Source organism: Eleginops maclovinus, chromosome 19 (assembly GCF_036324505.1).
Source record: "Eleginops maclovinus isolate JMC-PN-2008 ecotype Puerto Natales chromosome 19, JC_Emac_rtc_rv5, whole genome shotgun sequence".
NCBI lineage: Eukaryota > Metazoa > Chordata > Actinopteri > Perciformes > Eleginopidae > Eleginops > Eleginops maclovinus.
This window is the reverse complement of record NC_086367.1, coordinates 2,740,951-2,989,343: the sequence shown is the minus strand read 5'-3', so window position 1 is coordinate 2,989,343 and position 248,393 is coordinate 2,740,951. Positions and strand designations below refer to the sequence as shown.

Below are 248,393 nucleotides of genomic sequence, written 5' to 3'. Positions count from 1 at the left end.
CAAGTAAATAGTAACTAAATATGGTAAATACATGTAGCAGAGTAAAAGGCAGAACATTTGCCTTCAACATTTTGTGGAGTAAAAGTATAAAGTAGCATAATGTGAAAATAGTCGAATTAAGTTCCTGTACGTACCTACACCTTTTACATACAGTACTTGAATAATCCCCCTGTTTTCCCCTGCTGAGCCCAGAGTGAAATGTTTTTTTGTGCATGAAGAGGGGAACAGCAAACACCAGTGTGGTTTTGGTGACTGTGTCACTATCCTGGACAAACTTATAGGGGGGTGCTAATACCGGGAGAAAATCTAGAGGCGGCCTTCCACCCTCAAAAAACGGATTTTTGACCTGGGACCCCTAATGTAGCTCTTCTATTCAGACCCCTTAGAGCGGCACACCGCCACTGACCGGCTGAAGGGCACAGACAAAACAACAACACTTGTTCTCTCCGACCAGAGGATGTTAGATTCGAGTAAGATTCAAACCAGACAATGAGAGACTAAAAATCAAAGATATTGTTGCTGGAATGTGAAAGAAGAGAAAACCTCAGCCTGGGATGCAGAGACCCGGATGTACAGCAGAGATTGAACTTTTCATTATATTCAGTGTTGCAACAAATACTGTTTATGTCATTTAATAAAACTGAAACTGTGAACGAAAACATAACTACTGAAACAATGTTGTTACTGAAACCTAAAGTTAGTTAAATAAATACCTGTGCAGAAACAAATACCAATTACTATATTTTATGTAAATATTACGCAATTACTTTATACTGTCTTTGTTTATTTTAACCTGTGTTTATTGTGGTCCTCTCATAAAATAATTGACCCCAGCCAAAGTGAAATTGGACACTATTATACGGCACGCTGGTTGAAAATCACTGCTCTAGAGTCTGGATATCATCGTGGTCAAGCAGGATAAAAAGACAGATCTACAAAGCACTGCTGAAGACACACAATGGATGAAGATGGAAACCATCTGTGTAGGCCTTCAGCTGCAGACCATGGCCTCTCCTGCAGAGGAACCTCTAAACTGCTGGAACCCTGTGTGGAGGCTCCGTCCAGCGTGTTGGTGCTGAGCATACGTCGTTCAACTCTATTTTTCGCAAACACCTTATGATGTCAGTTTACAGGGACATAGATGCAAAAATCTATCAATAGTTACCATGGCAACTGCAATAAGACGTCACACCATGAAGCTGCGAGCACGTTCATATAGGGGGCGTGGTTTCAGAGAGATACTGCTGCTGAGGAGCTCGTGCAGAGTCGCGTCCACACCTGGGGTATATGCAGCTGGCCTGCTCTGGTATACGTCTGTTATTCACGCAGAAATGGAGGAGTAGAAGAAGAGGGGAACAGGGTGGGGGGGGGCTCTTTTCGGAAAAGCAAACGGACAGACTGTGTTCTCCTCTCCACACAAAGGAAGATCCCAGGTATATAGTGTGGACATGGGGCCGTCAATGCCCCGCGGCTGAGGGAAAACAGGCGTCTGATGGAGAGGCTGCATTGTGGTGCGTTTACGGACCGGACTGTGGAAGGAAATTACCAAAACCCAAGGTAACAGGAGAAGAAAGGAATCAACACACAATGCCGAATAAAGAGCGTTTATGCAAGTTGAGCAAGAAGTCTTAAAAAAATGTAAATACGCATTTTTTGTTACAGAATGTAAACAGACAACTTCCGGTAAGTTATTAATGGCTTTTGCGAAGTGAGTTGTTGATCCATTGCTGTGGGAACCCAGGCCTACTGTATGTGGATTTTCAACACAATATAGGGTTTTAAATACTGATAAAGCCATCATCAAATTCAATGTAATGTGTCACAACATGGCATTTTTTAAATAATATGTTATCCAAATTGAAAAAGCAAATCACAACATGTGGTCAAATGTCATCACAATTGGCACCACCTGTTATGTAAATGGGATAACAAATAGATGTCTTTTTCCACAATTGAAAAATGATAAAAGTAGAACAACAGACTTCAAAGAGCATGTAATTACTCACAGAGCAGCTGCCTGTTTAGACAGTGGTGTAAAACATTGTTATTCATAGTAAAAAAAAAGATCAGGCGTCATTCTCTTGATTGATCTTTGTTTTTCTGCCATTATTAACTTACAGAAATCCTATGTACTGTACTATGATGGTTCAGTATTATCATATGTAGACAGATTTATATTCCCTTTGTCTTTTTTTATTTTAGATAATGCTAACTGAAAAACTGCAAATGGATAAGGAGGAGTTCTCAGCAGCTACGATGGAATCCATGAAAGCATCACGGACCAGCTGTAATCTGAAGGGATGTGTGTGAGACGACGGAGGACTTCTGTTGTGTTGTTCGTGTGCTTCATCGATGGATTGGACTGCTAGCTCGGCCCTGCGGGGGGGCGGTGGCAGCAACTACAGTGCTGACACCCCGCGTCCGAGCTTCACTCACCAGCTGAACACCGCCTCACCTGTGGTGCCAAGGTGAGTCCCTCTGTCACCCACCTTCACATCTTTCCTTTACATGTGAGGATCCAGCAACTGGAGTTAGTTTTAGTAAGCAAATTATCCACAATTTTCACTGTAGTTACATCCTGCATCATCCACACACCCTTACCTGGAGCTACAGTCGCCTTGAGGTGACACAAAAACATAAAATGCCACTTTAAAATGTAGAGTAGACTAAGATAAGAAAAACAAAAACAACTCCCTCAGGACTTGAAACAATAAATATATTTAGAATGTTTGTCTATGGTAAGAAAAATATAAGGTAATACCAAATTCATGGAGTTATTGTCAGTAAAGGTAGTGTGTGATTATTTATTTTTATTTAGGACTACATAACATTCGCCTCTTATATATATTCATTCATTTACATAATCTTAGTCTTTAGTTGACAAATGGATCCGACAATAATAGGTTTACCTTGTTTCTTTATACATCTTTTGTGTTCAGATCGATGTGTATCATAATCCCTTGAACACAAACATTACGTCATATTACAGAAACCCTAACCGCTTTATTTTCCCTTTCATATTGCAGATTTTTGTGCGTGTAAATGGTCCTCTAAGGCTAAAATCCCTTCTCATAAATCAAACAGACATATGTAGCAGCATTATCTGATCTGATCTGCTACATAAGAATCCGACACAGCCTGTTTTTAAAGGTCTTATTTGAATGGTTGTGCTGTCGTTGACCACTGCTTCCTCTGGTTCAAGACATCTGTTACAGCTGAATGTGTGCCATGTTTCCCCCTCCAGTAGCTCTGCTGCGGTCAAATATGCTGAAATGCTGTGCAGCAGCACAAGGGAGAGGCCTGGGGTGTTGTACGCCCAATTCCAAACCAAACCCTACACCCCCAACTCTGTGACAAAGTCAGCTCTGTTTCTTGTCACACCCTCAGCTGAATGATGCTCCTTCTTTAAGGCGGCGGGTGTAAACACAGCAGCAAGTTTCGGGAGGAAGCCCCCCTCTCTCTGGTAGAAACAGGAACTGTCGTAACTTTTCCTAACTGGTTTAATATCAGCATCTCTCTTATGGAAAATAATAATTAAAAGATAAAACACTAAACATGATTAGCAGATAAAACACAAAGAGAAGGCACAACAAACAAACAAAAGTGGGAAATGAACTTAATTTGGAATTGAATAAAAGAATGGTCCTACTGATGACTGAAGGAATGAAAGAAAACTTAGTTTAAAACCTTACTGGATCCTTTTGTAATCCACAAAACATCAATTTTAGATATTAAATCTATGTTTGATGTAAAAATACCTCTTCAATGTTCTCATTTGGAGTTTGGGCATTTTTGGTTTTGAGAGGCATCACTTCATCAAGACCCTGCAAGATACAAACGCACAAAAAAAACATTAACTTAGTGGGTCATTTTTTATCACATGTTACTAAACAACTTAATTTACATGTGAAATTAACATACAGATCACATGCAGGCAGTGCAAGTAGGAATGTACAATAGTGGTGTTTCTTTTTTTAAACCTCTTCTTGTTTTTTAAATAAAATATTTGTGGACTTTGCAACAGTCCCTGTAAATATACAAAACCTTACAATCAAATGAACACCGTTATAAGACACAGGGTTTCATGACCATACGTTAAAAAATAAAGTAGGGCTAGTTTTAAAACTTTAAAACTATCTCTATGACCTCATCAAATGTCCATCGTAACTAGTTTACTATCAGATGTTTGCGTAAAAGTATTTGTACACAGAAACAGTGCAGACTTGTTGTTGGTGGAGGATTTAACAACCCCCACTCCCAAATAATTGGATTAGAATTGCATTTAATGTGGTGGACCCTCCAAGCAGATGCAAACATGGAGTGGAAGTGGGGAATATCTTGTCATCCTAATCAAAACTATGAATTTGACTCTTTTAAAGGTGTCCTCTGTGGTGTATTTTCGTGTAACCAATCTGAACTTTTCTAAGTGAGAAAAGGGCAAGTGTGGATGTGGTGGCTACAGCAGTAAGGATTTTATCGAACTCACATTGACATATAACTTTGACTGATGTGAAAAACATTAACATCAGTGTGTTATCAAATAATGACGTCTGAAACTGTGACTAAGGCATTAACAGAAGAGCTCAACGAGTAAGGTACCTCCAGGGCTTTATAATAATAATAATAATATATTGTATTTGTATGGCACACTTTAAAAACAATGTTATCTCAAGGTGCTTCACAATGCTATGAGGGAGAAACAAACAAACTGAAATGAAATAAAAGCTACCTAAGAATCATATTTAATAAAATACATATAAAAAATTGTCAAAAAGTTAAAAGAAAAAGGTTAAGAGCATAAAAGGTTTAAATATAAAATGAAGCACAGTCAGGGAAACGCAGTGAAGAACAGGTGGGTCTTCAGGCTTTTCTTGAAGACTGAGAGGGATGCAGACGTCCTTAAATCTTCTGGTAGAAGATTCCACAGACGAGGAACGAAGGACGAGAAAGCACAGTCTCCCATGCTGGCCGGTTTTGTGCGGGGAACAGCTAGGAGATTGGTGCTGGAGGACCTGAGGGTGCGTGATGTTTTTGAGTGTTGTGTACTAAGCAAGTCCTGTAGGTAGGTGGGGCCTGTTTGATTAATGGCTTTGTAGACCATGGTGAGGACTTTGTAGTTGATCCGGTGGGTTACGGGGAGCCAGTGGAGTGAGTGAAGGATGGAAGTGATGTGTTCTGATTTGCGTGTTTTAGTGATTATCCGGGCGGCACCGTTTTGTACATATTACAGTCTCTGAGTGGTTTTTGTTGGTAGGCCAGCAAGCACAGAATTGCAGTAGTCAATGCAGGAGGTGACAAAGGCATGGACCAGTTTTTCTGCATCCAGTTTGCTGAGTGACTGTCGCATTTTGGAGATGTTCCTCAGGTGGTAGTAGGAAGCTTTGCAGACAGTCTTGATGTGTGCTTGGAAAGAAAGGGATGAGTCCAGTTTCACGTCTAGGTTTGTTACAAGAGGGGAGAGAGGAATGGAGTGGCCATTGATGAGGATTTGAGGGATGTCTGCTTTGAGTAATTGATGGGGTGTTGAGAATCACCAATGAGAATCTCCCCTGTATTACAGTATACATACGATAAATGACTCCTGATATCCTTGATGCTGTTTAGTTATTGAGATTTGGAAACACTCACATCAGATGTCTGGCAATATGCATATTCTTATTTAGTTATTCCTCAATCACGTGATTTTAAATTTGTTTAAATCACAGGTTTGCCTATTTGATTACACTAAGTTACTTTATGCCACATTCACAATATGAGAGCTGCTTTTGTCAAATAACAAGAAGGTGTTATTCGAAAACATGCATATTTGCAAACTAGATTGTTAAAAGTAGTATTACTTTGGTATTGGTACAAACACTTAAAGAAAACAGTATTTTCCCTTGTAATGTGTGGTTATTATATCATTGAACTAATGATTAGACTGATAATATTAATGTTTTGGAACCATATTCTTGATATTTGGTTAGTGTTGGGTGTTTTTAGCTTGTCATATTTCTGCGTAATACATGTCATGAACTCTCCAATTCTAGATGCACTAGTAATATATACTTTAAATACTTTCTGTTGAGTGTCTTGGCGCTTATTCCAAAGGTTAAGATAGTTTATTGGGATTTCCTATTTCACATATCTCCATCATCTTTTGTGATTGTGTTGAATTAAAACCCTTTTCTCTTAAGTTAGTTATATTTCTGAGATAAGTCCTGTACGAATTTGTAGGAACACACTGACTCCAGACTGTGCAGCAATTTAAGCGTCTTTCTTTATTCCTTTTTGCTTCTTTAGGGTTGTTTCCATAGTGACCAGCCTAGTGACCGCCACCACGGAGGCCACAGTGGGAAACACATCGGCGTTCGGCGACCAGAGAGGGAGCGAGCTGAGCATGGCGTCGACCCAGGCGGTCCTGAGCGCGGCGGAGAGTAACTCAGTCCTGCAGGGCGTCGCGGTGGCCACGCAGGCCCTGGTGCTGCTCTGCATCTTCCTCCTCTCCAGCCTCGGCAACTCGGCGGTGGTCATCGTCATCATCAAACACAGACAGCTCCGAACTGTGACCAACGCGTTCATCATGTCGCTGTCGCTGTCCGACTTCCTCACCGCCGTCCTGTGTCTGCCCTTCTCCTTCGTCATGCTCTTCAGTAAGGACGGTACCTGGATGTTCGGGGACGGTTTCTGCGTGGCCAACGGATTTTTCAACACCTGCTTCAGTATCATCTCCACCTTGACTATGACTTTGATATCCTTCGACCGGTACTACGCCATCGTCAGACAGCCCCAGGCTAAAATCGGCCGCCAGAAAGCCACCCAGCTGTTGATAGCTGTGTGGATAGCTGCGGTCATTTTTTCCCTGCCTTGGTATCTGTTGGTCCGAAACCCTCCAGAAATCCATAAGCGGGGTTTCTACCACTGTATGTATGTGTTCCACTCCGGGACCTCACGCATGGGGACGACTTATAGCATCTGCCTTATCGTCGTGTGTTACTTACTGCCCTTCTCTCTCATGTGTTTTTGTCATTATAACATCTGTAAGACAGTTCGTCTCTCCGAAATCCGAGTCAGGCCAGTCACCACGTATGCATACTTGCTTCGATTTTACAGTGAGATGCGAACAGCCACCACAGTACTTATTATGATTGTTTTTATCATTTTTTGTTGGGGGCCATACTGTTTAATGGGGTTGGTTACAGCATTGGGAGACTACACATTCAACCCTGCAATGGACACAGTGGCTATCTGGCTAGCCTGGGCAAACGGAGCCATCAACCCCCTCATCTATGCCCTGAGGAACCCCAATATATCCATGCTAATGGGGCGGAGCAGGGAGGAGGGCTATCGGACCAGAAATATCGCTTCGTACCTTTCTAACCAAACCCAGAACCGCGAGGCTCGGATTAACCAAGCAGAGAGGATAAGGGACCGCTACGTGACTCGTATAGGGGTGAATAACAACAGCCGATTGTCAAGCTCGAGTCCTGCTAAAGGAGGCGAGGTGGCAATGTGGGCATGTAAAAACCCCGCTGTGTTCTTCTGCAGGGACGCTCAGCCCGACACGGCAACACTTGCCAACTCTGACAGTGCTCCAAAGATGAAGACGGCTGACACCAGCCTGTGACATTCTGAGAGAACCATTGTTTTCTCTGATCTGTATTTGCTGCTGCCACCAGTTTGTGACATTTGAGGTAATACCTGATAGTATTTATGTGCATTCAGTACACTCAGAAATGTTAACATTTTTGTTCCAGGAATCTAAAGGATTATTTTAGCTCTTCATGTATTACCATTATATTATGTTACACTGTGTGAATACAAAGGTCAGGACTGTGAAAACCCTATTTAACAGTCGTTTTGACAGTTATTTTATACAAGAATGTCTGTAATTCCCTCATTGATAAAGCATGGGACGAATTGCAAAGCATTTGTGTTAAATACATGACAAGTTTGTTATTGTGTTACAAAAGTCTTTTTGTCATTTCATATGTAACTCAAAAGTGTTTCACATTAGAAAGTACCACGGTCAATTTCATCCACACATCCTGGACAAAAAGGTGATCCTGGACGCCTGGGGATTATCTGCAGGGCTGGGTTAGGGTTAGGGTTATCTCAGGTCTCCAAAGCACCTGTATAGTTACCATTCCAGGGACGTATTCAAACCACCAACTGCTGTCTCATCTGGAAACCAGCCTCATCGTAAACCAGTTTATACTCTCTGTTAGAGCAGGGTTATAATAAATCGGATGGTCTAAAATGGCTTAAAGTCAAAGTTTCTCAAATGTTGATTTGTATGTATGAATTACAAGACCCTAGTTACCCTAGATCAGGGATTCCCAAAGTGTGGAGCTGCCACCAGGGGGTGCGCGAGATGAAACATGTAATGGTGGTCTGGTGTAAAAATATTACAGTGTTCTTTTTTAAGTGGGATTTTTCCATAGGCTACAATAAAAAACAGGAAAAATAAACATTACCTTTGTAATCCCTTTTATTTTAAATCAAAAAATATGATTTATTAGTTTTTGATAGAAACGTAGAAGAAGACAGCCGCTGTCTTCTTCTACGTTTCACTGTAGGCTAGAATATATGCGCGCCAACTCGTTTAATTCATTCTTTCAAATATGATTAACTGGCTGAAATCAGGGAAACTGTCAAGTGGAACGTCTCATGACAAAGTTGTTAGTCATGAAGGAGGAGAGGGACCAAGAGAGAGTGAGGATTTGGAGGAAACAGACGGAGCGAATAGGAACGAGTCAGAGAGAAGAAAATGAGCGGGAGTCAGGAAATGATTGATCCTCGTTTTTATTTATTGTATCTGTTTCTGAGCCCATGCTCTTTAATGTTGTGGATCGTTGCAATTTTTCTTTGTTGCATTATATTGAAACTGTGTTGATGTTGTTATCGTCATGCGTGTTTTGGTTATTTGCGCATGATTAAACATGAGTCTTTTATGGCGATAAAACAAAGCTTGTTGCGTTTTGGGGTTTTTTGCGTTTTTTCGTGGGGTGCGTCAACCCGGTTGGGACATAGAAGCGGGTGCTCCGCAAAAAAAGTTTGGGAACCGCTGCCCTAGAGTAGTCATATGGTTGTTTTGGACAAGCTGTTATTATTAAAGGTTTAAACTCATACCTACAGATATAATATAAGAATAGCAATATGTTGTATTAGCCAGTAAGTTGGTAAGTTCTGTTTCAGAGTTGGTTCAACTTGCGAACCTCCTGAGAACCTGTTAGCTAAAGCCCAAGACGAGCCAAGGCATGACGTCAATGGGTACGCTGCTTTTCCTGTCAGAATTTCCTGACAATGATGGAAAAGCGTCCAAGCTGTGCTCATGTTGCCCTTACTCTTTACAAACAACTTCTCCAAAAACGTTTTTCATCTTGTTACACGTTTGTCTAACAGTCCAGTCATAGGACATATAGGTAGCCTCTGAAGGTAGCCTATGACGGTAGCCTCTGAAGGTAGCGTCTGAAGGTAGCCTCTGAAGGTAGCCTCTGAAGGTAGCCTATGACGGTAGCCTCTGAAGGTAGCGTCTGAAGGTAGCCTCTGAAGGTAGCCTCTGAAGGTAACCTCTGAAGGTAGCGTCTGAAGGTAGCGTCCGAAGGTAGCCTCTAAAGGTAACCTCTGAAGGTAACCTCTGAAGGTAGCGTCCGAAGGTAGCCTCTGAAGGTAACTTCTGAAGGTAGCGTCTGAAGGTAGCGTCTGAAGGTAGCCTCTGAAGGTAGCCTGGGACGGTAGCCTCTGAAGGTAGAGTCTGAAGGTAGCCTATGACGGTAGCCTCTGAAGGTAGCCTCTGAAGGTAGCCTGGGACGGTAGCGTCTGAAGGTAGCCTATGACGGTAGCCTCTGAAGGTAGCCTCTGAAGGTAGCCTCTGAAGGTAACCTCTGAAGGTAGCGTCCGAAGGTAGCCTCTGACGGTAGCCTCTGAAGGTAGCGTCTGAAGGTAGCCTCTGAAGGTAGCGTCTGAAGGTAGCCTATGACGGTAGCCTCTGAAGGTAGCCTCTGAAGGTAGCCTGGAACGGTAGCGTCTGAAGGTAGCCTATGACGGTAGCCTCTGAAGGTAGCCTCTGAAGGTAGCCTCTGAAGGTAACCTCTGAAGGTAGCGTCCGAAGGTAGCCTCTGAAGGTAGCCTCTGAAGGTAGCCTCTGAAGGTAGCGTCCGAAGGTAGCCTCTGAAGGTAACCTCTGAAGGTAGCCTCTGAAGGTAGCGTCTGAAGGTAGCCTATGACGGTAGCCTCTGAAGGTAGCGTCTGAAGGTAGCCTCTGAAGGTAGCGTCTGAAGGTAGCCTCTGAAGGTAGCGTCTGAAGGTAGCCTCTGAAGGTAGCCTGGGACGGTAGCGTCTGAAGGTAGCCTATGACTAGGGTGGCCAGACGTCCGGCTTTAGGCCGGACAGTCCGGCCACCTTCTTGACGAAGGAGGACAAATACGCGTCCGGCTTGCGGACGGACGCCGGACAGGGCATTGAAAAGCTGGACTGTCTGGCCACCCTACCTGGACGTCTGGCCACCCTACCTGGTCACCCTACCTATGACGGTAGCCTCTGAAGGTAACCTCTGAAGGTACCCTATGACGGTAGCCTCTGAAGGTAGCCTATGACAGTAGCCTATGAAGCTCCTGACGGTAGCGTCTGGAGGTAACCTCTGAAGGTAGCCTGGGACGGTAGCGTCTGAAGGTAGCCTATGACGGTAGCCTATGACGGTAGCCTCTTGACGGTAGCCTGTAACGGTAGCCTGTGACGGTAGCCTCTTGACGGTAGCCTGTGACGGTAGTCTGTGACGGTAGCCTCTTGGCGGTAACCTGTGACTGGAACTGCCTCTGAAAAACCACTGTACGGAAGTAAGGATCATAAAGTATAAAGTTTACAAAGTTAGGATTTCAGAGTGGATTCACAGTACCAACATTGTCGTGCTTTCACCCAGGAAACTGCTTTATATCGGATGTCAACGGGCCAAAAGTCAACGGGGGCTTATATGTTGGCGTTGCTCACATACTCTACTTCCACCTTTATTTATCTTTTGCGAAAACCAGACCATTTTGCCATGGAGCTCCAGTGGAAAAGCTACTGATTTAGTCAGTGAACATGATTCCTTTCAGCTGGAATAGTCAGTTTAAAGAAGCCTTTGAACACCTGTAAGCAGAGCATCTAAAGTGTGGACAGAGCTTTAGATTCTGAAAAAACTTCCGTTCAGATGCACAGTTGGTGGAAAACATTGGTCACTAATGTTTAAGATTGATGCAACAAACGCAAAACTGGCTCACCACAGTATGAAATGACTTAATGTTTTGACATTTATCATTCAGAAATGTAAAATGTGAGAATTTTAGTGCAGCTGTTAAGTTGTGGTTTGCCTGGTTCCACAGCTAAAGCCCTGAAACAGCTAAATAAATAGTTTCCTGCTAATATTTGTATGTGTTTATTTGGAAAAGCACTATATAAATTAAATGTATTATTTATGTTTTAGGTCAACGGGTACAAAATTGACTACTGTGAAAGTGAAATAAATGCAGGTTTTGGAAGCATTTTTAGAGCAGACCAAAAAAATACACATCTATTTAGGTGAGAAAGGGACTTCATCTGGACAAAAGAAGCCTTGTTGTAGTAATGATGCATTTACCCATCAGCCTCTCACATTGGCCAACCTCCTATAATACACTGTGCGTCATACAGCTCCACAGGGGAAAGGATTCAGGGTCCAGGAAGCAGGAAACATGTTTTTTCATTTCTTTGGCTCACCACAACATCTTAATGTATTTATCTTAAGTTGTGTCAACAATAAAGAGATTGTCCCATTTTTCTTTTTTCAAATGTCACATTTATCAACTCCTCTTCATGGAAACAAAGAATAATGCTTTATGATTCCCTTATTTGTTATCTGTGTTTGCAAGGTTTCTGATTTACAATGTTTTAATAAAGACATGGTTTCAGCTTTTAAAACAAGCAAGCACACGTGAAAATAATTGCATATTTTTTTAAATGAACTGCTGCTTATCTGCTTTACTCAACATGTTAACTTAAATAACTGCATCCATGGTTTTTTTGCGGAAAATAGTTCCAAAATATATAGTTATTACCAGGTTAGTATATGAAAACCAAGACTTAGATAATACATGCTAATCTTTAGTTTGAAATGGTAAATGAGGAAGGCACATCTGTGTTTTTCAGGGGGTCAGCAGTGTTTTTGGCAGAAGCTGCTGTCCTGTGTATGAAAGCCGTTTCATCACTTCACAACCTGTACTGAAGCCTAAAGGTCAGGGCTTTGTAGAGAGGGACCTGCAGAGATATCTACAGACCAACCTCCAGGACAGGAGATCTGAGAGGACAGCAGCAGGTTTCATTAGAGCTGAACTAAACACTGCAGCCTCAGAGAGAAGGACAGTTGGGACAATGTGGCTGTTAAACCATATAACGCTGAGTATGCAAATCCTGCAAAGTCAAACAGAACGTGTACTTGAGTAAAAGTAGAAGTACTCTGATCGTGTACTTGAGTAAAAGTAGAAGTACTCAGATATTGTACTTGAGTAAAAGCAGAAGTACTCAGATCTTGTACTTGAGTAAAAGTAGAAGTACTCAGATCTTGTACTTGAGTAAAAGCAGAAGTACTCAGGTCTTGTTCTTGAGTAAAGTAGAAGTACTCTGATCTTGTACTTGAGTAAAGTAGAAGTACTCTGACCTTGTACTTGAGTAAAGTAGAAGTACCAGAGTGTAGGAATACTCTGTCACAGTAAAAGTATTCTAAATGTTCCTCCAGTGAAAGTAGAAAGTACTCTCATGTAAATGTACTTAAAGTAGCGACAGTAAAAGTAGTCATTGTCTGATTGGTCCATTTCAGAATAATATCTCTGATATGTTTTATAATGATTGATCATTAAAGTGTTCTCAGAGCTGGTAAAGGTGCAGCTAGTTTGAATGGCTTTGTATACTGCAGGGTAGCTGCTGAATTTACTCCAGGCGAACTAAAGTCTGATTTAAGGGTTGGGTTATATTTCATTAATCAACCACTCTACTCTTTCTTTAGATATTTTAACAATAGCTTGCAACATAGGAGCACATTAAATATTGAACTATACATGCTTCTTGTTGCTTTGGCTCAAGCACTTTTGTAGGCTGTAATGAAAAGTGCATCCAGCAGGGGAAGCTAGCAGCGTAGTAGTTAAACTGAATAGAAGCAGAGCTGTTAGTTAAACTCAGTGGTAGAATGTAACTAAGTACAGTTACTCAATTATTTTATGTAAGATGTAGATGTACTTTACTTAAATAGTTCCCTGGTTTTGCTACATATATTTGTACTCAATTACATTTTGGAGATGAATCATGTGTGTTTTACTTAATTAATATTACACAGAAAGTTACCAACTTATTTGATCATATGCAAAAACACATGATATGCTTATTTGATTAGATGCAGCACTGCTATTCAACAAAAGTGAACTAAATTTAAAAATGATAGGAAATGTACAGTTTTTGTTGATAAAAGAATAATAATACTCATCACTCAATAATACTGTCGAATATGTCACACTGAGTAGAGCAAATAACACTTCTTTAGATCCTTAGAACTATTTAATTGACATTGACATTTCACCTTACTGGTGGAGATTTTTTTTAAATCATAGTATTTGTACTTCTACTTTGGATGCTGTGCTGCAGTTGAAGTCTGTTGGATAAAAACTTCTCTAAGAATTCATTTCTAATTCCAGCCCATTGGTTTGGCACAGTTTAGCATAAACATGATAACATACAGTATATGCTTACAAACAAACTGTTAGGGGGACAGCTTCACAGATGATTGATAATCTTCACTAAGCCTACATGACCCAACACCCTGCACTGCTCTGAGACAGCACATCAGTTAAGTGAGGAGGAATGTCACCTTGCTTCATAACACACACACACACACACACACACACACACACACACACACACACACACACACACACACACACACACACACACACACACACACACACACACACACACACACACACACACACACACGTAATGACTTGTAGCTATAGGGATTGAATTGCAGGAAGGAATTGTAAAGCTTGGAAATTAGCATCTTAGCACTTTTGCTTCCCTCGTTTTGAATACCACTTTTTTTGTTTAGATGTCTGTAAAAAGGTCTGTGGTTGACAGAAGCTTACTAAATGTTCATGTTCTATTCTATGACAACAAATACATCAGTAAATAACCCATTGTTGAGCTTCATTGTATGAGCTTCACATGAGACTAGACGTCATCACGCTCCCCATTAGCCACCTTTAGCTTAGCAGTGGTGTTGCTCATCAATTCCGACTGTGATGCAATTCCTTTATAGCCCAATGTTAGCTTTTCTTTTCTGCATTTACACTTAGAAAATCATTAAGGGGTGTTAATATTTGAAGATTATCCTGCTGAACAATATGTGTAAGTATCATAAACATTTTTTTTATTTTTTATTTATTTGTTTATTTGAAAAGGGACAGTGCACATTAATTAACATTCTCAATGTAAACATACACTAAAAACGTAAATGTGCCGGAGTTAGCCAAAGCTAATTTTCGTCCGTAGTCCCCCGTTTTCGTCCGTAGTCCCCCGCCTAGATGGAAGTGCCTTGGTTAAGGCGTGGGGGTGCTCACAGAATAAGCATCCTCCTCAGTTGAGTTCTATCATGCCCAAAAGTGAAAATGATATATGTTATATGTATATTACAACATTTGAATGTTGCAGCTGGTCCCATGTCTAACCACCTTGTACTGTTGGATAGCTTAATCTATGAGAGTACCAAATGTAGCTAGAGACTAAATCTGATCTTTCATCAGCCCTTCCCTGTCCACATATTTCATATGTGTCTTCATCGATACTGCAGGTTTGGCAACAGGAATAACAGAACCAATGTGTGCTCTTGTTTTTTTCATGTTTTTTTGGGGGGCCACAAGGTCTGGTTCCTTGCTCAAGGGCACCACAGCAAGGCCTAGGAGGTGAACTGGGACCTCTCCATGTAGCAGTCCACTTTCCATTGCTCCAATGAAAGTGACCGTGAGCAGCATGCCGATACCAGGAACATGAAACCAAAACAGCCACATGGAATTCAGACGTCATTCATGTCAATATTTACATCTGGGATTCAGAAGTCTAAAGACATAGGGGTGAGACAAGATAAGTCTGTACTTCTTCCTACTGCTATTTCAGATATTTCATGTATTTTGGTTGTTTATTTCCATAGTTTGATACATTTAATTAAGAGTTTGCTCGTAGGCTCTTCTTCTATTTGCCGTGAATTACTTCTTGGGACCTAATATTTTCATGGCCAAAACTACACTGTAGCTACTGTGCACATGATAATACAAACTTATAAATACTAAAACTTTTTCACAATTTCTCTTGCTTTTGTCGCTCCTAAGAGGCATCAATAGTTTATGGAGAACTAGCAAAGTTCTCTTGTGAGATACTTTTGTAAATTGTATTTTTTGTGCAATTTATGGCGTAACTGATGAAAAGTTACTAATATGATGAATAGTAGTCTATTCCCATGTGGCAATCATAGTAATGTATGCCATCCTTCACTACAATATGAGTGTATATATTATAACATCACCTTACCTCATCGTAATTAATTAAAGTTTTTAAAAAGAACCCTGAAAGCTTACAAAATATGTGAGCATAGAAGATCTTCTAGACCTGTGTCAAACAATTATTGAACAAACTTAATGAAATTAGTAAATAAAGTGTTATGTTTAACCCAATGCCTTCATCCGTACATTCTTACAGAAATTCTGTAAAAAAAGTTACAGTTTTAAAGGAACCTTTTTTTTTTTTAAGGAAAGTTTCTGATTGAAAAACACTTTGAAAAGTCTTTCATCACTGACAGTCAGGCCTGTACTCATGACTTCCAGTTTGTTGGTTAAATAGTACAGTCATATGAGGGAAGGCTGTGCCAGTATGCTAATGCAAATGCTAATTAGCTCAATATCCTTTCTACCAAATGTCGTCACTAAACATGATGAGACGCTGCAGATTCACAAAGACCGTCACGCCTCTCTCTCTCCCTCTCTCTCTCTCACACACACACACACACACACACACACACACACACACACACACACACACACACACACACACACACACACACACACACACACACACACACACACACACAGCAGTGGGTGAGGTCTGGGTGTGACAGCCTCCACCAGGAATGCAGTAGTGTGTGTTTTGAACTACATACTCTCACCCGGGCTGATCTGTCAGTTTTTCTCAATGTCCTGACAGACCCACACTGACAACTGTCATTGGATCAGAATGGAAACAGAAAAGGAAGAACACAGAGACGAAAGCAGGAGCTGTACGGATACATGAAGACAATGACAGAGGATTTGATTTTCCTAGACACCTGAGGGCTCCTGCCAAACTGTTTAGGAAATCTCTGACTCAACCGGTTCTTGATGACTTCTTTTGCTCATGGATTTATTTTACCTGCCACTTTCTAACTGAACAAACTTCTTGTGGATTACGTTGGCAACATTTTGAATTCAACTCTCAAAGACGTTCCGTTTCAGATTTGTGTCTCTATTTATGTTGATGACAGCTTAAAGTCCATTTCAGCATCACTATTTGACTTTTACTACCTTTTTTTATGTTATATTTCTTTGTGTCATATAGATATATTGTCAGAAAAAGTCAAGTGTAGTGTTCAGTGATAATATGCTGTTGAAATGGTGTAATGACGCTGGATTTTGAGCTACAGTGACAGCAGAGTGAGTGATTTGATCTGACACCTGACACACTGCTGGAGCTCAGCATGGCCTCTCGCTGCAGCGCATAGACGGGGTCAAAAAGGTAAGGAGGCTGAGAAGATTTATGTAGAGGAAGAGGACAAATTCCACCATGTCTTTAAAAATAATTATTATCTGTCATTTTTAACGTCTATGTCCCGTTTTACAGCTTTCAATTTACAGTTTGATATAGAACTAACCAGTACTGGGTCCAACACTTATTTAAATGCAGTGATAGAAGAAGTATAAGTACAAGTTAATACAGTTTTTGGTTTGTAAAATTAGTAAGAAATGCTGTCACAATTATCCAGATCCCAAAGTGAGAACTTTAAAAGAGAGCTCTTTATATTTGAGAAGTAGAAACGCATGTTCTTTTAACGTGAAAAAATAATTTGTGACTTAACCAAAGCTAAAAAGTATATTTCTGCTGTGAAATGTAGAGGAGAAAGTAAAAAGTGGCATGAAAGAATAAATGACTCAAGGGAAGTACAAGTAGCTCAAAATCCTACTTAAGTAAATGTGATTTAAGGCTACATTTCACCTCTGTTTTTAATGTAGATACAGAGCTCTACCACTGGGCAATTTATTGGAAAGGAGAATTAATGAACTAAATAATAATACTATAACATATTTAATAGACTGTGTGATTTATTTGTTTGCAACATGGTAGCCTGTATTTAAACACCTGTAGTGAAATTCAGAGGACGTAGGTAAATCAGTCATTTGCAGTTTCCATAGAGTTCTGAACACAACAACAGAACACTCACAGGTTCTGGTATAGTAATGAATTTGTAATGCCATGACCCTATACCTCTGACCTATAACACTTAACATTATTTGGGACAATATTGGAAAGATCTGATCAAAGCAATGGACCCTTACTCTTACCATCCTCCTGCATCAAATACTCATTAGAGCGCCAAATGCCGATGAGTAATATACATTATTTCCTCCTGCTAAAGTACCAATCTGCAATGACCTGCTGCTTTTGAGTTTTTTTAAAGAAATGAACTGCATATGGGTTAAGGTTGATGTTTTCAGTAGGAACCATTGGGCTTGGAGGAGCCAAAACCAGAACAGGAAGGTTCAGAAAGTATTGACACATTGTTGGTTTGGGTTTTTTCATTAGATATGTTGACACTAGGACAAGTTAATAAATCAGCCAGTCTCGCACTGTGAGAGGGTAGACCACATAACTGCTACAGATGGAAATGTGTCACCAGGAGAGAAAAGAGACCGCTACAGAAGCTTAGCGGCCTCATCAACAACACACATTATTGTTAGGAAAAAACACCCTCGGGCAGATATTTACTGACGGAATTGTTTTGGAGTGAGAGTTAATCCCTGCTGTCTGTAGCTGGCACTGACCTCTGATCTGCGTGGAAGCGGGCTAGAGAACACACATTCCTCTCATGGGTCGATGATGTTGATTAAAGCCTGCGCACTCTGAGCAGCATGATGAATTATATCCCCGTCATCAATCCATACACAACATAAGTATACACACACAGCTCTGATCATAATAAGAGCAATCACATGCTTATACTCGAACACATGCAACGAGCACATGTTCAAGTATAAACAACACATGCATGAACATCAGCTATATATCAGAAAGAGTCAAAGTACTTGTGTTTATTTGTGCATTTGTTCTTTGTGTGCCTATGAGAGCTCGACTGCGAGTCGATATACTGTATCTGACAGTTTGCAGATGACTGTATGTTATGATTTCAAGAGACCAATGCATTTATATAGCGCTTCTCCAGTCTATACGACCCTTCAAAGAACTTTTTCCATAAACACAGATATCTACTAAATAAACCTACAACTTGACGACCAATATTGATTTAAAAATAGTCTGTTCCACTGTGTACCAATGGCTGAAACTGCAGCGACATCAATGTAACTTAAAATAACGGCAGCACTGATCGACATTTTCTGTAACTGTCCAAGTCTGTTCACATTTATTTTCCATGAACCATCCTTTAAACACTGCCAAAGCCCATACTGTGTTCCTGTTAGTGTTTACTTCCTGTCTGTCTACTTCTACTGTTCCCTTAGGGGTTTACTTCCTATCTGTGTTCAACTGCTGTCCCCTTTAGATTTTACTTCCAGTCTGTCGTCTTCTGCTGTTCCCGTTAGTGTTTACTTCCTGGGTACGGTCAAATAGTCAAAACATCAGCTCCTATCATGTATTCCTATCTATTATACGTGAAACGTCACAGGGTTAAGGAATAGTGGACAGGAGAATTCAAAAGGACTAAGGAAAAGAGACTGCGGTGCTTTGAGAATCCGACTGCACTTACACTATCCCACGTGTTGAAGATGAAGGACGTTATTAATGTGCGTCTGCTGTGGGGAACTACAGCTTCTATAAAGCGGACAACTGAAAGCGCATCTACTCTACACCGTGCTCTCTGATAGTGTTGTTTTATGCTTTATGAACGAGCACAACAGAGAGACATATATTCTTCATTACAAAGGTTGGAATTGAAATAAAAAAGGAAAGTGAAACTTATGCTTGTCACCGTCACCCTCCGGTCCACACAGTAACCCACATGAATCCCAATACGTACGATTATATGAAATGTTTTAAAATAAATATAAATGTATTTATTATAAACTTGTTATGCCTTAATCTATCACTTTGTATATCACCATTAAAACATGTTTTAAAGCGTTTCAGAAACCCCACACAGCTCAGTAAACACTGAAATGTGGACTTTATCTGATCATTTCAGTTAAAAAGTAACGTTCATATTCCTCCTTTTGATTGATATACAACTGAACGTTCAAAACGGAGCACTAAAGCAAGTTACGGTGTTTTAAACTGCTTAATAAGCACCGTAACTTTCATGAAACGCATTTCTCCGTCACGATCGGCTGTTTCCGTGAACGGCCGAATGTTGTGTCATGGCAAATGTTGTGGCCGCAAGGCATTGTGGGAGAGCATTTTCTCCTTTCCTTTCGTAAAGAAGGTCCAGTGAGTCCTAAAGGAGGTTATAAAGGAAGTTTCAGAGCTCCTTTCCTACCATCAAGAGAATTCGAACAGCTCTTATCATGGCGGCCACTGAGGATCTTCCAGGTCATTCCACTCCGTTAGGAGCCTTCCTAAGATATACTGACTATTCGACCATACCCCGTGTCTCTTCTGCTGTTCCCTTTAGTGTGTACTTCCTGTCTGTCTTCTTCTGTTGTTCCCTTCAGTGTCTACTTCCTGTTTGTCTTCTTCTGTTGTTCCCTTTAGTGTTTACTTCCTGTCTGTCTTCTTCTCTTGTTCTTGTTAGTGTATACCCCCAGTCTGTCTTCTTCTGCTGTTCCCTTTAGTGTTTAATTCCTGTCCGTCTTCTTCTGTTGTTCCCTTTAGTGTTTACTTCCTGTTTGTCTTCTTCTGTTGTTCCCTTTAGTGTTTACTTCCAGTATGTCTTCTTCTGCTGCTCCCTTTAATGTTTACTTCCTGTTTGTCTTCTTCTGTTGTTCCCTTTAGTGTTTACTTCCTGTCTGTCTTCTTCTGTTGTTCCCTTTGGTGTTGACTTCCTGTCTGTGTTCTTCTGCTGTTCCCTTTAGTGTTTACTTCCTGTTTGTGTTCTTCTGTTGTTCCCTTTAGTGTTTACTTCCAGTATGTCTTCTTCTGCTGCTCCCTTTAATGTTTACTTCCTGTCTGTCTTCTTCTCTTGTTCTTGTTAGTGTTTACCCCCAGTCTGTCTTCTTCTGCTGTTCCCTTTAGTGTTTACTTCCTGTCTGTCTTCTTCTGTTGTTTCACTTTAGTGTTACTTCCTGTCTGTGTTCTTCTGATGTTCCCTTTAGTGTTTACTTCCAATATGTCTTCTTCTGCTGTTCCCTTTAATGTTTACTTCCTGTCTGTCTTCTTCTGTTGTTTCACTTTAGTGTTACTTCCTGTCTGTGTTCTTCTGATGTTCCCTTTAGTGTTTACTTCCAATATGTCTTCTTCTGCTGTTCCCTTTAATGTTTACTTCCTGTCTGTCTTCTTCTGTTGTTTCACTTTAGTGTTACTTCCTGTCTGTGTTCTTCTGATGTTCCCTTTAGTGTTTACTTCCAATATGTCTTCTTCTGCTGTTCCCTTTAATGTTTACTTCCTGTCTGTCTTCTTCTGTTGTTCCCTTTAGTGTTTACTTCCTGTCTGTCTTCTTCTGTTGTTCCCTTTAGTGTTTACTTCCTGTCTGTCTTCTTCTGTTGTTCCCTTTAGTGTTTACTTCCAGTCTGTCTTCTTCTGCTGTTCCCTTTAGTGTTTACTTCCTGTCTGTCTTCTTCTGTTGTTCCCTTTGGTGTTTACTTCCTGTCTGTCTTCTTCTGTTGTTTCACTTTAGTGTTACTTCCTGTCTGTGTTCTTCTGATGTTCCCTTTAGTGTTTACTTCCAATATGTCTTCTTCTGCTGTTCCCTTTAATGTTTACTTCCTGTCTGTCTTCTTCTGTTGTTTCACTTTAGTGTTACTTCCTGTCTGTGTTCTTCTGATGTTCCCTTTAGTGTTTACTTCCAATATGTCTTCTTCTGCTGTTCCCTTTAATGTTTACTTCCTGTCTGTCTTCTGTTGTTTCACTTTAGTGTTACTTCCTGTCTGTGTTCTTCTGCTGTTCCCTTTAGTGTTTACTTCCAATATGTCTTCTTCTGCTGTTCCCTTTAATGTTTACTTCCTGTCTGTCTTCTTCTGTTGTTCCCTTTAGTGTTTACTTCCTGTCTGTCTTCTTCTGTTGTTCCCTTTAGTGTTTACTTCCAGTCTGTCTTCTTCTGCTGTTCCCTTTAGTGTTTACTTCCTGTCTGTCTTCTTCTGTTGTTCCCTTTAGTGTTTACTTCCTGTCTGTTTTCTTCTGTTGTTCCCTTTAGTGTTCACTTCCTGTCTGTCTTCTTCTGCTGTTCCCTTTAGTGTTTACTTCCAGTCTTTCTTCTTCTCTTATTCTTGTTAGTGTTTACCTCCAGTCTGTCTTTTTCTGCGGTTCCCTTTAGTGTTTATCTCCAGTCTGTCTTCTTCTGCTGTTCCCTTTAGTGTTTACTTCCTGTCCGTCTTCTTCTGTTGTTCCCTTTAGTGTTTACTTCCTGTCTGTCTTCTTCTGTTGTTCACTTTAGTGTTACTTCCTGTCTGTGTTCTTCTGATGTTCCCTTTAGTGTTTACTTCCAGTGTCCCCACAAAAGCACAAAATCCTCCTTAGCAACGATCTGTTCTACTTAGCAGCAGTCTGTTAGCAGGAATAAACAACCTCTGGAACGTCAAAATTGTCCTATCAGACCCGAGTATTTCATTAACTGTGTCATATAAATCATCATAACTATTGAGATTCCCCACTTAGAACCACACATCACTGCAGTGTATTTCCTCATAACTTGTGTATGAAAAAGGTAATTCTTGTTACGTTGTACCATCAGCACTCTATGACTGTGCCAGGTCCTTGGTGTGTTGCTGTAATTCCCATCTACACTGAAACTATTGTTCCAGCATACCACAGTGCTGTTTCTATCATAAGACTATCCTAGTATGAATGATGGATCTCTGTGATAGATGAACACCTGGCCACACCTCATGACTCAACAACATGTGAACAACAACTCTTCCAGTCAATCACACCCAAGTGATTGCGTGTGTTGTTCGTGGGTGATTTTTATGTGGTGATGTATCCGTGGGTTAGGGTTAGTGTGTGGTAATAATGCATGGATAATACTTATTGGTTGTTACATTAATTGACATTGGGCTGAGGAAGGGCCAGGTATGAGACCATTGTGTTGTTGGGGATTTAATGGTTTGTCTAACCTTCATCTTTACCGTAAACATGTGAAAAGTCAGAAGTCTCCGCAAGTGACCATAGTTATTTATCATAGTTCATTTTACCCACAGGGATTAATAAAGTATGTCTCCTTCTTTTAGCCAGTAAAACACATGTTATATGAGTGTTAGATGGAACAACATACAACAATTGAATTTCTCATTTTAATAAAAAGTCAGCTAAACATGTAGATTGTGTCACTATGGGAGGATAAAGTGCTCAGCATCAGGTTAACCAGATTCAAAACTGTAACCATAATTCAATATGTGTGCATTTTTTAGCCATTTGCTCAGTTTAATTTTTTTAAGTATGTCTTCACATGCACAGTCAAACAAGTTTTACTTCCTGTAATAATTCATCCTGTCCTGTTGGGTCATTAGGAGATCCCACCCCAACACACCTCCAATGGAATGGAAAACAGTATTCACTTGTCCTCCAACAGGTTTAATGCAACTCATTGTACTTTTAGGTCAAGTTGTTCGAATACTTTGTAGAAGGTCATATTACTGTTATACATCTATTGTATATCTATAAGTCTATGCCTTTTATCCAGAATATTGCTTCGTGTTCTGAGAAAAAAAATGACATTTTGGCCGCTTACAAATCAAATCACCTTACGAGTGTTCTCCCCCTGAATCAAGCCTTTTTTTACATTTCTGTCATTGTTTTACATCCTGTTTTGATGTTCTCACCTAGCTTTATTATTTTCACCTGTTGGTTTTTGTTAAGTCTGCTTTGTTGTACATCGCCAAGTTATGTTTTGACTGGGCAAAGCCTTACATAAAGATAGTTTCTGTTAAAAGTATCCGTCTAAGATCCACTTGCTCCAAGAAGATGTTAAAGGCTTGGTCCAGAGTAGGCAAGGCAAAACAGAACAGAACCTCCCGATGTACGACAAACATGAATCAGACTAAGACTCAACAAAAAATATAACCTGATACAAGTAGAACTAATGAGGAGATGAAGTTGAGGTGTATAGGATGTCAGGTGGTTGCAGGGCAAATTGGGGACAGGTTAAACTAATAAGACAAGGACAGACAATCAAGACAGTCACGAAAAACCAAGGTTGTATTTAGAAAACGTTCTTTCCCATGAAAGTTGCTCAGTGGCACATGAAGCAAATGTTGCCTCTTGAGAACAAAAACACCCAGATCTTCCCTGGTGTTTTCCTTGCAATCTTCCACATCCTTGGGGCCCAAACACCAGGCGTTTTCATTAAGCCCCGCCTCCAGTTGAATCTCCTAAGACAAACGTCAGGAAAAACGAAGTTGCTGCAAATTGCATCAGGATCAGTAACATTTGATTTGTAATTATTGTCTTGTCTTTTGCTCAATAGTTGTGCTGTAACCATGGCAATCCGGATGAAGCAGCCCCAGGGACATGGCATATCCTCTATATTTTCTTGTTGCTTTAGAGGTAGTGAACAGCCAGAGATAACCTACTGTCATGACAACCCCAACAATGCTGCTGTACTGGAGCCCACCCTGCCAATGCCCCCCGTTCAAGAGCTGGACTCTCTGTTCACTGAGCTGGTGGTGAGTCAATGTTCTACTCCATGTGCATTCAAACATCGGTCATTATTCAACAGCTACCTTCTAGTGACACATCCATCTCTTCTTTCTTCTGTCCCAGGATGAACTGGATCTTACAGATGAACACAGAGCCGCCATGTTTTCTCTGCCAGCAGAGAAGAAGTGGCAGATCTACTGTGGCAAGAAACTGGTAAGAAATGATAACTAGCCCTCAATCAATCAGTATTGGAAGTTATGTGTAGACTTTGGGCAGCTGCTTTTTACTTGGGTAAGAATTGCTGAAGTTGCTAATCCTTTTCTATTGCCTTCCTAAATGAAATGATATCATACAAAACAATATACAATTATGCTGACGTGGCAAAGCCCAAGAATTGTACACCTTTTGTGATTACTTTACTTCCTGAAGGACCACTTGTAACATGGATGTTTATGTGCATTTTTATTTTATATTGATATAATTGGTCAATAAAGTTTTTAAAAAAGTGCATTCACTTTTATGGAGCAGCTGCAGCTTCCGATTTTCAATTATTTTGATAAAGTGCTTATTAGTAAATAAGATATTTACCTGTACATATTTTAATTTCAATGTAGTTAATTTGATTATCCTGTGTGAAACCATACTGTCCTGTTTTTCATTCTTATTCTGTTGCTGCTTAACTACTACCTGACACTTGGATTTGTTGTGTACCGTAGAATACTGTCTGTATGCATATCCATGACCCTGTGCTGTGTGTCTGCATATGTGTGTTGCAGGAGGCAGAGGAGAACAATGGAGCAACCAGATGGCCAGAGTATTATATTGACCAGCTCAGGTCCCTGGCCGCTGTGAGTTACAACCTGTTCCAACTTTATCCATGACGCAGACTTGGATTTTATGCCTGTTCTACACAAAAAGTACTATAAAAGGAAAAAGATATACATTCATTGGGAAATATGCATCAGGGGATATTACTGGTGGGACAGTCAGTGAATTACTACTATACAGTGGCAGCTAGCGTGAGGCGACAGTATGCTAAACTCTAGAGAAGAGTATAAGATAATTATAAGACGTAAATATATATATATATATAAAAATGTCTTTGTAAATTTAGAGAGTACAACTTCGATGGATATTCATGATGCGGCTCTTCTCGGGCTCTGGTCGATCGAAAAGCTAACTGGTTGTTAAGGGGTTTGCAAGTTTAACCAACTGTAAACCAAACTAGCCCCAGCAAAGAACTAGAAAGGAACTCAATTCAATGGAAAAGTCCAGACTTCTCCAGTCTCTAATCAGACACAGCTCTACCAGCAGTGAACAGAAACAGAGAGCTTTCTGTCTTTTTTCTAGCGGGTGTCCTCTGTCATGCAGATGTTGTTTTTTCAGGAAATGATTACAGAGGTCCGGACCTCTGTCCCCTCATATCATACTACTGCCATCAGTATTGAATAGGGTTTATATATTGGCCTCAAACATGCATTTGTCAGGTGTACGTTATGTCTTCATGAGCCTCCTTAAAGGTATCCTATTATGCTATATTTGAACAATATATTGTAATGTTTTGCTCAAAATACCAAACAGATCCTCCATTGTAGCATGCCTCATCCCCCTCTGTTTCAGCCCTGTTCCTGAAGTGCTGATTCTGTGACTGTCGCTTTAAATTTGAGCTGAAACTGATACACATCTTGCATTGTTTCTGATAAAGCACATAGCTTGACATGTTCTTTCTCAGTGTTTACCACTAGAACAGAGACATTATATGTATTATATTTACAACAACTCTAAGTCCCTCCTGCAGACATCCTGCTGAACACACAGACACACAGAGCTGCTGCGAAGGGCATTCAGCTCACTGACGGTATATGGGGGACGATAGGTTGGGACGTGTCATGTGGGTGGGCCGTTGGCAGGAGTTCAATGTAAAGCCAGCCCACATTTCGGTTATGACATCATAACCGAAGCAAATCTGGATCAGCTCGTTTGTTAAAGATATGGATAAGGAGGAAAAGAGAGAGGGTTATATTTTCTGACACTTTGTGAGTCTACTTGCACACCGGGGACACATATTTATGTATAAAAGACATCACAAAGTGCACTTTGCATAAGTGGGGACCTTTAAGGATGGCTGACAGTAGATTACTTTCTTATGTGGTACACATCCTGCAGAACATCTGTGCATGTATAAAGAGACAATCTGTGCAGCTTTTGGTACTTCCCAATTTTTAGTTATTCGCGTCCAACAATTTCTGAAAAGTTGTAAAGCGGTTTTTTTTTTCAACCCTTCTCTTGCCAGAGGAAGACTCTGCTGTCACTGGAGGATGACGAAGAGCAGGGAAATCATAAAATCGCAGATGGCCTGAAGACGGCACTGAGGACACAGCCGATGAGGTACAGACCCAGTCGAAGTTATCCTAAGAAAATGAACATAACCTTAAGCTTTGTTTCTTTTTCCCATGTACTGCAGTGATGTAAATAATAACCCTCACCTTGTGACTCACCTCCACCAGGTTTGTGACGCGGTTCATTGAATTGGACGGCCTGTCTTGCATCCTGAATTTCCTCAAGTCAATGGACTATGAGACCACCAACTCTCAGATCCACACCTCCCTGATCGGCTGCATCAAGGCTCTGATGAACAACTCCCAGGGCAGGGCTCATGTGCTCGGTCACTCTGAGAGCATCAACATCATCGCACAGAGTCTCACCACTGAAAGCATCAAAACCAAGGTTCAGGCATTCAATATCCCATAATGACAAAGATAGAAGAAGATGACATACTTTCTTAATCCTACATTAGGAAATTACACTTTCACTTATCATACCTGAAATACACAAGGGTAAGAAGGGAATTTGCCAGCTAGTATTCAATTTATTTTTTCATGATCCATGTGGGGAACATGAACCAGTGATTATCAGTGGGCCCAAGCCAAGTCCCTGTGGACTGAGCTACTTGTACCTCATTGCTATGACTCTTAAAATGAAGCTCAAGTGCTTCCCATTTCTCTTGATCATCATTGAGGTGTTGCTCCTTAATTGATTAGTTGTGATTTTGATGGACATACCCCTGTTTATATAAAGTCTAAGATATTCCGATATATATAATAAAGGAAAAATCTTGTGTTTTTGAGGAGGATTCTTAGGACACGTTATTTTAGCTTTTCATTCAAAGCAACTTACATTCGCTTCACGACCCTAGACATGCTTACGGGCAATTTATCGAGGCTCTGGTTACTTCCGACCTTCCAACAGGACAATGTTCAAATGCACAACCAAGACGACGCTGTGTATTTCTCACACATTCTTGGCCTATCAGAATGATCCTTCTTATAATGTGATTCTTTTTCTCTCCCTAGGTTGCAGTGTTAGAGATCCTTGGTGCAGTATGTTTGGTTCCAGGAGGCCATAAGAAGGTTCTAGAGGCCATGCTGCACTACCAGAAATTTGCCTCGGAGAGAACGCGCTTTCAGGTCTGCTTTTTTTTTTTCACAATGATTTTATCAACATTTTATACACAAAACACATATTAAATGTGTATCATCTTACATTACAATTCTAAGTGATCAACACCTATTTTCCTACACAACTAAGTTTTATGCAACCCTTATAAGTTCTGTTATGTGTGCAGACCTTGCTGAATGACTTGGACAGATCCACGGGCCGCTACAGAGATGAAGTTAACCTGAAGACGGCCATCATGTCCTTCATCAATGCTGTGCTCAGTCAGGGAGCAGGAGAGGTGAGGAACCATCCATCTGTCTTACTTCTGCAGAGATCTAGAAAGAGCTAAAGTGATGATCGTTTTTGTCTCAAGCAAGTACTTCTCTCCGGGAGAATATCTCAACCTGAAAATGTTGTGTATGTTTTCAGAGCAGTCTGGAGTTCCGTATCCACTTACGTTATGAGTTCCTGATGTTGGGCATTCAGCCCATCATTGACAAGTTACACTCTAATGACAACGCCATCCTGAACAGGTTCGTAAATGAGACACACCTAAAGATTTTTAAACATCAATACTCAAATTATTAACAAATATGTGAGAGTTCAAGGGAATATATATATACGTTCTTTGACAAACTTTGATTCCATTCCACTCTGTTTTTGCTGTTTCCAGACATTTAGACTTCTTTGAGATGTTGAGGAATGAAGACGAGCTTCTGATGTCCAAACAGTTTGATGCTGTAAGTCCTTTTAGACCGTCCAAATGTCTTTTTGAAATCACTTCATTTAGCTCCATTAACCATCAGAAATACTATCACTTACTGTAAGGATAAAGAGACATAACACATTTCAGATTTTAAAACACCATCTGTTATCTTAATGGGAATTTTATAGAAAAAGGAAAATAAGTAACATAACAGCTGTTGTGTGTTGCTGTCCCATTATATAAAACACACTTTTACTATCTTGTCTTTTATATTGCATTTCTTTTTGATGTCAAAACTCAAGTCAGATGTGTAATATGTCTTAAGAAATCTTACAATTGTCTTTCTCCTCAGGTCCATGTAGAAACTAAAAGTGCCAGCCAGATGTTTGACGTGATCAAGAAACATCTGAGCCACACTGAAGCGTACCCTCACCTGTTGTCTGCACTGCAACACTGCCTCATGATGCCTTGTAAGACTGGTTGTCCACCTGTCCATCATTTACTAATGTACCTTTGTTTTTAAATCACCATCAATCTGAACATTCTACCCTTTGTCTGCAGACAAGCAGAGCAACACCACACTTCAGTACTGGGTGTTGTTGGATCGGATCGTCCAGCAGTTGGTTCTGCAGACAGACAAAGGGGAAAACCCCGATGTGGCTCCACTGGAGGACTTCAACGTTAGAAACATTGTAAGCATGTAAGTTTCAGAGGTTTCTAATTTTGGGGCATGAGCATTAAGTCATAGATGTTTAGCTTCTTTAGGTCACATCATATTATTGCTGCTTTATGTAAACCGCATCCGTTTGAAGTGTTGGTTGTGCTGTTCTCACCTCAGAAATGATCATGATGTGTTATGTATATTTTTCTATCTATCTATATCTCTATCTATCTATCTATCTATCTATCTATCTATCTATCTATCTATCTATCTATCTATCTATCTATCTATCTATCTATCTATCTATCTATCTATCTATCTATCTATCTATCTATCTATCTCTCTATCTATCTCTCTATCTCTCTATCTATCTATCTATCTATCTATCTATCTATCTATCTATCTATCTATCTATCTATCTATCTATCTATCTATCTCTCTCTCTCTCTCTCTCTCTCTCTCTCTCTCCCTCTCTCTCTCTCTCTCGGCAGTGTGAACCCATGGTTAAAAAGCAATCTCTGACCTTATTGTACAAACCGTTTTTGGTAACGATGAGTTAAATAAGCATGGTTTATATAATTACATTCCACAAGAGAAAAACACTTTTCAGGGTCCCTATAGTGCTTTTATCAACTCCACAAAATGAAATTGATTTGTGCAATTAACAATAAATGTTAATCACATTTTTAAAAGTAAATAAGTAAAATAGAAGTGTAGCACAAATGTTTTCAAAAGTGTTCTGGGACAAGAGTGTGTGTTAACGCCTGTGGAGGATTATACATTAGCTTTATTTACAAGTAATTATTAAATTATTTAAATCAAAATGATTAATTATAAAATAAATCATCTTAAATAACTAAACTGTCAATGAGGTAACTTTGGTATGTGTGCGTTTCGTGTCTGTAGGCTCATCAAAGAGAGCGAGGTCAAACAATGGAAAGAACAAGCTGATAAAATGAGAAAAGGTAAACACACACACACACACACACACACACACATACACATACACACACACACACACACACACACACACACACACACACACACACACACACACACACACACACACACACACACATACACACACACACTTTTTATGCAGGTTTCTTTGCTGATGGAAAACATCATCACTGCAGGTTACTGTGTCCAAAAGAATAATTACAAACAATAACATAATAAATTGAATGTTTTGGTTAAGTTTCCCTCACACAGTTTATTCAGTCAGTTTTACATTTTGCAGTTTTGATTATCTTGGAAATGAAGAGTTATTTAGTGCTTTGCTAATTTCATTATTTAATCAACAAATTGGTGCGTCAGGATCCCAGCATGCAATGCAACCAAAATAATGGTAAATAAGTCCGCTGCAGGAACAATGCTTGTTAGCTGTTAGCTGCTCTACCTTCAACAATACCTCCACCGTAGTTTAGAGAGTTAACTCATGCTGTATGTTTCCACCTTCCCTTCCCTCCAGAGCACCAGAACCTACAGCAGCGCTTTGAAAAGAGAGAGCGGGAGTGTGAGGCCAAGAACAAGGAGAAAGACGACATGATGGTCATGCTGAACAAGCTGAAAGACAAACTGGAGCGGGAAAGCAACGAGCACAAGCAGGCTCGACAACAAGTGGGAGACCTGTCTGCCCGGCTGCAGCAGCAAAGCTCCGTATGTGTCACAGGGACAATAAACATTTTTGATTTGTGTTAATACTGCCATTAAATGTATAATCCATGTTCATAATGAATTCTCTTGTTAGACCTCCAGTGTGCCAGGAGGACCTCCCGTGGCGTATGCCGGTTCAGTTCCTCCAGGTCCTGTCCCGTCCCTGCCTTTTGCTCCTCCTCCTCCACCACCTCCCCCTCCGCCACCTCCTCCCCCAGGAGGCCCACCAGGTTTTGGCATGGCTCCGTTTGCCCCACCTCCTCCACCAGGAGCTCCACTAGCGACAGCCCAGAGGAAGAATATTCCTCGGCCATCCAACCCCCTGAAGTCGTTCAACTGGAGCAAGCTGCCTGAGGTACTGCTGTTGCTGAGAGAGAGGGCATAGTGTTGGTTTGGGATGTGTCCCGAATGTTCACTCATTCAGCAGCTACAGTGTAGTTATGGCAGTGGCGGGCCGTGCATTTCACACCTAGGCCTTCAGTGATGTCCTACACAGTCCTACCTGAATTATTCCACCTCTTAATACCATCATTATGACGCCATGGCTCTAGAAACTATACATTTAGACAGAAACGCAGTATAACCGGGCGTTGCATCACCTTAACATAGTCAAGTACAACAGAGTTATATTAATATTTCCGAAGCATTTATAATCAATACATCAGCATTTACAGTTAACTTAATTAATCAGATTATCTGACAAACCGCTCCTTGACACCTGTGTCCGTCACATAACGCAGGACAAGTGCCAGCTGTGCTACATTACCCACATCTGACGTCTCGTCCACCATAACAGCGACAAAGGGTGCTTTTTTAATCTTCATTTTGATCTCTTCTCCCATCACTTCAGCAATAGCATAAATCAGGTCGTTTTGTATTTTGCCTGACATCCCAGTAAACATGTTGTTTGTGTACAGGTGGTAATGCAAATCTGTGTTGTTCTCAGCAAGAAAAGAAAGAAGCTCCACGTAGTTTCCTCTGTTTCTGGACTCGGCGCTTTCATCGTGTCCCCTAAATGAAAGTTCCTGTTTACCCAAAAACAGCACACAATCAATCAGTCTTTCAATATTTCCCTATTTTTGTTCACCCTTTCGTTGTGGAGCTCCGTTTCCCTGCGCACTTGTTCGTTGAGCTGTAGATCCACTCGGGTGTCCCCAAAGGTTTTCAAAAGCACCAGTGCTTCCAAGTGCCCAGCTGTGCTTTGGTGTCTCGTTGCTGCCTTGGTTAGACAACTCAAGTTTGCAAATTTAGTGTGGCTCCAAACACCAAATCGATCAGTTGCAAATACCAGGCATTCCCGGCAGTACAATTTGCAGTGCCTCTCGGAGGCTGTGAGCCAGGGGTACCGCTCGTAGTTTCCCTGCTGTGCTAGGCTCGCTAGCGTTGGAGTTGGTCGTTCCCTTTTCAAGATGTGTAGCTTTACTTGAAAAGTTCGTTTTGAAAATGGCGTTGTAATTATATCTTCGACCAAATTGATCTCTTCTCCTCCTTCAGCCATTGTGGGTTGAAAAAAATAGCTTGTAGAAATCTACACAAATTAGCTCGCTCAAGTTCTAGTTCTGTTTGCTAGCTTTGCCCATAGACTGTATGGCTCTGCCTACTGCCTAGCTCTGCCTCTCAATAGTGCGTATCCAATCAGAAGATGTGCACGTGCTAACGTTAGCGTACGCCTGCTAGCTGGCCCGTTGTCGCCACCTCGAAATCTGATTGGTTAACGCCACAATTTTGTTTGCGTTCACTTTAAGCTACAGCTGCCCGCACTGTTGATTCTGAAGGCCTAAGGGCAGATTTCTTTGACCCTAGCAACACATTATGGCTGAAATATGATTGGATAAAAGCTCTAACATAAAGGCCAGACCCTCCAAATCTCGTTCTGAGGCTGGAAGCAGCGCAGCCAAGACGAACGCTATAAAATGAAGAGAATAGACTATGGGGAATAATTTAATACGTATTTGTGGAAAAAATATATCAAAATTTAATTTATATTCTGATGATGTTTAGGCCAGCAGAGAAGGCCTTGCTGGCCCTGATGGCCCACCACTGAATTATGGCAATGAAAATCTTAGGTCCCGAGCTTTTCCAACAAGGCAACATATTGTAAAAGGGCATAAGCCAAAATAATAAAATAAATACAAATAGAAATAAAAAATAGTGCAAAATGAAATAGAGTAGTTTAAATGAGAGTAAAATAGTGCAGGTATTGTGTTAGACCAGTCCACAAGCAATGAGGTATTAGTGGAGCAGATAAGTGAAACAATCGTTCAAATAGTGATACAAGCACCAAACTTGGTCCAAATACTCCTTAGACATTACTCTTTTGAAAAAGTACGTGGGCCACTTGAAATTCAAGATGGCCACCCATTTTCCAAGATGGCCACCATGCAGACTTGTAAATGGGGACATTTGACACATAATCTCACCACTTGGGTGATTTGGATTATCTAAAATTGTCTAAAAGTATAGGGAATTTGAACTTTTCCTAAGCCTCACCCTTGCAGCTACATAGTCTTGTGCAGGTAAGAACATATCAGTTGCTTTTGCACCTTCCATGGCATTCTGAATGGCATCCACACTTGGTCAGCTGTTGGCAACTCTCTGCAATGGGTGGAAGTGTTGTCCAGAAGACCTTCCATGTATCTCCACTCTTTGTCCATCCCCAGTCAGCAGGACTCTATGTCTCTGGTTGGCGTAGTATTGTCTGACTCCATATGCAGCCTAGGCAGCAAGCTTGACATGCTGAAGTAGTGCTACACGAGTTGGAGGAATGGTTTCATAAGGCCTCTGTTTCCGAGCAAACATTTCCAGTCTGGCATCATCTACACATGCAACTGTACTGGACCTGTCATACATAGTCACCACAAACATCTGTAGGACCTCCAGTTCATCATCACCTACTGTTGGTGGGTACCAGATGCCTCAACACACACATCCCAGGTTTGCCATGCAGACTTTTCCCTTTGCTGCGGAAGCCTGAAACAACATCGCAACCAGTGAAGGAGAAGAATCGGAGGATGAAACCCTCTTTATTGAATTACTTCTTGGGACCTAATATTTTCATGGCCAAAACTACACTGTAGCTACTGTGCACATGATAATAAAAACCCTTGAACCTTGATCTGATATAGCAGGTGACAAGTAATACATTTTAAAAACTTTTTCACAATTTCTCTTGCTTTTGTCGCTCCTAGGTTTCAAGTTTCAAGGTTTTATTTGTCATATGCACAGCAGATACAGCGTATATGTTGGCAATGAAAATCTTATGTCGCGTGCTCCTCCAACAACTCAACATGCATGGTGCAAAAGATAAATAAAGTAGTGCAAAAAGAGAGAAGAATATTTACAATATTAACAATAAAGATTTGAGGATGTGAAATATATACATATGTGGAATACATTGAAAGTATTTAAATACTTTACACTGTTGAATGAGGAGGTATGGACAGATGCATATATTATGTATAGCAGATGTATATGGCAGATATGTACAATATATAGATATGTGTACTATAAACAGATATGTATGGCAGATGTGTATAATATATATGTATGTGTGTACTATAAACAGATGTGAGTAGACATTCACACAGCTCAGGAGTTCAGTAGTCTTATAGCCTGTGGTATAAAACTGTCTCTGAGTCTGGTGGTCTTGGTCCGGATGCTGCGGTACCGTCTGCCAGACGGCAGCAGACAGAACAGATTGTTGCTGGGGTGATGGAGGTCCTTTAATATCCTACCGGCCTTCTTCCTACACCGCTGGGTGTAGAGGTCCTCCATGGATGGCAGCTCCGTCCTGGTGATGTGCTGAGCAGTTTTCACCACCCTCTGTAGAGTCTTGCGGTTGAGGGCGGTGCAACTGCCATACCAGGCGGTGATGCAGCCAGTCAGGATACTCTCGATGGTGCACCTGTAGAAGTTGCAGAGTATCCTGGAGTCCATGTTGAACTTCCGCAGCCTGCGGAGGAAGAAGAGCCGCTGTCGAGCCGTCTTGGATATGACCCTGGTGTGATGTGTCCATGTCAGGTCCTCACTGATGTTAACCCCGAGGAACCTGAAGCTGCTGACTCTCTCCACAGGAGTCCCGTCGATGGTGATGGGTGTGTGTGCCTCTCTCTGCCTCTTCCTGTAGTCCACAATCAGCTCCTTTGTTTTGCTGACGTTGAGATGGAGGTTGTTGTCCTGGCACCAAGATGTCAGGGCTCTGACCTCCTCTCTGTACGCCGTCTCGTCGCCGTCTGTGATCAGGCCGATGACGGTCGTGTCGTCAGCAAACTTGATGATGGTGTTGGAGCTGTGTGTGGCCACGCAGTCGTGCGTGAACAGGGAGTAGAGGAGAGGGCTGAGCACACAACCCTGAGGGGCTCCGGTGTTGAGGGTCAAGGTGGAGGATGTGATGTTCCCCATCCGCACTGCCTGGGATCTGCCCGTCAGGAAGCTCATGATCCAGTCACAGAGGGCGCTGTTGAGCCCAAGGTCCCTGAGCTTAATGATGAGCTTGGAGGGCACAATGGTGTTGAATGCTGAACTGTAGTCAATGAACAGCATTCTCACATAAGTGTTCCTCTGGTCCAGGTGGGAGAGGGCAGTGTGGAGGGTGAGGGAGATGGCATCATCCGTGGACCTGTTTGCTCTGTAGGCAAACTGCAGGGGGTCCAGTGAGTCAGGGAGGGAGGAGGTGATAAAAGTTTTGACTAACCGCTCAAAGCACTTCATGATGATGGAGGTGAGTGCAACTGGGCGGTAGTCATTGAGGCAGATGGGTTTTGTCTTTTTGGGGACAGGGACAATGATGGACTCTTTAAAGCATGTGGGGACTACAGACTGGAGCAGTGACCTATTGAAAATGTCTGTGAACACATCTGCCAGCTGAACTGCACACACCTTGAGAGCACGGCCAGGGATGCCATCAGGTCCTGGAGCCCTGTGTGTGTTGATCCTTTTCAGAGATCTACACACATCTGCACTGGTTAAAACCAGTGAGCAGGGATCCTGGGCCTTTTGTGCCTCCACAGCCGGGGGCTTCTCGAAGCGTGCATAAAATGTGTTCAGTTCATCTGGGAGAGATGCAGACACTTCCTCAGCACCACTCGTTGTCCTTTTGTAGTCTGTTATTGTTTTTAGTCCAGATCACATATTTCTGGCGTTGGAGCCCTTGTAGTTCGACTCCACCTTGTCCCTGTATTGTCTTTTCGCACTGCTAATAGCTCTCCGGAGTGCATACCTGGAATTCCTGTACTCATCCAAATCACCGCCGCTGTGCGCGATGGCCCGTGCTTTAAGTTTAGCTCGGACCTCGCTGTTTATCCAGGGCTTCTCATTTGGGAATGTCCGTACAGTAATCCGCGGCACGACGTCATCGATGCATTTGCCGATGTAGCAAATCACCGCGTCAGTGTGTGTGTTTATATCGTCCTCAAACACACACCACTCCGTGATGCCAAAGCAGTGGCGGAGAGCAGAGTCAGACTGCTCGGACCAACGCTGCACTGTCCTTGTCACAGGTCGGTCCCTCTTCAGTCTCTGCCGGTAAACGGGGAGCAGAAGAAGAGATATGTGGTCTGACTTGCCGAAGGGGGGGCGGGGGAGGGCTTTATATCCATGCCGGAAAGGAGTGTAAACATGGTCCAGTGTATTTCCACCGCGCGTGGGGCAGCTGACGTGCTGATAGTATTTCGGCAGGACTTTCTTCATGTTGGCTCTGTTAAAATCCCCGGCCACAATAAATGCGGCCTCTGGCCGAGAAGTCTCTGTCCTGTCGATAATCCCATACAGCTCCTCCAGCGCTGTGTTGTTGTCAGCGTGCGGCGGAACATACACTGCTGTTAGAACAACAGATGTGAACTCCCTCGGCAGATAGAAAGGCCGGCATCCGATCATGATGTGCTCTAGGCTGGGAGAACAGTCCGAAGAAATGATCTCCACATCTGAGCACCAGTTGTTGTTAATCATGAAGCAGACACCTCCTCCCTTGCTCTTCCCTGAGTTTATTGTCCGGTCCTGGCGATGAATGGAGAATCCGTGTGGAGCAATGGCGGCGTCCGGTATCGTGGGGTCGAGCCAAGTCTCCGTGAAAACCAAAACATTACAGGTCTTAATGTCCCGTTGAAATGCCACCCTGCTACGGAGTTCGTCCAGCTTATTATCCAGGGATTGGACATTTGCCAGAAGTAAACTCGGTAGAGGAGGCCTGTTTTCACGTTTCCTCAGCCTGACCAGGACCCCGGCCCGGGAACCTCGTGGTCTCTTCCTCCTGCGCTCCACAGGTAGAGCTCCAGCAGGTAAACACGGAGACTCTCCATTGTTTGCAGGTCGTCGTGGATTATTGCTGTCCACCAGCGACCTGATGTGTAAAAGTTGTTCTCTATCATATTGGATGATAGGGCTCGCTTGGGCGGTTTGCATGTTGCAAAAAAAGTTAAAAACAACCAACAAAGTAAAACAACAAAAACACTAAGATGTGGAGTTGTTGAGGAGCTCGAGACACGGCAGCCATCCTCGGCGCCATCTTGCATCAATAGTTTATGGAGAACTAGCAAAGTTCCTCTTGTGAGATACTTTTGTAAATTGTATTTTTTGTGCAATTTATAGATAGATAGAATCGGAGGAAACCCTCTTTGTTAGTCACATACATGCACACAGCAGAGCACACACAGTGAAATTGGTCCTCTGCATGTAACCCATCCTAGTACTAGGAGGAGTGGGCAGCTACCATGCAGCGCCCGGGGAAAAGGCATGAAAGAAGAGTATTCCTTTGCTTTTTTCTAGTCCGATAGAGGTGTAAAGGTCATGTATAGGAAACCACCTCAGGTTGCATCCCTGGCCAAAGGACACCCACAACTGCAGCAAACCAATCCGTTGAAGAAGAGGTAGAACACTGATTGCTATGATGAGGACATCTGTGTCACTGGCCTTAACCATCAGGACCTTGCTCCCCTCCTCCACTGCACGCCTGGCATGCACAAAGATGCGTGTACCTGCTTCCTCGTGACTACATGGTGCTATCCCATCGAAGCTGATTGTGTCGTTGCAGGCAACATCTTCATCTTTGGTCACGATGACCAAGTTGGGTGTAGGATATGTGCAATCTTGTCAGCCAGGAACCTGAACATCTCAGTTTGGTTATCACTGTCTCGTAGGAAGTTCGGCCAGTTTGAGGGGATTTTGCCCTTGCTTGTTACTCTGCGTTTTCACGTCCACGCTTTGACCTGGTTTCAGCCTTGAGAGTTGATGACTGGTAGACATCAAACACGATGTCTGTTCTCTTGTACTTGGTGGAGTATGCTTGTACTTTGGGGAGCACATCCAACATGGCATAGTCTTCAAAAGTCTTTGAGGTTCGTGGTGGCAGGGTGTTCACCAGTGCTGAACCATCAATGATGATTGCATCAGCCTTTGGTTCCACATCAGGTATTGTAACATGGGTCTCAAGAATGGCTGCAAGCTGGGAGTTCTGACTGGAGTAAAGCTTCCCACCATCACTCAAGGCAGCAGGGAACTGCTGATTTTCATGGCTAAAGAACTTGTGCAGGTCACATTCTCTGCTCTGGCATGAGATGAACAGCTTGGAGAAGAGCTGGCAGTCCTCCTTCAGCACTTTCTGTTTTGAAGCATCAGCAGAAGCTGGTTCCTGTCCGAAGAAGTGTACCCTGGTTTTCTTGATTGGGTCATAGAAGGTGGCCACTTCCTCATTTTGCAGGCCCTCCATGAACAGCAGGAAACAAGTTCTGCCCCTCTCATAATGTGTGCTGAGAAGTGCAGCTACACTGGGATGAGCGATATCCTTGGTGTCCAGTGACAACAGATCCCCACTCTCTTCCTGGAAAGGATTGCCCACGCTCCTTCAAAACTTGGGTCAGCTTCTTGACTTTCTCAAGGAAAACCTTTGGGCTTGTGGTGTCTCATTGTGGTGGCTAGTTTGTTCGGCAGCCTCCTTGGCTTCAGATGCTGCCTCGTACTGTGCAACCAGGTGGCAGACTTGAGGACCAGCTATCATCCATCTCCTCAGTGCTGAGGGATCTTCAGTTATACCAACTGCTCCCCTGTCAGCTTTGATAACAGCATTTGACTGCTCATGAGCCTGGTCAATAGCCATTGCAGAGAACTCTCGCCTTGACTTGTGAACAAAAAACTTTCCACTCGCAAACTCCTGGGCCAGCTGGGGATGTTTCTCTTTGAGGGTTACCATGGGGCTCCTGAAGGGGACTCCTTAGTCTTGCAGGGAGACTTCAACGCACACGTGGGCAATGATGGAGAAACTTGGAGGGGTGTGATTGGGAGGAACGGCCCCACCGATCTGAACCGGAGTGGTGGTTTGTTAGTGGACTTCTGTGCTAGTCATGGATTGGCCATAACAAATACCATGTTCGAACATAAGGATGCTCATAAGTGTACGTGGTACCAGAGCACCCTAGGCAGAAGGTCCATGATCGATTTTGTTATTGTATCATCGGACCTGAGGCTGCATGTTTTGGACACTCGGGTGAAGAGAGGGGCGGAGTTGTCAACAGATCACCATCTGGTGGTGAGTTGGGTCGAGTGGCAGGGGAAGCCTATGGACAGACCTGGTAAGCCCAAACGTGTAGTGCAGGTGAACTGGGAACGTCTGGAGGAGTCCCAAGTCCAGGAGGCCTTCAACTCACACCTCCGGCGGAGCTTTTCAGGCATCCCTGTGGAGGCTGGGGACATTGAACCAGAGTGGGCGGTGTTCAAAGCCTCCATTGCCGAAGCTGCGGCGGGGAGCTGTGGTCTCAAGGTCTTAGGTGCCTCAAGGGGCGGTAACCCTCGAACCTCCTGGTGGACACCGGTGGTCAGGGAAGCCGTCCGACTGAAGAAGGAGGCCTTCCGGGATATGTTATCCCTGGGTACTCCTGACACAGTTGCAAGGTATCGATGGGCCCGAAGGGCAGCAGCCTCAGCCGTGGCCGAGGCAAAGCAGCGGGTGTGGGAGAAGTTCGGAGAAGCCATGGAGAAGGACTTTCGGTCGGCACCAAAGTTGTTCTGGAAAACCGTCCGAGACCTCAGGAGGGGGTGATACTGTGTTAGGGCGGTGGAAGGAACACTTTGAGGAACTCCTGAATCAGACAACTCTGCCCTCTATGTTAGAGGTGGAGCTGGAGTATGAAGGGGAATCAATTCCAATCTCACGGGGGGAAGTCATTGAGGTAGTTAAACAGCTCCACAGTGGCAAAGCCCCGGGGGTGGATAAGATCCGCCCAGAAATGCTGAAGGCTCTGGGTGTTGAGGGACTGTCATGGTTGACACGTCTCATCAACATTGCGTGGAAGTCGGAAACAGTACCGAAGGAGTGGCAGACCGGGGTGGTGGTTCCTCTTTTTAAAAAGGGGGATCAGAGGGTGTGTGCCAATTACAGAGGCATCACATTACTCAGCCTCCCCGGGAAAGTTTACTCTAAGGTGCTGGAAAGGAAGGTCCTGCCGATTGTCTCCTCAGATTGAAGAGAAACAATGCGGTTTTCGTCCTGGTCGTGGAACGACGGACCAGTTTTTCACTCTCGCAAGGATCCTGGAGGGGGCTCATCCGGTCTACATGTGCTTTGTGGATTTGGAGAAGGCGTATGACCAGGTTCCCAGGGAGATACTGTGGGAGGTGCTGCGGGAGTATGGGGTGGGGGGGTCTCTACTCAGGGCCATCCAGTCTCTGTACTCTCAAAGCGAGAGCTGTGTTCGGGTCCTCGGTAGCACGTTGGACCAATTTCCGGTGAGGGTTGGCCTCCGCCAGGGCTGCACTTTGTCACCAATCCTGTTTGTGATATTTATGGACAGGATTTCGAGGCGTAGTCGTGGGGGAGGGGGTCTGCAGTTCGGTGGGCTAAGGATTGCACCACTGCTTTTTGCAGATGATGTGGTCCTAATGGCTTCATCGGTCTGTGACATTCAGCACTCACTGGATCGGTTCGCGGCCGAGCGTGAAGCGGCTGGGATGAGGATCAGCACCTCCAAATCTGAGGCCTTGGTTCTCAGCAGGAAACCAATGGACTGTCCACTCCAGGTAGGGAATGAAGCCTTACCCCAAGTGAAGGAGTTCAAGTATCTCAGGTTCTTGTTCTCGAGTGAGGGAACAATGGAGCGTGAGATGGGCCGGAGAATCGGAGCAGCAGGAGCGGTACTGCAGTCGCTTTGCCGCACCGTTGTGACGAAAAGAGAGCTGAGCCAGAAGGCAAAGCTCTCTATCTACCGGGCCATCTTCATTCCTACCCTCACCTATGGTCATGAAGGATGGGTCATGACCGAAAGAACGAGATCGTGGATACAAGCGGCCAAAATGGGATTTCTCCGCAGGGTGGCTGGCATCTCCCTTAGGGATAAAGTGAGAAGTTCAGTCATCCGGGAGGGACTCGGAGTAGAACCGCTGTTCCTTCGCGTTGAAAGGAGCCAGTTGAGGTGGTTCGGGCACCTAGTGAGTATGCCACCTGGGCACCTCCCTAGGGAGGCGTTCCAGGCACGTCCAGCTGGGAAGAGACCGAGGGGTAGACCTAGGACCAGGGAAAGGAGAGTTTGGGGCTCTCTGCTGGAGCTGTTACCTCCGCGACCCTGACGGAAAAGTGGGAGAAGATGGATGGATGGATGGTCAACATGTCTCAGAGATGGATGGAGAGCCAGCGTGCATAGTTAGTGTTGTTTTTGGCAAAGAAGTATGGGGTGAGCTCAGTCAATGCTTGGCAGTACAGGTTGAAGTTGGCTTCCATGAATGCTCGGATCAGTAGTAGGATGGCCAGGATTGCCACTCCAGAACTGAAACTGTGGACTTTCAAGCTTGCGACTATCACACCAAGCATCAAAGCATAGCAGTTCCTCAGAGTTGTCAGCTGCCTCAGTGCAATAGTCATTGTAGGCTTCAACAGCTAGTAGAGACTGCATGCTGTTATCCGGTGGGCTTGCTGCTGATAGGAAGAATTCTGCGGTCCCAGAGGAAGCCAACCCTGCCTCCACCAGGGCTCCTGTCCAACCACTCTCCTGTAGAAGTGTTCCAATTGACTTCACTGCAGCCATCTCAATGTGTAGGCCTCCAACATATGACGAACTTATCCTCACCATACTGCTCAGGCCAGTGCCACTGGATTTGCTTTGCCAATGCATAGATTGACTGGTCGGCAGTCATGACAGGTATCTGACCTGGATTCAGGAAAGATACAGTCTCTTTGACTTTGTCAATGACATGTCTGATGGTAGCAACCGAGTGGGCTGGGTCTCGCAAGCGAGGTAGCAGTGATGTTATGCTAACCTCAGCTTCAGGGCTTCTCTTCTTGGAAGCATGGTGGGCTGGCCAGGTCATGTTCACTGCCCCATCTGTCTCTTCAGTTGCACTGACTTTTTCCAGCCACTCATACTCCATTGCCAGTTGTGGTCCTAACAGAGTGGTGTCTCGATCTGTCTGCACAGGACGGCTATGTGGAGGAGAAGGCTTTTTCTTGGTGAAGAAGGCTGGGCGTATATTGGTGAAGGAGTCACTCAGTTCTGGAACTGTCTTCACCTTCTCCTCTCCAAGTCTCACAGGTCCACCGTATTCACCCTGGTTGTCTTTGGTTGGATGTTGGAAAGCTGGGATGCTGGTGCCATGAAAAGAGGTTGTTGCAGTTGTTGCAGTGGGGTTGTGGTCAATGTTGTCCATGGCTGTTGTGGTGAACAACCCTCTCCTCAGAACTTGTGGGCAGACCACCCCATCCTCTCTGTACCTGTTGACCGTTGCATCTCCAAACTCCGCAGATATTTCCAGTACTCTCATATGAAATGCTAAGGCTTTGCTCATGAAGCATTGTCACCAGCATCCTCTTCCTAGTCTTGGCGTATATTGACATTCCCATGTAGATGAGAAATGGTGTTTACCGATCTTTTGAATGCCTGTGAGTCGATGCTCCTTCCTTGTGTCTTGTGTAGCAGTTATACTGCAGGAGCTGTGCAATTGCAAGGTCTGACTTGGAGGCATCAAATCTCAGTTGTGATTTGATGTCATCCCCGTGTGCAATCATGCCTACAAATTGAAGAAGGCTGGGTGGAATGGCATCCTCAATACATCCCTCATGGAAGGTTCCATCAAAGGAAAACTTGTGGTCCAGCATGTGTCTCCTCAAGATCTTGGCTGCTTTGGCAAGTGTCATAGCGTCACTAAAGTCAGAGGTTTGTGTCAGGGCAAAGCCTACATCGTTTTGGAAAGCCAGCAGGACATCTCTTCCCTTCTTGTGAGCTTCTTGCTCAGGTATTTCAGACAACAGTGTGTGTCCAGAGTTAACATCCGGTGTCTCCAATAGACGCTGTTTGTACAGGTTGACCATATCAGCAAGTCTGAATATTGCAGGTCCCTCGGAACTTAATTTGGTCTCCACTATGTAGGTTACTAGTTCTGAAAATGCCAGTGGGTGGACGTCCCACTGCTGGCTCGGCTCACTCTTTTCAACATTTCTCAGGTAGGCTCCTTCTCTGTTGTACAGGGATGTCAAACATGTGGCATGATACTTGAAATCCTGTGCTTTGACATCTCCACCACTCAGTACTTTCAGGAGTCTTCCATCATTTAGAGTTTTAGCACAGTCATTGAGTATTTTGTTAAGCTTCATGGTTATGGCATGTCTCAGTTCTGATGCTGGTTCTTTTTGTTCACAAAGGAAGCACTCAAACTCCAGACCCTCACGGCTGGTTCTTCGAGGTTTGTTTTGCCCTTCTTCTGATTGAGCACTTTGAAGTCCAAGCCTTCTCTTTCTTGCCCTGTCCAGTTTGGTGTTCTTGAAAAGATATCGGCAGCTCTGGTGGTACTGTGCCATGTTCCTCCTCAGTGTTTCTTCTATTCCACCACCCTCATCCAGTCTGGTTGGATCCAGAACAATGGGCATCTCATTGAGGGCATGGAACAGGGGGATATTGGTCGCAATCATGGTGTAGCCATTTTGTTCAGATGCATAACGTTTAGGTGGGGATTTTAGATCCTCATTATCTTTGTCCTCTCGGCAAATACAACATTTGCCCCAGTCAGTTTTCCATTTAGATGATCCTGGAGCTGAACTTGCCATCTTGTTCGGTAATGAATGAATTAATGCAGTAAGGCCAAGGGTTTATGCTTTTACCACCTTTACCACAGTATGACTATACACATTCAGGTATGGGATACAACTAGGTTCAGACATGAATCCTACACCAAGCCAGATCGTTCATCCAGTGCCATTTAAGTCCTGTGCGATCTGTACACCTTCTGGGTGATTACATGCAAAGTCAAGTAAAGCCCCGTCACCCTTGGCTTGGCTCTCCCGCGCTGGCACACCCTGTCGATTCAGGTGCGGCTATGTAACTACATATAACTAATATCTAACTGCTAGCTAACTGTTGTGAGGCTTGAATTAGATATCATGTGGGACACTAAACTATACTATTACCACTACTACTAGTTAGAGTAAAGCTTGTTTAGCCGACACTGAACCCCATGCTGAGTTTCACAGCAGTGTGATGTCACCAGTGTGCCCTGGCTGTGCCTTGACATCCACTCTTTTCTGACTCTCTCTCCCCCCTCACTGGGGGTGCATCTAATTCAGTTCTCATTCTTGAGATATGTTCCACATCAATCAGCTGTGGGTGCTGTCTTCATGCACAATGTGTTAGAGTCTGAAATGCTTAGTCACACACAGAGACCCTCACCTGGTTTAGCCCGTGACCAACATAGAGGTTTAAGGGTCCCAGATTTGGATTCTACATGGTAAAAAAATGTATGAATTGATGTCAGAATCATCCATATTGGCCAGGTCTGTACATATTTATTATTGCTTAAGGCGGCCATCTTGAAAATGGGTGGCCATCTTGAATTTCAAGTGTCCCGCTTACTTTTTGAAAAGAGTAATGTCTAAGGAGTATCTGTGCCAATTGTGGTGCTTGTATCACCATTTGAACGATTCCTCTGAAAATGTGATCTTATCTGCTCCACTATATATACAAATGTCAGAAAAATAAATATACACAATAAGCTAAATTATGCATGGGATGTTGAAAGTGAAAGTGATAAAGTTATGGATCAAAAACCTCCACTTTGGTTGTTCCTACCATATTTGAGCTGTGTCTCAGTTCAGATTCTTCCCTTAGTACCCTGCCATGCTGTACAGGGTGAACATGTATGCAGTGTCTACATTTCCACCTAGCATTATCTCAAAATGTCACATGTAGTGATTCTCACTTTTAGATAGCTGGTTAGCTAGGACAGTGATCGCTCGGTAGAAAATCATTACAGACTGCTGAAATTAGTGACAGTGTAGGGGTAGGTATATTTAAAGTAAAACCCACGTGTCTAACTTTTCATTTAATAATTTTATTTTACAGTGTGACATCAGGCAATTGCAGTTTATGTAGCCAAGATGGCGGTCATTGAGGAGAAGTGTCCAAGTTTCCACACTCAACTTTTTGACTAGTATAGGTTAATCATCTGTGTACCCATAGTGCATTGCATTTAGCCATTCGTCTCAGTGTGAATATACTTAAGCGCTTAAAAAATCAAGTGTCAGTACAGAAATATGTAAATGAATACAGCACAAGTGTGGTTGGAGCTAGGCTACCACCGAGGACGTTTTTGAGTAACTTAGTAACGTGTATGCAGTCATGAAACTTTAAAGGTGTTTAATTTAGATCATAATGGAGGTTGAGTTTAAAGGACATTTTAGAACAAGGGCGTCAGAAAATTGGCAGTACAAAGATATATACCCCTCCACTTTGGCACAAATTTGGCAACACAACTAATGTGATCCCATCTATAATTATCTCTACGCTGTTAAGTATTTAAGTTAAACGTGTCAGATCAACAATATGAGTACCAATATGAGTCTTTGTGTTAAATATATGATGTATTTAAGCTGATATCTCATTATTGCGCACAAAGTACTTGATGTCCGTGTTGGGATGATCTTCTCATAGTAAACATATTATTTAGTGCAACAACTCACGTATTCTGGGTCTCAGTCATGCTGCTCTATCTCCGTTTGTATCCTTTTTGTCCTTCAGCACAATGCATGATGGTATGTAATGCTTGGTTTGTGACCATCGTTTGTACATTACTTTTGATGATGATGCATTTTGACAGCACTACAATTTTTCACGATTTGTCGATAGTAACAATAATACAGAATAACTTCAGACTGACTCATGCCAGAAGATGATTTTCTTTGGGAGTAATCAACTGCTGCAGAAACCCCTTGAAAAGCTTGGGGTTTTTGTGGATCAAATTAAGACTATGTTTAACCTGCATTATGTTGTTGTTTCAGAGCCAGTTAGAAGGAACCATATGGAAAGAGATGGATGATCTCAAGGTGTTTAAAGTTCTGGATCTAGAAGAGTTCCAGCAGACCTTCTCAGCCTACCAGAAACCTCAAGTGTTACATGTAACGTATCACACTCAGATTCTACGTTGCCTTTTTTTTCTCCATTCATTTAGCATTTGTGTCATTTGCATATGAATCCATCTATTGATAGATTTGGTTCACTTGTTTCACAGACCATGACACTGTTTAGGTCTATTACAGTAGTGTTCAGTGTATTTTTGTAGAACCATTCTTTATCGTCTTCATATTCTTCTTCTGCATTTTGTTGCATTCTAACCACATGTCTGAATTTACAGAAGGATCCTGGGGAGGACCAGTCATTTGTGAGGAAAGTGAAGGAGCTGTCAGTAATCGACGGTCGCCGAGCTCAGAACTGCAACATTCTGCTCTTACGGTTAGTGAATGTGAAGATCGTGGATCAATGAAAAAGTACCCGGAATTGAAATTCCATGTGAAAACGTTTGATCCCAAAAAATGTGCATGTTGAAAAGCTGTTATGTAAATGTATGTTACAGACTGAAGCTGACCAATGAGGAGATTCGACATGCTGTCCTGTCCATGGACGAACAGGAAGACTTACCTAGAGACATGCTGGAGCAGGTGACACACTGAAGAATCCATGTTCATTACAATTTTTTGCAAGTGTTGCAAGGTATCCAGTAGAAAAGTGAGAGGGGACAAGTCGGCTGTTTAGGGTTCCTGCTGCACGAGTCCAATTCATTTTGCCCCTATCACAAAGCATAACAAATAATGTTTCTTTGGGGGTGACAAAGTTTTAAATGATCCATGTAAGTTGTTATAAGTTGTAAAAGTCTGCTGTTTTTTAGGAGCGGGGAGGGGAGTCTAATTGAAACATCTTTAAACATTAAAAAAGCATTAAGGATTTTTTTAAAACAAATTGCATATATAACTGTTCGTGTTTGTATGTGTGTGTGTGTGTGTGAGTGTGTGTGTGTGTGTGTGTGTGTGTGTGTGTGTGTGTGTGTGTGTGTGTGTGTGTGTGTGTGTGTGTGTGTGTGTGTGTGTGTGTGTGTGTGTGTGTGTGTGTGTGTTTGTGTGAGAAGCTCCTGAAGTTTGTTCCTGAGAAGAGTGACATTGAGCTGTTAGAGGAGCACAAGCATGAGCTGGATCGCATGGCCAAAGCAGACCGCTTCCTGTATGACATGAGCAGGTAAAACACACACACACACACACACACACACACACACACACACACACACACACACACACACACACACACACACACACACACACACACACACACACACACACAGCCTGTATTTTTCAGTTTACTAAAGCATGACTGGTGAGGATCCTGTCTGGAGGACAAGCTGCAAAGGGGGTGAAGGAGAGAGTAGTTACCTCAAGTAGCACTCCTATATTGAATTATAAAAAGTAAAACAGTCCCAAGTTGGTAAAAAATGTTAAACTGTAACTAAAATGCTGCTCTTATGCAAATAACTGAAGATACGTTTTGAAAAATCACCGGTAAGGTATCAGAGGGGAATGAACTTTTAGACTTTTAGCTTAGCCTGTTATATTTCCTGTTGAAAGTAATCACAAATGACTGTCACTTGGTTATGATTAACACAACCTGCAGTTGAGTGTCGGCTTTATGGAGCCAGGCACCATGGCAAGAGGAACTAAAGGCCAAAAATAGGCCAGGATCATCATCTGACTTTTAATGGTAAACATTTTAATGGAAAAAGCCATGTTTATTCATAGTTAAGGCCACTGAATTAACTCTATGTGGTTCCCTTCTCAGTCCTAGCTTCTCTTGGGGCCGTTACCCTTTGTCCCAATCAAAGCTTTGTCATTGAGCTAGCTTTAAAAATAGCACAAAACTAATTCCTCATCATCAGTACACTCGGCGAGAAACCTGACCCCATAATTTTACAGTATGTTCTTATATTAACACTTATTTATGTGTCTGTATGTATTGATAGTAACAGTGTGAAAACAGCACTATCATGTGGCCAAACTGCAAATCAACATGACAAGCTATTCCCGGCAGTGAATAAACATGTATACACCAATGTGGGCTCTAGCAGCCAAAAAAAACATTTAGAGAAAAATATTAAAAGAATGCTTTTCTATCAGTTGACATTTTGACACACAAATAACAAAATAGTTTGAGGAAGTTGTAGTTGGGACTCACCCTTTTGCTGTTTGATTCTTTCCTCTCCTAGCATCAACCACTATCAACAGAGACTGCAGTCCCTCTACTTCAAGAAGAAGTTTGCTGAAAGAGTGGCTGAGCTGAAACCTAAAATCAAAGGTATCCTTTCTATTCCAAACTCAATGTGTTCATGGGTGCTGTTCTGTTCTGTTTTGTGTCCCCTGCTGGAGATATTATAAGATATTACAATACTTATGGACATTGTGTTTCAGCTCTGAGTCTTGCCTCCCAGGAGGTGGTGCAGAGCGGGGCCCTGCGTCAGCTCCTGGAGGTGGTGCTGGCCTTCGGAAACTACATGAACAAAGGACAGCGAGGAAACGCCTGGGGATTCAAAGTGTCCAGCCTCAACAAGATAGCCGACACCAAGTCCAGCATTGACAAGTACTTTTCTCTCTGTTCAGTGTATTCTTTTTCAGAAAATACATTCTTCTAGAACCCACTAAGAAGTGATAAATGGTTGACTGTTAAATGTGTTGTGTGTTTGCAGAAACGTCACTCTGCTCCATTACATGATCACTGTGCTGGAGAGGAAATACCCAAAGGTGGCAGCTTTCAGCGAAGAGCTACAAAATGTGCCAGAAGCTGCTAAAGTCAAGTAAGTCCAGACACAAACACTGTAGAAGTGATTGAACTAAACCTCACTACTTAAACCAGACTTTGTGGAGACTGTTGTTCCCCAAGAAATAGGTCCTGAAATCCAGCCAAAACCACAAATCTGAGAAAGAAATGTGTGAATTATATTTAGTGTAATGAAGCTAATATCTCTTGTCTCTCTCTTTACATATTTCCTGTCTCTCCAGCATGACAGAGTTGGAGAAAGACATTGGCAAGCTGAGATCTGGCCTAAAAAATGTTGAAGCGGTGAGTGAATGTCTAAAGAGCTGGTCAGTTATTATCTTAGTATGTTTAACAGCCTAACAACTGTTAATCCATTGTATAAAAAAAAGGCTAAACGAGGATACATGTGGAACATATTGACATATTGAATTCAGTGTGTGTTTGTGTGTCCAGGAGCTGCAGTACCAGGAGGGCCGCTCCCCTCAGGGTCCTCAGGACAGGTTTGTCCCTGTGGTCAGTCAGTTCATCACTGTGGCCTCCTTCAGCTTCTCTGATGTGGAGGACTCACTCAGTGAGGCCAAACAAGTGGTGAGTGAGGGGGGGCAGGTAACTGTTATTCACAGTTTAAATATCAACACAAAGCAATCTAAAGCTGTAGGTAGAGTAAGCAGTGACTGAGGGTACAGTCGAATTGTCAAAAAATCAGAAAAGATCATTTCATGCTATTTAGTGTCCTGCGCTCCACTCCCAACCATTGTGAGAGCACCATCTGGATACTCATAGTTCTGAAATACTTTGCATTGATACACACTACAGAAAACAGCACACGTAAGCACAGAAGTACATGATATGTGACACAGCAACAAACTTTATTCCTGAAATTGCTGTGCTATTTGATTCAAATGTGTAGAGTGTTTGCCACAGGTTTCCATTTCCATCGCTGAATCGATTCAAGTCGTACATTTGTTTTTTCAAACAAGATGGTCCCTTTGGATTAGTAAATGTAAACAATAATCTGGGTTACCATGAGGGTATTTAGCATGTAGTAGCCATGTTATTATATATATTAGCCTTCATATTACATAACTTTCCTCAAATGACTGATAGAGAAACGATTTTACACTCACACAGCTTCACATTATATGGAATGTATGGTACACATATTAAAAAATGTAAAAGGGAAGTAAAATCTGCACAGTGATAAAAAAAAAAAAAGAAGCTTAATGAAAGCTTAAATAAAAAGCTTAATAAAAATTATACAATAATGACATTTTAAAATGATCATTTATTTTATAAGATATTTATTTGTACCCTTCAACTTATGAAAAAAGAAATAAAACATTTCTAAATAGAATAGAATCGGAGGATGAAACCCTCTTTATTTGTCACATACATGCACACAGCAGAGCACACACAGTGAAATTCAGCTACAGTGGGCAGCTATCGTGCAGCGCCCGGGGAGCAATGGGGAGTGGGGAATGGAGGTGTCCGGTGCCTTGCTCAAGGGCACCACAGCAGGGCCTAGGAGGTGAACTGGGACCTCTCCAAGTAGCAGTCCACTTTCCATATTTCAAGTCTGTTCGGGGACTTGAACCGGTGACCCTACGATTCCCAGTCCAAGCCCCTACTGACTGAGCCACTGCTGGAAATGATGCAGAATGCTAGAAAAGTCAAGCCAACGTTTACAGCAGCTCAATATGTTCGACACAACTCGATGTATAATGTCTGTTGTTGCAGTTTGGAAAGGCGCTGGCACATTTCGGAGAAGAAACGTCCAACATGCAGCCAGATCAGTTCTTTGGGATCTTCCACACCTTCCTCACAGCTTACTCAGAGGCACAGCAGGACAATGAGAACATGGCGAGACGCAAAGAGGAGGAGGAGAGACGGGAAATCAAGGAGGCACAGGTTAGAGGACATAATCACACAAGAGAGATGTGCTTTATTTGACAGGATACTTGACACTAACTTCTGATAGATATTATTAGAGACATTGCCCACACACTTTCCCTGTTTCCTTACACTGATGCAGAGATGGGGAAGTATTCAGATCCTGCATACAAAGTTAAATTACTAAGAACATTTGACCCTGTCAAACTACTCTGTGTCAAATTAAAGTCCTGAAAGTCCAAAAGTAAGTAAGGATTTGTAGCTAAATGTAGTTAAAGTACTCAGTCTAAAAGTGCTCAATGCAGAGAAATCTGAAATTAAATAAAACAAACATGCCAAAAAGTAGTAATAAATGAAATAACGAGTGAAATGTTTATAAGGCCTATTAATGTTCTCACAAACTTTCAAAAAGCTGCCTTTAAATAAACTGTTGGCTCATTCAATAAAAACAAATCATAATATTTGATCAACTGTTTTTTTAAGGGAAGATTTGAATTTGTAAACTAACTAAAGCTTTAAGATGAATGCAGTAAAATAAAAAGTACATTATTTAATGTAATAGTTTAAAGTGTCAGTAGTGATAAAAGTACAGCACTCATCCTCTCTCTGTTCCTCTGCAGCTGAAGAGAGACAAGGAGCTGAAGGCAAAGACGGCCAGAGCGAATGCAGGAGAGGAGGGCGGTGAGTTCGATGACCTGGTGTCCGCTCTGCGCTCTGGAGAAGTGTTCGATCGGGATATGTCCAAAATGAACCGCAGGAAGCAGCGGACACAGAACGTGTTGGAGAGCAGCCGGGAGAGAGTAGTGACAAGACTAAACCAGTAACCAACTTTACCTTTAAAGCTGTCTGAGAGGACACAGACATACTGAAACACTGCCGTCTATGTAACATAATCAATGTATGTAAATGTATGCTTTTTTGAAAAGTATTAGGCTACTTTGACCAATTTACAGAATGATGAGTCCTTTATTCCTCCTACAGCAGGGAAATGTACAATGTAAGAGCAAAGTGGACAATGAAAAGGCAAACGTATAGTTACATAGTGAATAAAGACGAACACTTTAATAAAATAAAATCAATAAGATCAAGTCCTTGATAAAAAACCAGTAGTAGCATTATAAGAAAAGAATGGAAACATAATCATGATGAGGTTAGAGCAAGTAAAAACATCAATCAATTGTAAAAAGTGTATATTGCACATGAGTTATCTCTCAATTTTGAGTGTTTTATGTTATTTTAATAGATTTAGTTTGAAAAGAGAAAGAGAATAGTAAGATATTTAAGTTTTATAATACCCCTTGTATATTTGCCGAGTTTGCACACATCTGGTTTATTTCCATTTGAAGTGTAAATGAATATGTTCTTAATGTACAATTTCAAATTGTAATAATTTCAAGTGTTTCTTGTTGGCTGTTACACACTAGTCCATCAATTGTTATAAACAACGCTTTGTAAAAATGTATACAATTATATCCTGCAATAGTTACATTTATAAAGTTAAGGTTTTGATTTTTATTTACAATAAAAAGAAATCGGGGTGGTTTGCAATCCCTATAAATAGATAAGAGTTGTTTAAGTCGAACCATGGATCAGTATTATCTGTTGATACGGGTAAATGTAGAGTAGGTAAATGTAATTTGGGGGAAATGAGGAAGTTAAAGGTGTATTATTTATAAAATGACAGTCCTGCTGCAAGGCTTAATCTTACAAAACCGGCATTATGTCATAAACAATACCTGCTGATTCAATAAAAATATGTGAAAATGGATAAGCAATGTGCTGGTGTTGTTAAGTCATTCATTTGGTTAGATGGGAGTGGACTGGAGGGGGGGGGGGAGAGTGGTGCAATGATGGCATATTTCTGTAGGCCGACTTGGAATTGCATTGGATTTTGGAATATTGTAGAAATGTAGTTATTTAGACACATTCATTATACGCACCTCTTTTAAATATTGTAGGAATAATGGTTTAATAGTGATAGAATAATGAATAATGTGAGAAAAATATATAATAAAGTTAGAATATTGTCCGAATTATATTATAATTAAGTCAGAATAATGTAAGATGTAGTCATTATATTGTATAAATACCCTCAGAATTGCATAAGTAGGTTAAAACATTGTGAGGCTTATTTCATAAAGGTGTTAGGATATCGTACTTATTATGTCATAATGATGAAAAAAGGTGTATGAATTATGTCACGATACATTAGCAGAACAGAGCACAAGTGTGAAAAGCGCGAAAGTGCTATACAAATATTTAGTCACTTATTTTGTGATACATAATTCAGATTTACAATTTTGACCATTGTCTTGCAAGATCCTTTGTATTTTTTAGGTACACATGTAGTTGCTTTATAAATATAGCAAAATTGCAAGGAAATGTTCATTGGAATTGACACTTTTATAAGTAATGGAAAGGTTTGGATATTTGAAAAGGTTTGTATTGTAGGCTAAGATGCAAACTCCAGTTAAATACAACTATTGCCACACAATGACACCCCTGTCAAAACATAGCCCCCCCTCCACATAGCAAATCCTATTTTGAAAAATAATGCTAATAATGCTAATGAATGCAAATGCTTTCAGAAATGGCAAAGGTTAATAAGTACAGTCAATAATCGTCTGTGCGCGTGCGTGCGTGCATGTGTGTAATATTAGCTATGGAAACATTGTTTGTCGCCCCTTGTGGAGGCTCTCGTGCTCGCAGAAACAAAACAAAGCTGCATTCAAGAGCCCTCTTAAGCAGGGCGGCTGGATGAAAACACATATAGCTCGTAATAAAATGATCAGTATGCATCGCAGGTCACAAGCTTGAGAAGTCATCCATTCGGTAGTCTTAAATCAGTCCAGTCACGGTGTACCGGGCGGGAAATGCTCCTTTGTGACCGTTTCTGCCTCTCTGTGCGGGGACGTTCACTAGCGCCACAGATGTTTCATTAGGCAACAGTGCTGCTCGAGCTGCTGGTGCCCACTTCCTGAATTCACAGCAACAGGAGCCCACAAACATCGCAGCGAATCGTTTTTCTCTCGATAACCAGCAGAGAAGCTCCGGTCGGAACCCCAGCACCGTCGGCTCGGTTTGAGGGGTGTCGCTGCTCCGCTGCCATGGTGGAGACTCCAGCCGGCTGTCTGTTTGAAGACATCCAGTATGAAGACATCCAAGTTGAAACGGTAAACTCATTGGGCTACAGCAGAGGGCATTAACGTTAGTTAGCTCTACGGTGCCGGGGGGAAATGTTCCGGTACTAGCAGCTAAAATAAAACCACGTACTGTTTGTGTTCAAGACTTAGGTAACAGGCAGACAGACAGGCATTAAGACACACAGGCTGCTTTAACTGACTGAGCTTTAACGTGAAATACAGAGACACGCGAACACACTTCTGAGCAGACATACAACCATGATAGAATCCGCCTTTAAACCCCCTAAAAGCATTTTAACAAGCAGGGCAAGGCCTCAGCCTCCAGTGCACCAGAGCAGTCGTCAATGTGTTCTGGATAAACTCAGTGTAGCTACTTGTTAAAGTGCAGAGGTAGTAAAAAGTGAAAGCGTTAAAGGGAAGAAACGTGCGAGCAGTTAACCCTTGCATTATGCTCACATTGGACCCTTCGGTTCTGTTCGGTTAAAGGTAACATGGTGTAGTTTATGGGTTTTTAAAGCAACCCATATTGTCTTTATCACATTTCCCAGCCATATATACATATATATTATATATTTGCCGAGTAGGTTTACATATATGAGTAATTGGCCTTGGTGTTTATAATGCATACATAAATACAGTTAAAGAATATCAATTGTAAGAAAAAGACCAAAAATACTATTGTAAAAAACTATTTAAAGAAAACGATTATAACATTAAAATAAAGCAACATTTACATGAAATATAGATATACCGTGAAAAATACAAAAAAATATGTGCGATAACTTCATCATCTATGTAAAAATAAGAGAGCATATTCATGCTTATCTAGGGAAAAATGTAGATGAAACATTTAATTATCGTTTTGCCCATTGGTTTTCACCCTTATTCTACCATAATGAGAGCCCTGAAGAAGGTGAAACAGCAATGGAAACATAGACATACATAGAACTTGGACGTATCAGTCTTTTGCTATGAAATACACCTCTTAAGAATAATTTAGCACGTGTACCCTTTATATTATACATATCCAAAACATATCCTTAATCATTTTTATTTTGGTAAAAAATGAAAACTTGTCCATGTGACCTGAACACCACACAAGGGTTAAACCGCTTCTTGTGATGTGGAGGGGCAGTGGTGTAAAAACTACTCAGGATCTAACTTAAAGGGGGCCTATTCTGCTCATTTCCAGGTTCATATCAGTATGTAGTGTCTCTCCTGGGACATGTCTCCATGCTCTAATGTTCAAAAAGCTCGTTATTTTTCTCATACTGCCTGTGCCTCACCACCTCGTATCACCCTCTGTCTGAAACCAGAGCCCAGTCTGCTCTGATTGGTTAGCTGGCCGGCTCTGTTGGGATTTGTCAACCGAATAGAGATGTCCCTTAGCCTATCACGTACAATGTGTTGGAGCCCTAGATATAGAAGCACCAGTGTTACATATTGATGATATTATGTCATGGAAGTAAACAAAGGAGTCCAATGGAGACGTTTCAGGCCGGGGGGGGAGTGTGTAGGAGAGAAAGTCCCTCTGGAGGGAACACAGGGATTTTAGCCTTTGCAGACCATTTACATGCATTGAACACATACTCCATTACAGTGGAAGTCCTGAGGTTATGTTACTTAAGTAAAAGAACAGATATGATATTGGCTAAAAGTGTAAAATGATCACTTATTTCTGCAAAATGGCTCCTAATGGCTTGCGATAGAATATGATAGTATCCAGTAAGAGTTTTTCTTTATGTTTTGTCAATATGGATACAAAGCGTTTGAAGACACAATGTTTTTATTTAAAGAATATCTCCACAAGTCAAATAAATGTAGTGGACTAAAGTGAACAGTTTTATAAAGTACGGAAATAGAAATACTCAAGTAAAATATCAGTAGCCCAAAAATATTCTGGAGTGCAGCACCTGTGCATTGCATCCCGGGTAATATATTGTCTTTTTTTTCCCCAGGCTGTTGGCAGAGGGACATTTGGCGTTGTCTTTAAGGCCATCTGGAAAGGACAGGATGTAGCAATAAAGACCATCGAGAGTGAGAATGAGAAGAACGCTTTCCTTGTTGAGGTACTGGGACAACTACACCCCCACACTTTGACTGAAGATACTCGTGCTGTCCTGACAGTCATTGGTTGTTGTTGGTTAGTTACCTAGAATGTTCCACATCCTGCTGAAGACAGATCTCAGAAGAAGATCCCACAAGGACGAATTCAGTCTTTACTCAGTTAGCATACAGCACACTTTTTTTTACCATAGAGGTGTAGGAGTGAGTGGGCAGCCATGTTTCGGTTCCCGGGGGGATCAGTGTTTTTGTTTTGGTCCACACTGGTAATCACCTATTGGTTCTAAAGTTGCAAATTATGCTCCATTTGTTGACGGTAATAAGTGTGGTTTGTTTGTGCACAGCTCCGCCAGCTGTCCCGGGTCAATCACCCCAACATTGTTAAGCTTTATGGCTCCTGTGACAATCCTGTGAGTATACACCATGCACACACACACACACACACAAACACACACACACACAGTTACGCTAATAGCTCGTTTGATATGTGTGGTAAAGGAGAGAGTAATGAATGACACAGCTCATCAGCAGGGTTTCGGATAACATGTGTCAGAGCTGTGAAAAAATCCCTAATTTTAAATGTTTTGGAACATGAAAGGTTTTAATTTGTACATTCTTTTACATTAAACTTCATTTAGCTGAGGCTTTAATCATAAGCGCCTTTCAATGAGTGCATTCAACCATAAAGACGCAAAGTGCATTAGCTTCCGATGAGCCAAACCATTAAAGTGCTACTGCTTTAGCTTCAAATGAGCCATATCATATAGTGTTAATTGATTATTGCAGCGTTAAGGAGAAGTCCTGGCCTGCCAATGGGATTCTTTGGTGCAGATCCTGTTAAAAAATCACACCATGATCATTTGAATATACTTTTTAATTATATTGTGAATGCTGTGTTTTCCCCTCTTATATTGCAGATCCTACTGCAATGCAATTCTAGTCAAAAATAATTACAACTAGTTATTTTTCTCAAAATTGTTCTGGGAGGCCTGGTTGCATGTAGTATCAGTAGATTTATCTGAGCTCAGAGAAAGTTCCAGATGAGCCTTATTTCTGTTTGTCCTTCCCAGGTGTGTCTGGTCATGGAGTACGCAGAATGTGGCTCGCTATACAACCGTAAGTCCTATAGATCTATGAAATGTTCTAGTTGAAATATGTACCGTTGATATTGCCTCGGATTTTCTGAAACTCACTCCCTGTTACTCTTGTTTCCTTTCAATTATGGTTTAATTATTTTCTTCCATTATTCTTTTATGATATTCTTGATGATCCAACATGGATTTGCTGTAAAATGACTGCTCCTCCTCTACCGTATTTATCTTATTCTTTGCGTCCCCTTCTTCTTTGTCTGGTAACCCCAGTGCTGCACAATGCAGAGCCTCAGCCCCACTACACAGCGTCCCACGCCATGAGCTGGTGTCTGCAGTGTGCTCAGGGGGTGGCCTACCTGCACTCTATGAAGCCAAAGGCCCTAATCCACCGGGACCTCAAACCACCAAAGTAAGTCATTAAAGATTCAAAGATTCTAAGGTCATATGCACAATATCTAATAGTGTTGTTGTGAGCAATGAACATTTCAAATCCCAGGCTTCCAACAGTGCAAAATGCATCATACTGTATTAAAGACACAAAGAATTAAAGTAGTAAAGTAGTGCAATATGGCTATTTTTATTTAATGGTTCCTCTTTTGGTTAGATGCTTGAAATAACATCTGCTTAAAATTTCAATAATTTTAAACGTTTTGCTTAACAACATAAAATACTTCAGTAAATACCCACTGGTTAATCTCTGAAGCTTTTATGAGTCATAAAAAAAAGTGGTTGCAGTCTAAATAAGACTACAAAATGTCTACACACCCAACATTAGCCACCTTTAGCTTAGCGGTGGTGATGCTAATTCATGCAAACGTGATGAAGTTTGTTCATAAGCTTTGTACTTGTGGTTCTTGCATTTATGCTCGGAAAATCAGAGTGGTGTTAATATGGGCAGATTATCCTGCAGTATCATAAGCGTTTGCCACGGATACAATTTTCTGCAATATTCTGCAATCCAATGGAAAAATCACATTATTTTTTGTCGAGGCAGCCCTTGTGATGCTAAATTCCGGGTCAGCATATACAAATACGTCATCACTGCACCGCTCTATATTGGTCTGTCCTTCCATCCACCAAACAAAAGAAATATCCCTGCACCTTTTGAATAGTTTGCAGGACATGTGCAGACATTCGTGTTCCCAGGAAGGCACCTTGTGGTGTCACTGTGTGGCCCGAATAAAGTGCTTTGTTTTATAACCAAATATATGCAAAGACTATCCAAACTCGAACATCAATCACACATGACTTTTGTGAAAAGCTGCTTTTTTCTGGTCTTTAACCCCGTCCTCTCTGCTGTTTCAGTCTGCTGCTGGTGGCTCGAGGTACCGTGCTGAAGATCTGTGACTTTGGAACAGCTTGTGATATTCAGACGTACATGACCAACAACAAAGGCAGCGCCGCCTGGATGGCCCCCGAGGTGTTCGAAGGTGAGATACAAAACCCGTCACTTCCAAATGTGCTCAAATCCCTGTAAAAAATCATATTAGAAACATTTTTTGGGGTTATATATTTAATAGATGAGATGTAACCTAGACTAAATCATGATGGATCTACTCTCCAAAGGCTCAAGTCAGGGTGCAGTGACTCAAAATTGTGAGAGTATAATGTATCACAATTAGGTTTTGATGGCAATGATTAGCTGGTGTAGTATTTCTGATCATATAATAATATGACTGAAAGCAATGCAAACTGCACAGTAATCAATAAATACAAAATACAATCCAAGAGGCCGTACACATGCAGCGTTCTTCCCGGCCTACCTCTCTTTTTTAATGGTGCTAAGGCAGGTTGCTAAGTGACCATAACCAGGCAAACATACCAGTTGAACTTCTCCAGTGTTTTGTTTTAAGCCTGATTTAAAATATTGTCCATGGGGCAGCAGTGTTTTCTCTGTGTGTCATGACACGAGAACTGAGGACATGATTGATAGTGATCCATTTTAGCCGTGGTGCTCACATAACTGAAACTCTGCGGTACTCTAGCCTGATATATGAGGAAGTAAAGATAACCCTCGGATGGGATTGGTCCCTCGTCACATGACAAGCAATGTGTGCTCAAAAAGTTTTCAACTCTAGATTGAAAGTAGTTCAGTTCCAGCTGCATGTTTACCTGTATTTGACTGATCGTACATTTGTGACTGTGCTTGTGTTCCTCAGGCAGTAACTACAGCGAGAAGTGTGACGTGTTCAGCTGGGGCATCATCCTGTGGGAGGTCATCACACGCAAGAAGCCCTTTGACGAAATCGGCGGCTCTGCCTTCTGTATAATGTGGGCCGTGCACAGAGGTGAGCACCATCCTCACACTGTTACATTTCATTCAGCTGGAGCTTTCATCCAAAGCCACTGACCATAAGTGCATCGAACCAAGGAGTACATTAGCTTTCAAATGCTAATCGTTTGTAAGTGCTACCTACAGAAGTATTTTTGTCTGCAGTATGTATTGGAAGTGATGAATGTACAGAGACAGACTGTTATATTGCTTATAAATAGAAATGTTCTGAGCCTATGCCATGTGACCACTCAGGGGTGACCATGGCTGAGTGTCCTCATGACTAAGCATGTATCAAGAAACGGTTTTAAAGCAGACCCTTCAGTGTGAGTGAGCTGAGTATGAAACAAATGATAAAAGACATCAGCAGGACAGCTCTTTGACCGGTTTATTGCAGAATTTCCCTGGCAGACAGAAGATGTGTAGACTTTCTGCTGTACTGATGTCATTAGGGAGCTCAAACTAGCATATTGGAGCCAGGATAGCAAACAGGCAGGCTCGCAGTGAGGGAGGAGTGAGACGATTGAAGTGAAGTGCACATGCTGGACTCTATGTATTAACCATGGCCAGGATGTAGGAAGAGCCTGGTATACTCACTACACAGTAGGCCAGTGTCTTGAAGTGGATTAGGGCAGGAAGGTAGCTTTGGCGCAGTGTAGTGTGGGAGAACTGAGGTGGGGGGGTGAGCTGTAGAGGTCGGATGGCGCTCGCAGGTAGAACAGTTGGAGTAATCAAGGCGTGAGATGACAAGAGCCTGGAGCAGGGGTTGCTGGTGGAGCCAGTGTTCCTCAGCAGGGGTTTTCACCTCCTCCAGCTCACTGACTTTTTCTGTGACGCAGGTACGCGGCCCCCTCTGATCAAAGACCTTCCGGAGCCCATAGAGACCCTGATGACACGCTGCTGGGACAAAGAACCCAGCCAGAGACCCTCCATGGAGGAGGTGAAGAACACCATGAGCAACCTCATGAAGGTAGTGTGTACGGGATAAAGGAACGAAATAATTATCTTCAGCGTGAACCAGGAATATGCTGTGTCATGGAGCTAATGAGAGTGAACTCTAAATTAAGCAGCGATCACATCAGGGTGAGAAACGTAACCTGTGAAGATAAAAGCAATGGAATAAAAATATTAAAGCAAAAACAAACCAGAAGCAAAGCAAAAGAGTAGAGATAAACCATCGTTTGTACGGGTTCAAGTCTAACCCTAACCCAGAATTATTTTGTATCATCTGACCTGAAAATCAACATGAAACATAACCTTTAATTAGATAAGATTTAAAGGATTCAGACGCTTTATTTTTCATATGCACGATAGCTACAGCGCAATTTTTGGCAATTCAAATATTAAATTGCAGGCTCCTCCCACAATGAGCATAACCGTAACAAATAAAGAATAAGACATAAAAATAGTAAAATAGATAAGCAAGCTGAAGGATTTTACATGTTACAAGATGTACAATTAAATACTATACATTAGCACAAATACTGATATTTGGAAACTAATTTAATTTACCCAAAAGAATACTAGTTGGGTAATTATTTGAATAGCAAGGAAATGAAATTATTAACAGTTAATTATTGAAATGAAGGCAAGGCGAGTGTATTTATATAGCACATTTCAACACACAGCCATTCAAAGTGCTTTACAAAATAAAGACATTTAGAAACAAATGCAGCAGAAACACATAATGAAATGGCATGAAGGGAATTGAAACCTGATAACTTACCTAAGCAGAACCAGGCTAGTCTTGAGAAAATAGTTTCCATGTTGAAGCTCTGTACACACAGACATGAGGTTGTAATTGATATTCTTAGCTCTTACTCTGGAAAAGGAAAGGTATAACCTAACCGTGTTGTGATTCAGTGTGTAAATGGTTTGTTTGAACCACAAATGTTTCTTTACGGACCCCTGTAATCTTGTTGTGTTTGGGTCCTGCAGTACTTCCCAGGCTCTGATGAACCTCTCAAGCTGCTGCACCAGTCTTCAGCCAGCCGGAGCGGCTCTTCATCAGCTACCAGCACAGGTAACTTCTTCTGTCAGTATTTCACATAGACCAAGGCTATGCAAAGCTAAGGGCCAAGGGGGCTGACTTTTGACTGATCTATTATTCTCCCGGGGAATTGACTGACTGGACCTCACTCCAACCTTTTGACCACCTTCTCTTCTGCTGATTTGTGTTTGAGTAGAGTAGCTGTAGGCTGGCCATGGAGTAGAGTCTCAGTCATCGTTTTCTCTGACATGATACCTAACCCTAAGAGAGTGTGAATGTAAGTCCCCTGAGCAGCTGCACCTTGTAAGGCAGCCTCTGTCTTTATATGAATGTGTGTGTATGGGTAAAAGCACTGTAAGGGGTTGCAAAGACTGGAAAAGTGCTGTTAAAACCTAGTCCACCTACCATTTATGTATTTACTCATAGGATGAGAAAGCTCTATGCTCGACAACGTGGAATGCTTGGCTAACTTTAATCCTTCAGGTAGAAAGTGGTAGAGGAGGATCTGAAATCAATATGATGCCAAGTTCAGATGGAGTGATGATGATGATGGAGAAGCTGCTCAAATCAGGAAGACACCACAGTAATGAAGAAAGTGCTGAGTGGTGTTGAAGTGCTGTTAGTGAAAAGGATGTCAGTTTTCCCAGACTGCTTTCCAGTTCCTGAGAAACACGAGGGTTACCCACAGAGTAATACTTTGGTCAATTGTGTGTTTACCAAATTACAGGAAATACTTGGGCAGATTCAGAAAAAGATGGTCGATGTAATTATTATTAAATTTGGTCGAGAAAACTGAAGCCATTGTTATTTTCCGTATTATTTGAATGGTGTTTGGTGATCCAACACCAGCTCACAACCGGAATTGACCTCTGGCAAGTTGATGGAGGTAGTTTTCTACAGAACAGCTGATCCAAATAATTTCATGCATTGCATTTGCACTTCCTGTCAGATAATCAAACTCGGAAACACACACACACACACACACACACACACACACACACACACACACACACACACACACACACACACACACACACACACACACCTCAGCCATTGCAATGTGAATTGTTTCCTGATCCCCTTTGCTGGTTGCAGGCTCGTACGCAGACTACACCATGAACAGTAACCGCAGTGATGAAAACGCAGAGCACAGGAACTCAGTGGGCAGAGATGAGACCCTGAAAAGCTTCGAGGCCAAATTCCCCCTGCAGTTCAAACCCTCCAAGGTAAGAGCGCGCACACAGTGATGTCACCGCATCACTCTCTCGCTTTCATCCTGGTCTCAACCTCTCTCCTCCCTTTCAGACAACCACACTACGTCCCGGTCCGTCCAGGGTGTCTAGTGTGGAAAGTCAGCCGGGACGCTCCCAAAGCCCCCCACACTCTACTAGCCCTGTGACTACCAGCAGCCAGTCAGAGCTGAGGAGGACATTTAGTCCCACAGGTAGGTGATATTGTTTAAATAGGGGCATCAGACAGTCTGTAGTGAACACAATCACAGTGTTGTACCAAGTTTTACATCAAAATAGACACAAATATTTGCATCCGGAATGAAAACACAGAGTTGGAGAGAATATTTGATCAGAGCTGCGTCAAATAGTAAAATAAATCAAATCCTATATCTTTTCCTAACCACTATTCCTTAACCTCAGGGAGAAATGTCATGGGGTTAAGGAAAGATGTAAATCAGGACAAAAGAGACTGCACTGACATCAGTAGACACCCTTATGATGTGCCAGTGGATGTTACCACTGGAAAAATACAATTTTCCATAGATGAGTACTTTAAGCACATCTAGATACTTATCATATTGTTTCATGCAAGCTTTATAAACGTAAACAACAGTGACACATAAATTCTTCATTCCTAAAGATCTGCATTCAAATAAAAAAGGAAGGTGAAAGGAAATGGTTGCTTGCATTCAACTTCAACAAGAATCCCAGTTAGTATGATTGGATGAAAATATTTGTATATATAATACTTAATATATGCATGACTTGGTAAGCCTACAAATCTACCACTAATATCAATATTTAACCAGTTGAATAAACAAATATATACAGTGTCTCACAAAAGTGAGTACACCCCTCACATTTTTGTAAATATGTTATCATATCTTTTCATGGGACAACACTGAAGATATGACACTTTGACACGCTGTAAAGTAGTCAGTGTACAGCTTGTATAACAGTGTACATTTGCTGTGCACTCAATAACTTAACACACAGCCATTAATGTTTAAACCGCTGGCAACAAATGTGAGTACACCCCTAAGTGAAATGTTCAAATTGTGCTCAAAGTGTCAATATTTTGTGAGGCCACCATTATTTTCCAGAACTGCCTTAACGTTCTAGGGCATAGAGTTCACTAGAGCTTCACAGGCTGCCACTGGAATCCTCTTCCACTCCTCCATGACGACATCATGGAGCTGGTGAATGTTAGAGACTTGCGCTCCTCCACCTTCCGTTTGAGGATGCCACACAGACGCTCAATAGGGTTTAGGTCTGGAGAAATGCTTGGCCAGTCCATCACCTTTACCCTCAGTTTCTTTAGCACATCCGTGGTCATATTGGAAGGTGTGTTTGGGGTCGCTATCATGTTGGAATACTGCCCTGCGGCCCAGTTTCCAAAGGGAGGGGATCATGCTCTGCTTCAGTATGTCACAGTACATGTTGGCATTCATGGTTCCCTCAATGAACTGTAGCTCCCCCCAGCTGGCAGCACTCATGCAGCCCCAAACCAGGACACTCCCACCACCATGCTTGACTGTAGGCAAGAGACACTTGTCTTTGTACTCCTCACCTGGTTGCCACACACGCTTGACACCATCTGAACCAAATCAGTTTAACTGGGTCTCATCAGACCACAGGACATGGTTCCAGTAATCCATGTCCTCAGTCTGCTTGTCTTCAGCAAACTATTTGCGGGTTTCTTGTGCATCATCTTTAGAAGAGGCTTCTTTCTGGGACGACAGCCATGCAGACCAATTTGATACAGTGTGCGCTGTATGGTCTGAGCACTGACAGACTGACCCCACCCCTTTATCCTCTGCAGCAATGCTGGCAGCAGTCATACGTCTACTTTCAAGAGACAACCTCTGGATATGACGCTGAGCACGTGCACTCAACTTCTTTGGTGGACCATGGCGAGGCCTGTTCTGAGTGGAACCTGTCCTGTTAAACCGCTGTATGGTCTTGGCCACCGTGCTGCAGCTCAGTTTCAGGGTGTTGGCAATGTTCTTATAGCCTAGGCCATCTTTATGTAGAGCAACAGCTCTTTTTTTCAGATCCTCAGAGAGTTCTTTGCCATGAGGTGCCATGTTGCACTTCCAGTAACCAGCATGAGAGAGTGTGAGAGCGATAACACCAAATTTAATACACCTGATATTTTGTAACACTAACGAGTCACATGACACCGGGGAGGGAAAATAATTGGGCACAATTTGAACATTTTCACTTAGGGGTGTACTCACTTTTGTTGCCAGCGGTTTAGACATTGATGGCTGTGTGTTGAGTTATTTTGAGGGCACAGCAAATGTACGCTGTTATACAAGCTGTACACTGACTACTTTACATTGTGTCAAAGTGTCATATCTTCAGTGTTGTCCCATGAAAAGATATAATACAATATTTACAAAAATGTGAGGGGTGTACTCACTTTTGTAAGATACTGTATGTTTATACAGCTCTGAAAAAAGGGAAGGGACCACTCCAAATGTTTCTTAAATCTTTATCTCTACATGTATGGCAGCCATTCCAGTGTCTGTTGAATTCCAACACAGAGAAATGTTGTCAGTAGTTTATAGAATACAATGAAAAAAATCTTTGAACTCAAAGACAAATGTATAAACAGTACAAGAGAAAAGGGTAATGCTGAAGTGGTCTCTTAATTTTTTCCGGAGCTGTATGTATGTTAAATGTTGACTTTATTGGTTTATTTTACAGTAATTAAATTAGCGTTCATAGTTCGCCATGTAGTTTAACATATTGTTGAAAGTTTAAAACGTACTAGCCCCCTAACAAGATATGGCATAACATTTAAACTGCTTAATAAGCACAGAATCTTCCACGATCTGCGTTTGTCTGTCGATTGTTTCTGGACAAATGGTGCAACAGTTTAAATGTTGCACCCACATGGGACTGTGGGACTGCTCCTTTTCTTTAGTAGAGGAGGGTCCAGTTTATCCTAGGCCAAAGAAAATCGCAAAGGAAGCATTGAAGCTCAGTATACACCGTCTATACTCCACCAATGTATGTAATCCAAGCCTGATGCATATTAAAGACCTGGAATACATTTTAGTAACTGACAAATAACTTTACATATAGTCCTTCTTTATCAGGATGACTCCACTCAGAGCTTTGTGTTGTACGCCCCACAATGCACCACTAAGGGGCATCACAGTGCAGTATGTGTGTCAGTAAGCTGCTTCACTGTGTGTGTGTGTGTGTGTGTGTGTGTGTGTGTGTGTGTGTGTGTGTGTGTGTGTGTGTGTGTGTGTGTGTGTGTGTGTGTGTGTGTGTGTGTGTGTGTGTGTGTGTGTGTGTGTGTGTGTGTGTGTGTGTGTGTGTGTGTGTGTGTGTGTGTGTGTGTGTGTGTGTGTGTGTGTGTGTGTGTGTGTGTGTGTGTGTGTGTGTGTGTGTGTGTGTGTGTGTGTGTGTGTGTAGCTACCAATGGTTTAGACGGCGCCATTCCCCTGGCCTACCTGAAACTGGATCACCAGCTACAGGTGAGATGAAAATGAAAAACCCTTCCACTACAGACCATGTAACAAAGACAGTTAGTGTTATGTGGATGTTCTGAAACCATTCCACTTGCTCTTAAGTCCACTTTTCCCTTCCTCTCAACATGATCACCCTTAGAATTATTTTTGTTCATGCCGGATCAGAAACAGGCAGGGTTTACCGGATAATTCACTAATTTGGATACATTCTAAAATGCATATTTCTGGCTTGTTTTTATCATTTACACCATGTCCCCATGTTTCATTGTTACGCTGATGACACTTACCTTCACCGCTCCACAAATACAGCCACTCGGTGCATCTCAATGTTCTCAAAATCAACTGCAACAGATCTTAAATCGTCATCATTCGTCCAAACTCACCAACCCACCCCTAACAGGAACACCCCTTACCATCCACAGCTTCATTGTCAACCCCCCCTTTCCCATCTGTCACCTTGGTATCATCCTGGACCATGAAACGCCAACACTTTGACGAAGAGTTCCCTCAAAACTCAACATTTCCCATATCTTTGAGCACTGTGAAAGAGCGCTATAAGTGCGATGAATAACAGCATAGTTCCGTAGCAGTTTTAAAAGTGTAGAGTTGGTGAGTTTATGAGTTTGCGCTCGGCTTAAACACAGTATTTGCTTTGTCTCTACCTAAGCTTTGCATAGTGTTCCTCACATGTAACCCTTGTTGATGGTAGTGATGTTGTCCCGACTATGGATCATTGTGTTGATCAGCGATCCGTCCCTGTGTTTCAGCCCCTGGCTCCCTGTCCTAACTCCAAAGAGTCCATGGCGGTGTTCGAGCAGCACATCAGCATGGCTCAGGAGTATCTGAAAGTCCAGTCAGAGATCACTCAGCTCCTCCTCAAGAAGTAAGTCCACACCTGCTATAGCTTGATTTTGTAACTGTATATATTTTAAAATATGATTAAATCCATCCATCTGTGTTAACAATACAGTGTATTTTGTTGATCACATATGTGCTGGGGTTCTGGGATCCAAATTGAACTGTGAACTAGTTCAAGATTCAAACTGAAGGAAGAACAGTATTTGATACATGCTAAATATGAGTTAAAATATCATTTAAAATCAAGTGTTATTGAGCTACAAAGATATCCAGGCCTACAAATCATATTCCATAGACATCAAATGTATTTGCTTGGTACATATCAACTCAAACACTACGATCATTAAAATATATTGATCAACTCTTCTATATGGCAATGGTAATGTCAATCAAAATAATCACTTTTTGTTTTTCCAAATTGTGCAGTCCTTGTAAAGAGTTGAAACAAACACTCACTATCTCTGCTGATCAATCAGTGAGTCAGCTGTACGTATCATGTGACTGCACCAGTGAGAATTATTTGCTTGATTATTAGAGTGAGATGAGAAAATTGAGATAACTCTTTAAGTACAGAGCTGGAGTCAGGACGTTGTTAGCCTAGCTTAGCATAAAGATTGGAAGCAGGGGGAAACATTACGCAACTCTTGTTGTAATTTTACATTTCTTTTTGTGCATGGATTGGATGGATCTTTTAGGCTAGCCAGGCTAGCTGTTTCCTGCTACTTCTGGTCTCTATTCCATGCTAAGCTAAGCAGCCTTAACTTCTTATGTTACTGAGATGAAGAAAGCCAAATGAGGCAAAGAAATGTAGTTCCAAACATGTCTGTGTAGTCCTTGTGGTGTTTGCTGTCAGAAAAATCAGTCAAAGCACCATAACGTTCATGATCTGCTGTCTTCAGTCACAATCGGTTGTTCAGTTAACATGTTGTCGCATGTTAAATGTTGCGGCTGAAAGGCATTGTGGAACAGCATAATCTCCGTTCCTTTCACAAAGGAGGGTCCTGTGTATCGTTAGCTAAAGGAGGTGGCAAAGGAGCATTTTAGCTCCTTTCCTTATCATCTAGAGAATTCAAACGGCTCTTATCATGGCTGACATGGAAGTACTTCTGGGTAATTTCCCTTTGTTAGAAACCTTCATCAACCAAAAATACTTTTTATGACAGTCCTGTAGTCTGGCTGTTGTTAGCCTAGCTTAGCATATATACACTGGAATCAGGGGAAAACAGTGTGTTACAATCTGTCAAAGTTTTTCTATGTTTGTGCATGGTTTAAGCTATGCTTAGCTAAGTAGCCCTGACTTCTCATGTCACTGAGATGACGAAAGCAAAACAAAGAAGGTAAGCGTATTTCCAGAACTGTTGGTGTTGTCCTTTGAGACTCAGCACCTTCTCCAAGACCGAGTACGTGACGTTGCACGCTTCATGTTATATACAGAACTCCGTGCTGTCTGTACGTGTTGAAAGTGATCCAGAAAGGATCCAAAGGTGACAGTCAGATTAACTGTGAGTAACGGAGTGTGCTGTTCCCTGTGTGCAGAGAGATCCTGATGTCGGAGCTGGAGCAGGAGCAGAGGGAGCAGCAGACTTCATCTCGACTCATCCAGGAGCACGGCAAGCTGCTGGAGGACAACAGCAGCCTGTCCGCCTACAGCCAGACCCTGAGGGGCAAACTGAGCCTGAACCACAGCCAGAACCAGCAGCACAGCTAGGACATGCCTCCTCTGCCTACCAATGAGAGGACTCACTCCATGAACTGAGCATACAGTAGGGAAGCCCGTTAATGCATCAAAGAAAGTATAACGAGGTGGGTCCAACACTGGCTCAAAAAGACTCCCACTTTTAGGACGGTTTTAGTTTTAAATCAGTTTCGAAAGTGCGCTCCAACTTGAGAACACCAACGTAAAAGGTGTCACTACAGGAAATAAGTTACACACCCTATTTTAAAAAGCAACAATTCTGATATCATGTTCAAAGCAAGTATTTACAATAATTTCAGTTTGACTTTAAAAGAAACAGAATGTTTTAGTTTTTTTAGTTGATGACTTTTAAACATAAGAAGCTACTACGTCCATGTCTGGGCCTACGTTCATGTTATGACCATAAAAAAAGAATTGTTCACTTCAATATTTCCTGTTGGTATTTTGATCTTATGTGCAAGGCAAACATTTACAATATTTTCAGTTTGACTTTAAAAGAAACATGAGCATCTGTTGTTCTTCTTAGATCATATGACATTTAAACTAAAGTAGCTTCTACGTCCACGTCGGGGACTCGGTACATTTCTAACCATGAAATTGAATGTTCATTTGAATATTTTACGTTGGTGTTGGTATGCTGGGACCAAGGACACCCACATGAACTCTGAAATGGACCCAAAGGTGTCATGGGATGAGGGGGGGGGGGATTGCCTTATAGCCAGTGAGTGTTACTTTGGTGTAATTTTTTTGAAAAAAGTAATAATTTGTAAATTCTTACTTTTCTATATTCAGTTTATCACACCCGTTGTATTGTTTGAGGAAAAGAGGAAGGGGAAAGAGTGGGCCGTATCATTTTAAACCAATTTTACTGTGAATACAAGACTTACCAAAGGCTTTCTGCTCCAGAGACGCGCTGCCTCAGAGCCAGAGGAGGGCTTTGTTAGCGGCTGTTTGAAATGGAAATATCTGTAGAATAATGAACCAGACACACATTCTATATCTGCTTAACTTTCTTTTTACACACAGTTATATTTCACGGAATTATATTAACATTATTCTGCACTGCACTTATTTGGGTGAAAGAAAGCACGTGTTTGAGTCTCACTTGGTGCTTTCACTGACCGTGGGTTACTATGGGATGGATTGTTGTTTTTAATGCATTTCTTCAGACGGTGCCTAAGGATTGTTCCTGTACAGTTCATTTTTTTTTCATCTCAATTTATTTTATAAAACATTTGTCATGTGATTTTCAAAAATGTACATACTGCAATATATGCTTTTAGAAAGTAAAAACAAGGTTTGTACGATGTTGTCATTTGTCCTGATTTAAAATATGGATTTTACTGCAAATTCACAGCTCTATTTTAAGGCAGATTATTTATTTTTTGTGACCGACTTTTTATTAAATGTACAAGTAATACTGGGTGACACAGACATACAAAAACATGTACAAATGTAAATACAGAAAAAGAAGTAAGGGCAGGAAGACGATTAACCACTCCACCCCAACCCATCCCACCTCTCTTGCCATTCGACAAATATTATGAATATGTTTTTTTGGATCCATAAAAGGTCATCTATTCGCACAATAAGGCAGATTGTGTGTTGTGAAGCTCCACAATAGGGCACATCAAGGTAAACTGTAATGACCCCCCACCCCCGCGCCTGAAACGCCTCCATTGGACTCCTTTGTTTACTTCCAGAACATAGTGACATCACTATGTAACACTCACTTCTAATGGCTAGCTCTTCAACATATTGGCTAAGCAGCGGGACATCTTAAAGCGGTTGACAAATCACAGCAGGGCCGGCCAGCTAACCAATCAGAGCAGACTGGGCTCTGGTTTCAGACAGAGGGTGAAAAGAGATGCGACCCTGAACATGAGCAGGATCATAGGTGATCGTAGACCGTGCATTCACTAACTGATCTCACAGCTCATCTTTCAATTATTTTACAGGAAATGTTGGCAAAAATGTATGTTTTCATGCTCTTTTTAATATACATTTTCAAACCGATCAGTTAATTGAAAAGGGACACGTGTACGTTGAGAGTATTGCTTTGATTTGTGGTTAAATTGAGAAACAAATGAGGTGAAACGATTTGTCCCAAAAGCCCCCTCTCACCCCATCAGCTACAGTACAGCTCACTGATGGAGCTGGAGTCCTGAGCTGGATCCATGTGAATGTGAGGCTTCAGTTGCCATAGTGATGCAGGGTTTTTTATAGATCCATGTACTACCTTCAACAACAGTTTACAGGCTCTGTGCTAATTTGGTTTCACACACACACACACACACACACACACACACACACACACACACACACACACACACACACGCGCACCATTGGACTGAATTTGAACCCATCGCCCCCTGTTATGATGTGAGTACACAGACAGCCGCTTCATCTGCCTTTCTGGATCTGGATCACCTCCTTCTAGTCAGAACTTGGTATTGAATTTAGGGAACTATAGTGGCTGTATGTAGTCCAAAATAATCTGCATGGTTTAAACATGGGTGGAACAAAAAAGAAATACGATTCACTCCTTTATGACCTTGTATTCTTCAAAAAAAAAAACGACAAATATAATTAGTTCTAGTTACCTCAATATAAAGTTCTGTATATGATTGCAAGTGCGGTCGACAGGAAAAAAATCCCTTCCTGGCTCACCCTCTCTTTCTCAAAATGGCACTATTGACAATATGATATTATTATGGTTTTTGTATTATCCAGTTTTTGTTGCTAACAAATATTTTATCGTAGTTTGTCAATGCAGAGCCAATTTTAGTGAAATAAAATACAGGTGGATTAGTAGTCACCTAAAGTATTGCATCATATCTGATGTTTTTTCTTATGTAAACAGTCACTCTGAGTGTTAAATAACTAGTAGAGTGACAACTACAAAATGTACCTCGATATAATCAAGTAAAGTACAAATGTGAAAATATTACTTCAGAATAGAATAGAATCCTTCATTGTTATTTTACAGGTAAAAAACAGACGTACAACATGCATGGTACTTGAGTAGGTGTACTTTCCCCCCACACTTTCCATCATTGACTATCATATAGCAGTGTACACAGCATTATACAGTACCACTGTTATGTAAACTAATATTTGGTGACGCAAACACACATGTTTCTGTATCGACGTATCCTCCGAGGTGTAGGTTCGCCTTTTCTTTGTCATTGCTCCCCTCTCAGACTACCCATGGATCCATGGCTGAGAACATCACGTCCCCCGCTGAGCTGATCTGAGCTGCCAGAGGAGCTGTACAAATCAGTTCTGGCTATTTATAACATCTTGACATTGAGAATGTGGGCTGATCTGGATCCAGCCGCTCAGAATGAGGCCCAAGAGGTGGCTGTCTGTGGCAAACTGATAAAATGTAGCAGCTCTGCCAGCTCCCTCGGGATTACACTCTGTATTAGAAACCGTATCGTACCTTCTGTCCCGTTCGGATTGGACACAGCACACATCAAACCTTCAAATACATTTGGTTTGATTTTCATTCACAGGAACGACTTGATCCCATTAATGTTTGTCTGTTTGACAGTATGATTTAATATGATGTAAATGCCTCGTGGGTTCAGTTACTATCCCAATGTTTACATGTACTCTTTTGGCTATTAAACAGTTCGACATTGGATTGGTGGGGTGGTCCATGTACATGGGCTCAGTTCCTGCTGTGGGGGTCCAAGTTCAAATCGATCCTGCAATCTCTCTCTGTTCAGGTCATCCCGTATATCTCTCCCTTTCAAAACTATCTCTCCAATACTGTGGTGCAGGAATGAGTCCTCAGACCAGGAAATCGGTTAGTATTTTGACAATTTCCGGTCCTGAAGTTAACGTTGTAAAAAAGTGTTTTTGGTTCGATGCCTGAAAAAAATCATCTTAATGCTTTCCCATTTTGTGAACGTCTGAAGCGTCTACGTGTCATAAAAATGGCAAATAGCTACGCTTTGCTTGCAAGGTGATGTAGTACCTAACGTTCGGCTAACAAAAGGATCGTAACTTAGCTTTTTACTTCTGGAGATCGCATTTACACTTTAAAAAAGCATTAAAGTTGTGTTAATATGTTGAGGATATCCTGCTGAACAAAACACGTAAGCATTTTAAACCTGTGTTTGCCACTCTCCAAAATGTGGAAATCCAATTGAAAAATCCCATTGGCTTTTTGTTGAGGGAGCCCTTAGACAAATACGTCATCACTGCACAGCTAAATAAAGGCTTATACTGGCCCATTAAATATAGATGCATTTCATAATGATCAATTAAATGTTGGAATCAGTTAGTTCAGCAGCACTTTATAATTTCCTGACTTAAGAAAGTGCGTCCCTACTTGGGTTTAAAGGTTGTGCTTGCATTAATTTTGTTTACGTCTTTATGAATGAGAGCCAGATGACAAAAAGGTCTATTCATGTTTAGCTTCACGCTGCATATTTCAAATGATCATGTGCAACCCAACCCCCACATATCTGTCCGGGGGATAAAATGTGTAAGAGTAGGCTATAGCAGTCTTTCAGCATGGAGTCAGGGCAGGGGGCTTTATCACCATAAAGCAGGAGGGCTACAGAGACGCAGAGTATGGGGCTCCATCATAGTAGAGCAGGGGGCTTTATCACAATAAAACACAAAGCTACATCACAGTAAAGCAGAAGGCTGCATCACCGTAGAACGGAGGGGGGGGGGGGCACACCACCGTAGAGCAGGGGGGCTCGGCCGTTGTTGTGAATGAGGGCCAGCATGACGTCAGCAAGACAATGTCAACAATGCAGCTCCTAGAGGAGGAAAGGCGTTTCATCCTCACACACTCACACTCACGGGAGACCCTTGTACACTCCAACTGATGCCTACGGTGCTTTAAAATCAGCGGTTTCGGCTGTTGGAGGGCTGCGGGGACACAACAATGTGGACTTATTTCTGAGGAGCTGAACGCAGACGAGCAGGGAAAAGGGGTAAGTCGCTGCCAGCATAATAAGCAACCATTGAGCTTTACTACGGCAGAGTAGAGCAGACTACGGGAGCCCCTTGTCAGCCTCGGATTTGCTACTACTAATCTGTCTGCCCGCGCTGTTGTTCCTCTCTTGTTTGTGTTGTAGTAACGCTGTTTAGCAGTCGGTTTAAGCACGGTGTGTGTTGTTGCAGTGAGTACCTGACACCGCGGTGCTGTTCCCGCAGGTTAGCAGGGATGCTGCGGGTGTAAGCTAGGTGCCTGACTGTGTTTCCCACAGAAACGTGTTCCTCCTCGCCTCGGTGTTACGTCGGGAAAGTAGAGCCCAAACAAAGTGCTTTGTGTCTTCGGAGGGTTTCGCTTAGCGGCTAGCTGCTCATGTGGTTTAAACAAATCTTTATTTCTCGTATATCTTAGTTGGTAGATCATATCCCGGGGTTTGGACCTGTGCGGATGACCCGGGTACGAATCCCGCCCGGGACCATTTACCGTGTGTCCTCCCCTCTGTATGCCCATTTCTTCACTGTCCGTAAGCTAAATGCACCTGTTTACCCTAATAAATCATAGGACAAAAACACATTCCTCGCTTTTTCTAAGAAAGAATATTGATTGTAGCCGCTGTTATTGTGCCTTGTGCAGAGAGGAGCCGTGTTTGTGTCATTCTGGCAGACCTGTTTGTTCTAGAAATAACTTGCCGGTCTTCATAAATGCCCTTTGTCATTCTTAAACTGTCGACATTGCACTTGTGACATAAATCCCAATAAATGGAACATAAACAGGGGCACATGTTTTGCACGGGAGAGCCCCAACGGGGGTTCGCGCTGCTGTCATGCTGGGGGAGGAAGGGGCTGCAGAGGGACAAAGGACCCAGCCTCCCACCCCCTTATTCCCGCCCTCTGCCGCTGAACGGCCGCTTCAGTAAACAGCCTCCTTGGGATAAACACGAATTCCAGTATGGAATATATCTTAATATGCGTACTATGAGAAATATCATTTTATGTCAAAACCGGCAGTACTATTTCCCTTCACCCACATGACAACTCGCAACCTTAAATGTATAAAATATGAATTACTGAGGTTAATTGTACTATATGTAATAGGCCTACTTATAAACACGCTGCTATTCAATTAACACTCAACCGCTGACTCTGTTAAGATCAGATATGGAGTGAGTGCCGTAGTAAACATGCCTCAGAAGTGAACAGATTAGCTCTTTGTCATCTTTCCTACAAAGCTCTCTGCGCTCTTCCATCCTCCGCCTCTGTGCTAACGGGGAACAGCAGCATCACTGTATAAGCACTGGGGTGTGTTTGGGGGGGTTACATACAGTTCAGTTGCTGAATTGAGCAGATGAGAGGTGACTGAGGCCAATGAAATATTTACTACTCCACTTCCACTCAGTGATGTTGAGCAGAGAGTGATATCTCTCTCCTGCTTTGATGTAGATTGCATACTGATTAGCCCAGTTATAATCATAGCATGGACACCATTCACTGCAGGAGTATTAAAGGGAGACTCAGCTGATACAGGGCTCAGTTTACCCTTACAGTGTAATGTGTTCTGTGGAGCTTCGGTAAACACATAACTATAATAACACAACATATCATCAGTGTTATCCATGCCTAGTCCTGCAGATTCATCACAGAGAACACACGTTACAATGGGGGGTGAGACATTTACATTGCTGGGAACAAAAACACCAAAGATGATATTGTGGTGCATTATGGGAGGCATATGACACAGCATTTTGGAACCATACAAAGGACTAATGTGTTTATCTTGTTTTAAGTCTTTGCTTCTGCTGCACAGATTTTTCTATGTTTTTTAATATAAAGTAAGGCTGTTGGAAATCAATCTAATCATGGGTACAAATGTAGATAGAAAAACACCACAAACAGTACATCAATTTGCTCTTGATACTGACAATGGATGACACCAAAATAAGAATAAAAAACACACAATTCGCATAGGCTAATGGTTTTAATTTGATAAATCATCATGCATTATTAATAATTATGACATATTGTGTGTGTTTGGATGTGGATTTAGCATGATTGCTCAAAGTTTTTCCCTTTGGGGGGCCGAGACTGAAACTTAAAGGTGCAATGTGGAGTTCCGAGCCACCTCCTCCAAAGACATAGGATGCAGTATTTCACCTCTGGATCTATACAATTTCAAATTACAGTCATAACTTTAAAAAAAAAAATCTTACTGTAGTGTGTTTACCCATGTTTGTATTTCAAAATGAAGAAGTGGGGCATTCTAAAATATAGATTATAGTGGTGCAGTGTTGACTTTTTTTTGTGTGTAAAGCGTAAAGTAAAAATGTTGGCCTATAAACAAACTACATCAAGTCACATGACTTCACGCCACAGCTGCTAAGCTAAAGGTGGCTAATGTTTGGAGTGATGATGTTTTATAGCCTCATTAGGTCACTCGTAGCGACCACCATTTTTATGACACATTGAAGCTCTCGTAGGTTATTAACTATATTTTATCTTTGAGAGACCACAGACCTTATATCAGACCTCTAATCTAAAAAAAACATTGACTTTGAACGGAACCAGAAGTGGAAAATCCTGACAATTTCCCCCCCCCGTTTTTTAGGACTTAATCCTGCAACACTGAGTTGTAATTTATTCTTTACATTGTATTATAATCTGCCAGATGTATTTTTTAAACCAAATTCAAACCTTCTGGGATCTATGCATTTGGCCATCAGCTGATATTATTTTTAAGAGACAGTCCTGTTCAGAGTCACACCAATCGTTAGAAATCATACCCAAGACTATAAGCTCCTTCTCCAACAGACAGCTCCAGCTCCGCTGTCACAAGGACAGGTACAGGAGAACATTCCTGCCCACTGCAATAACTCTGTACAATAATTCCCCTCTGGCTGGCAGACATCTTACTGCTCCATAGCCTCTCTGTAAACTGGACATAACATAATTATTTGTAATTTGTTATGCTTCTTCTTTTTGTATTTCGCTGCGCTAATCAAAACATTTCCCAGTTTGGGATTAATAAAGTACTTCTGATTCTGATTCGGGTAAATATCATGCATTCACTTTTTCATATCCCTATTGTTCAATTGGCCAAGTGTATGAAGTTGACAGACTGTGGCGTTATTAGGGATCCTCCTCAGGGGACCATGAATAGCTGTAGCAATTGTCATGGCAACTGGCCAGTAATCATAGAGATATTTTGCTCTGGATTAGAATAGTTGGATGGACTGTGGTGCAGAGTTGAAGATGTTTACATATACAGTAGCAACCAGAAAATAAATGTGACTTCAAGAACTGACTCATATGGGGGTGTGCCCTATCTGATCTCCATCAGTGTGTTTGGATTCCTGTTTATAGCTGTGCTGAATGAAAAACAGAAATGTGTGTTCAGCGGTCTGTGTGGAGGCGTTCAGTCCCAAAATAACTGCTTTCAACCTGCTCTTCTCATGGAGCGCATGTAGAGCTAACCAGCTTTAACTGAATCAAGAGTGGCCTGTTGGTGAACTGGCACATTAAAGGATTAGAACAGACCCAAACACACCAAAGTCGCCAGTCTGCTGCTAAATACTGGGGCTGGCACAATCCCTGTGGTTGAATCTAAATTCAAACTGAGGGGGGAAATTGTGTTAACAGTCAAATTCATGTTTAACTTTGTGTTTGTTTGTATGGACACATTAGTTAGTTACAAGGTCCAAAATATACAAAGGACAGCTAACACTCATGGAAAGTGAGATTTGAAAGCCGCTGGATATATGCATAATATTATCATATGGGTAGTATTGATAGCAATAATGCATTTCAATGTCAAGGTTATTGCAAAACCCCAACTTGATACCGTCACTGGATGCTGTAGTTGCTGAGTGATAGCAGGACATTAGTATTGTCCAATATGGCTTCAGCTAATTGATTTATTGATTCATCAATATCTTTCAGCTCATAAAACCCTACCAGGAAATGTCAGAGAGGACAGCCAGTGGACATTTTTAAACGACAGTTCTTTTTTAATATGTTTTTATAGTGGGTTATTTTAATTTATTTTATAGGATTTGTAAGTTTTGACTAAATCATTTGACATTTATTAATGTTATTAATTATTGCATTTCTATTATTAATGTCTTATTTATTATTATGTTTTTTGCTGTTTTAAACTGTGATGTGTGCCTTGTTAAAGCGCTTTGAGCTGCACCTGATGTATGAAAAGTGCTAATATTATAGCATAAGGTGTCAGAAAGTAGGGAAAAATGTTAATCAAAGTTTTGCATTAGTGGCGTCTTACGGTCAAAACACACATTATCACTTTGAAAGCAGCAAAAATGGGTTTTGATAAAGGATCTAAACTGTGGATTGATCATCCATTGTTGACCATCAATGTTCTGGCGGCCTGATTGATTACTTTAGTGTTAATTCTAGAATTAATTAAGATTCAGATGGAAATAGTAGTAGTAATAAATACAAAATAAAATATTAGTAAATGTATTTGTGGAGCCATACTTCAGGGGAAGTCACCATGTTTAATCAGCTGTGTTAAAATGTTCCACATCACGTTAAATCAAGTCATTTTTGCTTATCCATTCTAACTTAGGATAAAACATCCTGATCTTTTTATATTTTTCTTATGAATTTTACCCCTAGCAAACTGGCCACGCATTCTAGGAAATCAGCATAGCATTCCACATTTCCAGAGTGGATGGGTTGTAGGGAAACACAAAGGATTCAGGACTTTGAACTGTTAAGTTAGCCGCTTTTAGCTTAGCAGTTGTGACGTGAAGTCATGTGACCGTGATGTAGTCCGTTCATAGACTAAAGTTACGTTTTTATTTCTGACCAATACACTTACTCTTAAACTATTTTAAATGTGGTGATTATCCTTCTGAACAAAACCTGAAAGCATCATGAACTGATGTTTGCCACAGAGCTTTTTCTCTCGCAGTATTCCAAAATACAATTGGAAAACCCATTTGCTAATCACCTTGTGAAGTTTCATTTCTCTGTAGTCTAAAAGAGTTGTTACATTTAGCAGATAGTTGAAATTGTCAGCCATGACCTCGCTACAGATGTAAAAAAGTTCAAGCTGAATAGACATAAGCATTCAGAAGGAAAATAGGGTCTTGTCATCTGTTGGTGGGCATGAATTCAGTCTAACAAAGAAGCTTTGTTGCTATCTTTCCCTCTTCCTATCTTCCTGTCATAACAACTGAAGATCTATGATCCAGGTTTTTATCACAGCTCAGACTCACTTTCCCCCTTTGTCTATTTCCATCTGCACTACGTCATGTGAGGACATAGTCCCCGGGGGGATGGGTGTGTGCGTGTGCCTACTCACATGTCTGCATTATGTGTCAGTGTTTGCTGTATGTCCTCTATATGAACATTCGATTTATATTCATAGGCACATGGGATCAGTCAGAAGCAGTCAGTGGCGCTTCTGTCAGAATGGTGCCGGTCATCGTTTCCGAGAAGATTTCAGATTCATGCTTTAAAACCTATCAATACACTAGTGGAAAGAAAACATGAATAATACGCAAGCCTACGCCTCGACTCTTGACACCAAGAATCTAGGCCTACAGCTTCTTAAGGTCTGCTGCTGCTGAGCTGAAATCAATGTATTTCATTTTGCATTCGGCAGAGAGAGTCATCTCAACATTTTTCAGAATTCTACAGATGTTTCTGGTCAAAGTCTGGTAAATCCCAGCTAACAGACACAATGGTGCAGACAGATCATACAGGACTGTCTGGGAGAATCGCTTACCCCTAGTTTAGTTATCAAAAATAAACAAGCCTTTGTCATATTACCATCTTCAAGAGCCTTCTCTTTTAGTATTGGATTTAATAAAAGAAGACGTTTAAACAAAGTGTTTTCAACTCGTGAGAGACAGCCAATGCAGGATCCTTTACATTCAAGTGAATAGATTTACTGTAAACACTGCAATGTAGAACATTTCAAATTGCAGAAAGAAAAGAGAAAGTGGAAAAATGACATATTTGGATGGGCATCATGAATATGAAATACCACTAATTTGAACATGTTTAAAATTGAAAAACCTTACATGACAAAGGGTTCGATAGAACATTGGAATGGTGAATAAGAAAACAAGTGTTGAAAAAGGGAAGTGACCTCCATGGAAATGCTTTATTGTAAAAGCTTGAATAGAAAACAATAAAGAGTCAAGTTGTTGTTAATGGAAGTCCACAGATGTTCATACTGCCAGGAAAAAAAGTGATTATACCATTTGGAAATCTTTGAATGTGAATCAATGCAGGAAGTGTATCAATATCAAAGCCAGATCAAATTAAATAATTGTTGACTGAAAAGTATTTGATAAAGACAAAAGAAAAGAGGAGAAATTGCATGTTGACACTCCATTAGAATGAGTCTCCTGTATAATTATTTATAATATTATTAGGACTTTATCAGGGCGGCAGCTGGAGAGCGTTTGGGTCATTTATCAGGTAGATGTCAAGCCCTCAACAGTAACACACAGAGGCATTAGAGTGGCTGACCCTGGATCAGTGTGCAGACTGTCGTACCTGACACCCACCAGCAGGGAGCACCTGCTCTAACCTTCCCCGACTGAGTGAATGAAGTGATGATCCGTGGTGAGCGTCTCATCCCGTTAAACAGAACAGCGGTGTGAACAATGAGAACCCCGGCTAATGTAGCACAGCATCATCCTGCAGTATTTATGAACCCCAGCCTGATGCCAGGGTGATGGAGAGTGCAGTGGGCTCCTCTTCTCTGCTGCAACTGATACATAATTCACACTCACAGCACTCACTGTGTGTGTGTGTGTGTGTGTGTGTGTGTGTGTGTGTGTGTGTGTGTGTGTGTGTGTGTGTGTGTGTGTGTGTGTGTGTGTGTGTGTGTGTGTGTGTGTGTGTGTGTGTGTGTGTGTGTGTGTGTGTGTGTGTGTGTGTGTGTGTGTGTGTGTGTCTACATTTGTGCAGGTGAGAGGAAGTGATCAAGGGCAGCCTGACCGTGTGTGTGTGTGTGTGTGTGTGTGTGTGTGTGTGTGTGTGTGTGTGTGTGTGTGTGTGTGTGTGTGTGTGTGTGTGTGTGTGTGTGTGTGTGTGTGTGTGTGTGTGTGTGTGTGTGTGTGTGTGTGTGTGTGTGTGTGTGTGTGTGTGTGTGTGTGAAGGCGAAGGTGATGAGTACAGACTGTCCCAGGAGGCGTAGCACAGCTCGAGGGCAGACAGAGGCAACTCGACTCAGAATATCTGATGGATCTCTCTCTGTCTTTCCCTTCCCTTCTCACAGAGTGGTGCAGCGATGACGTATTTGTGTAAGCTAACACAAGAGTTAGCATGCCCCTTGTAGCCCTCGATAAAAATCTATCCCCAATGGGATTTTACCATTGGCTTTCAAAATATTGCTGAAAATAAACTCTGTAGCTAACACATTTATATGATACTAACAGGTTTTGTTCAGCTGGATAATCTCCACATATTAACACCACTTTTATAATTGTTACAGCGTAAATGCTAAAGCCAATATTTTATGTCGTAGAATAAAAAGTCAAAAAACATTGACTTCCCAATGAAGGCTCTAAAATGCTGACTATTTTCCAGAATTAAGAACTCATTCCTGCACCCCTCTATTGTCCTCAGTGTTTCTGCGTCTCCGTCTTTAGTTGATTCTACTCCGTACAGTTGCTCTCATCACGTCTATTTGTATCCGCTGAGCTTCAGCAGTGTGTCACACTGGAGGATGATGTGTAGTAAGTGTGAAGCAGGCTCTCTGTATCAGTTTAGGACCGCTTGTCATGTCTCCTGATTCTGAGTGATTTATTCTAGAAATATCCATTCACAAGAAAAAAATAATGATGAGAGGAAAGTCAGGTTGGAAACAACAGATTTTTTCACATTAGATTTAACTTTACTTAATTCCATTAGGGTTAGGGTTAGGTAAATGCTGTAAACAAGTAAACTAAATCAGTGTCTACTTTCCTTGAATAAATGTGACATTCTTTATTAATTTTTATTCAACATTCATTAATGTTAAACTCATCTGAATACTCTATTTTGCATTGGATTGGGCAGCAAACACTCCCATCTGTTTTTTTTTTTGCAGTGGCTTAAAAAATATTAAAACAATATTAAAAAAGGATACAGCCATACCTGAATACCAATTTCTGCTGGCTTCACACAATCATAATATTTCATATAAAGTGTGGTCTTTCTAATTGCGTTCTTCGTCAGTCATCCAATGCCCCACAGCGTATTCCAGAACATTTCTTTTGTTTGGAAATGAGAAAGAAAAACAAAGCTGCCTTTTTTTTGTACATTGCACATTCAATATCACATGGACCCATCTGGCCATCCTTTGCAGCAGTGAAAAGTGTCACCAGCAGCAAATTTGTCATGGCAGAGAAACATTTTCTAATCCCAGTGCGAGAGATGGCGCTCCTGACATTAAAGCGCTTCATCGAGTGCCAAGCTGCCGCCGGATTCTGTGTCTTGGAACAGGTTTGGACGGGCATTGTTTGGAGTTCTGAGACATCTTAATTAGCGGACAATCTGTCCATTTGAACAGTGTTTGTATCCTCACAGTGTGGAGGATGTTACTGTAATGATAGTTACACGTATTTAACCAAGTGCAATCCACCAAAAATCCAAACCAACAACAAACCTCAGACATGTCCTTTCCCTGTCGGCCCTCTCTGCAGGGCATTGTTGACATTTCTGCTTTATCTGGTGCATAACCTTGCCACAGATCTGGCAACCCATCTGGCATGGCTGGCAGTGACTGGTGCAGATGGGGGGGGTGGGTGGGGGGCAGATGGTGAGAGGATGGTCAGCTGTTGTAGGGAAGGCTAAGCTAAAGCTAAATCTGTTGTTTAGCTTACGGAGGGTCTGAGGGACCCAGCTGATGAGAATAAAATAAATGCTGCTGCTTTTACTGACATGTCAGAACTCATTCTGGTCTCCTGTGACCAGCTGTGATGATGGCCAAAGGCTCATGGGAGATGATGTTTCTAAAAACATAAATATTGACGGTAGTGGATTGAACACATTCTACGTATTGTTGAGAAAAAGCTCTGATTTCTTATTAATTATCCATATTACAAATTTCAAGGTGGTTTTTGAACGCAGTGCTGCTGTTTCACTATTTCTCTATAGAGAGCTGAAGGAATGCGTTCTTGAACCAGGAAATGGGTTAGCATTTTAACAAATGTGCTTCCTTCGTCTTTAAATTAATATTATTTTGCACGTTTTTTTTGTTCTGATGCCTTAAATAAGGTCTTTGGTTAACTCTCGAGCTGAAGAAAGAGGTTTTGTTGTACGACAAACACCACTACTGAAGGTCAGAAGATTTATCTGTCATTAAAACGTCAGTTGCTAGGTCGCCGTATAGCTCAGTTGGTAAAGTTGCAGCGAATTTTGAACATTTTAGACCAGTAGAAATGTCTTTTTTATTGGGTGGAAAATAGTTTTAAATCGACTGCTGTATAACTCAGTTGGTAGAGCTTGTGACCCATGTACTGGTTCTTAGTCACTGTCACTTAAATAAAGGCACTGGTCGCTCAAAAAATCTTTAAGAAACGAAAACAGAACGGCAGTTGCTGACACGGACCACTAAATGTCATCACGCCAAACATTAGCCACATTTAGCTTAGCGGTGCCAAGGTTTCTACATGTGACTGTAGTCTAGTTTGTTTTTGGCCTCACGTTAGCTTTTTACTTCTGAGTGATTGAATCTAAGCTTCAATGATTACATAAAAGTCTTTATATCGGCTGTACAAAACATGTTAATAACTTAAACGTGTTTGCCAAACGTGTATTGTGCACATTCAGATATCCAATGGAAAATTCCAATAGCTTTTAGTTGAGTGAGCCCTTTCAATGCTAACTTAAGACCACCAAAACAATCGTCAGACCAAACTGGCAACAGATTTCTAGCATTTCTAATACTCACTGAACCACCATCAGACTAGCCTGAGTCCCACCTCCCTCACAAACCATTAGCTCTAAATGTTTTACATGTGCTCAAATGATCCCAGGGCCAACAGTGCACCTCCTGGTCCTCCTCCGGAGTATTCCCCAGGCCTGAGGAGGGCTGTTTGAGCAGTTTGCGGGCTGATGTAACCGTGCACGTGAAGCTGCAAAGGCTGCTGGATGTTGTGGAGGTTCCACCTGTCGGGACAGATTAACATCCTCTCACATTCATCTGTGTCTGCTGCTGAGGGAAGACACGGCCTGGCCTTTGATGTGATGCAATTATGGTTTGCTTGCTCTGAAGGATTACAGCGGTGGAGGTGATAAACAACGAGCTCTCTGTCATGCTTTGCCACCACGTGGGTATATACAGCAGCTTTATTAAAACAGGGTACTAGTGAGAAGATCAAATATGTAATTGTTCTGGTTGATGGGTTTAAACACACCAAGGCAAGTTATTATCCGCAGCACTGTTGTAGCACAAAGCAATAAATTGTACATGTGTACCTAATAAAGATGCCAGTCCAGCAGTGGCTCAGTCAGTAGGGGGCTTGGACTGGGAATCGTAGGGTCGCCGGGTCAAGTCCCCGAACAGACTTGAAATATGGAAAGTGGACTGCTACTTGGAGAGGTCCCAGTTCACCTCCTAGGCCCTGCTGTGGTGCCCTTGAGCAAGGCACTGGACACCTCCAATCCCCCCTCCCCATTGCTCCCCGGGCGCTGCACAATAGCTGCCCAAGCTCCTAGTACTAGGATGGGTTAAATGCAGAGGACCAATTTCACTGTGTGTGCTCTGCTGTGTGCATGTATGTGACTAATAAAGAGGGATTCATCCTCCGATTCTAGGTAGTTCAATCCAGCAGTACAGTTGTGTGTTAGGGTCTTTTCTTACGCTGCATAAATATTTAAGCTATTAATCATTAACATTTCCTACAAGCAGGGCATTACATTTGCGTGTTACATCATTACTCAGTTTCCAGTGTGCCTCCCTGCTGTAGGTGTTGCCTCAGTCTGGACCGCCAAAAATCATGAAACTACATTTTATAGCTTTTCTTTATTGGCAATCCTCTCAGTTATTCATCCAAATATTTGTCCCATGGGTTTAGGTTTCAAGTAAACATAATTTGATTTATAAATACCAACCTCTCCATACCAACTGGCGTATGCAGTCAAAAGTTAAAGTTATAAGTGATCTCGTTTGCATCTTCATGAGGATGTCTTGGTTTTTAGAAAGTATCACCAAGGAAACTACAGAGACAGCGGCTAAGTGTTAGTTTAAACAGGACTTATCATGTTCATTGTCTTGTTGATAGCAGTATATTTTGTCTCTCCTGGGACATGTCTCCATTCTTTAATGTTCAGAAAGCTCTTTATGTTTCTCATACTGCCTGTGCTGCAGATCCTCTTTTCACTCTCTGTCTGAAACCAGAGCCCAGCCTGCTCTGATTGGTTAGTTTGCCGCCTCTGTCGTGATTTTTTCAACCACTTAGAGATGTCCCGGCCCTTAATCTATCACGTACAATGTGTTGGAGCGCTAGCCAATAGAAGCGTGAGTGTTACGTAGTGATGTCACTATGTTCTGGAAGATAACAAAGTTCAATGGAGGCGCTTCAGACAGTGGGGGAAGTATGTGGGAGAGAAACTTCCTCTGCAGGGATTTTAGCCTTTGCAAATCATTTACAGGCACAAAAACCTATAGAACACACTACAGGAAAGGGAAACCCCCAAAAGGCAGAATAATTGTAAGATTAACTCTGAAAAGCTTGTTGCTAACAGCTATAGCACTACAGGCAGTCTTCCTTACACCCTGTAGTAAACACTGCAGGGTTATATCTGCTTCTTTCGGTTTGATCTTACTTTCTTAATTACTGTTTGATTTGGCTGCCTTCCCAGAGTAGTGAATTACAATATTTCTGCAGCATTCCCATCCTGAGCATGACTCACAGAGCAACAGCAGCTTCTCTTTCCCTGAAACCTGACGATCATGATCCCATTTACGCTTCCCGAGCAGCCCGTGGGCAAAGTGATGTCAAGAGGGAATGGAAGTGGAAGGAAACAAAGATGACCCTCGAGGAGCTCCCTGTGGATGGAGAGGCCTCTGCTTCACAAGCGTCCCTAAACAGGGTTCAGGACAGACTCTTTTGTGGCTTGAAAGGCCAGTCACGTCACCACAGTGTTTATCACAACACGTGAGGAAGCAACACACTGCAGAGGAGCTGCAAAGCATCTGCAACACTAAAATAAGTCAGTGTATTTCCTAAAGGTGATGTTAATGTAGTCAGTTTCCCTTCATGGAAACTTTGTGGGCGTCAGGCAGCCCACTTGTGTACTTTCATTTTCACACCCACACTTTTGTCTTGTGAAAGAGAGGAAATAATCCTCCGCTCAACATCCATGCTTTCATGAGTCATTTGGCAGCAGCGCTTTTGCACCCTCTCAAAAATGATTCATTTATAGCTGTGTTGATGAGACGCAATATGAACCAACAGTGTCATTGATAAGTCTATATATTTACAGTGCTGTTTGAAACATGCATTTACATATATTAAAATGTCCCCACTCTCCCCGTCTGGGCAGTCTGATGTTCTTCCCTGGTCCTCTACTAGAGGTCTAAGGATTCTGCGCAGTATTCTTTTTTGACTGCTCATAGGACTGCACACTTCTGGACAGGAATTTGGGATGTTGCTACTGGGATTCACCGGAGCCACTGTACATCATTTTCTTTAGTTGTGATATCAGTTAGCGACTGAGGATATATGAACACTGAACCAGAAATGGTTGACTAGTTAGAATTCAGGTTCCAAAGTATCTATTTGCACATCCTCTGAATGTAACCCCTTTCCCTGGGGTCACTTGTGTTCCAGTAGTTTCATACTTTCTACCCTGGTCCACAAAAGTCTTGTTCCAGTTGACCATTTCTCATCAGGTTGTCCTAAATCCCCAATAGCTGACGCGGACCTTGTTAAACAGGATGTCTTACGAGCTGGTGTAACTCTCGTATTTGCTGAGGTAAGCAGATAGCATTAAGGTCCTTGCCTAAGGGCCCATACTGGAGTTGCCACTCCCTAACTGGCAGTCAAGCACCAGTCTTCTTTACCAAATCAGGGACCTCAATGTCTTTAATTAAATTGAAAGTCACAAATGAAAGCATTATGCCATCTATCTTAGCAGTCAGCATCTTGGTTTATGGCTGTCACCATGTTGTTTTACATTGTAATCTTAGGTGACACAATGATACAATTGACTTTCATGAAGTTAAACACACCATGAAAAGGTTAAAGCTGAAGACAAACCACGGAAAACACAGTCAATCATAATCTCGTCACTAAAGAACACCCTGTTTTATCATTGAACTGTAAATGAGACCATAATTTACCAAATTAACCTCATGCTGTACTGTCGAAGACTTGAAATTAAAGATTGAAAACATTAACTAATCAGGAAAATGTTTGCTGATGTATAAATCAAGTAAGAATTTAAGTAATTTTCTCATAGACTTCTATGCAATTGGAATTTCAGTGGAGTAGCCGCCTGCTGGCCATTAGAAAGAATGCAGGTTTAAGGCTCTTCTTCATTGTTAAGCCATGTTAGTTGCTAAGTGGGGAGTACCTCAACAAGAAAGTCTATTACGCCTTATTCAAAACACAGTAGAACCTGACAACAAATACCTAGAGCTATAAATGTCACAAAGAAAAACTAAAAGTAGCAGTGAGTTTAATCGTCATGAAGGTGCAGAAATCCTCTGATTGCAAGCTGAGCCTCAAACGCGTGAGCACGCAGATAATGTGCTGAGATGGAAACAAATGCAGTGAACCATAAAATAGGGAATCAGCAGCGATACTATGCCTCTAAGACCAGCAGCACTAGTGTTCAGTGATGCTCGGCGTATCAGAAGAAAAGTGTTCTCACTTGAGAGTCTGCAGCCAGCAGCTCCTACTCCACCAACATACCACAGCAGAGAGACTCTTCTCTGAGGTAGCCTTCTGTTGAGTCTATAACTGTTAGAACGAGGAATAAAACCCACTGAGGACAGCTTGTTACGGTGGGTTCGTATATCATGTAGGGAATACCCTGCAGTTATGGTACATTTTTATGAATAGCCTTTGATCCCAATATATATTTGACTATCTGAAAAAATGTTGTATTCCTCTGTCCTTTGAGTTAAACACTACATAGTAAGACAATATACATTTCATAAAACCAGACAGCGTATTACAGCTTTAAATCTCAATCATAGGTTGTGCTCTGAGTCCAAAGAGCTAAAAGCAAAAAGCTAAAGATGAACCGCGTTAAACACAGTGGTAGCGCCCTGTCGATCACAATCTCTTCCCTGTTTAAATGATGAAACAGAACACCCTGTGTTATCTCTGAATTTACTGTAAATGCAGACCCGGCGTCAAAGGCGGGCCCCAATAGGCCCTTTTTGGAAAATGTAATTTATTAATTATTTATTTTTCTTGAGCACCCAGTTCACGAAGCAACACCGAGGTTCCAAGCCAATCGTTACACAGAGTTTTCAACACGTAAGGTCTCTAGCCAATCATAATGCAGATACTGCAGTACCGGAGGCGGGCTTACCGTACCTGCTCGTCAGAAGCAAGGTGACAGTGAAGGGAGCGATCGGCTGCTGAAGAGCAGAAATATAACTCAGATAAAACCGTAACAAATCCGTTGTCAAATTAAAACGGTAACAGTTGTCACTTTGTTTCTAAGGTTGTGTGTGTGTGTGTGTGTGTGTGTGTGTGTGTGTGTGTGTGTGTGTGTGTGTGTGTGTGTGTGTGTGTGTGTGTGTGTGTGTGTGTGTGTGTGTGTGTGTGTGTGTGTGTGTGTTTCCGAGTTTGATTATTTCACAGGAAGTGCAAATGCAATGCATGAAATTATTTGGATCAGCTGTTCTGTAGAAAACTACCTCAATTGTTTGTGTGAAGGCCTCACACAGAAGGACTAACAACAATCAATACACTGATGCCACATATTATTTTTACATCAAATGCCCGATGTGTGTCTGCCGCCGGGTGTAAATGACACTATCATTTACTAAATGAACATCATGCTGTATTGTCGAAGACTTGAAACTAGAGATTTAAACCATTAACTACTCAGGAAAATGTTTACTGATGTAAATAAATCAACTAAGAATTTGGGGAATTTTCTCATAGACTCCTTTGCAATTGCCACTTGCAAAGGTTGCCTGGCTGCAGCTTGGTTTCAGAAACTTGTTTGGAAGTTGTATAACGTCAAAAGAAATATACACAATTGCCTGTTCTTTGGATCGAGAATCACTTTTGAATTGAAATGCAATTTCCCAAAAGATTCCCCTCTCTATTAAGGGCTAATAATTCAAGAGAATACATTGTTGTGAGTCCTCTGTGTGTCGGTGTGTGTGGGTTAATGACAGGAAATAGTAAATTGCTTTTTCGGTTTTTGGCAATTCTTCCTATTGGTAATTTTAGAAAAACGTGGGATTCCTTTAATGCAGTCCTTGACTTTGATCGTGCTGTATCAGTAATCTTATCTGGCAGTAGAAAGCATTTCAATCTAAGTCTAACTCTTTCCTAACGTCCAAATACTGAGAGTGCTTTTCTCACAATGTTCTCTTGATGGGAGCAGCTTAGAGCTCTACATTAGTGCTGCTGGACCTATGAGCAGTCTGTAATGATGTGTGTGTGCAAGTGTGTGCTTGTGTGTGTGTGTAGGACGAAAGGTGAAAGTATTGATGGGTTAGAAGGCATCAGAGCCAAAGTACCTAGGTCAGCTATTCAGCATCTATAGATTGTAACTTAATCCCTGGTTACACACACACATACACACACACACACACACACACACACACACACACATACACCCACACACATATACACACATACACACACACATACACACACACACACACACACACACACACACACACACACATACACACACACACATACACACACACACACACATACACATACACATACACACATACACACACGCACACACACACACACACACACACACACACACTCATACATTGCCCTATCCCCTCCGTGCTCTTATCAACACATATGTCTTTTCTTATGTACATGTTCCACGCTCCATTTTCCTAGCCCTATAGTCCATTTAGCACTCATCATCCCTCATTGGTACAGCGGGCCACTTGCCCTTCACACACATCTACTGCAGCCCTCTGACACATGAGCATTCTGTCAGGAGAGCTGCTGCACGCCTGAGGGATGGACGGGTTTCATTTGCACTAAATCCAATTCCACTTGACAATGGCAGGATGAGTTATACAGGCTGGAAGGAGGCTGGGGTTTGAGTAAACACTGCTGCCGATGACCTCAGAGGTCATTTATCAGGATCTCAGTGACGGCAGTGCAAGTGAGAGCCGCTCTCCCAACAAAGGCTCATTGTTGAATGGGGGACACTGATGTCATGGCGGTATATTTCCGGAGATCAGGAACTCCCAAGGGAGGGCCCCGGTGCTGTAATGAGGATTATCTTTAGCTGTGAATTGTTTCCTGAGATAAGGTTTCTCCTCAGCTGTGCATGATTTCACCACTTGAGTATTAAGCGTCTTTCTGTAAAAGAGGATCTGCTTTTATTTTAAGTAAATATCTGTCTGCTTTGAGCCTTAGATCAATTCATCTGCATCTTATTTGAGAATAATAGAAAGCTGCAGGAATGAGTTCTAAAAGCCTGAAAGGAGTTAGAATTTTACTACTTCCAGCCCTTCTCTTGAATTTTCTTTGGTTGTCCTTTTAGTCAGATGTCTTAAGTAAGATCTGCATTTTAACAAAGCTCAAGAGATTTTCATTATTTGTTGCTCGAGGTACAATTTGTCAGTAAACACCTCGCTTGTAAATTTCTATAGCCTCTGTGTAACTTAAAAACAGCGGTTGCTAACAAGTAGCTAAAGTGGCTAAACATAATCAAGACGAACATTAGACCCTTTAGCTTAGCGCTGGTGATGTGTAGTGCGTTACATTAGCTTTTTACTTTTGGCTTCAGAAATCATAAAAGTGGTCTAAAAATGTGGCATCGTCCGACTTAACCAAATGTATAGTAAAACCGTAAACATGTGTTTACCAAAGATCTCATTTCCTTCAATGTTCCAACATCGAATGGAAAAATCACAGCCAAGTGCTGCTTTTGAGTTACATATTAAAGCTACTACTGGATGGAAGCATGATGTTTGGTACAGATATTCATACTCCCCACAGGATACACCATGATCAATTTGATGGTTCCCGTAAACTAAAAATGTCAGTTTGTCCTGTTAGATAAACGAAGTGAGGATGCCGAGATAGAATTGACTATTTTAATCTAGTTTCAATCCAAATGTACTGCACATTTTAATCAGATATCCAGAGAAAAATCCTTCATCCAAAAACAAATATTGATTGCTTTACTTTCATTTATTCCTGCACTGATGCCTTACACATGTACACCATACTCACTTACTGCTGACCCTGCAGTCCTCTACTACTGTCCCAATCAATTCCACATGTACAGTAGAACAGTGCATCAGCATGACTGTAGCAGTAGTGTGGAGTAACCACCAAAATTGCTTCCAACTTGTTGTATTAATTTACCACCATTTAATTAACCTATTTTACACGGACTGCATTTTGTTTGTCTGAATGCAGCATTAGGAATATTTCTTAACAAAAAAAAAAACTGCTTTCATAAATGATTCAGGCTGGGGTTAGTGCTTCTGTCAGCAAATAGATGTCTTCACACACACACACACACACACACACACACACACACACACACACACACACACACACACACACACACACACACACACACACACACACACACACTCACACATTCACACACACACACGCACATACACACACACGCACACACACACACACACACACACATACAAACACACATTTACTGTATATATAAGCACTACTCAGTATACCCCACAGACACCATCAAATGAAAATAAGACATAATCAGGGCAGGGGGGAAGACAGGAGAGGGAGGAGGAGGAAAGTAGGGCAGCAGAACGTTGGACTGTACCTACACACACGCGCACACACGAAGTACACACACACACACGGAGTAAACTTGTTGAATTATTAGTGTTTGTTAATTAATATCTGTGTGTAGCGGCAGCTCTGGGGGAAGGTCCCTGCCCGGTCTGCTCTGTGATGAATTATTCGCTCCTGGATGTTTCTACGCTGCCTGCTGGGCTACACTGTGTCGGTGTGTGGGTGTGTGTGTCTCAGGGGTTTGAATGGCTTTAGATGTGTGTGTTTGATTGATGGTTCTGCCGGGTTGAATGTAGGCTATTGGAGCAAGTGGTTAATGGGGGTAGGAGGAAACTCGCATTTTTGGGTAACGTGAAGGTATCATTTGATCAACTATAGAGCAGTGCAGGAATGGGTTCTAATAAAAAAAGGAGCTAGCATTCTCACGGGTGTCATCAATGAGTTGTTGGTTTGATTCCTGAAATCCACTGGTGTATTTCTGAAGCTTCTATGTGTCATAAAAACTGTGGTTGCTATAAATGAAACTACTTAATGTCATCAAGTTAAATCACATTCACACAAATAGAATAGAAACATAAAATAACACATTCTTAAATGTCTCTGTTGTGTGTCCTCTGGACAGACTGTGAGAGAGAGAATCTGCTGGCTGTACCTTGACTTCAAACCACACATTCAACTTTATAATACTTGTGATTTATGTAACAGAAAATGGGACTGATTTAAGGCCTTTGGAGAGAAAATATGTGCTTTTTGGCCTCTAAACCAGTATTGGGTCTGCTAATCTACTACAGATTTATCCGTCTAGCACTAATGGCATGGTAACTATTTGATTTCGTTCATGGTATAAATATACTGTAAGTCTTGTGCTTGGACAACAAGTGCAGCAGCCAAACACAAAGGTACATACAGCTACGGAAAAACTTAAAAGAGCGCTCCAGCATTATCAGTTTCTCCAGTTTTACTATTTATAGACATGTCTTTCAGTTACATTTATTTTTGTTTTATTGTATTCTATAAAACACTGACAACTTTTCTCTGTGTTGGAATTCAACAGACACTGGAATGGCTGCAATACATGTAGAGATAAAGATTTAAGAAACATGTGTAGTAGTCTCTTGATTTTTTCCAGAACTGTACTTAAATACAGTTGGGTGAAAGCTAACTTACACACACAATAGAGTAGTGTTCATTTTTCCATTAGCTTTTATATTATATCAGAATATAAACTCTGTGTCAAACGCACAACATTGATACTTGCAAGTTTTGTTCAGCAGGATAATCTCCACATATTAACACCACTTTTACAATATTTAAAGCGTAAATGCAATCACCAGAAGTAAAAGAGCTGACATTTAGCGAGCTGTATGACGTTAGTGCTAAACTAAAGGCGGCTCATGTTCGTCTTGATGACGTTTAGTCATCTCACTTAGTGTTAGCAAACGCCGTTTTTATGACACATGCAAGCTATACATTCACCAGTGGGGTATTACTGACTCATTTTATGTTGTGGAACAAAACAGAAACATTTGTTCAGCTCGTGTTAACCATGGACTTTATTTCAAGCATATAACGAAAAACACAAGGGACAAAAGGGACTCGGGAACTGGTAAAATGCTAACTAGTTTACAGGTTTTTTGAATTATTTTTGCACCAGTCTATAGTTTTCATACAATCAATAAGCAGATTTACCAAACCTGACTGTGCTTTAGGTAGAAGCAGTTCATTTAGTCATCATTAGGGCTGTTTAGAGCTTAATGTTATCCTCCTGTATAGTGAACTCTGTGGCCTTTACAGTGTTGTCACATACTGTTTTCACCTGTCTAGCAACACAGTGTAAAAGTTAGCTGTGTTTTTCCTCTCCAGTTGTGATTTTACACTTCGGGGATTATGGATATGAGTGAGCTGCCTGTCAGCCGCGCTGCTGAAGCTCCTCAGCTCTCCTCACACGTTAAAGCTCCAGACTACATGATGAAACCACCGGCAATGTGTTGTTTACTAAAGCCCTTCATCTGTCTGTGAACAATTTACCCAGTGTGGTTGGGGGGCGAGAAAAATACAGAGAAGCATATCTGAACACTGTGCTAATTCAAAGTGTGAAATGGGAAAATGTTTACGCAATTTCTCCAAATTCTTTCTGTATTTTGTACTGGTGTAGTCAATAGCTACTGACTGCAGAGCGTCCTCTGGCTCTCACATCTCAATTACTCACGCTCACAGGCTGTTAGTTCAATGAAATGCAACAAACGGGGTATCCTTTAAAGATTTTGAGAAGCTTCTTTCCAATCTTTATGATTTTAAAGCAATATATCGTGTTACTATAGTCTTAAGCATAGGCAGTGGTAAACCTCCAGGTAGGGAAGGCTAATATTTAACCAACTGTTATACTTGTTTTAATCAGAAGACCTTATTATGTTTACAACAGCAGCTATATACACTGACAACCAATAACACACAGCACAGGAGCTGCAGGGGGGGCTGGGGGTGCAGCAGGTGCTTATTCATTTTGACCCAACAAACAATAGCTTGCTAGGCTAAAGAAAAACAGGATTCAACAATCCCAGGCTAATGCAGATTACTACTTGTTCATTGTTATACAACAACACAAACACGACACATAACTCAAATTCAGAATGAATGAAAGTATCTGTGGATTTACTACATACTGTTGTGAGCTAAAACGATGCTAATGTATTCTCAATCCTGCTAGCTGTAGTTGCTAATGAGCATTAGCCTTAGACTTTAAGGGAATATCGGTGTGCAATACTAAAGATCAATCATTAAGGGACAACTTAGCCAACCTGGTTTTAAGATTAAGATCACCTTTAGTAAGGGTAAACTCAGTCTTTACTCTGTTGTTGTTTTACAATTACACACACAGTCTCGAAATACACTCAGATGCAAAAACAGGACCTATAGACATGCAGTCATGAACAGGTGGCAGAGTGAAAGGGGCTGCCAGTGTTATGGCGCTGTTTTAGGTTCGAAATCTTACTCAAGCACAGGGCAGTGCGGCAGGGCGTAACTTGCATCGGTATTCGTGCCAGAATCTCTGGTTTTGGTAGCTCCTCTCCTGCTGATGACCAGGTGTATATCAGTATGTAGTGTCTCTACTTTAAAGAGTCCTCTCCTGCTGATGTTCAGGTGTATATCAGTATGTAGCGTCTCTACTTTAAAGAGTCCTCTCCTGCTGATGTTCAGGTGTATATCAGTATGTAGTGTCTCTACTTTAAAGAGTCCTCTCCTGCTGATGTTCAGGTGTATATCAGTATGTAGTGTCTCTACTTTAAAGAGTCCTCTCCTGCTGATGTTCAGGTGTATATCAGTATGTAGCATCTCTACTTTAAAGAGTCCTCTCCTGCTGATGTTCAGGTGTATATCAGTATGTAGCGTCTCTACTTTAAAGAGTCCTCTCCTGCTGATGTTCAGGTGTATATCAGTATGTAGAGTCTCTACTTTAAAGAGTCCTCTCCTGCTGATGTTCAGGTGTATATCAGTATGTAGTGTCTCTACTTTAAAGAGTCCTCTCCTGCTGATGTTCAGGTGTATATCAGTATGTAGTGTCTCTACTTTAAAGAGTCCTCTCCTGCTGATGTTCAGGTGTATATCAGTATGTAGCATCTCTACTTTAAAGAGTCCTCTCCTGCTGATGTTCAGGTGTATATCAGTATGTAGTGTCTCGACTTTAAAGAGTCCTCTCCTGCTGATGTTCAGGTGTATATCAGTATGTAGTGTCTCTACTTTAAAGAGTCCTCTCCTGCTGATGTTCAGGTGTATATCAGTATGTAGCATCTCTACTTTAAAGAGTCCTCTCCTGCTGATGTTCAGGTGTATATCAGTATGTAGTGTCTCTACTTTAAAGAGTCCTCTCCTGCTGATGTTCAGGTGTATATCAGTATGTAGCATCTCTACTTTAAAGAGTCCTCTCCTGCTGATGTTCAGGTGTATATCAGTATGTAGTGTCTCTACTTTAAAGAGTCCTCTCCTGCTGATGTTCAGGTGTATATCAGTATTTAGTGTCTCTCCTGGGACATGTCTCCATGCTTTAATGTTCAGAAAGCTCTTTATGTTTCTCATACTGTCTGTGCTGCAGCACCTCTTTTCACCCTCTGTCTGAAACCAGAGCCCAGTCTACTCTGATTGGTTAGCTGGTCCGGCTTTGTTGTGATTGGTCAACCACTCAGAGAGGTTCCACCCCTTAGCCTTTCACTTACACGTGTTGGAGCGCTAGCCAATAGAAGCACGAGCGTTACAAATTGATGTCACTGTGTCACAAAAGTATACAAAGGAGTCCAATGGAGGAGTTTCAGGGTGGAGAGTAACTCCTTCTAGAACGATTACAGGGATTTTGGGCTTTGCAGACAATTAACATGCACAAAAACCTTCACACTACAGGAAAGGGGAAACCCAAAAAAGGCCTAGTAGGCCTCTTTAAAATGCTATAAAAATGTTGTGAATAATGAGAGAGTTTTATTCGCTCTGGCCCTAAAGACTGAGTTGAAGAATAGTTTCTATACTTTAGATTATTTCTGTCATCTCTACGCAGCAGGAAATGAAATACCTGATATCAAAAACAACTCCTGTCAAGTTGAGCTGTACCGCACTGTGGAAATGAGGGACCCACTGTTGGAGCTGGGGCGCAGTTAATAGGGTTAATAGCCAAGTATAAATAGAAGACTCAATAGCCAATAGTCTTCCTTTCCTCCTTTCTCCAGTTTTTATTTTCAGCAGGAGGCTGAATGAACGTGCAGTCGTAAATAGTGTTAGAGAACAATGTGCAGGCATCATGAAAAGCCGGAGAGAGCCTGCAGCGCTCCTGCAGGGTGGGGGGGTGGGGGCAGCAGATCAGCTACTGTGTTCAGATGATCGGCCTGTGGGCCACAGGGAGGAAAGCCAGAACACTGCTTCAGCAAGCTCTGCCTATTCAAAAAGTGATGAGTCAGCAGAAAGCAGCAACCTCTCTGGCACACACACACACACACACACACACACACACACACACACACACACACACACACACACACACACACACACACACACACACGGCTCAGGGCTGTGAGACAGACAGACTGCATGCTCAGCTGTCTGTGTTGGGGCTTATGTACTAAGGCAGTGAAATTAATCACAATGGACAGCGCTGCCTGCACCCATATGAGAAGCTGTTCTATCTATATATACTTTGATTTAATATCTATCTCCATGTGTTTATGAAGTCATATACACTTTTAAACACAGATTTTACAGTTTATTACAATTGACTACAATGACCCTGCATATAAAGCTAAATGCCCTCCTGTGTCTTTCTGCTGTGGAAATGTATGTGAGGTGTTCAGGTTACCATAGCAGCGGTACATTTCTAAAGTAAATGTGAATTTAAAGTACTGCGTATCCAACACAATAATACTCTAGATGTTGGGAGTCCTTTAATTGAGTTTGGGTTTAAGTGTATTTGCACACATACACAAAATAAAGGATTAGAAATAATACATCAAAGACATAGCTTTGACAATAAATTGGAAGAATGTCTGAGGTAAATAACACATAATATTATAAATGAGAATTAATGATGTATCCATTATCTGTTCCTTGTATTCTATACATTGTTGTTCATTTGTTTTCTTTTTCTCTTTCAACTCCTTTTTTTATTCAATTGTTTCTTTTTTATTTTTATTTAGTTGTGGATCATTTAGATATTTTCCTAATGAATTATTAATAATGCACCATCCAGGAAGAGGCAGAAAACCACCCAAAATAACATTAAAATGTCCCAATGTAAAAAACGGCACATCATTATTTTATTATATTATTATTGTGTCTTTAATGTGTTCAATAAAATGTCCTTACATTTTGTATTTCAACAAACATTTTGGAGTGTTCTAAGAGGATAAGAAGAGTGACTTAACACTTTAAATAATTGTCAATTAATACCAATTAATTGAATTGTTAATTGTTATTGGGATATTTAACATATCATCACATATCACTAATTTCCTTCATGTTATGCAGACCTAATACTTCATTCCTGCAGCTTCTTACTCTCTATTTTCTTTTGTGCAGGGTGCTAGAGGGAGTGATGTCGGCAGAAGAGGAGCGGGATGGAGAGGGGGCAGCCCCCTTGTATGTGTATGAATCCAAGGTCCACTGTGCCAACGTGCTGCTGAGCCTGGAGGAGCAGCGGCGGCAGGGCATCCTGTGCGATGTCACTGTGCTGGTGGAGGGCAGGGAGGTGCGCGCTCACAGGGCCGTCCTTGCCGCCAGCAGCCGCTACTTCCTGCAGGCCCTACTGGGGCACAATGGGACATCAGGAGAGGTGGAGCCCATCATTAACCTGCCAGACAAGGTAAAGGGCCACAAGACAACACAGAACACACAGGCAGTTCCACAGGGATGAGTCTGAGGTCTTTGTAAAGAGAAATGCTAACAGGAAACTCAAACTGGGAAATTAACATTTTGTAACACACGATTAGATGTGGGCATTCTTTGGAGTATTCATAATTCACCTTTACCTCCTTGCCCTGGCACAAGAATGGCTTATGCTATTAAACCTACACAATTTTTTTAGAGATTGTCCATTCAGCACATCTCCAAGGAACAACCGTTTTAATATGTTCCCTGGGCAGCAGTAGGACAGTGTGTAGACTTGGCTTGGGAACAAGTCCCGAACTGACCAATTACGGAATTTGGACTGGTACCTATAGAGAGGTGCCTTTTCACTTCGTGGACACAAGGCAAGACACTACAAACCAGCAACTTAATACATTATAAAACACAGAAGGTCAAATAATCAAAATTGCAATTAATTGGAAAAGAGAACTGGACCCAGCACAGATCCTTGGGGCACCCCACAGTTAACCTCTTTGGGGCTGATCTGGCATCATCAATGCCAACGCAGAAACGCTAGTCTCTTAGGTAGGGTGACAATCATTGTAGAGCAGTGACCCAGGTCTCTGGACGGTCCAAGAGGATATTATATTAAATGCCATGCTTAAACCAGTAAAGCAAGACTAAATGTAGGACCAGAATCAGCAAACATGAATACAATTGACTTGCCTCAGTATTTTATAGAAATCTAGATTCAAACTTTTTCTCTGTGCTGTGTCCGTGATTGACAATTACAATTTCCAAATCCCATTTCCATAAAGTATATTTTCAGAATAGTCACACAAGCCTGCTGTCACAGTGAAGGCTGAGGGGGTGCACATTGTTTGTAGTCCTCCAATGCCTCATTCTGTATGTAAGGCATGAATATAGATGTGGCTGTGGTTACTTTGCTGCTGTTTCCATTCGGCACCGTGGCTGATCAGGGAACAGTTCCCTGTTACCATATAATGCCCTAGATCTGTCATATTGATTAATATGTCTGTGTGACTCCACCTTACAGTGATCACTCACACAGGCCTTTTCCAATACAACCCCACCTTCTTATGTCTCTCAGCATGGCTTTATTTACCGCGTCCTTTCTGCTGTCCGCTCACTCCTCTACATCAATCATTTTCAGCACTGAGACACTGCTGTTCTCTGTCCTGAGGGAACTGTCTGCTTCATTTGCACCTGAAAATAAAGGTGTCAATTTAATGAAAACTATTATCTGGGCATTTCTGCCATATTTAATTGTGAGATGGTCTATCTTCTGAATCTAGGATTAATTAGGATCCCATATCACACCAGACTGAAGAATTTCACTCTAAATCTAAATTTAGGTTGAATTTCTTTGTGATTACTCCTGTTATTTTAAATATTGCAATACATACTGAAAAACAAAAAGGGATTGCATTCATATTGTTCTAGTATGGTTCAGCGCTTATTTGTGCAATAGCAGAACCAAACATAAGATGGAAGTGAAAGCAGTGCTCTGTTCATTTGAATGTGAAAAAGCAATACAAATATTAAGTCACTCTGACACATGACCTCAATATTGATCAATTTATTGGTGATTATCTTTTTTGACATAATCATGCAGGGTAATATGTATTCATTCAGTACACAGGCAGTTGCGTTTCACTTTTCTCTAGCAAGATTGGTCATTAGTAATGTCACTTTGTATGTATATATTGTCATATTGCAAGATGTAAATGAATTCCAGTTAGATACAAACACACAGTGGTGGCTTTAGGCCTGGGCATCATGACCTGCCCTTAATGTCCTAACAATGAGTGCGAATGTTTCAGATTCTTTGAAATGATTGAGTACAAGGTAATATTTGGAAATGTAAACTGTGGCTCATTCTCTTTTTTGAAAGGGTAGGCTACGTGGTTTTCGTGTCTTTCATTAAACATTTGTGCTATTATTCAGGTATAAGAGTTTTTGAAGATTGTCTGATAGAGTTTTTGAAGGTTCACACTCACAGTACCTTTAAAACTCCATATTCAGTTGGTCCAGCCCAAATGTTTGTATCTGTAATCTGGATAACTTTCCTCACAGATGGACACAGTGGCCCAATTTACAACTAGACTAGTATCCATTCATTGTTACAAGCAAACCTGTTACATCAATCAATAAGGTTAGCCTCTTGTAGTTTGTGGCCCGGCCTGAATTGAAATCTCAGTCCAGGATGGCCAAGTCCACACAAGACGTTAGCAGACCAGAAGTTGCTAGGTAGACCGATGTATGGCAATGGATATATATGGATTTAAGTGCTGGATTTGAATGTATCATTGCTTCACTTTAAATTGTATATTTAAGGCACTGACATCTCCACCCTTGTCTCCTCTACAGGTGACTGCTAAAGGTTTTGCTCCACTGCTCCAGTTTGCCTACACAGCCAAGCTGGTTATAAGTCGGGAAAACATTCATGAGGTCATCCTGTGCGCTGACTTCCTGGGAGTTCATAATTTGGAGGACTCCTGCTTTCGGTTCCTTCAAGCCCAGCTACAAAATGACAGCCAGCACGCCAGTAATGGCAAGGTGGAATACGATGAGGACATCACGGCAGACGATGCAGTTTTTTCTGAAGCGATATGCTCGGATGACTCTTCAGAGACCACGCAGCAGACCAATCACGTAGCAAGCACTGCGTCACTTCCCACTGACCTTTCTCAATGTCCTAAATACAGGAACTATCAGTACCAGATCTGTGATAACAAGCACAATGGAGAAGACCATCATGGTGGTGATTACTCCAACCATACCTCAGTAAGTCCTGTGAGCTCGCAGTTTAGAGACAACAGCACTGCTTCACAAACTCTTCTCAGCCCCTCCAGGATCAAAGAAGAACCATTTGCGTTTGAGGGAGAAGGGGATGAAAGGAGCGGTAGCAACCCAGAGTTGTGTACCGAGGAGGTGCTGGAGATGGAGCTGGAGGTAGAAGGGGTTCCAGTAGCAGCTGAGCACTCTCCGAGCCAAGGTTCACCTTCTTCCTGTTTGCGCTCCTACCTCCAGAGAGGCGGCTTAGATCTCAGCGGCGTGCCGAGCACCACCATCCAGCAGTTACTCACCAACAGACTGACCCTCAACCACTACAAGGAACTGGTCAAAGACAGGCGGGATAAGAGGGATTGTATGGGTCAAGTGGACCATAAGAATGCAGATGGCATTGGCAAGAACATGGATAGACCAGTTTCCAAAGCCTCCTCGTCTAAACATGAGGGGGAGCTGGACAGAGCCAGTGTCATTTTCTCTTCAGCAGCTGGCGAGCAACAGATGTTGACCAATTCCTACATGGACGATCATCTCCGGGAAAAAGTCTCGACCCTGATGCAGGTAGAATCTCCTTCTGGTCGGTCCCACCTCCCCTCCAGCTGCCCTGTTCCAATCAAGACATCAGCGCACTCCCCTCCTCCTTCTGAGCCCCACACCCAGACGTCCAGCTCCCGGTCCTCCTTCTCGTACCCAGAGGATGCCGGCAGCGGTAGCTCACCTTTCAACCTCCCCCAGTTTGACTTCTCCACATCCCCGCACTCAGGCTCCACCTCTGGACTCTCTGTTTCGCAGAGGAACCCCCACAGCGGAGAGCTGGTCTTCTCTCAGGGTTGCACCAACATCAAAAGTGAACAGGGCTTTGGTGCCAGTGGGGACAACTCCAGCGACGAGTCAGGCTCCTTCTCAGAGGGAGACAGTGAGAGTGGCTCCAGAGTTCACGCTCCTGAGGTTAGTCTGTCCTTTTTTATGCTTTATCACCCAGGATTCTACTTTCGTTAGCATTAAGGGATTTTTGGTAATCCACCCTGAAACCAGTGTGAAGCTATCCAAATCTATAAACCGCCGCTGACCACAAGTCACACTCGGACTGATATTCTGATCATTCCTCATGAGTCAGATATATCTAAGCATCTTCATGTGTGACCTGTCTGAGAGAAAGTGGAATAGGAATCACAACTTATTCAGCAGTAATCCAAAGTAAGCTTATATTAGCTTAAAAAAGAAACAGCTGGTAGCTAGTCGATATGAGCTTATCTGATGCAGTTCACCCAAAATTTAAATACCAATGGATTCCAAAAAAACCGCCTCAGTGCGACTCATATTTACCTCACTGACTTTAAGGACAAATGTAATTGTAATGGAAACAGTCCCGGAGGCTCATGAAGCCAAAAAGGCCTGACCCTTGAGTTAAAAAATACCCAGATCATCTGGGGCCAAAAGAACATGCTCACTTGCAAGTCCCTCTCTGGGATCGACTTTTTTCACGAATTAAACAACTTCGAATGATTTCAACAAACACTATTCCAGCTTTTAGACTGTGAAGTTGATTTAGCTTAGTTGATAAAAAACACAGTTTCAAAGATGTCTCTTTCCCAATGCAAGTCAATGGGTGAATGTCTAAGGATCAATTGCACTGGCTCAATGATGTCACAGACTGACTTGAAGTTGTAGTGCCACCGATTGGCCACTATGAAATATGCTTCAACGCCCTGCTCACTTCTTGGGGGCTTGGATTGGAACCCTGCTAGCAAAACGTTAGCTAACTTGCTAAATTGAACAGTTGACATATTATGTACGCCTCTATGCAATAACTACCTCTCATTAAGCTACACTTTAAAAGGGCACAATCCTGTGCTAGTAGCATGCGTCATTATTCTTTTTTCAAGCAGATTCTCGGTGTGATTTACAGCTGGGACTGTTCTTAGACATGTTATCTCTCAGGAGAAATTACGCAAACACTTCAAACACAAACTCCTTTGAGTTAAAAGGCTGTATGGTTGCCATAGTGATTTCTTGACATATGCAATATCTAATAGGACACGCTCTCACACATACAAACACACCACAGGGTACTAACTGTATTAGATGTGAGTGGTTGTGGCCTGGGCTCTTGGATGAGTCAGTGAAAACTAAGTATATATAAGGTACTCATCTATTCTGAACACACTGGAGGCTGAATACATTCTACAGGGATCAGACAGACGGATTAACTCCATTTTTTACATCTGCTGCTTCCTAATAATGTACTGTGTGGACGGGACATTTCTAATTCAAAATGTCCCGTCCACAGTCGATGTTCATGTTGGCATCTTGTGTAACTGGTCGCTTAAGAAGCAGGTCGGCTTCTGTCAACCTGTTTGTAATCGATGTCAAGAGCTAGATTACTAGGTAGCAAATGCAACCACCCAAAAAGACCTACTTATATTCCTTTTGTTTGAACTTTTGGTCATTATGTGATTTGGAAACCAACTATGGATGGATTTAGCTTCACAACTTGATCTATCTGAAGATGGTCTCTAGTTGATCGTACAGGTTGACACGTCACCACTGTTAAACGATTTGAAAAACCTATGAACGTTCTAACATTTATGAGCCCAACTTTTTTATAAGACATATGTATGGACATAGGCAACTAACAATGAGGAAAAATTGTGCCATTGCAAATGTGACCCAAAATTGGGGAAAACTGTGTAGTCTGAGTATATTTAAAAGATGCATGTGTGTGTGTGTGTGTGTGTGTGTGTGTGTGTGTGTGTGTGTGTGTGTGTGCGGGCGGGCGGGCGGGCGGGCGGGCGCGTGCGGGTGGGTGGGTGGGTGTGTGTGCGCACGTTTGTGTGTGCGTGCCTACATCATATATCACTCCTGCATCTCCATGTGTGTGGGGTCTGTCCCACTTTCTCTGCCCTGACCTACTTGTCTAGGAGTACACACACACACACACACACACACACACACACACACACACACACACACACACACACACACACACACACACACACACACACACACACACACCAAGGGTGCCCTGTAGGCAGGTGGAAGGTGCCCCTATCCACCATCTGTTACTCCTGACCCCAGATCTTCCCTCACCAATTAGGCCATTTGCTTTTTGCTCTCATAATTTAACTATTTAGTGTGTTATTCGTCAATATTTCTTAATCAGATATTTTACTGATAATTGAAAATATTTTTAGGTAATGACATAGGAAAACTACAATTTAAATACAAGTGACAGATTCTTTATTCCACCTGTATTTATATGAACTTGCTTACCAGAGACTCACCTGCTCTATGCAGATGATCTTATTCTGTTGTCCGCAAACAGAGAGAATTTCTGTTGACACATCTAAATCATGTAAGTTCAAAAGACACACGTCTGTCCAAAGCACTAGAAAACAAAGACCTGCACCCTGAGAACAGTCCCAACAGCTTTGCGTTCTTCCTTTGGTCTTGCCTTATATCAAGTGGAAACAGAGATGCACTTCCTTTGAAGAAGTTCTCCGCACTAACAGGTTTCCACTTTTGAGAGAAATAGCCAAGAACATAACTTCCAAATGTTAACCCGTGATGAGAAAACCCTATAGTTCTGCTATGTGTAGGGACAGTAGCTCCTCTGGCAGCTAAAGATATATTTAGCCATAGACAAAAACAAAAGTTAGCATTCCAAGGGTTCCGCTAACAAAAAGAAATGGGATTGTTCCATTACACTGCTGATTACATTTTATAATGTTGTGTCAATGCAACCGTCATAAGTAAAAAGCTAACACTAGGTTATAAACAAACTACAACTCATGACTTCATGTCACTACTGCTAAGCTAAACGTGCTAATGTTGAGTGTGATGATGTTTAATAGTCTGATTAAGTCACTTGTTAGAAACTAATGTTCTGACACAAACCTTCAGACATTCATCGGTGGGTATTAGCTGATGTATTTTATGTCGTAGAACAAAACATGCTGGTCTCTTCAGCTTGTGTTAACCGAAGACCTTTAGTTCAGGATTTTAACCAAAAAGACATTCAAAAAAGCGTTGAATTTGAGACAATGGAATAGGAAGTTGTAAAGGCAAACTCATTTCTGCGTTTTAGAACTCGTTCCTGCACCACTCTTTTAAATAGTAAAAAAGAATGGAAATGTATTCTATTGTAGAGCAGAGGGAGAGAAAGGGATTGTTGAGGGGATTTACGACCATCCAAGGCTCACTTTGTCATTCCAACCTTATGATGTGTCTGCTGAGAGTCACCGAGCTATATATAGATGTCTATATAGTACAGGACAGGCTGCACCTTAACACACACACACACACACTCACACAATTGCCTCACTTGCCTCTGCTGTCAGAGCAGTGGATGATGTCATTATGAAATCCTGGCAGACTGTTCTGATGAATCACATTGAGATGTTACATGGTGCAAACACAGACTGTTCGTGTATCTACACTTTCAATAAGATAATGAGAAAATGCTCATACATTTTTAAACAGTTCACAGTGAGGAGCAGAATGTGTGTGAAACAAAGAGCTCCTCTCTCTTTGTGTCGGAGCTGCTGGGTCAGTGAGCTGCAGCACACTGACACCTAGTGATCTCTGCAGCACACTGCCTCTATGTGGAGCTGCTCTCTGTATGAATGCCAGTTGTGTAAGATGTGTTTAGGTGCTTTACTACAGAAAGAAATACCATTCAAATATGCAAGTGGGTCCTGCATTATATATATCCTTTATTTTAGCAGACAAAAAGTCTCATTGAGATTGAAATCTATTTTTCAAGAGCGACCTGGCAAAGAGGGCAGCATGGACAATGTTCCAACAACTAAACACAAACAAGCAGACAAATACAGCGGCCGTAAAACACAAAGGAAATGGCACATTATCCAGTCAATATGCAAATAAAAGAAACTGTTATAAAGCATAACAACTGGCATAATTTTGAAACGACTTCAATTAGGGGATATAAAAGCTATCACATCGACCAAGAGTGTTTTGTTCTCTGTCCTTTCGAATGGACTCGAAAGGACAGAGAACAAATCAAACTGTTTCAGATCCTTCTGTTCATAATTCCAAGCAGAAGGGGCAGCATATTTAAAAGCTTTTTTCCCTAGTTCTGTTTTAACTTTGTGAACCAACATCTGTATAATATCATGAGAGCGCAGGCCATATAGATTTAGTTTTTTACACATATATGTGCACGGAGAGATATATATATATAAATCCAAACCAATTAGAAAGTCTGCGTGCATACAAAGATGGCCATTTAGCAGCAGCATACAAAGTGCAGTGGTGTACACGCTATTCACTTCCATTAACAAAACGTAATGCACAATAAAACACAGTATGTAATGTAAAGCAGATAAGCATAATCCAATACCGGTAAAAACGTAGCGGAGATCAAATGTTCCCTTGCCTGTAGGGAGAAACAGGATTTGTTTCTGTAAAAGAAACCTCATTTTATTTTTAGCTAGGCAACAACATTATTAGTGAGTGTACCTTCTGATCAATAATTAAACCTAAATATTTGTATGTCGTTGAACAGTAGAACTCTTGGGCAGAATAGAAGTTAACTTTTTGCCATTTGAGAATCAGGAATTTGGATTTGTCTGCATTTAATACTAACTTGAGTTGAATGGGATTGAACAACATCAAAGTCAGATTGGAGGAAGCCAAAAGTTTGTTCTATAAAAGATTATGAACAATAGAGGACAGTTTCATCAGAATAAAAATGGAGAGCAGCATTTGATAAATGATTACAGAGATTATTTACATATATGGTGAACAACAGTGGTCCTGATATGAAACCCTGTGGCATTGAAAATCCTACTTAAGCAAAAGAAAAGTGTAATATTCCCCCGAGTCCAACATGTTATGTACTTCTCTTTTCTGTTGTTTACTTTCAGCTCCTAAACCAGCTTAAATAATTGGTTTTCAAGCCAGCTAGGCAGGAATTGAGCAGAAGACCGCATTGAATTGTAAGATGAACAGACCAACACTTGATGCATTATTTTCTTCATTTCAAGCCGACATACAGGGCCAAGTGTAATGTGTGCTGTCTTATTGTGTTACTACCTGACTGAAGATGTGGCTGTGCAGCTTGTATGAAGCCTGCAAGACAAAACCCAGGTCAAAAAAGACCATCAAATCCACCCTGCTGCTCACCCACAATACTGATTCCAGATGACTCAGATGTTGGCTCGATTGTCCTCCCATGACTTTTAGTATGAAAGTGAATTATTTTGATTGAGATAAAACATCCTGTAAAATGAAATAAATGTTTGTGGTGCTTTCTTCAGGTGAAGCTGCCCTTCCCTGTGGACCAGATTACACACCTGCCTCGCAACGACTTCCAGATCCTCATCAAGATGCACAAGCTGACCTCAGAGCAGCTGGAGTTCATCCACGACATCCGCCGCCGCAGCAAGAACCGAATCGCCGCGCAGCGCTGCCGCAAGAGGAAGCTCGACTGCATCCAGAACCTGGAGGGAGAGATCCGCAAACTGGTATGGTCCAAACACACACACACACACACACACGCTGCTGAGACTAGGTTAGGTTTTGGCACAACTTGGTTAGGGTTGGGGAAGATCACAGTCTGCGTTAAAACGTATCAAACTACAACTAATTGCTAAGGTAAGTGGTCTTTTGTAGTTATGGTTACAAGAAGAACCACTGAGTTAATATTAAGGATCAATTGTAAGAGAAAGGGAAAACAATCAGTGTCTCCTGTGCCAAAGGTTTGCTCTCACCCTCTGCCCTGTGGGGTTATGAAGCCGATCGTCAGGTCTCATTAATCCTGCCTTTGCCTGTGACAACCTCACACAGCCACTAGATGTCGTCTGTTGAATATTAAGCAAGCATTCAGACGCAAACAGTCCTGATTTAACACAACAACAGTGCTGTTTAAGGCGCTGGTTGTGAGGCAAATTCTTATATTTGAGCATTGACACACCAAAACACCAAGCGGCTGCTGATGTGTTAGAATACTGAAGGTTTATGAAGGCTGAGGGCTTGGCCAGGGAGTAAAAAAGAGCAAAAAAAAAACGGAGCATGAGACATCATTTTCACACATGGATTGGCCCCCACAGAGTCCAGACCTGAACCCCATTGAGAATCTTTGGGATGTGCTGGAGAAGACTTTGCGCAGTGGTCCGCATCTCCCATCATTAATACAAGATCTTCACGAAGAAATAATGCAGACAGAAATAAATGTTGTGACATGACACAGTGAATGCGTGCCGTGATCAAAGCTAAAGAAGGTCCAACGAATATTAGAGTGTGACCTTTTTTTTGGCCAGGCAGTGTATATATTAAGGTGGGCCCCATATAGTGGGGTTCAGGGGTAGAGGGGGAACGGTGTTTGAATCCCCTATGCCCAAAAAAACCCTTAAAAAATATATATGAATGTATTAAGACTCATTTTTGAATATATTTTTGTATATACTAAATATACTGCGAAAATGACTTTACAATGGTGAGACATGGAATACATCCAGAAAGTCCAGTTTGACAAACAGTGACAAGGATTTTATCTTTTGTCACGACGATCTGGAGGTAAACAGCAGACATACTTTTGCCTTTAGAGGATGTAATCTAACAGATTTAAATTGTGCAGATGATTTCCCCGTGGTAATGTTGAAACAGAGATTATGAACTGGCAGAATATCTCTCTACTGTCAGAGATAGAAAGCAGAGACAGATCCTAAAGTACAGGCTCAGTGAGCGCAAACTGGCCACCCAAACTGGAAGACTCAAAAGATCCTGGCAACCAACAGAAAACACAAGATGTGGTCACTGTACGACAGGTGAGACTGAGACAGAGATTCCTCCTAAAGCGTGAAACATTTAGGGAAATAAGGAACAGGTACTTTAAGAAGTTGAACTCCGTAATCCCAGATTTCAGAGAGGTTAACGACGTCTCCAGATTAAAGATACTCCTTGGAGAAGGAGACAAGGCACATCTTGCTGCCCAATAAGCACACACATGCCACAGACACACAGACAAACACACACATCCAAGACACACAAGTGTAATAGTATTACATAACAATATGTAACAGTTTGAAATGTATGTTAATCTTGTGTAATTATTTAGTACTTTGATGCTTTGGCAACATTGTTTCTTAACTTTCATGCCAATAAAGCCCGTTTGAATTTAATTGATTGGCTCGCTGACCTGCTGCTCCTGTCTCTCTCAGGTGTGTGAGAAGGACAAGCTGCTGAGCGAGCGGAACCAGCTGAAGGTGTGTATGTCGGAGCTGTGGCAGAACCTGTCCTTCCTCTCGCAGCAGGTGTGCAGGGAGGTGCAGGGCACGCAGCCCCCCCCGGACGCCAGCATTGACCTCACATCCAACCCAGCATCGCCTTCTGACCACGGAGGCTCGTCCCGGCCCCGCTCTCCTGCATCAAGACAAAGCAACGCCGCACGTCTCAGTGAGAGGGGGCGGGAGGGGAGGCGGAGCCCCGAGTGTCCCTTGCTGCTGGGACCCCATGAGGAAGTATGTAGCCCCGCTGTAACAGTGGACTTCTGTCAGGAAATGACTGAGAAATGTACGACAGAGGAGCAGACCTAGAGGCTCACACTTGTCTATACCTTGATTTTCTTTTGTAATGGATGACACATCGTTGTCTTATCAGCAATACTGTCCAACAGGTGTTTGTGGACTGGCAGCTTCCTGTCTCTCTCTGTCTCATCCTGACTCCACTTCCTGTCTGCTTCCCTCCCTCCCTGGTGCATCATGGGAGGTTAAACTCAGGAATTCCTCAGAATGTTCACTAATGTCCCTGTAAACACGCACTTTACTTTACAGTCCTGTCAAAGCTTCATACTTACTTTGGTACATACTAACATATGTTTAACTGCTAAGGGGTTACAGGACTTTAAAGTAAAATGTTACCAAAGGTGTGGATTTGTACAATTTCCATTGGATGACGCGGTCAGATGAACCCATTATGCAAACTTTCTTTGGTCAAATTTCACTTGGACTTCTCAGATGGACGTTTTTACACAGTTCTCTTCTGCCTTCTTTCATACGTGCGCTAAGAGACAGAAATACATTACAAAGCACTGCCCCCCCCCCTCCCTCCAGGAGGAGACAGCCGCTCTCTGGGGGTCTGGATAGATTAAAGGGCCGCACCATGTCTGACTACACTTCCACTGACCATTTTTTTCAGCCAGGCATACAATGAAACAAATATAAGGAATAATGTTTACAACAAATGAATTTAGTCCTGGTTTCTTCTCATGGACACATGAACATGACAGGAACTGCTAAATGAAATTGATCTCAACCGTTTAAAGGGTTGCAATGTGTAGACATTGGTTCACTAAACTAAAATGAAAAAATAATCCTTAAAACAACAACAGACAAATATTCAATGAAAGGGTTTCTTTTTCAAGGAACCTTCTTTACTGGTGTATTGTTTATCAGGTAAAGTGAAATATATCCAACATTAGCTCTCTGGAAAACAGAGACAACATTAAATGCTTTAAAGACAGAAAACAGATGTGCTGTGGAAAGTGAAGTGGTATAAGTGGAAGGACACACTGGTGTGGTCTCTGAACAGCAGCTGGAAGGATCATAAGTGCTTTCTTTGTTTATTTATTGTCTTAAAGTAGAGTTTAGTGTCTGTACTTATGGTAATGATGTATTTAGCTGCACTGTTCTTGTATTGTACATAAGACAAGTTCCCCTAATGAAAGTATTTGGTTCAGTGTGTTGGTGTGAGACACTTCAGAGCCACACATCGTATGTGAATCTGTTCAAACACAGAGCACCATGATCAATTCCCAACGACCAATCAGTGTCCCTCATACAGTATGAGGCTCAGAGCTCCAAACCAACACACTGGCACCGTATTGATTTAGGGAGACGCCAAATTCAGCCGCAGTGAAACGTCGATGGTGGGGCACGTGGCCGGGGGAGTGCACTCTGTGGGGGGGGGGGGCTGCTGGTGCAGCGGGGTCAGTGAAACCACTTTCAGCAGGTCAAAGTACAATTTGGTTATATTTCACTGCACCAGTACGGACGAGGACTAGGCAACATGTATTGAGTTCTGACCAAAAGAGATTTTTTCAGAGAGTATAGCTGGATTCCGAGGAATACTTTGATTTTTAAAGCCAGAGTTCTATTAATGTCAACGTTTTGAAAATAAGGTCAAAATGGTGAGAATATTGTTAGAATTATCAGGTTAAATAAAGATTTCCAAATCTTACCTACCTAGAGAGTTATTGTGCGTTGGATGAGTTCCAGAGGAGGCCATTGTTCCAACAATCACCAACTCGATTTATTCTAATGAAACCCTTAATTTACGGACAATTATGCAAAACAATAGCACACCCATATCAGCGAACATACTTGCTGCTGTCTACACCTTTCATTTATTTAATGAGGAAAGCCGGGCACCAAGCCAACACATACTACAAATGAATACATCTTGAATTAAACCGTCAGTTCTGGAACTCCTTGAACGTGCAAATCTCGCTAAAATCCAACAGTTTTCAGTTTTTCTTTATTGGTAACAGTGCTTTGAATTTAAAAGGTTATCTCTGACTTTAATCTCAGAGTTTAAACACTTTATTTGGTTCTTGGGTCTTAAAATGTACCCATACATCTTAGAATTCTGACTTTAAAGAGTTTAATGTCGGAATTGTGACATCTTTCTGAAAATTCTAACTTGAATCTCCAAATAAATAAAAAAAGGCTCAGTATTTATTTTACATGTGGCCTTTATTGTCCTCCGTACATCAGAAACTCATTATTGGCCCTTCAAAATAAGAGCTCCTGTTACCATGTGATTTCATAAATGCCACTCTTAGTTTAAAAAAAAATAAGTAAAATAATTGATTAAAAAAATAAAAACTAGTTAATCAGAATGGCAGCTCTAACAGATTACAAAAACATAAATCAATTACCTTTAGAGGAAGGTATCCCTACAGCCAATGATAATCCCATGTGAGCTGCTGCTCAGAGTAACTGAAGAAACACTGCTCAGATCCTTTATTTTATTCCTCAATGTGAACTTTATTTATTTGGACTCTTGATGTTGGGGGAGGGGGGTGGGGGTTTGGGGGGTGGGGTGTAGAGGAAATTGCTTAGATGTAAATGTAGGTTGCTTCCCTTTCTTAGAATTGATTTTCTTAATGGTTGTTAATTTTTGTTATTCTTCATGAAAATAAGTCTTTATTTACAAGTCTCACATGTTCTCGGTTGAGTTTCATATTTTAACTTACAAGAGGTGTGAGTATGTTTACAGTTTTGTGTATTTTTTTGTTTTGTAAAGATATATAAGACCTGGGAATTAAGCTTTTTTTTAATTTACATAATTTAATAGTGTTATGAGAAAAATAAGCATATGACAAGTGCAGCTACAATGTTTGCCTTAGAGGTTAAAGAGGCCAAACTATCGTGAGGGAACACATGATTTTATTTCATGGAAACTGCATCGCAACAGTCATAACAGCGGACGTGGCCCCTATTTATTCATTTTGAAGCTTTATTTTTTAACAGGAAGTCTCTGGTTAAACCTTTTGATTGTTTTTTTTTACTTAAATGTTCACAAAGTATTCCAACCATGCAGAGTAAATAAGTGATCGGCCCCATTTCGTGATGAAAACAAATTAAAAAAAGATTTCAATGAACCTATCGACAGAATATGTAATGAAAACATGTTAAAAACATTGTGAGCAATAAACAATGTTTACATTAAAATTGATAGATTAACTAATAAAATTAACTATAATAATTTGTCAAAGAATAAAAAACAAAAACGCCACTTCCATAAAATCAGCTAGGTTCTGGATTTCATGACTGCATTATATATTTCTGTCTATTTTCATATGATTATGTGTGACATAAGATTTAATATTGACCACTAACAGTCGCTTTAGTGTCACAAAGTCCCTTGAATGAAAAAAATGTAATTATTGAATGAATCAAAGGCAGCACTTCAGAGATGTAAAAAAGGAATAATGAGCATTTCAATGTTTTCTCTTTTTCTTGGTCTACCCTATTGACTGTAAATTCCAAATGTTACCTTACTGCCGATCAATAAGCACACTCTCTGTCTCTGAATCATTTTCTTCTGGGGTTTTAACATCACTTCACTATGGTATAAATGTTAAGCGAAGTTATGGATAATCCATCATAGACTTTATTATTGTGCAGTTACGAAGATTATGATCAATTTGCTTTTAAAACTGCATTAGCATGCCACAAAAAAAACAAACAGGGACAGCAGGGAAAGCTGACATGTTCACTTTGCCAGATTAGCTAACACAGGCAAGGTTAACATATGTGTAGTGATGAAAAGATGAAAAAGACCTGAAAGATCTCAGAGTCCTATAATGCGGAAATCAGTTAGCATCTTAGCATTTCTGGTTCCCTGTTCTCAAAGTTTTTGAAATGTGTTTTGGGTAAATGCCTGAAATAAGGTCTGTGGTTAACACATGCTGGAGAGATGTTCACACTTTGTTCTATGACATAAATTTTGTCAGTAAATACCCCACTTAGCTTCTGTTAGCAACTACTGTTCATAAAACTAGCGGTTGCTAAGAAGTGACCAAATGAGACAGCTAAACGTCATCAAGCCAAACATTAGCCGCCTTTAGCTTAGTGGTGGTGACCTGCAGCCATGTAGTTGTGTATAGCCTAACGTTAGCTTTCTACTTCACCCGGTTGTGTTGACGCTTCAAGTATCATAAAGTGGTCTTAATATGTGGAGATTATCCCGCTGAAAAAAATGGGTTTACAAGTATCATAAACGTGTGTGTGCCACAGATCTTATGTTCTACAATATTCAAAAATCCAATGGAACAATCCTATTTATTTCTTGTTGAGGGAGCCCTAGCGATGCTAACTTCTGGGCATCTAAAATAAGCTGTCACTAGATGCCATAGTGAAGGTGTGGTACGTGATGTAGAACCCCTGGTTTACACAGTATCTCTATGACTCCATATATCTCATGTCCACTAACTTGTGACTGCTACTCTCAACTGGCCATTTAACAGTTCGAATAGCATTTGTTCTTCAAAGAAGTTTCCAGCTTCCCAATGTTTTTGAACGCAGCTCTTACCTAGGCACAGTTATTTATTTAAACCATGAGCAGTGGTTTTCAGGGAAGACATTTCCTTTAACTATTTTGGAATCAAATGCTTTCTTTAATCACAACACATAGTGGCAGACTAAAGGAAGTACTTACTTAATCCAATCTGTTTACAGAATCGGGGCCGCTCAAATCTCAGATTGTGATTTTTGAAGTTTTCTCAAACCTCTGTAGAACAGACCAAGCACTTATCTACCTGGATAATTCAGCATACCTCTTTTTATGGGTACGGACTGTATGATAGACGTGTAGACAGTTTCTGTGGCGTTGTTTCTAACTTTTTACAGTGGTTACTTCATTGTATTTGTAGATTTTTGGTGAGCCATTTTTTACGTGTTCTTATTTTTACCTGTACCTACAACATGACTGTTATATGCAGATTGAGCATTTTTCATTTCCTTTTTTTATCTTTGAATGTTCAAAATGAGTTGTGTTTTGTTTAGATTATTTTGTAAATATTATGCAACATGTCATGTTTTGTTAATTTGGTATGAAAAGGGTTTTGAAGAGAAAAAACAGCATTTTGTCTAGGCATTTTTTCTTGAGAAATAAAACAAAAAGCATGAGAAGTCTCCGGTGTGGTGTTCAACATCTGCTCACACAGTGATCCTGTTTTGTTAAGAAGCATTTAATCTGAATACAATATAAAGCATCATCGTCTTTCATGAAATGACTGTATATAAATGACTATACACAGATACACATGATTCTAATCAAGTGTTAGAAAAGCATTTTAAGATCATAACGTCCACACACAAGCAAATACATCCTCTGAGGAGTTTGCTCCATGATCAGCCAATAAGATGTCCACATTAGAAAAAGTTATAAATAAACACAATCTTTTCCTTTTACTACCAACAAGTAGACTTTTGTAAGGTGCTTCGATTCCAAATCTTGTATTCCTACGGCGCTGAGTCAGCTGTCCCATCATGGTTGACTCTCCGCCGGCTCGGCCCCATCATGAATCAGTGCTGACGGTTGGACCACTGATAAAGTTTGTGGAACACAGCTGCGACGCCATGAACGGAGTCTCCACACTTCACTTCTTCATGATAGAGGAGATATCCAGGAACATGCTCTGAAAGGACAAGAGGACAGATTCAGACTGGAGCAGAAGTAGAACAAAGCTGGTGTTTGGTGGGGTGTTTCTACAGAGCTAACAGCTGAGCACAGTAAGACAAGAAAACATCAGTTTCGACAATCCTTCTATCGTCAACTATATGTAGATTGATGTGTTACTAACACCATTATTTGAGTGCTTTACTCACCCTAACCCTAACCCTAAATATTCACGGTTTTATTAGTGGTTTTTCCTTTGCTAAAACGTTTACAGTTATTCAAACACATCTTATAATTGTTATACTTTTTTTTTTTTTACCTGAATTCTGCCCATTACCTCCCCAGGAGCACTGAACTGTTGGCCACTACTGGGCTTCATCCAGATCAGCTGAGATAAATGTCTCCCTCATTCTCCGTTCAAAACACATCTACACCTCTCCTGCTCCCTCTAAACAATTTCTGTGACTGTTTGTGTTTTATAATATAGATTTTTTTTCACCCCAAATTTGTTGGCTTAACCTCATACCTCTAGCAGTGAGTTAATCTTAATGGCCTGTTTTTCTCTCTTTTGCTTCATTCTTTGATAGTACATTAGTAGGTGGAAAGGCTGCACAATCTGAAAAAAGAACTAACTGCAATTGGCTTGACTGATATTTCTATTGCAATAGGATTCATGATATTCAATTTTGTAATCCTATTTCTCAATATCATTGAGAAATACAAAATGATTATGATGTCTTTTTTTAAAGGATCTGTACCAAACATAATTTTCTGTAGAATCGATTTGTAGTCCTGGATCTGTTGGCTTTACAACACTCCACTCAAAATGATATTTTAACACATATTTTGCGCTTCTAGAGGTTTCAATATTCCACTTGTCCATATTGCAATTTTGATACAATTTGAATAACTGTACAGCCCTGGCAGCTGGTAAGAACTGCTGTACTCAAGACAGCAATGGTTGATACAACCCTAGTGGTGTATGAGCAGAAAGCCAGATGAACTCTGCTATGTAGAACTTTTCTTCTCATGTTCTGGACTATAGTGAAATGTGACACTTGAGACACTCTGCTCTTTACTTGCCATTGACATCCTCCGGCCTCCGGCAGGCGGCATCATGGGCATGTCCCCCTGCAGGGAGCCCAGCTCATCGGACTCTTCTGAGCTATGTAAGGACTGGCTGGTGGAGCCGCTGATGGAGGACAGGCTCTCGGATGGAGGCCTGATCATGAAGCTGGTCTTCCTCGGGTTGTGGAACAGGCCGTCGCTCGCCATCGACTCCCTACGATTTTCCTCGTCCAGGTCTCTGATGACGCTTGGCCTTAAGGTGCTAGCAGACAGCAGAGCTTCCAAATGGCTGGGGTGAGTCTGTTCTCCCTCACAGGGATCCTCGAGGAGGCCTGTTGTACTTCCCTCCACCATGGTTCCAGCAGCCCAGGCTGGATGGTGGTCCACCATAGCTGTTTGGACCTCTTGACCCTCATGGGTTTGAGGGCCTGCACAGTTCTGGCCAGACCTGGGTGGCATCCTGGGTTGGGGACAGATATAGTTGGTTTGAGTGTGTCCCACATAGGCTAGGCTGTTGTGTCTCGTGGTGTCGTGGTTGACCTTGAGCCCACTGCTGTAGTACGGAGGCTTCATGTCGGCCTCTGGAATCACTTTGAAGGTCTGAGTCAAGGGCCCGTTGTGAGGCGACGCATTACTCGTTACACAAAGGTGCGGTAATGACGACTTTTTCTTGGACCTGAAAATAAAACTGTCCTCCTCTGTGTACCTCTCTCCAAACAGTGTCTGTTTGATTTTCCTGATGCCCAGGTGGGATATTTCCAAAATGTTGAGGAAAAGTGACACACCAGCAATGACCATCATGAAGACCATGAAGATGGTCTTCTCCGTTGGCCTGGAGATGTAACAGTCCACGCTGTTGGGGCACGGCAGCCTCTCGCACCTGTAGAGGGGCTCCAGTTGGACACCATAGAGTGCATACTGGCCCAGGATGAAGCACACCTCCACCATAGAGCGTGTTAGGATATGGATGATGTAGGTTCTCAACAGAGAGCCTCTGAGAGGAGCCTTCTTCACCCTCCTCTGCTCGTCCAGCTTCCTCAGGTCCCTCTCCAGGCGCTTATGTTCCTCTGAATCCAGCTCAAACTCGTCCAGGTCCTCCCTCAGCTGGGCCTTCCTGCGGTGCCGCTCTTTCTCAAGTGATCGGATGCAGTAGAGGGCATGGCCCATGTAGACTAGCGAGGGTGCAGAGACGAAGATGACCTGCAGGACCCAGAATCGGATGAGGGAGATGGGGAAGGCCTGGTCGTAGCAGACCGCCTTGCATCCCGGCTGGTCAGTGTTGCAGACGAACTCGGTCTGTTCGTCGTCCCAAACGTCCTCGGCGGCGGCCCCCAGGATCAGCATGCGGAAGATAAAGAGGATGGTGAGCCAGATCTTGCCCACGATGGTGGAATGAATGTGGACCTCTTCTAGGATGCTGCCCAGCAGGTTCCAGTCACCCATGGTCAGCTTGTCACCTCTTCACTGCGACATGTCCTCAAACTGCGGAGACAATACCAGAACATATCAGCTTTGCTAGGTTGGCCTAGGTTGAAACAGGAATTCTAGAGAAAAGGAAGGGTTGCAGGTTTTATTTTTGCATCTTGGGCCATCATTTCGCATGGTATTGATCACGGGATTACTGAGATCTCGGGACCTAGCGCCTTTGCTTAAGACATATCCAATGGGGGAGGAACCAGAAGTCGTCAGATAATCAGACATGTAAGAAGGTGACAGTTTATCCCGAGTTGCTTTGGCTTCCTTTAGATGTAAAACTTTGTATGCAAGACTGCTATTCCCGAAGTTCATCGGTTCTGAATTAAATGTAAATCTTAAAGAGCTAACACATTCATTGTTTCTCTTTTAATGCTCAACAAATCTGAAACTGGTTATTGTGAATTAAACATTAGGAATTAGTGCATGGGGACTACTTAATCCACATTTAATGTGTTGGTATGCCGAATGGTTTGTTTGGTGTGGAATTGTTAGTTTAAATGTGCACATTGGATTTGTTGACAATACAAAATGGTCATAACAACAAAATCAAATACTTTACGCTGAGAATAAATTGAGATACATACTGGACCAATCAGAGTGTTTAGAAGTTGATGTAGATCCCCTTGAAACGTCCAAACATCACAACAGCAGCTCCAATGAGAGAGCAAATGGTGTGTTTGTCCAATCCGGTGAAGCCGGGCTCATGCTGATCTCTGACTGAAGGAGATAACTGTCAATCATGTGTTGCATAGCCTTCGTGAAAACCAGCCCCAGAGTGAAGAGAAGCAGAAAGTCGATGTGTGGCCTGGCACTGTGACTCTATTGTTCGGTTACGTATGAACTGCCTGAAACAGCTAAATCCTCCGAACAAGGTTATGGATTCAGACACCATGTAAACAAATATCACTCTTAACGGGAAAAACAAAGACTTTGAATCATCAGAAAATGACAGCTACTATATTCAAGCAAAAGTATGATTTGCATATATGGTTTATATTTGGTTCGAGGTTATTTTATGGTGTCTAAAGGACCTCATGACAACAGTCTGGGGTTCAGATAAATGTATTCAAATGTAACATTACTTCATGAATCCAAAGTTTGTCTTATTGAGATTAAACACTGGAGAAATTCATTAGAGTTTAGAAGTACTGTATGTCCTTGCAATTACCAGTTTCTAATTGTCTATGCAAGAAGTATGCAACAAATGAGGATACAAAGGCTTTTACCCAACCTAAAATTTACGCTATAGCCCTATAGAAGATAACATACACGTTCATTTCATGGTGGATTGACCCTTCAATGAGTATGCAAATGAAATGAACCAAGCCTAGTGTGGTTTTCTATCATGTCAATGATCCAGTATCACCAATAACACTAACATAATTTCCAGTTGCTAATTTGAGACATCTAAGAAAACTGTTTACATAAGTGTGTACCGGACAATGTGTTGCATTATTTAACAGCGAGCGAGTCTATTCAAAGAATTAACTTCAGCAGCACTTACATATCAGTGGTATGGGTTCCCTCTTGGCCTCCTGGTGCACTTCATCATGTTTATAATAGCATCCAAGGAATTGGGTGTGTCTTTATGGCTACCCCATGGAGGTGTATGGTGTTCCTCTTGTCGCGGTCCCAGACTCCAGTCCACATCCCTCTGCTCTGCTGGTCTTTGTCTCCTGCGTATGTTGTCCTGTGGCTGGCTGTGTGCTGCGAACGCTCTCCCGTGTTACATGCAGGGTTCACAGGATGTGACCATTGATCGGCTCCTGACGGGACAATGTCCCCTACCCCCCTCTGTTCTCCCACGCCAGCAGCGCCAACTCCAACCAGTGCCATCAATATCCACCTCTGATAGAGAGATGTTTATTGCTGGTGTTCCTCAGAGGGCCTGCACTCCACATACCAATGAAACTGAGTCAAACAGGAGACCTTTCCATTTATTTCATGTGTGTTTTATGGTTTAATGGATTAGATCCTACCAGTAATTTGCACACAGTTCTAAATGTAGATGTGAGACTGCCTGGCCTCCCTGCTATGTAGATCTAACCTGACAAAGTATGCGTAGGGACATTGTTAAAGGCATAAATATTCATTAAAAAAAATCTCTGCCATGATGATGATGAGTTCTGTTCCGAGTATTTCTCTAGCATCAAGGTGTCGACAAGTACAGACAGGAGATGACGAAGCACTGCCTGCCTGTGAATCTGCTGCTGGATGGGCTCATCTACTGCTGTCCATGGCGGGCTAACGCTTTTCAAAATTCCTCGCTGTATGCCTATGAGTTCTGTGCTTGCCTATGGAGGAAGAAAGTCCAGGGCGTTCTGACCCTTCAGGAAAAAAGCATTTTCCAGAAAACTGAGATTGAGATTGTCTTGAGATTGGCCTTTCTCCAGGATCCATAGAGAAACACAACAGAACTATCCTGGAGTCCCACCGCTAAAGCAAAGCCTTACTTCCATTTAACAACTCATGGAAATGTTGTGAGCCAAGGTGTTAACTGCCAGTCAGGTGACACAGCAGAAGGCAAAATCATAGCCTGAGACCTCTTCCCCGGAGCTTGCCAAGGACATTGGGAAGGCATTGATTACCATTCTCACTTTAGAAGCATGCTGAGCCACCTAAGGAACACCAGCAACAGTGGCAATGTCTTTATTAGGGGAACCACTTTCTTCTTTAGAACGGTTTCCTCCCTATCAGTTTTCTTTTTGCACAGGTTGAGAATTTTAAAGTTGTTTCCACATGGACACACACACTTTCCCCACACACCTGCTAACATACCAAGCAGCAGGCACAGCCACTTCCTCCACAGCCAGGATAACACCCAATGTAAAATGTGCATTGCTTACCATGAGCAACTGGAGACTACCTTTGGATGAGCATAAAGTGAGAGAGCTAATGGCCTTTTCCCCATTTCCTGTCCCCCGTACTTTTGGTCCTAATTCGCCAGTCCCTCTTCCTCTCTAAATGTTGCTGCTCGACTTCAGAGCTAGCTGAGCTCCTGTAAATTAAAGCTTTCTCCCGGGTCACTCCAGACCAGGAAAACAAAGGTTCTTACACCTTGTGCGAAGAAGACAGGTGACATGAGGCATATTTTGACACTTTTCTTCAGGTGGATATTTGGCATTTCATATGCATATTACACACATGAGGATTATTAGGGTTGTGTTAGGGTTAGGGTCAGACAATACACACCGTGTCAAAGTGTCCTTGGGCAGGATACTCAACCTCAAATTGCTCCTGTAGGCATTTCTACAATATTTAGGTGTTTGTCGCTTTGGACGAGCTGTGGTGTTTTGGACCACTTATAGTGGAACTGCACTCGCGGTGATACTCGTTTAACACCCACTATCCAGTCTGTTATATGCCTTGGTGTGCACCTGGATTCTGGGGGCTCTTTTCCCCTTGGGACTGCACCACATGAAAACAATCAGCAAAAAAAAGCGTACGTCTCAACATACCAATGACATCCACTGTCATGGCAAACAGATGTTTCTGTGAGAAGAGACAACATGATGGCAGCAGTGTACATCAACCGCTGATAAAAAGCTCGGCCTGGCTGCTGGGAGTATCTAGGAGCTGCTGCTGTGGAACCACAAACATCTGGTCTCTCCATCCCAGGAGGACAGAATCATGCAGCAGACCTGATGTTGGACTGGAACCGGTACTTGTTATCTGCTTGGAGACCTGGTGTCACAGTGAGGCATTGTCTACATCAGCTTTGCCCCAACCCAACAGCAACAGCTTTTCAGGTTAAGGCCTCTACCAAAGCTATAAGGAATCGAGGATTGGATCTCTAAGACACAACATTTTTAAATTTTTGAATACTCTTACTGTACTTATTGTTGTTCCGAGTGGTTGGGTACTTTTGGCAAACTCTAATTTGTGTAATTTCTATCTCTAATATTTGATGCATGCCTCTCCCTTTAATTTTGTTGATGGAGATTTCAGCAGCTGAACATTTGAGTAATGTTTTTGTTGCCATTGGTGGAGAAAACAGGGACCACTGAGAGACCATCCGGCGGACAGAAACACGACACTGACTGAATGCTGAATGCTACAAAAGCCCAGGGAAGACTTAACTGCTTGTTTGGTTTCATAACTGCAGGTCTAAAACTATTTTTGTGAATTTTTTAAAATGCAAATCTCCCTTAATATAACCTTTTTAAATGTTTTTATTCATTTAAATGTCTATATTTAATTATGGTCCCATAACTAAATGAAGGCTTTTCCGATATAATATTTAACATGTTGTTTTTACTGACAGTTTTTGTATTAAATACCAGCCATAACAGGTTTCAATCCAATGTTAAATCACATCGTGCTTTGATTCTGCCTTAATAGTAACTTATGAGTGCAGAATCATAATAAAAACAAATAGCATTTTGCAGTTGCAGTTAAGAATACATTTCACAAACAAACCCAAACTATAGGTCACTAATGGTTCTTTTAATGAAGGACTATTATTTCTTTACTTTTCACTCAAAGTGGAAGATGTATTCTGAATATTCACTTTGCATTGTAAATCGATTTTATTGGCTTTTCCACAGTATATGAATGATCTCAGTATACCAGAATGTAGTTCTGTATGCTAAAATGACAACGATGATATGCATGTTGTCTGCAGAATATTGAATGCTGACACTATGCTGATCAGGGAGGCCCACAGTTCCCCCCCTCCTCCTCCCCTCAGTGCAGAGAGTAAAGCAATGGTAGATATTACTGGCTTGATTTGAGAGCCCTGTGCTTGGCTGCATAAAATGACCAGTTGTGCCTGCAGGGCCTTTAATTAGGTTTCCATCGCACTCTGACAGAGTCAATGCACCATCGATTTGATTTTTCCCCTCAGAAGCTGCGGCTGTGGTCGCTGAGGCCAAATGTCACCCCAGGATCATTGGATTACACAACCAGCCTCTGCTCCATCAGGACCCGCCCAGATGCCTGACTGACAGCTGGGTAGCGAGGGCGGGACTTTCTCCTGTTTGTTGACTGTGATCGCAACTCATCCACAAGTTGATCTTGAATCAGTGATCCCAATAGAATAGTGCAGGAATGAGTCCTCAACAGGGAATGAGTTAGCATTTTAGAAACTTCGGGCTTGCTCGTCTCAAAGTCAATGATTTTTAAATGAGTTTTCGGTTAGATTATGAAAATAATGCTGATAACAAAAGCTTACAAGATTTTCATGTTTTGTTCTACGACATACTTCAGCAAACACCCCACTGGTGAACTTCTGAAGATTTACGTAGAAAGGCAATTGCTAATGAGTGACTGAAAAAGGACATTTAACGTCATCACGCCAAACATTAGCTGCCTGTAGCTTAGCGGTGGTGATGTGCAGCCATGCTAACATAATGTCGTTGGTGTAGCCTAACGTTAGCTATATACTTCTGGCCATTGCATTTACGCTTAAAAAATCATAAAATGGTGTTACAGGGTAAAAACATATAGGAATAATAAACATCCTAATGTTATGCAATATTCTAAAACCCATTAGAAATATCCCACTGGTTTGTGTTGAGCGAGCCCTTGTGATCTATATACCTAGCAAGTAAGTTTAATGCCACCATGAATATTTAGTATTGAATGGTACTTCATACTTCAGTAATAATCATTCAGAAGGGAAATGTACTTTTCACAATTTAGATGTTTAGATTTTATGTACAACACGAATGATACACTTGGTTGTTGTACATTATTTCCCTCCTTAATGTAATTACTGTGAGACATCTCCATAACCATCTGATTATTATCAGCTCCAACTCGACCAATTACAACACTTAAATACTGCCTACAGAGTAGTGCATCACTAATAATAACAACAATCTTTATTTACTATATTATTAAAGGCCTTTTACAGGATTTGACCGTAAACCGTTTATAGACACAGGAAGCAAGCAAGAGGGGAGACACATAGCAGGGTATCCACATAATATTAATGATTGAAGAACATTTCACAGATTAACTTCTTTAGCTGTAGTAATAAGTGCTAGTTAAGTCATATTTAGAGTCCAGGACTTACATGTTGGAGTTGTTTACCACTCATGTCCAAGGGGTTGCTTATTTCAAAGAAAAATATACCTAGACTGATAAAAATCCTTAAAAATGCGAAACAAATCCAGGAAAAGAGTCAATAATAGAACATTCACTGCATATTATTCCACAATAATTCACATTTGTTTAGCAGGACTGCAACAAAACATTAAGTAGTAATGACATCATTAAATACAATGGACATTTGGATTTCCTTTGTAAAACATTATAGTATTCAAACATATACTATAGATATTCATAAGTTAATGTGTCTCTGACAAAGAAATAACAGTTGATAATCACTTTGGATAAAAGCATCACGTTAATGACATGTAATGTAATGTTATAGAAGGGGAAGAGGCATCAGACCCCATCGTGTAGGCCCAGCAGGCCGGAGGAACCGACTCCATGATCAACGGGCAAGCTGCGGAGGTCCTCTAGTGGGGGGTCACGGATAGCAATTGGACAGTGGGTCAATAGCCTCCTTGTGAAATGATAAACAGTGTGAGAAGATGTGCCCGTTGGGAATCATGGAACTATTAATCCTTTGTGACATGGAAATGGTACTTTTATCAATTAGTTAAGTATAAAATCATTTAATTACTTCCTATTTACATTAAACTTATACAGTATTTGTTTTCAATGTTCTACTTTTGCTGCCTGTTGAAGCTATAGCTGGGTTCTTCAATGTTCAACCCAGGTACAGAAGTTCCTCCAATTATCCATTGGTTGGTGCCAGTGCGCATGAGCTGTCTGCGTTCTCATTGGTCTTCAGCCTCTCAAGCTCCTCCTCCAGGGCGTTTATTCTCTGCAGCAGCTCCTTCTTGTCCTGCCGAGCTGTGAGCTCCGTCTGCTGCTCCACCTGCGCCACCTTCCGCTCGTACCAGCGCTCCAACTGAACAGACACCGTCTCAAAGAACCCCTGAGTCACCTGACAGGAACACAACAACGTTTCAGGATCAGGTTGAATTCTGAATTGCTTTGCTCAGGTGACTAGGTTCTAAAAAGGGATAGTTTGTAGGAATGTATTTTCTTTGAAAAAAAATGATTTCAGTTTAATGAGTCATGTAAAGGAGATAGGAGACCGTTAGCCTAGCTTTGCACATTCCCCTGCCTGAGTGGCCTTCTCTTCTTCTGTGCTGTTTCGTATTCAGATTTTTGAACTCTGGTTACCTGGTGTGGAACAATGGGCCAATCTCAAACTTGACTCTACATAACCATCTTGGCTATGTAATGGAAGTTGTGCATCCAGTCAAGATTGCTCAGGTAAACAAAGCAATATATAATTAAAAAAGGTTTACATTTGTTTTTAATCTAGTGTTTATTAAAGGATCACTGTATTAACAAGCAACTGTTAATCTGATATTTTTAATTGAGTGGTCTGTAATGATTTGCTACCAAAACGATAACGTTGTTAGTAGGGGTGGGAATCACCAGGGTCCCCACGATACGATACTATCGCGATACTTAAGAAACTAAACGATATATTGCGATATGGCGCATCTCTGATTTCTTTCTCCACTGACTCCATCTTTGTTTTGACTGACTTCCTGCCAATCCCACTGACTTTACCCATGGCCATGACCGCACAAGAAAACGCTCATCACCATCTAGCGGATTGAAAAAGCAATTGTTACCAAAAACTTGAATTTGGATTTGCAATATGAATAGTTGATATAGTAATAAAATATGGATACTTGCCGTCCATGTATCGATACAATATCGCCACACAAAGTAGCGTGATGCTTTGCTGTATTGACTATTTCCCCCACCCATAGTTGCTAGCTAGCTATTATCGGTGATCGTAACAACGAGAGAGCTCAGCAGCAGTGAGCGATTTGAGACAGCAGTAATCGATTGTAATTCACACATTATTCATAGGAACTGACTTCATAGCCCTGAGGTTTTATAAACTGTGTATGAAATATAATAAACCCATTTAGATTTTGTTCTGTCTTCCACTCACCTCCATGGCATGCTGGCTGTTCCTCTCCTGAGTGAAGGTGGGCTCAGTGGGCCGGTCGAAGAAGAACTCCAGGGTGGTGGTGGTGCTCTCAGTGGGGACCCCTGCCCTCCTCTGCACACACTCCGCGAAGTGAGTGTTGTAGAGCTGCTCCGGGTACTGGGTCAGGGTCGGGCCCTGGGTGCTGAGGCTGGACTGGCTGGTGGTGCTTGAGAAGCCCTCCACACAAATGGGCATCGCTGCTGCTATGGGACTGTCCTGCCCCCCCGGCAGCTTCCACAGTGGGTCGCCAGAGGCCAGCAGGAGCCCGGAGCTACTACTGGCAGGCAGAGGAAACAGGGTGGTGTTCTCATAGTCATCTGATGACAGGGGGGTGTTGAGAGAAAAGATAAATCAGACAGAAAATAACCACAATACAGAAATGACAAGCTCTCAGACACTAGCATGGTAGCAAAGATCTGAGTGGTGCAGGAATAATTCTTACAAGAGTTTTAACAACTTGTGTTCCCTCGTCTCAGAGTCAGTGTTTTTTTTAAAATGTATTTGTGGTTGGATGCCTCAAATATGGTCTGTGGTCAACAAATAGCTTAAGAGACTTTCATATTTTGTTGTACAACATAAAATGTGTCAGGTAATACCCCACTGGTGAATGTCTGAAGCTTCTATGTGTCTTAAAGTGGCTAATGAGACTACTAAACATCATCACGCTTACCATTAGCCGCCATTAGCTTAGCAGTATGATTGGTAGCAATAGGACAATGATGTAGCATGTTTATAGCCTAATGTTATTATTTACTTCTGTAGATTGCTTCAGAATCATTTCAAGCCCGTTATTATGAGGAGATTATACCTCTGAATATAGTTTTAAAATAGTTTTTGCTTAAAACCAAAATCCCATTGCTGTTCGCCAAAGAAGCCCTTATGATGTTTAGTCCTGGTCGAGTTACAAAACTACATCATCAATACACCACAACTTCTTTTAACCAATTTTTTAAAATTCCTGAAGTTGTAATGGAGACGGCTTCATTGTCATCAAACAGGACTTATTCTGCTGATGTTCAGGTATATATCAGTATGTAGCGTCTCTACTTTAAAGAGTCCTCTCCTGCTGATGTTCAGGTGTATATCAGTATGTAGTGTCTCTACTTTAAAGAGTCCTCTCCTGCTGATGTTCAGGTGTATATCAGTATGTAGTGTCTCTACTTTAAAGAGTCCTCTCCTGCTGATGTTCAGGTGTATATCAGTATGTAGCGTCTCTACTTTAAAGAGTCCTCTCCTGCTGATGTTCAGGTGTATATCAGTATGTAGCGTCTCTACTTTAAAGAGTCCTCTCCTGCTGATGTTCAGGTGTATATCAGTATGTAGCGTCTCTACTTTAAAGAGTCCTCTCCTGCTGATGTTCAGGTGTATATCAGTATGTAGTGTCTCTACTTTAAAGAGTCCTCTCCTGCTGATGTTCAGGTGTATATCAGTATGTAGTGTCTCTACTTTAAAGAGTCCTCTCCTGCTGATGTTCAGGTGTATATCAGTATGTAGCGTCTCTACTTTAAAGAGTCCTCTCCTGCTGATGTTCAGGTGTATATCAGTATGTAGCGTCTCTACTTTAAAGAGTCCTCTCCTGCTGATGTTCAGGTGTATATCAGTATGTAGTGTCTCTACTTTAAAGAGTCCTCTCCTGCTGATGTTCAGGTGTATATCAGTATGTAGTGTCTCTACTTTAAAGAGTCCTCTCCTGCTGATGTTCAGGTGTATATCAGTATGTAGCGTCTCTACTTTAAAGAGTCCTCTCCTGCTGATGTTCAGGTGTATATCAGTATTTAGTGTCTCTCCTGGGACATGTCTCCATGCTTTAATGTTCAGAAAGCTCTTTATGTTTCTCATACTGCCTGTGCTGCAGCATCTCTTTTCACCCTTTGCTTGCTTTCAGCCCAGTCTGCTCTGATTGGTTAGCTTGACGGCTCTGTTGTGATTGGTCAACCACTTAGAGATGTCCCGCCCCTTAGTCTATCAGCTACAATGTGTTGGAGCGCTAGCCACTAAGAGCGCGATTGTAATGTAGTGATGTCACTATGTTTGATAAGTAAACAAAGGAGTGGAGGAAATGGAGGCGTTTCAGGCATGCACCAAAACCTATATCACACACTACAGGAAAGGGAAGCCCGGAGGATCCAAAATAATCTCTCTGCGTTGAAGAAGCTGTTCTGAATCTCACCTGGTGACCTGTCCACTTTCATCTCAAAGTACGTCTTGCTCCCCACCATGTCGGGCTCGGGGCCCCCCACACTGAAGGAGGATCTGGACGGCAGGATGTTGACGTACGTAGCCACGGACGTGCTGCTGTCTCCGGAAAGCACAGACAGCAGGGGGACGGACTCCAGGTCAGCGTCTCCTGCACACTGCTCCACAGACTGTGAGGGGAGGAGGTGGTAGCACTGGCCTCTGGCTGGGATGTGGACATCCATGTCCTTCAGCTGGGACACACACCACCTCTTCAGCTCGTGACTCACGGCTGCCTGCAGGAGAAAACTTTCTACATTTAATCTGAGAATTCTGACTTTCATTCAGTGAAATCTGGCATTTCTCTTATAATAGGAATAACTCTCAGTCCTCAGGACTTTTTTACACTTATTTGATACATAGTTGTGTCAAATCACATTGACCTTTCATCTTATAATCAGAATGTACATGTATGAGGTGAAATGAAGACGAAGACACTATATATGTAAAGTTTCTTCATCTTCAAATGATTTAAAGCTCATACATCTGTTTACAATACGCATATTATTACAATAACCAATGTTTTTTTCCATGATACAGTATTTCATTTTACATGCTGTTTTATCTTTATAATATTTTACATGAACATAGTATAGTTTCCTTTCATCATCGTATGAATTGCACGTTTTATTTTAATTTATGTTTTTTAACTATTGTATGCTGCATTGTCAGAAGAGCCTGGGACTTAAGACTTTCCTTGCCATTGCGTTTAATACTGTGCATACGACAATAAAAAACGTTATTCCTGCTCAAAAGGTCAAATGTGTAAACATACACTATGTTTTCCCTGCAATGAAAGGGATCCAGTGTAACTGAACCTGTGTCATGAGGGCTTCCTCTTGGCCCTGGGCAGCTCTCTGCTCCATCCTGTACACCATCCTCCTCCTCTCTGCTGCGGCCCTCTGCTCATTCAGGAGGTCCAGCACCTTTATCTGCACAGGTATAGGAAATATTATTTAGTAAAAATTCTAAATCACGTCATGTAAGATTTTTGAACTTTCGGGCATTCAAATGTTCCAATTCCAATTGAAAAATAGATGTTTTGTTACTAAATGTACGTATAATATGTGTATGGTGTTTGAATTGTCAGTAAATGTGAATCTTAATTGTATTCCTCGACTGACATTGCCCGAAAATTGTAAGAATTAACTGTTTGTTTTTTAATATGCGGGAATATCACATTTCCTTTAACCCAAAATGAGCTGAACCCTCAGCTTAAGACGCTGAAGGTGAAAGGAACTGAAGATAATTGTTTAACTTGGGCCCAGGAGCCCACCTGCTAAACTACTATACAACACATCTTTACTCGTATGCTCAGATATACGGACCCGCTCCCCCTTACACTTCAATTCATCCATTCACCTTCCTACTCTGTCCTAACCCACACCCCTACATCCCTCCCTTCCTAAATCTTTTCAACCCTTTTTCTCTCTTACCCTATAGCCCTTTATTCTGTCATCCCTCCCTCCTCACATCTATTCATCAATTCGTCCACCCCTCCCTACATTCCCATCATCCATTCATCCCTCCCTTCCGCATCCCTTTGACCCTTCATCCCTCCCCAATGACATGATTATTTCTAACACATCCCTTCATAATTTTATTCCTCCTTCCCTTCCTATATGCCTTTGACTCTTCAACCTTTCATAACCTCCCTCCTGATATTAATTCTACCTCTTCATCAGTAAATTCCTTCCCCCCTTCCTTCCGGTCTTCCCTTATCTCTTTATCTTGAATCTAGTGCATACTTTTTGTCTCATTCTAGGTATCGTTAGGAAGTAGAAACCTGCCTGAGATTAAAAAAAAAACACCCTGAGTCTTCCTCTGCTTCCAGACTGGCCTGACAGACAGCATCCCTCACGTTTTTTCACCCCTTCCCCTCACATCTTCTGTAAATAAATATTGTTTTGGATGGTCCTTGCTAGTGAAATTTGATTCCTGATGTGTGAGCGGAGACTGACCTGGTGTCGGTTCCTGTGGTCCATTTTGCTGAGTCTTCGGTTGACCTGCTCCTGGACGTTGAGGATGTGCAGCCTCATCTCCTCCTGAGTTTTTGTCAGCTGGCCCTCCAGCTTCTTCATCAGGGGCTTACAGTGGCACCCACTGGCCTGTGCCTAAGAGAAATGGGCACAATCACAGACGACTCAATTGCAGGAATGATTCCAGAGGATCCTAGTATGGCTGTTTCACAGCAGATGTGCTCAACATGTTCAGTTCAAGCACCAAAAAACTGTGGTTTAGATCAGTTCCAACATATCCAAAAGAAGTTTGTAGTTCAGAAACCTGTTTGATGTTGCCATCCTTGTCCCGGTACAGTGTGTAAAGCTGATAGAGTTTTCCGTTCTGAACGAAATCCTCAGCATCGTCCCAGAGAGGATTCTTCTTGGTGTCATTCTCACTTTTCCTTACATCATTTTCTTTTAAAGCCTGCAGAGGAAGAAACCTCCCATACTATAAGTTAAGATTGCATAGTGTGGTCACATTTGTTTAATGCAAAGGTGTTGTGACACGAGAGTAAAGTTATTCAGCTGTGTGTTACCTTGTCTGTTTTGAAATGTCAAACAAGGAAGCCATGGAATCAGCGCTCATGGCTTGCTCATTTTTACAAATGAAGAGAGCAGCCACTTATTTCTTGTGATCTTTTTTTGACAAGCTCTGGCTCTGGGTCTATGATTTAGTGGCTTCAAACATATTACAGATATTATGTCTGTGTTTATTACTATAAAGCCCTTATTCTATCACTTTACATAAAGCAGACACTTCCATTCTGACAATTAAAATCACTATACATAATTGCATCTTGAGGTAGATATATATACAGTATATATATATCCCTGATAAATTAATGCATTTTAATAGTATAAAAACCTTTTTTTAAAAGAGATAATAGAGTACCTGTGTCTGAATATTTTGAGAAACAAAATTTTGGTGTTATTTAATAAGAATATCATTGTTTTTCAAATCGAAACTAGAATCCTTGCTTTGCATTATGTTATTCAGCCGTCTGATTTCCCCATTGTCTACACAAATATTAATTTCAATAACTCTGACTACATATCTATTGTCTATATGCAAACCCTTGCGTTTAAGAAAACAAGGATAGCAAGAGGAACATTGGCAGGAAATCCATGAGAGAACACTATAGGGATTATCCAGGGGAGTTAATAAGGGAAACATTGAAGAGTCAGAATCACATCAGAGGAACCATGGACAGGAATCTTGACAATAGACTGGGACACACAGATTAATTACACTGACATGACACAGCTACAGAGGGTGGGCAAAAACACCAGGGCAGCAGATGGATCACACAGGTAGACAGAGTGTTCATATAACATAAACAGAAAAACTAAACCAGGATCCTGAAGGTCCTGTCCTCATCTGTGAACAACACCAGGAACGTCTGTTGCTGACCTACCTGCTCCTTTCCTCTCCTCTTCTGCTGGCTGTAGGGGCTGCCGGTGGGGATGAAGGTCTTGTCGTAATACTTCTGTAGCTTCTGCTGCTGGTAAGACCCCCCCCTGAAGGCAGTCTGCTCACTGCTGGGGGTGTCCTCCTCCAGAGAACTGCTGTCCTGCTCAGGACCAACAGACAGGAGCTACGTTATCAAATGCAAATATCTTTTTTTAATTTAATTTGATTTATTTATTTAGAACGTGCAAAACAATAATACAAAAAATAATAAGAATGAAATGAAACACGAGAATGATGATATCGTACACACTTGAGCAGTATCAAATTGATTAAAAAAAATATTATTAACTTACACATTTTATATACACAATTGATTTACCTGATTACACATCCGAAAGGGGTGGGAAGAAGTTAAGACTTATTTAATCCCCCTTCTCCCAAAAACTAAATTATTAACATTTTTCTTATTTTTATCTCAATGTATGTCTACATACAATATACATTGCCAACACAATGTCATGTTTTAAATCTTCTGGTCACAACCTCACTTGTAGTGGAGACCTGCAGATGCTACTAAGAATAGTTGTGGTGGTGTTGTCTTACTTTGTTTGGTAGAGTTTCTTCCCTGGTGAATGATTGGCTCCTGCGTTCAGCGGTCAGTCTCTCTCTGCGTTTCCTTATTGTTCTTCCCCGCATGAAGCGATGAACCTGAGGACAGTACACAGTCTGCTACGCTGAAATCACCTTATTTTATTTTATATTACTAAAAATATGCCTGAAAAGATACTTGCTTATGCTATTGAAAACTGTCATCATAGTTCTATAATATTTCAGTCAAACAACTCACGTGTTTCATTGATATGTTTATTAGAAGCAGTATATAGTTTGAGTTTGGCGTCTAAATTTGGGCCTCATCACTCCACATATTAAAATAGAACATTGAGTGATAATTAGATAACCTGCCCAGCCTACAGGTGGAAGCTGGGGAGGAAGTGGGGCAGGCGAGCATCGCCAACGTGAACGCAGCAGCAGCAGCAGCAGCGGGCAGGTGAACACATTAGCAGCGTGGAAACAGCAGTAGCAGCAGCTGCATTAGCGAGGCAGAGGTAGGCGGATCCAACAGCTTGAATAGAGCGTCAGATTAGGAGACTATGTTGAAGAAAGAATGTTGCTGGAAAGATCTTATTTTCTTATTTTGCGAAACTCCAAAATCCAATGGAAAACTCCCAGGTCTGCTTCAATCAATCCTCTCTATTGTTATTCCTAACACTGTACACGCTCATGGTTTGGTTTGAGTATTTTATGACGTAGAAACTGTACATACCTGAGGAGCTCTGGCCAGCAGATGGGCCACATCTTTGTGGTTGTTATCTCTGGCCTTATCCAGGGCGGTTTTACCTGACTGGAAGTGAACAGTAAGTCATGAATACTAGAAAACCGTTTACTTTACCCATAGCAAACAGGATGTACAGGTTGTATTCCCACATCTCCTCCTAATGTCACACTGTAGCTATGTGGAGACTTGTGTCTTGTGAATTCTGAAACTAAAATTGGCCTTGCTAGCTGCCTACTTCCTCTTGGCATGCAGAACACCATTGGATCAGTGATTCTAACTTAAACACTCAGCTTGTAAACAGAACTTACATTGTTCCTTAACTTCCCATCAGTCCCGGCCTCCAGTAAGAGCTGGACCATCTTCTTATGGTTCAGAGCAGCAGCTACGTGCAGAGCTGTGTCCCCCGCCTGCACACACAAATCACACAATTCCCAAAACCGCCATGAAAATAAAAGCAGAAATAATTACTATAATTAACTTTAAAAATTAAACAAAATAATAGTACATTTACTAGAAACAAAACAGCAAGAAAATATATATTAACCACAAATCAATATATAGCTCCAACAAATACTAATACACTTTTATTTTGATTTAAATGAATCACTTCTTCTAATTAAAAACAAATACACTTAGTAGTAGGCTAGTAGGCTAATGTAGTGGGGAAACATGCACATTTACTCCATTGTTAGATCAAATGTAAGTCATTTTACTGAAGGAAATATTTACATTTTATGTTACTTTACACATTTATTGTTTTGCCTGTCTACCCTATATTGCACTGCATTATTTAAATGTGTGAACTACATGTTACAAAATGTACCTTATGAACTAGTTTATGTATATTGATTCCTAAAAAAACTAGTATTAAAAACAACTTCTTTAAACAAAGACACAATATGTTCATTATATAAAATAGTTCAATGAATTCCACCTTGACCACTACATTAAACTTGTACACACACCCAAACAAAAACCACACATGACTGAAATCAAACACTCATAAAAGAACATATTTAAATATCTTATTGATACCACTGACAAACTGTACCTGGTTCCTCTGAGTCACTGAGCACAGCGAGCTCAGCAGGATCTTAGCAAGCATCAGGTTGTTGTAGCGAGCGGCCACATGCAGACAGCTGTCCCCCGCCTGCACCCAAACAGAGGTTTAGTATGTGTTTCATCATGATACACCAAGTGCACTGTAAAATAAGTTCTTAATGGAGCATTGACTAGGAAACTAGGAAGCTGACCACTCTGACAAACTGAAGGTTTAATAAAAAGGCTTGGCAAAGGAGAAACAGGAAATAAAAATAAAAGCAAATTCAAGTCCTTAGTTATTCTAAACAGAGCAAGCACTAAACCTCTCTCTTTAAATACGAGTCGTTTTGATGGCTCCACAAAACCCAGGGCATGAGGGTTAGGGTCAGGGTCAGGACTCACGTTGTTCTTGGTGTCTGGGTTAGGGTCAGGACTCACGTTGTTCTTGGTGTCTGGGTTAGGGTCAGGATTCACGTTGTTCTTGGTGTCTGGGTTAGGGTCAGGACTCACGTTGTTCTTGGTGTCTGGGTTAGGGTCAGGACTCACGTTGTTCTTGGTGTCTGGGTTAGGGTCAGGACTCACGTTGTTCTTGGTGTCTGGGTTAGGGTCAGGACTCACGTTGTTCTTGGTGTCTGGGTTAGGGTCAGGACTCATGTTGTTCTTGGTGTGTGGGTTAGGGTCAGGACTCACGTTGTTCTTGGTGTGTGGGTTAGGGTCAGGACTCATGTTGTTCTTGGTGTCTGGGTTAGGGTCAGGACTCACGTTGTTTTTGGTGTCTGGGTTAGGGTCAGGACTCATGTTGTTCTTGGTGTCTGGGTTAGGGTCAGGACTCACGTTGTTCTTGGTGTCTGGGCTAGGGTCAGGACTCACGTTGTTCTTGGTGTCTGGGGTGGATCCTCCGAGCAGCAGCAGGCGAGTGGTCTGAGCGTGTGCGTTCTGACAGGACAGGTGGAGTGCTGTGTTTCCTGCCTGCAGTGACACAAAACCCTTACTACAGAGCAAATACACAACACAACTCTGAGAGGAAACACAGGCAGACATTCTGATGGTATCTATGACAGTCCACGTTAATGAATGTGACATTTGCCAGGTTCTTCGGTCCACAGAGCTTTTCTTTTCACATTATATTGAATACAATGCACTTTTAGCGGATACAGAACCCTTTTTAGTTAGCAGAGTTTGGGCTGGAATGACATGATACTGTACTTAATATGGTAGGTTTTGCAACTGGACACAAAGACATTTGCTAGGGCTGTCAAAGTAACAATATAATAAAGAGTTTACACAACTTCCTTTTACCACGTTTTGAACACACTCTTTTTATTCTGGCAGGCAAATAACCCTCACACTTTCTTTGATCATAACCTTCATCCTGCCCCATATTTTGGGAAATCAGGAAGTGATTGAGCAGTAATGTTGGGAATAGCAAGCAGAAACAAGCGAGAACAAGAGATTATCCCTTAAAGGTACATTAGAAAAGATAAAACATAAGGGGACTGTAACTCATGAATAATTTGCACTTCATCATGGACAATCATGCAATTAATCACAATGAAATATTGTAATCGCGCTGACTGCCCTATTATTAGCAAAGATTAATGAAACTGCTCTCTCTATGCCTTCAATACGTAAAGCAATGTGTTGTTTATGTCTTTATTAATGTGCCTATTAACATCATCATCATCATCATCATCATCATCATCATTAATGACTGATATAAGGCTGCTTGTGCATCTCTAACTACAAACCAAATGTATCCAGGTATTACAATGTGTATCATACATGTTAGCTATTAAGCAAGGTGTAAAACCACCTGGATCATTTAGCTAAAGATTAGTAGGAAGGACTAAGATAGACTGTGGGGCAAAGTGAGCCAGTGGTTCAACTTAACCCCCCATGAGGCACTGAAGGTAAGTTAAGTCTCTGAAGTATAAAATGGTGTTTGAGTGTAGTTTTACACAACTGATTGGTTGTGATGGAGAAGATGAAGATGGACAAAAAAGCCACTGATTGCAAGGCTGGAGAATCCATCAGAGCAGTGGCTAAAGACAGGGATACTGACGGGTCAACCCTGCGTAGATACATAAAGAGGAAGGAGGAAAGGATGGGAAAACAGTAGTAACAGTGGAACAGCAGAGGAAAGAGGGTCTTTCCAGGAGGGAGAAGGAGCTTCAGACCAGATCAAAAAACTGGCTGACCAGTTCCATTACCCCTTAAATTAGGCAAGTTAAGCCACAAGACCAAGTCATATTTTTATGGCCCTTGTGATAGATGCATTATTTCATTTTGATTGACAGAAGACATCATGAAGTAAAGGTTGGTGTTGTCATTTTACTTCTAACTAAGTTGACCTCGCGTAGAGGACATCATAAGTAAAAATTGGCTCATCTCACCCCACTCTCCCCTATAGTGTAAAAGAGGAAATAGGCGGCCTCTTTACAAATGTCTTGCTCTTTTATCAAGCAACTCTGTGGAAGGCTACAAGATGAGGATGAAAGTTTTAGAAAATAACTGACTCTTGATAGACCTTGTGTTGAGCCAATGTTCTGTTTTAGTCTCACCTTGTTACTGATGTGAACGTCAGCTCCTGCCTTGACCAGCAGTTTAACGCAGTGAGAGAAACCGTGCCAAGACACCTCATGCAGCGCCGTGTTGCCATCCTCAAACAGACATAGGACACAGTATTATCATCATTTGATAAACCACACATATTGAAAGCATATGACATGACTTCCCTGTAGTTGTGTGAAAGAGTTGGACTCACTTTGTCTTGCAGGTCCAAAGCACAGCCCCCCTGGATCAGAGCAGCAACAGAGTCTCTGTTCCCCACCATGGCTGCCCGGTGAAGGGCGGTCCGCTGAGGCATGTGGACCAGCGCCTGTTCACTCATCGTACTGACACGCAGGCCTACGGTCCTCTGTGTGCATGCATATACACAAACAGACACTGTTCTTCACACCATGCGTATCACACAATCACTGTAGAGAGAAGAACATATTTCAGTAGAATGACAAAAACAACAGAATGACTTTGACCATAGACAGCCATGGGCAAGGGGGTGGGCAGAGAAGGGGGCGTCTGACAAAATATTTGTATATATTTTATATTTTTGCCTGGACTGCTTCTGTATCCTTCCTGTGAATTGTATAGTTATCTTTACAGCTGTGTTTAAATCGGTTTTTCTGTTGGACTTTACTGGAAGGCCAGGTGCAAAAAAACTACATTTTGAAAATGTGTTTATTCAACTGTCACTATATCTAGAAGGGCTCCGATGCTTCTAAAGATCTCTAGGGTTTGAACTGTGATAAACAGTGGGTAATGTGCACATATCAGAATCAAAATACCTTTATCCGTCCGACAGAGGGGAAATGTGCGGTGTGTATTTGACAAGTCGAACAGTGTACCTGCACTGCTGTATTCTTATAACGTTAAAAAAAATATGCCAAAATAAGTCATCAGTAAACATTTGCAAAGAATCTAACACCAAATATTTCTTATACACTGCCCGGCCAAAAAAAGGTCACACACTCTAACATTCGTTGGACCTTCTTTAGCTTTGATTACGGCACACATTCTCTGTGGCATCGTTTCCACAAGCTTCTGCAATGTCACTACATTTATTTCTGTCTTGCTTTAATTTTTCACCAAGATCTTGTATTGATGACGGGAGATTCAGACCACTGTACAAAGTCTTCTCCAGCACATCCCAAAGATTCTCAATGGGGTTCAGGTCTGGACTCTGTGGGGGCCAATCCATGTGTGAAAATGATGTCTCATGCTCCCTGAACCACTCTTTCACAATTTGAGCCCGATGGATCCTGCATTGTCATCTTGGAACATGCCCGTGCCATCAGGGAAGAAAGAATCCACTGATGGAATAACCTGGTCCTTCAGTATATTCAGGGAATCAGCTGACCTCATTCTTTGGGCACGTTGCTGAACCTAGACCAGACCAACTGCAGCAACCCCAGATCATAGCACTGCCCCCACAGACTTGTGACCTTTTTTTTTGGCCGGGCAGTGTATACTGTATATACAGTATATGAAGAGTTAAGTTATATTATAGCCATCGTTAGCAGCAACCAGCAGGGCGTTGTCGGCATTCAAAACATTTCTCTAATCCTTTCATGGCCACAGTGTTCGCCTTTGGAGGCTAACATTTGGAATGGAAATGTTTTTGAGGTTGTATAACACAAAACGTTGGTGGAAAGCAGTGCAGAGCAAAAAAATACAGAACATTTGACTTTGAAGTTGGGTTAATACTGTAGGAAGTTGTTATTTCTGGGTAGCCCAGCTTATTCTGAAAATAACGAAAATGACATGCCTATCAGTAGTGGAAATGCCCATTTACTGAAGTACTGTTCTTAAGCACAATGTTAGTACTTGTACTTTACATGAGTATAAACCACAGAATTTCCCCACGGGGATTAATAAAGGTACACCTTATCTTAAAATAGTTTGTTACTCATACAATTCAGAGGTAAATGGTGTACTTTTACTCCACTACATGTATCTAATCCCTTTAGTTACTTTACAGATCTGGATTAATGATGGTAAATATAATCAGCCCTTAAATCAGACTTTAGTTCACCTGGAGTAAATCCAGCAGCTACCCTGCAGTATACAAAGCCATTCAAACTAGCTGCACCTTTACCAGCTCTGAGAACACTTTAATGATCAATCATTATAAAACATATCAGAGATATTATTCTGAAATGGACCAATCAAACAATGACTACTTTTACTGTCGCTACTTTAAGTACATTTAGATGAGAGTACTTTCTACTTTCACTGGAGGAACATTTTGAATACTTTTACTGTGACAGAGTATTCCTACACTCTGTTACTTCTACTTTACTCAAATACAAGATCAGAGTACTTCTACTTCTACTCAAGTACAAGATCTGAGTACTTCTACTTTTGCTCAAGTACAACATCTGAGTACTTCTACTTCTACTCAAGTACAACATCTGAGTACTTCTACTTTTGCTCAAGTACAACATCTGAGTACTTCTACTTTTACTGTCGTTACTTTAAGTACATTTTGATGAGAATACTTTCTACTTTTACTTGAGGAACATTTTGATTACAGGACCTTTACTTCTGATATGTATTTTATATAAACAGGTAGTAAAGCATCACAAAAAAATGATTTGGCCAGTTCAGGCATCAATGGTACACCTTTATTAGATGCTTTATTTGTTGTTTTTTAACAGCGATCAATGGGGGCTAGAACTTTGAAAACAATAGAAATCAATTTGAAATAAACAAAAACAGGAATTCATAATCTGGGACATTTTTGTAATTATATATAAACATTTCATTTACTAAAGATAATAAATTGTACTACAGGAAATGCAACCCTGTTACTGTAATTACTATGGATTGATTGAATTATAGTAACAGGGTTGCAAATCCATGCTAATGTTAGCTTGGCAAGGACAAACTTAAATATTTAACTAAAGAAAGATAACTTTGAATTTAATTAGTCTTATTGTGATAATATGAATAACAGGCTTGAGTGGGTTAGAGTGCCACACTTGTTCTAGACTGAAAGAATAAGAAAAATATAAAAAAATAAAAGGACTGAGCTTTGGTCTACCCATGGCAGTAGCACATGGCTTGATAATGTTATTTCCTGTTGTTTTTTTTATTTCTTCTGTCAAGCTTAATAGGTTTGGGTTACAGGGTTGCGTGCATGTTTAGGGACACACCTTCAGTTTAAAATTACAGTTATTTCAAATGGGTTTATGATTTAACAAACTGCTTACAAAATACATGTATTAACACAAAAATAGCGAAGAGAAAAATGCCATTTTAGAGGGAGTTTTAGAGCTATTTGATATTTTAATTGTTTTAAAACCACTTTTTTGTAGTTACATTTTGTGTAAGGACAAGTTTATCTAACACAAGTGTATGTTTTAGCATTTTGGTCATGGACTATTTTATAGTTGGGACAGAAAATATCCTCCAATTCTGAATGACCCTTTAGTACTTTTACTGTCGCTACTTGAAGTACATTTTGATGAGAATACTTTGTACTTTTACTTGAGTAACATTTTGAATGCAGGACTTTTACTGTAACAAAGTATTCCTACACTCTGGTACTTCTACTCAAGTACAAGACCCGAGTACTTCCACCTCTGATGCCTATCCAAGTCAGGTGGTGATTATGCCAAAACTCAAAAACTATAGGACTGCTTATCGTGTCCAGATAATGTGGATTCAAAGAGTAAATGCTGCATTAACATGTATATGGAGTCATGTTTCTGACCACCTGTCGTGCAATACTAATTCTCTTCTAGCTCTGCTTTGGTCTCCACCACCTTGTGAGGAACATCTCTGTCTCTTTGGCTGCTCTAAATACTCTTAAACTGTGTCTATCTTCCAATTGCTGCTGACCAGCCAGTGTACAACGGTTCTCTAGAGCTTTTTCACTGTAAACATCTGCTTGCCCCTGCCATTGTGTTGTCTGCTCACTCACTGACCTGGATTCTCGTGGTGGCGGTCCTGCTCCTTTAATGTTAAGCAGCTGACCCAAATGACAAAGGATTTCATGTCAGTGCTGCATTTGAGCTGCTAGTCAGATTATGTTCCATGCCGAGCTTCAGCCTTTAATCTTTGTTGGCGATTAGAAGCAGTCTAGAACTCAAAACATGTTAACAGTGAAATACTTATCATCATTCACCCTCTCTCTGTTCTCCCCACTAATCCCACCTGTATCACATACTATTATTCTATGTCCATGTCAGAGCAAGCTATATTTGATCTGTACTGACCATCAAAGTTCATCACTAGCTCGAAATAAATGCCTTGCGATGTATCTGCATTTCCCCATTACTCGATACAGCTCTTCTCTTTTGACTGTCCTGTTTTCTGACCCATATGTTTCAGGAATAAGATGCTGTTTTGGAGGACAGGTTAGGAATAGCTACACTTTTTGAGGAAATAGTGGGATGTATGGATATTTTCTTTAGGACAGAGTTTGAGTCAGGATTGGTTAGCCTAGCTTTAGCTTAAGACTGGAAGCAGGGGAAATAGTTGGTCATTTTTAAACTTATCAACCAAGGTAGAAAAGGTGTTGTATGTGTAATGTATCTTCTTTGCTTAAGTTGAATAAATCAGAATCAAAATCAGAATCAGAAATACTTTATTTATCCCAAATTGGAAAAAGAAATTGTTACCGCAGCAAAATACAATACAATATGAAACATAGCAACAAATTAGAAATAAAAATAAGAAATATACAGATAGTGAATAGTGCAATGAAAAAACTGGGGTTATCCATGATGGACAACAGTTTGTTCAGAGTCCTCCTCTCCACCACAGCTTCAAAAGGGTCCAGTTTGATGCCAATGACATATCCAGCTTTCTCAATTAGTTTGTTAAGTCTGCTGGTATCACCGCCTCTGATGCTGCCCCCCAAGTAAACTGCAGCAAAGAAGAGTGCACTGGCAACAATAGATTGGTAGAAGATCTCCAACATCAGTGACTTAGTGCAGCTGTGAGGTCTTTCCATCACATTGAGGTGGTCAGGTTTGGTACCAGTGTGCCTTTACAGAACCCAAAACCATTCCAAAAACCAAAACCTAATTTTGATATGGCTACAGATGTACTGTAGGTGCTTTTGAAAAATATCCAGTTGTTTCTTACTGTCTTACTGTTAAATAAAAATTGGAAATTCATTGTTTGCACACAATGTAAACTGTGGAGCTTGTCTGTTATCTCTTAGCAAAATGCAGGTATCTACTGCCAGGATGGTGCTCTAATAAGGTTCAAAAAGTTTAAACAGTGTACATTTCTCACACTCGACAACTGCCATCTTGACTACCTAACGGAAGTGCTGCCCCTAGCAAGATTGCCGTCACTCCCATCAACGCAGCGCTATACATACAGTGGTATGCAAAAGTTTGGGCACCCCTTAGGAAAACCACTGCATCAGTTTGTCACTTGCTGAGCTTTTGAAGCAGCAACTTCATTTTAACATATGTTATACCTTATGGTAACAGAAACATCTCAGTAGTGAAATAACTTTTATTGGTCAAACAGAAACATGTTTATGTGCATTCAAACAAAAATAGGCATGTGCATAAATTTGGGCACCCCTAAGAAATAATTCCATTAATATTTAGTATTGCCTCCTTTTGCTGCAATAACGGCCTGTAGACGCCTCCTGTAGCCACAGACAAGTCCCTTAAGCCTGGCAGGTGGTATTTTGGCCCATTCTTCCACACAAAACGTCTCCAGTTCAGTCAGGTTTCTTGGCCTCCGTGCATGGACAGCCTTCTTCAAATAAATCCATACATTTTCAATGATGTTAAGGTCTGGGGACTGGGATGGCCATTCCAGAACATTGTACCTGTGCTTCTGCATGAATTCCTTGGTGGATTTTGATCGGTGCTTAGGATCATTGTCCTGCTGAGAAATCCAACCCCGGCGTAGCTTCAACTTTGTGACTGACTCTAGAACATTCTTGTCAAGAATCTCCTGGTACTGTAAGGAATTCATGTGGCCCTCAACTTTAACAAGTTTTCCAGTACCTGTGCTAGCCACACAGCCCCATAACATGATAGATCCTCCACCAAATTTTACAGTGGGCAACAAGTTCTTTTCATTGAATGCAGTGTGTTTTTTTCGCCATGCATACCTGTTCATGTTATGACCAAATAACTCAATCTTGGTCTCATCTGACCACAGTATTTTGTTCCAAAATGCTTCTGGCTTGTCCAGATGTGCTTTTGCATACCTCATGCGACTCTTCTTGTGATTAACACTCAGGAAAGGCTTTTTGCACATCACCCTTCCAATGAGCTCTTCCTGGTGCAAAGTACGCTGGATTGTGGAACGGTGAACAACTACACCATCAGCAGCCAGATGTTGTTGTAGTTCTCTGGAGGTGGTCTGTGGCTTCTCTGTGACCATTTTCACCATCCTTCGCCTGTGCCTTTCCCCTATTTTTGTCGGCCTACCACATCTTTCCTTCACACGGACTGTTCCTGTGGCCTTCCATTTCACAACTACGTTTCTGACTGTGGAGACAGACAGTTTAAACCTGTCAGATAATTTTTTGTACCCTTCTCCTAATTTATAATGTTGGATTATCTTAGCTTTCAGGTCAGTGGAGAGTTGTTTTGAGGTCCCCATCTTGCCACTCCCTAAGAAAGAACCTAGGCCAGGCACAGCCAGCTATTACCTATGTTAAATAGCCTTTTTCATGATTGGTTCCACCTGTCTTTGTAATTGAAGGTCTAATGAGCTAATCAAAGCAATTTTGTGCAGCAACCTGTCAGCTATAAATCCGTACAGGTGTTGAAATGAATGCTATTTATAAGGGTGCCCAAACTTTTGCACATCCCATTTTTTGCATTTTATTTTATTATAATAAAACTATGTAATGCTACCCTAAGAATTTTGGTCTGGAAAACACTAAAACGTCTACATCTTTGTAGGAAAACAAATGTTGTTGCTGTGATCTTCTATTATAAAGGAAAAGCAAATTGTCATGAAATCTCAGAGGGGTGCCCAAACTTTTGCATACCACTGTATAAACATTATACATGTACTAGTGTCGACTAGAATCTAGGGCTGAACAATTTTGGAAAATAATCTAATTGCTATTTTTTTCCTCAATATTGCAATTGCGATTTAATATGCGATTATTTTTTCAAGGCCCTCTTCTCATGTATTTTTCAACAACACAAGCAATAAATCAATCGTGATTACAATCGTGAACCTCGTGAGGTAGCAACAGTAGCGAGGCACGTTCTGCACAATACCTGACGTTGCGCAGCATCTTCCTTTTTAAAGCCAAAATAATTCCACACCACTGACGTGCCGCCCCTCTTTGGTACCAAACTTCCAGCCGTGCATTCTTCTGACGAGCCTGAGGCCATTGTGCAACAGGTTCAAGGGCAGCGTTGACTTCTTTCCCTGCCTGCTTGGCTTCGCTCGACACCGCTCGGCTCGCTCGCCAGTCACGTGACCAGATCACGTGACCAGTCAAATCGCAGCCTTTGCGGTTGGAAAATCTCGTTTTGGCATATCGCAATATCATTGCAAATGCAATTAATTGTTCAGCCCTACTAGAATCCACTCTTAATTTAGTTAGTTGACTAGTCTGTACCGATGACAATGTACATTGTTAGCTAACGTGTAAGCTAATGGCAGCAACCGTGACTTCCTAAGGAGGAACCGCAGCCCTGTGTGAATTTGGGACAACACGTTTAAAATTCACATACTACACACGTTGCCGAATTTACACACAGCTATGCTGGAATATGATCCGGGGAATTATAAGGCAGAATATGACAATTGTGAATCTATGTGATAGGCGCAAACATGGATCTACAACCCTGTCTCATAGTTTGGACTGAAATCTTTTGGAGGAACCAATCTTTGTTCCCTAATCTTCACCAACAGCTCTGAGCGCCTCAGTTTAACCGTAGAAACACTTCAGCAGAGGTGGAAGAATTATTCAGATTAAGATTATTTACTTAACTAAAAGTCGCAATAGTACAGTGTAAAAAATACCGTATTCAGTGTAATAAAAGTGTATTATTCATTATTAGCATCAAAATATACTTTAAGTACCAAAAGTAAAAGTGACTTTTTTTGCAGAAAGGCACATTTAAAACACAAGATAATCACTTCAAAGTTGTACCTTGCAAAGTAACTAGTAACTAAATATGTTGTGATGTAGTGGGGTGAAAAGTCCAACATTTGACAACAAAATGAAGTGAAGTAAAAGTATAAATTAGTATAATTAACACCATTTAAACGTAAAAATGTATTGGCTACTATTGACTTCTGTAATGTGTAATCAATTGCTAGGGAAACATCGCAAGTGCCATCCAACCAAAAGAAATGAATGACAAACTCACAGTCATAACCTGTAGCATAACTAAAGATAAACACAAAGATAACACTTCACTGAAAAACCTAATAATTAAAAAGTATTAGTATAAAAGTAAAGTATAGTATTTTTTTTAAACTTTACTTTTTACTGTATGTGTGGCACTCCTAATACTACAGTAAAGTTCAAGTACCTCCTTTTCCACTTGAGTACAGTACTTGAGTAAATGTACTTAGTTATATAACACCAATGCAAAAAAAGCCATACATTGTGTAGTTTCATTTTTGTTTTACCTCATCCTCCATAGAGCCTCCAGTCTTCAGTTATTCCCTGTTGTAAGCATAAAGGAGCATCCATGCAAATTCCAAATAAAAGCCTTTGGAGAGTCGCTAGCTGTGTTTGTTGTCGTGTAAGAGGATGCTGCTGCCGCTAACAACAGACTGGCTACTCAGTGTGTGAAGATGTGCTCAGAGGATGCCAGCTGTTGTAGTGCATTACAGCTTAGAGAGAGAGAGGTGCGGGGGGGATATGGGACTAGACTACAACCGTTCTTTAACCCTCCATCTATACGTGACAGCGTTATCAAGGTTCATCGTGTTTGTGAGACGAACATCTTTGATATGGAATTTCAACAAATTGTCAGCTCTCTCTCTCTGGTTTGAATCTTCATTTCACACTATGAGAAAAGGCTTGCTTGTGTTTGTGAGTTTTACTGAGAGGCGTTCCGTTTGGATTAGGATCAAGACACTCAGATCTAAGCTCTAATTTACCCTGCCTTGCTAGGAAAATGTTGTCTTTTTAATCTAAGCTTTTGTTGCACATGAAAAAAAGGAAGGATAAAGAAAGAAATCTCCAGCTAAATTAGAATTCAAGTAAGGTCATGATGTCATGACAGCTGGGTTACATGCTGTGTATCAAACATGGTTAGGCCAGAGGTGGAGTACTCAGATCTTGTACTTGAGTAAAAGTAGAATTACCAGAGTGTAGGAATACTCTGTTAGAAGTAGTCCTGCAATCAAAATCAAAATGTACTCAAGTTGAACAACAAAAGTTAAATCATATTCCATCTAAACATTATCTGCAGCTAAGGAGTTATACTGTATATCAAAGGCACAAAATCACTACACCTTTATCCATTATGGAGAAAATTCTCTCACTGTTCTGGTCATGGGAACGTGTCTTCGACCTAAAACTGAATCAGAAGAATACTTAGAGAATAAGAGACTTGCTTGGTCTATCGACTTGAATACAGAAGTATCGAATGATGAATGGGAGCAGATATGCCAAAAAGCCCAGGTTCAAACTATCCACACCAGATTTACAATCCTACAGTACAAATGGATTATGCACACTTATATAACTCCTTCTCTATTACCCCATTTTTACGAAAATAATCCAGACCAATGGGAAACATGTTATAATGATAAGGGAGCACTGTTCCACTGCTTAAAGGACTGACCAAATACGTTCTTTTGGAAAAACCCAGAAAACCCCTCCATTAGTCACTGGTTAAAATCTCTCCCATTGTCTGGCCTTAGAGAAATGGACCTATGCTATTAAGGGAAAGCCTGACAACTTAACATTAAAAGGATCTTTGAAGGATTGCTGAAACTTAAAACCTTTTGACAATTTCATCAAATTTACATTTTGTAATAATTGATGTTGTCTTGACTTCTTTGGTTATTAATCTATTGAATACATGTTATTGTATCTTTGTTGTATTTGATTTATTTTTGTATTCTTTGTGGGGTTATACATTGGTATATCTTTTGCTGAAAAACGAAATGGCAAAACAAATCGGTAAAAATGAACAAAAGCATTTAATCAGACTATAACTTTTTATATAATGTTAGCATATTATCATGTTACAAGCATAAAAGGTAGATTTAACAAGCCTAAAACCTTCTGTCTCGTGTATTGCACATTAAACACAAAAGATCAAAAGTAAAGCATTTCTATACTTTAACTCAGAAAATAGGATGGTAAAAGAAAAGATCTGTGACTTCAAGCCATCCATTCAGAGGGGACCAAAAGCATGGAATGACACCTATCAGTCAATACGTGTGCGTCTGTTGGATACACTAAACGCTAAATGATGGTGCTGATGAGGTTGGCCTCTATCATCGAAGTAAACACTTCTGGCAGAACATGCCAAGAAAGAGAGTCAGAACTACTGACAGGTCTGGTTGAGTCACAGGTGTTAGAGAAAGCATTTTTTTTGTCTCTCTAAGACACTGCATATGCCATGTGACCCTGTATAGGTACCGCCATCCAGTAGTCTACAGGCTGGAACCCACGTGCAGTCCTTGCATAGTATAATTTTGGAGCAAATACAATTTGGAATACTGATGTGAGGTAATATTTTAAAGTATATATATACGTAGCTAAATATGCACATATCTTACAGTTTAAATCTGTAAATCGCATTTGCTCGGAGTGCATAAGGCAAAAAAACAGCAATAAGCTTCATCACAACTGTAACGGCCCATCCACATGGTTCCGTTGCATTGATGCTTGATGCACCTTCCCATTAACTTTGAATGGGTTGATGTCAGGCGTTGCCGAACTGCATTGTGGTTCTGTTGCTTCGGTTTGGCTCCGTTGCTCGGGGTGAAAGTTGAGAAAAGTTAAACTTTTCAAGCTTGGACGGAAGCGCCAGCCAATCAAATCCGCGTATGCAAATCTGCCAGCACAAGCGCTTGCCAATCAAACCGCGTGTATGTGTGTCCGGGGCGGGAGATTAATGTGATTGGTTGTTGGTCGCGTTAACCCCAAGCGCCAGAGACGCCCACCGGCAACGCTTCGTAAGGGATGGTCCTGTTGGCTCGGTCTGCAAACAGTTCAAAGTGACTTGTGAAATTTAGTGGAATATCTCCGTGACTTTGCCACACACCTATGTGACCCTGGACTCGAAGTTGCTGTTCCTCCAAGAAAACCGACCATCCCTCCTGTCAGTAGCAGCAATTGCTTCTGTCAGTCAAATGGGATTGTCCCACTCCTCCCTCTGTCTCCATTCACTCCACAGGAGCTTGTTTGGTCCACTGGAGCGCTGACAGTTGGATGAAGCTGCTGCCAGGAAAAACATCACAATTTACGAGCTCCAAAGCCATGTGGCCCCAGCTCTGCCTCTAGCAGCGTCTTCAGGAAACATTATATCTGGGTTCAAGTGCACAGGAATCTGGCCCTTGAATAAACACATGTTTACAGAGGCAGATTGTTCACCTTCTTTGGTGACCAACTGCCTGATATCCTATCATTACTACAGGTAGACGATCATACACCACAGCCTTCTGAAATTCAACATCTGTGACATGCCAACTTCCTGCTAAAGTCCCACAGGAGCTGGCAGGTGGAACCCCCGCCAGGCACCAAGGGACATGTGAACTCTAAACACCTGCCAAGGAGTTAGGGAGGGAGTTATCCATCCCTTCCTAAGGCTGGTCCTCAGAATGATAACAAAGAACATGCAAAAGGAGATGAATTGTAGTAGGTCTTGTCCATTCTTGCCTTCCATGATTTGTCTCTTTTTCTTTTAAAGTAATGGTAAGAGACAATATGGAAGTTAGTGCAAGAGTGTAGTCAAATGAAAGACTATGTTTCCATTCAGCTTAAACACTCCCAAAAACCCCAGGACACAGATGATTTGTTTCCATGAAGTTTACTGGGAATCTTGTGAAACTGTAAACACACTACAATAAGATATCTGTATTATAAAACACACCAAACACAATAGCATCTGTGTAAATATCACAACTTGGCTAGCCTATTCACGTAGCTTATATGATGAGATACGATCAAGCTAACCAAAATAGCAAGCAACAGTAAAACGGAAAGCTAACTTTAGCACTAACTTAGCCTAGCAACACAATTAGCGTCTTAGGTCTGAATATACTCACAAACTCAAAATACTTGACGATGTAATGTTATAAGATGCATTAATACTTACAGACTTTGTCTTAGCAAAGAGAGGGGAAGAACAGCCTTTAACTGAGGAGCTGATGACTGGATGTGCTCACACAACTGTATCTGATCGCTGCATGGCAAACCTACTTCCTGTCTCCCCGCATGCGCCACTTATATATTGCCATGGTTACAAAAATAAACAAAACGCATATGACAACTATGACAGCAGAGTAACAAACACATTTCTAAAGGCATAACAAAGACTATAAACTTTGCCTTTCAAATTAAACCGTTTTTGACAACCTTTACCCTCTTTGCCGGTCAACAGAAATCTTCATGGAGGCTCCCATGAATGCTTCCGTAGATGAGCAGCAGGGACAAAAGTCTTCTAAAGCTCCAGAGAAAAGGCTTCAATCTCCACTAACTCCTCACCTACAGTTTCCCAGAACAAGGCTGAGGAATGTACTGTGTGTGGGGATACATTCAGCTCATCCTAGCCGGTGGAAGCGTGGGTGCAGTGTGTTTTGTCTGCACCCGTCCCATGTGGCGTACACTGATGGTGCAGAGCGTACATCTGTTACCATTATCACAATGAATAAAACATTGTAAAACGATTTAAAGAATTCTGTTTGTAATGAAATATAGTTTATAGGCCTACAGTTTTTAATATGGCTTATCCTCTTAAATCAGTTCAGTCTGGTTTTTTGGACATTGACAGTTAAAATATGTCTTCATGTTACATTGGCTGTATTTCTACTCGTATACACTGATCAATAAGCTGATTCGCCTCATTGTAAGCTGCTGGGGACCCAAGTGCCGCCTTAGATTATAAATAGCCTAAATGTAATTATTATATGAATGAACAATATATTCTTAAGATGAATAATATAATATGATTGCATTTACATACTGACAAGGACATTGTCCGTAGTAACAATGTGTTACTTTTGTTCTAACTTAAAATAAACCAAGTTCTTTCTAAATTTTTCAAAGACATATATTAACAGAACAAAGAGTGTTTTCTGTCTGTAAAGTATTTTTTTAATGCCTTTTCTCTAAAAAGTGTAACTTTTGTCTGCTCTCTTACCTACAATATGCCATGTGACTTTGTAATGAATGTAATATAATTTCATATTCAGATGTAACTGTTTCTGTCTTTATTATCATTTTCCATGCAATAATGTGTTGAGTTTTTTTTTTCCTAGGATGTGAAAAAAAATGTAGCTTTACAGAATCATATTTGTCACTTTTGAAGATTTATTGTATATAGAAACTTGGCCACATTAAACTACTTGAGATTAGGAGATGGAGTACATTCATGCATTCAGAGTGTGTTATTTTTAGAAGCATGTCCTCTCCAGCTATTTCAAGCTTTCATTACAGATGCCCAAGCAGCCCTCTTGATTATGTTTCATCCATAAAGCCAGGCCAGGCAGCGGGTAGGTCTGGAGTGTGTGGGGGTGAAAGTTCAGCAGCATGGCTCTCAAGTATCAGGTGACAATGTGGGAAAGTTGCACACCCCAAGCAGCTTAAATCTTCACAAAAAAACTGGAGGACAGGAGAAGAAGCGAGCATGACGAGTGAGAGGGACTCAGCACAGAGCAGGGAGGAGGAGGAAGATTCGGCTCTGGGTTATTACGACGAGGAAGACGACCTGGAGGCGTTCTCAGACACGGAGCTGGGCTGTGAGGACGGAGGTAGGCGGATATTACAGCTGCTGAGAGGTCACATCACAGCAGAATGCGAGCATGAGCGCGAGGAGACGTTACACTGAGAGCTTCACTGCTGCTTAGGTTAGCTAGTGTAGCCTGTTCTGTTAGCTAACTGCAGCTGCTGTCCTGCACAAATAACCATTTGCGTTAGTTGGCTGTTGGTGGGAGCTATTTAACGATGCTAACTAGCTGCATTAAGCTGTCATCTCTAACATGGCGGGCTTCTAGGCAACTAACTGCACTTGGAAATACATATTTATGGATGAAATGCTAACTGCTTATAGTGTTTGTGTCTACACACTGGATGTTACAGCCAGTGTTGGGCAAGTTACTTCCAAAATGTAGTACAGTAGGCTACATATTACTTATTACTGTCTTTTTAAAGTAGTAAGTTACATTACTTTTGCGTTACTTTCACCAAAATAACCTCTAAAGTATGGCTTTAAATGCTAAAATGTAGTTTATTGCAGCTCATTAATTAAAGCTATCTATCTGGCAGTACATGCTGAACATTAGGAAAAGAGCTAGAAATTAAAGTCATGCTCTGTTTAAGTGGGCTGAATAATATGTGATACTGGTAACATGACGTCTCTGTGTGTTATTAACAACATGTTAGTGGAGCCTCTGCACGGCCCTGTAACCTGCTGTATATGAACGAGTCTCTATTCAACGTTAGCTCATCTTATCATTGGTGTGTTAACGGGGATTTGGCTGACAAGCTTTCTAACAGCCGGTGATTCCACAGAGGACAGAGGCTGCAGATCTTCAACCCTCTGCAACGAGTCTCTCAACTTGTCGGGGTTCAAGCTGCAGACCCAGAGAAAGTTACCCTCTGTTGCTTCGGCCTGCGCGCACTCCTGTCTTTCTCTTTTCTTTTGTGAATCTGTTTCTGCAGCTCTCTAAATCAATAGTAAACAGGCTTACTGAGTTACTATTCTACCTGCACAATTATTTCTCTGGTGTCAAAATGTCTCACGATGTTTGTGAATTCTTAGAAACAAAACACCACATCATTTCGGGTTAAAATGTGTTGTAACTGCATTACTGAGAATTGTAACGGGTATTATATTACTCACATTTCAGAAGTAATGCATTCTATTACTGCATAGCCTGTATTACATCCATTTAGGGATGTAATATCATAAGTATAAAACAGGGATTATTTACCATTGGCAATGATTTAATATTTTACCAGCATGTATTCAGATTACATCAAATACTAAAGTAAAGCAAGAACACTGGGCAACTATTTAATTTGTTTTATCTTTTTGACGTATGTATTTCAATATCAAGACTTTATTATATACATTAAATTAAAATACTGTAAAGTTACTAATAATTAACTTGTTTTGAGGGATGATTTACCATTTACAAGGCTAAAACCACTATTTATTAAGATTACATTAAGATTCTGAGTAGACTACACAGCAGCACTACAGCAACACAACTGCCGTGAGTGGCAGCCTGTTTAAGTAGCTCTCCTTTGTTTCCGCCTTCACTGTTATTCGAGCAGACAAAGACAAGCAGGAGCATCAAGAACAGCTGTTGGCGGTGAGTTTGAGGCCGCATTTTTACCTTGGTAGTTCTCACACGCCATCGCTGTTGTTGTTTACATCCTAACAAGTGCTGCAGCGTCGCAGGCTAATGATGTCCTCCACTCCTCCAACGCGGGATTACAGACGCGGCACCCCAGTACATTTATCACGGTTAATGGAGATTTTCACCCTATAAAAGTCTCCAAAAGCCTTTTAGCTTCATCCAGTATGTGACCAGTGGCACTAGGAACAATAACACACTGGACCTGCTGTATGCCAATGCTAAGGAGGCATACAGCACCAACATCCTCCCCCCCCTGGCAGTTCAGACCACAACCTGATCAGGCTTGTTCCCACATAAAAGCCCCTTGTCAGGAGACAGCCTACCACCATCCGGACTGTACAGCAGTGGTCTGATGAGGTCGAGGGGGAGTTGAGGGATTGCTACAGGACAACAGACTGGGACATGTTTCAGAGAGTTCATGGTGAGGACATTAATGGACTCTCCCAGTGCACCATGAACAATTTCTGTGAGGAGAGCATTGTACCCACCAAAAAGGTTTGATGCTTCCCAAACAATAAACCCTGGATCAATGGGGACATTAAAACCCTGTTGAACAAGAAAAAAGCGCTTTCATGGCGAGACACACTGAGGGGACTAAAGCTGTAAGGAGCTGAAGAAAGAGCTAAAGGCAGCCAAGGAGAATTACAAAGCCAGACTGGAGGGACGTCTGGAGGCCATTAGCTCTAGAGAGGTGTGGGGAGGGGTGAGGAAGATCACAGGCTACAAACAATCAAACACGGCTGTGGAGGGGACCCCTGACACCTGTTCTTCAACAGGTTTGATCTTCCCATCTCCAGCTCAACAGGACAGCAGGGGTCCTCACAGGGGGCACCATTTCCCACCTTCCCACCTCTTCTACTTCTTCTCCAACCACACCCAACTCCACTCCACAGGGGACAGCAGCCTCTCCCCATTCAACCCCACTCTTGGGTGACACTTCCAGCAGCTTCACATCTCCGATAATCACCACTGGACAGGTTAGGAATCAGCTCTCGAAGATCAATGTGAGACAGGTCAGGGGGCCAGACAACACCAAACCCCGGGTGCTCAAGGTGTGCGCCGGACAGTTAGTAGGAGCTTTTCAGCACCTCTTCAGTCTCTCTTTGAAGCTGATGAAGGTGCCTGAGATCTGACTTGTCATGACATGATGATCTTCCAGAGACTGATCCTGCAGCATCTCAAACCCCTTGTGTTTGACTACCTGGACCCTCTACAGTTTGCCTACCAGGCCAACATTAGTGTAGAGCAGGGGTGGCCAACCATTCAGAGACTAAGAGCCACATTTTTTACTGCGTTACCGCAAAGAGCCACATGGGCAAACATGCACATCACCCCATCCCTTCCTCTCTCACACACACAGACCTCTGCTCAGCCAGATTTATTGTAAATGTCACACACCAACATAATAATGACAGAAATTGACTCCTACAGTACTAAGACCACAGGCCAGTCATTTTCAACAATGAACATTGTGTGCACTGTCTCACACACATAAACTCTTAGTTAAACCAAGTCCACAAACAAAAATATAATAATTTACAATAGCGTTTTTCTTTTACCATGCATGTTGCTTAGTGGGACTTCTGGCATTCCTTGCCTTGAACAATCCTCTTCAAATCTGGTTTGTATTCCGTTGTTGCCACTCGAAGGAATTCTTTCAAATGGGTGTCAATCAGAACAGATTGATGCTTTGATTTCACGTGTTTCAGGGTAAAAAACACAGACGTATGTTGACCCAAACTGACAGTATCTTAAGCGCAACCTGTTTGACATTGGGGTATTTTTCCATTGGCACACTTTTCCAGAACTCAATGGTCCCTTCCCTTAAAGCAGGTTTCAGTTGGTCCTCCTCACAAAGATCGATCACCTCCAACTCAGACGCAGCCTCATCTGTGACTAGCGGGGCTTTCAAACAGTCCGTCTCCGCATTAAATGGGTCGACGAGGAACGTAATCTGTGGCCTTTTCAGTTGTAGATCACGGAACCAGGTCACAAAGCTTTCGTAAAGGTTTTCAACCAGTGTTGCACGTCTGGCTCTTTGCTTCTTCAGGGCGGCGCTGGTGACTTGCCCGCTGGCTTTTAGAAGAGTGGGAAAATGCGTTAAATCTCCCTTTTGAATATGCGCCTTGAACAGCCTCAGTTTGTTGAGAAACGCAAACACACTTTGCGAAAATACCGTATTGAACTCAAGCGAAGCGAACACGCACGTTAAAAAAACACAAACTTTGATATGAACGTAAGAGCTGCATGAAACCAGGCAAAGAGCCGCATGTGGCTCGGGAGCCGCGGGTTGGCCAGGCCTGGTGTAGAGGATGCCTTCATCTACATGCTGCACAGAGCCAACTCACACCTGGAGAAGCCGCAGAGCTCACTTAGAATCCTGTTCTTCGACTTATCCAGCACCTTCAACACGATCCAGCTACACCTGCTCACTGAGAAGCTGTCACTGATGCAGGTGGATCACAGCTTGGTGGCCTGGATTACTGACTACCTCACCAGCAGACCTCAGTATGTCAGACTGCAGGGCAGCGTGTCTGATGTGCTGGTGAGCAACACTGGTGACCCCCAAGGAACTGTGCTGTCACCATTCCTGTTCACCTTCTACACCTCTGACTTCCGCTACAACTCCGACTCATGCCACCTACAGAAGTTCTCCGATGATTCCTCCATCGTCAGCTGCATCACAGATGACAACGAGGAGGAGTACAGGGCCCTGGTGGAGAACTTCGTAGGCTGGTGTGACAACCATCACCTCTAGCTCAACATCAGCAAGACTAAGGAGCTGGTGGTGGACTTCAGGAGGAGCACGAAGTGGCCTCTAACCCCCATCACAATCAGGAACTTGTAGGTGGTGAACACCTACAAGTTCCTGGGAGTGCACTTGAACAATAAACTGGACTGGAGTGACAACACTGATGCTCTGTTCAGGAAGGGACAGAGAAAGCTGTTCTTCCTGAGGGGGCTCAGGTCCTTCAACGTGTGCATGAGGCTGCTGCAGACGTTCTACCACTCTGTGGGGGCCAGTGTGCTCTTCTTTCCCGTGGTGTGCTGGGGGGGAAACACCAACAAAAGGGATGCTGACAGGCTGAACAAGCTCGTGAGGAATGCCAGCACTGTTGTTGGAGTTAAACTGGACAATCTGGAGGAGGTGGCTGAGGGGAGGACGAGGAGGAAACTGGACAGTATCCTGGATAATCCCTCCCGACCCCTCCATGCAGAGCTAGTGAAGATGAGGAGTACGTTCAGCCACAGAGTCATCCCACCTCTGCACAGCACTAAGCTCCTGGGAAACTCCTTTGTGCCTGTAGCCATCAGGCTGCACAACAAGGGGTTAACCATGAGACTCACTGACAATAACCGGACTACACATAAAGCCTGCACTTTTGCACAATAACTTTTACCCATATCAATCAATGTCAATATATTTAACAATCCGGATACAAAATATATATACATTCATTGAAGTCCTTAATTCCATTTTTGGTCTTAACAGATACTTACCTTTACATCATTTCATTTTAGTTTTATGATCCTGTGTGAACCACACTGTCCAGCAGTGGCCCAGTCAGTCCAGCAGTGCTTGGACTGGGAATCGTAGGGTTGCCGGTTCAAGTCCCCGAACAGACTTGAAATATGGAAAGTGGACTGCTACTTGGAGAGGTCCCAGTTCACCTCCTATGCCCTGCTGTGGTGCCCTTGAGCAAGGCACCGGAGTGAGGCACTAGGATGGGTTAAATGCAGAGGACGAATTTCAGTGTGCTCTGCTGTGTGCATGTATGTGACAAATAAAGAGGGATTCATCCTCCCATTCTATCTGTATTGTTTTTCATTCTTATTCTGTTGCTGCTTTAACTACTGAATTTCCCCACAGGGATTAATAAAGGTACATTTTATCTTATTTTAAGAAAATAAATATCTTCACCTAAAGTACAATGGCAGTTGGCAACATTTTGAGGAACGGTTGAATAAACCTTGTTCCCTTGTTTTAGATATACTGCTACCTTTGTGTTTTGATTCAGTATTTTTATTGCTTTTCAACTTTTTATTCTTAATTGCCAGTGAGCCAAAATGCTCTTTGCTATTCTTATTGTATTTTTAAGGAATATTGTTATCCTCAAACTTTTTTGATATTGCCACAAAATAATATCATTTCACAAGCAAATCAGTCCCACTTGAAGCTATCTTTAAACTTTGCTGTTAAAGATAGTTGCAGATGGAGCTCTTATTGTGTGCCTCTGTTCCTTTGCTGTTGTATAGAGTTGGGCTTCACGAATCCTCTGAATGGAGAGGTCAAACCTCGTATCCTGTTAATGGGCCTGAGGAGGAGTGGGAAGTCCTCCATCCAGAAGGTGGTTTTCCATAAAATGTCCCCTAACGAGACCCTATTCTTGGAGAGCACCAACAAGATCTGCAGAGAGGATGTCTCCAACAGCTCCTTCGTCAGCTTCCAGATCTGGGACTTCCCTGGCCAGATCGATTTCTTTGACCCCACCTTCGACTATGAAATGATCTTCAGAGGCACCGGGGCGCTCATCTTTGTTATCGACTCACAGGTCAGAGCACAAATCCCCACTAGTCGTAAGACAGGAAGTGCTTTTGTGCACAATAACATGATGAGTATAAATAAATAACTGGCACATTGAGCACTGCTTTGATTTTGGTCCTCTTAAAAATAAGAACAATTTAATGAATTGTATCAATAAAATGTTAATAACGCAACAAATAAGGGTGCTTGGAAAAAAATACAGAGGTGACTTTGCTGTCTTTTCTCAATCATTGCACACAAATATCTATTTATTTAGTTTCTAAAGTGTACAATTACGATTTGGACATTTCTGTAATTGAATTTATGTGTTCTTTTTCAGCTGCCACTGATACAAAATGTGAAACAAGAACCCAGGAAGAACATTTGTTGTCTTTTCTCTTTGTTATTATAGGATGACTATGTGGAGGCTCTGAGTAGACTGCACCTCACAGTGACCAGGGCCTACAAAGTCAACCCCGACATCAACTTCGAGGTGTTCATTCACAAAGTGGACGGCCTGTCAGACGACCATAAGATCGAGAAGCAGAGGGACATCCACAAACGAGCTAACGACGACCTAGTGGATGCAGGCCTGGAGCGAATACACCTGAGGTTAGCGAACTGCTTTTATTTATGGATTAAATGGATACTTTAATACACCAGATCTCAATATGGTATATTGAGTCATAAACTAACTAATCAGATTTGGTACATTTTAGATTGAGAAACCTATATAGGCTGGGACAGGCTATATGTTGAATTATAATTATACTGCATGATGTTCCACATTTTAAGATAAAACATGAATTCAGACAAATATCTGTTTTAATTTTGTAATACTGTCACGCAAAAAAACCCCTAAAATACTGTGATATGAAGTTTAGATCAAATCGCGCTCCCCTAGATTTGAAAAGGGGATTGTTGCACGAGGGGTGAAGGGTTTTGTGACCTGTGGAGAATTCTGCAAAATACCTATTAATAAATCCATAATTTATAACTGGTTGTGGAGGACACTGTGCGTGCAAAGTTTTGGTTGTGCTGCAGCTTGATTTCCTATCCTCTGTAAGAAGGGGTTGAACGACTTGTGAGGAAGAACGGCTGTCCACAGGCAGTTCCAACTTTAACAGACTTTATCGCAGGGTGATGAACTGAACATTGATGTAGGTTTAGCAGGGGTTAGCGTGTTATACAGGGTGTGTTCTTTCGTGTGGGTTTGTGTGTAAATGTGTGGTCTCTGTAACATAAAGATGAAGCAGAAATCAGTAAACAGGTAATGTAGAGGGATGATACAGTTGTCATCTACATTAAGAAAAGGCACAATTGGCTGGCCTATGCCGCCCTCTATTGGCCAAAGGCCGCAACAGCATAGCATCGACATATGCTATTACACGAGGCCTAACTATTATAACATACACACATAACAAAGTACAGGAATGCACACGATTCTATATAATAACTGTAGTGTACATAATAATGCTTACATTAGCCCTGCACTTAATGGGTGATACCGTTATACATTAATACAGGCTGGGCTGCCACGTGCTCCGCATGGCAAGGCTAGCTGCTATGGCTAACTAACCTCATTTACGGAGTTAGCGGGGTAATTGCGGACATAAACTTCCTGAACACTCAACTGGACAAGACTACATGCACTTACATTTTTCATGCACGCACACGCATGTCCACAACACACAGACTCCGCCAACACTATATCACAGTTATGCCAGTGGCGCGGGAAGGGGGGTGCTGAGGGTGCTGCAGCACCCCCTGTTTCACCCTCAGCACCCCTCAGCACCCCCTGTTGGCAGGCGCTGGATTTTTTTTTTTTTTAATTAAAAAAATAAAATAAATTACTAATTCGCTTTATATTTTCGTATATCAAATGATGAGGCAAATAGCAAAAAAGGGATATGGATAGGTTCGAATATAGGCTGCTAAAAATAAAATTGACTTGTAGAGGTGAACGTGACGGTCGTGAGTGACCTCTCATGACATGACTTACTGAGTGAAAGCAAGCAGGCTAGTTAGCTGGAAGTAAGTATGTCGCAAATAAGAATACACGATTTTTTCAAACGCGCTAAAATTAGCAAGCTCTCACCTGATGTTGATGTTGATGTTTCCTCGTCCATCGCAAACTCTGTTGGGGCAGCAGCAGATGAAGAGCCAGAGTCAATAACGGTAGCAAGCAACTCCGCTAACGGTAGCAGCACAGTCTTAGCATCTAGCACCAGCAACGTAGAAAGATTCGAAAAGCCATGTCAGCTAAGTGACTTCAGTTATCCTGGAAGGAGGTTCGGGACAGAAACCTTTGAAAGGTCTTTCCAGCCAAGCTGGATTTCAAAGTGGCAATGGCTACACTATGTTACCGATAAGGATTATGTGCTGTGCTTTGTGTGCTGCAAAGCCAAAGAGAAGGGGTTCCGCCATTCAGAGGGAAAGAGTTCATTCATCAGTGGAGGATTCACGAACTGGCGCAAAGCTACAACCAAATTTGCCATTCATGACGTCTCTGACCTTCACCTGGAGTCGGTGAGAATGCTGGCATCTCTGAACCAAAAGCCGATATCCGCAATGATATCCGAACATGCAGCAAATGAACAGAAAGTAGCGAGTACTGTACTGGAGCTGCTGTTTAGATCTATTAGGCTACTTGCTCGTGAAGGAATTCCATTGAGGGGGCATAACCATCGGGATGGCGTGCTCTGGCAGATGATGTTGGAGAGAACGTACGACAATCCCAAAGTACGTGATTGGATGCGGCGCAGAGACAACTGGATGTCTGACACAATCCAGAACGAGATTTTGGAAATTCTGGCACACGCTGTGCAGAGACACATTGTGTCAGATGCTAGAGGAAGCGCTTTCTTTGGACTTACGGCCGATGGAACCACCGACGTAAGTTCCAATGAACAGTTTTCATGCAGCTTACAGTACGTGGGGAAAGATCTTTCTGTTAATAATGTTTTTCTTGGATTCTATAATGCGCCGGATTCCACTGCAGACACACTCTTCTCATGCATCCGAGACTTTTTTATTCGTCTTAACTTGCCCATGGATCGTCTTCAAGGCTTTTGCTTTGACGGCGCCAGCAATATGTCTGGCCGCTTTGCGGGTGTCCAGGCAAAACTTAAAGAACAATGTCCTGGTGCACTATACGTTCACTGTGCCAACCATGCATTGGATTTAATATTGCAAGAGGCTGCAAGGGAGGTACAACTAGTCGCTGACACACTCACATTTGTTCAGAATCTTTCTGTGATAATAGGAGAATCAGCAAAGCGCAAGGCAATCTTTCAGTCATGTTTTGGAGGTGATGACGTTGTCTGCAACCTGCTGTCACTGTGCCCAACAAGGTGGGCTGTACGCACAAAGGCTATCAAACGCGTGTGTTGTTCATATGGTGTGGTTTTAGAGACAATTAAAGTGCTGCAGCAAGACAAATCGATGAGAGGTGAATCACGTGCTAAGTTGGCTGGTCTTTACATACAAGCAACGAAGGGGAAGACCTACTTTGGCCTTGTCAGCTGTGAGGCCCTTTTTGAGCCATGTGAAGAAGTGGCCAAAGTACTCCAGCACAAGAAGGCGAATGTTGGGGGTGCCTTGGAGTGTGTCAGTGTACTTAAAAAACAAATGTGTGCACTGAGAGAAGATACATGTGTGAAAGACCTGATCAGAAAAGTGGAAATGTGTGCAGCACAGTATAACTTGAAAATGCCCCATCCACCCAGAACCAGCAAAACTCCAGCTCGTCTGAGAAACACACAGGTAGCGGAAGACATCGCACCACGCACAGGACACCAACAGTGGCAGCGGGAGTTCTTTGAGGCTGTGGATATTGTAACATCAGAGCTAGACCGTCGCTTTGACCAGCCTGGGATGAAAACAGCAGCCAAGAGAGAGAAAACTATCACTGATGCTGCCAGTGGACTTTATTCAGGTCTGGATGACATTGCCCCCCATCTCCCTACCCAGATAGACCAGTCTCGCTTGCACATGCAGCTCACACTGTTGGGTAGTCTTACCAAAGACAAAGGGCTCCGAACATCTACAGACATCGCAGAGTTTTTGGGCAAACTGCATCCTCAAACTAGAGAATTGATGAATGAAGTGGAAAAGTTCATGGAACTTTGTCTCTCGCTGCCTGTGTCTGTTGCCTCTTCTGAAAGGTCGTTCTCCACACTCAGGCGGCTAAAAACATGGTTGAGGAGTACGATGACTCAAAAAAGGCTCACACACCTGGCTTTGTTGCACGTCCATCAGGAAACTTTAGATATGTTGGACATTCAACCTTTGATGAAAGCCTTTGTTCAAAACACAGCAGAACGCAAGGCCACCTTTGGTATCATCAATTAAAAGTAAGCTGAGTCCCACCAAGTTGTCTCCCACCAATCAGTTTGATATGCAATGTATAGTTTTGTCATTGATGTCTTTATTGTGTGTTTATATATGCTTTTTGCACTATGAATACCTCTATATAGCATACCTCTATTGCAAATGATTTTGATGCATACCTTTGTGCTGCCACTTAGTTAAAATGTCAAATTGTAAATATTTTAGTGTTCAATGGATTTTACTGCTGCCTACACCAAATGTACTGAATAGCTACTTGTTAATTTTTTACTCAGTTGGCTCTCATCACTCTATATAGCATACCTCTATTGCAAATGATTTTGATGCATACCTATGTGCTGCCACTTAGTTATGATGTCAAATTGTATTGTTATTGTTTTTTTAGTGTTCAATGAATTTTACTGCTGCCTACACCAAAATGTTGTACTGAATAGCTACTACTTGTTAATGTTTCACTCAGTTGGCTCTCATCTCAGATCAGCTGGGGTGTGTTGTTATAAATATGGTTACATACCATTGGCTGGCTATATACCATTCAAGAGCTAGTTATTAACTCTTAATAAAAGTATTTGTAGCAAACTTGAAACAACTATTTGTTTAATTGAATCATCATTTCCCCAACATTTCCTTCATATACTGTTATTTACATGTAATATAATATGCAATGCAATAGAAATGCAGTGTCCATGAGGGAGTAGGCCTAATGGGCTATTATACTTATTTACAACACAATATTGAGAGACACAAGATTAAGAGACTGTTTTAATTTAAAATGTTTAGAATGTAAAGGTCATAAAGGTAACTGACAGTGCAGACAAGAGACTGGTGAGCTGTCAAAACGATGAAGATCAAGACAATTGTATTTATCATGGTCTTAGTAGACATGAATGATACACATTAGGCTAGCTGATGAGCATGAATGACAAGCCGTTTTTTGTATTAGAGTGCCATCTATTGGGCACAATTGGTAATTCGCTACTTGCATTAAGCTTTGTGACGTACTTCCGACTCTGTATTTTTACTGTAACGTTAGGCTACTTTTTAAACAACAATGCGTCTGCATGACACTAGGCTACACATTAACTTTTTGTATTAAGTCCCTGAACCGTCTGCACTGGACATGTATGCATCAGCTACGGAAGACCTGTCCAAAGAAGTAGAGGATCTGAGAAAGGAAATACGGGAGTTACGTGCACAGTAAAATAAAGGTCCAGCGAGATATTGGCGCAGTGGTTTGCTGGCTCCGACGCAGACATCAGATTCTACTCCAGGTAACGTTAGATCTAAGTTGTGCTAGTCAGCTAACTAACTGTCTGACTTTGACCAAAGTAGGCTAATAAACATCAGTTAAATTATAAAGAATCCTATCGTAAAACTATCGTAAAAAAAAAAGTTAATGTGCCTAGGCCTATGGTTGATGACATATGCCTGCATATGTTATCTGAGTGTAGAATATTGAAATTTGTGGCTGCAAAGGACATTTCTAAAACGTCTCACCCTCAACCGTACACCGCGCTAAAATTACGTATTTAGCAGTCAAAATTCAAAACATTTATAGGTGGAGAAATCGTTGGACATTCCTTATTTTTTTCTTATTCAGCACCCCTGGTCAAAAAGAGGTTCCCGCGCCACTGAGTTATGCGGTTATAACACAATAGTGACAGTCCGATCGCCATCAGTCTCCTTGCTTCCACTGAACAGCAAGTGCACGTTGCGAAATTGCGCCACATGGTTGAGACCAGTTGTAATTCTGGCTAGGGGTCACATGGAATAGTCCAACTAACGGGGGAGTTTTATACACTGGTCATGTCGAAAACAACTGAATAAAAGACTTTTGAGATTAACAAATATGATAAAAACAACAATAAATGTAAAATAAATATATATTTTCATTGTTTTTCACAGGATCTATGAAAGCGAATAACCATTCTTTGTGTGATATAACTATGTCATAGCAGGTATACATTTTTGTAGTGGTAAAACGGTGTACTACTACTTCTGTCGGGCCCAAAAATACTTTTCCCCTTTGACTTACATTAGGAAAGAGACATCTGTAAATTAGCGCATAATTATATTTTGCATAAATCAACCTCCCTGGACGTACAGTCATTATGACCTAGATACTAAAGTTATTTTCCCTTTTGATTAAATGGACTAATCAAGACCAGACTTGAGCGGATTGGAAGCGGGACTTAAGAAAGATGTGCTTTAATTTGCCCAGATCCCAGCAAGATCTGGCTATTTTGACTTTAACAACTTTCATTGGAATGAATAGAGGCTCAACTCCAACGCTGTATCCAGATCTCTTTATATACCATGGTCTTTAGAGGGCTAAGAATGTAAAAATTGCAACGTTTGTTTTTTAAATGTGTTCTTATTCCTCCCTGGTGTCTACAGCTTCTATTTAACCAGTATATATGATCACTCCATATTCGAGGCCTTCAGTAAAGTGGTCCAGAAGCTCATTCCGCAGCTGCCCACGCTGGAAAACCTGCTCAACATCTTCATATCTGTGAGTAATCCTGCAGCTCTGGAACTGCAATGACCTGAATTTATCTGAAAACTAAGACATCCTTTAAACAGTAGAACCCTTCCACTAGAACTGCTGTATACTCAGGTTGGATCAGGCACATTACAGATACAGTTCTGCATGTGTGTGCCCTCCTGTTCTTCACAGTCCCATCACTAGGGGGTGGCAATGCATTGGTTGCATCGCATGTATACAGGCATTGCATCAAATGCCATCACTGCCATTCTTAGGAAATGTTTCTTTGTCCGATGTGAGGGTCTAAGGGCAGAGGTTGTTCATGTTCTGCAGAAACTGTAAAGTCGACGGAGACAAATGTAAAATGTGAGATATAGGGCTATATAAATACACTTTCATTGATTGGCTTTCATTTTGTATATATATATACATACATAAGCTACAGTCTTTTTGTTACAGCTTCTAGTCACAGTTCTCCACTCATATCTTTATCCACTGGACTTTAAACCAAAAAGCATGGTGTCATTTTCAACAAAAAAGGTGTCCATGTATGGAATTTAGGGATATGAGGGATTTGGACAGATCTCTTGGAGCCTTTCATCCCTTTGGATTTATATCCCTTAAGATTGTTTCTACATTTTTCAATCTACATTTGATTGGACTGATATACTGGCCCTATCCTCCGGGGGGCGCTCATGTAAAGGGTGAAGCTTGAATTAAAGCCTTCAGGTTTAATGCATTGATACAATCTTCTTTCATAAAAATCCTAAATATTTTTTCTTCTTCCAACAGAGTAGAACAAACTTGACCCGTGGCGTTGTGCCAGAAGCCCATACTTTTTTTGTAGATTCCTAAAATGATATTCTGATTGCATCCAAATTCAATACATTTTATGAATTCAAAGAGATAATTTTTCACTTTAAAAAGCTTTGTAGAATTCTAAGAAGAATTCCATTTATATGTCTGTTGTTCCCACTCTTACAAAAAAATGTAAAGCTTTTAACAGCATTCTGAGGATTAGGAGAGACAATTGTATCAACGGGGACAAGAATAATGGTTTAAATTTGTATTTTTTTCCAATAAAATGAGTAAAGTACATATATTTCGCAGTTATATCAAAATTGTCAAAACCCAACAATTCATTTTGTAATAGTCAGAGCTTATGAAACTTGTAACACTTTTGTAATACAGTGCAATATCTGTTGCAGTGTGTATAGGATTAAGTATTTGCACACTGTTGCATGGTCTGCACCTAAAAAGATCCCAGCGGGAATCACACTTATAACAGGTAAATCAAAGGTGTTCTAAAATCATCAGCTCACCAGCAGTTTAACTCGATCATTTGATTATGGAGCCAGCTATGATGAAATAAAGGCATTGGATCATTCACAATCCATTTCCAACTTAACCCATTTCATTTGTAATGGAGATGGAGAATTAAATAAAAACCCTCTTGTAATGGTTCTAGTATTATTCAATTCGAATTCAAAGGCTTTAGATGTCATATGCACAATATCTACTGTGTAGTTGTTGGCAATGAAAAGTCTGTGACCCAACCAACAGTGAAACATGAAATATATTGAAAAAATAAAGAAGTGAAGTGGTACAGGAGAAGAGTGCAAGTGATACAATGGTGCAGGTAAAAGGCAGGAATAATAACATCATGCTCATGTTAGAGAGAATGATAAACAGACTGTAAAATGAAATGCTGTACAGTAAGGTGTGACACCTTGATGTGGGCTGTGAGCAGCTACTATACAGCGCCCTGGGAGCAGTGTGAGGATCCAGTGCCTTGAGCACATCTCAGTAGTGCCCATAAGGTGAACTGGAAACACTCAAAGTACCTGTCGCCAATTGATTACTGGCCCATTCAGGGACAACTGGTGAACCTCTGGCCCCGAGCTTAGTTCTTACAAACAGAGCTACTGCTGCCCATACCAATGCAAACCAATGGGGGGGGGGGGGGGGGGGGAGTCACAACTGGATCCATCTTTATGTACAGTTTAAGGCAGGGGCGTCCATCCTACGGCCAGGGGGCCAACTGCGGCCCGCAGGCCATTTTGAATCGGCCCTCTGCAAATTCTAAAAGTATAATGCAATATGGCCCACAAATTAAATTTTGCTTTTCTTATATTGTACTTCTCAAATATATACAGTATGTTCAAATGTATTAATGAGCCAAATTTTCAAATAAATGTATTCTAACAAATCTTAGTTGATACAAAAAAAAAAATCTATAACAAGCTTGAAATTGAACCTTCATATTTACTCTTATTCAGAGGCTTATGTTTTAAGGAATGAGCTGCCAACAAAATAAATGAAACCCTTAAGACAGATGGGATGTAGGCTGTTTTTTCTGAATGCGTTTTCAAGTATCGCACATTATTCACCTACATTTGATTTGTTTTGCTAACTTATAACATAATTTATGAGGCAATATTCACCTCTATAAGTGGCCCAGCTCTCCCTATATTTTTCTGTATGTGGCCCTCGGTGAAAAAAGATTGGACACCCCTGGCTTAAGGAGTTACCAGGTCTGAATGCCACAAAGAAGATAAAATACCACAAGTATTTATTGTTTTTGAAATTGAGTCTTCGTTAAATGATCAGAAAATAAGTGCATGTGAGTGTAAGGTATATACAGTCAATAAATAACATCTTCATTAGATGTTTTAGACATTTAAGCTGTAGATGCTTTTGTTGTGAAATAAAAGCTCTTTTTAGAGTTAGCTTGGACCTTGTAACAAATTTACCAGCACTTACTATGGTATGACTTGCTAGGAGTGAACATATCTGCACTTTCTTTGTTGTTCGGAGTTTGATTCTCTGTGTGTATTGCACTTATTGTAGGTCAGCCAAATGAAATGAAATGTAATGGTCTCATACAGTACATACTTTTATGAAAGGGTATCAAGGTCCACCCACCAGTACATGACTGATCAAATGGCTTGTCAGTTAAATGATTTGATGGTTCAAATAATATATAAAATGTTGATGACAGCGACTGTATGCTGTCTCCTAAGGATATGTAGATACTTTGTTGTAATAAATGTTTCGGATAGAAATAGTATTATACTGACACACAACTACAGATATCTAAACAACAAGGTGGACAAAAATAACTTTATTCATTTATAGGAAGCATTTTATCATGATCTCCAATTCATTCTTATTATGAACACAATCAAATTAAAAGATACGGATTTAATGTCTGTCACCAAGAACAACTCTTTAGTTTTACATTTTTAGTTATTGTCCAATGTCAGACTATCCAGCTGTTCCGGCGTCGTCACAAACGCTTCACCTGACGCTCAGAGGAAAGGAAATTGCTCTTAAAACTAATTTCCTTGCTTCCTCTCTCTCTCTTTGCATGGTTTCCTTGCGTCTCTCGGGGCATCCCTGGTGGGAGGGACTATAGCGCAAGGAAAAGATGCAAGTGAGGGATGCAAGTTAATCGAGTTGTAATGTACCCAAGGTCATTGTAGGAACAGATAGTGCTCAGAGTATATTACCAGCAGCAATTATATTACCAGCAAATGTGTAGACCACGTACAAAGGGAAATCACAGCGGGCCTCTGCTAAGTGTCTGGAGATTGTTGGCATGATTTGTCACAGGTTATAATTAGTAACTCAATTACATACTTAAACTGATTGAAAGCAGTAATCAAAACATGTCACTTCTCTGATCCCTGGGGTAACAGGTGTTTTTTTTGCCTCTGTTTTCAGAACTCGGGTATTGAGAAGGCCTTCCTGTTCGATGTGGTCAGTAAGATCTACATTGCAACAGACAGCAGTCCAGTAGATATGCAGACCTATGAACTGTGTTGTGACATGATCGATGTGGTCATTGACATCTCCTGCATCTATGGGTAAGCCCCCAGACTCTCAATAAACCAACAAGTTCTGTATTGTCACTCAAGTAAACATCATCTTCGTTGGTATTTTGGTATTCGCCTTCTTTAATGTCAAAGCGATTAAAGTAATGGATGGTTCATCTTTCAAAAAGTGTGTAGTAGGCTTTTGGAAAAGTAGTTCTTGGTCTTCACTTACAGCTAATGTTGGTCATCATGTGCTCTAATACAAAGGGAAAAGTAAAATCCTTTTATGAGCAGCAAACACTATGTTATATTTCAGTGTAACAACTAAAGATTATACAACTATGGTATGTATGTTATTAGAAAAAACTGGATATGAAATAAGAGACTTCTGCTGTATATAATAAGGGCCTTTCAATACTTTATTCAGAGGATAATTAGGACCCTTTAAATGTAATGTATCAACAAGGTTAGGCAGTTTTTCTGATATGTAGTTATTTGATGTGACCCCACTATTTATATTTATATATACAATATATATTAAAGTTAGCTGTTCTAATTATCAAATTTGCTCTTTAACTCAAACTCAAAGTATTCAAACCCTCAGATTCAATTAAAACGATACAGTTGGAAGTCAACAAAAAGGTATGGTATTCTTTTATGAAAGCGGAAAAATTGAAATCATTTATGATCAGTATTTTAACCAGTAAAAACCACAATTTGTAATGAATTCATCCGCTGCAAGAATACTATTAAAATGGTGTCAAGCCTTTAAAAATGTATTCAAATGTTGCTGTGTGCCCTGTACACACACAGCAAACCTGAGAAGAAAGTGTATAAATTAAGAAATGTGCAAAAATTACACTCAAAGATACACATTTAAGGGGCAGTGAAGTGCACGTGAGGGCTTAAGATCTCTGAATCCCAAGTCCCAGGACGGCCGCTGACACGGGGGTGCTGGATCCCTCGTAAAAAACACAACAGTGTATCAATTCAGTGGCTTCAGTATACAAATAATCAAAACTGTAATACAAAAGAAAAGCAACAAACCACAAAACAACTATAACAAAAGAGACATAGTTTCAGTCTCATATTTTAAGCCTCTGATTCCTCTACATTTTGAAACGGTAGTGGTACTTATAACAGGTGAACGTTTCCTTCTCAGGAGTCAAGTACAGATATATATATAACACATGATAAAATGTTTAGTTCCTGTCTTTGATTGTGATTTGCTGCGCCAGAGGCCTGTACACGAAGCAGGATGTGCGGTTAGCGAGGTAACTTCAGGGTTATTTCTGGGTTTCCGGTCCTTGACGCTGGTTCACTTCTTACCGGGTTAGATCTCTATGGTAGCTAACTTATGCTGAACAACTAACCTGCTCTGGAGCAGTGAAAGCACCACCTGCTGACCAATCAGAGCTCAGGGTGCAGAGTTTAAAGCTCAAGAACGCGCTCATAGCCGGACAGAGAAACCCGTCCATAATTACCGAGTTGATAACCAGCATCGTAGGACCGATAGTGAGATCGCGTTTGTTAGGTTTTGTTAAGCCAGACAACTCAAACATATCCAGGGTATGTTGAACTGGCTTCATCGTACAGGCCTCAGCTTAAAGACGGCGTAAACATACAGCTGTGACCACATTAATTCAGTATTACTGCAAGGACTCTCAACAAAAAGCGACGGGATTTTTGAATATTGCTGGAAATAGAATCTTCGTCTAACACACGTTTATGATACTTACACAATTTGTCCACCTGCACTTATGATATTTAGAGAGTAAACAAAACCGCCAGATGTAAAAAGCTGCGCATCAACACCACTTAACTAAAGGAGGCTAATGTTTGGGGTGAGGTTGTTTAGTAGCCACTTTCAGAAAGTGCTGTTATAACACGTAGAAACTTCTGACATTCACCAGTGGAGTATTTACTGACGTATTTTATGTGGAAGAACACATCCTTAAAATCTCTTCAGCTGTGTAAACCACTGTTTTTTTTTCAGGGATCCAAACCAAACTTTTCTGTAGCTACTGTATATTGTTGATGTGTTATCATGGATGTATAAGAACTGGATACAGCGTTGGAGGCAGGGCTTCGTTCATTCCTGTGAGAGCTGCTCATTGGCGCATGAAGAGAAAATGGCCTGAGATTCTCGAGAGCTGTCATAGCAGAAGTGCCCATATGTGGTGCCATAGAGCATGCGCAGTTTCCCCTTAAGCTCCGCCCCCGATCTCCCGCTCTCTGCTCAGTAGAATGAATGGAGAGAAGGAGTTGACTTTTATAACTTTAATAAGCTAATGGTTTAAATAAGGGCTATAAAATGGTTCATACTCGGTAGTTTATTTAGTTTAAATGTTGTTTATCCACCGATTTACAGACGTCTCTTTCCCAATGTAAGTCAATGGGAAAAAGTCTTTCTGAGCCCATTGACGTCCCGGACTGATACGGAAGTTGTAGTACCGCCGTTTGGCCACTACGAATATTTTCAGGAGCACTCCCTGGGGGCTTGGTTATCATTGTATAAAATGTTGCTGGGTTACTCAGAAAGTAAGGGGTTACACTGTAACCAAAATGGGTAAACAATCCACCTAGAAAGCCTCTGTTTGGACAGTGCGTGCCCTCTCTTAGGGCCCCCGTAGCAGACAAACAGGCCATCAGATTGGTGAGAACCAGCAGTTGCTTGTATATAATATTTCAAAGCCCTCACTGGGCAGAGCAGCTCTGCCGAAGCAGCTTCCGCGTTCTGCCATCGAGGAGTAATAAGCTGATAGCTCCTGATTTAAGTGGCCGGAAGGCAGCCTCTTTGGTATAAAAGATGGGTTAGGCCCGAGTGCTACACTGTGCCACCTGAGTTCCAGCGTATGCACTTTTCACTCACTGACAAGGCGTGAAGCTCACTCACATGCTTGAGGGGTTCAAAGGGTTGGGAAAGAAGGGCTTCCAGCACCAGAGGGAACCTTGAAAGCCCGAGGGGCGTTTTGCACCTTTAAGAAATCGAGCTACCAAAGATTGAGATCCAACAGTCTGGTTATCAACCTTAATATGCCTGGCTAAATAGCAGCCACATGGACCCTGAAGGTGGAAGCCGAGAGCCGCCTTTCCAGCAACGACTGTAAAAAATGCAGGATTATGGGCACTGAGGAACTCTCAGCCACTTCCCCGCAAGCCCCACACCACTCTGCAAATCATTTCCATCTGTTGGCATACAGCGCCCTGGTAGAGGAAGCCCTCGAATCAATGACAGTGTGAATTACCTCATTGTCACATGCCATTAAGAGTGGGTCATGCCCTTCAGGGGCCAAACCCATAGTTGTAGGCGTTCTGGTGTCGGATGCCAGATGTGGCCTCCCAGCTGTGAGAGCAAATCCCATCTCGTGGGCATGCACCATGGATTTCCTTCCAGTAGCCTGTACATTGCTGGAAACCAGGGTCTCGCTGGCCAGTTTGTGGCAACCAACAGAAGCCTGTGGTTGCCTTGGTGAACCCTGTGTAGAGTTGCCTTTATCAATGGGAACGGTGGAAAGGCATAAAGGAGCCGATCTGACCACGGATGGGCCAGGGCATCCTGTCCCAAAGGACTGGTTGCCTCCATCAGTGAGAACCAGAGAGGGCCATGTGTTGTGGACAGAAGCAAAAAGATCCACCTTGCCCCATATTGCCTCTACCACCTCTGGTTGGAGTCTCCATTCTCCCCGAAAGAGGTCTCTGGTGGGAGAGAAAATCCGCCACAACGTTCTGTGGCTCTGGCAGATGAACAGCCCTGAGGCTGCAAAAATAAGGGAAGGCCCAGACAAGGAGTTGCCGTGCAACTTGTAATGACTGGGTCGACCTGGTGCCCCCTTGATGGTTGACATAGCAGACAGCTGACTTGTTGTCGCAACATATCAACACATGTCTGCCTCTCACATATGGCAGGAATTTGCTATATGGCAGGATGTGCTAAATACAGTACATAGCACGGAACTTGAGCACATTTATGTGCTGTGCCCTCTCCTGAGCACTCCGGAGTCCGCTCTCTGCCCTGTGTTGCCATACTGCCCCCCAGCCAGCCCCCGGCCACACTATTTGCCTCGGGAATTCTCGCATGTTATCGCGATAGCGGCGTATATTCCCCCCTCTGCTAATTCTGAAGAGGCATGTGATGTCATCAGCTCTACTGTAAGCAGACTGCAAACACAGCACCCAACTGCCCTCATCCTGATCTCTGGGGATTTCAATCATGCCTCTCTCTCAAAAACTCTGCCCACATTCAAACAATATGTCACCTGCACCACCAGAGAAAATAAAACACTGGACTTGCTGTACGTCAACACCAAGGAGGCGTACAGGTAATCACCCCTTCCTCTCTTGGGCAGATCTGACCACAACCTAGTCCACCTCTTGCCTGTGTATCAACCTCTGGTTTACAGACAGCCGGTGCCCACACGCAGCGTGAAGAAGTGGTCTGAGGCATCTGAAGAGGCCCTTAAAGACTGTTTTTAGACTACTGCGTGGAATGTGTTCACTGACTCTCACAGGGAGGATATCAACAGCCTGACTGACTGCTCAGAGTCATGTCATCTGCAGAAATTTTCGGATGACTCTGCAGTGGTAGGTTGTATAAGGGATGGATGGGAGCAGAGTGCAGAGCGCTGGTGGAGGATTTTGTGGAGTGGAGTGAAAAATCATCTGCTTCTGAATGTGGCCAAGACCAGAGAGATGGTCATTGACTTCAGGAAGAAGAGGACGTCTTCACTGCCCCGAGTGAGGATGTGGCTGTGGTGGAGCATTATAAGTACCTTGGAGCGCACCTCGACAATGGACTGAAGTGGAGGGCCAACACTGACACTGTGTATAAGAAGGGGGATGAGCCGACTCTATTTCCTGAGGAAGCTGAGATCCTGCCGTCTGCTGGGGGGGGGGGGGCGGCATCAGGGCCGGTGACACCAGCAGAATCAATAAACTGATCAAGAAAGCTCGCTCGGTCATCGGCATCAAACTGGACAGTTTTGAGGCTGTGGTGGAGAGGAGGACTCTGAACAAACTGTTGTCCATCATGGATAACCCCACCCACCCTCTCCACCTGCAGCTGGACAGACAGTGGAGCTCCTTCTCCAACAGACTGCTCGAGCTCTGCTGTCACAAGGAGAGGTACAGGAGAACATTCCTGCCCACTGCAATAACTCTGTACACTAATTCCCCTCTGGCTGGCAGACAACTCACTGCTCCATAGCCTCTCTGTGAACTGGACTTAACATGCACTCCTTCACACTTAACTTTGTATATTTACATTATACTGATTTACATTTCTATATTTCTCATTTTAATTTAAATATTACATTTTTTAGTTCTAATGATTTGTTATTTGTTTTGCTTCTTTTTGTATTTCGCTGCTGCAACGAAAACATTTCCCAGTTTGGGATTAATAAAGTACTTCTGATTCTGATAACGGACTATATCAACTTCTGTGAGGAAAACGTCATACCCACCAGGACTGTGCGGTGTTTTCCAAACAACAAACCCTGAATTACCCCTGAGATAAAGGCTCTCCTGAAGGACAAAAAGAGGTCCTTTCGATCAGACAACAGAGAGGAGCTGAAGGTTGTACAGAGCGAACTGAGATGGAAGATCAGAGAGGGGAAAAACAACTACAGGAAGAGGATGGAGGAACAGCTGCAGCAGAGGAAGCTCAGCAGAGTCTGGAGAGGCCTAAAAACCATCTCTGGCTACAAAGGGCCAGACTCCCAGGTCCGGGGGGGGGGGGGGGGGGGCCATAGGTGGGCAAACAACCTGAACATTTTCTTCAATAGATTTGATCAGTTAGGCACCCCTCCCCCGACCCATTCCCCCCTGCTGCTCAAATCACAACATAGGAATGACAAGCTTTGACGAGCTAAGGCAATCGTCAGGTAGCCGTTTATATACTATCACAAAAATACGCTTTGACGAGCGAAAGCAATCGTCAGGGAGCCGTTTACAACAATAACAACTATAACAAAGAAGCAGATACTTACCTCTGTAGCATCTCAGCTGGGAAGACACAGCGTTAGTCTAGCGACATCTGCAATTTGCCGACTGTACCCAGCGAAAACACTGGTCTGTCAGTACAACAAGTGCAGCCGTTTGTGACCGATCTCAGCCCTTGGAGGACAAAACCGAGGCTCCAACACTATGGTTACAAGGCTACTAGTGAAGGGCCACCGGCTATGTTTATTTCCCAAAGTGTTCAACAACCTGAATTTGCTACCTGCTAGAAGATAATAGAGACATTTCTGATGGTGACATGGGCTGATAAAGGCGGGGCTGCCCTACGTCACCCCAGGTCATATGTTACTTTGTTGAAATTAAATACTCGACCTGCGCATGTGCAAGATGGATAACATCTAGTGTTAAGCACTGCCTCTGGCGGTCAGTTAGAAGGAAATAGAACCAGAGAAACTGATAATGCTGCAGTGGTGTCTTAATTTTTTCCGGGGCTGTATGTGGTTAGTGTTTACCCAGGGGCGTAACCACCATAGACATTGAGGGGGACACGTCCCCCCCAATGTTGGGAAAGTACCAATCTGTCCCCTCCAATATTTTGTCTAGTATGTGACATAAAAGTCCTCCTTTTTTCCTAGATCAGTCCCTTGCTGTTCCAGATTTACTTTCAATGTGGGAAACACAAGAGAACGAATCAACCAAACAATCAAGGAAAAAAAAAACATTGCGACCCCCTTCCCCCGTTATGAACTTGGCTTAGCCCAGAATGTCAAGTTGCGGTCGCGGATTCTTAGCTTCGGAGAGCTAGACTTCGGTGACATAATGGATGACGGCCCCCCTCCCAAGAAACGAGACATTCGTTCATTCTTTACAGTCAGGAATGTAAGTGCAGGGTCCCTCTTTAAAAACTAAGCAAAATGGATGAATGAATGGAAACCCTTCATAAAAGCATTAAGGCTTATTCTGCTCTTTAGGCACTAGACAGGTTTTAGCAACGTGGCAGGGCGCATCGTTAGAGCTAGGCTACTGCACAGTTGCAGAGAACTTATAAGAAAACACTGGTTGATTAGCCTACCTTCCAGGATCTTGCCATGGTTCACATTAATACAGCTAGCTAGTAATCCACAACACGATAGCAACCCGAAAACATCAAGTAGCCCAGGACGTTAGTGATTGATTTGATTTGATTTGATACATCTACACCACCAAACTAAATGCAAATTAGAAATATAGCTGTTGCATCTTCATCCAATAAAACATCTTCACTCCATAAGTATCCGTTTGATAACTTATTTACTTGTCAGAATTATCAGCACACACTTTACATTACAACACCGACTGGAACAGTTCCCGATCTCCTGCTACCTAGCTGGGTCTACCTCAATTGTAGTTTAACCTCGACATGCCCACTATGCAGGTCTCAGAGCGCCCTCTAGTGGACAAACAACATAACTAAGTACTGCACCATTAACTTATAAGTCAGTACCATAATGCTCAATACTTAAGATATCGCAATAGCAATGTGTTGCACACTTTAATAAATACTCTCCTCAAACTTGTATGGAGTTTTACAGAGACCTCTTTCTACTACCCATACAATTACTAGGATATTAATTAAATACTACTGCTACTGCTGCTGCTACTACTACTACTACTACTACTACTACTACTATTACTACTACTAATAATAATAATAATAATAAGAAGAAGAAGAAGAAGAAGAAGAAGAAGAAGACTAAGAATAAGTATATTTCTTTATTCATAAGTTTAAATTCAGTGAATTTTGAGGACCAAACAAAACAGATAATGAATTAAAATACTACTACTGCTACTACTACTACTACTACTAGTAGTAGTAGTACTACAAATAACAACAACTTATTTACATGTATTTATGTGGAAGAGACAGTAGGCTACTGCTTAAAACACAAATTGGGAATTGTGTGGTGTATCGTCAGATCCTGGAAGAGCATGTGATATTGTGCAACCATGTTTTTGTGTTGAATAAATTATGTCGATGTAATAATTTTGTCCTTTTTGGCAAGCCCTTTTTGCTACAACTTAACTTACCATGCAATTCTACAGTCATACTATCCCTAATCTGTTCGTATGCCATGCATCAACATATTTTTGTAAGGTGACAGACAGCAGAGAGGCTGGAGGAGATGGAGGCGAGGACAGAGGAGGTAGAGGAAAAGAGGCAGGAAGAGATAGAGGAGCAGAGGCTGAGGGAGAGGATGGAGGTGGTAGTGGAGGAGAACCCACAGTTGGAGATAGAGGAGGAGGTGGAGGAAGACAAGCAGAGACAGAGGCTGGAAATTCACAGGCACCTGCAGGGAGAGGACAGACAGGCACCTGCTCAGAAGATACACGTAAGATATTGGAATAAGAACAACAATTTTGTAGAACACATAAATAAATACTAAGGGTAAGCACCCAATAAGCTTAGTTTAGCAGTATAAGTCAACATTTCATATTATATATTTTTCAGGAGAGACAGACCCAGGCAGGGAGAGAAGTGATCAGCATGCAGAGGAGCTTGGTAGCTGCCCACATCAGCCAAACTCTTGTTTTATTCAAACTCAGTCCTTGACCAAAAAGACACTAACATTTCAGGACAGCTGGTTTAGGAAGCACACGTGGCTTCATTACAGCAAGGCATTGAAGGGGGTGTTGTGTTTTTATTGTGCCAAATATTTTGCAATTCAGAAATCGTCTTTAGCCAGTAAGGCTGATGGGGCATTCATAACAACAGGTTTCAGTAACTGGAAAAAAGCACTTGAGAAGTTCCATCAGCATGAAAACAGCGACTGTCATGCAGCAGCGATGACCACTTATCTGCACAGCAAACAGCCAATCACTACACAACTCTCAACGCAATTACAGAAACAGCAGCATGAGGCTAGGAACAGCCTCTTGAAGATTGTGGGTGGGATTATGTATCTGGCAAGGCAAGGCAATGCTTTCAGGGGGCATGACAGCAAAGCGGGAAACTTGCACCAACTAATGATTTATAAAGCAGAGGATGACGCCGAATTCAACAGCTGGCTCCAGAGAGGCAATAACTTCACCAGCCCAAAAATTCTAAATGAAATCATAAAAATAATCGGCAACAAAATAGTATATGACATCGTTAAGGAGATCCTGTCATTGCCCCTAATCCAGTACTCTCTCATCATTGATGGGACACAGGATGCAGCTGGAGTCGAGCAAGAGTCGTTCTGTCTGCGCTTCATTGACAAAAACTTGCAACCCAGAGAGGAATTTATCGGTCTCTACCAGGTTACATCCACTACTGGAGAGAACATCGCAAGTGCAGCCAAAGATGTCCTGCTTCGCCTGAATCTACCTCTTTCCCAGCTACGAGGTCAAGCATACGATGGGGCGGCCAATATGTCGGGACGAATGCAGGGTGTGCAAGCACATCTGAAGAAGGAGCAACCTCTGGCTGTTTATGTTCACTGTGGGCCACATTGTATCAATCTTATTACCCAAGCTGCCTGTGCATCCTCCACTATCATAAGAGATGCTATTCATTTGGTGCATGAATTGGGCGTGTTGTTCCACCAGTCTATGAAGTTCAGGGCCATCTTTGCAACTATAGCGAAGTCGGATCATACAGCTCCTTACACATCGCTGAAGGTGCGAACGCCAGCCATTCGCTCTGTTCTCAATCAGTACCACTCCGTGCTTGCTGCAACAGAGGAAATGTCTTCCATGATGGATGTGGCTGCAAAAGCAAGTGGCCTTCATGAGAAGTTTTTGAGGGGCAATACACTTCTTGGCCTTCTTCTTGCAGAAGATGTGATGTCGATGTTGGAGGAGCTGAACATTTCTCTGCAGCAGAGAAGACAGACGACATCAGGGATGCTGGCTGCCGTGGAGCATGTGAAGAGAGGGATCCAGGAGAAAAGATCAGAAGGGCATTTTGGCCAGCTGTACATGAGAGCATCTCAGTTTGTAACATCTGTAAGCCTGCAGCCCATCAAAATGCCTCACGTGAGAATGCCCCCAAAACGCTTCACTGGTCCAGCCATGCAGCATCAGCATCATACGGCTCAAGACTACTACAGAGTGCAGTACTTTGGCACTTTAGACACTGTCGTTACACAGTGCTCAGAGCGTTTTAGCCAAGAGGGGCTTCAGAGGCTACAGAAGTTAGAAAACATTGTCATCACTGGGAAGATGGATACACTCATCAATGAATACCCAGAGTTGGATGCCATGTCTTTGGACATACAGTTGAAAATGTTCAAGGCCAACTACCCCAGTACAAGTCTCTCAGAGGTAGCAGAGATTTTGAAGGGTATGACGCCAGAGGTACGACATCTTTTTAGGGAAGTGGAGGCCCTCTTGCGACTTGTCATGGTTGTTCCTGCCTCCTCAGCAGAGGCTGAGCGAAGTTTTAGTGCCCTTAGACGCCTGAAGACATGGCTGAGAACATCAAACCCGGCTAAACAATCTTGCCGTTTGCCATGTCCATCAAGACAAATTGGATGCATTGGACAGGAGACAGATCTGTCAAAGATTTGTGGAAATGAATGGGGAACGCCTCCGTACTTTTGGGGCATTTATTTAAGTCTTATTTAGATATATTTCTATGCTCTTTTTGACCTAATTATCAGAATATCACTTATCTTTGTTTAAGAAGCCAATAAGTTAACAATTGCACATTTTGTATTTGTGTTTTGCTACTTGACAGCCTACAATAAAAAACAAGCTTTGAATTGTAACTTGTTAATTGGTCATTATACTGCATTTCTTAAAACTATGTTCTATACAAGCACATCTTTATCAATAGACCTATATGAAAATTGTACAAAATTCACTTTAAATATTTTGGGAAGGGCTCACATTTGGACCAAGGGCTGAAATCTACTGTTCTATATCTATTTCATGGGGTTAGGATTTGTCTTACAGGTCACCCTAAAATGCACTATAATGCAGGAAATGGCATCTAAGAAATCAAAAATCTTCTGGGGGAGGACCCACAGACCCCCCGCAGGAAGGCTTTTCCCAATGCTCATTTGGACCCCCCCAATATCACCTACATGGTTTCGCCCTTGTGTTTACCGGACTTTGTCTTGAAAGTCTGGAAAATCTCTCTGGTCAAACTGTCTGGTTAAAAAGAATAGGCTGTAAGCAGTGTATTAAAAATAGTCCGACTCTGCTAGTTGGCACCAGGCACACTCATCGATGCCAAAAGCTTGCACTGGGATGCCATCGCTCTGAGGACAGTACAAATGGAGCCCACCAGAACAGCCTTCCAGAACTTTATATTTAAAGGCGAAAAACAATATTTGCTGTTTGTCTTGGGGGCTTTACACATGTCGCCTTTTTGCGTGCTCAATTCCACTATTGCCAATGTTCACAAACCTTGTTGCTGAGTGCGCCCGTCTGTGCCGAGTGTAGATAGTGGTTCAAATGTTCATCTTGTTCTGTGCAGAGACAGTTCAATCAGAAGAGACACGTTTGATGTAACAATATAATTTTATTGCCAGCATGCGCAGATGAATGAAATGGTGTTTGGCGATTGGCCTGTTGTACGGGAGTATCATCCGGGAGGGAAAACCTAGCAGATGAACCCCCCCTGGGGTCTAGACACTGGTGGTGGTGGAGGCATGAAGGAATTGCTGGAGGTAATCTGAAGAGGGATGATTAAAGCCTGACATGGACCCTGGATTCAGAGGAACGGGAGGTGGAAGGGGTGGAAGAGGGCTGAGTCAAGTCACCTGAAATGACAGCTGTGAAGGGGGGGAGATAGCAGGTTTAAAAGTGTTGAGGATGCGCTGTGATTGGCTTGTGGGTATAGAAAGTGATAAGTTTAGCTTGGGAGTGACGCCCCCCCCCCCCCCATCACTGATTGGGAGGGGAGAGTGTAGTAAGACGGAAATATGTGAATGACTGTTTATAAAGACGGTCTATCTGGTTGAACTTGTGCTGAGCTTTATAACACATCTCAGCAAAGACAGGTGAAGGAGGATTTAACATCAGGTAGTCACTGTAATATTGATACAAATAATGACATTTGACCAAAACAGAAAAATGTGTTTGGTCAAAAGGTTTATGTTTATCAAACTGGTGGTATTTTGTGAATATTAACCGTTTATCATGTCTCGTACATGGTCAGTTATAGTTTTATAACAGTAACAGCACGACAGAGTAGGTTGAGAAGCGTCTTAAGTGCACCGGACATTTAGTGACTCTCCTGTTGTGCCAATTTAGGCAGAAGACAGTTTATTAACAGCTAATGCATGTCCTTTAAAGCGAACATCAACCGTGCACATCATGGGTGCGCTTTGACACCAACATCACTACAGACAGCGCTCTGCGATAATGCAGGCTTATATTTCTCAATAATAATTTCAATAACATATAAATCGACATGCCTTTTTTCAAGCCCAATAAGGAACACAGGTACTATTCAACCAGAATTTCCCCATTTGTCCGGTAAATTGTAATCTTAGCGGTCATGCTGGCCGGCACAGTTGTTTTTTTTTTTACAGAAACGCTGGTTATAACAAAGCTGCCGTATTATGAACACTTTTTTTGTTTGCCTCAAATTCATTGGTTTCCACAACAATCACTGCCTGTGAAGCACAAAGGCAGGAGAAATCGCGTCTGTGATGGCGCATACATTTGAGGGAACCTGGCATCTGTGTGTTGCTTGGCACTCTGCTGAAGAACTCCATGACTTAGCGGATGAATAAATATTTGATATCTTGAAATTGGAAGAAATGCTGTCTGTATCCAAGGAATTATACCAGTCGCTTGCAAACCAAAAACACAATGCAATAAAGGAATGCATCCTTCTAACAGTCCAGTACAGAGTTCTGAGATGGTAGATCATAAAGGTTTTACATCTTATCAAATATACTTAAAGGTCTCCTATTATGCTATATTTGAACAATATATTATAGGACCATATCCATACAAAAACACATGCCTCATCCCCTTCTATTTCAGCCCTGTTCCTGAACTGCCGATTCTGTGACTGTGCTTTAAATGAACTAGCTGCTGCTGGCCACGCCCCTTTGGAGTGTCATGATCTCTATTCTGAAGAGAGTTTTGTACCGGGAGAAACTCAGCTAAACGCTGCCGTGATTAACACTAGAACCGCCAACATTCCATTACCCCTGGAACTGCCAAGGGGGATACATTCCCCCCCCCTGATGCAACAGCGTCACCGTCATTTTTTTGTGCTGTAAAGTTTTATATGTGCATTCCTGGCCTGCAGGGCTCTAGAAGAGTACTCAGTCTCTGCAGTTTGTCCCATTCTGGTGGCGTCAGCATAACCAGTTTGTGGTGTTGTTGGTCCAGGGTTGCTTTTTTCGCTGCTTGATTGCGGTTCAGGCGCTTGATCATTTCCAGCGTGGAATTCCACCGCATTGGCACGTCTTGGACAGTTTTACACCGTAAAATCTACGGCCATTTTTTACAATGTACGGCCGTGGAACCTGCAAGATATCGTTTTTGCCAATTTAACAAATAAGCAATGTCAACTACGCTTTGGCCCTATAGTTTTACATCTCATCCAGATCTGGCGCACAGCTGAATCACTATGTAAGATATCCTGCAAGTGCCACACGCTTTCTCCTGTATTTGACAATAGAGGTCTGCTAATTGGTGGGAGACCTGTTTCATCCTCTCATTGGAGCAACAGCAGCATTCACCACTTGAGCGACATTTATGAAGACAGGGGTTTGCGCGCCTTTCAAGAAATTAAGAGCGTGTTCAATCTGCCAGGTAGCTCCTTTTTCTTTTATCTACAGCTCAGATCTGCTCTCAAGGCACATGGTGTCCCATGGCAACAACCTTTGCCCGTTCATCCTCTTTATAAATTGTTTACTGTACAAGGAAAAAACAGGGGTATGGTGTCCAGTGTCCACACTGTATCATTTCTTTCTGGAGACTTCCTACGATACCCTGTCGCTGGACACAGTATGGAGACGTGATTGTCCAGTTTTGGACCCTGATTTCAGTTGGGAGGGTGTTTGGTCAAGCATAAAAGAGGCCTTATTACATCATAAGGAAAGCAAATCTGGATCAGCTCGTTTATACCCCCATTTTTAGATATGTAGGTAAGGAGGAAAAGAGAGAGGGTTGTATCTTCTGACATTTTGTGAGTCTCTTTTCACAGCGGGGACACATTTATGTATAAAAAACATCAAAAAGTGCATTTTTCATAATAGGGGACCTTTCACATCTATTCCATTTTCTATTGTACATCACATGCAGAAGCTACTCACTAAAGCATTGATTAAGATCTTTATAAGACAGCGTCGCCTTGAGATGTGTGAGTAGCAGCGATGGTATTGTCTTCGAGGTGAAGCCTGCCAGCTCGTTGCTTCAGGGTTAGACACAGAACCGGCAAACTGAGTAAAGTTATGCTGAGCTAAATGTGAAGTAAAACCCAGAGCACGCTCTCTGTGCTCCTGATTCCCCAGCAGATACTCCTGCTGGGAGCATAATTAAAGAATGAATATGGAGCAGATCGGAGTGGATCATGCTGGGAGTATAATTAGGTCCTCCTCTAAAGCCCTGAACAGCTTTCATCATGTCAAAAATATTCTGCTGTGTCACACTCGTAGGATGAGGGTCATTCCGGCCCCTGTGCAGGAGGAAAACAGTTGTGTGTGTGTGTACCTCACGTTCCTCATCAGAAGAGGGCATCTCTGTGGCTCAGCATGAAATCTCTCATTTACATATCTACAAAGCCAGGGCTTAAATTGTGATGGAATTCTTGGAGCAAAGAACTGGAAACACAAAGGGAACACCGGAGAGCTTTAAACTGATGTCAGTTTTGTATTCAACATAGCTTGTTTATGTGATCCATGTAGATCTGCAACTAAAATATTTTTTGGGGTTAGTGACAATTTAGCATACATTGTCATTAACTCCTAACGTTAGCTTTAGCCTTCATTTTCTAATAGATTTTTTAAAGGGTATAATGTTACACACCATCGCATGTCAAATACTGATATGTTTTAAATCATATGTTAAGGCTATAAACAGAGGTGGGAGAAGTACTCAGATCTTGTACTTGAGTAAAGTAGAAACACTCAGATCTTGTACTTGAGTAAAGTAGAAGTACTCAGATCTTGTACTTGAGTAAAAGTAGAAGTACTCTGGTCTTGTACTTGAGTAAAGTAGAAGTACTCAGATCTTGTACTTGAGTAAAGTAGAAGTACCAGAGTGTAGGAATACTCTGTCACAGTAAAAGTATTCTAAATGTTCCTCCAGTGAAAGTAGAAAGTACTCTCATCTAAATGTACTTAAAGTAGCGACAGTAAAAGTAGTCATTGTTTGATTGGTCCATTTCAGAATAATATCTCTGATATGTTTTATAATGATTGATCATTAAAGTGTTCTCAGAGCTGGTAAAGGTGCAGCTAGTTTGAATGGCTTTGTATACTGCAGGGTAGCTGCTGATTTACTCCAGGTGAACTACAGTCTGATTTAAGGGCTGATCATATTTACCATCATTCATCCAGATCTGTAAAGTAACTAAAGGGATTAAATACATGTGGTGGAGTAAAAGTACACCATTTAACTCTGAATTCTAGTGGGGCAGAACTACAAGTATCTCAACATTGTAACTCAGTATAGTGCTTGAGTAAATGTACTCACTTACCTACTTTACACCACTGGAAGTCAAAGCCTTGCACAGAGGCATTTTCAAACTAGTCAACAGTGGTGCTAAAATTGTAAACTGACTGCTTCTTATTATTACCACAACTTCTTCAGTTATTCTGACTGCTAAAATCATCTCTTATTCCTCATTTTAAAGCCGATATTCTGTGAAGAGAGGGAAGGGTTTCGGATCATTGTCACCTTTTTCATACCCGATGAGTTTGCATTCCTGGACTATGATCATGCTTAAAAATACATTAATCTGAAGGAGAAGAGATGCTATATACCAGATTATAGCTAAAAGCTCATTTCCATAATCAGTCCCTGCAGGCACATGCATAACAAGTGCTTTTGAACATGTTTTTGATGCCTTGTTGTTTAATGAGTTCCTAATTTGTTTCAATTTAAAGCTATTATATTACAGTATTCGACTCGTGTTTTTGATATGTAAAGTCTAATTGGTATCCAACATCACTACTAGATATTTTAGCTCATTTACATTTTTGATGGTTGGTATATTATACACTACTCTGAGAGCTGAGTGGCAACCAGCATTTTCCCCCTGAGGGTAAATGACCGTGTTGTTAGCATACAGTACATACCGGGAGGGGCAGCTCTCCCATGTGCTTGGGAAGGGAGTGAGAGAGGAAGTAAAGTATATTAATAGGAACTAATTGCAAGATAAATCACATATCAGGTCATGTAAGTCCAGTTAATTATGCATTGTGTGCAAGTTGTGGGATTCTGATACTTTCCTGGAGCTTCAGCTGTTGCTGTACTTTAGAGAACAGAACAGTGGTGATCACTCATGTACTTTATACATTCACATAAATAATGTTAGCCAACTGTAAGCACTACTGTCAAATTGCATATCAAAACTCCTATAAATATAAAAAATAAGTAAACTATAATGAATTCAAAGTTCACTGAGTGAGTGTCTGCTACGTGTCCCTTTAAAAAAAAAAATTAGATTTGGAAATAAATATATAAAAACAAAAATCCCATAAGACCGGTCCCGCCCACCCCTACCAGACAGGGTAAGCAGTAAGCAATCATTTCAGGAAGAAAAAGAGATATAATTACACATCATTATGTAAATTCTTGTGTATTGTATATATCAAACATGACACATTGTCAACCCACAGTAGGTTGTGGGATGTCTTCTATGTAGCTCCTAAAGCCAGAGCAGCATTTGACAAAGAGATGTGGTTTTCTTTTGAGATTCAACATATTTTTTCCAAAACCATGCACAAGAAGATTTCTCTAAGCCACATTGGTACAAAGGGGAGGAGGGAGAAATAAAGCAATAATTGTATTTCTGCCAATCATGGTCAGTTCCATTTGTCAGAAGGGATGTCAGATATGTCACACGCTACTTTAGGTGTTCAGGGAAATGAAATGCCAGCGGTTTCTTTAAGAGTCTCCTATATTGACCCTCATTAATGCTTTTTTGACCCCTAGAACAGTTGAATGAGCCTTCCCATCTCAGTCTTACATCTAGGGCCAAGATCTGAAATCGAATCACTTAACCTATGAAGTCTTTCTAGTGTAAAGTAGGTTCTGTGAAAAATGTTGAACTGCAAACGTTTATGTCAGCTGTTATGCCGGAGGGTTAGTGACCCCTCACAAAGTGAATAATTTTTTGAGTCTTCAACAGTTACATTTATGTGAGTTTAGTGAAATTCATCACTTGGTCCTAGTATTAAGGGGTTTAGACTCTGTGATGGCCAGAATTCAGTTATATAGTCAATTTGCCAGTTCATAGAGTCCTATTGTGAACCTTGAAATGTTGAGTACCCCAAAGTGTTATGATAGAAATGTATAGTACGGGTCCCCAGCACATAGAAACTTCCAGATGCTAACTGGCATATCTTGGGCAATTTGAACAATTGGAATAAGTTGCATTAATTAGCATATTCAGACAATAGCAAAACAATTGGCTTGGACAATTTTGGAGTGGTTTTGGAGGTAATTGAGGATGTTGAATCTATTTCTGACATTTTCAGGATAAAAAATGGCAGTTTCAACCAGAAAGAGGCCATACTTGCACAATGGACTGACTTTGATGTATTTTGGGTTCTAAAGTTTAGGGGACTGAAATCTTCCATTTTTCATCAATAAATATCAGAAATTGATTCAATATCCTCAATGTCCACATTGGCCAAGCTTTTTTTTAGCTATTGTCTACGTATACTAATTAATGCTTATGAACGCAATTTATGCTAATTGTGCAAATTGCCCAACATATCCAAGTTAGCATCTGGCAGCTCCTATGTGCTGGGGACCCGTACTATACTGTACATCTCTAACATTAAACTTTGGGGTACTATGTACTGTACATGTTGAGGACAAGATACCTCTGCTGCTCTTTACACATTTAAAGAATATTGTCAATTGTAAAGGACAATAATAAAAATGTTGCTAATTGTCAGAACTTCCCAGCTTTCTGTGAACGCTTCCTCTGACGCCCTTGCAGATGTTATCTTCCTGAACAAGTCCTGTCTGCAGCTGAAGGCAGCATTGTTTGAGTAGCTTTGATCAAGCCAAATAAATGTCACGTTAACTTCACCTCTCATCATTTCACTTGTTTACCAAATCAAAGGCAGCAGTAAGAGAACACAGTAGACGGCACGCTCTGTCTGACGGTGATATTAATGACGTTGTCTTCGAGAAGTATCTGTCTCCAACTTTATCATATAATTAAAATATCCGCCTGTAGAAGTTTCCCAACCCCTGGCTAATAGTTCTCGGCAGACAGCACAAAAACTTTGCAAACAAAACCCAATTTTATATCACAAACAAAGAATCTCACTAGGGAATAAATACTATAATACAATATGTTTCTGCCACTTATCTGATATGGATCCTGTTGGCAAGAGGGGAAGGTGCAGAAATTGTTCTGTTCCTTAACACATTGGAGGCAAATTGTTGGATTTGACATCCCTCACATATTTGCAGGTACCAAACGTCTGTGTGATTGTACATTTTGGGCCAGGTGCTGCCCTTAATTACACGGATTTATGATAAAATTGCAAAAAGTGTGAAATTTGGCCTTAAGTTGAGCTCAGGGTATGGAGCTGAAACAGCTGAAACGATAAACAAAGATAAGATATCATCTTTTGATCCCAAATTGTGACATTTTTTAAATTACCAAAGCATCCTCAACAAGGAAGTAAGGAAGGAAAACCACTTCCTCTCTCTAAAGTATGCATTTGTGACATCTGGGCTGGATTATTGTAATTCTTTATCATCAGGATGTCCCAATAATTCCCTTGAGGCTCTCCAGTTGATCCGAAATGCTGTGGTACATGTACTGACAACAACTAGGAAGTCTTTTTTCACCTGTTTTAGCTGCTGAAATTAAAATATTTCACCTCACCTAAAAAGCCCTCAATGGTCAGGCATTGAGGGCTTTTTAAAAAGCATTAAGAATATGCTTAATAATGATTCCTAGAGTTACCAAAAGTGGAATTTGGAGCCACATCCTTCACATACAAAGCTCTTCTCCAGTTTGTGTGTGACAGGAAGACACCTCTCCAAATTTAAAGATGTCCTCTTTGATAATAAAGATCATAGTTAGGGCTGGCTCAGGCTTTCTTGGACCAGCCCTAACTGTTGCTGATTTAGGCTTACATATCCCTTTCTATGCATTTGTTTCCCATACTTTTTACACATTTGACATCCAGCTTATCATTCCCAGAGTTTTCTCTCTCGTCTTGCAGGTTGGCACGTTAAACAGTTGCTCCTGGATCATTGACTTGACGCTCAATGATACTACTATTTTTTTAATCTTCATTCTTAGAGGTTTTCATTGTTACCATAATTGGTATGATTATTTCAGCTGTTTTGTTGCTATCCCTTGTATGACTCATATTTAATAGTTAGTAAGTAGTTTGTAGATTTTGATTGACACCCTCCTCAATCCACTTTTTCATATATGTTCGCAAATGTTTAATGTTGTCATTTTATTAAGATTTATATTCTGTTCACACAACATCTATTGCAGTGATTTTCAACCAGTGTGCCGTGAGGGATCGTCAGATGTGCCGTGGGAAATTGTCCAATTTTAGTTCATCGGTCCAATATCATATTATTTAGATGCTGCAAATATTTAGTCTGTGCCTGCAATGCTGTCACGATCTGTCTGTTTTCCTGTTTTATTTTGAAAGGTGTCCACCCCTTGTGTTTTGTCTGTGGTTGGCTCCTGTCTTTGTGTTTTCCCTCCTGTCTGATTACTGATTCTGTTCACCTGGTGCCCTATTGTTTTTCTTGCCCTGCCCAGCTGTGTCTTGTCCTCTGATTAGTTCTGCATGTATTTAAGTTCTGGTTTTCTGTTGGTGGTTGTGGGATTCTTGCGTTTAAAAGGAAGAGAGATTGCTTGTCTGTATGGCATATATCCAGTCACCTTGAATAAAGGGTATTTGCAGTTAAAATATTTGTCTATCTGCACTTGGGTCCATCCTGCGCTACTCAAACCTGACAAATGCAGTGGCTGACTAAGTCACGAAATTCTCTTCCAAGCAGTGTGATAATGACTTTGTTCATTTAAGACGGGCGAGGTTGCAGGTTAAAAAAAATGCAGACTGAACAAACTTTTGACCCAGAAGAAGAGCCTCGTGTGAGTGGTGGTCAAAAACCGGAAATGTGTCATTTTGTAACTTTTATGGTTGTTTGTGTGTAAATAAAATAAATATACCGCGGCTCAAAAGAGGTTATTAAAACACTGATCTTTTGGACTCATGTCTGTCCGTGGAGAAAGACAGGGTGCTTCCACTTTCTCCTTTTCTAAAGCCAGTGGTGCATTGAGATGTTTCTGTGATGGTTACATGTCTGCACAACCCATATGTCATGTTTAAATGTTAATCATACATGTGGAAGGGCACAGTGAATCCTCACCATAAAGGTCACGTTCTATATTGTATTTCAACAATATATAACAGGTCTCAGATATATACAGAACATGTTCCAAAAGTGCTGATTCTGTGACTGTAGCTTTAAATGCTAATAAGCTGCTGCTGGCCACGCCCCGTTGCAAACGTGCTTCTGGCTCTCCGCCACCCACCCGAGCAGCTCCATGGTAATGGAGAAGAGAAGCGTTTCCCAATGTCCACCTGCAGGAATTCAGCGGTGTCGGGTTTTTGCGACCTAAACCAGCACAGAGTCTTCCTAGACATCCTGCTGAATACACAGACACACAGAGGTGCTGCAGGAGGGGATTCAGATAAGAGGGCGGGCGGGGGCTTACGGTGGTTTGTTGTTGCTAATGCTGTACAACCCACAAATGAGGTCAAAGATACATTTTACATCACGTAGGATCCAAACTCACCTATTCTTTGAGTGGCTTTCACATACTTGGATCAGGAGGGAAAGAGAGAAGCTTTATGCTGACACTTCCTGAGTTTCTTTACACACAGGGGAGACATATATTAAAGAAAAAAAGTGCATTTTGCATAATAGGGGACCTTTGAATCAATTGTTGAAGTTGATGCTGGGGAGTGGCACATTTTGAAGCTGCTCCATTGTATAGAAGATGGAGTATTTCATGCAGAGGGCCATATTGGCAGTAGCTTAGGTAGGAATCTACCTTCCATCAAACCTCAGAATGGTTAAGTGGACCATTTTGTTCCTCTCCGACAGAATCACAGGAGGAAAAAAGAGTTGTGTTTGCAAAGCACTCTTCTCTTCAAAAGTGACTGTCAAGTCCTTAACATCTACAAATAAAATTCAGCTCTCATTTTCTTTGGGAACAAGTGTAGCATGTAGTGCTTCCACAGTACTTGTGGAACCATTGCTTTAATAAGCGCTATTAGTCCATGTTTTAAACCAACCATTGCATCATCAGCGAGCACATCTTTCATCAGGAAGAAAAATCCCTTTTTACATTTCCGAGATTCTTTTATGTTCAGGAAACTGATTACAAACAAAAGATATCTCACGCAATAGATTGTTTAAATGACAAACCGCACCATCCTTCCAAAAATCTGTGGATTCATCTAGTTGCTATATCAATATTACAGAAAGCAATGTTTCAAGGTTTGATTGGTCATATGCACAGCATATACAACGTATATGTTGGCAATGAAAATCTTATATCCCATGCTCCTCCAACAACTCAACATACATGGTGCAAATAAGATAAATAAAATAGTGCAAAAAGAGAGAAGAATATTTACAATAACAACAATAAAGATTTGAGGATGTGAAATATATACATATGTGGAATACATTGAAAGTATTTAAATACTTTACACTGTTGAATGAGGAGGTATGGACAGATGCATATATTACGTATAACAGATGTATATGGCAGATGTGTATAATATATAGATATGTGTACTATAAACAAATATGTATGGCAGATGTGTATAATATATATGTATATATATTATATACATATATACGTATATATATATATATGTATGTGTGTACTATAAACAGATGTGAGCAGACATTCACACAGCTCAGGAGTTCAGCAGTCTTATAGCCTGTGGTATAAAACTGTCCCTGAGTCTGGTGGTCTTGGTCTGGATGCTGCGGTACCGTCTGCCAGACGGCAGCAGACAGAACAGATTGTTGCTGGGGTGATGGGGGTCCTTTTATATCCTACCTGCCTTCTTCCTACACCGCTGGGTGTAGAGGTCCTCCATGGATGGCAGCTCCGTCCTGGTGATGTGCTGAGCAGTTTTCACCACCCTCTGTAGAGTCTTACGGTTGAGGGCGGTGCAACTGCCATACCAGGCGGTGATGCAGTCAGTCAGGATACTCTCGATGGTGCACATGTAGAAGTTGCAGAGTATCCTGGAGTCCATGTTGAACTTCCACAGCCTGCGGAGGAAGAAGAGCCGCTGTCGAGCCGTCTTGGATATGACCCTGGTGTGATGTGTCCATGTCAGGTCCACACTGATGTTTACCCCGAGGAACATGAAGCTGCTGACTCTCCACAGGAGTCCCGTCGATGGTGATGGGTGTGTGTGCCTCTCTCTGCCTCTTCCTGTAGTCCACAATCAGCTCCTTTGTTTTGCTGACGTTGAGATGGAGGTTGTTGTCCTGGCACCAAGATGTCAGGGCTCTGACCTCCTCTCTGTACGCCGTCTCGTCGCCGTCTGTGATCAGGCCGATGACGGTCGTGTCATCAGCAAACTTGATGATGGTGTTGGAGCATGATCCGCAAAAGCATCCACACAAATGTTTTTCAATGCACACACAAATGGGTTCCGTTTCACATACTTGTAAATTAAATCCAAATACAGAAAAAAGTTGTACATGTTTATTTTTGATCCACACATATTTGTTTTCCGTGTCAAACCGCTGAACCTGCATACACAAACCGCTTTCTGTGCATGGATCGCTGTGCATTCTTGTGTGGGTTTTTTGAGACTCCCTTGACGCTCACCCGATTCGTACTTGTAATTTTATCCATCTATGGCCAATCGGATATCGTGTCAGTCACTTTGGGAATGAAGTCCTGTAGCTGATGGATCAACTGGCTTTCAATTGAAAGCATGGACAGTGCATTGAGTCGCGGCACTTTACCTCCAGTTTTTCTCCAAGAGTCAGTGTCTCGAATTTGTGCTCCAGTAAATTGTCAACTTTGTTCATTTTCCGTTTTTATTATTTATCGCTGGCGACGTATTCTCTCTGCTCTCTCGTCTCCTCTGCTCAATTACACTTCCCGGGCACTCGCACTAGCCAATCAGCTCTAGATTATGAGATGACGTGGTAGTGGGATGCGAGTACTTTGCCCCACTTGTGTTTATTTTTTTGCCGCACACACTGAATAGAAAACTACTCTGAGCATGCGCAGTGTAGTTTTCACAGCACACATTCATTTTCACAGTGAGAGAGGGGCAGCCCGGAGCTTGTCCCACATCGCTCAGCCCGGCTCAATAGGCACACTGAGGACTCGCTATTGGGACAAACGCAGTCCGAAGCAGCTATGTAGTACACTAAACATGATCTTAAAATATAATTAAACATATATTTTTAAAAATATTATTTTAATTACTTTCTGCCGTCAGCAGCCCCTAATCCCCACCTGCCCCTAATGACGAGTCGCCACTGGTCTCAAATCCCAAAAATTCAACATGAGATTTATGAAAAACAAAATGTAAATAAATCAAATCAATAATAACACTGAGAACGTAATTAAAGGCAATTTTTTATAATCTGCAAGAGAGTGGTACAGGAACATTAGCATTATATCTTCTAACCCCAATAGCTTAGCGGTGGTGACACACAGCCATGCGACCGTGATGTTGGTTGTTTATAGCCTAACCTGAGGTGTTTCACTTTGGCAATTGCATTTAAAAATCATTAAAGTGGTTTTAAAATGTGCCACCAAATAATTATGTATTGAAATATACTGATATCCAATGGAAAGATGGCGTTGGTTTGGTTCTCCGGTCGGCATGCACAAATATGTTGCACCACCATATTGTATATGTTAATTATTGTAAGTCATCTGAAGTGAAAACCAATTTCTAGACACAACATTTTTAATCACATATATTGGGTAAACACAATTCCAGTGGCCTGTACGACAAAGCCAGTTCAACAGACCCTGGATATGTTTGAGCTAAGCGGTATTATGACGCTGGTTATCAACTTGGTAAATCAACCCAGAGTTAACCCTGAAGTACCTTGCTAACAGCAAATCCTGAATTGTCGTACAGGCCTCAGGTGATCCTTGTTCAACCCATGTTTGTTGTCGAAATAATAATGAGGATTGTGTGTGTGTGTGTGTGTGTGTGTGTGTGTGTGTGTGTGTGTGTGTGTGTGTGTGTGTGTGTGTGTGTGTGTGTGTGTGTGTGTGTGAGATTCACCTGTGGCATCACAGTGGGGGCTTCATCTGAACTAGGCCACATGTGGCCTGAAGTTAGTGAATATTTCACCCATCACATCTGTGTTGGGGAACGCTTAGCCAAGGGCACAAACTGATCTCTGCTAATGTTTCCGTGAATAGAGGCGGATGCCAGATTATGTTCTCTCTGTACACACACACACACACACACACACACACACACACACACACACACACACACACACACACACACACACACACACCATTTAGTTAAGCAAGTAACTTAAGTAACTCCTGATAACATTTGCACTCAACTGTTTCCTGGAGCTGCACGTGGAAGTGTGGTAGCTACCAGCTGGACCTGCTCAGATAAATCAGCAGATTGTTATACAGGAGGCTGCCGTCATTATCAGAACAAAACAGTTCGGATATCATCCTCAATTAGAGGCCTTTTTAAATGGATTCCTTTTCACCTCATTAAATGAAGCTACTCCTCTCCTGGCAGGAGAAACCTGGCCCGCTGCGCACATGGAATGCTCATCCACGATTAAGTTATTCCTTTGCCAACTCTCTTTTTGTCAGAGAAACGCAATTATTTATTTTTTCTCTTTGACAACATTGATGAATTTCACTGAAGTCACATTAGCTGTGCATGTTTATCTTATATGACTGACTCCAATCTGTGAAGCACGGCAGCTATTTTTAGCCCTCTTATGTCATCATGTTTAGACCAATGGCCATGTAAATGTGAGATTAACAATGACAGCATTTTATGTATTTTGATAATAACCTTTAATCCTGCATCTGTTCTATAGAGATGCTTTTTTATCATATTCTACTGTGTGCTATGTGACTTGTAAGCAAGTCCTCAGGTACAGATATAAGCCGTACAAAATTGAGAAAGAAATTAAGCTTGGTGCTTTCAGCTTGCGTCCCTGTAGTACAGTTCTTTGTTGCTACTTAGACTCATTTTGTGGATTGTATTCCATTTCCCCAGAACTGTTCCTAAACCAACTTCAAAAACAGTTTTTAATTCAACTAAAGCTGACTCACAAATAGCTTCTGGTATGGTGGGTACTGAAAACCCATCACATACTGTTGTGGTAAATTTTGGACATAACCTTCAAAATAATTGAATGCTTGAAATCCTGTTCAGTATGCTTATCAAGAATCTTCAGTCCTGAAGTACATTATGGCAGTTACAAAAGTGACCAGTAACAGCTAACGTCCATCCGTTTACTTACCCATCATCAATTGCTCATCCAGTGGTGGGTTGCAGAGTTCCAGCAAGACGGTCCAAATCTTCCCTTTCCTCGGCCATATCATATACCCAGCTCTGACTGGGTAATATATAATCCCTCCACCTGGGCCGATCAGGACCAAAGGTGAGAGGAGGATCCAAGATAGAGCGTTCAATTGAGAGCTTTGCCTTCTGGCTCAGCTCCATCCATCCATTGCCAACCTTGTATTGAGTCGGGTCACGGAAGTAGGAGTTCCATCAGAGGACCCAAACATCCCTTTCCCTGGCCACATTAACCGGCCCTTCCAGGCCAGCGTAGAGATGATCTGTCTACCCAAGGGATCAGTGGTGGCTCTACTCCAAGTCCCTCCCGGATGACTGAGCTTCTCACTTTAAACCTAAAGCTGCATTCACATGATTCACATAATAAGCAGTTTTGTCTTTACTCTTAGCGAAGTTTTGCGCAGAGCACACCATCAAAAAGTTAAAGCCAGTTATGTTTTGTGTCTATGGTTACTGTGGTGACTATTGCCACTCAATATCAGGGATTGGCTAACTGGGCAATCTAATTGGATGTGTGTAATCTCCATTAACAACAAAGTTTTAGCTTTTTCAATATCATTTATTTCCAAAGAAAAACAGCGAGTACAGCTATACGGTCAAAAAACTGTTGCTCTTCCCAGTTACAATCACCTAAATACCCAGTGCCCCATTGCGCCATCTAGTGCTCACAAACTACAAATGGGCGCAACAGTTACATCATTTGCTAGCTTCACTGCTACAAACAACTGTCCTCTGATTGGTTGTGCGTCGAAAGGTGAGCTGTAATCAAGGTCAAAGATGATATAATTTGAACTTTGAGCGCAGCACTCGGCTTTGGCCATAGACACAGCTCTCTCCATGGAAACACACTGGTAATGCCAGCACAGAGCTGTTTACCGGTATCATGTGAAGCAAGTCTTAGGGAGATACCAGCCCCCCTACGAAGAAAACCCATTTCTGCCGCTTGTATCTGCAATCTTATTCTTTTGGCTATGACCCATCCCTCAGGACCGTACATTGAGAGCGTTGCCTTCTGTCTCACTTGACCCCTGAAAAACATACCAGTAGCAGCCTATGGTACCCAGACTGAAAAAGGGATTAGCTTTTGGAAAATGTGCTCTGACAAGTAAAAGCGACAAGCTGTTATCAACCAGTCATACTTTTGAACACTTTGAGTTGTTTTCTGGAAAATAGGGGACTTTTTACAATGTGATTTTAACGAGTGACCGGGACTTGAATAACCAAAGGGATGCAGGGGAGCTGAGGGTCTTTTCATCTGACCAGTTGTCAAGCTCTTTATTAAAAAAGGGCCTTACTGATGAACTAGGTCATTTGTTTGTTTTAGGGTTTGAGTTGATGCTATACAGTGGGCATATATTGTAGAATGAAGAGTCCCACATGGCTCCAAAAGAGAAGGTCACTCAAAAATATAAACCAGGAAGACATCATTTATATTCCGAAAGAAAACAAAGAGATGTTTGTTCTTTTGTTTGTTGGCCTTCTTCGAGAAAACTGAATAAATTAGAAGAGAAAAGCAAGAAAGAACAGCATGTTCCTTGTTTTTCCCTGCGTTCTGCTCTGCATGTGGTTTTCATTCCCAGTCTCCTATCTGCCTCTGCACGGCTTCTATCACTCATTCAATTTCACTCTCTGTCTGATCCCTTTCCACTTTGCTCTTTACATCCTTAAACTCACAAGTTTGAATTTTAAAATCAGAGGTCTGTGTGCTTCCCTGCTGCAATATCACACTGAGCGGCAAATCCACATAAGGATGGTTCTGCTCATGCCTCTGTTCGAGCTGCATAAATAAAACAAAAACAAAGTGGGATTCTCAAATCACCTCCATGGGTAAAAGACACCTCTGACTGTGCTGCCGAGCAAATAGAGTTTTGCTGCTCCTGTGCTATTTGAATCTATTGAAATGAGGTAATACGCAGACGTTTGGTGCAATATTGGACTCTTTCTATGCAAATGAGCCTCATTGTTAAAACAGTCCAATTCACACAGATCAGTCACAGCCAAACACAGATATATTATTAGCATCTTCACAGGGTTGGCGGATCATCTTAGCACATTTATAGTGAGGTTTACGATGTTAAATTACAAATACGCTGTCAGAATGTCACATTTAAATTCCTTGCCAGAAGTTTTGAGGGATAGCTTTACACCTCGTTGGTCCGGATCTGCAGCTTGCTCTGAATATTTCATTTTAATTTTCCTCTCCTACTGTTTTCTTGGCACAAAGGCAACATTTATTTGTTTGCCTCATGGAACATTTCACTCGTAAAAAAGAGCAATTTGCACTGAGCTAACAAACATAACGGCTATGCTGGCAGTGCATCATTAGCACAACTTCTCTGGTAATTTGGACCTGGAGACAGGGCAGACGGTGGTTGCAAATTAAGCAAAATGTATGGTGCTATCAGCAGTCAATATTCATTCTTTGTGAACTTAGCCTGTGTTTTCTTAACTGAATGAATTGTGAAGAGTATTTTTCTGTCTCCTCTCCTCCAGTCTCACAGACAGTGAAGCTGGGTTACCCTATGACAAGGAGTCTATGGCCATCATCCACCTGAACAACACTACGGTCATGTACCTGAAGGAGGTCACCAAGTTCCTTGCCATGGTCTGTTTCCTCCGCAAGGAAAGCTTTGAGAGGAAAGGTCAGTCCATGTAAATGCATTATAGAAACTATCAGTGTGTTTTATACATCATTCACCCTGCCTTTCGTCTCTTGAGTTCAGCACTTCATATATCAGGTGAAATTGTGATGAGCTATGTTTGGCGCCTGGTGTTCCAGAAGTCCCGTTTCTCCCATTTCCAATGTTACAGGGCTCCAAGTTGGTGTAATTCTAAAGCAACATTCACTAAACAGCAAAAGAGTTCTTTTGGCCTTTGCTGATGAAATGTTGGTATATGGGTGGTGTCTATGGAGACAAAGCCCTTATCAACTTGTCTTTCAACATTTAAGTTCTCTTGCAACCATTGATTTTACCCTTGTGAACTTATTCTCCTCCGTTGAGGACTCGTACACCAGCAGTAACACTCTGGTGTCTTCTAGTCTTTGAAAGACTTATCAGCCAGCACCAGTACCCTCAAAGACTTGTCCTCCATCAGTTGCGATTTCTCGTATACTTGTCATCCAGCACTAAAACTCTCTTGTGCGCTTGTCCTCCCGCATTAACACATTTTTTGGCTTGTCCTCCAGCAGTTGCATTCTGTAATGGAATAGTAGACTAATCCTACAGCTGATATTATATCTCGTAGACCCTACCTCCAGCAAAAAATACTCTTTCGTACTGTGGAACATTGTAATAGGAAGGGACCTCGGCCGAAGGAACCTCATCTGAGTTTCTTTGTAGACTTATCATATCATAATATTGCATAAAAATAAACGCTGCTAACTTGACGAGACGCTTCCTGGATTCTTTTTGGCTATTCCTACGTCAGATTTAAAAACCCTACTGTAGATTCGTCTTTAAGCGTTAACGCTTCCTCATGGACTCGTCCTCCAGCAGAAGCGCTCTCTTGTAGACTCGTCCTCCAGTAGTGGAGCTCTCTCGTAGACTCGTCCTCCAGCAGTAGAGCTCTCTCGTAGACTCGTCCTCCAGCAGTAGAGCTCTCTCGTAGACTCGTCCTCCAGCAGTAGCGCTCTCTCGTAGACTCGTCCTCCAGCAGTAGAGCTCTCTCATAGACTCGTCCTCCAGCAGTAGAGCTCTCTCGTAGACGCGTCCTCCAGCAGTAGAGCTGTCTCGTAGACTCATCCTCCAGTAGGAACGCTTTCTTGTGTCTATTCCCAGCAGTTACATTTCCTGTTGGACTCTCCCGTGAACTTGTCCATGAGCAGAAACCATCTTGTAGACACTCTGTGGTGGACTGATCTTTCAGCAGTACCGCTCGTGGGGACTTGGCTATTGCTAGGCATATGGCTGTTAAATAATATTGCGATTTTATTACCCTTATCGCTATGCACAATATACATCTTAAAGGTCACCAATTATTCAAAATCTTACATTTTCCATGTCTTTTATACATAAATATATGTCCCCTCTGTGCTAAGAGACTCTGAAAGGAACAAACACCCCCTCTCTTTTTGTCCTGATCCTTCTCTATAACTTCATAAATGCTCAATTCAACCAGCGTTATATATTCCAACCAGGCAATACACACTAAACGAAAATAGACCTTTAACAAAGATATGCTCAAAAGAAATTATAAAGTGCTTCAACAAGTAAACCGAGAAAGATATTCCAAAACGACACCAATTAAAGTGCACTGTGTGGAATCATGTATTTTTGACAACAGGTTATTTCTGAGATACATTAGAATTTCAGGCTGTCACTGTGAAAACCACTCTGCAGAGTAATAACGTTCACATCTCAGGACTGTGTGTGTGTTTGCATGTGGTATTAATACAAAAATAACATCTGACTGAGATATGTAGAAAATATATAAAAAATGTGAAATGGGGAAGACAGTTATTTGTGTTTGCAAGAAGATGGTATCCTCATGATACACAAAGGGGGCTTGTCTCACACACACACACACACACACACACACACACACACACACACACACACACACACACACACACACACACACACACACACACACACACTACACCTACATTTTGGAGCACTTAAGTGCTGTATTTACCAGACCAGCAGGCTGTTATTACATGCTGATAATGAAATGATTTATTTCTTCCACTTGGGGAAAAAATGTCAATAATCTTAAGGTGCAGGTAATGGCCAAGACACACGCTTCGCCTGCTATCGTTGTTGATGCACACTTGAAAAGTTCTGTGACATGAGTGCTTCTTGCAGGCCTTGATATAACCTGGTCGTCAATGAAACAGCCAAGCTTGTAGGCTCCCGGTTGTCAAGGTAATGTACCATGCAACTCTTAGAAATGCAAACAAATGGACTTGACCTCAGATGGGAGGATGTGGAGAAGAAGGTCAATTTTGGTAGCTGATTGGGAAACGTTTCCCTCACAGATTTTAATACTGGTAAAGCTTCCTCTGCAAAAACATTAGAACCAGGCAATTCATATTTTGGATCTAATGTTTCATTGAGATTTGGAATCTGACTTCCCTGCTACACTAGTTGGGGCCATATATTTTGAAATATAGTGGGTTATTGCAGCCATGGGCTGGACTTGGGGTCATTTGCTTGTGGGATGGTTTCTTTGGCGTTATATTTGTGAGGCTCTCTTTATTTTGTTGTGGGTGGCATTTTGAATGGGGAACAAATGGATGCTACCTTATCAGATACCCAAATTATTGCCAGACAAGGGATCCACCTCCATTTAGGGCTGTTTTCGACTAAGGATTTTCATAGTCGAATCTGATTCGTCAGATTTTGCCGTAGTCGACTGATAGTCAAACCTTTTTTTTTTCAGATAGCAGCTAGATCTTTATATTTTTCCGTTTCAAACAAAAGAGCTCAAAAAACATGGTAGGTGTGAAACAAATACCTTTATTTATTTAAAGCCAGATGAACGAAACTGGGCATATTAAACATCAGAACAGTTCACATAAAATCGGAACAAAATGGCTTCAAAAACAACAACGTGCCAAAACATGCCTTTATCGCTCAGTTAAGAACCTATTTCTTGGCTTTTAATTCACAGTTTACACTCGGGAATCGGGATAAAATAAATAAATAATTAAACTTATCGCAACAGCCTGGAACTAGTGCAAAATGACATAACACTTCTTTCCAGCCCTGGCCCTTTAAGCTCCCATCGCCTGTCCATCTCCTCGGACAGCGTAGTCTTGATGATCTTTGTGGTTCGACTGTCGTCCGCATGCACCACCAAATGTCTTTTTTAAATATTCATAAGCATGGGGACAGTGGCAGACAGGGATGCATTATTTTCTTGGGACAAAAGCTCTGTCAGAGTGATTATTGGTTTAAGAACAGCGACAATGTCCTCTGCTGTGCGCCACTGTGATGTGGATAGCTCCAGGTCACGATCGGACCGTTTGCTCACACTGTCATCTGTGAGCACGGCTGAAACTGGCCCCTTCTGTTCGATCAAGCGATCGAGCATCAAATAAACAGAGTTCCAACGGGTGACAACATCCTGCATCAGTTTATGCTGAGGAACATTCTGTTGTTTCTGTTTATCTTGAAGTGCTGTGGTGGCCTTTGCGCTTTTTTTGAAATGAGAAACCAAGCGCCTTGCAGCAGCAACAGTGCAGAAATGGGGTCCTGCTTCAGAGCGCTGTTTATGCAGAGTTGTAATGTGTGGCCCGCGCAGCGCACCCCTTTCATATTTCCCCAGGAGGGCTGCTGGACCAACTGGTTGGTGCACGCAACCATGTTTGCTGCGTTGTCATGCACCACAGAAACGATCTTGGTACTTGGAATGTCCCACTCGCAAATTATCTCCCTCAGTTCTCGTGCAATGTGATCGGCTGTGTGACTGTCCTCCATTTGTTTGGTTTCTAAAACAAAACTCTCCAGTCGCCAGTCTCCAGTGATGAAATGTGATGTGACTGTGAGATAAGCCTCCATCTGAAGCGAGGTCCAGATATCAGTTGTGAAACTGACAGCTTCACAGTCCTGTATTGCCCTGTATCTCTGACTGTGTCGATAGATATTTTGTGTGCACGATATCCATCACCGTAGCTCTTGTAGGGACTGTGTAGCCTGGCTCAAGTGTGCGCAAGAGTTCTTTAAATCCCCCACCCTCAACAATGCGCACAGGCCTCATATCAAGTGCCACAAACTCCGCAATCTTTTCAGTAATTTCCCTTTTTCTCTTCTCTGAAAGTGGTGGTCTCATATCAAGTTTTTTTTGCGTTAATCTCGGGTCCTCCTTCTTGACTCAAGAAGGAGGACAAATACTTCTTGACTCAAGAAGGAGGACAAATACTTCTTGACTCAAGAAGGAGGACAAATACGCGTGCGACTTGATGCTGCGCCGGACGCCGGACAGGGCGGGTCATCTTTAACCTTTCCAAAATAGTTCCACACTTTTGATGTCTTTTTAGTAGCTATTGTGAGCCAATAAATCCGTAAACACTAACGGTCCTGTGTGCTGCTCACCTGCGCTCATTTGGATTGCGCAACTGCAGTGGGTGTGATTTATTAATACTGTAATAAGCTAAGACTACCATTTAAACGAACAAATCATTGGAACTCTTTATTAACATAAAATAGACAGATTTTGCATTAAAGTAGGCACCCCATATAGTCAGAATGGTATGGTCTTTGTTGTATAACAACATTTTACGAAGATTCGACTACGAGGTTCATAGTCGAATCAGACCTCTCCGAATCGAATCGTCGAATAGTCGAATATTGGAGGTCAGTCCTACCTCCATTATACTACTTTCTGCTTGACTTGGTCCTCCACTCCCTTCAGGACCCTAACCATAGACAGTCAAAATAAGATCTTTACCTGTTCCAAGCTAATCAAAGCAATGAACCCTCTCTTTCATCCAGTCGTCTCTTTATACAGCCAAGGTCTCCTGCAGTCGTAGATTTGATAGAAACACATCCCACAGTTATCGAGAGTTTTTCACTTCAAGTCTAAATTTGAAAATCAAATTGGTCCTGCAGGAAAGATGAGAGGAACTCCTGTCAGTACGTTCATCGTCAGGTTATCTGCACCAAACTTAACAACAACAAATCCAGTAGTTGTTAAGACATTGCAGTATAAACCAAAATCCGTAGAATTCATCCTCTTGGCAAGAAGACTGTTCCATAAGTTTTTTTGTGCTCAGTGTATAGGGACTTTGCCTTGGGATCGAAGGGTCGCCAGTTCAAGTCCCGATCAGACAATTAAAAAATATGGAGTTTGGACTTCCGGTGGTGACGCTGAAGCGAATGGCAGCCTAAACACCCCACTCCTAACCGGTCAGATATTTGTCCCCTTTGAAGAACATTAGATTTTAAAAAAAAAACTGAAACTTATCATGGAAGGGGATAAACAAAAAAATACTAAACGAAAACAAGACTCAAGACGCGATAGAGGAGAGACTGTCGAAGAAAAATACTACAGCAATGAGAACAATGGCGGCGCTGACGAGATTCGTGCGCTCAGGTCGGATGTTAAAAGTGAAATGAGTGAATTTCGGCTTTCCTTTCGTAACGACATGAAGAACGAGTTGAACGAGTTTAGAGGAGAAATCAACCGTAAACTCCAGGAAACTACAGGTGAGCTACAAGCCACCATTGCAAGAGTGGGTGAGGCCGAACAGCGTATATCCGACATTGAAGACTGGGACATGGCAGCGAAGGAGGCTCTCACCCAGGCACTGGAGAACCGGCCCTGCAGGCTAAGCTAACCGAGCTAGAAGCACGCTCGCGCCGGAACAATCTCCGTATATACGGAGTACCGGAGGAATCGGAGGGGCCCAATCTATCGGAGTTTGTAACGAAGCTCATAAAATCAGAAGTCGGCCCGCCGGTCGCGGATATTGACCTCGGCACAGCGCTGTCACCGGGCTCTTGCCCCAAAGCTTCCCCAAGACGCACCGCCGAGATCACTGGTGAGTTGCTTCCTTGAGTTCAGAGTGAAAGATCAGGTACTGCGTACGGCGTGGAGAAAGAAAGATGTACGTTACGAGGGGAAAAGGATCTATTTTGATCATGATTACCCCCCTGAAATACCGAAGAAAAGAAAGGCATATGTGGGGATACTGAGAGAGCTTTAAGCCAAAGGAATCCGCTTCCAAACGCCACATCCAGCTAAACTGAAGGTGTTCTTTGACAGCGGCACACAGATCTACGAGAGCGCGGCAGAGGCGGCTTAAGACCTGAAGAAGAGAGGATTCCCTATGGAGAACGTTAAGGAGCCTGACCCTGCAGCGCTGAAGCAGCGGAGATTGGCAACGTGGGAGAAGGCAGGTGCAGATCGCCGCAGACAAGTGGTGGTTCAAGGGCGGATAAGAGAGAGACTACGGAGCTTTCAGCGTGCTCCACCCGGAGCAACTGCTGCTGGCGAGTGAAACACCTGGGGGTAAACATCTCCACACATTGCGGGAAAATGCTTACAACTTAATTTTCAGTCTTCTAAAAGAACTAGATTAAAAGTTTTCAATTTATCCTTTTCCTGAGAAGATAATTCCCGTGTTTTTCAACTCTCTTCCAATTTACAAAGATAATAAATATTATTATTCACTGTTCTTGACAAGATGGAACTTTATACCGGTTATGGAGAAACTGACTTAAAAGAATGTCACCGGTGCTCAGTATCTCTTCTGATACTGACGAGAGGCCCTTGATGGACGAGGATCTCCTCTCAATTTGAGGTTTCATTTGAACTTCGGACTTGGAAGTCTTTGTTTTTTGTTTATCTGTTTTTTTGTTCACTGTTCTTGTTCGGGATATCATGGGTAATGTTACACAGGTGTACACAGGTTGAAAAGAGTATCTGCATCATCAGGGATATAAGATAGTCACACTAAATGTCAATGGGCTGCATAATCCGATCAAAAGGAGTAAAATTATAGCTAAAATGAAACGAGAAAAGCTGCAGGTAGTTTTTTGGCAAGAGACCCATCTGTCCTCCTTAGAACATGTAAAATTTTAAAAACTTGGATTTCAAAATACATATTACTCATCTCATAAATCAGGTCGTAGGAGGGGAGTGGCTATACTGATCCCTAATGCAGTACATTTTGAATTTATTTCAGAAGTGAAAGACAAGGAAGGGAGGTTTGTTTTAGTAAAAGGTAAATTAGACAATGAAGAAGTAACCTTACTTAATGTGTATGCCCCCCCAGGGAGCAAAAAAATGTTTTTCAATTAACTATTCGAATTGATAGCTTTGGAAACACAAGGAACTCTAATTTGTGGTGGTGATCTTAATGTCCAACTCCATCCAAAATTAGATACATCTAATCAACGCCAAAAGAAAAGTCCAAATGCCATTTTGGTCCAGCGGATGCTTGCAGAGCTGGGTCTGATTGACGTGTGGAGAGAGTCTCATCCAGGAGAAAAACAATTCACCTATTATTCCCCGTGTCACTCTGTATATACACAAATTGATTATTTATTTATGTATAAATCATGCTGGCACAGAGTCAGGGACTGTACAATAGGGATTAGGGATGTATCTGATCATTCAGGGGTTTACTAAAAAATACACTTTGGAGACTTAATACGAGCATTTAAAAACAGTGCAGAAACAGATTCAACAGGAATTCGAAACATATTTTAAAAATAATGATAACGGAGAGGTGTCTCCAAATACTTTATGGGATGCAGCAAAGGCAGTTGTTCGAGGCAAAATTATTGCCCTCACAGCCTTTCGTAAAAAGGAAAAACAGAGAAAACCTGTTGAACTACAAGAGGAAATGAAGTCATTAGAAACTACACACATGGAACAAAGAGATCCTCAGATATTAACTTAAATAAACAAAATTAAACAGGATATAAATGGTATATATGATGAAGAAATTGAAAAACAACTTAAATTTACCAAACAAAAGTATTATGAGACGGGGCATAGGGCAATGAAACTACTTTCTTGGAGGATTCGAAAACAACGTGAGAAAAATATGATTTATAAGATTAGAAACCCCAAGACACAAAAGGTTTGCAGTGAATCAGAGGACATTCAACATGCCTTTGAACTATATTATAAGGAACTATATACCCAACCGGCCATGGCAGATACAACAATAGAGACTTTTCTAAGTTCACTAGATTTACCATCTATAGGAGAACAACCAAATAAGGAAATGATGGCTGAGATAAATAACAGCAGAAGAACTGAGCAAAGCCATTTCGAGATTGAAGGCTAATAAGGCCCCAGGTTCAGACAGTTATCCATCTGAGTGGTATAAAACCTTTAAACTACAGATAATACCTGTCCTGCTTATTTGTTTCAACCATACACTGAGAACAGGGGAAACCCCCCAATCATGGAAGGAAGCAGTTATCTCTATCATCCCGAAAGAAGGAAAAGATCAAAAGGAATGCAGCTCATACAGACCAATATCAGTCTTGAATGTAGACTATAAATTATTTGCTTCAATCCTATCTAAGAGACTGGAATCCATTGTCCCAGAGCTGGTAGATTTAGACCAAACAGGCTTTGTATTAAACAGATAGACACAGGATAATTTAAGGAGAACACTACAGGTGGTGAGTCATATTACCTCAGAAAACATCAGTGCAATGTTAATCAGCCTAGATGCTGAAAAGGCATTTGATTCGGTGGGTTGGGAATATTTATAGAGGGTACTTGCAAGATTCGGCTTCAAAGATGGTTTTATTAAATGTATTAGAGCGTTATACTTCTTTCCAACAGCCAGGATCAGGGTTAATGGACGCCTGTCACAAACTATTCATTTGGAAAGAGGGACACGCCAAGGCTGTCCCCTGAGTCCGACCGTATTCGCATTATTTATTGAACCCCTCGCTCAATCAATTAGAGAGGACTCTAGATAAAGGGGACTATGGTTAGAGGAGAAGAACATAAGACTTGTATGTTTGCGGATGATGTTCTGCTTTTTATTACAAGCCCAGACTCAAGCATCCCCAAATTGATGTCCCTACTAAAAAAATATAATCTATATTCTGGATACAAGCTTAATATCCAAAAAACCCAAACCCTCACATTTAACTATAATCCCCACCCAGATCCTAAAAGGACATATAATGTTAAATGGGACTCGCCCAAAATATAATATTTAGGAATAAACCTTACTAAAGATATGTCAAAACCTTTTGAAAACAACTACGGCCTCATTAATAAAGAGATCAAATCTGATGTTTCTAGATGGACCCTCCTCCCACTGGATATGAGTAATAGAGTAGAAATCATTCAAATGAATGTGTTGCCACGGCTTCTTTATCTCTTCCAGTCTTTGCCTTTAGAGGTACCCCAAAAACAATTTGATGAGTGGAAGGCCTGGATCTCAAGGTTCATTTGGAACAGTAGACGACTTAGGGTTCAGTTCAAGACTCTGCAGCTGAAAAAAGAGAAGGGAGGAAGAGCTCTACCATGTTTACAGGATTATTATGATGCTGCACAATTGAAACCCTTAGTATACTGGTGCTCTCCAAATTATGAATCTAAATGGAAGTGCCTAGAAACTACTCAGTTAAAAATTCCAATACAATCTCTAATAGGAAACAAAAACCAAGCTGAAATACATTATAACAGCTTGAATCAATGGACTGTATTCACTCTTAAGCTATGGTTTAAGGTTTTGAGGAAGTTAAGAATAGAGAAACAGGTTAGAGTCTTGAATTGGATAGCATATGATCCAGAATTCGAACCTGCTGGATTGGACGGGGGTTTTAAACAGTGGGTTAGGAGAGGTATCACTTCTTTTTGTTCCCTCATCTCAAACAGTACATTTCAGAGTTATGAGTTCATTTCAGCCACATTTGGACTGGAGAAGCAGGACTTCCATAGATACCTGCAGGTCAGAGACTATTATAATCAAGGAGGAGAAGGAATACAATTTAATTTCTATATTTCTTGAGGCATATAAAAAGAAAGATAATAAAAAGTTGGTCTCAAGAATATACGAAAGTATACAAGCCTCTAAAAATCACTCTACATTATACATTAAACAAAAATGGGAGAAGGAATCAGAAACACAAATATCAGAAGAGACCTGGATAGAAATATGTGAGACACGGGCGACCACTGCAAATTCAAGATCTTTAAGAGAGTTCGGCTGGAAGAATGTAGTGAGATTTTTCATAACTCCTAAATTAACAGCACTACAAACAGGCACGCAGAGCCGAGGCTTCTGCTGGAGACACTGTGGTACTCCTATGGCTAACCACTTTCATGTTTTTTGGGCCTGTCCGAAAATCCAGTCATTTTGGAGGGAGGTGTCAACCGAGATAAATAAAATAATGGGGATAGATTTAGATTTTTCTTTTGTTATTTTATATCTCGGTAAAATCCCGGAAACAGTCCTACGTAAGGACAGGTACCTGTTGAAGATTCTTCTGGCAAGTGGTAGCAAAGCCATAACCGGAAGGTGGTTGCAACCAGATCCTCCAACATTGAACCAGTGGCATAGGATCATTCAAGAAATGTACTGTATGGAGAGACTTACCTTTGTTTCAAGACTTCAGTTGGAGAATTGTATGGAACGCTGGGAAAAATGGATCGTGTATGCACCTTGAATAGTGTGACATTTGGCTATGATGTATGTGTATATATGTATAACTGTAAAAGAATATTTAGATTTTAACTGTATCACCCATGATGACCTCACGTTCCTTGTACACGTAAATAAATAAAAAGTTCAAAAAAATAAATAAAAAATGGAGTTTGGACTGGTAGCTGGAGAGGTGCCGGTTCACCTCCTTGGCCCTGCCAACTACACTTGAGCAAGGAACCTGTACTCTGTATAATGTGTATTTTACATTTACTGCACCTTGAGGTTTGGTTGTTGTTTTTTTTGCTTCTAGTGGATTATTAGCAATGTAATATTGCTGCTGGTCTGGTAAATATAACACTTAAGAGAGAAAATGTGTGTGTGTGTGTGTGTGTGTGTGTGTGTGTGTGTGTGTGTGTGTGTGTGTGTGTGTGTGTGTGTGTGTGTGTGTGTGTGTGTGTGTGTGTGTGTGTGTGTGTACTTCCATTCCCTCGTCTCAGAGTCAGGGGGATTTCTCCGTAGGATTTTGGAACATAGCTTGAAATAAGGTCTGTGGTTCACACAAATTTAACAGACGGATCACGTTTTGTTCCACGACATTAAATACATCAGCAGTGACAAGGTGTTTGTTGGAGCCATAATGCATTTTGTGTGTTTTATTTTATCTGCATTAGTTAAATGTAACCTATAGTTCTGGCATCGACCACAGGATGGAGCATTCATTGCAGAGTGCATATAGGGAACCACCTGGTGATCAGACTCAGGTGTGTGGGACGGGAAAGCAAACGAGACAGTGTCGTGGAGTCGAGTCGAACCGTGTGTGAAGTGTTTGTATCAGAGCGTGACTGGCGTGCGCATATTGTTCGCTGAATAGAAACAGATCGAGCATCGTGGATACATTCATAATGGTGAACATATTGAACTGTAAATAAAAGGATCGAGAGACTCAACGACTCATTGGTCATTGTTTATAGTAGTTTAATATAAGTGTCGGGTAACACTTATATTAGTCATTTAAAACCTTTAATTTCATTACAGAAAAAAGCTGTGAGAATTTTGCATAATGTACAACCCAGAGAACATACAACAAATTATTTATTGAGTCGAGGCTGTTAAAATGTAAAGACTTAATAGAATGACAGACGGCTTTAGTTATGCATAAAGCAAAAACATGAATACTACCAGAAAATAGACAAAGAAATGTATTTTAATCTCAGAGGATGAGTATCCTTTCCACCATATGCTATAAATTGTGTGTTAAGTGTTGTGTTTCGTTTTGTAAAGTGTTCATGTTTTGCTTTAAAATAACTGTGTGGAATAAACAAATAAATAAATACTCGGGAACTCGCGTCCGAACCAGTTCTCCCGTACGCATCCCTCAGTGGTTTAAAGTATAGATCATGCTTAAAAGTCACTCCAGCGTTTATCTCATTTTGTTCATTTATAGGAGGACTAAATTGACCTTAATGTTTGATAAAGATCCTTCAGTCTTCCCCTCCCTGACCTGTCTCTGTCTTGTCTTCCCTCACAGGCCTGATTGACTACAACTTCCACTGCTTCAAGAAGGCCATCCAGGAGGTGTTCGATGTTCGAGTTCAGGTCCAACAGAATCGTAAACTCCTGAGTCAGAGGAGGTGGAGCAAACTCTCTATGACCAACGGAGGGCTCAGCAACCCTCCCTGATGACGTCCCATGGGACAAATGAACCCGGAGACATCCTGGAGACCCCGTCCTGGTCCTGGTGATCCTCTGGGCTCCTTGATCTGTTCCATCGTGGGTTTTTTTATATTGCTTGGAAACACCCAATCCTGACCAAATCCACTTGCATCATCTCGGTCCTCAGAAGCAGTTTGTCAACAGCACAGGACAATCTTTTCTTTCATCAGGATTGCTTTTTCTGCACTTTGTTTTTGAGTGGACTCGACCAGAAATATGTGCAGGTTCAGTGATTTTAATTCTCCGTAGCAGGCAGCATCATGTTCTTTCTGATCAACCCTTATAGTGTTAATATTTAAACACATAAACAGCAAGTTATACCTTGATGTGATTTGAAAATGAGGAGATTTTAGTCAGAAAAATGTTATCTAATTATTATTATGTATAATTTGTTTGATATTCAATGAGACAGTCAAATGACAGACGCCAAAAACCCTTTCTGTTTTTCACTGGAGATTACATTGTTAATATGACTACAGATTTCTGGAATATAATAGAATATATGACGCTTAAACCTTCTACCTACTATAATAATAATAATAATCCATTTTATTTGTAGAGCGCTTTTCTAAAAACTCAAAGACACTTTACAGAGATACAATTCATCAAAACATTATTCAAACAACACACTTAAAGGGGTAGTTCAGAATTTTGGACATAGGACCTCATTTCCAAGTTAGCCAGTGTGCTATTTATCAGTGGAGACCGTTTTCAACACGTTTCATCCAGTCCTTCTAGTTGCAGAGTTGGCTGGTGCTAGGCTATATCGCAAGTCAACGGTTTCTGCTAGCCTGCCAATAAAAACAGGCTGACCCACTCCACAGTACACCTGAGGCAAATAAATTGTTAGAAAATAAAACTACCCTTGCATCGCAATGATCACATTACATTTTGAGGGACTAGTTTCTCAGCAGCGGCGGGATTATACTTTGCTCCAGTTAGTTGTGTCGTAATGAAGCTGCGCCGAAAAGTAAACAGAGAAGCGCACTCCAGTCGGGACACCTCGTAGTACAGTGGGATTGAAACATTGGATTGTAAACGAACGACTAGGCAAGGTGTTATGACTGAGAAAACAGGATAGAACTCAAATGCACGACTCACACAGTATCAACACAAAATCACTGTTAAAGAGGAAAAAACACTGGGAGAATAAAAAAACAAAAGAAACTAAATTACGACGTGGCTCGAAGCTCTGAGGAGTATTCGTGGCTTGATGACACTGGTAGAAAATCACCATGAACAAAAACGAACTGGCACAGGACAAAGGGCGACGAGGACAATAAATACACCAGGTAATGGGGAACAGGTGAAAACAATCAGGGGCGGGGCGGACAATCACAGGAGAGGGAGGCAGACAAGGAAGGGAGGTCAGAGAATCTGAAACGAGAGGGAAAGTTACTATTCAAAATAAAGGGGAATAAGACAAAGACAAAAACACTTAAATAAACTTAACATCATTTGCGAGATATGACAGTACTCCCCTTCTAGGGCCGACTCCTGACGGCCCAGGAACCTGAGGGTGCTGGTGAAAAAAAAGTCATCAATGAGAGTTTGATCCTTGACAAATCTTGATGGGACCCAGGACCGTTCCTCAGGTCCATATCCTTCCCAGTCGACCAGGAACTGTCTCCCTTTGCCTCTGTTCCGGACCGATAACAGACGCTTGACCGTATAGACCAGGCCGCCGTCGAGCATACAGGGGGGTGGAGGGGGTTTGGCTGCGGGAACCTATAGGGCTTTCCTTTACCGGCTTCAGTCGTCCCACATGGAAAGTGGGATGAACCTTCATAGACCTGGTGAGACGAAGGCGGACCGAGACAGGATTAATTACTTTGGTCACTGGGAATGGGCCTGCGAACCTAGGTGCCAATTTCCGTGACACTACATGCAGGGGCAGGTTCCTGGTAGAGAGCAAGACCCTCTGGCCGGGCCTGTACACCGGAGCTGGCCGACGCTTCCGATCTGACGCCACCTTCATGCGTTTCCTGATCCTTAGAAGGGCCCTGTGGGTGGCGGACCAGATCCGGTGACAGCGCCGAACCAGGGCGTGGGCAGACGGGACTGTGACTTCCTTCTCGAGGTCCGGGAAGGTAGGAGCTTGATACCCATAGGCAGCCTGGAAAGGACTTAACCCAGTAGCGGCTGTGGGGAGTGTGTTGTGGGCGTACTCTTCCCATGTGAGAAGCCTGCTCCAGGAGGAAGGGTTCTGCGAGATGAGGCAGCGGAGCCCAGTTTCTAATTCCTGATTAAGGCATTCGGTCTGGCCATTGGACTCCGGATGGTACCCGGATGACAGGCTCACCGATGCCCCGATGAGGTTGCAGAACTCTCTCCAGAAGTGCGAGATGAACTGCGGACCCCGGTCTGAAACAATATCTTTGGGGAAACCATGGATACGGAACACATGAGTCATCATGATCTCTGCCGTCTCTTTGGCCGACGGCAGCTTGGGCAAGGCAATATATGAGTCATCTTAGAGAAACGGTCCACCACCGTGAGTACAGTGGTGTTACCTTCTGACATCGGGAGCCCAGTGACGAAATCCACGGAAATCTCAGACAAGGGCCGGCTGGGAACCGGGAGCGGCTGGAGCAACCCCATCTGTGCCCTGGAGGATGTCTTGTTGCGGGAGCAGACAGGACAGGCCTCCACATACTCCCGAACCTCACGCTCCATCGATCTCCACCAAATGTTGCTTGATAACGAATATGGTCCTCTTGACCCCAGGATGGCAGGTGAGCAGTGAGGAGTGAGCCCAATGGATGACCTGTGGACGTACAGTAACAGGCACAAACAGACGGTTTGGTGGACAACCACTAGGTACCGGGCTCTCACCGTTAGCTCGCTTCACCTCAGATTCTATTTGCCAAGTCACCGCTCCCTACCACACGGTTCAGTGGCAGGATGGATTCAGGCTCCTTGGCAACCGGCTCAGGGGTCAAACAAATGGGACAGGGCATCCGGCTTGGCATTCTGGGACCCCGGCCTGTAAAACAGAGTGAAGTTAAAACGGTTAAAAAACAGAGACCATCTTGAATGGCGAGAATTGAGTCTTTTAGCCTTCCTAATGCACATGGTGCAATGGTGAACTTCTCCTTGAGACGACAGAAAGCTTCCTCGGCCTGAGGAGAACACACAAAAGGCACCTGAGGGGACGTGAGAACATGAAGGGGAGAAGGAATAGGGGAAGGAATTTCTGATGAAGTGCCTGTAGAAGTTAGCAAATCCCAGAAAACGTTGCACCCCCTTGCGGTTGTCTGGCGTAGGCCACTTAGCCACCGCACAGAGTTTGGCCGGGTCCATCTGGATCAGACGGGGAGCTATGATAAAACCTAGGAAGGATACAATCTTAGTATGAAATTCACATTTCTCTGCCTTCACATAGAGTTTGTTATCTAGGAGTTTTTGGAGGACCTGACGTACATGGTGCACATGAGAGGCTTTGCCAGGTGAGTATATTAGAATATCGTCAAGAGATACGAACACAAAACGGTTTAAGAACTCCCTTAAAACATCGTTAATGAGAGCTTGAAAAACTCCTGGAGCATTGGTGAGTCCAAATGGCATGACAAGATACTCATAGTGCTCTGTGGGTGTGTTAAATCCAGTCTTCCACTCATCCCCCTCACGAATTCTCACCAGATGGTAGGCATTACGCAAGTCTAACTTGGTGAAAATTTTAGAGTCCTGAAGTTGTTCAAAAGCAGTAGTCATGAGGGGGAGAGGGTACCTGTCTTAACCGTAATGTCATTTAAAGGAGAATAATGCAGGGCCTAAGGGATCCGTCCTTCTTGCCCACAAAGACAAAAACACTTAAATAAACTTAACATAATTTGCGAGATATGACACAAGGTATGTCTTTCAAACGTGGCCATATCTTGTTGAGTGGTTAGTCTAATACAATTCCATCGTGCACTGTATTCTGCTTCTGTAGCAACGACAGGTAAATAAACTATAATAGAGCCAGTAGCCTATTAGCAGTTAAAATCAGTCTGGCGCTGCCGTAGTCTACTACCAACTACAGGGAGCAAAGTATAAACTACGCTGCTGCTGAGACACTAGTCCCTCAAAATGCAATGCAATGGAAGGGTGGTTTTATTTTTAACATGAATTTATTTGCCTCTTGTGTACTGTGGAGTGGGTCAGACTGTTTTTATTGGCAGGCTAGCAGAAACCGTTGACTTGCGCTATAGCCTAGCACCAGCGAACTCTGCAACTAGAAGGACTGGATGATGTGTTGAAAACGGTCTCCACTGATAAATAGCACACTGGCTAACTTGGAAATGAGGTCCTATGCCCAAAAATCTGAACTACCCCTTTAATATATTTAAAACACGCCATTAATTTACAGATTAAAAGCAGTTTTGAAAAAGTGAGTTTTTATTGGAGATTTAAACATGGTGAGGTCGGGGCAGTCACGGATGTTTTTGGGGAGTGAGTTCCAAAGGGAGGGGCTGTCCCCCCAGATCCGGAGCTTGGTCCTGTGAGGAAGTGAGAGGAGGCTGCGGGAAGGAGTGTGGTGTTGGAGCAGGTCTGTGAGGTAGGAGGGGGCCTGGTGATGGAGGGCTCTGTAGGTAAGGAGAAGGATCTTGACTTTATATTTGACTCAATCTAAAAGGCATTTTTGCAGTATAACCCTAAAGTTCACACATCCACCAGACTTTTACTGACGCTAACTGAAAGATTTCAGTTTATTAGGACTTCTTTGTAGTGTCCAAAGTCCTTTGTGAGTTATCTCATGAACTCCTTTTTCGTTGTTCCTTTTGTTTGCCACATATGAGAGCTTAGTTCTGGGAAGCAGTGTTTGACTCACAGCTCGTTTAGGTAAAAGAAAATCTAATTACGAGTTTCTGATCTTTAAAGTTTATTGCAAAAGAATATACGAAAACAAGATGAACATCAATCTTATGGCAGCAGATTCCTCTAATACTGCTCTCTCCCCATCACACCCCATACCTCAAACTTAAAACTTAAGCCCCGCCCTCCCCCCTGAGCAAGGTGCACCTCTAGAACAAATAGAGCCAAACTAAATCAACTTAAATGTGGCTCCTATAGAGCGTTGCAGGAACGAGTCCTAAAACCCGGAAATGAGTTAACATTTTACCTCTTCCAGAGTCAGGGGGATTTCTCCGTAGGATTCTGGAAAATAGCTCAAAATAAGGTCTGTGGTTGACTCACACGTAAGAGACGTATCACGTTTTGTTCTACAGGGGTTTTCAACCGGTGGACCGCGGACCCCTGGTGGTCCGCGGCGGCATTGCATGTGGTCCGTGACAAGAGCCTATGTTGATTTTTTTAATATAAATTCGCTTTGATATTTCAACACATTTCCAGAATACCGTTACATATCGTGAAAAATATGTTTAAAATAATATAAAGGAAATTCAAGCTGACAGAATGTAGCCTTGCGCCTATCCAGTCTATGGTAGCCTGTGATTCGCTAATGGTAATGAGTTGCGTCGCTAACCTCACTTATTATTCATTACGTACAGTCTTGCGAGCAAAGTTGACACACATTTATAAGCATAGCCGACGAGAGTATTTTAAGATAGGTTGTAGTACAGCAAACATTTGTTACATATGTACTAGTCTAGCTATATATCTAGCACCAATGGATCGTTTTGTAGTGAGGAAAGTGCCAGAGGGACAGGCTGCCATGACAGAGGGTCAGGCTGCCACGACAGAGGGACAGGCCGCCACGATAGGGCAAGGACAGGCTTCCGAAGCGTCAACTTCGCAAAAAAGACGAAAAAGAAAATACAATGAGGAATATGTTAAATATGGATTCACAGTGACGACAGACAGAGCAGGAGAGGAGGTACCACTGTGTTTCGTATGTTCAACAATTCTCTGTAATGAAGCTATGAAGCCGTCGAAACTTACGCGGCATATGGAGACGCATCACGTCCACTTGAAGGCCAAACCCGTTGAGTACATGCAACAGATGTTGCGTGATTTCAAAGGACAGCAGGCTACCATGAGGAAGAGTGCAAAAATAAATGAAAACGCACTGAAAGCATCGTATCTGGTCGCTCTCAGGGTTGCAAAAAGTAAGAAGCCCCATACCATTGCAGAGCAGCTTATATTGCCAGCAGCCATAGATATGTGCAGAGCTATGGTAAGCGAAGAATGTGCCAACAAATTAAAAACTATTCCGTTGTCAGACAACACAATCGGAAGACGAATTGGGGAAATGGCAAATGATGTCAAAGACCAGCTGATGGCAAAACTTCAGACAGTTCTGTTTCCCTTCAAATCGACGAGACGACAGATGTTACTAATGATGCGCAACTGTTAACATTTGTGCGATACGAGGACAGTGGCACTATGTGCGAGGAATTTCTTTTTTGCAAACCACTGCCCGGGCGAACTACCGGTGTAGAAATATTTAAAGCACTGGACGATTTTTTCACGGAGCACAATATCTCGTGGCAGAGGTGCGTTGCATTATGCAGCGATGGGGCCCGAGCCATGAGTGGCAGCAAGACTGGACTGTTTGCGCATGTAAGGAGGGTGGCTCCGGGGGTAATTTGGACACACTGCCTGATTCATAGAGAGGCTCTCGCCTCCAAAGATCTCAGTGTGAGCTCAGTGGTGTGTTTGATGTCGTTGTCAAGACGGTCAACTTCATAAAACGAAACGCATTGAATACACGCCTGTTTTCATCCCTATGCCATGACTTGGGAAGTGAACACAGCTCTCTCCTTTATCATTCAGAGGTGCGTTGGCTGTCTCGCGGCGCTGTGCTCGCCCGTGTGTTTGAACTACGCGGAGCTATCTACGAGTTCTTGTGCGAGAAGCATTCTGATCTGGCTTCCATTTCAACGATAGTTACTGGTTAACTAAGCTGGCGTACCTCACAGATGTTTTTGCAGAGCTGAACAAGTTGAACAGCTCCATGCAAGGGAGAGATGCAAACGTCATGCAGCTCTACGAGAAGCTCGACGCATTTGTGAAAAAAATGTCAAAGTGGATCGAACGAATGGAGAGCAATAACTTGGCGATGTTTCCTTCAGTTGAGGAATACCCTGACAGCACTGACATCAACGACACTATATGTGAGCATTTGAGGAAGCTTGTGCGTCAATTCGCAAAGTACTTCACTGATTCGGAAGAGTGGCGCCGTGACAGCAAGTGGATCCTGCTCCCATTCAGTGACGATGCATCAGTAGGGTCAAGTCTGACGGCTGTGGAAGAGGATAAGCTGATTGAGATGTCCACAGACTCTGTCAGGAGGCATATGTACGACACACAGCCCCTCACTGTAAAAAAAAATGTGTTGACTCAACTTAAAAATAGGTGTAACCTGGTTGCCTTCAAATTTGAAGTTGTATGGAATTGAAGCATGAAGTTGGTACAAAAAGGCAACCAGTTCGCTCAGCTAAAGGTTGCAAGTTCGGTGAACTAATGACAGGTCAGGTGAACTGATGTTTGTTTTCCAGACAACTTCCACTTATGCGTTGTATGAACAAATGGTCTTGTGGACTGGACTCCAATCTCAATCAATCCAACTTCTAATTGTGTGTTGTATGGACAAATTCTCTTGTGGACCCGACTGTAATCTCGATCAGTCCAACTTCTAATCGTGTGTTGTATTAACAAATGGTTATGTGGACTCCACTGTAATCTACATCAGTCCAACTTCTAATTAGGCATTGTCTTAACAAGTGGTTATGTGGACTCCACTGTAGTCTACATCAGTCCAACATGTTTATACAGTCAGCTTGACTCAAGTTTTGCATTTATCCAGACTTCAATCTGTTAGCTCTATGAGCATATCAAGTAAGTTACCTTGGTTGCCTTCAAAATTGAAGTTCTTCCAACTTCTTTTTAGGTGTACAGTGTAAAATTACATAAGACTCACTCATATGAGATGAATAACAACCAACATTTATTTCACACTTTTATTGTAAACTTTCACTGTACAAGACACTTGGTTGTGTAGGACAAACAGTGGCAAAAATAAAACATATTTTCTGAAAACAATATACCATAAAGGTGCTGAAGATACACTAGCAATTCTTAAATATAGCGCATGTACAGTACTATACATGTCTACAAGAGGCAATAAAACAGTAATTTCTTAAGCCACGTCTGCATCAGCGTTTGCCGACCAATCAAAAGATTAAGTGCATGTACAGTATATCTACAAAAGGTGATCAAAACAACATGGCAACCTCCAAAGCCATTTGAACCAGTTGCGACCCTCATCTCTCAAACACAAAAGTATCTTTGGCATTAGTGGGTAAAGGTGATGACTTTTTGAGCAATGCTTTTGAGAAACAATACTGCAAAATGTTATTTGGGCGGTTTATCAATACAGGACCTTGATAAGGAGAACTTGAATCAGCAGTGGACAATCATGTTGCCAGGCAACATTGCTCAAAAAGTTGACCAGTGCATCATCACTTGGGGTATGACAAAACATTTAACACAAGTCACTGTTACTGTTTGTGCATGACTGATCAGAGTTCGCCTGTCTCTCTACATCTATCTGAGTGTCTGGCCGTCAGGTCCATCTGTGAGTGTGTCTGAGTGTCTCTAGTCTAGTGTAGTGTGTGTGTGTGTGTGTGTGTGTGTGTGTGTGTGTGTGTGTGTGTGTGTGGTGTGTGTGTGTGTGTGTGTGTGTGTGTGTGTAAGCCAACATGTTTAAGTCAGTCGCAATTAAGCATAATTGGTAGTCACATCTATCTGAGACATTAAAAGAAAACAAAAACGTAAGCCTCACTATTACTGCTGCTGTGTTCACGTCTGTCAACGTCTGCCAACCAGTGTGATGAGGGCAGTAAATTTTTTGTTCACTTCCCCAAATCCCAAAAACAAAAATCCATTTATGTCAAAATACACCCCCAAAAGGGGGCCAAAAAACCAACATAAAAAATTCCGCCCTTTTGAAAAAGGGGTTGCTACCCTCCCCCTTTCAAATTTAAAAAAGTTAAGAAACAAAACCATTTAAAAAGGAAAGGGGAAAAAGGGCATAAAACTGAAAACCCAACAACCCACTCAAAGATCTTTGTGAAATTTCACAAGTTTGTGGCATGAGCCTGTTCCTGAAAACCATTAACTCTTGGGACAAACTCGGGCTGGGGCCAATCTTCATTCCCAAACCTTTTGTATGATCTCGAACTTAAATCTGAGTCCTTTTGGGTGGATGTTTAGCCCAAAAAAAGAAAACCCATCAGAAACAAAAACCCTGAGGCACATTTTTCGGGTTTTCGGAAATTTGACATCCTCCTCCAGTCAAGTGAAACATCGATCACCCCCCTTGGGGGACAGGGGGGCTGGTGCATTCTCTGTAAGGTTTGGGGAAATTCCCCAAACGGGCATCCCTTTGGACAGTTTCACTCTCCTCATTTGGGTTTGGTGACAAAAGCAAAGAAAATTGGGAAAAAAAACATACCCCAATCAGCTTTAAATTTTCCTCAAGCAAGGGAAAAAAAAAAAGACCCCTAAGGATTTTTACAAGATGCTTTTTCCCAAATAAAATTTATCTGAGAAAAAAAATTGGGTTAAAAGGGCACGGGTTTAGAAGGGACCAAAAAGGAACTAAAAACTATGCTGCTCTTTAAAAACTGTGCTGCAGGGCCCAAATTTTAAAACCCTTTTTCCCAGAATTATCCAAAATAATAAACCTTATTTACTTTTTTAACCCAAAGAAAGGGAAGGGTTTGCACTGAAAATCCCTTTTTTTGGGAAAATTTAAAAAAAAGGGCGGACCACGGAAAGATCCCCTTTTTCATGTTGAAAATTGCAATTTCCCCATCAAAATAAAATATTTTGGTGGTGGAAAGTATTCATAAAAAAAAGGGTAACTTTTGGGGGGGAATGGGCCGGGGGGGGGGCCGGTAAAATTTCGGGGGGAAAAATAAACCCCTTTAATTTTTTAAAAAATTCTTGGGGGCGGTTTTTTTTTGGGCACCTTTTAAAAGGGAAGGGAAGGGAATACTAAGTGTGCGAAGTTTTTCCTTGTAAATTTTTTAGGCCTCCCCTTTGCCCCAAACCCCTGCATCAACAAAAGAGGGGGTAACCCTTTCGCTACTTTACTATTTTTTGAAGTTATTCCTAAAACCCTTGTCAAAACAAATGCTTCCCAAATTTTTAAACGGGTTTTTTTAAAAGATTTCATCGGGAGTGTAAAATTTAATTTAAAATTCTAAAATTTAGGGGTTTAAAAGCTTTGGATAAAAAAAAAGACTTAAACAGAAAGTGATAATTCATCCCCCTTACTTTACAAAATTTTGAAGAACGGGAAAGGGGCCCCCCCTTCAAAAAGGGGGGAAAGGGAAAAGGAGAACAACTGCCCCTCTTCTGTTGATTCAAATTTCCCTGTACAAAAGAGAAATACAAACCAAAAGGGAAAATCAGTACTACAAAAAAGCAACTACCTTTTAAAAAGGGGTGGAGTAAATTTAAATTTTGATTTTTTCCCATTAAAAATTACACAACCCAAATAGCAAATAATTCAAAAGGGGGGTATTTTAGGAAACATGTCTTTTTTTAAAAGAGACAATGTCTTGGTTTTTAATTTTAGACAGGTGCCCCACGATTTGTAAAAATGCCCTACCAAAGTGGGCTTTCTGGAAAACTGTGGGAAGAGAAATAAAAAAAACCCAAAAAAGCCAAAGGGCTGCAAAAAAGGGAATAAATTAATCTACTAGGAAAAGGCTGCTTAACTTACTGAAACTTTGGCCCCAGACCAGAAAATTTAAAGTTTATTTAGCAAATACTCAGGGAAAATAACTTTTGGGGAAGGGCACTACAATGGGGCAGCAAAATTTTGGTAATACATACTCTGAATTCAATCCAACATACTTAAATTTTATTACATACTTTTTTCCCTTTTTAAAAAGGCTTCATTTTTGCTTTTCCAATTAATATTTACAAAGGTAAAAAAAATTTGAACGGTCGTTTAAAATTTTATAGTTTTTTTCAGCCAATATGTTTTTATTTATTTTTCAAAAGGGGGGTTGGGGAGAATAATCCCCCTTTTAAATGAAAAACACAAGTCTGTTAAAATGAACAAGGGGCCCTAAAAGAGGAAACAACAGGCCTTCTTCCGGAACGGGATTACTACGCCCATCCGGGGAGAGTTGGGGGAAAAAAGCTGGAATTCTTCACGGGAACTGCCTCTGCCCGTAAAGACGAAAAAAATTTTGGGGACCACCCACCAGGCCCCCCAAAAAATGATTGCTGCAGGTTCTTTGAGACAATCCGTCTGAATTCTCTTCAATCTGCAGTAATCCCAAAGAAAAAAAAAGCCCAAAGAGCCCAAGTTTGATTTTTTTCTACATTTTCCCCACACCACACAGACCAAAAGGCATAAACCCTTTTGGTAAGTACGGGGCGAAGATGTTTAATCTATTCGTAGTCGTATTTTTGAGAATAGTTTAAGTGCTTCGGGGCCCAGGGGGCCCACAAAAAGGGATTTTAAAACTTTGGTGCTAAATTTTAAACCATACCTTTTTAAAAAAAAGGGATGAAGTACTAAAATCCCAATTTAATAATAAAAAATTTAAGAAAAATGGAAACCTTTAAGGGGGCGCTCTGTAAAAAAAACCGCTGGCCATTTTGGTTTTTTTTGAAAAAACCCCTTTGCCCCAAAGGCTCCTCCTTGATGACTTCCACCCTCCTCAGGAAAAGGGGGTTGCCCTTTTCAGGGCGCCGATTTTCCCCTTCCCAAGTCCGACGTTCTTTTTTTCATTTCACTCTGAAAATCGTTTTTTTTTCCTTGTTAAAAGCAGCCCCCATGGTTCATTTTTTGGGGGGGGCCGGAAAAAAAAAAACCCACCCCTCGGACCTCATCTTTTTTTGGGTCTCCTGGAACCCCCGACGCTGCCCTTTTTTGGTGCACAGAAAGCCCACTGAACCAGCAATGCGCAACGGCTGCCGGGAAATTCCCCATTTTGTAAAAAAATGTTTAATTTCCGGGCAAACCACCCACAGGGTGAGCCGGGTTTTTTTAAGCAAGGAAATTTTCCCCCCAAAAAGTTTTTGAAAAACAACGACACACTCTTCAAAGGAAAAAGGGGGGGTCTTAATTTTAAACAGCGCCCCTGCCAATGTATCAAGTATGTCACTAAAACATAGTTTTTAGACACTTCCCAAAAAGAGCCATCTCTGAAATAAAGCTCATTGCCACGCTGGGGTCTCAAAATCTGTTCTGTTGGGAACTTTGGAAAAAATGAAAGGGGGTGGTTTGATAACCACTGCGTTTGGGAGTTTTATTCCCCCCGAAGGGGGGGGTGGCAAAACTAGCTGGGTCGATGTGGAATCAAAACAGCAGATCAACATTCGAGGTGTCCAATCATTTGAGGGGCCTGGGGCTTGCTTTTTTTGGAAAAACCCTTTAAAAGGGATCAGCTTTTTCGTCAAAAAACAACAGGGTCAAATTTCAAATTCATTGCCAAAGCTTGGGTCCCTTTAAACTGCACAAAAACAGCTTTTCCCCAAAACGAAATTTTTTCTCTTTCAGTATGTCGATGAATGCATCAACGTGTCTGGGGAACTTTCAATTTGGGGTCTTCTAATTCCTGGTCAATGACACACAAACCGCAAAGGGGGGGGGGGGTTTCCCAGGTCAGGGGAGAGAGAAAACATAAAAAAACCAAAAAGCATGCATGCAGGGTGTGCACCAAAACCGGGACAAAATATTTGATCAGTTAAAGAAAAAATGCAAGAATTTTCACGTTACACATTTCCCCTTTTAACAAAGTTTAAAGGGATAGTTTTAAAAAAGCAAAAAGTAGTAACAGGGACAAGAGACCAAATTTGAGAAAACAAAAAACTGAAATAGGCCGTTTTAAACCCCTGAACAAAGTGCCCCAGTGTTTTGGCATTCCTTTTTTTTTGAGAAGCCCCTTTAACCATGGGGTTTTTTCCGGTTTTAAGCTGACCAAATTTGAAATACTTCGCTCCCAGGACTGAAAATAACATCCCCCTGTGTTTCCCCAAAAAAGTGCTATTTTTTCTGACTTAATTTAGTTTAAAATTTCCCCCAAAGTATTATACAAAAATAAAAAGGGGAAAGCCAAAACACAACCCAAATAACCTCAATCAATTTACAATTCGTGATATCAGCCCAAAACAATTAGGAACCCGGCCTCTGTTGTGCAAATTTTAAAAATGGGGGAAAGTAAGGAAAAGGCCAAAAGGGGACCCAAAAATCACTCCCAAAATTTACACGCCCTGGGGATGGGCCCCCATGTTCTGGACACCATGATGGCACAGCAAACCTTTTTTTCCACAGCCCCATTTTATGTTTAAGCCTGGGGGAACAGCACTACCTAAGAAACTGCAGTTTGGTTTATTGACACCCCCTCATAATACCTGTAGGGGTACACTGAAAAGTCCCCACGTAGCCCATCGACATCCCCACAAAATAACTATTTTAGGGTGGGCCTTAATTAAACCTTTAAAAAAATTTTTTTTACCCATTGCTCATTTAAATTTTCACAAAAAGTAGGGGAATTTGATTCACAATCAATGTTTTCTTTTTTAAATAAAAAGTTCATTTTGAAAGATTGACTTTGGGGGGGGCGTTGCGTTTTTTTGGGATTAGCAAAGAAAGGGTTTTCAGGGAAAGGGAGACAACACTTGGGGTTTTGAATACAAAAGATCAATATTTTTGGGAAAATCTGTATATTAAAAAGGGGAAAATCCCCTGAATACTTTTCCCACTGAAGAGAAAAGCCTTTGGGGAAACGTAATTCCCCTCCCCCTGAGGATAAAATGACAATGGGGGTGTAAACTTTTAGGCCTGGGGCACAAAGGGGACTTTTTAAAGGGGTCATTCTTTCCCAGTTTATAACATCTTTAGGGGAACAATAACCAGGCCTTTAAAAGTTCAACAATAATGAAATTCGGACAACCCCCCAAAATTTTGCAATTTTTGGAAAAATTAGGGAAATCCACATGTATGTCCAAAAGATACAAACCCTGCCCCCCGAATATTTTGTGCCCTGCACCAAACACACTTGAAATTTAAAACCCAAAAGACCCTTTACCCCCAAAAGGGGTTTTTTTTTTGAATGGCATCCTGACAGAAAATTCCAAAAGTTCTGGGGAAATATTTGGGGACATTCACCACTTTCCCAATTTTAGGGTTTAAAACACCTTTGGGATTCGAAAATTGTAAAAAAGGAGGCTGGAGGTTTTTGGGTAAAGTGGGGCAAAATGTTCTTGAAAATTTTTCACCCTCTCGCACAACCTTTCCTTTAAAAACCATGCTTGGGGTTTAAACCTAATTTTCCCAAATCAAATAAAGGGGCCCCCGCACCTCACCCAAGGGGGGAAAATAAAGTCTATAAAAAAAAGGTGTTTTTTGGGTTTATTCTATAGTCAGGAAAAAAACCCCCCGGGGAAGGGTCCTATTGGGGGATATTTTAGACTCCAAAAAGCCCAAAGAACTTCTGAAATTTTGGGGGTACCTACATCTCAACAATTCCCTTTTTCCCAAATCCAAGACAAAAAGCCCCAAAACCTTGTTTGACAGGGGTTAAAACCGATTATGAGTTGGGAGCCCAACCCCCCAGCAGGTCCCCGTTTTCTCGTGCCGTTTCCCCCCAAGGGGCCCTTTTACAAAGAAGCCCTTTTTTTTTTAGGGTTTGGGTTTTGTTTTTTCCCCCAAAAACTGTAAGGGTATGCCTAATGGCATTGTTCAAATCTTCCAAATGAAAAAAATTTTCATGAAATGAAAAATTTTTAAACAAAGTCTAGCTCCTCTCTGACTATCCCCTTTAAAAATCAGGGAAAGGGTACTGGGGGAAATCCCTTTTTCATTTGAAAAAAATTGTAAACGGGGCTAAAGGAAAGGGTCTCTTTTCACCATCAACAATTTTTTAAAAGCCACTTTGTTTTAATGAACAGACGTCATCAATTGACTCCTGGGGTTTTGGGGAAACAAAATTTCCACTTTTTACCCCGGGTAACAAATACATCCTTACGTTTAGCTTTAAAAAAAACCTGCAGAACTTGCCTTCACGGAAAGACTCCTTAAAACCAGCAAGCAATGTGCCCCCAAAATTTTTCCCGCGGAAAAATAAAAAAATTTTTGCCAGTGACACCCTTTCCCCTAGCTCCCGAAAAAAAAGCCCATCGGCTCAAGAACCCCCAATCTTTTGGGTTTAGAAAGGGTCTAGAAAATTTTCTCATACCAAAAGGAAAATTATGTCTTTTCCCATGACACAAATCGCAAATAGATTGGGGTTTTCCAAGGGGAGGGCCTTACTGAAAAGGGAAATTTAAAAATCAAACCCCAATTTGATGCAAAAAATTGTATTCGTTTTTTGCAGTAGCTAAAGGGGGCACAGGGGTCAAAAAAGTCTATGACAACCCAAAAACAATTTTGGGAAAATTTTTCACCCGAAGCAATTCATTTCTGTTTTCCCGTTTTAAACTGTCCCTAAAAAGCCCATAAATGGTTTTCATTGGGCCTTGAGCCTTGGGGCTGTAAACTTTTTCAAGTACATCACTTTGATTCAGTAATTCCAGAGAGAACACGCCCAAAATGGGGAAAAACAAAAAAAGATCTCCGTCTAGCAGCATCTAGTACATACTCAACTGGTTCAATTAACGTGAAATGTTCTTTGTAGAATGTAGCCCTCTTGTAAGTTGTGCCAAGTTCATGTCCTCTAGAGAGGCATCTGAAAGGGTTTTCTTTCCTAACAATATCAGACACCTGAGCAAGCAAAGAGGCATCACAATTACAGTTATGGAGTTCTAAAATTGGTCTGATTGATCTCAGCGTCAAGTTTTGCGATGAAAGGCTTATTTGATAAAGTTCATCAACTATTTCTTGTATTGCAGATTTAGAAACATGCAAAACTGTCTGCATTCGAATGAATAAAGAAGCGAGACTGTACTTAATACTTTCCTCAATATGCTCTCCATCATACTCATATTCACCATCAGAGCTTGGGCCTGCCTCAACATCATCCCCTAAAGGTGCATGGTCAGCAACAGCATGGCTCTCAATTCCAAAAACAGTAATATGGGGTCTTACATCATCTACACTAGGAGCATGATGATACCTGCTCTTGTGAGCTTTGAACGTGCTGAAGACATGACTTGAAAGTGCACTGCTTGAAAGGACAATTCACAGTTTCCTTGTTTTTAACATGCTTCCCTAAATGAACAAAGTAGTTTTTTACGTTGAAAGGTTCACAGAAATCACAGAGTTCACATTTCAGTTTCGCATTTACAGGCTCAGAGTCAATTTGTCGAGCATGCTGGGCAACCAAATGTCTCTTTAGGCAACTTGGGTCTTGAGGGTGCAGGGACAGTCTTTGTATATGCAGGGAAAGGGACAGGTGGTTCCATTGAATCCATGCGTTACCTTATAATGCCGAATTACTGTTCGTTGATTTCCTGAGGAAAAACTACAAACTTGCAGGTCCACCGCATCAATCAGGGGATTGAATGAATCTTCCACGAACAGTTTCTGAAAAACAAGACAAAACAATGTTTGGCTTCTGGTACAAACTAGGCTGCATTCCTGCAGAAAAAAAGCTTGCCTTTTCTTCCAGAGGTTAGGATAGTAAGCCTATAGAGAATCCGGGTCATCACTTTACTTATACAATTTGGAAAGTATATTGGTATTATGTGAAATAAGAGGTAGCCTAAATGTGATATTTATATACACAGTCCAAAATTTTATGATTTATGATTTTGCAAAGTTATATATCCAATTCCCTTCAATGAAAAGATTAGCTCAACAAACCCATTGAAAAGTTTTGGGCTGAAAGTTCAGTTGACGTCAAAAATGAAATGGAGTCAACAAAAGGGAAAATAATTTTTTACAGTGTATACGCGCCTAAAAAAAACGCTAAATACGCGACCCCCGGCGCTTAAAAGGGGGTCAGATGCGCCATCCCATAGGAAACAATGCTTTTGCATGCGTCACGTTTTTAGAGACGGATTTCTGTGTGAATTTACCCTAAGGTAAATCCACGCTAGACGCATGCATAAGGTAAATGCACGTTGCACGCATGCATAAGGTAAATGCAAGTTGCACGCATGCATAAGGTAAACGCACGATGCATGCATGGGGAGCTGTGTTTTCTAACGGCACACTACAGGCGCGCCAAGCACGATGCACGCATGCATGGGAAATTGTGTTTTCTAACGGCACACCATCCCATAGGAAACAATGCTTTTGCTCGCGTCACGTTTTAAGAGACGGATCCTGCGTGATTTTACCCTTTGCATGCATACTTAACCATGTCAGAAATTCTAAAGAAAACACAATTTGCCCATGCATACGTGCATCGAACAAACTTCATCAGAGGTAGTTACACTCGAGAAAAATCATGCTGGCCGTCAAAGCTAGCACACGACCTAACCTCAACTTCTCAGAACATGTTAACGTTGCTTGCTACACTTCCTAAACCTATGTCACTCAGCGAACATTGAGAACAGTGCAATCCCTAATAAGGTGTACTCTTTGTTCATACTTTTACCGTTCACATTTCACGATATAGCCATTACATATAGGCCTATGGGTAGTTTTTAAAGTGAGTCTGTCTCATCCTGACCTAGCCGGTCGCTTGCTAGGCTAGTCAACCAACTGGCTATTCGCATAACTTAATTGGCGGCAAGTTCAGAATTTCTCCACATAATTATTATATAGCTAGTAATAGTCTTGTTCATGTAAAACGTGCAATGTTCGTTCTTTTCACTGCTTAGGCCTACTTGTTTTTTTACAAATTACGTCTATGACAAATAAACTCTTGAAATTTTGAATCTTTTCCCGCGATTCATCTAGCCAATTCTTCTACTAGCTATCACTTAAGATTTTGAAACTAAGAGCTAAGTACCGTATGTTTGAATGGTCAGTTCACAGTATTTCGCTTAGTTAAGACAAAAGTCAATCTTTACTAAAATATCTGACGGTAAAAAAGTTAGGTTTACTTACAGTCGGCTCTCTTCTCATCCGCTTGGTCCTTCAATGAAGAGACGGTTGACGGTTGACGTTGACTAAGTTAGCGTGGTCTGCGCGTGTGCAAGATGACGTAACGTGTTGAACCAGAGGGTGAACTTCAACTTAAATTTGAGATGACAAGAATAACTCAGTTGTGCCAACTGTGGATTAGAATTTCAGAGCAAAAACACAGATATTTGTGTTATCTCAACAAAAGTAATGAAAACTTTTGAGTTGAAAGTTCACTTGACTCAAAAACAGAAGTTGAGACAACAAAAAGGGAAAATATTTTTTTACAGTGCTTGTTAAATTCTGGATAAGTTGCCAGACAGAATTTCCACAGCTTGCTGCAAAAGCAATGAGGTGTCTTTTGCCCTTTCCAACCACATACCTGTGTGAGAGTGGTTTTTCTACACTGGCGTACTTAAAGAATAAGTACAGGGCTAGGCTTGATCCAGAGAATGACATGAGACTGTCTCTGTCTACCATTTCGCCACGAATAGACAGGCTGTGTGGACTTCACCACGCCCAGATATCACACTGACAGGTAGGCCTAATTCTCCCATGTTTTCACTGTTACGACCCTGGCGGGTTTAGGCCCCGCCCTGTGTTAATGGTAAGCCTGTTCTCTCTCCCTGCTTTTCTCAATCTCTCTCTGCTTTTCTCAATCTCTCTGTCTCTACAGCAGGTGATTGGTGACAGGTCTGTCCTGGCTGGGTTATAAAAGCCCTGACCAGCCAGCAGTTGAGGCTGCCTTGGTCTTCATTTGTTGGATTTTGGTTCTCCGGTGTTGTTGGATTTTTGTTCTCCGTTGTTGTTTTGTCACACACCTAGACTGACTTTGCATGACATTTTTAGTTACTTTTCCCAATACTGAATTGCACAACACTTTATTATTCTTTATTCTTTCTTTAAAATAATCTTTAATTTAATTTAATTTAATAAATCTACTTTTATTATTATAAAATCTGCGTGGCCTCTCTTTCATGTTTCATGCATTGAGCTATGCATGTAACACCAAATACACACGCGCACGCGCAGGCACATCAGTGGGCCGCGGATTGCTTTCTAGTCCGAATGGTGGTCCCTGGGACAAAACCAGTTGAAAACCCCTGTTCTACAACATTAAATACATCAGCAGTGACCCCCCCCCCCCCCCCCCCCACACACACACACACACACACACACACACACACACACACACACACACACACACCCCACTAGTTATTTTTGAAGAGTTTACGTGATGGTTGTTAACAAGTGGCTGAATAGGACTACAGCAGTTGTCGAGGACGTTGTACGTCATTACGCCAAACACGCAAACACTCCCGCTCAGTTTTTTTGCCCCTGTTCTGCTTGAAAGCAAGTACCTGAGCTCTTGCAAACTCTTAAAACAAATGCTTCAACTCCCCCAAAAGTAATAATAACTTGTGATATTACCTGCTGTTTTTCCCGAAACTCTGTGGTTTTCCTGTTACTGAAATCCCATCAGAGGGGACATTCTTGTATTTTAAAGGGGAACTCTGACCTCCCCCCCTGCCTCCGCGAGCTGGAGCTGCTTGTTCTCTCAGCTCTGTGTGAAATGTGACTTGGTGTGAGAACAGGAAGACAAATTCTGCTCAGCTGCTGGTAGATAATAGCCTTTTTTTTAACAAGGTCTTTTTATTGGTTTTAAGGACACATAGGATGCAATGATCAGTACAATACAGTATTACATTTTAAATGACACAAAACCCCACCTCCCACCTGCTCCAACAGAGCCCCATCCCTATTATGGTATAACTGTACAAATTAGATATGATCAGGATTGATTCCAATAACACTTACATGTAGGTGTTAATCGAATCTACATGTAATACATTCAACGAGAAAAGGAGACAGGTTCAATGACATAAAAAGAAACAGGTAATAATAATTTTAAAAACCAAACACAATAATTGGTAAAACAGGCACAGAAAAAAGAAATGCATTAAAGTAATGTAAAAATAAATAAATAAAACATGTGGTATGTGGTCGGGGGTCCCAAACTACAATACAATGTCAGATGCGTCTAAATTCTCCATGTATGTAAGAGACGGTTGCCATATAGCGTAACATTTCCGAGCACAGCCCCCTGCGGCATAGCGAATCTTCTCTAATGATAATGGTATTTTTTAACCCTGTTTTTCAAAGATTTGCAGTTTTGCAAACTGAAAGAAAAAAGTTAACACTGTGGAGATCGTAATGAAACGCAGGAGACGTTCATTACAGTTCAGCACACGAATGCGTGTCTCGTTTAATCACAGTCAAAGTTAACAAAACAAGATGGCGCTGTCCTGACCAACAAGCATGGGGCTCCACGTCATCGTAAACACAGATTAATTAAAGGGACCACGATCCCTTTTTACAGTTGTACTTTCAAGCATAAACCAACGGTCATACTTACAGGCATGAAACAACAGTGTGTAGAACCACACTTTAGAAGGAGGTGAATTATGTGTATTACAGTCACTACAACACTATGCTTTAAGCCAAAAATTTAAATCATAAACATTATTATACACCGCTTCCAAATTATTATCTCAGATTTTCCTAAATAGGCGATGCAAATGACAGTCAGTATAATTAATGTTCACGTCATCAAACGTTAGAGTATAATTAGAATTTTATTGAACACACCTCCCAATGATTACAGTATTTTTTTCCCCAAAAAAAACTCAAAATGCTCTGTTCCAAATGATTATGCACAACAGAGTTTCAAAACATTTTATAGGTTGTAAAGAAATAAAAATGGTTATTTGTTGAATTTGAAGCAATAAGAGGTCATATGTACTGAAATCAAAAGCTATTTCAATCAAAAACATTTTAACAGGCCAAGTTACACGTTAACATGGGACCCCTTCTTTGATATCACCTTCACAATTCTTACATCCATTGAACTTGTGAGTTTTTGGAGAGTTTCTGGTTGAATTTCTTTGCAGGATGTCAGCATAGCCTCCCAGAGCTGCTGTTTTGATGCAAACTGCCTCCCACCCTCATCAATCTTTTACTTGAGGATGCTCCAAAGGTTCTCAATAGGGTTGTGGTCAGTGGAACATGGGGGCCACACCATGAGTTTCTCCTTTTATTTCCATAGCAGCCAATGACACAGAGGTATTCTTTGCAGCATGAGATGGTGCATTGTCATGCATGAAGACGATTTTGCTACAGACGGCACGGTTCTTCTTTTTGTACCACGGAAGAAAGTGGTCAGTCAGAAACTCCATATACTTTGCCGAGGTCATTTTCATACCTTCAGGGACCCCAAAGGGGCCTACCAGCTCTCTCCTCATGATTCCGGCCCAAAACATGACTCCGCCACCTCCTTGCTGATGTCGAGCCTTGTTGGGACATGGTGGCCATCCACCAACCATCCACTACTCCATCCTTCTGGACCATCCAGGGTTGCACGGCACTCATCAGTAAAAAAGACTGTTTGAAAATGAGTCTTCAGGTATTTCTGAGCCACTGCAACCATTTGTGCTTGTGGGCATTGTTTAGGGGTGGCCGAATAGTAGGTTTATGCACAACTGCAAGCCTCTGCAGGATCCTACACCTTGAGGTTCACAGGACTCCAGAGGCACCAGCGGCTTCAAATACCGGTTTGCTGCTTTGTTATGGCTTTTTAGCTCTGCTCTCCTAATCCGATGAATTTGTCTGGCAGAAACCTTCCTCATTATGCCTTTATCTGCACAAACCCGTCTGTGCTCTGAATCGGCCACAAATCTCTTCACAGTACGATGATCAGGCTTAAGTTTTCGTGAAATATCTAATGTTTTCATACCTTGTCCAAGGTATTGCACTATTTGATGCTTTTCAGCAGCAGAGAGATCGTTTTTCTTTCCCATATTGCTTGAAACCTATGGCCTGCTTAATAATGTGGAACGTCCTTCTTAAGTAGTTTTCCTTTGATTGGGCTCACCTGGCAAACTAATTATCATAGGTATCATAGGTGTCTGATATTGATTGCAATGATCCAAAGAGCCCTGAGACACAATATCATCCATGAGTTTAATTGAAAAACAAAAAATGTAATGTTTATGACACTTAAATCCAATTTGCATAATAATTTGGAACGCGGTGTATATGGTAACTAGAAATATTTAACAGTGTTTGCTGTTTTAAAGATTAGCATGACAACCAATGCCATATTTTGGCTAATTATCACGTAATTGAGTGAAAGCTGATTCATGTCCCCTGTTGTGTCAAATAGATGAAGTTCTAAAATAACACTATTCGGGGTTACTCTAATGCAGATTTTATGTTATTTAACATATTGTTCATTACATAATACGCCATGTCTTAATAAAGATTACATCAAGTTGAACGTTAATTTTACTGTCCAATTCCAATGTGTATTTATCAATTATTCAAATCTAGGAACGTGGTGAGCCCCACCTCATCACTGAGTCGTTTCTGTCACTGCCTTGCTCAAGAGATCTGAGAAGTTTCCTGAATCACTCCTAAGCTTGGAATACTTGCGCAAAGGTTAATAACTCTTGAGTATTTCCTGAGAGTATTTTAGATACTGTTTGTGACCCAGGTTTTTCTCTGGTACTTATTTTGGGCATTTTTGGCACCACTCATTCTAGACCCTGCTTTTATTTAAATAACAGCCTTTATTTGAGAAATGTGACACTATGTATTTATTAAAGCTTGTGATTAAATATATTTTAACATGATGCTTCGCCTGTTTCTTGACCTGTTTCAGTACAAGTTAAACGTTAAAGAGGAAGAGTGACCCTCAGTTTCAAGCCAACACGACCAAAACACAGCAAAGTACTCGACTTGATCCAACCTTCAAGGGTTTTTATCAGCTGCGTTTGCAAACGTGAATTCATTTGGGTGTCTTAATGATAGAAAAAAAAAAGTTGGATCTGATAACATTTTCATATTCCTAGAGGAATCACTTAAAGCTGTCACAGTGGAATGCATTTCACTGTCCCATTTTGAATTCATATGTCATAAGGCCAGAACAAATCCCGTAACATTCGGACTATAAATAAACTGCTGCTGTCAGATATAAGAGCTTGTATAACTTCTGAATGCAAACAGTTTTAAAGCTTTAAGCTTAATGTAATAATCCTCATGATATGTATATTAAACCCCGTTTTATACTCTTCACAGTTATTATAGCTTCTCAATATATTTTCCTTTTGCGGTGTCCACTTCTCATAGTAGCTTTCATTGTGTCTTGCATTTACAAACTGTGTGAATAGACTTCTTAAACTTCACATTCACTTACATTACATTCCAATAGTAAGATAAAAACCATCGAACCTGCAATGGCTTCTATTAGGTCAATCGCTTGAGTCGTACGTACAGACGTAAGAAGTAGAATTGTTTTTCTTTTAGCCAAGCTGCAGTGTCAACAGGTTTTCAGTTTGCAACAGATGATGTCAAATTGTTGCTGTCCTGATATCAGTGAAGAGCTCGTGCCTCCATGGAGCCAGGATTGCAAAACAGGTGTGTTTTAGTTAAGGGTCCACCTCGCTGTGATGGGGATGTGCCACATGGATAAATCAACAAATATTGTATTTGTCACAGGGCGAAGTCTGAGGCCTGAACCCAAACGCACGACTCAGGCACAAAGGGTTTCAGAGAAAAGTCTTTACTGGGGTTTGCACAGTAAACGGGGTTTCAAAAAAACAAAACACTCTTTCGAGGAAATCGAACCCAAGACAAGGTACTTGAGCAACACAAGAACGTGGAACGCTGGTTGTCTGACTCAAAAGATCAGACGAACTGGCACAGGACAAGAGAAGACTAGGACCATATATACACACAAGGTAAGGGGGCACTGGTGGAAACAACGTGGGAGACACACAGGGGTGGGGAGCACAGAGACCTGAAACGAGAGGAGGCAGAATTACTTTTCAACCTAAAACAGGGAGGCACAACACAACAAAAAGACAGGACAAAAACTAACTTAAATAGTACTAATTAAATTATCTTTCGAGACATGACAGTATTTCAGAGCAGGAGGCCACTGTCTGATTATGGTTTACCACCAATAGCTGGCCAGCTCTGTTGTGATTGATCAATCGCTTAGAGATGTCCTGTTCCTTAGCCTAGCTCATGCAATGTGTTGGAGCGCTAGCCATAGAAGTGTGAGGGTTTTATAGGGATGTTCATATGTTCCAGAAGTAAACAAAGGAGTCCAATGGAGGCGTTTCAGGCAGGAGGGAGGGAAGGTGTGGGGGAGAAACTCCCTCTGGAGGGAACATGTCTTTTATCAGACCATTTACATGCACTATAACATACATCTCTGGAGAAAATGAAGAGACCACTGCAAATTTCCCTTAAATCTCAATCTCTACATGTTTGTATTCCAACACAGAATTGTTGTCAGTAATTTATTGAATAAAATAAAAGAGTTTTGATTCAGCTCAAACACATACCTTTAAATACTAAAACCAGAGACATTGATAACTAAGCAGTGGTCTCTTAATTGTATTCAAAGTCCACTTTATTGTCAAAGTTTCCACATGTGTTATACATACAGAAAATTGAAATACCGTTTCTGGCAGTCCCACCGTGCAAATATAAAAGAACATATAACATAAAAGATAAGAGCGTAGAAAAAAAGGGGGGGGGGTAAAAAGATGTATACAAAAAAAACTTAAGTAATATATACATATGTTAGACACAATCAACACAGTTTGACGGTAGTGCAAGTAGTTCTTTAGTGCGAAAAATACTTTGTGCAAAGTACATTTTCAGTAGCAGCGGAGAATAGAAAGTGACCGGTGCTGGATGAGGGACGGGTGTGTGAGGGAGGGGGATTCATGTCCTGGTACATTTCCATTGAGGCTGTGGGGAAAGGTGGGTGGGACGGAGGGCGGAGAGGTCAGGGGAGAGATGGGAGCGGAGGTAGAGGGAGATGAGAGAGGGGGGAGAGAGAGAGAGAGGGACGGAGAGAGGGGGAGCGAGAGGAGAGAGGGAGGGAGAGAGGTAGGGAGGGAGGGAGGACAGGGAGGGAGAGAGAGGATTGAGGGAGGGACGGAGGATAGAGAGAAAGCGAGAGAGGGAGGGATGGAGAGAGTGAGAGGAGAGAGGGAGGGAGGGAGAGAGTGAGAGGAGAGAGGGAGGGAGGGAGAGAGTTCAGCAACCTGACCGCCTGGTGGAAGAAGCTGTTCCTCAGCCTGGTGGAGCTCGAGCGGAGGCTGCGGAACCTTCTCCCTGAAGGCAGGAGGCTGAAGAGGCTTTTGGAGGGGTGGGTGGGGTCCCCCGCAAAGCCGAGTGCTTTGCCGGTGAGTCGGGTGCTGTAGATGTCTGTAGTGTAGGGAGTGAGACCCCGATGATCCTCTGGGTAGAGTTCACGACACGATTCAGAGCTGTATAGAACACACTACAGGAAAGGGAGAACCAACTTCTGAGCTTGTTATCCCACAAACAAGAATATATCTCAATACATCTCTCTGAGAAAAGTCCAGGATATAGAAATATTTTCAATTTATAAAAGTTGATCTAATAAACCATGGCGTGTTACCTAAAGGTTAAAAAGTAGATCCTCAGTGTATTACTGGAGGTCTCAGGTTTTCACATCACACTTGGCATAATTGGATGTTGGACCACATCTTTCTTATCCATGTGCGTGTTGAAGTGATGTTACATTTCAGCAGATAAACACACACTAGAAGGGGACTTAGTTTTGGTATTTATTCAACAACCATACTTTACTTAAATATAAATGTTTCAATTGTGACATTACTTGACAAATATAAAGTATCATAAGTAAAGTTGTTAGGTTATGTGCTGTTAATAGCAGCACAATGTTAAATATGTATTTCAGTGGGTGCCTGGTGTGTATGTGTGTTGGTCTTTATGTGTGTATGTGTGTGCACATGTGCAGACATGTCTCTTCCTCGCCGGGACAGTGGATTGCGAAACAGCTTCTGGTGGCAGCGGTCTACACTACAATGTGTTACGTAAGACAATTTGATGTTCACAGTTATAATCCGCCCCGTGCTGCCTGAGCGCTCCCATCTGGGATTTCCAGCCTGTCCTCATCCTGAGCCCTGCACTCACAAACACACACACACACACACACACACACACACACACACACACACACACACACACACACACACAGCACACACACACACATGCGCACACACACACACACACACACACACACACACACACACACACACACACACACACACACACACACACACACACACACACACACACACACACACACACGCACACCTATCACAATCAATGCACCCATTAACCAACACTTGGACCCAATACTGGGAGTCTCAAAAACTGATGGCTGGATATTTTTAGTAAACTGTTCTCTTCTTCTTTGTCTACAAACTCACTGAATCCTCAATGTACATTGCCATGAATTAACTGAAACTGAATTAGCAACATAGGAAACAAATGGAAGATCTATTACTTTTCATCTTTATTGGTCAACACTAAGTTGCGTGGCATCACTTTATATTTTTTTCCTTGCCCTTGAACCACCGGCAAAATTAATTTGATTATTTGCGATTATTATTTATTAATATTAGCAAACCCAGAACACTCCAACACTAAAGTGCTGAAGCTTGTGAAGGGAAGGCCAAAAAGCATGAAATACTCAGGAGTTAAAATGTGATCAACCCCTCCCAACTTGGAAGTCAATAAATGATTCTCAGGTGGCCTATGGAGAGCAAACAGTAGAAAAGAACAGAGGACGAATAAAAGAGAACATAATAGATAGAATGGAATAGAGATGAATATAATACGATTGAATAGAGTAGAATACAATAGAATAGAACAGAACCAGATCATTAGTTTCCCTCCATCAGAAAACACAACGATTCAGAAGAAAACAGCGCAAGAGAAGGGCAGAGGTTAAAGCCACAGAAAAGCACAGACAGGAAGTAAGCACTAACAGGAACAACAGAAGAAGACAGACAGGAAGTAAACACTAAAGGAAACAACAGAAGAAGAACGCCAGGAAGTAAACACTAAAGGGAACAACAGAAGAAGACAGACAGGAAGTAAACACTAAAGGAAACAACAGAAGAAGAACGCCAGGGAGTAAACATTAAAGGGAACAACAGAAGAAGAACGACAGGAAGTAAACACTAAAGGGAACAACGGAAGAAGACAGACAGAAAGTAAACACTAAAGGGAACAACAGAAGAAGACAGACAGGGAGTAAACACTAAAGGGAACAACAGAAGAAGAACGCCAGGGAGTAAACATTAAAGGGAACAACAGAAGAAGAACGACAGGAAGTAAACACTAAAGGGAACAACGGAAGAAGACAGACAGAAAGTTAACACTAAAGCGAACAACAGAAGAAGACAGACAGGGAGTAAACACTAAAGGGAACAACAGAAGAAGAACGACAGGAAGTAAACACTAAAAGGAACAACAGAAGAAGAGAGAGAGACAGGAAGTAAACACTAAAGGAAACAGCAGAAGAAGGCAGACAAGAAGTAAACACTAAAGGGAACAACAGAAGAAGACAGACAGGAAGTAAACACTAAAGGGAACAACAGAAGAAGACAGACAGGAAGTAAACACTAAAGGGAACATCAGAAGAAGACAGACAGGAAGTTAACACTAAAAGGAACAACAGAAGAAGACAGACAGGGAGTAAACACTAAAGGGAACAACAGAAGAAGAACCACAGGAAGTAAACACTAAAGAGAACAGCAGAAGAAGACAGACAGGGAGTAAACACTAGAGGGAACAACAGAAGAAGACAGACAGGAAGTAAACACTAAAGGGAACAACAGAAGAAGACAGACAGGAAGTAAACACTAAAGGGAACAGCAGAAGAAGACAGACAGGAAGTAAACACTAAAGGGAAAAACAGAAGAAGAGAGAGAGACAGGAAGTAAACACTAAAGGAAACAGCAGAAGAAGGCAGACAAGAAGTAAACACTAAAGGGAAAAACAGAAGAAGACAGACAGGGAGTAAACACTAAAGGGAACAACAGAAGAAGAACGACAGGAAGTAAACACTAAAGGGAACAACAGAAGAAGAGAGAGAGACAGGAAGTAAACACTAAAGGAAACAGCAGAAAAAGGCAGACAAGAAGTAAACACTAAAGGGAACAACAGAAGAAGACAGACAGGAAGTAAGCACTAAAGGGAACAAAAGAAGAAGACAGACAGGAAGTAAACACTAAAGGGAACAACAGAAGAAGAGAGAGAAACAGGAAGTAAACACTAAAGGAAACAGCAGAAGAAGGCAGACAAGAAGTAAACACTAAAGGGAACAACAGAAGAAGACAGACAGGAAGTAAACACTAAAGGGAACAACAGAAGAAGACAGACAGGAGGTAAACACTAAAGGGAACAACAGAAGAAGAACGACAGGGAGTAAACATTAAAGGGAACAACAGAAGAAGAACGACAGGAAGTAAACACTAAAGAGAACATCAGAAGAAGACAGACAGGAAGTTAACACTAAAAGGAACAACAGAAGAAGACAGACAGGGAGTAAACACTAAAAGGAACAACAGAAGAAGACAGACAGGGAGTAAACATTAAAGGGAACAACAGAAGAAGAACGACAGGAAGTAAACACTAAAGGGAACAACGGAAGAAGACAGACAGGAAGTAAACACAAAAGGGAACAGCAGAAGAAGACAGACAGGAAGTAAACACTAAAGGGAACAACAGAAGAAGAGAGAGAGACAGGAAGTAAACACTAAAGGAAACAGCAGAAGAAGGCAGACAAGAAGTAAACACTAAAGGGAACAACAGAAGAAGACAGACAGGAAGTAAACACTAAAGGGAACAAAAGAAGAAGAACGACAGGAAGTAAACACTAAAGGGAACAACAGAAGAAGAACGACAGGGAGTAAACATTAAAGGGAACAACAGAAGAAGAACGACAGGAAGTTAACACTAAAAGGAACAACAGAAGAAGACAGACAGGGAGTAAACACTAAAGGGAACAACAGAAGAAGAACGACAGGAAGTAAACACTAAAGGGAACAGCAGAAGAAGACAGACAGGGAGTAAACACTAGAGGGAACAACAGAAGAAGACAGACAGGAAGTAAACACTAAAGGGAACAACAGAAGAAGACAGACAGGGAGTCAACACTAAAGGGAACAACAGAAGAAGACAGACAGAAAGTAAACACTAAAGGGAACAACAGAACAAGATTGACAGGAAGTAAACACTAAAGGGAACAGAACAAGTGAAAAACCTTGATCAGTGCTGCCGTCATTTTAAGTGGCTTCTAATAAGCAGGATAATAAATGCAGAGAGCTCTTGCTTGATGTGGGGGTTATTATCACTATAATGACCGCATCGGTGCATATTATCCCTTACTGCAATGTTTTGGGGGTTTTAGATATATTTCTTTAAAAGATGCAAAGTTGGAAGGGGACATTGAGCGAAGGACATTGCTTGTAATATTCGGTGTGCTTGGGAGTCAAACTCCATTACTGGGCAGCGCACACTGCGTATGGGCCGCCAGCTTTACCCACTGAGCTATCCGCGGCAGATGCTATTTTCAACCCGGTGTCTAATGTCAACAATGCTATTTGCACACACCAAAGATGTCTTCAACTCCAACTTGTATATGACTTTTGGCGCTTGCTTTGGCGCTCAGTAGCCTAAGTCAATGCCTTTTTGCATTATGTGACAAGGGGAGGGGAGAGGGTAAGGGCTAATAGCCGAATAGCCAAATAGCTGAGGTGTGGCTATTTCACCTGGTTGCTAGTGGACCCTCTTTATTTTTTTGTATTGCAACCTGCTCTACCAGCTAAGCCACAGCTGCCCACACATGAAATGACTAGGTCTTTTGTGAAAAGCAACACTTTCAGTGATGACCCCACAGAGAAATTGCAGCACCTCTTTAGTTCCTTTCAGCTCTACAGAGCACAGAAACATGCTACTGTGTACAATGGTTGGATTAAGCTCTGTGAGCAAACTGACTTGTGTACAACTATTCAGCCATCAGTTGTGAAACAGTTATTGAACACACACAGGTGAATAAATACTCTTCGTAATAACCCTGTGACACCTGAAGCACCACATGTTTCTATCTGTGCTTTTTCAAACTCCTTTGGAAATATTGCAGCTTCCCATTTTGAGAAGAACAACATAACCCCAGACTAAACTGAGAAACTGAGTCTGACAAATCCAAAAAGTCCCAACAGGTAAAAAAAAAAAAAAAGCCCAATAAAAATAACCCCCTAAATATTTTCCAGGTGTCTCCTGGGAGGGAACCTGTGATCTGAGAGATGAAGAGGATGTCAGAGTGAATCTCCACCGAGTGCATCTGAAAATCACTTCTAACGAAACCAAGCAGCCTGCTGCGGCTCATCGAGGGAGGCGGTGTGTGTGTTTGTGTGTGTGTCACCTGCAGCCCTAAGAACTCACCAGGGTGTTTAGGTTGCTGACAGAAAAAAAGATGAAGGTGTTTTGAAAGCTAACTCACACACACACACACACACACACACACACACACACACACACACACACGCGCCCGCGCACACACACCCACCCACACACACACACACACACACACACACACACACACACACACACGCATGCACGCACACACACACAAGCACACACACACACACACACACATTGCAGATCTGCAAGCTGAATGGGACCTTAATCCAGTTCCACGGGCTAAATAACTTGACATAAACAAAGTGTGTGTTTGGGCTCGTTTGAAATCCAGAATTCTATTTTACATTTATGGGGCTGCTGTGACTCAACTTAATGGAAGGTTGATGGTTTGATCCCCAGTAGTATGTATCCTTGGGAAAATATACTTCACCCCAAATTGGAATTGGCCGAGAGTGTGTGAGTGTGTGTGTAAATGTCTTATCAAATGACTTATGTATGTCAAATCTTTAAGGAGTTGCAAAGACTGGAAGAGTCCATGCTAAAATATTATTATATATTATATTTTGCATTTAACCAAACATGATTCATGTCCCTGTCCTTCAGTAATGGATAAGTTTAAAGGAAAATGTAGACGGAGGAGGGATGATCAGTCTCACAACCTGAGGACAGAAGCTGCTCTGATGGTACGAGCCAGACAGCTCTGTATCTTGGAGGTGGGGGGGGGGGGTTGATATTCTGTCCTTTAATACCCTGTGGGCTCTTTGCAGACGCCTCGTCTCCTCCCTACTCTACCTGGTGCTCATTACATTGGTAAGCATGATGTTCTGAGCTTGTTGAATCCCCCCTTGCAAAACCGTCTTATCCTAGGGGCCGTTTTTTAAGGAAAATAACAAAAAAAATAGGGAACAGAATCAACACTGCTTTAATTTATGTCAAATTTAATAACATAATCAACTATTTTACTGCAGAAAAGAGAAACTCTCTGGATTGGAAAGAGCGAAAATGAATCATAGACACATTAAGAGTATAAAACAATTGGCAAGATATTGTCTTCGCAGCAATGATAAATATGAAATATATTTCTCCAGTCCAGATAGCAAAACTGATAACAGCAGAGTTCATCAATACCAGGCTCTTCAAAAGTTCAGACTTTGGACCCCGTTTATTACCAGGGTTTGGGTACCCATCCCTACCTGCCAGTTTGCAATGCTAGGATTGGTTGATTAGAAAACAGTCACAATAACTGATTCCTTTAACAGTAATGTCGAACTAGTAATCTTCAAGATGCTTTCAGATTCATAACCAACACAGAATATGAGACCAACTTCAGGATGTGAGATGACTGTGTTAACTGTAGATGTTAGATATTGCACTACACCGAACTGGTCTGCGGAGTCACTGAAGTAAACCCCAAACAGCTAAATACTAATTCCTCCTATCATGATGTCTGCTCAGGCTCCTCTCACTCTTTTTCCCTTCCGCTTCAAGACTCTTTAAGTAACTTATAAGCTCACAGAGACACGCTGGGTGCATACTGGTTTCTCTCCAGCTTCCCCAAAAAGCTACTTACTGCATTCCAATTGATGCTTTATTTCCTGTACTTTGCTTCAGTCTTACACACAATGGCTGTATACGAAATGTAATCGTTTTACTATGGAAATATACGTTTGTCAGCCATAATTGAACCTAATCATTCACCATATCAGTCAAGAAATTATTTTCTACAGTATCAAATAATGATTGGACTTGGACCTGCCTATGATATATCAAAAGTATTTATAGAGCTCAGAAAAATGCATATTTGAACATCAAGAACTCAATGAGAACTGCGCAAATGTCTCCTGCAGATGGACGGTTGAACGTACTATGGAAAAGCTTCAGAACATCTTCTGATGGACCTCGTGGGGAAATCGTGATGTACATTTGTGTTCTGACGCTAAGGAAAGAAATTGATGTAATTGGATAATTACATGGCCCTGAGCTTACTGCGATAGCCTAAGTGGTGAATTCTCAGCCATGTTAGTTGTAAACCACAGTAATGGGAGAAGACGTAGCATAAACCAGGACTGCAAACTAATGATGATTTAAATTACCCAAAATCCTTCTTTCTTTTTAAATGATTTTATAAAAATAAAGTAAAACACCGCAAACAGCAGGGCAAAATGACATTTAACTTACTTAAACATACAATGCTAGTGAGCTTGAAACAGTTGCTCATTTACACTTATATCAGTTACAGGAAAACATCATCAATCATTTGTAGGCGTGTTTGTTTCCACCTGAGAAACAAGAATCCAAAATGGCCTCTGTCTCCCTGCCTAATAACTCCACTGTGTTGACCAGCTACTTTATACACATGTGTTTGCTGGTTCGTGCTTGGTAGGTAGCATACAGCAGACTTGGAGTACTCAAGTCCTGGACTCCAGTTGGATGCCAGTGGCAATTTTCGTGACTCGACTCGGTCTCGTGCAGTGATGGACTTGGACTCGAACTTGTGAATTCTCGCGCATGAGGACTCTGACTGGCGCACTGATGACAGTGGGTCATTGTATTTAATGGTGAGCATTTTTGTTTGTGAAACAGCACTTTGAAGGCAGTCTTGGAACTCAACCCAACCTTAATAATAATAATAATAATAATAATAATAATAATATTTATAATAAGCCTTATATTTGCATCACAGCAGTTATATAGACCGAATAAAAGTAATGCAGAAAATAAAAGGATAAAAGCAATGTAGAAAAGCTACATTTTTAACAAATATATCCGATCAAATAAATACATGGTGACTCAAACTCGGACTCTAACTCAAACAGTGGGGACTCGAGGGTGACTCTGACTCGAGAATTGGTGACTTGAAAAAAATCAAAAACAGCGATGAGAGCTGTGCAAGTAAATTACAAACAGTAAATGAACGGACTGGACAGCTAAGCAGTGAGTTGAATTTTGATATAATAGAGTAATGCAGGAATTAGTCTGCATTTGACTACTTGTTGTTCCCTCGTTTATATATATATATATATTTTTTTTGCTTGTTAGCCTGAAATAACAGATTCAGTAAGAGATTTTTATGTTTTGTTATTTAATTTCAATGTGTCATAAAATGCCCTTTGCTAACAAGTGTCTAAATGAGACAACTTAATGTCATCACGCCGAACATTTAGCCTTTAGCTTAGCAGTGGTGAAATGGAGTCGTGCTACTGTGCTGTAGTTCCTTTATAGACTAATGTTAGGCCGATAGCATTCAAGCATAGCATCATATATATGTGTTTGTAAAAGATCTTATTTCTGCAATATTCCAAAATCCAATGTCAAAATTCATTGCTTATGTCTGGAAGCCCTTGCGATGCTAACTTTCTGGTCGGCCAACAAAGATACTGTATGTCATCACTGCACCAATCCATAGGCAAGTTGATCATTTTCTTTAGGGAAATATGCAGCCATTTGAATTCGTGTTTGTGTCCACCTGTTAAGTGTTAATCTAAAATTGCCACTTTTAGCTCTGTTTTGGATATCTACCAGCTTGTGTTCAGTAATACAATTGACCCTTTCACATGGCCACTTTACAATTTGAAAAATAACCTGTAAAGCCCCTCTAAAAAAATTGTTAAAAATTGCGTTGCTGAGTATTTCTATTAAAAGACAACATTACATATGTAGGAAGGGATAATCAAAATGAAGAGACCGTGCAGAGGGCTTATTTATAGACTATAAATCTGTTTTTGGTTTAATGAAGTCCAGAGCCTGCTCTCACCAACTGTGGGTCAGAGTTTATCCATCTTTTTGCACTAAGTACTTCATAGACTGATTGTTGATCTCACAGATTTTCAACACATATCTGTTTCCATAGGGATTACAAAGCTCCTTAGTTGTCCATTTTTAGTGCCATCAGTTCGCTTCTGTGCCGTGCTCATCGTCTTACCGGAGATTAAAAAGCCTCTGTATTTGGAGTTCATCAACAGCTCCAATCAACAGATGTTGGAAAACACGAGGCACAGGTCAAAGGTCACGACCGACACAAGTTGTGTGTGGTCGGTCATGTCTGACATGCATAAGCACGTTTCAGTCAACAAAACCGGCACATGATCAGGGTTTAGCTACATGCAGGTTGCAGAGCATGCTTCTCTCTGTTTCTGAACTCTCCATGGACATTTCCTCTACTGAGTTATCCTGATTCATCATCTCGAGGGAGGACAATGTCCACCACTTTAATCCAAGCTGAGATATATTAACATTATTGGATAGATTGCCATTAAAGTGAAATTGACATTCATACAAATCCTTTAAACAGAAAACTGAACTATTCTGTAGTAAAGAAAATAACAACTTCCTATCATTTGTCCTGTCAGAACAGTGTAGGCAATGGGTCCTTCACATCGGGTCCCTGCCCCCTTAGGTGTTCAGCACTATTGTTGGCAAGGTAACTTCCAAAATGTAATATGTTATATATGACTTATTACTACGTTTTTAAAGTTATAAGTCATATTACGTTATTACTCTCTCTGAACTGTAATGCGTTACACTACTTTTGAGTTACTTTTACCAAAATGACCTCAAAAGTATGGCTTTAAATGCTAAAATGTAGTTTATTGCAGCTGATTATACCTCAGTGAAGGGCATGTGGGATAGCATAACAGCTGTGTCGGCCCTTAAGGCTCCTAACAATAGACGCAGTGAAGGCTCAGGGCAAACCCAATATGTATCAATCACCGTCAGAATCACAAAATCTAAAAGATAGCTAGAAAATAAACTAATATTTGATACTGGTAACATGACGTCTCTGTGTGTTATTAACAACATGTTAGTGGAGCCTCTGCACGGCCCTGTAACCTGCTGTATATCAACGAGTCTCTATTCAACGTTAGCTCATCTTATCATTGGTGTGTTAACGGGGATTTGGCTGACAAGCTTTCTAAAAGCCGGCGATTCCACAGAGGACAGAGGCTGCAGATCTTCAACAACAAAGAGACCACGAGTCTCTGAACTTCTTGGGGTTCAAGCAGCAGACTGCGAGAATGTTACCTTCTGTTGCTGTGGCCTAACTGATCCTGCAGCTCTCCATGTTGGAACAGTGGAATCTGTTTCTGCAGCCCTCTTAACCAATAGTAAACAGGCTTACTGAGTTACTATTCTATCTGCACAATTATTTCTCTGGTGTCGGAATGTCTCGCGATGTTTGTGAATTCTTAAAAAACAAAACTTCATTTCATTTGGGTTAAAATGTGTTTCAACTGCGTTACTGAGAATTGTAACGGGTATTATATTACCCAAATGTCATTAGTAATACAGTATATTACTGCGTTACAGCAAATAGTAACACATACTTACTGTAATAAATTACACCCGACACTGCTCAGCACGCACCTAAGTAGCCCACGGTATTCTGAAATAAAAGTGACTTTTACCCGAAAATTCTTGTAGTTTCAAGTAAAAAGTGTGGAAACAAAAAGATTGGCAAATATCTGCATCGTCACGCCTAGACTAATACCGTCTGCTTTATTGTGTTTCCAATTCAGCCGATGCCTGTATGTGTGTGTGCAGCATCTTGATGTGTGGCTGGGAAGACTCATCAAAGACCTCGTCCGCCAGGAGATTTCAGCTGCTCTGAAAGATGAGTTGTAGCTGATACAAGATTTTTTATCCAAGCTCAAAGTTACAGTGACCAACAGCGGTAGCAAAATCAAAAACTTGGAGGAATCAGCTAACAGAATTACCTATAAGCCTGGCTCAATTGGAGAAAGAATATAAACTGTTGAAAAGTGGCATTCGAGAACCAGAATCTTAAATTCAATATGAGAGTTAAGGGAGATAAAGAAGGAGAGGAACAGCGACTGCACGTCTCACTTCAGTTCACTGCAGTAAGCTTTGCTCTCCTGACTTTGAATAATTTCTCTGGATTTTCTATCTATATTTCTTTGCAATCTTGTGAAGATGATTTGAAAAATGTATTGGTCACAAAAAGTAATTACAAAATAAATCCTTATTCCATGACTAACTAAAATATTACTTAAAACTACAAAAGGAGCTTTTCATTTTTTCTACTCCTGATTGGCCAGTCGTGATTCTGGTCATCGTGAGTAATGTAAATAACACTGGATTTAGGGAGAATTTCCAGTGTGGAACACTCATGGTCTCCATCAACAGTATAATACATACACAGATCCTAAAGGACAGGCAGCAATACAATACTGTAACAACACTCCATTTCTGTAAAATGATTCTTCTCTGCAACGGAGCTCTTTTTCAGTAAAGCACAACAGTATCAACAACACTTATTTAACTATTCATAAGTGCTCAGGGTCAAGTTTTAAATGATCGTCCGTACACAACCATTTTAAATATAAACACAGTATATATTGCAGCTTCTAATACATCTTGTAGTGAGATCATTTAGTACATTTCTGTTTTGAAGTAAAGGAACGAAATTGATCTAACGGCGTTAGAAATTACGTGACTTGACTTGTCTAAGTGAGGAAATTCTCAGCCATGTAGAGAACTGTATAACCAAAGTAAAGAGATGAGACATATTTTTAACCAGGGCAACAAATTAATGATCATTACCCATAATCCATCAGTATTTTTATTTTCATTTGATTTCTTATTGATTAAAATGAAGCAGTATCTGCAAAGAGAAGAGCACAATTACATTTAACTGTATGAACACTTAAACATGAAATGATAGTGAACTTGTTAGCAGATGCTCCATCCCCCCCCCACCCTCTCCACCTGCAGCTGGACAGACAGCGGAGCTCCTTCTCCAACAGACTGCTCGAGCTCTGCTGTCACAAGGACAGGTTCAGGAGAACATTCCTGCCCACTGCAATAACACTTTACAATAATACCCCTCTGGCTGGCAGACAACTCACTGCTCCATAGCCTCTCTGTAAACTGGACTTAACATGCTACCTTGACATTTGTATATTTCTCATTTGTACTTATTTTTATTCATTTTTATTTTTAGTTCAAATTATTTGTTATGCTTCTTCTTTTTGTATTTCGCTGCTGCAATGGAAAAATGTCCCAGTTTGGGATTAATAAAGTATTTCTGATTCTGGTTGTTCTCTGGCCGTTGATCACTATGAAAGACTCTTTTCACATTGTCACACTCATGCCTGTAGGACATTCAATCCCTGCTGCTTCCACACTGTCCATTGAAAGAGGTTCATATGATCAAAACCAGTTATTCACATCATGCAAACCCTTGCTTCAATTCCTTCATACCCTTCACCCTACATACATAGACTGTCAATTCGTCCTGCTGACATTATAACATACTAGAAGGCTGTGTGTTGGCTTAAGACTTGTAGATGGGACAGCTGTCAGACACCACACAGATTTGTAACAGCAGACATGTTAACTATTACAGTCTGTCACTCAGGATCCACAACAGCCTTCAGAGATTTATTTTTAATAACTTCATGCAAGAAATAATCAAAACATAAACTTATTTCCGCATATGTTCCTAGTGAATGATTAGAAAAACCTCAAACAGCTCCATGAAGGTATGAAATCATCCACCAGCTTAAGCTCTATTTCATTTTCATAAGCTTAAGTCATACAAAACTCATACTTATCCTACTATCAGAGCTACTTCACTGGTGACTGTGTTTCACATTACAGGAAAAAATGAGTGCCGAGCTGTTTCCATAGTTATCAAACACGATTAAAATCAATGGTAGAACAGCTAAGAGAAATACCAGTGGTGACTCTAACACAGGGGTCTGCAACCCTCCTTGTAGTGACTCCCTCTGGCCTAGACTAAGAAAAACATGAAAATGAATAACGGTTATTTCTTAATAACATTTTGATTTATTTTATTTCTGTTTATGTTGTACGGTTATTTGGAAGTTTGAGGTGATACATTAACATCGAGTTAAAAAAAGTTTTAATCATTTGTCAACTAAAATATGCGTCACACCCACGTCTACAGCCCTCGCCTGCAGGTGGCTTCTTCAGTGTCCGCCTCCTGCCCTCGGTAAGCTAACCATGAGTAAATCCCAAAACAGAAAAGTCTAGTTTAATTCTGCGTGGACAGACTCATTTGCCTTCATCACCAACGATGCTGGCTTAGCCGTGTGTTTGATATGTGGTGAGAAATTAGCAAACAACTAAAAATTTAACGTTGAAAGACATTTTCAGAACAAGCACTCAGCATTTGCTGAGAAGTATCAAATTGAAGATGAGCGAAAGAGAGCGATTTCGGAACTGCTACGGAAATTTGAGTAGAGCAAAAATACTTTCAAGAAGTGGATCACCTCTCCAAACTCAACTACAGCTGATAGTTGTGTGGCAGCTCAGGAGATTGTAAGGAGGGGAAAGCCGTTGAATAGCACGGAAGGGTTTTGTGAATTTAATCCACAAGTCGCTCGATGGAAAGCTGCTGACGTTTCACTGCATCTTGCACCAAGAAGCACTGTGCGCTCAAACATTTCTCCCGGAATGCATGTAAGTGATGAACCTTGTTGCTCAGATAGTGAACAAAATAAGGGCAAAAGGGTTAAACCACCGACAGTTCTGTTCATTATTAGATGAAGTAGATATTCTAGACGCAATAGATATTATGCATATTTGGATCTCCTGCTGCACAACAAAATTCGGTGGCTGTCCAGGGGAGAGGTTCTCAATGTCATGATCCCTGTTTCGTATCTTTCATGTCTTGTCGCCTTCCAGGCCGTCCTCTGGAAGATTCTCGCTGCCCTCCAGAGCTATTCCGCCGTCCTCCAGTCTGTCCCCCGGAGCTCTCTCGCCGCCTTCCAGGCCGTCCCCCGGAGCTCTCTCGCCACCTTCCAGGCCGCCCTCTGGAACTTTCTCGCCGCCCTCCGGAGCTATTCCACTGTCCTCCAGGTCGTCCTCCAGAGTTCCCTCGCCATGGTCTACACCCCTGCCTCCGCCCCTGTCTCCGCCCATGTCTCCAGCCTCCGGAGTTCCCTCGCCGTGTTCTACGCCCCTGTCTACGCCCCTGCCTCAGCCCCAGTCTCCGCTCATGTCACCGGCCTCCGGAGTTCCCTCGCCATGGTCTACGCCCCTGCCTCCGCCCCTGTCTCCGTCCCTGTCTCCGCCCTTGTCTCCGGCCTCCGGAGTTCCCTCGTCGTGGCCTCCGCCCATGTCTCCGGACTCCAGAGTTCCCTTGCCATAAGCCCTGTCCATGCTCTGTCTCATGGTCTGCCTTGCCCGTGGGCCGTCGGCCCGAGCCACCCTCCTCGTCTTCTGTCTTGCCCCCGGGTCGTCAGCCCGAGAAACCCTTCTCGTCCTCTGCCTTGCCCCTGGGTCGTTTGCCCGAGACACCCTCCTCGTCCTCTGTCTTGCCCCCGGGCCGCCTGTTTCGTATCTGTCATGTCCTTGTGTTGTGTGTTTTATTTTGAAATGTTTTCCCCACTTGTGTCACTCGTTAAGCTTCACTTCCTGTCTGCGTTTCCCTCCTGTGCCTGATTGCGTTATTGTGTTCACCTGTTGCCCCTGTGTTTCTCCTCCCCCTTCCAGCTGTGTCTCCTCTTGTGATTACCCATGTGTATTTAGTCCGTTTTCCCTTTTGTCCGCGTCATTTCTTCCCTGATCTTGTCCATGATACCTGCCTGTTCCTGTCGCTCTTCATGTCTGGAGCTAAATGTTTTTCATGTACTGTGTTCCCCTTGCTTCGTGTTTTCATCAATAGCTTTTGAATAAAGCTCGCTTTTTGTTTGGACCCTTACCTGCTTCCCCTTGATTTACTGCACTTGGGTCCTGTTTCCCCAACCCTGACACTGAAACGCTTTGCTGCTTGTCTGGAACATGTAAAAGCCTTCTTGGAAAGCAAAGGCCTCAGCTATCCCGAACTGGGAGATCTAGGTTGGCTGGAAAAGTTGCATTTCAAGGTGGATACGACTGATATGAAGTCACTTAAACATGCTGAACAAAAGTCTCCAGGGAAAGGGAAGCACGGCCCTGCAGATGCTGGAGGATATTTTGGCATAAGATGACAATATTCGCCAGTGATGTACAGAGAGGTAAGCTCTCTCACTTCCCCTCCCTGAGAGAGTTCAAAGAAGAACACAATCACATAAATTGTGATTATTTAAAGCGTGCAATTAACGCAGTGCAAGCCACATTTGAAGAAAGATTCAGCGAGTTCAGAAAGGAAAAAAACACACTGTCCTTCCCTGTTACACACCTGGACATTGACCCATCACTGCTGAACATCTCCACATTCACAGGAGTGAGTCAGACCGATCTGGAAATTGAACTGGCCGATATAGCGGATAAAGACTTATGGGTGTCAAAGTTCAAAAGCCTGACAGCGTTTCTTGAACAAGTCGCCCATCAGAAGGCCACTCTCGCTAAAGAGCACAAATGGAGTGATATTGAAAACCACCCCAAACCTGACAAACTGGTTTTTGAAACATGGAATGCCATTCCCGACACGTAAAAGAACATGAAAAAGTATGCATTTGGAGTCCTGTCCATCTTTGGCTCAACATACTTATGAAAGCAGTTTTTCTCGAGCATGAACTTCATAAAGTCCAAATATCGCTCCCGCCTCACAGATGACAGCCTGCAGTCCTGTGTGAAGATCAAAGTCACATCTTACAGCCAGTTAGTTAGCTAGTTTCTAATTGATTAATTTTACACAAACATGGGAAGGACTCAAATAAGCCTGCATAGTTCAGTGTTTAATTCATGTCAAAGTTGGCCTCCAGATGCACTCTACATTTCTGTATGGGTTTTCCTTTGTTATAACAGGTACAAATAGAAAAAGAATAAAACTTATAAAACTATATAAGCTGTGTTGTGTTTTGCACCTCCAGACTATTTTCTTTGGTGGAAGAGGGGGCAAAATGGCTCTTTTGATAGTTAGGGTTAGGGTCTGGGGGAGCGTGGTGCACAGTGCACGGGCTCTCGGGTACATTTTTTTGTAATTAAAAACCTGTTTAAAAAGTCCTTTAATAAAACCAATAAAAGTTTTTAAAAGCCCTGTTTGGTCTGTGTACAAAAGAGAGAGCAGTAACTGGAGCATAGAGCGTGTACGGCGGGGTAAAAACTGTTCTCCCGACCACCCAAGGGGACCCCCCCGGGGGGTGGGGGGGCTTCCTTTTGGTGTGTCCCACAACATCTGGTAAAAGACCTGGTAAGTAGGCTAAAAACATCTGGCTAAAAAGACTCGAAGTTGACTTTGTTTAAAATAAGCATGCGGGTAAGATTAGAATTAAAATCATATATAATAAATAAGTAATAAATAAATCAGAGTGCTTTATAAAATAAGTGCTGTTAGAATCACTGCAACCCAAGTGATGAGATATCATACATAAGAAATATTAAAATATGTTATAAAATATATAACATGTGACATATAAAATACACACATTAGTATCACACAGGGAGGGGAAATGTTTTAAAATAAAGTCAACCAGGTG

The 248,393-nt window shown here is 41.6% G+C and overlaps 7 protein-coding genes across 11 annotated transcripts; 5 read left to right on the top strand and 2 right to left on the bottom strand.

Moving 5' to 3' along the window:
* Positions 1–1,385: 1,385 nt before the first annotated feature.
* On the top strand, positions 1,386–8,826 carry LOC134881865 (G-protein coupled receptor 135). 2 transcript variants are annotated; one of them, XM_063909456.1, is made up of 4 exons: positions 1,386–1,557; positions 1,663–1,683; positions 2,203–2,468; positions 6,283–8,826. In XM_063909456.1, the coding sequence occupies exons 3-4, from the start codon at positions 2,353–2,355 to the stop codon at positions 7,604–7,606; spliced, it is 1,440 nt and encodes a 479-aa protein (XP_063765526.1). In that variant the 5' UTR covers positions 1,386–1,557; positions 1,663–1,683; positions 2,203–2,352; the 3' UTR covers positions 7,607–8,826. The 2 variants fall into 2 exon arrangements, with proteins under 2 accessions (XP_063765526.1, XP_063765525.1); XM_063909455.1 differs by lacking the exon at positions 1,663–1,683.
* A 7,359-nt stretch (positions 8,827–16,185) lies between these two features.
* LOC134881573 (disheveled-associated activator of morphogenesis 1-like) lies at positions 16,186–52,181 on the top strand. The gene is made up of 26 exons (XM_063909015.1): positions 16,186–16,800; positions 23,849–24,047; positions 24,145–24,234; positions 24,798–24,869; positions 26,315–26,409; positions 26,529–26,748; positions 27,375–27,488; positions 27,647–27,757; positions 27,889–27,992; positions 28,133–28,199; positions 28,518–28,635; positions 28,727–28,865; positions 29,733–29,791; positions 30,298–30,485; positions 30,577–30,837; positions 45,727–45,843; positions 46,080–46,177; positions 46,299–46,383; positions 46,848–46,954; positions 47,973–48,061; positions 48,175–48,343; positions 48,450–48,557; positions 48,763–48,823; positions 48,974–49,108; positions 50,258–50,428; positions 51,031–52,181. The coding sequence occupies exons 2-26, from the start codon at positions 23,862–23,864 to the stop codon at positions 51,232–51,234; spliced, it is 3,168 nt and encodes a 1,055-aa protein (XP_063765085.1). The 5' UTR covers positions 16,186–16,800; positions 23,849–23,861; the 3' UTR covers positions 51,235–52,181.
* Positions 52,182–53,260: 1,079 nt separating this feature from the next.
* LOC134881884 (mitogen-activated protein kinase kinase kinase 7-like) lies at positions 53,261–69,548 on the top strand. Its single transcript, XM_063909473.1, has 14 exons — positions 53,261–53,583; positions 55,512–55,622; positions 55,962–56,027; positions 56,688–56,733; positions 56,979–57,117; positions 58,014–58,138; positions 58,868–58,996; positions 59,820–59,950; positions 60,919–61,003; positions 62,066–62,196; positions 62,276–62,414; positions 65,635–65,696; positions 66,458–66,573; positions 68,085–69,548. Exons 1-14 carry the CDS (start codon positions 53,518–53,520, stop codon positions 68,254–68,256), a joined length of 1,518 nt encoding a protein of 505 aa, XP_063765543.1. The 5' UTR covers positions 53,261–53,517; the 3' UTR covers positions 68,257–69,548.
* Positions 69,549–73,007: 3,459 nt separating this feature from the next.
* Positions 73,008–113,879, top strand: bach2a (BTB and CNC homology 1, basic leucine zipper transcription factor 2a). Its single transcript, XM_063909603.1, has 5 exons — positions 73,008–73,202; positions 97,185–97,467; positions 99,843–101,213; positions 106,547–106,753; positions 108,449–113,879. Exons 2-5 carry the CDS (start codon positions 97,201–97,203, stop codon positions 108,821–108,823), a joined length of 2,220 nt encoding a protein of 739 aa, XP_063765673.1. The 5' UTR covers positions 73,008–73,202; positions 97,185–97,200; the 3' UTR covers positions 108,824–113,879.
* A 299-nt stretch (positions 113,880–114,178) lies between these two features.
* On the bottom strand, positions 114,179–118,648 carry gja10a (gap junction protein alpha 10 a). Its single transcript, XM_063909604.1, has 3 exons — positions 118,462–118,648; positions 115,497–116,963; positions 114,179–114,432 (listed from the first exon to the last, which is right to left on the bottom strand). The coding sequence occupies exons 2-3, from the start codon at positions 116,922–116,924 to the stop codon at positions 114,394–114,396; spliced, it is 1,467 nt and encodes a 488-aa protein (XP_063765674.1). The 5' UTR covers positions 116,925–116,963; positions 118,462–118,648; the 3' UTR covers positions 114,179–114,393.
* A 4,205-nt stretch (positions 118,649–122,853) lies between these two features.
* ankrd6a (ankyrin repeat domain 6a) lies at positions 122,854–144,324 on the bottom strand. Of its 4 annotated transcripts, XM_063909329.1 has the most exons (16): positions 144,164–144,306; positions 139,507–139,550; positions 135,783–135,996; positions 135,580–135,678; positions 133,889–133,987; positions 133,029–133,127; positions 132,286–132,384; positions 131,966–132,043; positions 131,245–131,349; positions 130,646–130,801; positions 129,511–129,654; positions 129,189–129,341; positions 128,046–128,159; positions 127,163–127,463; positions 124,954–125,309; positions 122,854–123,918 (listed from the first exon to the last, which is right to left on the bottom strand). In XM_063909329.1, exons 3-16 carry the CDS (start codon positions 135,906–135,908, stop codon positions 123,706–123,708), a joined length of 2,142 nt encoding a protein of 713 aa, XP_063765399.1. In that variant the 5' UTR covers positions 135,909–135,996; positions 139,507–139,550; positions 144,164–144,306; the 3' UTR covers positions 122,854–123,705. The 4 variants fall into 4 exon arrangements, with proteins under 4 accessions (XP_063765399.1, XP_063765398.1, XP_063765397.1 ...); XM_063909328.1 differs by lacking the exon at positions 139,507–139,550 and having other exon boundaries at positions 144,164–144,324; XM_063909327.1 differs by lacking the exon at positions 139,507–139,550 and having other exon boundaries at positions 135,783–135,935; positions 144,164–144,186.
* A 4,889-nt stretch (positions 144,325–149,213) lies between these two features.
* On the top strand, positions 149,214–207,290 carry rragd (ras-related GTP binding D). Its single transcript, XM_063909218.1, has 7 exons — positions 149,214–149,470; positions 155,342–155,637; positions 156,022–156,221; positions 162,357–162,471; positions 166,171–166,313; positions 194,447–194,595; positions 206,554–207,290. Exons 1-7 carry the CDS (start codon positions 149,347–149,349, stop codon positions 206,703–206,705), a joined length of 1,179 nt encoding a protein of 392 aa, XP_063765288.1. The 5' UTR covers positions 149,214–149,346; the 3' UTR covers positions 206,706–207,290.
* Positions 207,291–248,393: the final 41,103 nt, after the last annotated feature.

Coding starts and splice junctions, on each gene's coding strand:
- LOC134881865 (XM_063909455.1), top strand. CDS start 2,353: ATGGATTGGACTGCTAGCTCGGCCCTGCGGGGGGGCGGTGGCAGCAAC. Junction 2,469..6,282: donor GCCTCACCTGTGGTGCCAAG/GTGAGTCCCTCT, acceptor TTGCTTCTTTAG/GGTTGTTTCCATAGTGACCA.
- LOC134881573 (XM_063909015.1), top strand. CDS start 23,862: ATGGCAATCCGGATGAAGCAGCCCCAGGGACATGGCATATCCTCTATA. Junction 27,758..27,888: donor TCAGTCAGGGAGCAGGAGAG/GTGAGGAACCAT, acceptor GTATGTTTTCAG/AGCAGTCTGGAGTTCCGTAT. Junction 46,178..46,298: donor TGCAACATTCTGCTCTTACG/GTTAGTGAATGT, acceptor TGTATGTTACAG/ACTGAAGCTGACCAATGAGG.
- LOC134881884 (XM_063909473.1), top strand. CDS start 53,518: ATGGTGGAGACTCCAGCCGGCTGTCTGTTTGAAGACATCCAGTATGAA. Junction 58,997..59,819: donor AATGTGGGCCGTGCACAGAG/GTGAGCACCATC, acceptor TCTGTGACGCAG/GTACGCGGCCCCCTCTGATC. Junction 66,574..68,084: donor ACTCAGCTCCTCCTCAAGAA/GTAAGTCCACAC, acceptor CCCTGTGTGCAG/AGAGATCCTGATGTCGGAGC.
- bach2a (XM_063909603.1), top strand. CDS start 97,201: ATGTCGGCAGAAGAGGAGCGGGATGGAGAGGGGGCAGCCCCCTTGTAT. Junction 101,214..106,546: donor CCAGAGTTCACGCTCCTGAG/GTTAGTCTGTCC, acceptor TGCTTTCTTCAG/GTGAAGCTGCCCTTCCCTGT. Junction 106,754..108,448: donor AGGGAGAGATCCGCAAACTG/GTATGGTCCAAA, acceptor TGTCTCTCTCAG/GTGTGTGAGAAGGACAAGCT.
- gja10a (XM_063909604.1), bottom strand. CDS start 116,924: ATGGGTGACTGGAACCTGCTGGGCAGCATCCTAGAAGAGGTCCACATT. Junction 114,433..115,496: donor GAGGCCGGAGGATGTCAATG/GCAAGTAAAGAG, acceptor TTGTCCTTTCAG/AGCATGTTCCTGGATATCTC.
- ankrd6a (XM_063909327.1), bottom strand. Junction 130,802..131,244: donor AAGAAACTCTACCAAACAAA/GTAAGACAACAC, acceptor GGTCCTGAGCAG/GACAGCAGTTCTCTGGAGGA. Junction 129,342..129,510: donor AGGATGGCAACATCAAACAG/GTTTCTGAACTA, acceptor CATTTCTCTTAG/GCACAGGCCAGTGGGTGCCA.
- rragd (XM_063909218.1), top strand. CDS start 149,347: ATGACGAGTGAGAGGGACTCAGCACAGAGCAGGGAGGAGGAGGAAGAT. Junction 155,638..156,021: donor TCTTTGTTATCGACTCACAG/GTCAGAGCACAA, acceptor TTGTTATTATAG/GATGACTATGTGGAGGCTCT. Junction 166,314..194,446: donor GACATCTCCTGCATCTATGG/GTAAGCCCCCAG, acceptor CCTCTCCTCCAG/TCTCACAGACAGTGAAGCTG.